General features: G+C 44.0%; 3 protein-coding genes across 20 annotated transcripts in view; all 3 read left to right on the top strand.

Moving 5' to 3' along the window:
* Nucleotides 1-3,937: 3,937 nt before the first annotated feature.
* On the top strand, nucleotides 3,938-49,042 carry LOC310825650 (V-type proton ATPase subunit S1-like). The gene is made up of 10 exons (XM_083699558.1): nucleotides 3,938-4,363; nucleotides 15,435-15,564; nucleotides 15,681-15,749; nucleotides 18,110-18,303; nucleotides 23,995-24,035; nucleotides 24,959-25,044; nucleotides 38,155-38,402; nucleotides 42,403-42,456; nucleotides 45,495-45,732; nucleotides 47,806-49,042. Exons 1-10 carry the CDS (start codon nucleotides 4,251-4,253, stop codon nucleotides 48,013-48,015), a joined length of 1,383 nt encoding a protein of 460 aa, XP_083555684.1. The 5' UTR covers nucleotides 3,938-4,250; the 3' UTR covers nucleotides 48,016-49,042.
* A 9,259-nt stretch (nucleotides 49,043-58,301) lies between these two features.
* Nucleotides 58,302-145,406, top strand: SLC13A1 (solute carrier family 13 member 1). The gene is made up of 16 exons (XM_083699275.1): nucleotides 58,302-58,587; nucleotides 94,897-95,021; nucleotides 104,989-105,117; nucleotides 106,039-106,175; nucleotides 115,715-115,902; nucleotides 116,015-116,072; nucleotides 116,161-116,218; nucleotides 119,863-120,026; nucleotides 128,479-128,598; nucleotides 130,323-130,421; nucleotides 130,520-130,621; nucleotides 136,616-136,719; nucleotides 138,165-138,274; nucleotides 141,084-141,245; nucleotides 142,047-142,184; nucleotides 143,270-145,406. The coding sequence occupies exons 2-16, from the start codon at nucleotides 94,923-94,925 to the stop codon at nucleotides 143,405-143,407; spliced, it is 1,806 nt and encodes a 601-aa protein (XP_083555401.1). The 5' UTR covers nucleotides 58,302-58,587; nucleotides 94,897-94,922; the 3' UTR covers nucleotides 143,408-145,406.
* An 88,470-nt stretch (nucleotides 145,407-233,876) lies between these two features.
* Nucleotides 233,877-243,407, top strand: part of CADPS2 (calcium dependent secretion activator 2) — a 333,758-nt gene continuing 324,227 nt past the window's right edge. For 17 of the 18 annotated variants that reach the window (XR_014555333.1, XR_014555334.1, XR_014555335.1 and 14 more), the window contains exon 1: nucleotides 233,890-234,414. Coding sequence is in view for 14 of the 18 variants with exons in the window: in XM_083698926.1 (XP_083555052.1) it covers nucleotides 234,058-234,414 (357 nt within the window). In the remaining 4 variants the exon portion in view is untranslated. Of the gene's footprint in view, nucleotides 234,415-243,407 lie in introns of all 18 variants that reach the window. The other variant, XR_014555332.1, reaches the window with a different exon arrangement.

The following is a 243,407-nucleotide window of genomic DNA, read 5'->3' as shown; positions in this document are numbered from 1 at the left end:
GCATGTCAAATTTAAATGATCTCAGTGGGACTAAAGCATAGTTAAGTTATTCTGGATCCATTTCACCATTAAAAAATTATATATATAAAAAACCCTTAAAATTTATCTAAAGTGACTCTCTAAATCAAATATGCACTTACTTTCATTTTGCCCTAAAAGCTGATTTCTTCATCAAAGAGCCTGTATTTTTTGTTGCACAGCATCTCAAAAATGCCTCTTCAGAAATGCAGTTAGCAAATACCCATAAATTGTCTCTTTTACAGCAGTACCACTTTTATCCAAGTTTAGATCTCTAAATTTATCATTGTACCACACGAATATGGTGTTGACATGTGTTCGCAGTCAAAATAATGTACATCAGGAAGTAAACACTTATACAGCTGGAGAATATATTTCAATATGCAGGAAGGATATCTGTAAAAGAACTGAAGACCAAATAATTCTGAACATCCTCACCTATTACCTGCCTTGTGTACCACAGTGAAAGGTCGTGATTAGCGCTGTCAACTACTGGAAGACAAAAATCTGGTACCTGGGCAGGGCCCTAAGGTCAAAGCTAGAGGTTAAGGGGCAGATAAAATCATCATTAGCAAAAGATTCCTATGGAAGAGGGGGAAGTCATCAGTGGTAGAATTACTGCCACTCCCTATGTAATTAGAGAACAACTTTTTCTCTTTTTACCCCACAGTTTTTTACTCTCACCCCCTCTCCCACTGACACAAATCAGAATCGCAGGAATATGCAGCTGTACCATACTGGGATTGAACCTGCAACCTTAGCGTTCTCAGTACCACCCTCTAACCAACGGAGTTATCCAAGCTATATGAGGGAGTTATCCAACCTATGGGAAGGAGATTGCGCTAACAGGGCTTGCATAGTTCTTGACCCTACTTTGGACACAGGGCGACAGAGGTCAAGCCCCACATCCATAGTTGCTCCCCACAAGGGTTGGAGTTTTCCATAAGGTTTCCATCATAGACCTTCCCTCAACCATAATAGGGGATCCTCAGGGCCAAGGTCCTCTCTGCCAACGTAAGCACCAGCCCCCATTCCCAGGCAGCTCCTGGCCATTTGTAGTTTTGTAGCCTAAGGGACGCAGGTGGCGCTGTGGGTTAAAGCCTCAGCACCTAGGACTTGCCGATCGAAAGGTCGGCGGTTCGAATCCCTGCGGCGGGGTGCGCTCCCGCTGCTCGGTCCCAGCGCCTGCCAACCTAGCAGTTCGAAAGCATCTCCGGGTGCAAGTAGATAAATAGGGACCGCTTACCAGCGGGAAGGTAAACGGCGTTTCCGTGTGCAGCTCTGGCTCGCCAGATGCAGCTTTGTCACGCTGGCCACGTGACCCGGAAGTGTCTCCGGACAGCGCTGGCCCCTGGCCTCTTAAGTGAGATGGGCGCACAACCCCAGAGTCTGGCAAGACTGGCCCGTACGGGCAGGGGTACCTTTACCTTTACCTTTAGCCTAAGGTAAGTCACAATTCCCATAATTCCTGGAGGATGTGTGTGCTTTAAATGTATGGTGTGTACACTAGTGGGCAAAATGGTGGAAACCTTTGGGGGAAAGTGCATTTCCGAGGTTTGATGGCTCATAACACCACTTTTCTTGGAGTAATACCACTTATCAGTGGAAAGAGAAGGTAATGAAGAATGTAATGCAACAAAGTTTGTTCAATTATCTGTATTTTGTCAATAGCCAGAAAAAATAATCATCCTTGCTTAGGTTGATATATGCAGCAGCTTTCCTTCATTTGAATGTAGCCAATGAGCATGAGTGTTTAGAGAGCCAACCAGGTGTTGTTGTTGTTTAGTCATTTAGTCGTGTCCGACTCTTCGTGACCCCATGGACCAGAGCACGCCAGGCACTCCTGTCTTCCACTGTCTCCTGCAGTTTGGTCAGACTCATGTTGGTAGCTTCGAGAACACTGTCCAAGCATCTTGTCCTCTGCCGTCCCTCCCTCCTTCTTGTGCCCTCCATCTTGCCCAGCATCAGGGTGTTTTCCAGGGAGTCTTCTCATGAGGTGGCCAAAGTATTGGAGCCTCAGCTTCACGATCTGTCCTTCCAGTGAGCACTCAGGGCTGATTTCCTTAAGAATGGATAGATTTGATTTTCTCGCAGTCCATGGGGCTCTCAAGAGCCTCCTCCAGTACCATAATTTAAAAGCATCAATTCTTTGGCGACCAGCCTTCTTTATGGTCCCCTTCATGGATCACTGCCTTGCTGTGGCGAAGAGGCTTGAATAACTCAGAGAAGCTATGAGCTATGCTGTGCAGGGCCACCCAAGATGGACAGGTCATAGTGGAGAGTTTTGACCAAACGTGATCCACCTGGAGCAGGAACCGGCAAGCCACTCTAGTATCCCTGCTAAGAAAACTCCGTGGACAAAGACAGCCAGGTGTTATGACCATTAAACCTCGGAAATATATTTCCCCCAAAAGGTTTCCACAGTTTTGGCCTCTAATGTATGCAGAGGCTGTGAGAATAGCCGTGTGACCTGTAAGCACACATGTTGGGTTTTCTAAAGAGGTGAAGATCAACAGTTGCTTCCCTTTCTCCTTCTCCACTTTTAGTCCTCCTGTTCAGGCAGAACTCCTAAAGAGGACCAGAACTGTCTAGCTGTCTAGGGATCTGGTCCAGCAATGGACTCTTAGGGGACGGTTTTTAGTCACCACTGCACCAATGAGTGGTTTTGCACTACAAATTTAAAGAGAAAAAACAGGATTTAGGAGAGGAAATAAAAGGCACTTGGGCAAAAATTGCGAATATATGAAATGAATTTGGTATGTTGTCTTTGCTTGTAACTACAAACTACAAGGGAAAGGGAGATTATCCTGAGGCACAGAATTTTGGAAAACTGCTGCTGTTGAACTGCATTGTTGTACATAGGCTATTGTGGGACATAGGAAGAGCTTTATTGGATTGGACTCTCGGATGGTGACCCAAACAGTAGCAGGCAAAATTAAGGTTACCATTAAGGTTATGGATAATTAAAGTTATCCATAAAGGTTGCCTTTATGGATGTTCTGATACCCATACAGACATGAGATAAGAACTGGGTTCACCCGCCTTCACAAACAATAGGTTACTTAAATCAGTTCTATGTCTTCAGCTGATAAGAGCTTGCATTATTGTCTTCTCATCGTCGCCCACAGGGAAGGGTGGTGGTGTACAAATATATGCCATAGTTTCAACTTGCCAACATCCAAAATGTGTGACATGAGCTTTTGGAGGATGTGTGAAGGAGAAAAAAAATACAAGAATAAACTAGAAATGTGTTGAGTTTAATTTCTGGAACCAAAAAGGACGTCCCCGTTTTCATCGGAGAAATGTTGGAGGGTCCCTATTTTCCGAGAAATGTTGGGGAGGGGGTTGTACTTCAAGTAAGAAAACGATTGCTCAGCTGAGCGATTTGTGACCGTGAATGTTAAAAATCCAACAATGGAGAATTTCCGTGGTGTCCCTCTTTCCTGTGATGGCCCTAAGCACGTGCTTATTTTTCTCAGTAGTTAATCCAGCCTTGCCAATGGCTCCCAGCAAACTCTGCTTAAGTTATAAGGTAATGGTAAAGGGACCCCTGACCATTAAGTCCAGTCGTGACTGACTCTGGGGTTGCGGTGCTCATCTCGCTTTATTGGCCGAGGGAGCCAGCGTACAGCTTCCGGGTCATGTGGCCAGCATGACTAAGCTGCTTCTGGCAAACCAGAGCAGCGCATGGAAACGCTGTTTACCTTCCCGCCGAAGCGGTACCTATTTATCTACTTGCACTTTGACGTGCTTTCGAACTGCTAGGTGGGCAGGAGCAGGGACTGAGCAACAGGAGCTCACCCCGTTGCGGGGATTCGAACCGCCGACCTTCTGATCGGCAAGTCCTAGGCTCTGTGGTTTAACCCACAGTGCCACCCGGGTCCTTGCTTAAGTTATAGCTGTGGGAAATTCAGACGAGGTAAGTATGATCCTACTAACTCAAAGCAAACTACTAACTGCTGCCTCCAGAAAATGTATGTGAAGCCGGATAGAATAACACTTTCCCTTGACGTCAAAGTGATCTGAAAGTTCACACCCACGTTAGACCTGGTTTGCTTTCTCTTGTTATCATACAACACTTCCACCTTTGTTGGCTCAAAACAGTCCTGCTGGAAGCCAGAAGCTTCAGTACCCAGCCGTGTCAAAATCTCTCTTCCTTCCTTCCCCACCTTCTCTGACTGGCTATAGTTTCCTGTTCAAGCGGCAAACCACACACAAACCCTGCCGGCATCATGGCAAGATGCAGCGCTGTTTCGTGGATACAACTCATCTGCTTCTCCAGCGTGCTTTGCAAAGGATTTTTGTCCTTGGATCATGTGCCAATGCTGCTCTGGTCGACACACAGGTGAGACTTTCTGATAAGCCTCAGTACAAAATCGGTCCATTTTAGAACGCTGCTCCTTACCTTTAAAAAAAGCCTAAATCCAAGGGGTGGGAAATTGTGGCCTTCTAGATGTTGCTGGATTCCAGCCCCGCAGCAGCCCCAGCTGGCATGCCCAATGGTCACAGGTGGTAGGAGTTGGGGACTAGCATCATGTAGAGTAGGGGTAGGCAACCTAAGGCCTGGGGGCCGGATGCGGCCCATTCGCCTTCCCAATCTGGCCTGCGGATGGTCTGGGAACCAGCGTGTTTTTACATGAGTAGAATGTGTCCTTTTATTTAAAATGCATCTCTGGGTTATTTGTGGGGCTTACCTGGTGTTTTTACTTGAGTAGAATGTATGCTTTTATTTAAAATGCATCTCTGGGTTTTTTGTGGGGCATAGGTATTAGTTCATCCCCCCCCCAAAAAAAAATATAGTCCGGCCCCCCACAAGGTCTGAGGGACAGTGGACCAGCCCCCTGATGAAAAAAGTTGCTGACCCCTGATGTAGAGGACCATAGGTTCCTTACCCCTAGCTTAAACGGTTTTAAGGCCAGGATATTTGAAGGTCTTAAATCCCTTCCTCTGGGCTTCTGCCTACCTTGACCATTCAGATCCTTAGCACTGTTTCATGTCAAAGGTTTGGTTGGTAGGTATGCAGGAGAGGGGCTCTGCAATGGCATGCAGTCTCTAAGGCTATGCTGAGGGGGAATCTGTTTGTCCCCCTTGTGCCTTATGGCCTTGTTCTAAGACATTTCTATTATGGCACGTTTGATTCTTGAGTCCTAATAATTTAGTATCTGTTTTGGCCAGATGGCTGTCCCGCCCCCACCTCCATTATGATGTGTGTGTTGATTTTAATCTGGCACTACTATTCAGTCACTATATGCACTCGTAAGGTATCAGGTTGGGTAGATATACAGTGGTACCTCGGGTTAAGAACTTAATTCATTCCAGAGGTCTGTTCTTAGACTGAAACTGTCCTTAACCTGAGGTACCACTTTAGCTAATGGGGCCTCCTGCCACCACAATGCGATTTCTGTTCTCATCCTGAAGCAAAGTTCTTAACCTGAGGTACTATTTCAGGTTTAGCGGAGTCTGTAACCTGAAGCGTCTGTAACCCGAGGTACCACTGTATATATATTGCCTTGGACCCCATTTGTCCAGGAAATGGTCTGAGCTATAGGATGGCCATATTTTCATCGGAGAAATGCAACGGAACTGGAAGAACTGAACATGTGATTCCAGGAGGTTCTCCATTCTTGCAGTTCTTTCAATGTGGGCAAGAGGGGTTCTAGATGCCTTCCAGAACTCCAAGGCCCGTAAGAAATAACTAGATGGGGATAAAATGCGATGAGGAAAGGGGTGTATTGCTTCTTCTTTCTGCCTCTGAAGAAGGACGATTCTCTGTGGAGAGCTCTAGCACAGTGTGTGCTCGCAGTAGGATACGTTTTCTGGAAGAAAGCTAATCAATACTTTCTCAGGATTTGTGGGGTGAGGGGCTTGGGTCTGGCACCTTCCATGGGACCCCCTAAACCTGGAACACAGAGGGCATGGCAACATAATTTTATTAAGCTGTATTGACTTGCCTTCTGTGGCACGTTTGGCTGTTAACCAGAATACATCTTAGATATTTTCACTATATGGAAAATGGAAATATTAGCAACTGTTTAGGGCAATGTGCCCTCTGCTGGTTTGGGGGCCCTGGAAAATGGCCTACTTTGCTACCTGATTGAGCCAGCCCAGAGCTTGCTTGTGTGTGTGTGTGTGTGTGTGTGTGTGTGTGAGAGAGAGAGAGAGAGAGAGAGAGAGAGAGGCGCTAAGTGCATTAAAAAACAAACCTAAGTTCTGTAATTTTGAAAGAAAATAGTCAGTTGGGAAAAACAATAATGTATTCTGAAATAACACTGCTTATTAAAAATGAAAATGCTTTCAAGTCCCCTTCGCCCTTTATCCTTATCTGATAATGGCTGCACCTGTTGTCACCACAAACAGGTGAAACAGGAGCTCTTCTCTGTAGAAATAAGATGACCTAGAATTAGAAAACTTCAGTTCATGCAGGTAATAAAGCCAGGCTTCTCCCTGAAGAACAGCCAGAAACTTGCTCTGTGCAGTTTCTTTCTCCTCAATTCCATATTAAAGCCGGTTTATGTTTGTAGTGTGATGCAATCAGGAATCTGTGAACTTTGAATTTCAAGAATCCAACAGCCTGACCTAGGAGGTGTTTGACAACAGGAAGGGGGAGGGTGAAGAAGGTGTGGTTGTCCTTGAAGTATCTCCTCTATTGTGGTGTCAAGAAGCTCTGCTGAGATAGGAAATGACTGCTGTGGTTTGAACTGTGATTGTGGGTTGCACAATCATTTCGTGCATAGTTTCGATGTGCCCATAAAGCAGGTCTGGACAGAGGGTGCCCATATGTTCTATTTCTATTTGAAGACATTATTCAGAAGTGGTCTGTAGTCCTCCAGATTATTTCGGTCTCCAGCTCTCATTATCCCTGGCCCACATGAAACATCTGGAGAGCCACATGTTTCTCATCCCTGCTCTGTTTGAAAGGCCATTCAGTCCTAAATCTGGTTCTCTAGTTGGTCAGGGAGCAGATTGGGACAGAGAAATCTTGTTGGGATAAGCAAGGGAAAATCAACAGTTGAAGACCTGCCAAGATGGTGGAGTAGGAGCAGGAACGGGAGTCCAGAGCCAGGACCCAGGAAGCCGAGAGCCGGGAGTCAAGAAGCCAAGGGTCCGAGGATGAAGAAGAAGGGGAGTTTGGATTTGATATCCCACTTTATCACTACCCTAAGGAGTTTCAAAGCAGCTAACAATCTCCTTTCCCTTCCTCCCCCACCAACAAACACTCTGTGAGGTGAATGAGGCTGAGAGACTTATGAGAAGTGTGACTGGCTCAAGGTCACCCAGCAGCTGCATGTGGAAGAGCAGGGAAGCAAACCCGGTTCACCAGATTACGAGTCTACTGCTTTTAACCACTACACCACACTGGCTCTCATTATCAGGATCAGGAAGCAAGGAGTCAAGAAGCCAAACTCAGCAAGGCAGGAAGCGTGTTTCTGTGGCAAAGAGCCAAAGGGAAATGCTGACCTTATACCCCTTCCCGGCTCTTGCCATCAGGTGCTGTGAGTTACCAATCAGCCTCACCTGTGCGGCCATGCCTTGCCTCTTCAGAACAAACTTAGGAAAGCCCCAGTCCTGCGAAGCCCTACTGATCACAGGGCCTGGCTTCTGCACACACTCCTGACACTCCCAGCCCTATGGGTGACTCTCCCCACCCCTGGGTGCGCCGCCCCAGGTGCCCGAGCAGCTTCCTGCACCTCTGTTTGCTAGCCAAACAGTAAAGGTAAAGGGACCTTTGACCATTAGGTCCAGTTGTGACCGACTCTGGGGTTACGGTGCTCATCTCACTTTATTGGCCAAGGGAGCCGGTGTACAGCTTCTGGGTCATGTGGCCAGCATGACTAAGCTGCTTCTGGCGAACCAGAGCAGCGCACGGAAACGCCATTTACCTTCCCACCAGAGTGGTACCTATTTATCTACTTGCACTTTGACATGCTTTCAAACTGCTAGGTTGGCAGGAGCAGGGACCGAGCAACAGGAGCTCACCCCATTGTGGGGATTCAAACCGCCAACCTTCTGATCGGCAAGTCCTAGGCTCTGTGGTTTAACCCACAGCGCCACCCGCGTCCCTCAGCCATAGAGTAGGTAGGAGCAATTGTAAGGAAGGCCACATGCCTGTTCTTTTGAAATATCCATAGCGTTCAATCAGAGGAAACCTTTGACAGTTTGTATAGTGACAGCCTGCTTTTGTGCCCAGATTGGGAGTGAAAGAAGCTCGTAAATGATTTCCCCCGATTTGACAGTGCCACTCTGACCAATATTTCCCCCTTCCTGCTTAAAAGAGAGATGCGGGCTGTTTTATTTGGCATATGGAATGATCCGGTGAATACAAACAAGGTGAGCTTTCTGACTGCATGGGCAAGAGATTTTTTTTTTTGAGGAATCAGACATGCTAAATTTGAAGATGACATTTCATATCAGACCATTGTTGGGTTGCCACTCCAAATAAAATTCCCTCGGCTAGAAGTGAATTGGGCTGTCACAGTCATATCACTCAGCGAGATGCTTCGGTACCTGTTTGAAATTCCACTAAAGCAGCCGCTGGTTTTAATTATGTACCTCCAACTGCCACCGCCGGCAACCAGAGCATCTTCCATCGGTTTCTAGCAGCTGAATGCAGATCCTGAAATTGTTTTAATTGGGGCATCTGTTTACATGAGACCAAGCAGGAGAGGAGTCTTCTTGTTTGTTGCCTCCTCCTGGTTGAAAACCATACCAAAAATGATCAAAACTCAACAAATCTGCCACTGTTTGGGCTGATAGATAACTTGTGGACTTGCAAGCTCTAAATGTTTGGTTGGCAAATTGTTTGGCTATGTGACTATGGACAGTTGCAGAGTGGGATAGTGATGGTCCTTACCTTTCAGCTGTTTTCTAGATGCCAAGAATAGAATTCCTTCTCCTTTCTCTCAACTAAAGCAGGTCTGCAACCACATAGATCAGCTTTCCTCATCCTTGTGCTTTCAATGTGTCTCTGCCTACCACTCCCATCAACCCCAGCCAGTGAAGCTATGCTCTCAATAGCCTCACCATCGTATGCCCATGCTGGCAGTGGCTCATGGGCGTTGTAGTCCACAGCATCTGTCAGGGGTGGACTTTAGTAATCTTTCATGATATGGAGCCATGCAAGACAAAAACTTGGCGCCCGCAATATGGATCTTCTCAATTTTGTATCTTCTTGGTTGGGCACCCTGTGGGGGAGATCACCTGCACCACCCAAAATCTAGAGGGCAGCAAGTTGAGAAAGGTTGACCTGGAAATAACAACATGGGGGGGGGGGGTTGGTGAAGATTGGTTCCACCATTCGTCTCAAAAATGCAAAACAGTTCTGAAAGAAAACCAATTGTTCTAAGAGAAGGATTCTAAATAGGCCATGAACCCATGAGAAGTAAACTGAGCTGCATTTTAACAATGAATCCTAGCTTTCCAAAAGTTTTCTGTGCTCATATCCCTTCGAATGTAATGTCATTTATTATTTTTGTTACATCTAATTAATTCTGATTCATGTTTCACATATTATTTTTAAATTAATAGCAGATTTTTTTAATTAAATAAAAAACCCTAGGAAAAATCCATCTGTGAGTATTTATTTCACACAAACTTGTGCTATTTTCACACATTATTTAAAACAAAATAGATGGGTGTTTGTTCTCTACAGAATCATTTTAGGTGGTGTTTATTTATTTCTCTGCTCTGATGTGAACCACGTAGATAATTTAACAAAGCCAAAAATGCTACCGTGGTCCCAAAACACCAATGAGCCCTCAGAGATTCTACTAATTAAATTAAAGGAAGAACTTACATCGATTTAGAGAGCTTATCAGATTTATAAAGCCACTTACAGAACCTGTAAAATATAATTATATTATTCTAAATTATATATTTGTAGGACATGCAGATAAACATAATCCCATGTAACCACATATAATTAGCTCCTTCAACCTGAAATCTTATACACATTTAGGAGTAGGGATGGCTGAACTAATTTCAGTTTGCCTCAGTTTTTTTTTCATTTGTTCATTCTTCAGTGCTGTTTGCCACATTTTTGCATCTGTTTATTTTATTTTTTAAAAAGAAACCACACATTTTCATGTACATTTCTCCCACTAAACAATTTCCCTATATCTACAGGTTTTTTCCAAGCATTTCCCATCAATATGATGCATTTTATTTTCTTTCTTTTTGGAGAAAGTGTAAATTAGATAGGATGTCACAGAGCAAGCTTGCCAGTAAACCGCCCAGTTCAAAACTAGTGCTGACTCTTTATTAGCGAAAAATGATCGCCACAGACTTGGCTGAGTGTCAGGCCTTAAGGAGCACAGCACCTCATGCCCTGTAGGCCCTACACCATGAAATCAGTTGCCAAGATTAAAGGTCCCTGCCTCTCCACAGCCATCTATGTCGTCTCCTCTCTTTCCAAGCAGTTGGAGAGTGCACCTGCATGCCTGTCTTTGCTCCTCGCATTTCATGCCTCTTCTGGTTCTGGGAGTCAGGCAGGTAGGGGAGCTTGTCACAGTGGGGTGTGGGAGACACCCGTGACTCTTCACCAGCCTGACTCCTCTCTGCTTCTTAACCTCCCTCCTTTCACTCACCTGCTTCAGCTTCTGCCTCTGATTCTGGACTTCTTTCTGCCACAGGCTCTCCCTGCTCACTAAACCCCGTTACCCCTTCAGCTTCCAACACCTCCTCTTCCTAGTCTTCTCCCTCTTCTCTCTTTGACCACTCATGTCAAATTCTTCCAGGAACAATGCATGGAGAATCAATTCTTCTTTCTTTTTTTCTTTAAAGTACTATGTCAGTTTCCTAGATGTGACCATTTCCACCAAAGAGCCAAAGGGCGACCTACAACAGAACTGCGTTGACATGATATATTGAAGGAAGTCTATCATACAGTCCATTTTTGAGTGAAGGCCATGGCTCCTTCTTCCTCTAGCCCCGGAAAACAGCAAACTATTAAAATCCAAAGGCTTTATGTGAGCAAGCACAGGTGTGAAAGCTGAATAGATTGTAAAGAGGATTATTTCCAAAATGAGCCCAAGTGTACTGACATTCAGTGGTGTCTGTGAATAACAGGAAGAGGACTTTGTGTGTGCCATGCTTCTGTATGCTGCTGCTTCTTCTTCTTCTTCTTCTTCTTCTTCTTCTTCTTCTTCTTCTTCTTCTTCTTCTTCTTCTTCTTCTTCTTCTTCTGTGATTACTCATAGCTTCCATGAACAAAGTTTTAACAGTGAGTCTGTAAGTGACTGTGGAGGCCAATTCTGGATCCACATAGGGACGCGGGTGGCGCTGTGAGTTAAACCACAGGGCCTAGGACTTGCCAATCAGAAGGTCGGCGGTTCAAATCCCCATGATGGGGTGAGCTCCCATTGCTCGGTCCCTGCTCCTGCCCACCTAGCAGTTCGAAAGCACGTCAAACTGCAAATAGATAAATAGCTACCGCTCCAGCGGGAAGGTAAACGGTGCTTCTGTGTGCTGCTCTGGTTCGCCAGAAGTGGCTTAGTCATGCTGGCCACATGACCTGGAAGCTGTACGTCGGCTCCCTCGGCCAATAAAGCGAGATGAGCATCGCAACCCCAGAGTGGGCCACGACTGGACCTAACGGTCAGGGGTCCCTTTCCCTTTCCCTTTCCCTTTCCCTTTACCTGTAAGTGACTGTGGAGGCCAATTCTGGATCCACATGTCCTTCCACAGTGGGGACATAGGTTTCCAGGTGGGAGTTGATCACGGTGTGGGTTTGCCGAATGTGCCTTCCTCTTAGCACATTTCTCCCTTTTGTCCTGAGGTTGAGCATCTTCAAAGCCCATGACACCTTTGGTAAAGGCTGTTCTCTAATTGCAGCACTCGCAGGCCAGTGATTCCCAGTTGTTGGTGTTTATACTACATTTTCTTTGATTTCCCTTGAGAGACTCTTTAAACCTCTTTCATTGACCACCAGCATTACGCTTTCCATTTTTAAGTTTGGAATAGAATAGTTGCTTTGGAAGACGATAATCAGACAACTACACAACATGTCCAGTCCAACGAAGTTGATGTTGAAGAATCATTGCTTTGACACTGGTGATCTTTGCTTCTTCCAGTACACTGGCATTTGTTTGCCTGTCTTCCCAAGTGATGTGGAATTATTATTTTTTGGAGACACTGTTGTTGGAATCTTTCAAGGAGTTGGAGATGGCATTTATAAGTGGTCCATGTTTCACTTTGTGTGTGCCATGCTTCTATATGCAGAGGAGACCAGACTGTGTTATAACTGTAATGGGTTGAGAGAGAAAGTTTGACTCTTTCGCCCCTGTTGCAGCTCCCGCCTCCCAATTTGTGTGCAAACACACCCCAAAGCTGCTATTTTAGTTGGGGGTGGAGCCTCCACTGGCACCATGCAATAGTTTAAGAACCCAAAGTCAGCATCTGGCTGCTTAGTAAATGGTGAGATCAGCAGGGCTTGGCAGATTGTACTAGCTGAAAAATTAACATCATTTGGTAGTTTGATCAGAAGGTTAATGAAGAGAAATCAGTTCATGGCTAAACTGTTCCCATTCACCACATGTAAGGATGATGTGACAACTGAATGTCTGCCACCAACTTCTTTTGGGACTGAGTTAAAACAAGAATATATTAACCAAACTTACATTTGTAATACACAGAAATAATGGTGCAGCCACAGGAGCACCTGTTATAGGGATTTCGTTTTGTTTTGTTACATGTTGTTATTGCTCTCTGGGCTTTCATTTTATACAAAGCTTAATTTTAAAAATCAGCTTGCTTCAGTCTCAGATTTGCTTCAAAGATCAAGAGATTAACCTAGCCTTTGTCAACCTGGTATCGTCCACACGCTTTGGACTACAATTCCCATCAGCTCTTGCCACCACCTGCTGGCTGGGGTCTACAAGCATCTTATCCAGAGGGTGGCAACACAAGAACGGACCTTTTCTTCAATGGCTCCCCTTCTGTGGAATGGTCTCCCCAGGGAGGTTCAACAGGCAACAGGCAAAAAAGTTCCTTTTTAACCAGACCTTTGTTTGTTTGACATCCTATGCCCTTTTAAAAATGTGTGTGTGTGTGTGTGTGTGTTTGTGTGTGTTTTATTGGGTTGTTTTTCATTGTTGTTTAGATTATGCATTTTGTGGTTTCATATTCTGATTTTATCCTGTGAACTGCCCTGACACCTTTGGGTATAGGGCGGTATACAAATTTAATAAATCACCATCATCATAAAGATTACTTGTATTTTCCTCTGTCACCCGTCGCTTAACTATCTGAAGCTGCCTCAAGAGTGCAATGAAGGAATGTTTTCCTTCATCCTCGAAATGATGGATCAGGAAGAACGCACAATTGCTCTCTGCTAGCAAAGTCCTGGTGTGTTTTCTCCTTGCTCTCCTGTGCACTGGGGGGTCATCCTTATGAAAATAAAATTAATGTATGGTTTGTACATTGATTAAGCAAAATGTGCTTTGCAATACCAGTTGCATAATGTTCAACAGTTTCTTCCGTTAAGAACAGAGAGCAAACAATTCAGAATTCTGATGGCTTTCGCTGGTGAGATTTTACAGGTTTATTTATATCTTCTGCTCTGAACACTGTGATAGTAGATGTTTCTTTGTCTGCAAGTTCTAGACATAGCTCTGAAGTAATTTCTAATCTCATGGGCTATGTATGTGCCTATTTAATGTCACCTTCAAAACACAAATGAATTAGCAGACAGTAAATGGAACATGTTTTAAAATGCTTATGGAAGCAGCCCATGGGAAAACAGCTTCATATTGTGTTACGTAACTCCCCTTGCACCCTCACATTAAATGGCTGGAAATCATTTCACCAACAGAATCAAAAGACGATTTACAAAATTATATGCATTCATGTTTTTTTAATATTAATTTTTCAAATATATAAATAGTTCTCAGCCTATGTGTTTGTTTGCATGGATCCTGCCACGAAACTAGCCTACTTTAAAGTTGCATGCTGTGTGTGAGAGAGGGAAAGACATACCTGAGCAGAGATGGAGACATGGATTGTGTGGTTGTGCACAAGTAATGAGAAATAGGGAAATGTATGTGTGTCTGCAGCCTCTGTCTATGGTGAGTGCATGTGTGTGCTCTCTCTGTGTGCAGGAGAGTGTGTGGAAATAATAATAATAATAATAATAATAATAATAATAATAATAATAATTTATTTATATCCCACCCATCTGGGTTATGTTGGGTGCTCCTGAGAATTGTGGGAAATTTAACATGGTAGGTGGTTTTCTGCATTCAGTTGATGCTCTACCTGGAAAGCACCAACATTGTGAACCGCCCTGAGATCTGTGGCTGTAGGCATACATCATCATCATCATCATTATTATTATTGAATATAATAATAATAATTTATTATTTATACCCCACCCATCTGGCTGGGTTTCCCTGAGTGGCTCCCAACAGAATATTAAAAACACGATAAAATATCAAACTTAAAAAACTTCCCGAAACAGGGCTGCCTTCAGATGTCTTCTAAAAGTCAGATAGTCGTTTATTGCCTTGACATCTGATGGGAGGGCGCTTCTCAGGACGGGCACCACCACCGAGAAGACCCTCTGCCTAGTTCCCTGTAACCTCACTTCTCGCAGGAAGGGAACCGCCAGAAGGCCCTTGGAGCTGGACCTCAGTGTCCGGGCTGAACGATGGGGGTGGAGACGCTCCTTCAGGTATACTGGACTGAGGCCGTTTAGGGCTTTAAAGATCAGCACCAACACTTTGAATTGTGCTCAGAAATGTACTGGGAGCCAATGTAGGTCTTTCAGGACTGGTGTCGGCCACTCCCAGTCATCAGTCTAGCTGCCGCATTCTAGATTAATTGTAGTTTCCGGGTCACCTTCAAAGGTAGTCCCATGTAGAGCGCATTGCAGTAGTCCAAGATGGTTGGCCATCTTGTATATTTTCTTTGGTACCAGGAAATGCTCCCTGTTGTTAATAGGTGACAACAGCATCAGTATTTTGTGATTGTGAAGACCTGCAGGACCTAGTACTGACTTCCCATGGTAGTGGAGCTGTGGCAAGCACCAATGACTCTCTCTCATTTTGTGCAATCCTCTACCCCCGTGACAGACATTGTGTACTAGGCCACACACCTCACGGTGGCCATTTTGTGACTGGGACCCTTGGCACCGGTCTCAATTTTTAAGTCTTTATAGCTCATAGTGATAAACATCATCTCTAAAATGTTGTAAATAATATTTTTATTGTGTAGAATTCAGTAGAGAAGCGGAAGGGGCAGCAGTAAGAAAGCCATTTTCTAATTTATCAACATGCAAGCATCGGACCTCTCTCTCTTTTACGAAAAGGAATACATACACACGCACTTCACAAACATCACACACACGTACAAGCTGTTGTGCGAAATTTTCGATCCCGTTAAAATAAAAGTAAACAGCCCTTTGAAAAATTAATTTCTTTCAGATCTTTCCAAGACTTGGCAACCACTTTACATGAAGGGCATGTTATCTCAAAGCAGGAGCTGCATGCATTGCTGAAGCAAGCGCTGGCTTCTCCAGACCCCAGAAATGTCGCCTTGTTTCTTCAAGATGCGGTAGGTGTCAGCAATTTGTCTTGTCTCATAGCCGAGGAGTGCAGCTTGTGTCTAATGAGCCGAGATGTCCCCCCCCCCCCAGCGACCTATGCTATCTTTTTGTTTTTGTTTTTCAGCTTAGTGTGGATGACTTCACACGTTACGCCAGCTCCTCTGGAAATGAGACACCGTTTCGCAATGTTCAGGCAAGCAAAACTATCTCATATGGCGTCTCCCAGCAGTTTTCAAAAGCAAAACTAAACAACACCTGAAAGGAATGACAGAGACATTGCAATTCTGGTAACAGGCTGAAGGCTCTTTCCAGCTTGAGAAAGCAATAGTCGTAAAATAAACTTAAGCACCTGCAATTTTCAGGAAAGTGTTTGAAGTTACCCAAGACTTGCTGTTTCTTCTGTGTGTGGATCTTTGGCAGTGTGGGAGTTCCTCAGCTTCTGAGGGGTGGTTCAGTTAAGGAGATTCTGTCAGGTTCGGGGGAATATTTTGTGAACTAAATTATAGGTGATAACTAAAGGTCGTATTCAACTTAATTTTACTCACTGTAGACCCATTGAAATGAATGAATTTACTCTGAGTTGAATACCTACGTTTCCACTGGAGTTAAATGAATGATTGGTAGAAGAATTCTCATTCCAGCAATAGGGCATATGTTAAAAAACAAACAAACCTGGATGATAAGCAATCTAAATGCTTTAAGGGATGTAGTGATGCTAATTATCCATTTATTTGATGATGCTCACATAGCCATTACCTGAGAGGAAACAGATGGCTCTTTGATCTCCTTTTAACAAAGAGTACTAATGAGTCTGTGTTTTGGAAAATTAACATGTACTGTAACTAAAATAATTATAATCAGGAATGGGGAACCCCAAGCCACGGCCAGATTTCATAGGGATGTATGGATCCGCTCCTGGCCATCAGTTGTACAGTGCGGAGCAGATTAGAAAGGAAAGGACTTTGCTGTTGTAGAATCATAGGATTGTAGAGTTAAACAGGACCACAATGCAAGAACCTTTCACCCAACATGGGGATTGAACCCATTGCCCTGAGATTAAGAGTCCTATGCCCTATCAACTGAGCTATCCAGCAATTGAGGCTGGATAAGATCTGTAAGAAGATCACCTGCGATAAATGTCTCAGAGGTTTTGTGTTCCTTGTAAATATGGAAAAAGTAGTCTGTGCATTTTGCAAGTGCATGCAATTTGGGGGATACAATTGCATCCTGAAGCATGAGGCTTTAAATACAGTACAATAGGACCTGGGCCAGAGAGATGTGGAGATCTGTGTTATCACCTGAACCGCAAGTCACTTCACTGCCTGACGACTGTAATAATCATCGTGAGAGAATTGCGTGGCGAGTACCTGCCTCCCCCCTTGGAAAATAAAGACACAAGACACAGCATTTAAGGTTAATGGGCAAAAAAGGCCACAACTTTATTGATTGCAGGAATTGAGCGGTATTGGCTTAGGTATTGGTTCTGTCGACTAACTGTCTTCAGCCTGATTGCTTGAAGGGTTAACCGCCAGCAGGGGGAGTCCTGCTGATGTACATCAACTAGGAACTCCCCCGGGGTCACCACTCAGGGGGGTGCCTTAGGCCCACACCTCCATAGGCTTCGGACAGGGCAACGCCCCCCAGAATCCTTTACCGGACTACCCTTCAATATGCGGGGCAGGTGATGGCGCTTCCTCCCCCCCCCATCTGCATAACAATACCCTTACCAATGCCGAGGAAGTTGTGACGATTTGCTATGAGGTAGGTGAAAAACCAAATGGCTGGTGCCAATTTGCCAAGTGGAAAAAATTCCTATCAGGCCCCTTGATGGCGACCAACCGAAGTCCATTGCAATGTCAGAGAGCCAAACCTAAGGGCGGGCAGGGTGGGAAACCGGAGCAGCTGGAATGAAGAAGAGAGGGAAATCCTCGGCCGTGCCAGCCCTAAATTGCCCGGGCCGAGTGGCTGGCCAGGGAGATGACGCGTCCGAGGATTCCCCCAGTCTTGTGAGGGCTGTTACTAAGCCCCCGCACACGTGGGGAGGGTGTGGAGCCCACAACCCCACCTCCTCTCCAGCTCGGAAATGGCTTTGTGAGGCTTTCTTAAAACTGCTAGTATGCCACATCATAGGACAGGACCATTCGTAGTTCTCTCTCTCTCTCTCTCTCTCTCTCTCTCACACACACACACACACTATTTTAAACACAAGGTTGACTTTTTCATCAACCTATAAACTGCTTGCAAATCAGCCAATTTTCACATGTACACACAGAGATTAATTAACCCCCCCGCCAATAAAAACATTCAGAAAATTGTGAACACTTGAACATTTTTTTTTTTTAGTTCTGCTTGATGATGATGATGATGATTATCGGGTTGTTTATATAATGAAATTGCATGTCAAATTCTTGTTGAGGATAAAGAGTTTATTTTGCATAATGGAGGCTCTAAAAGACTGTAATCAAGCCTATCAGAGTAAAAAAGAAAAGGAAAGCAATCATTCCTGCTTTAATCATCCAATTCATAATTAACTGTGCTTTGTGCTTACTACAGGAACTTCTGAGAACTTCATCATCTTCTTTAGTCTTGCCAGCTGTGGACTGCCAGGCCGTAAGTCACCTTTCAGGGTACCTCCAAGAAACGCTGAACTGGGCCTTGGTAAATGTAGACAGCAAAGAAACATCCCAGCTGATGGTTAATGGATCCAAACCCAATGTGTTTGTGATAAAGCTACCACTGACCAGCAGGTATGAGGCTATTATTATTATTTATTAAATTTGTATTCCATCTGTAGAAATAAGGATGGACGTGGGAGTTGAATGCATGTGAGCTGTGCAGGAGCAACCAAGCAACCAAGCTGCCGGCTAGCTTTGCAGAGCCTCTTTTTATTAGCAGAAATCAACAGTTGGAAACAGTAGTGAAGCCACTCTGAACTTAACAAATTTCCAGCAAGACACATTTCCAGCGTTAGCAATTTACATGTCAAACCAGGTGCTTCCCCCAAATTTTCCCTTAATACTTGATAACAGCTGCTTCAGCCAGTGTGGTGTAGTGGTAAAGAGCGGTAGACTCATAATCTGGTGAACCGGGTTCGCTTCCCTGCTCCTCCACTCGCAGCTGCTGGGTGACCATGGGCCAGTCACACTTCTCTGAAGTCTCTCAGCCCCACTCACCTCACAGAGTGTTTGTTGTGGGGGAGGGAGGGAAAGAAGAATGTTAGCTGCTTTGAGACTCCTTCAGGTAGTGATAAAGCGGGATATCAAATCCAAACTCCTTCATCCAGAAATCTCAGGGAGTTCACAGCACTCTTGCATGCATGTACAAAACTCTTGTGGCTTTTTACGCAGGCCTTATGTAAGAATCATACATGTAGCAGACTCACTGAAATGAATGAAACTAAGCTAGTCACATTTATAGGCGTTTTCTGTGTAGGACTAGCATTGGATACAGCTCATAGATACAGCATCTCCACCCCCTATTGTTCAGCCTGGATGCTGAGATCCAGCTCCGAGGATCTTCTGGTGGTTCCCTCACGGAGAGAAGAGAAGCTACAGGGAACCAGACGTGAGCACTCCAATTGGAGAACAGCCTTTACCAAAGGTGTCATGGGCTTTGAAGACACTCAAACTCAGGATGAAAGGGAGAAATGAGCTAAGAGGAAGGCACATTTGGCAAACCCTCACCATTGTCAGGGAACTGCCATCGGAGCCAGAGGGAGAGAGAGGGCTCCAGAGGGATTCCGGAGAGCGTCCCGGGATGGGGAGAAGCAGCCCATCTTCTGGGGAAGGAAATCAGCGTAGCACCAGTGGAGAAGGGGGGCAGATGGGGGAATCAGCGAGGTGGTCCCATGACTCCTCGCCGGGGTCCAGCGGGGAGAGCACGGGTCCTCCGCTGCCCACACCCTCCTTGCGCAGAAGGCTTCTGCGCGGGGAGAGTAGGCGGAGACTAGGCGTCAAAGAGCTTCTTTGCTGGAAGAAGTTCAAGAAACGCCCACTGACGGATTCTGCCAGCGATTGAGACAGCCATGGGCGAGTGGCTGTCCGGACGGAAAAGGTTCACTCAGGCAGCCCAGCCAGGTGTGGCGCCAGTTTACGCATGAGCAACCCCTAAAACCATTACAACCATGATCAACTCCCACCCAGAAACCTATACTGCCACTGTGGAAGGACGTGTGGATCCAGAATTGGCCTCCATAGTCACTTATGGAATCACTGATGGAATCCAACTCCCATCAGCCAGCATGACCTCTGAGCCAGACAACTCCCATCATTCTTGACCACTGGCCATGCTGCCAGGGGCTGTTTAGAGGTGTAGTCCAAAACATCTGGACTACAAGTTGAAGAAAGCTAATCAAGGATTTTGGGAACTATAGTCCAACAAGTTCCAGAGAGTCACAGCCTCCTCCATTCTGTGTTACGGTGTAGACATGACCTTTGAGAATCATCTTCCAAGCTTCCTGGAGATGACGGATATTGAACCTGAGTCCTTGCACATGCAAAATTTATGTGCTATGATTGATCTATGGGCCTTTCCCTAAGGGGAAGAACCCATACCACTGAGGAACAATGTTAGGAAAAACAACAGCCAAACACATTCCATATTATTAAATTTTCCAAGTGCATCATTTGAATAAAGCTGGGAGGCGAGTCATTCATCTTGACTCCTATTGCCTGACACCAAGAAACCCGCAAAAATAAAATTGGTGGCACATTTGCAAATGATAAATGGATTTTTTAAAAAAAGGAACCCTGAGCAATTCTGCGAAATCCAGTATCGTCTGAGTAAACAGAAAAAAAAGATATTGATATAATAAAAATGTTTTAGATGTGCTGTGTCTCTTTCATTATCCGTAACCTCCTAAGGTTCTGTTTACCTGACTTACACCATCATTTGTTGTATGTTAAAAGTCAGCACAGAGCGATTTTTCACCTTCATAGTAATATGGTGAACCTGCCTTCTGAATATTTTATCCTCTGGGACAACCACAGAAAAATGAAAGCACTCCAACCGGCGGGTAAAATTATTGCCTTATCATGTAGCATCATATTCAGAAGACAATTTCATGTCTCACATTTTCTTAAAGGCTTTTTGGAATGACCCCTGAGAATTCACATACACATGCATGTATGCTCGCATATACACAACTCTGAATGGTTTGAGAGTGTTTCTTGTGATTTTTATCCAAATGCACCACCTTGCAGTGCAAAGCAATCGCTTAAAAACCTCACCTATGCAAGCACTTCCACAGTTATTGCCCTCTACCATATCCCAATGCACACGACACGCAGATACCATACAGCCAGTTTCCTCCAGAGACACATGTATATCTAACGTGTGCTGGAATTCAACAACATCCTGTGAGCGCACAGCACAGGATCCTCACCTCTGGCTCCAAGAAAAGGCGGCACAACTTGAGAGAACCAAGTGGCAATTTAATGCATCCTTAGCATGAGTTCAACTTGGCTAAAGTTTGGCAGTTTTGCTTGCCCAAGAAGCTTGGCTAGACCTGGCTAGTTTGGGAGGTATGCTTGGGGATAGTTGCATTGTCCCTTTCGGAACAACTCATGTAGTTTTGGTGGCATGTGGGGAGGCATGTCAGCGCCAGTCTCCCCTTTACAGAGGACAGCATTTCCATTGCAAGAGTTATCGGGAAGTGCAGTTCTCGATCTAAAGTCCAAATATGGTTTAAATGTAGAGAACTATAAGACAGGAGAACAGTAGGGTCCTTTAGGTTACTAATCAACAGGACACCTACCCAGCGGTGGAGGAAGCCTCTCGGGCAACTAGGGCAGCGTGCCCAGGGGCAAGGCGAACCGCCCATAGGGGTGGGGTGAACTGCCCATAAGAATGCCCATAGAAGAAGAAGTTTGGATTTGATATCCCGCTTTATCACTACCCAAAGAAGTCTCAAAGTGGCTAACATTATCCTTTCCCTTCCTCCCCCACAACAAACACTCTGTGAGGTGAGTGAGGCTGAGAGACTTCAGAGAAGTGTGACTGGCCCAAGGTCACCCAGCAGCTGCATGTGGAGATGCAAACCCAGTTCACCAGATTACGAGACTACCGCTCTTAACCACTACACCACACTGGCTCCCTCCCACAGGGAGGGTCAGGATGGGCAGCACCCATAGGGACGTATGGGGCACACGACACCCATAGGGATGGGATGGGACGGGGGTGTGGCGCCCATAGGGACAGGGCGTGCCATGGGGCCTCAGCTGTCCTACATCTGGGGGTAAGAGGCAGTGGGCGGACAGCGTAGAGTGTCACGGTCCAGTTTACAGGCGGTCAAAGTCCTGGCGGAGGACGTCCAGACCAGGGGCAAGATGACGGGGTGGGAGCAGGAACGGGAGTCCGGAAGCCAGGAGTCTGGAAGCCAAAGGTCAGAGAGCCGGGAATCAAGAAGCCAAAGGTCCAAGGATCAGAAAACCAGGAGTCAAGAAGCCCAAGGCAGGAAGCATGTTGCTGTGGCAAAGAGCCAAAGGGAAATGCTGACCTTATATCCCTTCCCGGCTCTTGCCACCAGATGCTGTGAGTTACCAATCGGCCTCACCTGTGCAGCCACGCCTTGCCTCTTCAGAACAAATTTAGGAAAGCCCTAGTCCTGCGAAGCCCTACTGGTCACAGGGCCTGGCTCCTGCCCGCACTCCTGACATAGGGCCCGTGGGCACCGGAGACACATGGCTTGGGAGTGCTGCAGGCCCCACAGTGAATGCTGCCCGCCATTTTGTCACCCCCATCAGTGGTGAAACCCGGGGTGGGCTGCACCTATCGCACCCCTTTCTACGCCCCTGCACCTATCTGTTCAAGGGCAACATCATGGCCCCTATTTTTCTTGGACTAGATATACTAAAATTACGTATTATGCAAGATACCTAGATTGCATTGAATGGCTCTGTTGGACTACCCTGAATGGACTTGTTAATCTAATATAGACATTTCTGCCTCCCTGTCTTGCTCTTCAAACATGATCTCTCATTATAGGCTGTCCTATAGGCGTTGTCAATAGTCACATTACGTAAAGTCATTCAATGGAGGCATAAATTATTGAGTCTGACAAGGATCTGATTATCTGTCTTATCCAATACCAGCTTGTTCTTCTGTCAGTTTACCCATCGTTGGATTTGTTTTTTAATCAGCTTTTCCTTACTCAACAGCAAATTACCCTGAAAACATTAGATCTCTTAGGAAGGCAATCATTGTTAATAACAAATCTAAGTTTTAAGGGGCCAGCCTAAACACAACACATTCATTGTTTTTCCCCATGGAAAATTTTATTAAATTTTTAAACAATAAAACAAAAATTGCAAGGCAACCATTTCATCAAAAACAAGAAATCTGGTATAAACATTTACATCCAGTTTATATAATTTATGGGTTGTGCAACTCTTTCTACAATATGTTATCCATAAGAGTTCTCAATGTACATATCCTCTCCACAGGCTTTATTGAGATAAGGGGGGAGAAAAAGACCCCCTTATTAACATATGCAAAAAAGGGAAGCCATATGTTGCCAAAATTGCCATTTTTTGTTATCCTTTTCCATACCCTCCAACATAAAACAAAGGAAAATCGGGGTGCGCTTTTTGGGGGGCTGTGCTCCTGTGTAAGTTGTGATTTTTTGAGAACGCACCTCCCCCAATTACTCACATTTCGGGGCTGAGTTCCTGTGGGAGCCAGGTGACTTGTGTGAGAGCACGCCCCAGACCCCAAAATAGGCATCTTGGAGAGCTGTGCTTTAACAGGAGACAAAACAAGACATCCCAGGATCCAATCAGAAGCCAGGATGGCTCCTGTAATTCCAGGGTGTCAAAGTGCAACAGTTGAGGGGCATACCTTTCATAGCTCTTCTATGTCACAATGTGGCATGAGGGAAAAGGTTAGCCGCTCTTCCCAATTCCATGGTCCCAATCTGGATAATCCCCTCCCCTCACTAAATAGCCTTGGGACCGTGATGTTGGGGGGTGGGGGTCATTAACCCTTTATCTCTCACCACTGTCCAATTGCCATTTTGTATTCTCCATTTTGCAATCTCTACCCAAGACAACTGGCATCTTTCGGAATTAAATTAAACCGCTGATTGAATATTAGATTTCCAGCCCTGGAGTTATCCTTGCATTCTATATGTGATCTGATTTTGCAGCCCGCCCCTCTTTCTGGAATACTGTTCCCTTACTGAGTCCCCTGGATGCTTCAGTTTGGAACATGCCCTGTCTAGGAAAGCTAAAATCCTTAATTTTTTTTTTTTAAAAAAACCCCAGAGCTACCGGTAAGTTGTCCAGTTGTTATATTTCTGTGCTGTTCTTTTTTATTTCCTGTGTTTTCATTTTCATTCAAATCATAGTAGTATCGTTGTTTCAACTGCAAGTGGTAGGCCATGTCAGTATTCTTCCCCTTCCAACATTTTAATTTTCTTTCTTTCTATGTTTCCCATGTAGGACGAATGACCTATCCACTCGAAAGGAGCTCCTGGAAAATGGTAAGTGAAACAATCCACAAGTGATCCAGGTTGTTATTAACAATTAAGCATGAAAGATCAGCATTCAGGGGGAAAAGAGGATTTCATGCATATTCCCTTGCTAGAGAAGGAATAACGTGTACAAAGTGAACAGAGATCTAGTTGCAGTGGATCCACTGTGATCCGCACCTACTCTGTGGATATGTGTCCCATAGCTGTCAATGTTTCCCTTTTTTACAGGGAAATTCCCTTATTCCGAATAGGATTCCATGCAGGAAAAGGGAAAAGTTGACAGCTATGATGTGTCCTCAGATACCATGGTTCTTATAAAAATCCACTAAGTTCTTCTTGGGGTCATATGCCAGTTGAGTTCAATAATAAGCAATTGTACTTTTATTTAATTAATTAGTACATCAATATCTCCATCATAGAGCTCAAGGCATGAAACATTACAGTTTCCCCAAATTCATGGTCAATGGTCAGTGATGTCAGAAGTTGTAGACCAACAACATATGGAGGAATACAGATCTCATCTTGTTTTAAAGGAATTTTTTAACCACTTCATGTGTTATCACCCCAGTTCACATGTCAACCAGATTCATATCTTAGCAAAAAATTGAGCTGCCTGAATAGTATTTGGGCAGTGCTGGTGGTCTGCCTGCTTCATCTAATCTTTCCCTCACTTCAACTTACTTTTTAATAACTTTCAATAGTCACTAACCCTCTGGACCTTTTCTGAAACATTGTTTTGATCGGGGAAACTTAGATGTCTTACTTTGCTTTTGTGATTTGTCAAGTACATTGTTTAACGGTTAATATTTCAATATAAATGAGCACGGACACTTCTTTACTACCTGAGAATTGTTGCCTTCCAAGATATCGTAGCAATTTTGGGTGAACTTAATGACATTGTTAAGCAGTTATAATAAATTTTATGTCTACAGACAAAATAATTGGAGAGTATACTAAGTCTTTGCAGCAACAAGGAATTGAGTCTGTGGCCATTTATACAGCAAGGCAACCTTCAAAGGTGAGTAGAGTCCTCAAATGTTTGTCATGTGGTAAGACAGCAGATATAGTGTTTGATTTTCCCCATTTCACAAGTGTTGTGTTCGCTGTATATTATTTTGCTCAGCAAATGGGGTGAGACTCTGTGCTTAAAGTCAAAGCAACCTAGGCTTCTAGCAAGAAACTTAGAATATGAATGTTACTAACAACGATGAACACTTTAAATATAGCACTAATGTTCTGCCATAAGGATTAGGCAACTGTTATGTTTTGGGTGAAGGGACAGTCCCCACGTCATGACTTCAAACAAGACACAAGATTTGGTAAGAAAAATGAAATAAGATGGGTTATGTTTTTACACTGGTAGGGTTATTGACCCCTGGAGTGCTCTCAGACAGAAAAACAGATGGCTTCTAATGTGCGCACACAGCTGTGAGGAAACAGGAGCTGCTCGTTCATTTAAATATTGTGGAGACAACCATTCACTCATCGCCGTATTGTAATGCGACATTTTATGAAGTTAATTGGTTAGGCCAAGGCTGGGCTCCCTGATGGATATCCTCCCATCCTTCTTTACCATTGATGATGATTAGAGGTGAAGTTCAACAACACCCGGAGGACCAAAGATCCCTCAGCTGGGCCCTGATCCTGCAGAGCTTCCTGTGCTCATTATAATATGCAGAATTCATGGATTTAGCAACTTTCTCTCACCCCCTGTTTTTCACTTGTCCTTCTGCAAACCTGAAGGTTTCCCGAAGCCTGCTGGTACCTCCATTTTGTACATAGATGGTGCTGTTTTGTTTTTCTACATGAGGATACAGACTCAGAGTGAATTAACAATTCGTCTACAGCAGCATTCTCCAACCCAGTGCCCTCCAAATGTTGGATTACAACTCCTATCAGCCCTAGCCAACATGGCCAGGGGTCAAGGATGATGGGATTTGGAGTCCAATAAAACTTTGGAGTCCATCAGGTTGGTGAACTTCAAAACCTGCAATGGATAATCCAAAGTAACACACAGTACAGTGGTACCTCGGGTTACATAGGCTTCAGGTTACATACGCTTCAGGTTACAGACTCTGCTAACCCAGAAATAGTACCTCAGAATAAGAACTTTACCTCAGGATGAGAACAGAAATCGTGCTCCAGCAGCACAGCAGCAGGAGGAGGCCCCATTAGCTAAAGTGGTGCTTCAGGTTAAGAACAGTTTCAGGTTAAGAACAGACCTCCGAAATGAATTAAGTACTTAACCCGAGGTACCACTGTATCTGGTTCCAGAGACCTAGTAGTCTCTTAGCAGAAATCTCTCAAAAAAGGTTGGTGGTCCTTAATTTAAGTGATACTGCAATGGACGGAAACCAGAACCTTCATTCATAATCCATTACTGATGTACATATTTTATTTCCCCTTCCGATGAAGGCATTGTTCAGTGCCTGAAGAATTGGAAACGCAAAATTAAACTTAAAGTCTTTGGTTAAGTGATCTTTACTGAGCATCACAGACCTCACAAATTTTATGTGCAGCTGAGGTCAAGATGGGCATGAATCGTCTGATTCGTGGGTCAAAGATAATGGATTAATTCCAGAGTAACAGAGTAGCATCATGGAGAGCTGGTGAGGTGACTCTCTGTAGGCTCTTTGAATATACTGCAAAGAGTTCTGCAGGCATATATCTGCTGCTGGTGATATTTTCCCCAGTAGTGTGATATGAAGGTGGCGCTGTGGGTTAAACCACAGAGCCTAGGACTTGCCGATCAGAAGGTCGGCGGTCTGAATCCCCGCAATGGGGTGAGCTCAGTCCCTGCTCCTGCCAACCTAGCAGTTCAAAAGCACTTCAAAGTGCAAGTAGATAAATAGGTACCACTCCGACGGGAAGGTAAACGGTGTTTCCGTGTGCTGCTCTGGTTCACCAGAAGCGGCTTAGTCATGCTGGCCACATGACTCAGAAGCTGTACACCGGCTTCTTTGGCCAATAAAGTGAGATGAGTGCGGCAACCCCAGAGTCGGCCACAACTGGACCTAACGGTCAGGGGTCCCTTTACCTTTACCTTTAGTGTGATATGAGACACCCGAACAGAGCATTCTGAGGGTTGATTGAAGGGAGGGCAGAAGCGGCCTTCGATCCACGGGGTTTAAAGCTTCTTCATCCCTCCAACAGGCCCAAGATTGGGCTTATCACCTACATCAACTTGTAGCTGTCATAGTTAATTTATTAGCTTCAGTGGGTGTGAAATTTTAAAAATGAGATCTTATGGGGCAAATAAGAAAATCCCCACCTCCCATCCTGGTCAGCATGACAGCCAATCTGCCACTTCCCTTCCCTATGTACCCCATTGGTTTATTCTGCTGATCAGTATAATTTAGTTCTCATTCAAAGGTGGGTGGGGAATCCTGACTTCAGCCCCATTGATTTCATTGGGAACTATGCACTTACAATCCTAAGCATGTCTGCTAAAAAGTAAGTCTTATTTAATTCAGTGGGGCTCATGCCCAAACAGGTGGGGTTAGGATTTCAGCCTTAGTTTGGCTCCAACAGATGCAAGGGTAATTCATCTACTGTTATTTTCAAAGCATTATAAGTGCTGGAGGGGAGAAATGAATGCACGGGAGACAGACGAAAGGGAACAAGGCGTCCCATCCATTCCCCAGCTTTTTTTTCTGTTTTCCTTGAGCACTGCTTTACATTAAGAAACTAAATTTTAACTTGTAGCTGTAGACAATATACTTAATTATTTCCCAGCTGGGTCAGCCAGAATCCTACATGCAAAACAAAGCAGAGTTTAAAATAATTACAGCAGAACTGCTTCAAGCTGGCTGAAGCTAGCTGTGCGTTACTCTGGGGAAAGCAAACATCAGTTTGACTAGATAGTAGACGGAACGGCGCAGAGACTGTGAAATATGCTTGTTAGTAGTGTCTTGTTATTCATTCTGTGCGATAGTCCTATATTTGGTAAAAGGAAGAGCACTAGTTTCTGCACTGGAATTTTGTTGTTTGTTTTTCTGGAACAGCATCTCTTTTGATTTTGATAGTATCTTGGTTTTCTTACAGTGATAAAGGGGGATTTTATACCCATTATGCCACCGTACTCTTATGAAGGTTAGAGGCAAAGTGTACACAAATGGGTAGGCCAGCAATGACATTTGTTCTCATTTCCTAGCATGACACCCGAAAAAAATCCAGAGCGGATACTAAATTGGGGAATTTGTCACTATAGCAAGGAGAAGGTTAGAGACAAGGTCTGCTTCCAGATGAGGGGCTCTTAGTTGTGAGCTACACACAGGATTGCAATAGACTTTCAACACTTTCTCCAGGAGTGGGGAATCTTTTTCAGCTCGAGGTTCACATTCTGTTCCGCGACAGGAAAAGTGGACAGGAAAACGAATGTAAATTGGAGCAGTAGGCTAGTTTGTTGTTGTTGTTTAGTCATTTAGTCAGGTCCGACTCTTCGTGACCCCATGGACCAGAGCACGCCAGGCACTTCTGTCTTCCACTGCCTCCCGCAGTTTGGTCAAACTCATGCTCATAGCTTCGAGAACACTATCCAACCATCTCGTCCTCTGTCGTCCCCTTCTCCTTGTGCCCTCAATCTTTCCCAACATCAGGGACTTTTCCAGCTAGTTTTACACATACTCAAACAGCCCTCTCTGTCCAGGGCTGCCTTCGGATGTCTTCTAAAGGTTGTATAATTCTAGTGGTACCTCTGGTTGCGAACGGGATCCATTCCAGAGGCCCGTTCACAACATGAAAGGAATGCAACCTGCGTCTGTGCACGCACGGGTCGCGATTCACCGCTTCTGCACATGCACGTGGCATCATTTTGCGTGTCTGCGCATGAACGTGGCGAAACCTCGAAGTAACCCTTTCCGGTACTTCCAGGTCGCCGTGGGACGCAACCTGAAAAAACATGAAGCAAACGTAACAAGAGGTATGACTGTACTTATCTCCTTGGCTCGGGGGTCGTATAAGTCTGTATGCTCCAACATTTCTCCCATGATAATAGGGACGTTCTTAGCAAAATTGGAACATTCGGGGATCAAATCAGAAACTGGAACGGCTTCTGTAAATCTTGGGAAAAGTAGGGACACTTGGAGGGTCTTTAAGAAGCTTTGTCAGAGTTCAAGGACATATTCAAACCAGGCAAAGTCACTCAGGGAGATGCAAAACAGGGCTTCTGATTAGCGTAGCAGAGACAGGAATATGGTCTGAGGACCAGAGTCCAGAAGTCCAGACACAGAGGGCTGGAGGCCCACATTTGGCCCCTGGATCGGAGGTTCCCAATCCCTGGTGTACATCCCACTATGTTCCGTCCACACCAATGGGTGTGATTTAGGCTGTATTCTTTGAAAGCACTATGAAACCACTTCAATCAGCCATGCCTTTGCCAAATAATCATGAGAGCTGTAGCTTGTTAAGGGTGCTGAGGCTTGTTAGGAGACCCCTATTCTCCTCATGGAGCCGCATTTCCCAGAGTTCCCTGGGAACAGGGATTGGTTGCTGAGCCACTCTAGGAATTGTAGCTTGGTGGGTGGGGGGAGAAGGGTGTCCCAAGAACTTTCCGCACCCCTAACAGATGACAAACCCAGGGTTCTTTGTGGGACTGATTAAAGACTGATTATAGTGGTTTCATAGTGCTTTCAGTGAATGGTGTGACTGTGGCCTTAGTTGCTTTGAAACTCAGCACGCTATAGTCATTGCTGTGGGTGGCATTTTATGACACCCCATCACAGATGGGAGTTGTAATTCAGCAGCATCTGGGAGGTCAAAGTTTTCCCACACCTGATGTACACCTGACACACATACAGTCATACAGGTGCAGAGTTTGATCACAGAATCTACTGAACTTAATAATAATTTTATTATTTATACCCCGCCCATCTGGCTGGGTTTCTTCAGCCACTGTGGACGGCTTCTAGCACATATAAAAACATAATAAAACGTCCAACATTAAAAATTTCCCAATACGGGGATGCCTTCTGATGTCTTCTAAAAATAGTGTAGTTCTTTATCTCCTTGACATCTGCTGGGAGGGCGTTCCACAGGGTAGACACCACTGCTGAGAAGGCCCTCTGCCTGGTTCCCTGTAACTTCACTTCTCACTGTGAGGGAACTGCCAGAAGACCCTTGTAGCTGGACCTCAGTGTCCGAGCTGAATGATGGTGGTGGAGACACGCCTTCAGGTATACTAGGACGAGGGCTGAAAAGGTCAGCAGGAACTATTTGAATTGTGCTCGGAAACGTACTAGGAGCCAGTGAAGATCCTTTAGGACCAGTGTTATATGGTCCTGGCAGTCACTCCTAGTTACCAGTCTAGCTGACACATTCTGGATTAGTTGTAGTTTCCGGGCCACCTTCAAAGGACATTTGCACATTGCAGTAGTGCAAGCGGGAGATAACCAGAGCATGCACCACTCTGACGAAACAGTCTGCGGGCAGTCTGGTAGAAAGCTTCTGTGGTACTGATAGACAGCTTCTGTGGACACAGAGTTGACCTGTGCCTCCCTGGACAGCTCTGGGTCTAAAATGACTCCCAGGTTGCGTACCTGGTCCTTTAGGGGCACAGTTACCCCATCAGGATCAAGGAGTCCCCCATACCTGTCCCCCAAAACAGTATTTCTATCTTGTCAAATTCAACCTCAATCCATTGGGGGCTGGGGTTGCCACTGTGATTCCACTCCATCTGAATGTACATGGTTGTCTGAACCAGGTTGCAAGGTATTCCTGAAAGAATAGTATGTGGTTGTTTGGCCAGGTCCAGCTCATAGTAAGCATGCAGAACAAGAAAAACCCAGACTGCAATGCCTCCGGATTCCAGTATTGAAAAGAAAATGATGGCATTGCCTCATGACGCATGGTGGAACAAAACTTTAAGCACTGCAGCCAGGCGCTGAAAGGGCATCAGTATTGTGAGGTTTTCACAATATTAAATAACGATTCAATCACCTGTAGACAAAGATGACATTCTCACAATGCAAAATTGCTTGGAAAAGTCATCGTGCTTTCTGCACGCCAAGATTAAAATCTTGAGCATGCTGGCTCATGAATAGGCCTCGTTGGAGGCAGCAGAACTTCCTTCTGAGTAAACAAGCTTAGACTCAGGTCACCAAAGTTGTTAACACAAACCATGCTCCCCCCACAAAAAACCCCCAGGGAAAAAAGCATGAGCTTTCCCTCAGTACCACACAAAATTCTGTTTTCAAGGAAGTGATGAGAGGCACTATGCGCAGGCATGGGTGAAAGGATGTACTTCCCAGATCCCCCACCTGAGAAAAGTCGCACTCATTTATTACTGCAGCAGTTATTTTTTGCAGCTTTACACAGTTGCAAAGCATGTACAAGCCATGGCGTTAGCCAGAGAGGCCTCTAATGATTTGTTACCGGCTGTGATCAAAGTCACCCATGAATGTGAAAGAGTGCATTTTTCAGAAGGAGCACATTTCCTGAAAGTTTCATTTCATCTTTGCGAAAAGTCAAAGAGCCCATTCCAGTTTCAACAAGTTAAGCTGAATCCTGTTTTGAAAATACGGTGCCTGCTGTGCACTTGTAAATGCAACCACTGCCTCAATTTTCTCTACTTTCTTCTTGTGAATAGGCTCTAATCTAAGGCTCGCCAGCATCCTCCTGGCTCGTTGATCCATACAGACTGCTGCAATTTCATTTCCTTGTGGCTCAAGTCCTCTGCTTTTATGGATGTGCGCTCTCACCTAAATGCTGATTCCTATACATTGCCACGCCAATCATGTCTTTCCATGCAACAATCTTTTTCTAAAAGGGTATCTTCCGCAGAATCTGGAGTTTTTAAGGCTGCATATTGTTAGCTTTAAGACCATACGTACATTTTTTTGAAGGGAGATATCAATCTTTAATTATTATTTTCTTTCATATTCCAAATGCTCTTCAGGTTCAGCGTGTTGATTTTAACGGTACAAAGAGGTAGCTTGTAGGAATAAGAAGACAAACTTTGCATTCTGTTTGGCTAAGCAAAAGGAAATTGCAAGTAACTACCTGAAAGACATAAGGGACACGGGTGGTGCTGTGGGTAAAACCTCAGCGCCTAGGACTTGCTGATCGCATGGTCGGTGGTTCGAATCCCCACGGCAGGGTGCGCTCCCATCGTTCGGTCCCAGCGCCTGCCAACCTAGCAGTTCGAAAGCACCCTCGGGTGCAAGTAGATAAATAGGGACCGCTTACCATCGGGAAGGTAAACGGCGTTCTGTGTGCTGCGCTGGCTCGCCAGATGCAGCTTGTCACGCTGGCCATGTGACGCGGAAGTGTCTGCGGACAGCGCTGGCTCCCGGCCTATAGAGTGAGATGAGCGCACAACCCTAGAGTCTGGCAAGACTGGCCCGTACGGGCAGGGGTACCTTTACCTTTACCTGAAAGACATATACCTCTCTCTGTTTTAGCTGTTCAGTCCCCAGTTCCCTCACCACAGTAAGCCACAGTTAACTTATCTGGAATATTTTGCTTCTTTCCACTGGTGCAAGGAGGAAACCAAACTGATCCCTGGATTAGTCTTATATCCAAAACCACTGGTTTTGATTTGTTTCACTTTAACCAACAACAATCAGTTACAAGCCCAAAACAAGTCTTGCTCCAGATCATGGTTTGTTGGGAGAACAGCAAACCATGATTCCTGAATCAGACACAATGCTAAGCCACTTTGTTTCTTCCCATCTCTAATGGGAAGGAGCCAGTTGCACATGACTGGCTTATGCAGTATAAGTAGGGATTGGTGAATAGGTCAATACCTCCCAGTTTCTCCTTTTTCTAACCTTCACTTCTCCACGTTTCTGTATCAGCTTGCAGTTTTTGTTTTGGAAGGGAAAATATCTCATGAACATTCACCAGCATTTTTGTGTGAATTTCTCCTACTGTACTCGAATCTGCATGCGATTTTCCTGACTATACACATTTTTGCAAACCAATCTCCTCTAAATACATATTGCCTTTTTGTATGCTATTTTTAACTACTACATGCATTTATGTACACACTTTACCATAGCATATGCGCTTTTCCACACACTACTTGGCTGGAGAACAGCATTGCAAAATTCAGATAAGTGTTTCGCATTCGGATAATAATTTTGAAGGGTATATGTGTGTTTTGAATTGCAAATGGTTTCAGAAAATGCAGACTTGGTAAGTTTACCTTTAAATATTTCTTCCCCAACTCTAATGTGTTGACATGCCCTCATGTTTAGAAATCACCATATATAAATTCTCAGCCAATATCCCTCCTCATTTCCACTTCCAGCCTTTCTCATTTCCCAAGCTGTTCTTGTATTGGCAATGTTTATTTTTCACAGAGATTTTTTAAAAGTCCTTTCAAATACAATGCTTGGCAGAGGCATTCTTTCACAAATTTAGTGCTATATTTCATTTTCTAGTTACCTATTAATTCACCTATCCACCTATAACCCCCAATGTCATGGGGGCACATGTCTAGTAGTGCATGGCAGTTCTCGGTTTTCTGCATATATTTCAAAGACATTAACTCCCATCCCCTAGTTTTTGCTTTCAGCTAGCTAGTAACATCCAATAATTACATACAGAGAGATGAGTAGGTATTAACATCAGTTTCCATGGAAAGTCAGAGACGTTTTTCCTCACACGCTTTTGTTGCCCATATTTTTCACTCTTGTGCAGAGCTGCCAGTAGGCCTGAAAAGACATGTCTTTTTGTGAACTGTTTTGAAAGGTTTTGTAACGTATAAATCTCCAGTTGTCATTCCATTTATTCTGACAATCTCCAGTGCTTTGAAAGATAGGCTACATATAATTTGGCCACCTTTAACTATGCCCTCTCTCAATTTTAATATCCCACTTAAGGTGTTATAACTGTTGCCCCTTTATCAAAACTCAAGGAACCACTAGAAAGAAAGAAATATATAAACTACGCCATAAAATGGTCCCTCTTGTTCATTTTTGCATTTATTGCCCACTCTGTGAATATTGTGTCTTCATTAACCCTCAGAATAGAAGCCAGAAATTAGTGTATCATCAATTCCTGTATCATCATGATTTCATCTGATCTCAACAGCAAAGAAAAAGATAGCACCAAGAATGCATAGCCATTGATTTAACATGTGATGAAATAAAAGTATCTCCCTCCACATGTCTTAAAGGACAAAATGCTCTAAAGGGATGTAGCATTTAAAATGAAGGCTTCATAGTAGGGTAGAAGACAAATCCAGTTCGGTTTGCATTTAGAGGTGAGCCTACAAAATCCACACTTTCTGAAACGAGACACAAAGCACAATCCTTCAACATTCTCGCTTCCATGATCTTTGCAGTTCCTTTTTCCAGCCTAGTAATGTGTACAAAATCCCACTAGGGTAAACTGTTGAGATTTCTATTCCACCTTAAGGAGCAGACGTGTAGAACTGTTGCGTGTCACATGTCTGTTTACATTCCAGCACAGCTTGCTGGGAACTTCCATTGTGTGTATAGCTTTTCCTTTTCCTGGTCTTTCTGAGAAAACGAAGAGAGAGATGACATGTTTCTTTGTCCTGATTTATGATTAATAAATCTGTAGTTATAGTATGCTTTCACAAGCCTCACGCCTATTTTGTGTGCGCATTTCGATCTGCTGATAGTGTGCCCTAGCTTTGAAGCCCGGGTCACTGATTTACATTGGAGCAGAGGCCGATGGGTCTTCGCAGCGGACGGCTAGAAGGAGATGGTCCAGCTGGCCTCCTAGCCCTCTGCATGTTGACATAAACATGTATATATTAATAAAAAGGGCATATAGTTAGGGAACTTGTTTTGTAAAAATGTGTATATCAGGGGGGTGCACTATAATGCTGGCAATTTTTCCTGAGGAATAATAATAATTTAAAAATTGCAAACAGATGTGGAAGTGAATTTAGGATTAGAAAAAAGAAGCCGAGAGAAACTTAAGTCGACAAAGTAACCCATGCCTACTTCGTAGCATTTCAGAGGGTTGCATGAAATCAAATTCTTTTTCTTACTTTTGCAAAATAATGCTAATCATCCTCACTAGTTGTCAAATGGGGCTTCAGTATTGAGAGGCATTGGGTTCACCTGCCTATGAAGAAAGCAGAGGTGGGTTTATAGACAGAGAGAGCACCCCTCCCCAGATCTGCAGGTAAATCCTAGCTTTTCTTCTCTCTCTCTCTCTCTCTCTCTCTCTCTCTCTCTTTCTTTCTTTCTTTCTTTCTACCTGCTCCCAAAACTCTTTGAGGACAAGTGATGCATATGGAGCTCAGGCAGCAGTGGAAAAAAACATTCCCAAAATGACTGCATTTCATTTCTGTATATTGCAGCCACAAGAAGGCTCCATCAGGACCATAGTGTATGGGTTAAGCCTTTCCTTCCCTGTGACCATAATGACTAAAATGATTGCCTCTCAAAGTTATTATTCCCTTCCCCCAGAAATGTTTGCTCCTAAATTTGCTGACGATAACTCATGTTTGAGCAGCAGCGGCATATTGTGGCTTTCAAATGGTGGTAGTACTTTTGTGCAACAGCCGGGTTGTTCTAGAAGAGCCATTGTATACTGCAGCTACAGGGAACCGAATCTGACTAGAGCCTTCGCTCCTCCACTCTCTTGAGTCGGCTTTGACCTACCCACCTGTCTATCACCTGAGGTCACCATGACACCTATTTGTTTTTGCATAGCACTGTACACAGAAGTCCGGATGATCGGCTGATAGTTGATCATATATGATCATATGCATGTACAACTACCAGACTTTTAGAAGATATCTGAAGGCAGCCCTGTTTAGGGAAGCTATTAATGTTTGATGGACTATTGTATTTTAAAATTCTGTTGGGAGCCGCCCAGAGTGGCTGGGGAAACCCAGCCAGATGGGCGGGGTATAAATAATAATTTATTTATTTATTTATTTATTAGATGGTAAGTGTAGGGCAGGTGTTTGTGGCATGGCCAAAATGGCCTCTCGGGAGTAATCGTAAAGTTTACCAGATCTATGTGCATTGGTGTCCTCCTCTTCTGAAGAAGCATGATGAAAACTGCAGCCATGCTATGTTGTGCAGCTTAAATTCTGCTAACTTCAGTGAGCAGCTTGTGTGTGGGATTCCAGCCAGCACCGCTAGTTAATCAAAAGTTTGCCCGAGAGGCTGCATTTATCCCTTTGTAATCAAATAGCACAAATCAAAAAGAAGATTAAGCCCTGATTATTGTCATGCTGTGCTTTGAAAATAAGTTTCAGTCTACCATTGTCTGCCTTGTTTTTGTGAAATCAAAATTACTGATTGCCAGCACAGCAGTAATGAAGATGGCAAAGAAGTACCGCTTATGTGTTATCCTGCGAAATGATGATTTTGACATAGTGAAGAACATGCAGAACTGCGCCTGGAACCTCTAGTTTGGGTACCTAATCATCACATGCACTGACAGTGATTCAGCAATGACCTGAACAGAGCTGCCATCTTCTCCAGTTGCTTGAGGGGGCCCAACATGACATCCTGACATCATGCTTGTGGTGTCATGTGATGTCACAAGGAGCCAAGGAGCAGAACTGAACACCCACTGAACATTGAGGGGGTCCAACCCCCTGAAAAAACATGAGGGGAGGGCATGAGCAAAAGATTCCCAGAGCAATCCTATATAGATTTAGTCAGGTGTCAATCTCACCCAGTGCAACTGGGAAATGTACGCAGGATTTCAGCCTTAGAAAGGAAGGGGATAAATAAAGACAAGACTTGGAGTCTGAATGGTGCAGCTAGACTTTTCCCATAGAAAGGTGCCAGGTACATTCTGCTTTAGGCAGCAAAATTCCTTGAGCGGGCACTATTTTATCTGGATAGGTTCAAACAGGCATCTCAGTATTGCATATCCAGTTGGAGTGGCCACATAAACACTAAACTCTCTCCCTGACTTCCAACCAAACACACACACACACACACACACACACACACACACACACACTCTATAGGACGTTGTGCTAAGTATTGTGAACATCACTTTCACAAGATGAATTCCTCTATCGTCCTCTCTGCTGCAGCCAATCAGAAAATTTAAGGAGAAAAAGTTTGTGTAGGGATGCAAAACACTTGGATTTGGCAGGAATGTGCCCTTAGCAGAAATAGCCAAGAATTTAATCTCCTGCTTATTGATGCTTCCTGCATAATCCGCACAGCTTTCACTTTTTCGAACGATTTGTTCCCTTAGGTTATACCTGTGTTCAAGGAAAAGTTGTGTTAAAACTTGCTCTCATTCTCTTATCTGGGTAGCTATTTAACCAGACTCTTCGTACTCAGCCAGGATTACTCAGTGCTAGCTATTGCAGAAATTTAAATATGCATCATATACATTCACACATTTGCCAGGGATCTTATTTTAATCTGGTTACGTGGCTACTCACTTCACTTTTGCATGCCATATAATTCAATAAGAAGAAGTTTCATGTAATGATTTTATGTTTAATTGTTTTATTGAAGGGTGGGATACTTCTGGCTAAACCTTGCTAGAGGAGTTGTGGCGCAGCTTTTGGATTCCTGAAAACCTGTTCTTGACTTCATTCTTTCTCCAAAATCAAAGTATTCCCCATAGCTCAGTCATCAGTTCCTCCTACAAAATCTTATTTCTGTTATTAGCATTATGATTCTCCCCAGACAACGTGCTAGCCCCAGTATCCCTTAACATACAGACAATTGATTAAACACAGTATAATTTAGTCTTCATAACCTTTTCCTTGTGCGAAATAAAACGGCTACACTTTGGGAGGAAGAAGAGAGATTAATTTTTTTAATTAAAAAGTGAAATCCTTAACGCTTTTCTTTGCGATATATTGCTTTCTTAAAGGGAACGTTTTATTCCTTAAAATACCACATTCTGGCAATAATAGTTGCAACTGTTGTTGTTGGCACCCGTCTGTCTCGAGAGACAATGGAGTGCACCTGCAGGGGTGAAAAACTGCTGTGTTAATAGCACCAAAGTGACCTCCCTGAGGCACAAGTCTGGGCAGTGCATATAGAGGTCCTGGGCTGCCCAGATGTCAATACCCCCACTTTCGGCCTTGCTGATGTGATCCAAAGGAAAGCAGAGCAATACGATCAGCATGTGAACCGCCAGCTTTGACTCAGTATCTGTGTTTCACCTCAAGGTTTTGTTTTCTGCTGAAATAATCTGCAGAATTCTCTTTTAGGTACCAGTGGGACCTGATGTAGAATGGCAGAATAGAAGGCACCTAATGTCTGTTGAAAAACAAGAAGCTAATCTGTATGCCCCAATAAATATAACCAATGGAACAGGCCCCAATGCCACGTGCATCCTTTTTTATGCCACAGATTTAAACTTTACAGCCGATGGCACTGTCATGAATCTAACCCATCGCACATTTGAATCTCACGAAGTGGATACCAGCAATTCCGCTTGTTCGGGGACCAATGCCACGTGAGTAGCCTGACTTTCACTACTAATTGTCTTTCATGGTACATTGACTGAGGAAGCTGATTTTTTTTTTTTTGTTCCCAGATAGGATTACCATTTAGCTTAGCCAAGACTTGAAATCAAAGTCCTAGAAAGATCAGATTAAGGTACAGTCATGAAATTGCATAGCTCTCATAGCTTTGGTTATCTCTGTTCTTATGCATTTTAAGTGTCCAAAATGCTTTACAAGCCTTCTTATTAATTTACTCCACGAAGTAGGCTATTAACTACTTTGCAGCTGGAGAACTGAGGCTGTCAACTTGCTAAAAATTAGAGATGGACAAGCTTTCCCCAGCAAATACCTTTTTGAACCCACTGACAGCCAGCCTTGCTCATTAAGATGTAGATGTTTTTGGTACAGCCTAAAGATATAAAACTTGCAGTTAACGGATTTCCCCCCCTGTTCAGTTTTCAAGAGAAACAGAATTTTGGGAGGAAATGATAGTTTTTCAATATTTTACAGATCAAAAGTGACTTTCCTGCATTAGAAACATAGTATATATTATGTATAACTTGATTTGCCATTAAATGACCATCTTTGTAACATTTAAAGCACGGTTTATTCGGACAATATTTACAAGTTGAATTAATTCCTTTCCATTTTGGTTACAAATGGAACTACAAGCTGTAGGACTGGAAAGAACCTAGTCTCTCATTGGTTTTACCAGTTCATGAGGAACATGCAAAGCACAATAGAAGCAGGAGAAACCATCAGCATTATAGGAAAAGGAAAAGGAAACTATGTATTTGGGGGGGGGGGAAGAATAATTCTGAAATACTCAGAAAATTATGATGTCTCCTCCAGTGTTCCATAATGCATAAAGCATTTATTTCCACAAAAGGGTCTGGAAAAAGGAGGGAGGAGCACCTGGTTTATATGCAGAAAGTCCCAATTTCAGTAGGGCTGTGAATAAAATCTGCTCCTGGAGAGCAACTCCCAGTTAGTGAAGACAATACTGAACTTGATGGACCAATGGCCTGGCTTACAATATTTTTATGTAGTAAACAGCTGTTTTCAGCTCTATGGGAACAAATAAACAGGGCATGGTTTTGATGGGGAGAAGATCTATCTAACCCCCCTGACCACAGGTGGTCTGACCTAATGGGGTGCTGCAATAGGGATGCTCAGGCCATTGTCTGTACCTCTCCCATCATTCTCACACTTGGCATATGTGTGGAAAGGCTGTATGCAGATACTCAGCTATGTCAGTATCCCATGTATTCCTGTGCCATTCACAGGCATCGTATTATTATTATTTATTCATTTTCTATACCACCCTTCATCTAAAGATCACAGGGCGCTTTACAATATAAAAACACAAAAATGCATGCCATAATAACAAACAGAAACAATAACTCCTGTCCATATATATCACAACACTGTAGGAATGACACCTGTGTCAATGTTGGCTTCATTTTGTTGATGTGGATTTGGTACCCCAAACGTCGTCATCCTCTAAAATGTGGCACCTCGTATTCTGAGCTTTTTGAAACCAAAACCAGAATTCCACATGCATTCTGATACGCATCCAAACTTTTGTATGAATTGTGGTCCTTATTCAGTGGCGTTGCGTCCTTTATTGTGCCCGGGGCACGTGAGTGCACCAGGTGGGTCCAGGGGCTGGGCGTGGAGGGTGGACAAAACCCGCTGAACCATCCGAACCCTAGCCCGCTGCCAGTGCCAGGTGGGCATGGGGCATGGAGGGTTCTTGGGGCCACGCTGTGCTGCCGCCCACCCACCAGCACAGAGGGAACCTGGCAGACCGATGTGGGCCAGGGGTGCAGCAACAAGACTGGGCTCTGGGGCCCAGAGACCCCCAGTGGCAGGCAGGGCAGGGATTGTGAAATTCAACGTCCGGTACACTTCCACTGCGACTCAGTGTTGTCCCTGCATTTAGCAGAGACTGCGCACAGCGGTGTGTGTTCTGTGTGGAGATATTTCAAGCATGCAGAAAAGACTCTGTACGCAGCTTCTTTCCTAATCTAAGAAGCGTTTATTTACAGCAGCAATTAATCAGCAATCCGGGAGAAAACAGCAACATGCTGGCTCTTTCAGTCGAAAGTAATCTCGCATAACAAAGCAGACAAAACCCCCGTATGTGGGCACACCCCCCCCCCCCCAGCATCAGGACGCACACTCTGAGCTATTAACCCTATAAGCTCTGGGTCTCCTCACAGGGATCCCTGTGTGGGGGTACCTGACTCACATCTTCTCAAAACCATGTCCCCGAGGCTACAACCCCCTGGCCTTCCCCATGCTATGCCCCTGTCCTTATTCATATCAGTGCAAGAGCCAATTGTGCAAAGAAATCTGTACATGGACTACCCATTCCTTTTGGTTCAGCCAAGAAATACCATGCCTTAAATCTCGGGCCGCCACAGCTTGTCACTCCTCAAACCAAACACAGCGAGCAAGCCATTCCTTGTGTTCCATGCTCAGATAGGTAGGTCAGTGGTAGGGTGTGCAGCTAGATCACAGATCCCTGTGAAGCCCTGTGTGTGTGTGTGTGTGTGTGTGTGTGTGTGTGTGTATTCTTCTGAATTCTTCTCTTATGTCAGGGAGCCTGTGCATTACATTGGCCTAGGCCTGTCATTTCCCATTGAAACAAGGAGCATTTCCCTAGCGAATAAAGAGGAGCGTGAACTTCAGAACACACAGGGTACTTTCCCTTCGAAGTACATACCGTATTTTTCGCTCCATAAGGTACACCTGATCATAAGGCGCACCTAGTTTCTAGAGGGGGAATTAAAGAAAAAAAATATTATTTAAAGGGAGCGCTGAGCAGAGCCTGTATGCATCCCAGGCTCTGCTCAGCACTCCCTTTCACAAGCCGCATAGTGTGTGTGTGGCTCTTGGGGGCTTTTCCTCGAGGAGGGAGAAGGGCAGCCCGTCAGAAGCCCCCACCTCCCACAAAAGCCCACAGGAGCCATGCACCCTTTAAAGAGAGCACTGCTTTTGGGGGCTTTTCTCTGAGGAGGGAGAAGGGACTGACGCAGCCAGTCAGTCCCTTCTCCCACCTCATAGAAAAGCCCGCAGGAGCCGCTCACTCTTTAAAGGGTGCATGGCTCCTGTGGGCTTTTCTATGAGGTGGGAGAAGGGACTGGTGCTGCCAATCAGTCCCTTCTCCCTCCTGGGGAAAAGCCCCCAAGAGCCGCACGGAGCTTGTGTGCGGCTCTTGGGGCTTTTCCCACCTGCCTCCCCCCTGCATTCGCTCCATAAGACGAACACACATTTCCCCTTGCTTTTTAGAAGGGAAAAAGTGTGTCTTGCGGAGCAAAAAATACGGTATCTCCTCCCAGAGAGCTGCTATTTCAGAGCGAAAAACACTGTAGGACCTTTTTGTGCCCCATTTCCAAACTCTTTCTCATCAAGCCAGATTTGTGTCCAGATCCATTATTTTCATGGAAAAGAAGAAGAAAGCTAATAAGCAGTTCAGCTTGTATGTATGCATGAGGTGCAAAAAAGAGAATTGTGCCAACATATAGCTGCTTCTTTTGTCTTCCTTTCATTGTTCCTTTCCAAGAGAATAATTATGCATGACTTCTATTCATCCACATGTCTTCTCTTACTGCCGCGCTCTCTCCTTCCCTGTGCCCTCATTTTATTCAAATGTCTTGGTCCCCACAACCACCACCACGATCAAAACTCCCATTAACATTACGCAAGGCAATAATTTCATTGTAAGGTGTCGTTGCGGGGAATCCTTGCCACCACTTAAATTTAAGTGAGCTGTAAATAACGCCATAGATCAAGGTCTTCAATATAGTCCCCCTTTTGTTTGAAAGGGAGATAAGGAAACAGCTTTCTGCTCTGCATTATTTTCTGCTCTGCCATCTCTTTGTCTTTACCTACCAATTTAGATGTGCTCCTATTTTTTAAAGAAATAATGAAAAAGGTTCATATGAAAATTATATGATGTAACATTTTCTTGCATTTCTCCCTCCTCCCCGACCCCCTTGTCAGGTTGTCGTTAAAATACACCAACCCTGTGAAGGGCATTGAGAGTCTGGAAATCAGGTATGTTTATGAATTGATTTACTTACACAATTTTTAAAATGAATGTTGAGGTACTTTCCACTTACAGAATGGGACATCCTCTTATCTCTCCGCAAGTCTACAAAATCCCAGGCAAACAGAAACTAATGGCGATAGTCTACCCACTATTGCTTGTATTCAAGTTTTATTCATGATTAAGACTTGTGATGATTAGTCCAAATATCATTGTACCGGTTGTGGAAACATGGAAGCAGGGCTGTGAGGAAGACCTGCTGGGTGGTTATATCTGCAATGGAGCCAGGTGATGTAGCATACAAACAAATGCCCTGTATACCTGGAGGAGCATCTCCACCCCCATCATTCAGCCAGGACACTGAGGTCCAGCACTGAGGGTCTTCTGGCAGTTCACTCACTGTGAGAAGTGAAGTTGCCGGGAACCAGGCAGAGGGCCTTCATGTCAGTGGCACCCTCCCATCAGATGTCAAGGACATAAATAACTGTATACAGTGGTACCTCAGGTTACAGACGCTTCAGGTTACAGACGCTTCAGGTTACAGACACCGCTAACCCAGAAATAGTACCTCGGGTTAAGAACTTTACCTCAGGATGAGAAAAAAAAATCACGTGGTGGCAGTGCAGCAGCAGCCGGAGGCCCCATTAGCTAAAGTGGTACTTCAGGTTGAGAACAGTTTCAGGTTAAGAATGGACCTCCAGAACGAATTAAGTTCTTAACCTGAGGTACCACTGTACAACTTTTAGAAGACATCTGAAGGCAGCCCCATATTGGAAATTCTTTAATGTTTGATGTTTTCTTATGTTTTTATATGTGTTAGAAGCTGCCCAGAGTGGCTGGAGCAACCTAGCCAGATGGGTGGGGTATAAATAACAAAATTATTATTATTATTACTACTACTACTACCACCCAAAGCCAGCGTTTCTTCTTAAATCACTCTGAATAAGGATGTATTTCACTTTATGTTAGTGCCTCTACGTGTCCTGGGTCTTCAACCCTGCCTCAGAAGGTGCCTTAGCAAATGGATTATACGGTACTTCAGGGAAAAGACAGTTTGGGATTGAGGTCAAGCTAGAATGTCTGGCCAGAAATTTGTAACAAGTAATAAAGACCATCTCGGGTATGAGTAAATAGAATAAAACGGAGATGATTTCAAATTAAAAAGCTTAAATCTTTCCTCACTGCGGTTCAGAGTGCTATTAACCGGGCAGCGAATGGTTCACCAAAGTAAGCAATGCTGTATCACAGCCTCTTCCACTAGAATAGCCTCAGGCACCGAGCCAAATGAAAGACTTATAATCAACACAATACGATCCTGGGAAAAATAAGTAAAAAAAATAACCCTCTGCTGACAGACAGGAGAGCTTGTCCATTGCACAACTCACATTGCAAAAAGTATCATGAGCTGTAAACAGGCTCCTCTAAGCTGGAAAACATGATTATTGTGTTATTTATTACAAATCCGCTCTAGCTACCTAGGCTTCCAGTCTGCTGGCCAGGGTGGGGTGGGGAAGCAATTCCATCCCCCTACATGCTCAATCAAGTTATTCCCTTCACATTTAACATACAGTATATGCTCCTCTGTTTTCTGTTAAGAAAAACCTATCGTCCCATTTCTTGATTTGGTATAGACACTGATAATTTCAAAACAGTTGGTGGATTGTGCTTTATTGCATACAATCACATCAAGTCAGTTGAAAAATCCCCCCCAAAAAACAGAGAAGGGGAGAAATGCAACAGCAGCTGAATCAGGCAACCAATGCTGCATGTCTTAGGAACAAAAGAAGTTGCCTTATAGTAAATTAGACTATTAGTTCATTTATCCTACTATAGCCTGCTCTGACTGGCAGTGCCTATCCAGGATCTGAAGGCAGAGGGCTTTCCCAGCATCTCTTACCTGAACCTTTTACTAGAGATGCCTGGAACTGAACCTGAGGCCTTTGCATCATCACCATTATTATTATTATTATTATTATTATTATTATTATTATTATTATTATTATTAGCACCATCCAGCCAGATGGGCAGGGTACAAATAATAAAGTTGTTGTTATTGCGAAACTGCAGGATAGACAACAAGAAATGGGAATCACGTGGCAAGGCCAAAATTGTGCTGCAGTTCTTGCAGGCTTATAAAAGGAGTGCATAAGTGCTGTATTTTTCGTTCTATAAGATGCAGACCATAAGACGAACCTAGTTTTTGGAAGAGGAAAACAAGAAAAAGAATATTCTGAATCCCAGAAGCCAGGACAGCAAGCGGGACCGCTGTGCAGCGATCCCGCTTGCTGCCCTGGCTTCTTGTTTGGCCGCACGCAGCCTCTCCCGGGCAAGGGGAGCCTTCATTCCCTGCCCGAGAGAGGCTGCATGCGGCTAATGCTCCCCCAAGAGCCGTGCTCCCTATAAAGAGAACGGAGGGCTGCCCTTCTCCCTCCTTGGGGAAAAGCCCCCAAGAGCCAGACACACATTCCACACAGCTCTTTAAAGGGAGCGCTGAGCAGAGCCTCCCGCCTGCATTCGCTCCATAAGACGCACACACATTTCCCCTTACTTTTAGGAGGGGAAAAGTGCGTCTTATAGAGCGAAAAATACGGTATTTTCCTCTTCATTCCCGCCTCATGCACATTCTTTCTTGTGCTCGCCTCAACGGCTTTTCAATGAATCTATCCATATTTGTATCCGTATTCACACATGGCCCTTTCCATTAAGGAACAGAAGCCTCTTTTCTTCTTCCCAAGGAGAATCAGCTTGTTCCCTTCTCTCCATTGCCCGTCAGCAGAAAGCTCAAACCCAGAAATTCTGTAGCCTCTCTGTGAGTATATCACAGTATGAACCACTGAACTCTACCCTTGTATCCTTCATTTGCTGTGGCATGCGAGACAACCTTGGGGGTCTCATTTTCGCTGCTAAGCCGAATGGCACGTTTGAAGAGACATCTCTTAAACCCAAATGCGCCTGCTTAATCCTATCTCACGGCCACCCAGTAATTCCTAATGGAAAAGATGCCACGGCAGAATCAATCGAGACATTCTGTTTCTCCTTTCTCTAGATTTTTGATGACCAACAAGATGTACGTAGGCTCTGCTCGAGAGTGGTTCACTTTAGATTTTGTTCACATTCAACAAGACAACAAGGAAACGGCTATATTTACTGCCCCTTCCATCTCTGGTCCTGCGGAGTATTCATTCCATTGCCAGCTGGTGGGAACAAGCGACCATTATGGGGCAACGTTGACTCCCAGCAATGCTGCAGCGAAAGAGTGGCAGGTTGTCATCTCTGAGTTCCAGGTGAGTACACAGTGAGTTTCAGAGGCAATTCTATCAGTTATTAGTTTGCTGTCGGAGGTCTGCCTCACCACTTACTTTCCCCTTCAACCCTAAGAGAAAGTTTTAACCAACACTCTTTTTTGGATCCCCAGCAGCGTGAAGATGAAATATTGACAGGGTTGGGGCAGCCTATAAATGGGGAGAACAAGGAAAAAAGAAGATTCTCCAGAAAGCCATCCATAGAAATCAACAGACCCGCACCAATCATTATAAATTTTTTATCCAGTCAAACAACTAAGCAAATTCTACAGTATTTTTCCGTGTATACAACGTTCCCATGTATAAGACAACCCCTATTTTTGGAACCCTAAATTAAGAAATCAATATTTTACACACCCAATATCACCCAAACTTGTTGAGTTCTCCCCCCGCAAAATTCACAGAACGAGCAGCTGAAGCTTTGGACCGTATTTTTCCGTGTATAGGATGCTCCCTGTGTATTAGATGACCCCCTATTTTGGACTAAAAAAAATAAGCAAAAAAGATTGCCTTATACATGGAAGAAGATGGTATTTTGCCACTTCAGTGAATGGAGTCATTTTTGCAAAGGAATGATGTGTGACTCATGGCTTAGTAATAGAGTATATCCAATATACATGAAAAGCAACAATCTTTGTCAACTTAAAAGTTCTTGGGGTGAGCTCCCCGCTCGAGATTCTGGAAAAGTGATGCCACAAGCCGGAATTCTTTTATAAAGACCTTGAAAAATCTTCAGTGAGTTACAGACAAAAAGAGAATATTGTTTTATAGGCTTTTGTTGCTTGTCAACAACAGGATGTGAGGTGGCACATCTTTATTTTATGAGTGGAAGACAACTGCCCCCTAACACTGCTGTGGCAAAATATAAGCAAGGATATTGCCAAGTGCAGAAATTACAATAGGTATTTTTAAAAACTAGAAAGGCACATTGAGACAGTCAAACTTCCAGACCGAAACTTCAGAAGAGACATCTCAGACTGGTGTGTTGCGGGTTTATTTTATTCTTTAAAAAAGATCAATATTGCTGTACCCTGCAAACATTGTCTTCCCACCTTTAGCCTCCTCAGTCTGTTTCGGCTAAAGTGCTTTAGCAACATCAAAGCCTTGATACATGCTTCAAGCACTTTGGCACCGAGAACGGTATCGAGTCTGTATTATTTCATAGCCTCTCAATGCTCTGTGGGAGCCATAACAACATTATGCAACCTCACCATTTTGTCAGCCAGCCAGCCAGATAATGTGTGTCTTCCCTTTGCAACTTTTGCCTGAAGCCTGAAGAGAACAGACCCTCCATTTTCCATGGACGGTCTCGGATTTACAGAAGCTATCCCAGATTTTTATTAGATCGCAAAATCTCCCGCTTTTCCTTAAAGGTAAAGGGACCATTAGGTCCAGTTGTGACCGACTCTGGGGTTGCAGTGCTCATCTCGCTTTATTGGCTGAGGGAGCCGGCATACAGCTTTTGGGTCATGTGGCCAGCATGACTGAACCGCTTCTGGCAAACCAGAGCAGTGCACGGAAACGCGGAAAGGCTCCCCCCCCCCAAACACACAGAATGGAAATAGAGTTGCTAAGCTGTGAGTAAACACTCAGCCTGCTTATTTCCTACCCCTGTTTGAGAGGTGCCTTAGCTCAGTGGGAGACCCCCGACTTTGTGTCAGATTCCAAGTTCAGCCTCAGGCATTGTCCTAAGGAGTCTTCCTCAGATAGAGGAGACCTTTAGAAAATCAACGGAGCTGGGTTCAAAGGGCAGCTTGAACTATCACTCTGTGGAGCTGTTTTGTTTTGTTTTTGGTGGAAGAAAAGTTGTTTAGCTACGTGAAGGTGGCCTAGCAATGTCTATTTGCAGAAGTTAATGGATGTTGCTTTGCCGTTCTCCCCAGGGCTGTATCCTTAGAATACCCCTCGATTTTCCATCGTTTTAACTTATATCTTTCCTATGCTTCAACAAACAAGATGGGCGTGTGGTTAATGAACACATTGTGAGTGGACATGGGACATAAAGTACAGATTCCTGGCGGCTCAATCCTCTCCCCCCCCCCTTCTCTTTTGCAGATTCAAGCGTTTAGCGTTGAAGGCCACAAATTTTCCTATGCCAGTGACTGTACAACCTTCTTCACCCCTGGAATTTGGATGGGTTTGGTGTCCTCGCTAGTCTTATTACTGATCCTGACCTTTGGGATCCACATGATTGTGAACCTCACAACCAACAATAGGTTTGATGACCCCAAAGATCAACCTCTGTCAGTCCCACAAGGAGAATAGCAGATGTGACATTTGTCATGTGGTTGGGCCCTGCTGCGCAAGCCATCTTCACCACCACCATCATCATAGCCAGCTGCAGGGCATCCAAACTGGATCAGGTCCATGATGGGGGTGCTACTCTAATCCTTTTCTTCATTGTATTGAAGGACATCCTTTCCGTCTCCTTCCCATGAGAGAAAAGTTCCAGTAGCATCAAACTGGAGATTTTCTCCCATTGTGAATAGCAGGTGAGAGCCTCCAAATCTGATCAGACCACAGCATGGGGCAGGGGGAAAGGATTAAAGGCCTACCCTTCTTCGAATCCTAGAACTGTAGAGTTGGAAGGGACCCACAGGGTCATCTAGTCCAACCCCCAGCGATGCAGGAATCCTGCTCACACCCATTCCTGGGTGGGCTCAAACCACCAAACTTCTTGTTAACAGATGCACTGACCCTCTGCGCCTCAGGAGAGCTCTGTCATGGCTGCAACCCAGCTAAGCCCTCCTACACCAGCTAATTGCACACCGGGGCTAACCATGTGCAACATCTCAGTATCATACCATGTTAAACAGTCATGGCTTCCGCTAAAGAATACGGAGAGGTGTACAGTCATACCTTGGTTCTCAAACAGAATCCATTTTGGAAGTCTGTTCGACTTCTGAAAACATTCAAAAACCAAGGCGCAGCTTCCGATTCGCTGCAGAAGCTTCCTGCACTCAGTCAGAAGCTGTGCCAGACATTCAGCTTCCGAAAAACGTTCACAAACCGGAACAAATCCGGGTTTGCGGCGTTCGGGGGCCAAAACTGCTGAGTACCAAGGCCTTTGAGAACCAAGGTACAACTGTAGTTTGTAAAGGGTGCTGAGAGTTGTTAGGAGACCCCTATTTGCCTCAGAGAGCTACAATTCTCAGAGTGGTTTAACAGTCAATCCCTCTTCCAGGGCATTCTGGGAATTGTATCCCAGAATCAATTCTCAGCACCCATAACAGTTCCTAGGACTCTGTGGGGCAAGCCATGGCTGTTTAATGTGGTCTAATCTGTTTAATAGAGACACAGGTGGTGCTGTGGTTTAAACCCTAGCCACTTGGGCTGGCCAAACGGAAGGTCGGCGGTTCGAATCTGCGTGATGGGGTGAGCTCCCATTGCTTTGTCCCAGCTTCTGCCAACCTAGCAGTTTGAAAGCATACCAGTGCAAGTAGATAGACAGGTACCGCTGCAGCTGGAAGGTAAACAGCATTTCTGTGTGCTCTGGCTTTCCTCACTGTGTCTCGTTGTGCCAGAAGCGGTTTAGTCATGCTGGCCACATAACCCAGAAAAGCTGTTTGCAGACAAACACTGGCTCCCTTGGCCTGAAAGCAAGATGAGCGTCACAACCCCATAGTTGCCTTTGACTGGACTTAACCGTCCAGGGTGCCTTTACCTTAATGTGATATGAGACTGCTTTAAATGCATAGTGCATGTACTTAGGAGAACTGTGAACTTCAGCTGTATTAATGCAGGAGGAAGCATCGACAAAATCAATAAAAGATGTAAGCTTTTGTGGCAATGAAATCTTTTCCTGAAAACAGGAGGCTTTGGCAGCAGTGTTTATTCTGTCATCTGTTCATTACTTCTTTTTTAATCACTGCCTAAATGAAAGCCCTCAGGTAAAGCAGAAAACAGCCACAGATGTTGCCAGACTTTAAGAAGACTGGTAGGTACAGCCAGGAGCTTCACAAATGATTAAAAAACCAAAATACTATTTTGGATACAGTTTGCTAAATAAAGCTTCATTAAGAAATTCCATATCCTTGAGACATTTTTAAAGGTGGGATAAAAATGTTTTAATAAATAGGAAAGACTTTTTTTTAATTAAAAAAAATCAAGCATTTCCTCCATCAGATAAAGTACAGGGAAATGATCCTCAGATTAAACAAACAAAGGAAGGGAAAATATTGCCTAGTTTGGCTCTAAGAGAATATAATTAGTGCATGCTATGCATCTACTGGGACACGGGTGGCGCTGTGGGTTAAACCACAGAGCCTAGGATTTGCCGATCAGAAGGTCGGCGGTTCAAATCCCTGCAACGGGGTGAGCTCCCGTTGCTCGGTCCCTGCTCCTGCCAACCTAGCAGTTTGAAAGCACGTCATAGTGCAAGTAGATAAATAGGTACCACTCTGGCGGGAAGGTAAACGGCATTTCCGTGCGCTGCTCTGGTTCGCCAGAAGTGGCTTAGTCATGCTGGCCACATGACCTGGAAGCTGTACGGTGGCTCCCTCGGCCAATAAAGCGAGATGAGCACCGCAACCCCAGAGTCGGTCACGACTGGACCTAATGGTCAGGGGTCCCTTTACCTTTACCTTTATGCATCTCCTAAACGGCTTGTGCATGAGATAGTTGGTCATATCTTATACCCACCCACTCAATTATTATAAAGGATAAACCACACATTGCACTAAATACATCACATGCGACTGTGTTTTTTATTTAATTTATTTAATTACAGATGTGGTTTTCAGAGGGAACAGCATGTGGGGAGGGGAGTTTAAAACGTTCTCTATCTAGTTGTGATCCCGTCAAAAATTGGCGCCCTTCTGGCTTAGAAAAGAAGTTCCCATTGGCCTGCAGGGGAGCTTTTATTGCTGGGAAGGAAACCATTGAAATTGTTCTTCTTGCATAATGTGGGTCTGAGGAAAGTCCCCTTGTGCCTGTAATTAAACAAACCAAATCCTAGTTGCTCGCTGCATAATAAAAGTAACTTTTAAATGGAGATTTCCACAACTGGGCTTTCTCCTTAACGATTTTCCTTAGCATATTTGATCTATGCTGAACCTGTGCTTAATGTATATTGAAAATTCTGGCGTAAAAATAAAGTCATAAGCATCATAGTTGATTGTGTTTTCATGGCTTTGCACACCTTATTGTGAGTTGCTGCGAACACTGTCAGTAGAAAGAGAGGATAGAAGAGTTTCAAATGAATGAATCGTGCAGGTGGAAAAACCACATCTCACCAGTTACACGGAGAACCAGGGTTTCTTAAGTGAATGTAGAAACAAGCCCTGTTAGGTTGTTCAGATTTTTGTTAAATAAATGTGAATGGGGCTGAGGAGCATTGCAATGGAAGATAATGTCCCAGCTATGCACATTCCATCCCCATGCATATATTGGGCTAAGCAAGACCTTCGCTAGATCACCAGGAGTCCTGCCTTTGCTATACATATCTATAGCGCACCACTCTCCTATATGACTGGACCTAATGGTCAGGGGTCCCTTTACCTTTACCTTACTCCTATGTGCATTCTCTCAATGTGCTTCTGAATGACTGAACAGAGATGATGATGATGAATTTCTTTTATTTTTTTAATTTTTATTTATACTTTTCAGGTTTATACATTTCATTAATTTTACAATCATTTTAACATTTCAAAACTTGACTTCCTTCCCCTTCTTCCTGCGGTTCCTTAAACTTATTTTTTTAAAAAAATAATAATAATATTTTATTAGGTTTTTTTTAAAAGATAGCAACATACAAAGGAAAGGAAAAAAGATACACATACAACAACAAAAACCAACAACATCAAAAATCACACAAAAACAAAAAAACAAAAATCTCTCTTTTTAAATTCTTATCTTTGATTGACTTACTTTCCTGACTTCCTCACGCCTCCCTTTTTTGTATCCCAGTTTGACAATTAGTTCAGCAAATTCAAATCCTACTACTTTACCCTTAAATCTTTTACCTCCCAATTTTATAAACTCAAATTTCTCTTGTCACCAGAACCCCTTCATATTATTTTAATGTCATCAGCATTCATACATTTTACAATGCTTCTGTAACTAAATTTAAAATTTCTTCCAATCTTCTTCCACCAACTCTTCTCCCTGATCTCGGATTCTGCCAGTCATTTCAGCCATCTCCATATAGTTGATTACTTGCGTCTGCCATTCTTCCACGGTGGGTAGGTCTTGTGTTTTCCAATGCTTTGCGATGAGTATTCTTGCTGCTGCTGTAGCATACATAAAGAAAGTTCTATCCTTCTTTAACACCAATTGGCCGACTATGCCCAGGAGAAAGGCCTCTGGTTTCTTAGGGAAAGTGTACTTAAGTACCTTCTTCAATTCGTTATATATCATCTCCCAGAAAGCCTTAATCCTTGGGCACGTCCACCAAAGTTGAAAGAATGTACCTTCAGTTTCTTTACATTTCCAACATTTGTTATCGGGCAAATGATAGATTTTTGCAAGCTTGACTGGGGTCATGTACCACCTATATGTCATTTTCATAATATTCTCTCTTAGGGCATTACATGCCGTAAATTTGATCCCAGTGGTCCACAACTGCTCCCAGTCAGCAAACATAATATTATGTCCTATATCCTGTGCCCATTTAATCATAGCAGATTTTACCGTCTCTTCCTCAGTACTCCATTTCAACAGCAGATTATACATTCTTGATAGTGTCTTAGCATTGGGTTCTAACAATTCTGTTTCCAACTTTGATTTTTCCACCTGGAAACCAATTTTTTTATCTTGATTATAAACCTCTCTTATTTGAAAGTAATGTAACCAGTCTCGCACCTTCCCTTTAAGCTTCTCATAACTCTGCAATTTCAGCTTGTCACCTTCCTGTTCCAAAATCTCACAGTACTTTGGCCAATTTGCTTCCATATTGAGTTTTTCCATAGCTTTTCGTTCTAAAGGTGATAACCACCTTGGAGTTTTATTCTCCAAAAAATCTTTATATCTAGTCCAGACATTAAATAGCGCTTTCCTGACAATATGGTTTTTAAATGCTTTATGCGCTTTAACCTTGTCATACCACAAATATGCATGCCACCCGAATACATTGTCATACCCTTCAAGATCTAAGATGTCAGTGTTCTCAAGAAGTAGCCATTCCTTCAACCAGCAGAAAGCTGCTGATTCATAATATAGTTTAAAGTCCGGCAGGGCAAACCCTTCTCTATCTTTAACATCAGTAAGTATCTTAAATTTTATTCTGGGCTTTTTGCCTGCCAGACAAATCTAGATATATCTCTTTGCCACCTCTTGAAACAGTCCATCTTGTCAATGATTTGCAATGATTGGAACAAAAACAACATTCTCGGCAATACATTCATCTTAATGACAGCTATTCGACCAAGCAAGGAAAGCTTCAAATTCGACCAAATCTCTAGATCTTTCTTAACTTCTGACCAACATTTCTCGCAATTGTCTTTGAATAAGTTTACATTCTTAGCAGACAAATTCACCCCCAAATATTTTACCTTCTTTACTAGTGTTAGATTTGTCTCTTTCTGAAACCTCTCTCCAACGGCGTTAGATTTTTCTCCAAAACCTTAGTTTTTAACATATTTAACTTAAAGCCTGCCACTTGACCAAACTCCTGGATTAATTCTAAAGTCCTCTTGGTACTAGGTACTGGCTCTTGTAGTGTCAATACAAGGTCATCTGCAAAAGCTTTAAGTTTGTATTGTTTAGTTCAGACCTGAATTCCCTGAACTTAAAGTTATTTTTTAAATACCTTCTGCATATCCAAATTCATTTAATTTGCTCATATATTCATCTACTTTAAATATATAGTCTCATGAAACTGCAGGTTATTACAATAATCCTGCCCATGTTTTTATCTGTTTGCAATTTATCTGTAAATATTCAATAAACCATTTCCATTCTTTTATTTTAAAAGAAGTTTGTTATCTTGATTTCTTATTCTTCTGGAGAGTTTCACGATTTCTGCATATTCCATAGGTTTTTGTATCCATTCTTCTTTTGCTGGGACTTCTGCTTCTTTCCATTTGATTATGATGAATTTCAGCAGCCTAAACAAGTTCTCTGACCAGTTTACACCAATGATAGAAATATAAAGGGTTGAATCTAGTGAAATTGCCCAGTTTGCACGACATAACTTTCCCTCCCTCTCCTCCCCATGTGCGTTCCTCAGATCTTTTCTGAAGGTCTCCCCAAGCATCTAGAGCAGATGAGGGAGAGGAGAGGGAGAATATCTGCTGCAGATCTTCTTGTGCGAACTGATGACTACACAAACGGATGACTTTGTCGGGTACAACCCAAAGTACAGTTCCCACTAAGAGTTAATCTATGTCACAGTTGTAAACCTCTTTAATGATTGTTCCCTCTTCCCAGGTGATCCTGGGAATTGTAGTTCTGAGAGAGAGGTGTCTGAAGGATCTGGAAGAAGAAAAGCCCAGCTGACTTACCAAAATACAACTGCCAGGATTCTTTTGGGGGAAGCATAAAGGGCAAGTTGAATGGAATTAAACCAATTTATGTTTCGAAGCTCCCCAGGCTAGGTAAAATCAGTTAGAGTGAGAAAAAACTACAACTAATATCAGCAGAGAACAATTAAAGGTAGCATAAAACCCAAAGGGAACTATACTGTATATAGTCAAAACTATACTCAAATAAGCAGGGTCAGCTTAAAGGAAAGGAGTAGTGATTTCTGGCTGAAGTGCGTAAGTAGTAGTAGTAGTAGTAGTAGTAATAATAATAATAATAATAATAATAATAATAATAATAATAATAATACTACAGTCGTACCTTGGAAGTCAAACGGAATCCATTCGACTCCTACAACATTTGGAAACCAAAGTGCGGAAACCACGCCGGATGTCCGGCTTCTGAAAATTGTTCAAAAACCGGAACACTCACTTCCGGTTTATGATTGTTTGGGAGCCAAAACATATGAGTTCCAAGGCGTTCGGCAACAAAGGTACAACTGTAATACTACTACTACTACTACTACCACTACTAATAATACCGTGGTACCTCGGGTTACAGACGCTTCAGGTTACAGATGCTTCAGGTTACAGATTCCGCTAACCCAGAAATAGTACCTCGGGTTAAGAACTTTCCTTCAGGATGAGAACAGAAATCGCGCGGCGGCAGCAGCAGGCCCCATTAGCTAAAGTGGTACCTCAGGTTAAGAACAGTTTCAGGTTAAGAACAGACATCCGGAACGAATTAAGTTCTTAACCCGAGGTACCACTGTAACAATAATAATAATATGGCATTTCTTATACCTCACCCATCTGACTGGGGTGCCCCAGCCACTCTGGGCAGCTTCCCTCAAACATATAGAGGGGGGGGGAGAAGAAGAAGAAGAAGAAGAAGAAGAAGAAGAAGAAGAAGAAGAAGAAGAAGACAGAGAGCATGACATGCTGCTCAAATCAGGGCTGCCTTCAGATGTCTATGAAAATGAAAGACAGCTCTCCCCTTCAGGTTTCTCTTTCATCTGACCTGACAGGGAGAGAAAGAGGGCAGGCGACATGTCTGAGTGGCTTGAGCGGGTTGTGTGTTCTTTAACCTGACCATTAAAATTCCACATCCCACACAACCTGTCATTAAAGCTTCAGTGGAAACTCGCCAGCCCATGCTTGTATTTATTATGCATCAGCAGAGCTGTGTTTGTGAGAGGCCTGCAAAGTTTAGGCTCGGTGCAAGTGGCTGAAAAGTATATTGTGCTGTGTAATGGGATCTCCTAAGAGTGTGCTTTAACCACTGCAGATTTGGAAGAGCCTGGTTGGACACTTCCACTTGTTCCATGTTTAGAAAGTGTAGGTCCAAGCAGTTTTCTGCTTGCCTTGCTCCTTTCCCAGGGAAAACCCACTCTTTGGTGCTAAATCGGGGCAAATGTCAATTTGGAGAAAACCCATGGTGCTGTTTGTTCTGACTGAATGCCGAAGAGCAGATTTCCCTGGGGGAAAGCAGCAGGAGTAGTAGTAGTAGTAACAACAACAACAACAACAACAACAACAACAACAACAACAACAACAACATATTTATACCCTGCCCATCTGACTGGGTTTCCCCAGGCACTATAGGTGGCTGCCAACAGAATATTAAAAACACAATAAAACATCAGACATTAAAAACTTCTCTCAACAGGGCTGCCTTCAGATGTCTTCTAAAAGTCAGATAGTTGTTTATCTCTTTGACATCTGATGGGAGGGCATTCCACAGGGTGGGCGCCACTACCAAGAAGGCCCTCTGCCTGGTTCCCTGTAACCTCGCATTGAGGGAACCACCAGAAGACCCTCAGAGCTGGACCTCAGTGTCCAGGCAGAATGATGGGGGTGGAGAAGCGCCTTCAGGCAACATCAAACCATCTAGACTTGGGTTATCCACATCCCCACCAGTAGGTGGCACACAAATAACACCTGTTATGGATACCTAGTTTATTATGCAACGTCTCCTGCCAACGTTTGTCTCATGAGCTCAGATTTGACAGAAGAAGAAATCCTGCAAATAACCAGCTCGTTCTGACGTGGAAACCTCTGCTGAGGAAGATGAGACAGATCTTGTGCAAAGCATTTCCTGAGATGTATCTCAAAATCAAAGATGGCACGAAAATGGGGAGAATGTAGCGGCTGATACTCAGTGGTGACTGGAGCCTGCTGGGTCTGGGTAGGATGAAAGGCATGGAGCCCAACTGCAGGTGGTGCCAGAACCAATGACAGCAGACACCAACAAATTCTCATCTTGTCTCCTTCCTTCTCCCTGCTGAGTTCTAGAAGGACAACACTGAGACTGAGAAGAAGGAAGCTGACAGGTGGTGCCACCTACATGACTGTCTGTAAGTAAGGAGACATGCAAGTCGACGCTGGCTTAAAGCAGATTGTTCTTGGTGGGGCAGCACCCCACTCATCCTGCTTGGCCAACCTGTGCTGGTATGGTGAATAAGGATGCATTTTTATCTTGTTTGTTTAAAACAAAATATCTGCTTCAGAAGATAGCCTATTCTCTCCAGCAATGTTGTCTGCGATACCCACCTTGGAAGAATGGCAGATGAAGGTGATAGACTATATGGGACTGGCAGAAATGACTGGCAGAATCCGAGACCAGGGAAGAGAGACAGCGGAAGAAGATTGGAAGAAATTTAAGGACTATCTTAGGAAACATTGCAAAATTAATGAATGTTAGAATGACGTTGGTTTAGAAATTATGTGGTTCCCAGCTGTAATGGTTTAAGTAAATAGAAAAGAAAGGTTAAAAACTAAATGAAAAATAAGGGAGAGGATTTGCTGAATTAATAATTAGAAATTGGAATACAGAAAGGGGAGGTATGAGGAAGTCGGGGAAGTAAGGTATAAGAAAATAAGGGAATGAAATTATACTTGATTTTTGTTTGTGTTTGTTTGTATTGTTGTTTTGTTTTGTTTTTATATAATTTTTGAAACCTTAATAAATATCTATTAAAAAAAAAAAAGCAATGTTGTCTGCGAATAGTAGAACACTTGTAGAAGCTGAAGACCAAAACAACCAAAGAGTAACTACTCTCATCCCTTCTGCATGATGTACAGTAGAAGGAGTCTGTGCATCTACAGTGGTACCTCGGGTTACATACGCTTCAGGTTACATACGCTTCAGGTTACAGACTCTGCTACCCAGAAATAGTGCTTCAGGTTAAGAACTTTGCTTCAGAATGAGAACAGAAATCGTGCTCCGCTGGCGCGGCTGCAGCAGCAGGAGGCCCCATTAGCTAAGGTGGTGCTTCAGGTTAAGAACAGTTTCAGGTTAAGTACGAACCTCTGGAACGAATTAAGTACTTAACCCGAGGTACCACTGTATTTAGGGGGCCAAAATTAAGAGCCTTTCCCATCGCTAGTTGGCCCTAGGATGGGGGAGCGCAAAATGAAAAGCAAAACGTATCGGACCCCATCCGCTTACAGAAAACCACAAGCTCAGGGTAACATTTAAACCATAACCTCCAAAGTTTCTCCAATGAAAATAGGGATATGTTGTTGTTGTTGTTGCATTTATCCCCTGCCCATCTGACTGGGTTGGTGCAGCCACTCTGGGCTGCTTCCAGAACATATAAAAACATAATAGAACATTTAAAAAAACTTTCCTATACAGGGCTACCTTCAGATGTCTTCTAAAGGTTGTATAGTTACTTATTTCCTTGGCTCAAGGGTCACATAACTCCATACCCACCAACATTTCTCCAATGAAACTAGGCATGTCGTAAGGAAAAGCAGGGTATTCAAGAATCAAACCAGAAACTGGAACAGCTTCTGTAAATCAGGTACTGTCCCCGGAAAATAGGGACACTTGGAAGGTCTGTTAAACTAAGGGCCCCTTTAATTACCGTGAGTCTAAATAATCTTTAAAATCCAAGTAATCAACTTGAATTGCTATGTGGATCACAGCCAAAACAAAAAACAAAAGAAAAAAACACTCTGATCCCTTTTGTCTCATTGTCCAGAGCACTTGCGTTCTACAGTGATCAGAGTAAATTGGGCACAACATGCCATTGCCTGTTATGAAGTCAGAAACTGAAATGAAAGATGTACTTGTTCAAAGAAGTTGACTTTGGGAGGAAGAGAAAGAAAATGGAGCAACAACTTACCAAGAGGTGGTTCCCCCTTGTCCTAGTTTGCCTCTTCCACGCCTCTCCCTTGACACATAAACCAACCTCCTATTTAATCTCTCTTCCTACGTGGTGGAGACTTCCCTCAAAGACAGCCAAGGCAGAAGCACCTGCTCTTGGTTTACTACTCGGTGAAACTCTTTTCATCACAGAACAAGCTTCCGTGGACACTTCATAAACCTTCCTCTTGGATCTAGCTCCAGATTGGGTCGACTCCTTTGCTGGTAAGTTTCTGAACTCTCTCCCCTGTCCTGCGTGGCTTCAGTAATCTGAATCCCAATGGCTTTCCTATCTACGGTCTTTTATGAGCTAGGAAAGGTAGTTTGCTTTGCATTTTATAGTCTCTTTATCTAAAATATCGATTTTCTGCAAAATAGTTATAAGCAGCTGAGAAAAAGCCAAGAAAGTTGTCCAACTTCGAAGTGTTTCTGTTCAACATTGCAATCTGAACCCTGCTTACACAGAAATCATGGGGCTTACTCCCAGGTAAGGGGAATTAGGATTGCAACTAAAACTCAAGATCTCTAAGGGAAGCATCTTTTAAGATCAGCTTGAGCACAAAGCGGGTACATGTGCTTGGAAAAGAACAAAAGAACCCTGTTTTCCTTAATGAATGGTGCTTAACCTTGCAGAGTTGCTTCTGAAACAGGCTGAAGGATTCATAAAGATTTATCATGAGCAGGGTGAAGGTGAAGCACTGCCTCATATCTTAAAAGCTTCTCCAAACTGGAAATGGCTGCATTCCAGAATGCATACCCTTCAACGGTCCCGGAAAAAGCGGGACATCCTGTTTCCCCCCGCAAGAGCATGGCGGCCATTTTGAGCTGAGAACTTGCCCCAGAAAAAGCACTTTTGGGGGGCCACAAACTTGTGTGGCACCCCAAAAACAGGCATTTCAGGGGCCCTGGAAAAAGCACATCTTTGGGGCTCTATGATTTTGTGTGTGTCATGTGACTTCTGCAGACAGGAAGATGCATGTCCCAGTTTTGGAACTCAACATGTTGGAGGGTATGAGATTGTCCATTTCTAATTGAGAAAGAGTGAGCAGAAACTGTCGACAGAGGTTATAAATCTTTGTCCACTACCTCTAAAATGGGTAGAGCCCTTTTCAAACTCAGAGATCAGAGTGTTAAGCATTTTATGTGAGAGTTCCTTTCCTGACCCCACCCTGTTCCGTCTCACCATGCCATTTTTGTGATGCGTTTAGTGGCATTTTAAGGTTACCTCAGGGTCGGAGCCGTGTGCAACTGCGGGTCATTCAGACGCACATTAACAAGTCATTGTCTATATTGCAATGGAGGAAGCCACACAGCAGTGGTGGGAAACTAAAGGCCTGGACCCTCAGGCCATGCCCTCACCAGGCCATACTCCTTCCCTCAGGTCACAACATTCCTCACCCCTGATCTGTACCTTCCTTTAATGCTTTCTTCCTTGAATGTTAAAATGTGTCCATGAACTATTGTAACGCCTATTCCTTTCCTGGATGAAAGTGGAGGGGTGTTTGTAGCTGTAGAAATCTCCGGCATGCAGCCTGCCATACAAAAGTAAGAGCCATATCCATTGCTACACCCACTTTTGTCTGTGGTCAAACCCCCCACCCCACAATTGCCTCAGCCCCCGGCTACAATGGGCCTGCGATCCCCTGAGAGTTCAGTTTAGTCTGTGGCTGAAAAAAGTCTCCCACCCAGAGCAATCTAAAGATAATTCCAAAGATGTATGTCTTTTTATGCACATAGATCCATAATTGAACTAAGGGCTAAAGGAGAGCATGATAATTTCTATCTAATGTTAGGTAAAGGTAAAAGGTAAAGGACCCCTGGATGGTTAAGTTCAAACAAAGGCAACTATGGGGGTTGTGGTGCTCATCTGGCTTTCAGGCCGAGGGAGCCAGCGTTTGTCCACAGACAGCTTTCCGGGTCATGTGGCCAGCATGACTAAACCACTTCTGGAGCAACAGAACAGAAACCAGAGCACATGAAAATGCCGTTTACCTTCCCGCCGCAGTGGTACCTATTTATCTACTTGCACTGATGTGCTTTCAGACTGCTAGGTTGGCAGGAGCTGGGACACAGCAACGGGAGCTCACCCCATCATGCAGATTTGAATCGCTGACCTTCCAGTCCCCAAGCCCAAGAGGCTCAGTGGTTTAGACCACAGTGCCACCCACGTGTCTATGTTAACCCTACTCAGAATAGATGGATGGATGTACAGAAACTTTATTTGCAGTAGCCAATTGCCATAGCACAAAGATAAAATATAGTGGGGATAGACATAAATAGTTAGCTACTCAGAGTAGACCCAATGATATTAATTGGCTTGATTACCTTAGGCCCATGAATTTCAACAAACTCACTCTGATTAATGAAGAAGTTCTCTCTGCCACCTTTGGGAAATGTCCACATAAATATTACTCTGGAATTAGCTTCCGTGGAACGACTGGGCTGGCAAGCTGCAGGGTGGATTACATTTTCAAGTACCGCATCAGTGTAATCATTATGAGGCACACACACTTACATGGCAATTTCACTGCAATCTGCCAGAAACCCTCCAGCTCAAGGCAAGAACAACCTTTCCTTATCACCCATATTCCTTAACAACATGTTTGCTAAAAAAACCAAACCAGGAAATGGATGCTGAAAGGCAATTAAAATTTGGCTGAGCATATGCCTACATTGGATCTGACAGTTCAAAGCTGAGGATTCAGGAAAAAGTTCCGAAAGAGAAAACCACAAGGCCTGAAATCATTTTGATATAGATGTGTCTTTGGCAAACCCAGTGCTGTTTTTCTAGGAAAAGAGGTGCCAGAACTTGCCATGAATGCCTCCCTTGTTCTCTTATAACGGAGAGCCAATCTGAGAGGCGCCGGAACTAAATTCTGGTGAGTTCCAATGGCAAAAAATACCTGGGAAAGCCCATGACTAAGATGAAGGGGAGATGGGACTAAGCAAGCCTTAAGTCAGAGATTACTGTGAGAATGGTGAACGGTGGCTATTGAGGAACAAATGCACCTGATAACAGCTCTCTTTTTTTGGTACAATTAGTGGTTAGGTTAGGGAACTTGTGGCCTTCCAGCTATGTCGGGTTCCTGTTCCTATCATTTCATTAAAAAAAAAAACAATAGATACATTTCTATACTGTTCCTTTTTATTTTAAGAAAAAAGAGGTTTACAACCTATATCAATACATCAAATCAAACAATCTGAATTTTGTTAAAAAATACAGAAGAAAATCAGATATACAGCATAAATTCAAAGTGACATAATTAACAGGAAACTAAAATGTTATCTTAAAGATTTCAAAATAAGATGTAACAAAGGAGGTCAAGCATAGAATACACATTTAACACAACTAGCTTTTTTAATGTTTGATGTTTTACTGTGCTTTTTTATATGCTGTAAGCTGCCCAGAATGGATGGGGAAACCCAGCCAGATGGGCAGGGTATAAATACTACTACTACTACTAATAGGGGGACGCAGGTGGCGCTGTGGGTTAAAGCCTCAGCACCTAGGACTTGCCGATCGAAAGGTCGGCGGTTCGAATCCCTGCGGCGGGGTGCGCTCCCGCTGCTCGGTCCCAGCGCCTGCCAACCTAGCAGTTCGAAAGCACCTCCGGGTGCAAGTAGATAAATAGGGACCGCTTACCAGCGGGAAGGTAAACGGCGTTTCCGTGTGCGGCTCTGGCTCGCCAGAGCAGCGATGTCACGCTGGCCACGTGACCCGGAAGTGTCTCCGGACAGCGCTGGCCCCTGGCCTCTTGAGTGAGATGGGCGCACAACCCCAGAGTCTGTCAAGACTGGCCCATACGGGCAGGGGTACCTTTACCTTTACCTTACTACTAATAGACTTACATTTGTTGTCTGTTGGCATCCATCTGTCCTGGGAGACAATGGGAGAGTGCACATTTTGGGGTGAAGAAAATTTTTATGAAAAGTTGCAGTGCCATTTGTGGCTGTAGAGACCGGGGTCAAGTACAGAATACACTTTAAATGCACATAGTTCACCCAAAAAACTTAACAAATATTTCAGAATGAAACATTACTAAAGGAAGTCAGCTATAAAATACACATTTTAAACAGCATAATTAACAGGAGAATAACAGATTATATTAAACACAGAACATATCTGCTGCTGCTGCTGCTGCCGCCGCCAGTGGTGGTTCGTGGTGGGCAGTGACTGCGGAAGTTCGGGCTCAAGGACCTGGGTTTACACTAAGAGACCTGGTACCTGGCGGTGTAGCAGAGGGAATTCAGGGTGATGCTAAGAGTTGCACGTGGCATGTCACTATTTGCTTGCTTGCTTGCTGCCCATCTGACTAGGTTGCTCCAGACACCCTGGGCGGTTTTCAACAAATCAAAACACCCAACACAGTAAAACATCAACCATTAAAGGCTTCCTTATACAGAGCTGCCTTCATATATCTTCTAAAAGTTGTATGGTTCTTTGACATCTTATGGGAGGGCGTTCCACAGGGCAGGCACGACTACCAAGAAGTCTCTCTGCCTGGTTCCCCTTAACTTCACTTCTCGCAGTGAGGGAACTGCCAGAAGGCCCTCAGAGGAGGACCTCAGTGTCCGGGCTGAGCGATGGGGGTGGAGATGCTCCTTTGGGCATACAGGGATACCTTTCACAGGTACATCTCCGTTCAGCCCGGACACTGAGATCCAGCGCCGAGGGCCTTCTGGCGGTTCCCTCATTGCGAGAAGTGAGGTTACAGGGAACCAGACAGAGGGCCTTCTGGGTAGTGGCGCCCACCCTGTGGAACACCCTCCCTTCAGATGTGAAGGAAATAAGCAGCTATCCTATCTTTAAAAGACATCTGAAGGCAGCCCTGTTCATGGAAGTTTTTAATATTTAATGCTGTACTGTTTTTAACACTTGATTGGGAGCCACCCAGAGTGGCTGGGGAAACTCAGCCAGATGGGTGGGATATAAATAAATTAATAATAATAATAATAATAATAATAATAATAATAATAATAATTTCAACAACTCTGTACATTTCCCCTCCCTTCACAACCATAGGTCATACCACTAGCATGTCCACTGCTCCACTCGCCTGTTCCCCTGCCCCCCTGCCCATCCCTGCCATGCAGCCCCCAAACAGTTGCACAGAAGGGCTGAAAAAGGTTCTGCAGCTCTGATATGACTATAACCATGCAGCGTATCCAAAAGCCGCCGCTAGAAATACAGGAGCAAAATAATTCAACGGGGAAAAGCCAGCAGCCAGCTCAATAAAAGATGAAAGCGTGGCTTTAGCAGCAATACTCATGTAACCCTCCAAGCTAAATAATAAGCAAGGCTACCGCTTTCCGACATCAATGACCCATCGTGTCACAAACCCTTCCTTTCTTTTAAATCTATTTTTCATTGAGGAGTAAGCGTTCTCTTCTCCAGCATTAGAGGTTTAGAGTGAACAGCTCCTAGTTCCCCTTTTACTGTAGTTACACAGTTAATAAGTTGGAGGGCAGCTTTAAAGCTTAGCATGCCTTGGCAGTTAAATGCTTTGGCCATGAAAGTGATATTGAATTTGTACGATTCTAGTAGGACTGAGACTTCTGAGTTCTTCAGTACAGAAGCTGACAAAGGAAAGGAGTGGAAACCAACTGGGGAGAAGGTAGAAGTGGTGTCCCTTTTTTGGGAAATGCATCCTTTTCAAATACTTCATAGGAAAAGCTTTGAATTGAAATACAGCAGGGCTTCCCAAACTTGGGTCTCCAGCTGTTTTGAGACTACAGTTCCCATCATCGCTGACCACTGGTTCTACTAGCTAGGGATGATGGGAGTTGTAGTCCAACAACAGCAGGAGACCCAAGTTTGGGAAGCCCTGAAATACAATGTTTGTTAAAATACAGTGGACTGGATTTAATAGTGTCAATAACATAATGAATGGCTCTTTAGTTATACAGTGGTACCCCTGGATGTGAACGGGATTCGTTCCAGAGCCCCTTTCGCATCCTGAAGCAAATGCAACCCGCGTCTGTGCATTCGCCACTTTCGCACATGCGCGTGACATCATTTTGAGCGTCTGCGCGAGCGGTGAAACCTGGAAGTAACGTGCTCCGTTACTTCTGGGTCGTGCGGAGCGCAACCCGAAAATACTCATCCCGAAGCTACTTCAACCCAAGGTATGACTGTAGATGAAATCCTTTAGTGGAAAACCCTCTTCGTGTTATGAAATACAGCAATCCCTCCTCTTACACACATTTGACTTGCAGGATTTCAACCATACGTGGTTGAAGGTGGGCTCACTGGCAGAGGAAGAGGGGGGTGGGGGGAGCACCCCAACCCCGGCAGTGCTATCCCAGTGGGGTTCCATTGCGGCTGTCCCCACACCCACGCTGGTGCCACGCCCCCGCAGGCAGCGCGCCCCACCTCAGAACACGTGCCCCGGCTCCTGTGGGTGACATGCCCTGCCCCTGGGACACACACCAGCCCTGCCCCCGCCTGCTTTCCGCCCCCGGTGCTGGAGCATGAATCTCCGCCACTGGGTGGGCTGGTTGAAATTGTACAAGTCAACTTGCAAGTGAGTTGGGGAGCTTGAAAGCTCTTTGCACTGGGCCCGCTTGAGGGTACCTGCTACAAATGGAGTTTTTAAGTCCTCTGCCTTGCTTGCCGGCTCCGGAAGGCTCTTGTGAGATCTCATGGGACAATTTGACTTCATCAGAGATCTCACACCTTCTAGAGCTTGTGCACCAAGCAGATCTAGCCTCATCATAGCAAGGCTTTTTGTGCCAGGTCACCCAAGCAGCCCCAGAATCCAAAAAGCTTTTTCAAGCTCCTGGCCTTGCTTGCTGGGCGAGTGTCATGGACTGGTTAGATGCAGAGGATTGGTGGGAGGAAACAGCTGGTGAACCCCCAAATGAAGAAGGCACAGAGCCCAGGGATTGTTGGTGGGGGACTGCTAAGTGGTCAGAGGGAGAAGAGGCAGAAGGATGGGAAGAGGAAGTGCCAGAAGCTGAAAAGGTAACATGGTTTAGCTAGCTGGGAGTGTTTGCGTATTGAGTCCCACAGTGCCACCCCCCAAAATAATTCACACTTCACACTTCAATTTTTTGTTTAAGGTTTTTGGCATAATTTTGGCCACAACTTTATTCAAATACAAAAAATGTGAGTGGTTGCTTAGGCATTGGTTATGACTATCTGTCCTTGCCCCCCAAGGACAGAGCTGGCCCCTTCCGGACACCACCGGAAGCCAGCGTGGGAAACAAGTATTGGGTGAGAAATGAAGCTGGGACACAGACCCTCAACTCTCACCCTCATGTTCTGGTGGGGCTTGCACAGCCCAAGTCCGGCTCCACGGACAAGGACGAAAAGAATGGCAAGCCCCTGGATTCCTTTAAAGGAATTCCCTTTCCGCATCATTTGGAGGGATAGGCACTTACCCCTCCAAGCACCAATTTAACCAATGCCTAACCGCCAACCTTACAAGTTGTGACGATTTGCTACGCAGTAGGCAAAAACCAAATGGCAAAATTCCTACCAGGCCCCCGCTCCAAGGCGAACGACCCCATGACAGGCATAGCAAGGTCAAGTGAGCAAAACCACCCTATTAAAGGGAGGGAGGGCGGGTGATCCGGTGCAAAACGGCCAAGAGGACGTCCCATCCATCGTCTCGCCCCTATATTTAAAGCCTCTGACCCCTCCTCTGAATTGGCAACAATCAAAATTCCCCAGCAACCCAATTAACCTCTTAAAGGCTGGGTTCCACCAAATTTGCCTAGTCATGACAGGGTGGCCTGTTCCCCCAACCGCAACACGTGCTCTCAGTTAGGCAGAACACACTTTGTGGAAGAGAGAAGTCCAGAATCAGAATCAGAGGCAGAGGCAGAAGCTGAAGCAGAAGGTAGGTTGGAGGGAAGTAAAGAGGCAGAGTTGAGTCAGGCTGGTGAAGAGTCATGTGTGTCTCCTCATCTTGCTGCAACAAGCTCCCTTCCCCCCTGACTCCCAGAATCAGGAGAGGCATGAAATGGGAGGCACAAAGACAAGCACATGGGTGTGGGGTGGGTGGGTGTACATGTTGAAAATATTATTTAAATTAAAGCAAATATTAAAAATGGCATTTCGGAAAATCACTATTTACTGGGAGGAAGACAACAAAGAGACAGGACGACAAAGATGCTTCTTGTCTAACTTGGGGTACCATTTGGTCTGGGGATGGTGCTGATTATTGGGCTACAGCTGCACATCTGTGCTAGTGACCTTGCTTATATCCCTGTTAGACCTTTGGTTCCAATAGCTCAGGAGTCTCCAAGCTGGTGCATTCCAGATAGTTTGGACTACAGGCCCTATTAGCCCTGCTTGGCAAAACCTGCAGTAGCTGGTGTAAATAAATAAAGAGTTTTGTTAACCCTCCACAGCAACAGAATAAATTGGGGTCAAATACAATGCCACCTTTTGTATAGCCACATTTTTGTGGCTACCTCCAACTCTTGGAACGAAAGCTGAGGTAATTCGAACCTTGTTGATGGAAGTGAGAGTGCTGCCAAGATACACATTCAATCTTCTATGCTTCCTTATTAGATTACGGAAAGAAGTTGCAAATAATTACTTTGCTTCCTAGAAGGGAAGAAAGAGGAGAGAAATTATGGTGATACAGTGGTACTTCTGGTTAATAACTTAATTCATTCCGGAAGTCCATTCTTAACCTGAAAGTGTTCTTAACCTGAGGTACCACTTTAGCTAATGGGGCCTCCTGTTGCCGCCATGCCGCCGCCGCATGATTTCTGTTCTCATCCTGAGGTAAAGGTCTTAACCTGAGGTATTACTTCTGGGTTAGTGGAGTCTGTAACCTGAAGCGTTTGTAACCCGAAGCATTTGTAACCCGAGGTACCACTGTACTTGAAATATCAAGAGGTTGCAAAACCTCTTGCTTCTCTTTTCATGAAGTTCAGGCCATCTGTCAGTGTCCAAGTAAGCTATAAATGTGGTTTGATGAGATGTCTGGTGCAGTCCACAGATGATTCAGACAGATGAACCAGAAAAGCAATTTGGTTCTTAGCGATGTGAAGCTGAGGCTTCATATAGACGGAAGAATTGGAAGATAACATTGAACTGGCATCGCGAGCAACCAGAATCAGAAAGCAGGGAAGGAAATCACCCGCCAGTGTAAATCTGTGATGGGAGAAATTGCACCAGTCAAAGTTACACCACCATTAAAGGTGAAGGTGCCTTGCTTTGAATTCAACAAATCTGTTTAAAGAATGTGCCAGAAAATCCAATGTATTAAAGGAAGCATGAAAAGAGTCAAAGGAGTTTTTGAACCGTGTTCCGAGTTCTGGGAAAATGCAAAGTAATCTGAATACTGCACAGGGAGAGTTGCATTATCTTACCATATACTGGTTTGCCATTCTGGTGCGATCAAATGTACCAATGCGGCTCAATGGTAGAGCATATTCCTTGCACACAAAGATTCCTCAGTTTGACTCCTGGCATATCCAGGTATGGCTGAGGTAGACCCTCCATTGAAACCCTGGAGAACTGTTGCCAGTCTGGATGTAAATAATACTGAACCAACAGTTTGACTCCATGTCTCCAGGTCATGAGTTCAAGCCCGATGTTGGGCAAAATAAAAATTCCTGCACTGCAGAGGGTTGGACTAAATGACCCTCACGATCCATTCCAACTCTGCAATTCTAGAATTCTAAGATTCTAAGGCTGCGTCCTACGTTCTTAGAGCTGCTTCATTTCACAATTCAAGAAGACAGGAAATATTTTCATATATGTGACAACAGCAGCACGGATGCTATTAGTCCAGAGATGGAAAGAAGACAAAGTGTCTACCAGAGAGGAATGGCAAATTAAGCTGTTAGACTACACTGAAATGGCAAAACTGACCGGAAAGCTCAGGGACCAAGAATTCAAAAAATTCAAGAAAGAATGGGGGAAATTAAATTATTACTGTAAGCAGATGAAAACATTAGCAGGATTTTAATCTCGCTTGAAATGTTACAAATACTATGGACAATATAGATAGATATAAAATATAGACTATGACATAATATGCAGTTGAAAACGTTGACATTAGAACCCATGGAGGGGATGGGGGGGGGGGAAGTCTCGAGAAATATATTTATATGGATATGTATTTGGTTTTGTTATAAATTTATATCTGAAAAATCAAATAAAAATGATTTTTAAAAAACAAGACAGGAAATAGACAGTGCAGGCTACCCAGGCTGTTGAAGAGATTGGGTGCCAAAGACAGCCTTGTTTCTTTTCCCCGTTGTGGAAAAGATGCCTTCTTCTGAAGATAGTTGTTGTTGTTTAGTTGTGTCCGACTCTTCATGACCCCATGAAGGTTAGCTCAACCATAGATACATTCCTGAAGAGGTAGCACCATGTACTTCTAGATGGCTTAGAAACTTTTGGTCTGAAATCAAAGCGTCAGAAACAGTATGGGAACATAATGAGACATAGTTAAAATAATGGGTAGAAACAGTTTATTCACTGAGCTTTGTAGTACAAATTAATCCATCTAAGATAAGGTGGGAATGCGCAAGAATTCAGATGCTTGCTCAAAGTGAAGGAGCCTTTGAAGGCTTCAAAGACATTCCAAAGGTGGAGACTTTGACCACAATCTGAGTTGCCTACCTCTGCCACCACCTTCCGCTTTCAGGACCCAAACTTATCCTGAGGGATTGGGAGGAAGCACGAGAAGTAGCAGAAAAGGAGGCCAATCTGTGAATTTGGGATCATCTAAGGAAGCTTAATGGCGGGAGACTCAAGACAGATTCAAAGGCTTCTTCATAAAATAATACATAATTAAACTATAGCATATGTTACCTCAAGGTATAGCAATGGCCGCCATCTTGGACAACTTTAAATGATTAGTCAAATTCATGGAGGATAAGGCTTTCAATGGCTGCACAGCGTGTCTCTGAATATAACTTGCTAGGGTATATGATTGGGAGAATGCTGTCGAGCTCTTGGTCTTGCTTGTGGGTTTTGGATAGGCCTCCATTTGGCCACTGGGGGAAGGGAACAAAACGCTTTCCTAGATGGATCTTAGGTCTGATCTAGCAGGTTTCCTCTTATGAAATCACTTTCAGATGTTTTACAGGAAGCAATTCATAAATGGAACCTAAATAAATAATAAAAATATTCTCGTATCTTTTTCTCACTGGGCCTTTTCTTGCCTGGAAGAAGAGGTAAGGCATAATCTCAGGCCTCAATGGAGCACCTTTGTCTACCAGGGATTGAGATTAGGACTACTGCTTGCTCCATCCATCATTTATGACAGCAAGAAAGCCCTGGAGGAAAGGATGCACATAAATTTTCTGCCAGGAATTTTACAACTGGTTGTCCTAGTCCAAGTCTCTGGTTGAGCCCTGAGACTGTACACTACTTCATCTTCCCCTCTGTGCTCCTAAGTAAGGTTCTGTAAAGAACCGGTTGAATGGTGAAGAACAGTGGGAGACGCCAGCCCAAGACACCCCCCCCCCCGGGATGACACAGGCAAAGAATATTAGACCCAGGACAGTGGTGGTGGGACACTGAGGAAGGGACAAGCTGGGAGGTGATAGAAGCAGGAAGTTTCAGAAGAAGAAAGCCATTCCAGGACAGGGTTGGGTGCTGAGGGTCACAGTGTGAGCACAGAATCTGACAAAGAGGAGTCAAATGCTGCTTCAGTTGCTCAGCAGCTGCACACCTCCTCTTCAGCTAACTCTCCTCCTTCACTGACACTCAGATCACATTGCTGAGCCAAACAGGCCCTGAGTGGGATCCTTTCCCCTCACCAGAGTTTTTGGCTGCTTGTGAGGAGTCCCGAGGGAGAGGACTAGAGAGGGAAGAAAGGAAGGACCAGATGCCAGTCCCAGCAACATCTTCAAGTAGGGCAGATTAGCCTAGATGAACTCTGCTGCGTTTTTACTTTTGTGAATAAAAGCTGATTGCACTTCACGTCTTGAGTCCTCTTCCTGACCTGTGGATGAAGCTTCATTCTTGACAGCCCCTTGACAGGTTCTGGGCATTGGGACAGAGGATGCAACAGCAGTTTGTGAGCATGACGGCATTGCCTTGCTGTTGCTCACAAGTATTTGAGCAGGGGCGACTAACATATGTGAGGATGCTCCCGCCTGAATATTCGTAACCCCCATAAGATAAGTATGCCTGTTCCCACACCACTGTAATGGTCCCTACAGTCCCACAACAATGTCTCAGGGGCACCTCTGCCCCACTGCCCTCCATGATCCTTACTTCTAAGTAATGCATTTAGAATCAAACGTCTTTCATATATCCTTTGGCTATGAGGCCGCTGGTTCTTTGCCACACATGGCAAAACACTTGCTATTGACTTTAGCAAACACCTGCTCCTCTCCCTTATGCAAGATCAGGTGGCAGAACAGCAGTCCACTGAAAGCTGAAGCATAAACAGTTATGTTAATATTTCTGGCTCCTTCACCCTCCCTTTCCTCTTTTTGATGATCTAAGAGCTTAGAGTGGCCTAAGAGCTTAAGAGTCTGTTGCTCCAAAGTCACCAGGGGACACAGAGCAGGCGGGAGAGCTGCCTAAGTACCCTTTATACTCCCTTCACACAGGGATAAAGCTGCTTGGTTGCTTGGGAAATAAAGGTCAAAAAGTTTAAGTTGTGTTATTTCAGACATTTCCATGGCAACAGGCTTGAACAAACGGGGCCTGAATGCAAAACTGAGGCATTATTTTAAACACAATATTAATGGTCCATGCCCCCATTTGCAGTGTAATGACGTCCTTCTTTCAAGAATGTGCTCATTGTTGCAGCATTTGGGTTCCAGAGCTGGGCTTCAGTCTTAAATCCTGCAGCCCATGGGTCCAGCGACAGTCCCAGATTTACAGAAGCCATTCCGGTTTCCTGGAATGTCCCACTTTTCCTTAGGACACGCCTATTTTCATTGAAGAAATGGTGGAGGGTATGGAATAGGTCAGCAATTAGTTGCCTTTTTCTGGGCTGCACTACTTCAGAATTTAGGTGGGGTCTGCATGATTGAGTATTTTTCTTTATAGTTTAAGAAAATTATTCACAGAAGCATACCAGAAGCATATATCACAGAAGCATAGCTATCAACCATCCCTTATTTGGCGGGAAAGTCCCTTACCACAGTGGCTGTGTCCCACTGCTGTCCCTTATTGATGATGTCCCTTAAATTTCCTGGGTTTCAAAGGAAGCAGCTCCTCTCCCTCCCTCCCTGCTGGCCAGGGAGGAGGGAGGCTCCAACTGTGTTGCTTGGCTGTGTTGCTCACCCAATAAGGAGTCTAAGAACGACTGGGGGTGGAGCTTGCATGCCTTGTTGTTGTTGTTGTTGTTGTTGTTGTTGTTGTTGTTTAGTCGTTTAGTCGCATCCTACTCTTCGTGACCCCATGGACCAGAGAACGCCAGGCACCTCTGCCCTCCACTGCCTCCTGCAGTTTGGTCAAACTCATGCTGATAACCTTGAAAACACTATCCAACCATCTCGTCCTCTGTCGCCCCCTTCTCCTTCTGCCCTCCATCTTTCCCAACATCAGGGTCTTCTCCAGGGAGTCTTCTCTTCTTATGAGGTGGCCAAAGTACTGGAGCCTCAGCTTCACAATCTGTCCTTCCAGTGAGCACTCAGGGCTGATTTCCTTCAGAATGGATAGGTTTGATCTTCTTGCAGTCCATGGGACTCTCAAGAGTCTCCTCCAGCACCATAATTCAAAATCGCATGCCTTATGTCGATCAAATCAGCTGCGTTGCCTGGGGACTCGCTTTTGCTCAGCCCTTCCCAGTGGAGAGGTGATGGTGGTTTTCCTTGCTGCATCCCCTTTGCCGGGTTGCTGCGCTGTGGGAACCACCGCTTGAGGCTTCGTTTGGCTGCTGGCTGGGCTTTCTGCCTTTGGCTCAGAGGGGTTCAGAAGTTGAACATACCTGTGCTGGGAAAATCAGCTGCTATTTTGGCTGCTGATCCCTTATTTTCAAATCTGTAAGTTGACAGCTATGCCCAGAACACTTGATAAAAGCGAAAGGCTTCCAATCTAACTCTCCCCTCCATGCTGTTTTTTTAAATATGCGGGGATTGTTTTTTGCCCTTGGGTGAGCTTTCTATCATGAGAACCTTCAACTGCAGTCAAAGGTGGTGTGTTCCAGATAGAGCTTCACTATAACGTCTGCTGTTTCTGAGATCTAAATCCAACGGACAGTTGGTCCTTCTCTAGCCCATACGGGGAAGTTCACACATTTTTGTTTTCTGCGTGGGCAACATACAGAGCATCTATCATGCTACTCACATCTTACGTAGGAATGAAATGGTACAACCATCTTGGGTTTTGTTTTTAGTAGAAAAATCATTGTTTTCTGTTCTTGTAGGGAGGTTCAAAAGGTCAGCCAAGGAAGACTTAAGGGGTGGTGTAAAAGCATGCCTATTATGGGGAACTTAGACTTAGAAAAACTCTTATTGCCCTTCTGGTAGGCTGAGAGGTTAGCTTGTGTGTGTGTGTGTGTGTGTGTGTGTGTGTGTAAAAAAAGTGTATATAAGTGAAGCTAGCAAACAGAGACGGTTTCCTGGGAATTCAAGAAAGCATTTTAAAATCCCAAGAAGAAGCCAGGACAGAGAGCATTACAGAGACATCAGACGCCAGGGATAAAAGAAGTTGAGCCAGAAGCTGCACTGCTATTAGACTAGGATGAGCTGAAATTGTGTTATTGGCTTAAGCAGGAAAGTGCCTAGATAGAAAAAAGGATTTTTCTATGCTACTTTCATATCCAAATTGCTTATTAGAGTTAACTGTATGGAAAGTACCTTCTAATCTTATGTTTCTTTCTTTCTGTTCCTTTTCTCTTGCTTTCTCTTTCTTCTCTTTCCTTTCCTTGTCTTTTCTTCCTTCTGACTTTGTTCCGTCTTAGAGGCAGAGGGCCTTCTCGGTAGTGGCGCCTGCCCCGTGGAACGCCCTCCCAGCAGATATCAAGGCAATAAGCAACTATTTTACTTTTAAAAGACTACTGAAGGCAGCCCTGTTTAGGGAAGTTTTTAATGTTTGGTGCAGTATTGGTTTTAATATTCGGTTGGAAGCCACCCAGAGTGGCTGGGGAACCCCAGCCAGATGGGCGGGGGAATAAATAATAAATTATTCTTATTATTAAAGTAGCTTTTTTTTCTCAGTATATTATAAAAAAGATCCTTTGTAATGGGAATGTGTTTTTGTACATCTTTGAATCAGTATCGATAAATACATTTTTTTAAAAAAAAGAAAGAAAGAAAGAAAAGGAAGTGCCTTCCAATCAAAGAAGAGGAATTGCAGATTTCTGCGAGAGGGAATTGACCGGCAAAGTCATTGTCCCGAGATATTGTGATAAGCCATTATCTTTAAAAAGAACGATTGCCAAACTGCGTGGATGGTACGGTCTTTGCTGGCTTCTGGTTACAGCAGCCAGGAAGTGCCACCTCTATATGATACCTTATTACCTGGTATCGGCAGTAGATATCTCCATCATAAAACCTGTATGTCAACTTCCCATTTTGACATTTTGCTGACCACTGTCAGTCAATGTAATTAAGTTGAGCTACCAGGAGCATTGATCTAACCCAATATGGCAGCTGACATGTCCCCCAGCTATAATCCAGCTCTGAAACAAAAAAAAAGTTTTGGCTCAGACTCTACCCAACAGCAGATCCAATTAAACTAAGGGCTGAAAAATGTTCCATCAAGTTTATACCTTTTCTGAATTTTGCTGTGATTAAGGGAACATTGTTCTGTTTCCTGTTTATTCATCCTTCTTTATTACCTTTCCCCTCATGAACTCCTGATTACTCAACACCTAAAGCCTCTAATATGCTTGTGTTGTTTATTCCCTTTAATTTGTTAAATGGTTCACTGCTTTTCAGGCAATGGATGTGAAAACTCAGTCAAAGCCACCCAAGGATTGATGTCTCTTTCCCAGCAGAGACTGGATGGCTGGCCAGATCACAGAATTTTAGGGACCCCAATGATCATCTAGTCCAACCCCCTGCAATGCAGGAATATGCAGCTACCCCGTACAGGGATCGAACCTGCAACCTTCATTATCAGTGTCACGTTCTAACCAACTGAGCTATCCAGGCTGACATGCATCAGCTAGCTTTCTATCAGGTTTCATATTGTCGCTCTTCCACATTAATGGAACTAGGTGCTAATAAATCCATACCAAAGGCTGCCACCGAAAATGACACAAACAGCCTTCATGTGTTTTTCACATTTTGTGTCCTTTCCCCCTTCGTTCAGCAGCAGTAGTACTGAAAAAACCATTTCAACATTCCCTGTGATTTTATTATTTCCCAATTGCCCTCTGCGCATCAAGATGGGCAGTATCAAAACATCCCTCGTAGCTCATGTTTTGTTTTGTTTTCCTAGCTTAAGGCATTCCTCATACGATACGGTTCAGTGTACTATATCAGATAATGAATGAAACAGGGAGTGAAAGAGCGTTTTATCTAGTAAGATCGCAAACATTGTTCAAGTGCGTGGAACATTTCTCTTGACCCATGAGAAAAAGGAGGCTGTGCAAACTGTCGTTGATTTAGCTCTAGCAGCCACAAATCTATTTTTTTCTCCTTTTGTCTGTTTAGTACTGAAATGTGCTTGGATAGTGGCTGTTGAGTGAAATATGTAGACAATTTCCTTATATATCATCAGGCTAATTTTTCAAGAATTGTTTTTTAGCTGTACTTTTAGATTGGCCATCTGCGTGGATTCATATATTATTTTTGTCATGCCTTGGAGACAGGCCACACCAAAAACCTGATTCCAACACAGGTGGAAAGAGAGCCAAGCCTGATCAGCAGCATCTCCTGAAGAGATTGAGGGGAGTAGCAAACTTAGATGGTTGGATTTTATAGGGCAAGGTTTGCCAGTACCTCCAACAGCACCCACGAAAGAAAAGATCCCCTCAAAACTTCACGAGAGCCTGCTTTCTCTTCCTGCTCGGTTTCTCTTTGACCAGACTCAGCCTCTCCTACATTGAATTATGACCCTCAAAACATGGCAGATGATGCCCCCCCCCATGATGGGGCAGCAGTTAAGGCGGGAGGAATGCCCACACTATTTTGTGGTCCTGTCTCTTTCCCTGCTCTTTCCGATGTGGCAGCCATTTTGTTTTACACAACACACACTGCATGGCAGCCATTTTGTGACTGGCACCCACAGGGGTGCCAACTTGAATAAAAATGGGGGGCAGGTAAATGTCGCCCTGCATAATGTGGCATGCACACAACATTTGAATGGCAATGGCCATCAACTGGGCGGGGGGAGCTGTTATGTATTGAAGTGCTCACCCTGGCCACCAGGGGTATTGTGTATATAGTTTTCAGTCATGTTCACGTCAGTTAATTTAGGCGGGAAACCCTGGGGTGTTGTTGTTACAATGTTGACAGCCGGCTGCCTATAAAAGCAGGCTGGCTGAGCTGTTCAGTTCAGTTCCAGCTTACTTATAAAGAACTACTTGGAGAAATCTCTGTGTCGTCTGCTTTGTCAACCCACTACTTGATAGGAGCCCTCTCAAATATTTTATTGGGGTGGACAGACAAAGGGTCCTCAGCCCCTAAGAGTTGGTTCCTATGGGTGCCCATGGTGATTTTCAAAATTCCAGCTGTGCCAACTGGTCCCAAATGGTTGGCGACCCCTGTAGGGGTCAGGTTGGTCTTGATTAGTCCATGGGGTGATCTGCCAGCATGCAGGCTGAGATATTATTGGCCGTATTCTGCTTTGGCATCACCTTTGCACTGCAGCACTTAAGCAGCATTTATGCTGTGAAACAGAGCAGCTATTTCACAACCCTCCCCTCACCCCCAGTAAGTCTATTGCATTTTCATTGCTGGGAAGATGTGGTTTGACTGTTGGAGCAGGCATTGTCAGGGGAGGCCGTCTGGTGTGTTGGGTGTTAAAAAGTAATTTTACCACTGCCAGAGACGGCTCTTTGGCCGTAAAGCTTGTTTAAAGTTCATCTAAGTGTGGCAAACATTCCTCTCTGCACTTTCATGGGTTTTGGAGAAGAAGGGGACCTGCAGTAATAAAATAGAAAACAAGATGTAAAGTCTAGCTTCTGCAGCATAGCATTTTGTGAACAAACAAGTCCTGGATGCGTTAACATCTCTCGCAGATTTTTTTGTCCCTGTTGCCAAGTGTTTGTTTTCTTCAAAATTCAAATCACACTTTAGGCAGGGACACTTTTGCCATGTGGAAGCTTAAAACTTTTACATCTCCATTTGATGAACATCTGTTGCGAAGATTGCAGGCGAGGACTCGGGAATGAGAAATGCAGAACGATTTGGGCCGTTTGTAAAAGTCGAAAACCACCTGGATTTATTGTTTGGCCTCTGCATTGCTACACCTGGGAAACATCTAGTGTAGGAACGTGTGGCATTCTGGAAATGGGTGACAAGCTGATCAGTGCTATATCTCACTTTAAGACCTTGCAGAACAAAACAGCCTAATTGTGATGGCCATCTGAAAAACAAACAGTCAGCTCTTGTGCCTTTTTGCTACCCTCTGATGAGGTCCAGCTCGCCTACCAACCTCTCTCTGCTAAACGAATATTACAGGAAAGCAGATCAGGGCAAGCCTGTCTGGAGAATTCCTCAAGACCAGCACTCACTACATAAGTTGATAATCTGAAATTTTGTACACTCTAAGTGTCCTGATTTTCCAGGGACAGTCCCAGAATTACGCAAGCCATCCCAGCTTCTGATTGGATCCCTGAATGTCCTTATTTCCCCTGCCAGTGCCACTCCTGCCACAATTAGAGAAGACGATGAGCTTATTCTGAACGGTGGTGGTGAGGGAGCATCCTGTTGCCTCTGCATGGTTGCTGCTGCCGCCTCCCCACAACCTTGGGCAGTTCATGGCAGCCTCTGGAGAACAGGCAAGAAGAGTTTGGATTTGATATCCAGCTTTATCACTACCCTAAGGAGTCTCAAAGCGGCTACCAATCTCCTTTCCCTTCCTCCCCCACAACAAACACTCTGTGAGGTGAGTGGGGCTGTGAGACTTCAGAGAAGTGTGACTAGCCCAAAGTCACCCACCAGCTGCATGTGGAGGAGCGGGGAAGCGAACCTGGTTCACCAGATTACGAGTCCACCGCTCTTAACCACTACACCACACAGGCAAGGAGGAGACAAGGCTGCTGCCACAACCCCATGTGATGCACCAGCTCTGAGGGGCAGGCAGAGGGCAGGGTCACTCTGGCCAGGGACAAAGGGGGAGCAGAGTGGAGCATGAGGAATCTTGATAATTTATTTTTTAAATGTTTGGTGAGTCCATGTCTAATCTTGCCCCTTTCTAAAATATATTCATTGGTGTGTATTTTTCTTCTTATAATTTGACCAAACCGGTCCTTAAAGACCTACATTGGCTCCCAGTACATTTCCAAGCACAATTCAAAGTTTTGGTGCTGACCTTTAGAGCCCTAAATGGCCTCAGCCCAGTATACCTGAAGGAGCATCTCCACCCCCATCATTCAGCCCAGACACTGAGGTCCAGCTCCGAGGGCCTTCTAGGGGTTCCCTCCCTGTGAGATGTGAGGATCTGAGGGAATGTGAGGAAACCAGGCAGAGGGCCTTCTCAGTGGTGGCTCCTGCCCTGTGGAACGCTCTCCCATCAGATGTCAAGGAAACAAAACTCTCTGTCTTTTAGAAGACATCTGAAGGCAGCTTTTAATGTTTGAAGTCTTATTCTGTGTTTAGTGTTCTTTTGGGAGCTGCCCAGATCATAGCTGTCAACTTTTCCCTTTTCTTGTGAGGAATCCTATTCGGAATAAGGGAATATCCCTTAAAAAACGGGAAATGTTGACAGCTATGCCCAGAGTGGCTAGGGAAATCCAGCCAGATGGGCAGGGTATACATAATAAAAAAAAATATTATTAAAATACAATTGGGATTATGAGGTTTTCTCAGAAGAGTGGAGGGTTCTGTGTCCCTGACAGGAAATGTTCTGCAGGAGGTGGGGGGGGGGACAGTAAATGCAGGGTCGAGGAGGGTCAGTTGGGGAGGGCAGAAATGTCCCTATTTTCAACTCTGGAATGTTGGAGGGTGTGAAATTTGTTGATAACAGAGCATGCAAATATATTCACAAATAGTTCCAAAGGTTAGTCTTGCTAAGCAAAGCTCCCTCTCAGATGTGCACGTATCTTTTGACATTGATCTTTTCAGAGAGATGTTGGCAAGATACGCTTGCTCTCACTTCCTGGATCTGTGAAATCTTGCCATTCCTACTACAGTTGCAGTCCTTAATGTAAAACCCATTTGGGGGGGGGGAAATATATATATTAAGGTTGCTGGCGATTCCCAGCAATGAATCATGCTGAGAGTTCCTTGAGGTGCAGTTATCTTTATTGTTATGGAATAGAGGAGGACACACGTGGATTATTTTGGCCACTAAGGCCCCTTTTAATGGCAATATATATCTGCCAGGGCCATTAACACATCACATTGTAGTCTCTCTAGCTTTATTAGAATTAACGAAGTGATCCTATAGAGGGGTGAAGATTGCTTGGTGGAGAAGCTGCCAGTTCATAAGGCCTGCCAGCTCACACCAGCCAAGGTTTTTAAAGCATTGATTGAAGCCAAGCACATGAACGTGAAAATATAGTTTCTCCCAGTTTCTCATTTTGTTCTAGCCTTACATTAAGTTCCTCACATTTCTGCATCAGTCTTTTTTTTTTAAAGCATTTTTATTGTATTTTCAGTTTACAGAAAAGAAAAAAAGAAAAAAGAATAGTAATCCATCTTTCAAAATACATTTTTAAGTTGTTAACTGAACTTCTCCACACCTCCCTCACCCTGCGTTCTTTACAATAAAACATATCAGCAAATTATTACCTTGTTTCGCGTCTTATTTATATCTTTCAAAATATTTTACTTCTAAATTTAAAGTACCTTTTGTCCAGTATTTATACCTTAAAATAAAAAAATATAATAACTTTAAATTTCATACTTACCTGGCAGGGGAGATACCATGATCACATTTCTGCATCAGTCTTGGGGAAGGGAAATTTACATTCTCATGGAAATCTGCCAGATTTTAGTGCACATTTTCCCCAATATACAAGGCTAGTTGTTGTTTTTTAAATACATTTTTATTAAATTTTCACTTTAAACAACAAACAATAAATTTCCATATTCATCTACGCAGCTCATTTTCCACAGGTCTGCTGAACAATGACTTCCCTCCCTCCCGGCCACAGGCTTTCTTTTTCAATCTACATCTCACAGTTTCCTCTCCTTTCCACAAATCCATGTCGTAAGATTTATTTCAGTCCTGCTAATGTCTTCAAACTTCTACAGTTATCACTTATTAGTCAATAAATTTACTCCAATCTCTTTGGAATTTTGATTCTTCCTGGTTTCAGATCTTACAGGTCAGTTTTGCCAGTTCCACATAATCCATCATCTTCGTATGCCACTCCAACGTTGGTAACTCCTGTAATTTCCACTTTTGGGCTAATAAATTTCTTGCCGCAGTCGTTGCATACATAAATAGGCTTTGATCTGCCTTTTGCAATTTGCAGTGGGGGTGGGCCAATATACACGTTAGTTAATTCAATTTTGCCTGGTGTACACATTGTTGCAAGTAATTTCCCTAGCACAATGCGTTTTAGGTGTTGTTTTTCATGACTATATGCATTTGATTGGGTTGAAGAACTGCAAACACCAAATTCAGAAGAGTGCAAATTTCAAAGAATAGCTGTACTTCATCTTGCACATTACTTCTGAAAGTGAGAACAGGCAGGTTTGCGTTAAAATCTGAATGGAACCATATATCTCCCCCATCCATAGCATAGGTGCATCTAATGAAGTTTGATGGCCATCTGCCATAGATGGGTTAGCTGAGATTCCTGCATTACAGCGGGTTGGACTAGATGACTCTTGTGTCCCTTCCAACTCTACGATTTTATGATTCAATAATAATAATAATAATAATAATAATAATAATAATAATTTGACTTTTATTTGTTGCCCATCCTCCCTGGCCAAAACCAGGCTCAGGGTGGCTAACCTGAAGCACCACTTTAGCTAATGGGGCCTCCTGCTGCTGCCATGCCGCCGGAGCACGATTTCTGTTCTCATCCTGAAGCAAAGTTCTTAACCTGAGGTAATATTTCTGGGTTAGCAGAGTCTGTAACCTGAAGCGTATGCAACCTGAAGCATATGTAACCTGAAGCGTATGTAACCCGAGGTACCACTGTACATTAAAAACACAAAATCAAACAATTGGTTAAAATACAGTTCTAAATCACATTTAAAATCAGAATAAAATTAAGTGGGAGTCCTCAAATCACAATCATAGGGGTAAGGAAATGTTCACCAGGAAATGAATAACTTACCCTCAGAGTCCATGCTCAGCTCATTCTTTCCCATGGCCTGATTTGATTGGGAAACTAGGAAAGCAAGGCACAAACTGGCATAAGTCCCTGCAGCAACTTTGTCCTCACATCTCCCCAAACAGAACCAGACTGGATAACTTCAGCCATACCATCAAGGCTCATTCAGTTCCACATCTGTCAGTGTGATACTCCATCATCTGTCAGAAATACCCCTCTACTCTGTCTATGTTGATCAACAGGACAGGCTTTATGCAAGATCCTAATATGAATGCACACAGGCCAGACATTTTTAAAAAAGATAATATTCAGAAAACTGTGACATGGCATTTTGCTGCCAGCCTTGACATCACCATCATTCAACAACCGCATCTGAAAGGAGAGCTCCAGCATGAAGCCACAGAATTGGCATTCATTAGCACTTTAGATATGAGGGAACTGGGGTTCAGAAGAGACTTTGGCCACATTCTCAACAAACACTTAAAGTGCTATGAAACCACTTTAAACAGTTATGGTTCTCCACCCCAATAATTCTGCGAGTTCTGGTTTGCTTGTACATCTCACTAATTTTATACATTTCATTAATTTTACAATCATTTTGACATTTCAAAACTTGACTTCCTCCTCTTTCTGAGGTTCCTTAAATTTATATTTAATATCTTTTGCATATCCAAATTAACCTATTTTGCTCATTTATTCATCTTTTTAAAATATATACTCTTATGAAACTGCAGGCTATTACAATAATCCTGCCAATGTTTTTATCTGTTTACAGTTTATCTGTAAATATTCAAAAAACATTTCCATTCTTTTATAAAAAGTTTGCTATCTTGATTTCTTATTCTTCTGGTAAGTTTTGCCATTTCTTCATATTGCATCAGTTTTTGTATCCATTCTTCCTTTGCTGGGACTTCTGCTTCTTTCCATTTTGGGGCAAGTAACATTCTTGCCGCTGTAGTAGCATACATGAATAAGTTTCGATACAATTTAGGTAGTTCTGTCCCTATAATTCCCAAAAGAAATTGAGAATTACAGAGCTACGATTTCCATTTTAACAGTCAATACCTCTGCCTGAGGAACAAGGGGGAATTGTCACCCTGTGAGTGGAATAGTGGGGCCTCCAAACGACTCTCAGCACCTTTAACAAACTACAGCTCCCAGAATTCTTTGGGGGAAGCCATGATTGCTTAAAGTGTTATCATAGTGTCTTAAATGTAAGGTGTGAATGTGACCTAGGAGTTAATCTGGCTTTGAGGGGTGGAAAGCATTGTCCCACTTTAAGCATTTCAGTATTGATTTTGCTAGGACTATTTTGTCAGAAATAGCTCAGAATGTGTCACACTGAGTGCATTCTCCCTGCATGTATAAACATAATATGTAAAGGTAAAGGTAAAGGAGCCCTGACTGTTAAGTCCAGTCACAGACGACTGTGGGGTTGTGGCGCTCATCTTGCTTTACAGGCTGAGGGAGCCGGCATTTTATCCGCAGACAGTTTTTTCAGGTCATGTGGCCAGCAGGGCTAAGCCGCTTCTGGCGCAACGGAACACCGAAACCAGAGCAGCGCATGGAAACGCCATTTACCTTACTGCCACAGAGGTACCTATTTATCTACTTGCACTGGCGTGCTTTCGAACTGCTAGGTTGCCAGGAGCTGGGACAGAGCAATGGGAACTCACTCCATCACGGGGATTTGAACCACTGACCTTCTGATCGGCAAGCCCAAGAGGCGCAGTGGTTTAGACCACAGCACCACCCATGTCCGGCTAGGCTACAACCTTTTTCCTCTAGTCTTACATATGGAGGGGATTTGTTATCATCTAGAAGCACCCAGATGTGAGAACACATACCCAGTCTGAAGTGGTGCAGTTCATGTAGAGGTTAACTTTCCTCAGTGAAAATCAGAGCAGCATTTCTGAAAGGCTCAGACAGCAAACATGAGGATATTTCCATGTATTTTGCTCCATGCATCACTACAGTTTTCAAAGATATAAAAAGGGACGATTATTTTTTAAATAAAACCACTGCAGCAATATTGAGACGGCTTGGTGGAAAAGTTTTTTTGTGGTTTCAGATATATGAGGCCACAGAATTACTGTTCACCTCACCAGATGGATGACCTGCTCAAATTATGTTGGGGTGAGGAACATAAAAGGCTTTCCAGCCTTATGACAGCTCATATCTGACCTCCTAAGGCTTTTGCCCCAGACAGCAGAGCTGCCATGTGGTAACTTATCTATGGCCAGCTGTTCTGGGAGAAAGAGATGGCTGGGAGACTTCTATTATTATTATTTCCATAGCCCTAGATGATTTTCGGGGGATTTGAGAGAGATGCCACATATGCCAGGAATTATTGCCTCAGAATCCCCAAAAGCCAAGTCAAAGATTTAAGATTCCTTTCCAACGCGTTCATCAGATCTGTTTGGGCCTCTTCCCCTCCATGCAAATATTTTTGCATGTGGGATGATTTACTGTTCAAACCAGCTGAGGCTAACTAGCTGCAGTTGCCATCTGGCCAACTTTAACCCAGCCTGAAATGGACTGTGTGTGCTTGTTTTAAATCTTCTGGCTGCATCTTTTAAAAACAGAGGCAGAAGAGACAACCTATCTGTAGCTCATAACCACCGCTTATGATGCATGTGAGCAGGGCTGGATTTAGGTTTGATGAGGCCCTAAGCTACTGAAGGTAATGGGGCCCTTTCTATGTCCTTACAAGCTGTCCTTGTAAACAATCAATTGTCACTGTTTTTTGTGTTGAATGTATGCTATATGGTAATTTATGTACCTAATAGGTATCTAAAGCCATTCACACATAACAAAATATGTACCGTATTTTTCGTCCCATAGGACACTCCGTCCCATAGGACGCACCTAGTTTTTTTGGGGGGAAATAAAGGAAAATTTCCCCCTTTATTTCCCCCCAAAAAACCAGGTCGGGGAAACCAAACCAGGTTGGGGAACAGCGGTATGGCGGTGCTCCGCCTCCCCGCTGTCCCCCGAGCTTGTGGGGCTGGCTCTGGGGAGAAGCGCACTTCTCCCCAGCGCCAGCCTCCAAACCAGGTCGAGGAACAGCGGGATGGCGGCGCTGCGCCTCCCCACTGTACCCCGAGCTTGTGGGGCTGGCTGATGTCTGCCCGGCGCGCAGGGCTCTCTGCTTCAGGGCGCCCCGCGCACCGGGCGTCAGGCTGCTATCCGCAGCCTAGGGAGCCCTGCAGGAACTCCCGAAGGCTCCCCAGGCTTGCTGATAGCTTCCTGAAGCCTGGAGAGTTAGAGGGGTCAGTGTGCAACGACCCCTCTCACTCTCCATGCTTCAGTGAAAGCCTGTATTCACCCCATAGAACGCACACAGATTTCCCCTTCATTTTTGGAGGGGAAAAGTGCGTCCTATAGGGCGAAAAATACGGTATTTTATCAAAGTGCATCCAGGTTTTTTTCTTTACATTTTTTTGGGGCCCCCAAGAGAGTGGGGCCCTAAGCTATAGCTTGTTTAGTTTATATGTAAATCTGGTGCCTCATGTGAGTTGAAAAGGAAAACTAGCAGATCAGCTTCTTTCCAAACCTTTCACAATAAATCAGTGGGATAGATTCACATACCTCAGGTGTGGTTCTCCAGGTGGTGCCAAACTACAACTCCCATCATCCTTGGCAGTTGGCTGTGCCTGCTGAGGCTGATGGGAATTGCTGTTCAGCAAAACCTTGAAAGCCAAAGGTTTCCCGCAACTGATATACCTGCTTAGGGGCAAGTTCAGTCTTGTTGGTGGCATCTGTCTGGTGTGCGCCTCCAGGAATGAAGTCAAACCACTGTGGTAGCAACAACAAAGTGACCTCTCCAGAGCGCAAGCCTGGGCAATTTGTATGGAGGTCTTGGACTGTCCAGACAGCACGATCCCACCCCCAACCTTGCTGATGTGGTCCAAAGGAAGCAGACCAATATGTTTGGCACCAGATTGGCCGCAGTTGATGGACATACGATATATTTATTGTCATTGTCCCATACAGAACAATGAAATTGAAAAACTACATAAAACATTCAAAACCCCCTAAAAACTCTGAAACCCCATTTTAAAATACACTATACTATACTATAAAAACGTAAAGGTACCCCTGCCCATACGGGCCAGTCTTGACAGACTCTGGGGTTGTGCGCCCATCTCACTCAAGAGGCCAGGGGCCAGCACTGTCTGGAGACACTTCCAGGTCATGTGGCCAGCGTGACAAAGCTGCATCTGGCGAGCCAGCGCAGCACACGGAAATGCCGTTTACCTTCCCGCCAGTAAGCGGTCCCTATTTATCTACTTGCACCCGAGGGTGCTTTCGAACTGCTAGGTTGGCAGGCGCTGGGACCGAGCAACGGGAGCGCACCCCGCCGCGGGGATTCGAACTGCCGACCTTTCGATCGGCAAGCCCTAGGCGCTGAGGCTTTTACCCACAGCGCCACCCGCGTCCCTATACTATACTATACTATAAAAACCCCTAAAAACTCTGAAACCTCATTTTAAAATACACTATACTATACTATAAAATACACTATACTAAAAATACACTATACTATAGAGACCCCTTATGCTGCGTTTAGAACCAGAATTGCATTTGCCTAGAAACTGTTTCTTAGGCAGCTAATCCTAGTCTTTATAACCCTGTACCTTCTTCCAGAAGGCAGAAGCTGAAAGAGATCATTTCCGGGGTATGTACTATCCTGCGCTATCTCTGCTGCTTTCTTATGGCACCTGGCAGCACAGATTTGATCCAAGGTGGGAAGAGTGCACCCAATTATTCTCTCTGCAGTCTTTACAACCCTGGATAGCATTGTTTTTTCCCTGGCCATGCAGCTCCCAAACCACACACACAGACCATAAGTTAGTACGCTCTCCACAGTGCAATGGTAAAATGCATTCAACAGGTCCTTTGAGAGATTATTTTTCCGGAGGATTCTCAGAAAATATAACCTCTGCTGTGCTCTCTTCACCAGGTCTTTGCTGTTCTCTCCCCAGGTTAGGTCGTCTCTCAACTCCATTCCCAGAAATCGAAACACCGAGACCTGTTCCACGCACTTCCCCTCAATAATAAGTGGCTGAATATTCAGTTTACATTTCCTAAAGTCCACAATGATCTCTTGTTTTCTTTAAGTTAAGGAGTAAGTTGTTTTTCCTGCACCACTCCCCCAACTGCTCAACTTCCTTCCTATAGGCCGCCTTCCCCTCTCCAGCCGTGATTAAACCAATGGAAGGAGACATACAAGCTGCCATCCAACTGTCTTAGGGACTCTGCTCTGGATTTTTGCAGGGTTGTCAAAATCAATTGAAAAGACTTTAAAACATGAGATAGACAAGGGTCCTTGATGCCACCAAGGGGAGTGCCTGAAGGTCTCATGGGGTTCATGGATGCCACGATAGGGGTTCCAGGTATATAAAATGAACTAGTCCACATACCCTGTCCAGGATGTGAACTGTCTGTACTGCTATAAACCAATGCAAGCTAAAGCACATTGCCCCCCCCCCACATGTGATTTGGGGTCATCCTGCCAGTTTAGAAGTACAGACCAGTCACAGAATATGAGGAAACCTTTATAAGAGGTGAGGTTCACAGGGAGACCTGCACTTAGAGAGGCCAATAAAATTCCAGTTTGCTCAGACAGGTTTTCCATTCTACGGAATGTGGCTCTTTGCACCTTCTAAGAGCAAAAGGTAGAAGGCAAAAATATATTTGTGCATCTGGGCTTCAGTTTGGCTCATCACTATTATTACCATAGGGTTCCTCACCGTTTCAGTGGAATTATCTGTGTAAGGAACCTGTATAAATAATTCCTCTGAAAGCATGGGGAAGCTGAGCCTATTAATGACTCGCTCAAGAAGATGAGCAGGAAGTCAGCCAGAAAACCTGTATTCCCTGTCTGTTCTGTGATGTCGCCCACGAACCTATAGCTATCTCTGTGTATATCTCTACAGAGGGAGAAACTGCATTGTGCAAGGCTACTCTTGAGCAAATGTGAGTTTCATTAATGTGCAAGCACAATGCTAGATTGTGCAGAGATATAGGGAATGCTATTCCAGGAATGTCTCAGGAATGACTCCCAATCATTCGCCTGAAAGTCTCAGCAGAGCTACATGCATGCAAGTTCCTGTGTATAGTTCAGGAACTATAGAAAAATCAGTATCTCTCATTGCTTGTACAGTTTTATTTGAAAAGACTCAGTTTCATATCTTGGAAATAGGAACAGGGCTTGCAGTCCAAATCCATCTCCCCTGAATTCTCTGAAGGTCTATCTGCTCACCCAGGAACAATTTCACTACACTTCCAGGCCACTAAAAGTTTGTGCATTCTGTGCAGATGCCTGAAATCTTCATGCACAAGCTTTTTGTACACTCCCTGCTTTAGATTCTTTGTTTTCATTCCCCATGATTGCAAATTACTATCTAATAAAAGAGTCCTCTCTAGGTTTTCAAGAACTGAAGCATAGCAAAAGGAACCCATTCATTTTCTAGTCTGTTTTGACACTCCAAAATTAATGCTGCTATATCAAAATTATACAGAGAAACCTGTTACACAATACATTGCTGAGTTCATTCATTGTGACAGCAAGTAAAACAGCTCTGGAGAGAGAAAAGAGCAGTGTGATCTAGGTTACAGTCTCTGCTTTGCATAAGCAAGATTTTCCCCTCTTTGGTGCCAACTTGTTTGCACAATAGCTCAAATTGGTACAGACAGCCCATTAGATTTTTCATATCACCAGGCTAATAGGAATCTAACTTTAGAAACCATTTTATAATCTGGGGGATGGGGAAGTGCATAGTTTAGTCTAGACATTTTCATTACTTGTTGACAATTTATACTAGCCACAGAATTGTGATCCTCTAAAAAAATATTTTGAAGGCAACAATCTCTTTATTTTCCTACATTCTGCTCTAGTTGGTTGCTTGGGTTGGCCTATCCCGGGAACGGAAATGTTCTATGAATGATATGCTGTGATTTTCATTCCCACATCCCGAAGCACATTACAGATTTAGCACTGGGAGACTAATGTAACAACAAACCATGTAGCAACAAATTGTTACAAGGAAAAAAATACTGTTACAAGAACAAACACTTCCTCCTTCCATTCTGCGTTTGTTTGAACATAAGGGGAGGAGTTTAGAAGCTTTTGGTTCTTGTTTCTGGTAAACCATAGACTGCTATTTTGTTCAAAGTGACAAACTATGGTTTCCACTAACTTTTCCATAGTTTGCCTTCAAAACCAGATTGCAAACCATGTTTTGATCCTGATTTGACTCCTAGCTTGAGGGTGACCAAAGGTTAGCACAAACCACAGTTTCTGGCATTCTGATGAAATGGCAAATTAGGAGGCGAACTAATCACTCAAACATGAAGGAAGGGAAAGAGGAAGAATGAATTATTTGAGCTCTAGCCTTGCTACTAATCATTCTTGGAATAGTAAACCATGGCTTGTCTTTATGTCTGAATTAAGTGTGATTTCCCAAAGTAACTTAGTTAAGCAAAGCCATTCTTTTAGTGTAATTCTATGTACATATGTACATGAGTATATAAATTTTCAACCAGCACACTAGAGATATTTCCTTTAGAGGGATGCAGATAATCACTAAGCACATGCATCTATTACCATGACTAAGAAAACATAAATCGGAAATTCTCATTGCAAAATACTTTCTCTTTCACCTTCTTCAGATATTCTGATGGTAGTCAAAGCTATGAGTTACAGCTATGAGTGATAATATAGGAAGAGCCAAAATGTTGCATAGAGATCCCACATCACCATGGCAGAAGCCTTGGGCAAAAGACATGTTTGCTGCCGATGGCACAACCACCACCCACATTAATTAGAAGATACCAGTGTTGCAGTGTACCTCTGAACAAGGAAGGACAAAGTGTTGCAGTGTACCTCTGAACAAGGAAGGATTCAAAGAGTTTCCTCTGTGCCAGTAAGAGAGCAGGAGTATCTGCTTGACCTGGTGCCCAGGTTCAGATAACCTCACAAAGCAGGGAATTGACTCCCCATGTTGTAAGGGTGTTTGAGGTTGGGTAGCAGCAAGGAAGATTTCCCCATAATTCTCTGAGCTGCGGAATCTGCTCTGGTCTCAGGTAGCCAAAGTTCTACAAGGGCAGTCACTTTCTATCTTGTGTGTGTGTGTTTGGCCACTTATGGTGGCTTGAATTTTATCTACTTCTGAGGGTTCTCCCTGGTATGTTGTGCCTTGTATGACGCTGGCTTTCATCTCATAGTGACTGGCACAGGCCACTCAAGTTCAGTGCTGGAGTAATGTTGACATACCCTCCCGTATTTCTCCAATGAAAATAGAGACCTCCCCTACGACATTTCTCCAATGAAAACAGGGATGCCCTATTCCATACCCTCCAACATTTCTCTGACAAAAATAGGGGCACTTGCGGGTGGCACTGTGGGTTAAACCACATAGCCTAGGACTTGCTGATCAGAAGGTTGGCGGTTCGAATCCCCACGACCGGGTGAGCTCCCATTGCTCAGTCCCTGCTCTGGTTCACCAGAAGCGGCTTAGTCATGCTGGCCCCATGACCCGGAAGCTGTACCCTGGCTCCCTCGGCCAATAAAGCAAGATGAGTGCCGCAACCCCAGAGTCGGCCACGACTGGACCTAATGGTCAGGGATCCCTTTACCTTTACCTTAAGGACCAGCAGGACATTCCGGGATCCAATCAGAAACTGGGATGGCTTCTGTAAATCCAGGATTGTCCCTTGGAGGAGCTGCGTTGAATATTTCTCACATAGAATAACTAATTTTATTTTGATAGGAATCTTAAACACTTTTGCCTTTATCCATAGAGATGAAAGATCTGGGAATCAAGTGACCAGTTCAGGCAAATATAACTAGTAGTGATGGCTATCAACCCGGATGTCTTTAAAAAGGATTAGACAAATTCATGGGAGGACAGGCAGACAGTGGCAACTAACCCTGCTGGCTATGTTCTTATGGCTCAGTGCTAGCTGCACCAGCAGAAAAAGGGTAGATGATAAATTGACAAAACTACAATGCAAGTGTTGGCAGTGGATCGATTTACAGCAAACGTGTAAAACTTGGAGTGCCAGCTTCACCCGCTACAATATGATCAGGGGATGGTAAATATTGTCAAGTATCAAAGTCAAACAACAAACTGAAATATCATCAGATGTGCTATTGCTATGAAATATTCAGTGAATATCCTGCAAATGTTTGAAGATGCAGAGAACATCTGGCGAATGTTTGACATCCTGGTTTGCAGAGAGAATTTGGGGAAGCAAATTCATTACAGCTGTGGGTTGGGAGAGCGTAACATGAAAAGTGACTGTAGGTGTTTTTCGGTTCACACGAAAACTGAGGGAATGGCGTTTAAATACTGCCAGCAATGGCTGGATCTACGCTGACCTGTTTAACGTTATTTCCCATTACTATAATATTATTAGATATGTTGTTCTAAAACATCACAGCGCATACTTGTTAATTAAAACGTCTTTTACCTTTTCCCTCCCGTCAAATGCACCCAGCTAAGATTCTCCCCTTATAGTGTGGGCAGGGTGGTCCCTCCCCCTACCAGCCCTGATCACCTTGGCAACGCCTCCCCAGGCGGGATTGGGCAACTGGCTGAGGTAGGCGGAGACCTCCAGGTATCCCACCTGGGGAAGGCGAAGCCAAGTCTGTGCTAATGGTGCGGCATAGGGTCCAGGGGGCTGTGCGCAATCACGCAAAGGGCCTCCCTCGTTTAATATGGGGAGCGGTCATTCCCATTATTAGAATAATATTAGGTATGTTGTTCTAAAACATCACAGGGCATACTTGATAATTAAAACGTTTTTTACCTTTTCCCTCCCATCAAATGTAAGTAATACCTGGCCACCCCATTTCCCAAAACACTGTTTCTTTCCCTGCTGCTGGTCACTGGTTGCTCTGCTCCACCCTCTGGTGTTACATTTTAATCCTCCCTCCAAGCTCAAATACCACAGGAGAGGGGTCAGAGTTTGAATGCAGTAAAGAAAGGTAAAACACTACATAGGGACATATGAGCAGTGTTTCTCCAATATAGCTGCATAAAACAACAACAACAACAATAACTTATTACTTCCCCCAGCCACTCTGGGTGGCTTCCAACAGGAGATTAAAAATACATTAAAACAGTGGTTCTCAACCTGTGGGTCCCCAGATGTTGTTGGACTACAACTCCCATCAGCCCTGAGCTCTGGCCTTGCTAGCTAGGGGTGATGGGAGTTGTAGTCCAACAACATCTGGGGACCCACAGGTTGAGAAAGGCTGCATTAAAACATCAGTCATTAAGCATTAAATTTATTAAGCATTAAACGATAAAAAGGCAAGGTAATAGCGCATTGTGCACGTAAAAAGCAGGGCGCCATGTGTCCATGCACATTAGCAAAACCATTCCTTAACCCCTCCTTAACGTTAAAAACCATGAGTGTAGACCCACCATATATACAGTGAAAACATTGTGGCTTGGATGCATGCTGAAGGAACTGCATGACTGTGTAAAACAGCTAGTGTAGATTCGCCCAGAATGGTACAATATGAGGAAGGGACTTTGGGTTGATGCTTGTGGCATCGTTCAGAGCCCTTAATACACTGGAGAATAAAAGAACCTGTCCACCCCCAATATTGTTAGACTAAAACTTGCAACATCCTTGGCCCATGACCTTTATGGCTGGGGATCACGGAAGTTGGCAGTATGTGTCTGAATATCAGTTGTTGGGAGAGTTCTCTTGTGCTCAGGTCCTGCATGTGGGTTTCATGTAGTCACTGTGAGAACTGGATGCTGGACTAGAAGGACCATTGGCCTGATCCAGCAGGTAATAATAATAATAATAATAATAATAATAATAATAATAATAATAATTTATTTATACCCCACCCATCTGGCTGGGTTTCTCTAGCCACTCTGGGCGGCTTCCAATGGAATACTAAAATACAATAACCTATTAAATGTTAAAAGCTTCCCTAAACAGGGCTGCCTTCAGATGTCTTCTGAAAATCTGGTAGTTGTTTATTTCTTTGACATCTGGTGGGAGGGCGTTCCATAGGGTGGGTGCCACTACCGAGAAGGCCCTCTGCCTGGTTCCCTGTAACTTGGCTTCTCGCAGCGAGGGAACCGCCCTCAGAGCTGGACCTCAGTGTCCGGGCACTTATGTTCTTACGTTGAAATCCGAAATCATCCGAAAGACCACTCGTACGATCTGTCCTGAGCAGGACTGGTCAGGTTAAGATGCTAATCCTATTAGCCTCACACTTGTCTGGGTCACTGCAAACTACTTCAGCACAAGGAAATGGCTACCCTGGCTGAAACGGGCACTTAATCAGATTAATTAACTTTTTCACTTCCCACTGCTTTTTGTACTCACTGCAGTACATTTCCTTCAGAGGAGCACGAGAAGTTCAGCAGTACCAAAGAAAATTACATCAGCGGCTATGGTTGGCAAATAGTCGTGGGTCAGTGAGGTTGCATGTTTGCAGGGTAATTAAAATCTGGATCAGCTGGCAGGCCAATCCAAAGTTTGATGACTGAAGCACAACTGATTCTCCAATGTATGACTGAGGGTGGGGAGAGTGGACTAGCAAGATGAGTAAGCTGAAATCAGCTGACTGGCATCTCCATTAGTTTGGGGTACTTGCCAGGGGTGGTTTGTGCAGTTTCTTCTTCTTTTTCTAGTTGTTGAACAAGGTACATATGCAACAAATCTACATGACTCCCACATTTAAAAACTGCAAAGCGTGAAGCGTTTCAAGGATTGAAACCCGATATAATAATTAATTGTACAGATGCCATGCTTCATGGGACTGATGAGAGTTATAGTTCAGCAGCATCTGCAGGACCAAATGTTCCCCACTCCTTATTAAGGCATGTCCAAAAACTTTGTCAGACTCTTCTTCAGGCTGGATCAAACATAAATACGAAGTGGGCTGTGGCCTTCTGGGTCAAGTGCAATGGAGTGCATGTGTGTGTTTCTTGGGGCATGGTAGGAAAAAACCCCTCAGAGCATGCCATGGCGTTGTTTCAGAAATGTAAAAAATGCCATTTCAGAATTAGAACAGAAAGTTCCCTTCCATGACTCCAGAGAATTTCTGCATTGGGATGGGATTGCGATATATGTGTGGAAGGGGCCCATGCCACAAATTTGTGTTGTCTGAGTCCCTAAATTACGACTCCCATCATCTCTGACCATTGGCCATACTGGCTGAGTACAACAACATCTGGAGGACCACAGATTAGCCCGGGGTTTCCCAAACTTGGGCCTCCAGTTGTTTGTGGACTACAACTCCCATCACTCCTGACCATGGGTCCTGGCAGCTAGCGATGATGGGAGTTGTAGTCCAAAAACAGCTGGAGACCCAAGTTTGGGAAACCCTGGGTTAGTGGGTCCAGTTTCATAGCCTGGCTCCAGGTCTGAGGGGGTCTTGAGCAATGTCTCCCTCTCCTCCTCTTCTTTCAGTTGGCTGTGGTGAGCAGGAACATTCCTGGCTGCAGTGACAGTATTCCAAGCAGTGTTGGGTACCTGGGTTTAGCCACCATTTGATTTCCTGGCAACTCCTAAGAGGTTGAGCGTGTTGTGGGAAATGGTGACTCAATTCAGCTGCAGGAAGAGGGCAGAATAATGGGGCTCCACCTCCAGGAGGCCCTGGGTGCTGATGCCAGTCCTATGCTTTCATCATAGCAAGACGATTCCTGCACATCATGGGGATATTTGGATTGACTCAGCATTTCTGCCATCATAGCATGCTTCATACATTACTCAGACAGCTGAACTCTGCACTCCCCAGGCTACAGTTAAAAATGGGAACTGTCAACAGGCAGCAGGGTGAGAAAACACATATAGACATGGGAAGCAGCTAAAGACTGCCACATTATTATTTTTCATAGATAAAAAAAGTGCAGAATCGCACACACCGGCCAGTTTCTGTTTTGACTTGAAATGTTCATTTTGCGCTTCTCAGAAGTACATAAAGGCAAGAAGCGGGCAGGAGGAACTCTGGCCTGTAATGGCGCCCACCTGAGAGGTGCTGTGACTGCACTTCGGCACAGGTCACAACACTGTTGTGGTTCAGAGGCATCCAAGAACACTGTGCTTAAATTTTCCCTTTCTCACTGCTCACAAGTAAGGAGGAACACCGGTATGGTGCTATCAGAGTATGAAGCAAGAGTTCTGAACATTTACATTTCAGTTCAATTTCCACTGTACTTCTGAATTTAACCAAAGTAGCTTTGAAACGTGAACAACCCCCTCACGAAGTCTCAGGACTCAGAGAAAGCGTGTTCGCCTTCATGGAGAGCACGTGTTGCGGTGGGGTCTGCTGAGCCACCCCTCTGTTACCAGGCAGGGTCTCTAAAGATGGCCTGGGGCAGTGATTGGTTCACTGGGTTGCTGGGGTAAAAGTTATGTTGCAATTTTGGTGGGAGGGGTAAAATGTTTAAATACTCTGCACGCAGCCTGGAGCTTTCTCTTTGCTGCGTGCAACGGAAAACCCGCCCACCCGCCCTTGAGTAAGGGGTTGTTGCATTGACCTTGCTATGCCTGTCATGGGGTCGTCTGCCATTGGGGCAGGGGCCTGGTAGGAATTTTGTCCATCTGGCTGATTGGCTGGGCCATTTGGTTTTTGCCTACTGCGTAGCAAATTGTCGCAACTTGTAAGGTTGCGGTTAGGCATTGGTGACTCAGCTCCATTTCTCCCCGACTTGCTTTCCCCCGCACTGTCTTTCGGTGGTGCCTGGAAGTCAGTTCTGTCCCCAGGTGGGGGGGACAGATAGTCTTAACCAATGCCTAAACAACCACTCACGGTTTTGTATTTAAATAAAGTTGTGGCCAAAATTATGCCAAAAACCTTAAACAAAAATTAAGTGTGCATTGTGAGTTATTTGGGGGGTGGCTTGGGGACCTCGACACGCAACACACGCCCCACCCAGCTTGTCTTCAGGCTTCATGAAAGGGCAGGGTGAAGAAGAAGGCTTCTCAACAGGGCCTGGGTGGGTTCCTAGATCTCCTTCTGGTATAACGGAAGAATAAAAAAGAGTGCAGTCAGGATAGAAAGTATTTCATATCTTCACTGGGAAAGGCACCTCTTATCTAATGGTAAGACACTAAAACAATCAAGAGCTATATTTATTTTTAACTTGGCTTGACTGAAGGCTCTGTTGCAAAGGCTAAAGGTGATAGTTTGGAGAAATATTAATCAGACACTTCTACTTAAGGTTCGATCTCTCTTTTCCCTTTTGGTTTATGGTTTCCACAGAAAAGAAGAGCCTGCAGCCCACCGCAATGAAGGTCATCAAAACACTCTTGGTCTACCGACGTTTTCTCCTCATCTTCTTCACTCCCCTCCTGCTTCTCCCATTGCCTCTCGTCATCAGAACCAAAGTAAGTGAATAATAACTGCTGCCCTACATCTTTATGTTTCCAAAGCCTCACTGAAATGTTTCATCTTCCTCTCAGTTATTTTTTCCTTCAGATTGGTCTCTTCACAAAACTCTGCTGCGCGATACAGATTGAAAGTGATTTAAAAAATCACAGAGAATCTTCTGCAAAGTCTTCCTGGTGTGTTCTTAGCAGATAAAATGGATAGGCTGTCACCCAGACAGTTTTAAATATTTTAAACATTTCACTTCCGTACCAAACCCTGGGCACTGTCAGGAGTATAGCTTTAGTGTGCTTTGTCATTATAGATATGTACAAGGTGTCAAGAAGATCTATCTTTTAATTGCCTTTTTAATTTGAGAGGGAGAATCTGTGGCTAGCTTTATGGGAGATATAATTCCAGTAATGACAGTTACTTGCTGCAGTATTTGGAGAACTGGAACAAGAGAGGGAATGTCAACATTCCCAGCTGAATGGAATGAAATAATTGATAGGCTGATGATCAGTTACGTTCTTGCTATCATTTGCTCCATTGCTCTGCATTATACATTTAAACCGGTGTCATACCAGTTTAAAAAATTGTGAGGGGCACATGACAGTTGTGCTGCCAACAGATTAAGATCAATGTGTGTGGCAGCTTCCACACAGCAACTAGTCATGAATCTTTCATGCGTTTTAATAAAGGATCCCGTACTTGCACGTAAATTCAGTATTTTACATTAAAGGCCTTCGTGTTGACTAATCACAGAAGGCCAAAGTGAGCAGAAATTCATTATTTCTTTGTCACCGGAGAAACATGGCCTTTTATCTTGCTGCCTCATCAAGACATATGTCAGAAGTTAATGGTATTAATGGGTGAAGTATTGACTCCACAAAAGGCAAAGGCAAAACTCTCGTTGATTTCAATGGATCTGCCGCCTTTCATCTTCTTCAGAAATGGTGCCAATTTTGATGTCAGTGTACTTTCACAGAGCTACTCTGCTTACAAATACACAGAATTGTATCCCCCCCCCACTCCCCGCCCCTCATTTAGGGAGGAAACAAAACTCTTGTTACTATTGTGTGGTTTCTTGTCCTCATTCAAGGTCATGTTCAAAGGAAGTATTTCTTTTCAGAACAGAGAATAATAGAATCTATGCAGATTCAAAGATGAACCTATGACATCCAATTGATTCTATTGACTTATAGATAGATACATGTCCTCCAGCATCAGTATGGGATATGTATTGTCTGGCACTAAGATACACACCACTGGAAAGCAATATTTATTTTTAAAGGTATGTGATAGTTGTCCAGCAGCACGCATGCTGATCTATACACAGAACCAGCATACTTCGAAAATCAACACACATCTTGCTTTAACATGATAATGCATATCTAAATCTGTGTGAAGCAGAGAATCTAATACTATATTTGGGGAAAACTGGTGTTGTTACGTTGTTTGTGTCTCCAGCCACTGATTGAAAGCATCTTAAGTCGAAAGAAAATATGACTTAGATGCTGTTGACAGGCTAAGCATGGATGCTTACAAATGGCAGCCACACCTAGGCTGGAGTTAAAACGTTTGGGTCTTTTTAGGTTACCCAAAAGATGGAAATTGGCAGGTATTTACGTACAACATGGCGAATGAAAATCGGGGTTCTTAAATGCACAAGGGAACCTACACAAGTAGCGCAAGCTCCCTGCTACAGATGCTCACCTCCCAAGTCATGGAGGACAACCAGGAATGCAAAAGGAGAAAAGGGATGGATATTCTAATCCTTGCACCATGTGATGGAGGAACAGAGAGTGCCAGAGAGTGAGTTTCTATTAAAGGGGCCTACCATGAGCAGAACACTGGCCATTCTTATCCCATGGAAAGTTTCCCCCACTCTATTTCTGATTGTGGCAGAGCGCAGGGGAAATGAATGAGATTTGTAAAATGGATGACATTCAGGCAAATTCACCCTTAGCATTACTTTACAGTACAGCAAAGTTATGGTTCATAGAATCCCAGTGTCGTTGCCTTACAACTCAACACACAAAAGTGTGTAGCAGATTTCAGGGCTGGTCACTGTTTGGCCCCTCTCTAGAATTATGTGTGAATGATTATAAAGGAAAGGGAATGATTTTGAAACCTGTGAGACTCCAGCATCTCACAGCATGGCTATAGCTGACTTTGACTTCACATCTAGGACAAGATTTGAGATAAGTTCACAGATGGCCTTTCTGTGTTCTCCTTTTTCTTCTTTGGCTATGTAACTGTGTGAGAATGCGGTTGAATATGAAAAGATTTGATGAAATAAATCACAAGCAATAAAAGTTAGAGGTGAATAAATTTCTCTTGTTTACAGCCTTGTTGAAACGTAGCCCTGCCTAAGAGATGGATAATATAGTTTCAGGCACAAAGAACTAACTTTGCTCAATCAGTTATTTTAATGACTAATCCCAGTGCTAAACTTCCCACCACCATAGGATATGTGCAATATGATCCTTTGAAGAATCCTTCAAATGGTGAAGAGAGACTGGCTACAGAACCTTTAATATGTATATAATGTGTCTCGGCTTTGCCTTGCTTGCAGTTGGCTTATGACTTTAATGATAGCTCGAGCTGGGTAATAACGTCTTCCATGGTTATTACTCCATGGCAAAATCTATTCCGGATGACTCAGAACATTAAAAAGTAGGCAGAGCTGTCCATCCCAAGCTATTGCTCCATCACACTCATGCCACACAGCTGCAGAGAAATCAGTTTCCCAGGATGTTAAACAGCTCTTGGAAGCCAGGTGATGATTGGATTGGAAAGATACATCATTAGAAGGGCGATGATCAGATAGAAAATGTTGCAAGCCATGAGGCTGCAGACCACAACCAATTATGAACCCAGCTTGAAGAAGAAGCTCCCAGGTGACTGTGGGTGTAAATCATAGTTTCCCAAACGTGGGTCTCCGGCTGTTTTTGGACTACAACTCCCATCACTTCTAGCTAGCAGGACTAGTGGTCAGGGATGATGGGAATTTTAGTCCAAAAACAGCTGGAGACCCAAGTTGGGGAAAGCCTGGTGTAAATGAAGAAGGCCTACATATAAACTGAGTTTAAATCAATGAACTTTTGAGGTTTCCAAAGTCTGAAGTTGGAAACACGCAGTAATCTCTTAAACTGCAGAGCAGGACTAGCCATTGTGATGCCCTCCACATGTTTTGACAGCAACTTCCACCATCTCTGACCGTTAGCCATGAGGCTGATGGGAGCTGGAGTTTACAATATCAGCGGGGTACCATGAGTGGTTGTAGTCCAGATACATCTGGACGGCCACAGGTTCCCCAAACTTGTTCTATGACTTCTCCCAAGTAGACCCTTCTTCTTCAGGAGATCTTTGGTGATAACATCTCTTGGCAACATGAATGGTTCTACACTGACTCTGCACTACCCACCAGGCCTGTTGCTGCTTTTGCTCTTGAGGTCCAGCTGGTGAACAGCAAGAAATAGTGGGGGCAAGGTAGAGTGCAAATGGTGATCAGAGAGGTTGTTGGGGGCCAGGTGAGAGGTTTATGAGACCAGCTTCTTTGACTTGTCATAGGACAAGAGCAGGTTCTTTCAGGTTTCCAGCTGGGGGTTCTCTGTGGGATTCCATGCCTCTTCCTCAGAGGAAGTCTCCCCAAGGTCCTAGTCAGACAGGACCCTGACATTTGTGGGCAGGTGTGGAGGATTCCCTGGTCCTGAATGGGGGTAACTGTGCCCCTGAAGGACCAGGTGCACAGCCTGGGAGTCATTTTGGATTCACAGCTGTCCATGGAGGCACAGGTCAAATCTGTGTCCAGGGCAGCTGTTTACCAGCTCCATCTGGTACATAGGCTGAGACCCTATCTGCCTGCGGACTGTCTCGCCAGAGTGGTGCATGCTCTGGTTATCTCCCGCTTGGACTACTGCAATACGCTCTATGTGGGGCTACCTTTGAAGGTGACCCGGAAACTACAACTAATCCAGAATGCGGCAGCTAGACTGGTGACTGGGAGCAGCCACCGAGACCATATAACACCGGTCTTGAAAGACCTACATTGGCTCCCAGTACGTTTCCGAGCACAATTCAAAGTGTTGGTGCTGACCTTTAAAGCCCTAAACAGCCTCAGTCCAGTATATCTGAAGGAGCGTCTCTACCCCCATCGTTCTACCCGGACACTGAGGTCCAGCAGCAAGGGCCTTCTGGCGGTTCCCTCACTGCAAGAAGCCAAGTTACAGGGAACCAGACAGAGGGCCTTCTCAGTAGTGGCGCCCTCCCTGTGGAATGCCCTCCCACCAGATGTCAAACAACTATCAGACTTTTAGAAGACATCTGAAGGCAGCCCTGTTTAGGGAAGCTTGTAATGTTTGATGCATTACAGTATTTTAATATATATTTTTGGAAGCCGCCCAGAGTGGCTGGGGAAGCCCAGCCAGGTGGGTGGGGTATAAATAAATTATTATTATTATTATTATTATTATTATTATTATTATTATTATTAATAATAATAATAATAATTTGAGATATTTGTGCAAGGATGGTCAATGTGGTACCTTTCAGGTGTTGTTGGAATGCTAATCTTCGTTATCCCTGACCACTGAAAATGCTGGCTAGGGCCGCTGGAGTTGTGATGAAGCTGGCTACCCTTGTGTTTGTCACAATCAAGATTCAAGGCCAGTGAATTGGCCCAAACTGTCATATCTCATCAACAAACGTACCTGTGATGTGGAGTGTGCATACACCTAGCAATTTTTTTACACTATATAGCAATGCATCTCCTTTGCTTCTGCCCTGCACATAGACTCAAGCTGCACCAGAAGTTCGAAAAGATCTTGAGAATTTTCCTCCATTATTTCTGCTGTGGTTCTGTGGTCCACCGGAAGGTTCATTATGGATCATCAATGGTCCACAGAATTACTTTTTTATGACGATCAGAGAGTTGATGCAGGTTGTAAACGTGAGGAAGTGATAGACATTCCATGCACTCTGATATCGGATGGATCTGTTGGGCCTCTTTCCACCTGCCGCATCAGTAAAATAACAACTCAGAATGTTTCACAGTCTGAAAAATGCAGAGAAGAGCAAGATTAAAGATATGGCAAGTTTTCCACATGTCAAAGCTTCTTCAAAATAATTTTTACTAGATTGGAATGAACTGAAAAGGGCACTTTTCAACCATACGAAGAGGCATTTTTATTAACCTTTACTTAAGAGATAGAGAGAGAGAGAGAGAGAGAGAGAGAGAGAGAGCTATAGCAGATATATCTTAATATCAAACGTTCATCATTTAAAGACGTTTACCATCTGCATTTTTGTTGTTGTTTCTTTCTTACTCCTCCCTTCTGCACCACTGCTTTGCATAACATCAAGCCTGTTGAAAGGTACTGGGAAAAGCTTGATCAATATTATATGACAATTATGGTTGGTCCTAATAATGTTTCAATTACTGAGGTATGTGGAGAAATTGATGTGATCTATCATCTATCTATCTATCTATCTATCTATCTATCATCTATCTATCTATCTATCTATCTATCATCTATATCTATCTAATCTATCTATCATCTATCTATATCTATCTATCATCTATCTATCATCTATCTATCTATCTATCTATCTATCTATCTATCTATCTATCTATCATCTATCTATCTATCTATCTATCTATCTATCTATCATCTATCTATCTATCTATCTATCTATCTATCATCTATCTATCTATCGCTATCTATCTATCTATCTATCTATCATCTATCTATCATCTATCTATCTATCTATCTATCATCTATCTATCTATCTATCTATCTATCATCATCTATCATCTATCTATCATCTATCTATCTATCTATCTATCTATCTATCTATCTATCTATCTATCATCTATCATCTGTCTATCATCTATCTATCTATCTATCTATCTATCTATCTATCTATCTATCTATCTATTATCTATCTATCTATCTATCTATCTATCTATCTATCATCTATCTATCTATCTATCATCTATCTATCTATCTATCTATCATCTATCATCTATCATCTATCTATCTATCATCTATCTATCTATCTATCTATCTATCTATCTATCTATCTATCTATCATCGATCTATCTATCATCTATCTTCTTTGCCCTACAATGCAAATGAGGGATTTCTCCAATGAAACGGATGCAATAGATGGGGGAGAGAAGGAGTTATTTGGAATACACAAAGACAGTTTGCCCCTCAAAATATTTCCTGTGACAAGTCATGGAGGCTATACATTCTCGATAAGAGCACAGCATGTCTGGGGGAGGTAATCGCATCCCTAAGGAGTTCTTAAGATTGTGATGAATCCAGCACAGTAGGGCTTAAGCATCCCCAGTGCTTGAGTAAAAATAAACTCAACCTGAAATTGTCACTGCCATATATGTGCTGGCTGGATATTTTGTCTGAAACTTCTGTTGAGCAATCAAATGGGAAAACAGTGTGCAATGATTATGTGTCAGCAGCACAGCAAGTTGGCTGAAATAGCATGGCTTTTTATTCCTCCTCTTGAAAGCTGCTCTGCCACGGTGCACCTCAGACCCTTCTTACATGACCTTGAGAGAGCCAGTGTGGTGTAGTGGTTAAGAGCAGTAGTCTTGTAATCTGGTGAACCGGGTTTGCGTCTCCGCTCCTCCACATGCAGCTGCTGGGTGACCTTGGGCTAGTCACACTTCTCTGAAGTCTCTCAGCCTCACTCGCCTCACAGAGTGTTTGTTGTGGGGGAGGAAGGGAAAGGAAGTTAACCACTTTGAGACTCCTTAGGCTAGTGATAAAGTGGGATATCAAATCCAAACTCCTCCTCCTCCTCCTGTTCTTCTTTTTCTTCTTCTTGGCAGCCTTGCTTGGGTAGCAATAGTCTCAGACCACCCAGCCACACAATAAAATGCTGCTGTTTAGGGGTGGGAAATGATGTTCATTCCCTTCTGGGTAACCTTCCCAGGGCCACACCCCTGTGGTGGGCAGAGTCAGAAGCCCAGGATATGTCCCTAATTTCACCAGAGAAATGTTGGAGGGTATGGAACAAGGAATGTTAATTTTGCCTTACAATCGGCTAGTTTCCACACAAACCTACACACCATTTCCTCCAACTAGGCAAACGAGAGCCATGACCCAAGTCCAAGGGTCCATTCCAGCCCGACAAATAACGCTTTGCATTATATGTGAAGAGTGTGGCCTGGAAAGAGTGCTGAGGGCTAGGTAGAGAGGCCCTTGGACCACGGCAACCAAAGGCTTATCTCTTTACTCTCCTGCCACAAATGGAATGAAAATCTGCCCGCCACGTGTGGACTGAAGCCTGAGGGAAAAGTTCCCAAAGGGTGTCACCAAACTACCCACGCATAAGGAACTCAGATGGGCTTCTGTGTACAGTGGGGGGCTTTCAAATTTCAGCGGCCCCCTGTACGACGCCAAAATTTGGTGCCTTCCCCACCTCATGCCTTCCATTCTAAGCCATTGTTGTGGGGAATTTCCTTTCTGGGTGAAGAGTAAAGAAATAAGTGTTTACAGTGGAATCACCTTCCCCCATGCCTGTTATTTAATCAACCAAAACTTAACTAAACACTGCACGTTAAGCACAATGTGATGCGTAGTTTGGCCAAGACTCAATTTCAGTTAATAAATATCTTGACTTCCTTTTCTTTTCTTTTTTCTTTTTCTTTTCTTTTTGAAAGCCTTGGTCTCTAACAATCCACATTCCCAGATTCTGCACCCCACCCCCACCCCGCTCTGGCAGATGATCAAAATCAATTTTGCATTTAACTCTGTGTTGGCTTCTGCATTTCATTTAAACATATTGACGCAAAATGTGGGGAAATGTCCCGCTAATTCAGAAATGGCTATGACAGTCTGTATGGTTGTCCTCCACACCCCACCTTAAATAAATGAGTACAGATGGTTCAGGATCAGTAACTTTCATATTGATGTGCTGATTTGGTATTAATGAAATATATATGTTAATGGAAAACTCATACCTGGCACAGATTTTTCTAGATTTGTGTGTTTGGCATGGATGTGGCTTTCACTAGATGAAATTCTGTGCATGGGATCATCGAGTTCCAATGTCCCTGAATCTCAGTAGAAAATTCCTATTCTAAAGGGCTGTCATCAGAGGGAAAGGAGGAAATAATTATTTTTCCAGCTGTATCAGCTGTACCCGCAACTGGACTGGAAACATACCTTCCAACATTTTTTTGATGAAAAGAGGGACATCCCAAAATTTCTCTGATGAGAATAGGGATGTCCTAACATCTTTTCATATCGTTTTAAAGTTAAATGTAGATGTTTCATTTTGGGTGAAAATATTGCTATTTCAAAATAAGGCTATGCATGAGTGTATTCACAAAATATTGTGACATTCACCCGCCAGCGGAATCGCCAGTCTCCTCACAGAGAAACAACCACCGTTTCTCACTATTATTGTTCTGAGGTATTCAGGTAGGTGGCAGGTGTTGTGTTTCCCACCATGGTCCTTCAGAGGAATCTGAAGTAACATTATTTTGGCCATAAAAGTTGGGTGGAAGGAGAGTGGAAATGGAAATATAGCTTTTGACAAAGCGCCAAGACTCTTTGGACAAAGCACAGTCTTCCACCTCACGGGAGGGCAACAAAGGAATCCACTTTATTCCATTGCTCTATCTAGCTCAGTATTGTCTAATTGGTTTTCAAGCAGAGGTCTTTCACTACCTGGTCCTTTTAACTGGAGGTGTCCACCATCGAAACCGGAACCTTATTCATTCAAAGCATTGACAGATTAGAGAACTGGGCCAAAACAAACAAGATGAATTTTAACAGGGAGAAATGTAAAGTACTGCACTTGGGCAAAAAAAAATGAGAGGCACAAATACAAGATGGGTGACACCTGGCTTGAGAGCAGTACATGTGAAAAGGATCTAGGAGTCTTGGTTGACCACAAACTTGACATGAGCCAACAGTGTGACGCGGCAGCTAAAAAAGCCAATGCAATTCTGGGCTGCATCAATAGGAGTATAGCATCTAGATCAAGGGAAGTAATAGTGCCACTGTATTCTGCTCTGGTCAGACCTCACCTGGAGTACTGTGTCCAGTTCTGGGCACCACAGTTCAAGAAGGACACTGACAAACTGGAACGTGTCCAGAGGAGGGCAACCAAAATGGTCAAAGGCCTGGAAACGATGCCCTATGAGGGACGGCTAAGGGAGCTGGGCATGTTTAGCCTGCAGAAGAGGAGGTTAAGGGGTGATATGATAGCCATGTTCAAATATATAAAAGGATGTCACATAGAGGAGGGAGAAAGGTTGTTTTCTGCTGCTCCAGAGAGGCGGACATGGAGCAATGGATCCAAACTACAAGAAAGAAGATTCCACCTAAACATTAGGAAGAACTTCCTGACAGTAAGAGCTGTTCGACAGTGGAATTTGCTGCCAAGGAGTGTGGTGGAGTCTCCTTCTTTGGAGGTCTTTAAGCAGAGGCTTGACAACCATATGTCAGGAGTGCTCTGATGGTGTTTCCTGCTTGGCAGGGGGTTGGACTCAATGGCCCTTGTGGTCTCTTCCAACTCTTCTATGATTCTATGATTCAAAGCACCCTGCTTTTTCATTGAGATGCAGCCCCTTTGCAACGCAGTGCCTTCTCCCAAATGTCTGTTCCATTGACAGTTTGTGAAAAACAACGAATAAATGCAATAAATAAATAAAACATAATATTCAGAATTTGAAAGCAAATGGCCATGGCAGATAGCTATTATTTCGTTCTTCAGGTGATCCTTCTTGGAACATGACTCAAGGAACAGAAGTTTCTGCTATATCAGCAACACTGTGAATGTGACTTGGGAAATCTCTGGATTCTAGTTGAAGAGGAGAGTCTCCCCATTATATCTTATCGTCCTTTCCAGTCAGGGGTTATAATGTTTTCTGTCTGATTGCTCATGTTGTACTACAGAAATCTGAATCTGATTTTCTTTCATTCTATTTTCTCTTTTCAATTCTAGGAAGCAGAATGTGCCTACACGTTATTTGTGGTGGCCATCTTTTGGCTCACAGAAGCATTACCCTTGGCCGTTTCGGCGTTACTTCCTGCTTTAATGTTCCCTTTGTTCGGAATTATGGCTTCCAAACAGGTAAATTTTCTGTTGTTCTTGTTGTTCCTTTCCTTTCCCTTCCACTACTCCAACTGCCCATATATTTGGTAGCCCATATATTTGGTAGCTTTCTTTAATGGTGAATTTATACAAATCCTAATGCCTCGAGGCCTGGGACACACTCAAAGCATCCCTACTGAGCCCATTCTGGTGGGCTGGGGAGACTGGTGCTGTCTAGAAGTACAGCAAGGGAATCACAAGCACTCTGCCTCTTGCTACCACTTTGAAACACAGGAGACAGCAGTGATGAAACCTGAAACTTGATTTCACATCCCATTTGCCCCTGAAACCCGATACAATCTGGGCCAAAAGTTCAGCTTTTCCAACTTTCTTCCAAGCACTGGCTACCACTCCCTTTATGGATACGGCCTGCTCCTTTGCAGAACCCTTTCTGTACTGGAGAAATTGGTTTCATTGCCTTCTCATTCTTCTGAGTTTCTTATGGCCCATCACCAGGCTGGCTCCAACCTCCCATGCCTTCCACCAACTCCCATTAGGCCCATCCAAGTCCAAATGCTGCACCAGATTTGTAGACATCTTGACTGGGCAAAGCTGGAGAATACGGAGAGGTGGCTGAACTCCATATTTTGGGTTTGCTGCTGGGACAGAGAGATGGTGCTAGAATCCAGGTGTTCCTCAGCATGGTGCTGTCTATGCCCCCCCCCCAAAACACACCCCATGTTTAATTTTAGTTTAATTTTATTCCTCTAGTAACAGCAACTCCTGGTTTCAAGAGCAATCGTGAGGATTGAAGTCCCTGTTGTTTCTCTTTATACATCTAGGTGGCTTCATTCTTTTCGATTTTCCTCCACAAATTGTACAGCTCATTATTTTCCTGAGATGGAATCATGGTAGCTAAATAGCGCACATTTAGCTAAACAAAATGAATTTTGCTTTTAGGTGGCATCTGCTTATTTCAAAGATTTTCATCTGCTATTAACGGGAGTGATTTGTTTGGCAACGTCAATAGAGAAATGGAATTTGCACAAGAGAATTGCCTTGAAAATGGTGATGCTGGTGGGTGTTAACCCTGCATGGTATGTAGCATACTGACAAAAGAAACTGATATACTGAAAACCCCTTTGGCTCTGTTGTGCAAGTAGACTTGCCAGTTTTTTTTCTTCACCTGTCCTTTATAAAACTGCACAATAAGAAGAAATTCCGCAGATGCTACTCTCCCCAGCACTGTAGCTCCCTGGCAATAATAGAAGCTTCACTTGTTGGAATTTTCAGTGTTATGTAATTGTGATTGGAGCACAATTCAAGTAGCAACTTTTGGGCAGGTTGGGCGGGTTTGTGTGCAAAGTATCACAAAGTATATGGTGTGTGTGTGGGGGGGAGTAGAGCGGCTGTTTCCCCAGGTGCAAAATTTTGGGTGTGTGTGCAAAATTTCAAAAGAAAAATAAACTGCTTTGAGGGTGTGTTTTTTAAACCAATCAAGTAGTGTAAAAAATTCATGAACTAAACAATAACAATAAAATAAATGGCCACCACTGGTCTCCCATCCCCAGCTTTTCTCTCACTGCTGGGAAGACCCTTCCCCACCTCCATCACTGCTGCCCAGCCCTGACAGGAACCACAGGAACCCTAACCCTTGCCCCAGGCACTAGCAACCTATGTTACACCACTGCCATTTAGAAGCCATAATTACAGTTCTATTTGGTTGCTAAAGAGATTTGCTAAGGCTAGCCTTTTGCCAAAATTGAATTATACATATCGTTGGGATGAGAAGACGAGTTTTACACGAAACACTTCTGTTATTGGCAATAGTGGCGCACGGCTCAGAACAAAATAGCAGATGAATTTGTGAACAGCTCTGACTCATACTTCTTAATGACTGGTATTAAGCAACTGAGAGATCTTTTGTACATTATCTCATCATTAGTATTCCATCCAAAGCTGAGGTAGTGCTAAGCAGTTTTATTGCAGACAGATAAGAAGACTAAGCCCACCCCTTCCACCCCCCCCCCCAAAATATTGCTGACAGCTGTTACAAACAAGAAGACAGAAGAAATGAAATATCATGTTGTGCTCCTTTTTATTGTTCGTAAGGGGTCAGGTAGCCCCTGTCAATCCAATCAGCAAGACCAAAAGCAGTTTGCCAGCATTGCAGGCTTTCTGGTTCTTGAATTGTCAGATGCTGCTGTGATAGGGGAAGCAAGGAGTTGTCAGTTTCTCACTTGAAGATGGTAAATTAGCACAGTTAGGGAAAGCAGAGTGGGTGAAACGGGAGACCTCAGTGAACCATGAAGATCCTGAGGACCATGCTTGTGTGTACATCCCTGCCTGCAAGACTGATCACAGTTTTGGTTTGGAGTATCATTATTTCTTCACCTAATAAGCTTTCATCATGATTGTAAGGCACCAAAGAGCTAAACCTGGCCATTAGGAGTAACTAGAAAGCTAAGATAGGAGATGGGAAAGAGATGATGAAGCCACCCATTCCGTAAATATGGAATCCACAAATATATCTTACCTAACCTCTTCATCAATAGTCTGGCTGGTTTCACAAAATGTAGGGAGGGCAGAGGAAAGCCAGGGGAAAGCCCAGCACATGAACAGATCAAGGCTGATTTCACAGTGTGTGTGTGTTTTCTAAGCCCACAGCAAGATGTCAACAGTGTTGTGAGGAAGGTGTAGACTGTTGCTCCAGATTTTGTCTCTGCAATTGAACGTGCCCATCAAATGATGAGTGGATTACCTTGGTTCCACCCTGTTCTCTCATGGATTTGCTCATCCTTTCCTCTGATTTAACATGGGCATTTTCTAAAATCAATTCCAGAACGGGCATAGTTTGCTGAAGCTTTATTTTCCTTTCATTTGTCCGCCTCGCTTTTCTGTCTTTCTTACTGATCTGCGCAAGCAATCCAATGGATGAGCACCCCTTTTCACTGTTTTAGCAATATGCACAGGTGGTGGGTGGGGTGAGAATTAAGAAGATTAAAGAACCAACAGAAAGAAATTAAAACTGTGGCAGGCTAAGCATTTGCAGTGGCCTCCATGGAGCCTGAAAATAAAAATAGAAGATGGCAGCTTCCTTAGGCATTGGTGGGGCTTGCAAACTAGACCAGATGATTCAGAAACCCAGAAACCAGAAAGAAATTTGGATGGGGAGAATTTTGTAAGCATGCCTGCCTGCCACCCAGTGGTCACCTGGCCTCCTGTAATAATATATTGTACTTTAATGTGCAAACACTGTTTTTGTTTTTAAAAAACAAGAACAGCATAATAATTATCCTTATTACTACTTCATCAGACAGGCCACTGATGCCGTTGGGTTTAAAAGGGAAAATGAAGACTGAGAATGTTTGTTATCTTCACCGCTTGCAAAGCCACCTGTGTGGCAGACAGAAGTTAAGCATAGACTCTCCTCCCTGCAAGAGAGGGGAGTGGTTGTGGCCGGGAGCCGGACTCTGCCTCAAGCAGGGGGCGTTTGTCCCCTGCCTCCCACTCACCTGGCTGGCGCCCACGCCCTCGGCCAGGCACCCAACCAGGTGCCTTCAAGCGGGGGGCATGTACAGCTGACCTTCTGATCAGCAAGCCCTAGGCTCTGTGGTTTAACCCACAGCACCACCCACATCCCTTAATGTTAAGAATACTGGAACCCTAAAATAAGCAACGGTACTCAAGAGTTGCCTCAGACTTCAACCATTAATTTAACATCTGCATGATGTTTAATGGCATGCAAAATATGCAATGCTGATGTTAAATAAGCTGGTGGCTCCATGTAAATTCCTCCTACAGGTAATTTTTGACCCTCCAAAAGTACCCTTTGAGCTGGGTGTTATCCCAGTTGCACTGATACAGCAATATTATCTGGACAGATAATATGTCAAGTTAAGATAAGAAAATGTTTTCTATCACTTTCTAAGATGATTGTTTTTCACTCTTTATAGCTGCTGTCCCAAAGCAGGTGCTCTTTCTGTTATGGGGCTCCAACTCTCATAATTCCAAAGCATTGTTTATGCTGGCTGATGCACATCGGTTTTTATTGCCCAGCAATATCGCAGGCAGAGGAAGGCTGCTGTGTCTGTTCAGCAAGGTTATGTCATTTCATGTCATAGTGTCATTAAAGCAGCAAGTAACTGAGATGTGCACCCAAAAATTCCCTTCAGAGTGAAATCATAATGGCATGTGATCCAAGAGGGCAGCCTCCTTTTCATTTGTGAAATAGCAAGAGATTTTGAGGAGAATATCTCAGATCATGTGGGTGTCTTATCCATTTCTCCTCAGAATTTACATCCAGCTTACCTGGGCCAACAATACTGAAACCTTTCCTAGTGATAAATGAAGCCATCTGCATGGATTTCAAATGGTCGTAGGCAGAGTAGATGAAGGGAAACTTGAAGGGAAACTGAGGTGAAATAGTCTTTTGGAATCCGCTTTAGAACAGGGATCATCAGTCAGTTTTCAACCCGCAAATCTATTGGGAATAATTTTACACTCTTGGGTACATAATGATCATTTGAATGCTGGTTTATAAATTGTTTGCTATCAAAAAGAGATTGCAATAAAGCAATTCCTTTATTTCCCCTTCTTCTTTTCTGAAGAATTCTTTTTCTTCTCTGCAGGCAGTTTCTGTCTTTCCTCTCCCCACCTTTATTTTTTTTAAAAAATATATCAGTTTATTAGAATCTCCCATTCCACTATAGGACTGGCTAGCCAACAAGCACATTCATATATTCAGTGAGGTTCCCGGTTCCTGTTCAAGGCCCTGGCCCCTAAAGATCACTGGGGTCACTCTCCCACAGAGGCCAGACTGCTTATAACCTCCCCACAAATGCCCTACTACCATCATCTACTGAATTGCAGAGACAAATAGGAGTCTGCTTTCAAAAAGCCCAAACCAGCATATGCGATGAGAAATGGCTTCCTAGAATCCCCCATTTTATGTACATAGGGGGAAAAACACAGAACAAGGCATTGCTGCATGTAAAATAATAAATAATGCTTCTATTTAACACCTTTGCCCAGGGATGCAGAGCATGCAGGTGTAGCTGAACTACAGCTCCCATCATCCCTGATCTTTGGCCATTCAGGATGGGGCTGATGGGAGTTGGAGTCCAGCAACACCTGGCGGGCCATGGGTTCCCCATCCCTGACAAAACAAAGCACACTGACTTCCCTCTTCAGCAGTTATCCTGACCCACCAGTCTTTTCTCCTCTCTCCTTCCTATCCATTCACTCCTCTCTTTATGCAAGGCCTTCGACTGTCATTCTCAGATGACTTTCTCCACCCCTTACTCACCCTGATTCCACTCATCATCTCAGCATCACATTCCACTGCTGTAAATCATCCTTGCCTTCATTATTTTGTTACACACACACAGCAGTAGTGTATTTCCCCCCCCCCTCAAAAGAGAGGGGGAGGAGAAGGACGAAATTTGCCTTCTTACGAGATGTTTACATCCCCTATCCTTGCTTATGAAATCCAGTCATATCCAGATACCTTCTAGAATTTGCAAAGCTGCCTTTGCCTAGTTCTAGAAATTACAAATCCCAGAAGGGACTGGATTTCATAACCTTATCCCAAAAGTGAAAGAAGCAGGGACAGGTGATCTGCCAATTTCAGCTCCTTTGTGTTTCTCACTTTTCAAATCTTAAGTTCAGTTTACAGGATGAGTTTGTATTATATTTAAAGTATGACTTTTTGTATGCCCTCCTTACATACTTTTTTTGTATGCAATTTTGCCTAATTTCTGCATTTTTGCCATTTCCCCTGATAATTTTTTACTTATTAATAATATACCCCGCTTTTCACGTCATTTAGGTCTCTAAGTGGCTTTTAAAATTTATTTTTGCTAAAAAAACAAAGAAGTATGAATTTTTTGGTTGGATAAATACATCATTTGGAGAAGCGAACGGGTTGGATTTCTCCCCCGTTCCTGGAAGAAGCAAGGATGTTGCCTCTGGCAAGATTTTGCTAAACTGGCAAAAGGCTGAGAGCTCTGTTCCAGACCAAAGTTTTTGTAGGAGGATTGAAAGTGCCTCAAATTTATTTGCAGGACATTTTGACCATCACATTCAGAACTTCAGAATTACCATTAATAGTCTATGTTTAGTCTGACCTTAAAATAAATAAACTGGTTCAATTGGGCTCATCTAGAGCCTTTTGCAATAATGACTATCATCCATTTAATAAGAGGTAGGCATAATAGGCAGAAATTATCCAGAACTGAAATGTAACCTGATCACAATTTGGTGCCCCTATAATATAGGAGCAAGCAGCTTTATTTCAGAGGAGACGAGATTTCATCAGCCAGGATGTGGGTCGTGCCACCCAAATAACTTGTAAAGTCATTTTTCATTTTTCAAGGAGCCTGCCCTTACCTGAAGTAATCATTAACATTTATGCAATGCTTTCCATCCACACCAATTCCAAAGGTCTCTGCAATCTTTGTAAAAATTATCCAATCTAGGACCACTTGTTACGAAGTAAAAATGGTGTAGGTGATGCATGTACCACATAGTCGTTTCTTACGTAGACAAGGTTGTGCTTTCACAAGTTAAAGTTTGACCAAATCATTTTTCACCATCTCCAGCACTGTGCTGTGGGAGCAACTTCAGCGAAGTATGCAAGGTTACCAAGTTGGCAGCGTCAAAGAAATGAGTATCCCATTTGGAATGGTTTGGGGCACATGGAATTGGCAGTGAAATCTTGGTGAGGAAATAGGAACGGATACTAATCTATCCAGAAGACCTAATAGCATTGCTGAAGATAGCTGATCCATTTAATATCCACTTGAGTCTCTCCTGGTATGTTCACCCCCTAGATAATAAGGTGGAGAGCCTCCTCTTTGGTGGCCCCATGGTGATGGAATTCTCTTCCACTGGACCAGTATGAAATTTCTACATTGCAGATTTTTGGGCTGGCCCTGAAGACCATCCCCACATCCCTTCCAAGATTGATGTTTATTAGATGGGTACTGATCTGAGTTTTGCTGTTTCCAGGGGTGTGTGTCTCTGTGTGTGGAGTGATTGTTTAAAGTTCTAAAATGATGCTCATTTTCTTTTGTTGTTTTGGAAGTTTGCCCAGAGAAGCAGCCTAAAAATAAAATAGAAATGGCTGGAGAATCTTTACAGAAAAGGTTTGCTTGGATGGAGGTGCAGGGAGGAGAGAAGCTGAAGCAGCAGAGAGCAGGCAGGAGGAAAACAAAATAGAAAGAGAAACTTATACTGGGCTAAAAAGGTAAAGGGACCCCTAACCATTAGGTCCGGTCGTGACTGACTCGGGTTGCGGCGCTCATCTCGCTTTATTGGCCGAGGGAGCCAGCGTACAGCTTCTGGGTCATGTGGCCAGCATGACTAAGCTGCTTCTGGTGAACCAGAGCAGCACACGGAAATGCCGTTTACCTTCCCGCAGGAGTGGTACCTATTTATCTACTTGCACTTTGATGTGCTTTCGAACTGCTAGGTTGGCAGGAGCAGGGACCGAGCAACGGGAGCTCACCCCGTCATGGGGATTCGAACCGCCGACCTTCTGATCGGCAAGCTGTAGGCTCTGTGGTTTAGAGACCATACCTGGTATGATAGGCCCAGTATATCTGAAGGAACATCTCCACCCCCATCGTTCTGCCAGGACACTGAGGGCCAGCGCCGAGGGCCTTCTGGTGGTTCCCTCACGGTGAGAAGTGAGGTTACAGGAAACCAGATAGAGGGCCTTCTCAGTGGTGGCGCCCGCCCTGTGGAACGTCCTCCCATCAGATGTCAAAGAAATAAACAACTTATCAGACTTTTAGAAGACATCTGAAGGTGACAGGTGACCACCCAACCTCCAAGGAAGGAGAGTCCACCAACACTTATGGGAGTCAGTTCCACTCTTGAACAGCTCTTACTGTCAGAAAGTTCTTCCCAATGTTTAGTTCTTGTAACTTGAAGCCATTGGTTCAAGTCCTACTTTCCAGAGCAGGAGAAAAGAATTAGCTTCCAGAAAACAATTACAGGCAGAATCCCGATGCATCCCAAGCTCTGCGTACATTGCAGAGCAGATGTGGAGCTCTCATAATCACGTAAAAGGTAAAGGGACCCCTGACCGTTAGGTCTAGTCGTGGACGACTCTGGGTTTGTGGCACTCATCTCACTTTACTGGCCGAGGGAGCCGGCGTACAGCTTCCAGGTCATGTGGCCAGCATGACTAAGCTGCTTCTGGTGAACCAGAGCAGCACATGGAAATTCTGTTTACCTTCCCGCAGGAGTGGTACCTATTTATCTACTTGCACTTTGATGTGCTTTCGAACTGCTAGGTTGGCAGGAGCAGGGACCGAGCAACGGGAGCTCACCCTGTCGCGGGATTCGAACCGCTGACCTTCTGATCGGCAAGTCCTAGGCTCTGTGGTTTAACCCACAGCGCCACTGAGCTACAACAACCACAAATCCTAGTGCTTGGCCATGCTGGTTAGCGATCATGGAACTCCAGCATCTTATGAAGGCTACAGATTCCCTACCCTGTTACACAGCAAGAACATGGAATCAGTGAAAGTATAGTTCCAAGTTGCACATGTGGGGTGACTATTGCAAAGGAATGAATCAGGGCACTGGTTTGGGGAGTAAAGTAGATCCCCATTTAGCACTGTACTGCTGCCACACATACAATTGGAAACTGAGAGTGCAGGTTCCATGCAACTGTTTTTCAGTGCCTACCTGTGTGGAGATAAACTGTCTGTTGGTTAGGTAAGAAAACATCAGCTTACCTGGAAGGACTTTGAGCCGGCAAGCTAATTGGGAATCTGATGAACTGAACTAATTTAGGATGTTCTAATGAGACTTGTCTAAGTAGCCATGCATTCTACACATCATAAATCACGAAGACACAGCCCTGGTCCTAGAGTGTCAAAATATACGAGAGGAGTCCATTGTACAACCTGCTGTCCTTCGAAAAGGCTTTTTCACAGCAAAAAACAAACAAAGCATCAATTGGTGAAACTACAATTTTTGTAAATTTTCATAATCCGTTTTAATTATTGCCTTTACCAGAATGTACTCCATAACTATGCAGTTAGTTGGGGTGTGATCTAGGGCATTTTTACCAGAGAAAGTTTACAAGGTTGTTTCTGTTATTGTCTGAATAGATTGAACCATCTCTCCTACAGATGAGCTCCATGGCCTGGTCCTTTGAGGTCTTGTCATCCATTTTCTTTGTAACAGTGCCTCCCTGCAGATGTTACTAAGCTAAAATTCCCAACAGCCAATGGCTAAGGAAGAGAAGAGTTGAAGTTCAGTAACATCTGAAGGGCCAAAGGTTCTCTACACCTGCCCTACACCTTATTATGTTTTTCCTCCCATTGTTGATTTTAATTGGATGGGTGCATAATCTCTGGTTCCTGAGTAAGGAAGGGCAAAGAAGGTTATTCTGGAGCTTGACCATGTGAGCATAGGGAAGGGTTGTAGCTCAGTGAGAAGCACATGATGCAGAAGGTCCCAGGTTCAGGAAAATACTCTGTCTGAAACCCTAGAGAGCAAATACTAGCTACTATAAACACAAGACTGACTTTGATGGAGCAGTGGTCTGACTTGAGATAAAACAGTTGTCTCTAACATTCCCTTACAAGACTCCTATGACACTGGAGTGGCTGAAAATGCTGTGTTAACACATGTATGTTGCAAGGAACTTGATAACCCTGCCTCATTCATCTGCCGTGTGTGTGTGTGTGTGTGTGTGTGTGTGTGTGTGTGTCATAGCAACTGGTGGGCCTGGAGTATATTATTTACCCCTGAATCAACTTTCAGCTCAGTATAGCCTGTTGACTAAAGTAAGTAGCACAGGTGTGCTGTGTCTGGATTTATTTTCCGGGAATTATTTACTTGTGTATGTATTTTTACACCACCTTGCATATAGCATCCCAAGGGAATGCACATCAGAAGAGGGTTGAAGGTATTTTAAAGGAGTTAAAACATTTAAACAGTAATAACTTCTTCAAATAATAATAATAATACAGCAGCAATCTGGGGCAAATTAACATTAATCAGGGACTAAGCATCAGTGGTGATAGGACCCGGGTGGCGCTGTGGGTTAAACCACAGAGCCTAGGACTTGCCGATCAGAAGGTCGACGGTTCGAATCCCCGTGACGGGGTGAGCTCCCATTGCTCCCTGCTCCTGCCAACCTAGCAGTTCGAAAGCATGTCAAAGTGCAAGTAGATAAATAGGTACCGCTCCGGCGGGAAGGTAAACGGCGTTTCCGTGCGCTGCTCTGGTTCGCCAGAAGCGGCTTAGTCATGCTGGCCACGTGACCCGGAAGCTGTACGCCGGCTCCCTCGGCCTATAGAGCAAGATGAGCGCGCAACCCCAGAGTCAGTCACGACTGGACCTAATGGTCAGGGGTCCCTTTACCTTTTTAAGCATCAGTGGAAACCTGAGAACACAGTTAAATCTTTGAAAGGCACCAAAACTCCACCCGTGGGTGGCACATGTCTGAGCTGAAGTGGTTCCACATTGTGGAAAACTTCATTTGGTAGCAAACTGGAAAGCATGTCAACTCAAGCTCTTTCATGAAGATGATGATGACAACAACTCAGTCTCATTCTGATGGCAAAGAACCATTCCTTTGTTTTAAGCTGAGGGCTGATTCCCATTTCAGGCTCACCCTTGGCTTCATGATCAGCTGTGCCTTCCTATCTATGTGGCTTAGCAACACCTCCGCTGCTGCTATGGTGATGCCCATCGTAGAGGCAGTGGCTCAGCAAATCATCAGTGCTGAAGCTGAAGTGGATGGCCTGGAAATGACTCACGCAAATGGAGCCACCAATCACGCCTTAGAACTCGATGGTACGCAGGGATGTTGGGCGTTTCCCACCTTTACCTTCCCTGGGGAAAGACCAGCTAAACTGAAGCCCTCAAATTCAACTTTTCACCTCTCTCCCTCTCTCTTTTAAAATAGAAGATATTGACGAATGCAAAGCAGTTGGCTGGAAAGAGAAAACAAAGCAATTTAATGGGTAAAATTTATTTTTGATCACGTATATTATATCAGTTTGCTCAAGCACAGCAGATCACTTATAAACTCTGCATGTTTCTTTTTTCCAGATACAGCAATGGGTCTGCTCATGCGGTTCACACTGTGTGCAAGATTGAGAAGGAAAAGGTACTTCATAAGCAATCGTGGCATTTTAATTTTGAAATTATTGTTTGATATCAGCCTAGTAGGTCAGGGTCACTAATTTCTCTAGGTCCATTGACACATTTGGGTTTTTGAGAGAGTGCTGTGGGCCCAACCCTCTCTGGTCACTTCTTTCAGGTCCAACAGAATTAATTTGAGCCTTGAAAAGCACATAAAGCTGAAAGAGGAAATGAGAAAGAGTGCTACTCTTCCTTCCAATTTTTGGGTTGCAGCAACTGGTTTTCTCTTCAGGTCATTCTCTTTAGAAGGATGAGCTGAAGAAGAGTCCCTGTAGAGATCCATTTCATACTGAGCAGCCAAAATATTACCGTATTTTTCGCTCTATAAGACGCACCTGACCACTGCGTCTTTTGGAGGAGTAAAACAAGAAAAAAAATATTCTGAATCTCAGAAGCCAGAACAGCCAGAGGGATCGCTACGCAGTGAAAGCAGCAATCCCTTTTGCTGTTCTGGCATCTGTGATAGCTGCGCAGCCTGCATTCGCTCCATAAGATGCATGCACATTTCCCCTTACTTTTTAGGAGGGAAAAAGTGAGTCTTATAGAGCAAAAAAACCGGTATATTGTTGTTTGCCCTTTTGGCCCACTCAGATGCATAACTTGTTTTAATTACTCCGGCTGAGATCCTCATTCTTTTGTTTTTATATTGTTCTATGTCCTTTGTCCGTGTCGGGCTGCCAGATGATTTTAAACAATGATCTCTTGCAAGAGGGAATCAGAGTCTCATAGAAGATTGTGGAAACTTTTCTAAACATAGTGTAATGGGTGCCCCTTATTACAGTCTCCACTGCTGCAAAATGGTCCTTAGTTATAAAATCCTGATTAGACTTCTCCCTTTTTATGTAGTTGAATTCCAACTATGAGAAATGTTTTGCTGGCTTTCCAAATAACTAAAAAATAATAATAATGTAGGTGGTCTTGTTGGTCCACTGGACAAAAAAAACCCAAAATCTACACATTTATTATTTCTTTATTAAAATTATTAGTATCCTGCCTTTCGGGTAATCTGCAATATGGTATAATACAAAATTGTGAGTGAGCTTTTGAAGTCTCCAAATTAAAGAAAAGGATGCAGCTAAGCCACGTTGATGAAATCCAAAATTTACAGGGTGGTAATTAGGGACAAACAAAATGCCAATAAGTCAGGAGCAAATGTTAGAACTTGCTCTTGACTTTGTGACTTTTCAGTTGGTCCTAAGAAAGGCGTTGTCATACTATAGGTTTTGTTGGGTTTGGCAGGTTTCTTGAGCCCTGCCTGCTGCCCTTGTATCTCCAGCTGTTAATCCATCCCGCTAATGGTTCCTGCTGCAATATTCTCCGCTGGTTTCTGCGTCCATGTTCTTCCTCGTCTTATGGGAATATTGCCTTAAACTGAGCCAGAACCTAAGTCCATCTAGCTCAGTATTGTCCACACTGACTGACAGCAGCTCTCCCGCGCTTCCTGGAGTTTCTGGGGGTAGAATCTGCAATCTTCTGCACGCCAAACCAATTCCCTCCCACTGAGATCCTTCCCCTAGATCTTCCTCCTTGGACTCAGTTCACCCCTGGCCCTAGTCTGACTGTGAAGTTGCTGGCAAGTCTTGAAACAAGAATTGTGGTGCAATTTATAACTCTGCTTTGTAATGATTACTCATGAATTCTTATCTTGAGACTCGGATCAGCTTCATTAACCCCTGGCTCCAAGCCATCCCCCTGTAACTGGAGTCTTTAAAGTGCATCATGGATGAAAAAGTCGTTGCCTGACACGTTTCAGTAAACGGACATGACAGGGAAGGAGAAATGCTCTAAACCCAACTAATTATATGAATTCATTTTCAGAAATCCATGCTTGGTTGAAGTTCTTAGCCTGGGGGCTCATCCACACTTTTCACTGGGCCCATATTTTGATTGTATTGTGCCCTGATTAATTCCCCCGGGCCTGAGAGCTTTTCTCGTTGTTGCGCCTTGTGAAAATCTTACCTGCTGAATTGAAGCTCAGAGAAGGAAAATCCTTCCCTGAATTCTTTGCACATCTGCTAAGTTCTGGTTCGGTGGGATTTTCACAAGGCACAGCTGTGGAACGACGAGAAAACCTCTTAGACCCAGATGAACTAATCAGCACATGATGTGATCAAAATGCGGATCAAACAAAAGTGTGCATGAGCCCTGGGACATTAGTAATTGAAGTCTGGGGATAGTGGTCTTAAAATTGCGTGTCCACACATTTTCCTCCCTCTCTTTTTCTCCCTGCACTCCAGGCTGCAGGGACCAAAGGTACAACATCCACGAATGCCTACCTAAGAGATCAATGCATGTTTTCTTTTAAACATACACGTCTGCCGCCATTTTGCTACAACCAAACCTGTCCCGCTACCTGCAAACACGACTCTCTTCTCTTTCTATTTACCAGTATTCTGGTGTGAAAACCTGCGCATCAGACAGACTTTTTAACAGACCTTAACAAATATTTGATCCCTTTGAGATGCCTCATAATTCAGTCCCCATGTGAGATCGTTCAAATAAAACAAGAATGGGGTAGAATGGGTTGGATATCAATAACTGACCCCAAAGCTCAGACCCAAGAGAGATGTTGAGCTACAGTGAGCTAAATTTGCCCCAAGAACTTCCAATTACCATGCATGTATTTGAGCTGTCTTATTTTGAGTGATGTAGTTATTATTTTTGAATGCATCACCGAACATTTGAGATGCAGCAGAGGTATGTCAATGCTTCACTGATAAAAAGTATGTTTCAAGGCTTTTTTTTAAAAAAAGGATATCCCCTTCTCCTGCCCACAAGTCAACCAAGTTGGACCTGTTCTCATGAGGTCTATGGGGTGGTGGGGAATCCATTTCGCTGTGACTTCCAGGTACATGGGTTCATAATAAGGCCATCTTGAGGAGCTGCAGGCATGCGTAGGATTCAGCCCTTGCATGCTACCACTACACCCAAGCCAATGACAGATGCTCATGGTGACAGCCTCACACCACTCAGAGAGGGAAGAATAAGCCTTCTATGGTGAATACTTTTTCCATGCTGAATGCAGATTTTCATCTCCTGTGAGCGTTTTCCCACTACCTGTGCTGGAGCCCAGCACAGTGAGACTGTTCGTACGGATGAAGAAGAATTTTATAAAATGGCATGGTTTAGAAACTCTCGCTCTCTCCTAGCTCAATAATCCCCAAGGCATTCTGAGCCAAGCCCCCTTCCATCTTGCCTCTGCTCATTATGGCTCAGTGTCAACATCTTCCATCTGCCTCTTCCCCTTCTTCTGTCCTCTCTCATATTTTCACAAACTTATATGGAGGAGGGGAAAGAGCAGCTGAGGCTGCTTCTGTTTCTGCAGGCCAAGCTGTTCTTGCCAACTTGAACTCTAGGATGTATTATTTGCTATTCTTCCTGATTCATCAACCAGGAACAATAACAACAAGTTTGAAAAACCTACAGGCGCCAGAAATACACCAAGGGTTATTTCAAAGAGTCTTCACTCTACAATGTGTTTTATCTAAAACCTCCAAAAAGATTTGCAAAAATCTCAGCCCCTTCAATTTCTGAACAAAGATGGGCAGGTTTCACATGTCACTAGGCGAAAATGAAAATGTTTACTGTTCTTTTCATTTATTATTTAAGGAGACTCCAGAACCAAGTGATACCGGAAGAAAATACCGAAACAAAAGGGACCACATGATATGTAAAGTCATGTGCCTGTGCATTGCCTATTCATCAACTATTGGCGGACTGACAACCATCACAGGAACTTCAACCAACTTGATCTTTGCTGAGCACTTCAACACGTAAGAAAAGAGACAAAACAAGTTCTTCTAAATCTGAAACCTGTTTTTACTTCCTTCCTTTTATAAAAACACTTCAAACAACAACTGGGAATAATAAAAAAAACAGTTTAAAAGATTGACACATACATAAAATCAGTTCAGATCCAAGGCAGATGCCAACTGGGTTGCGTGTCAAGACCCTCAAGCCAACCCCCATTAGAATAAAGTAATACACACAGACACAGAATTTTTGTTTAAGGTTATTGGGCACATTTTTTTGGCCAAAGCTTTACTGATTACAGGAAATGTGAGCGGTATTGGCTTAGGCATTGGCAAAAGACTATATTGGACTCCTGCCTCCTTTGCAGGAAGTCTGTAAGGGTAAACCACCCAAAGGGGAGCTGCTTTGGGGGAACCCGCCTGCATCTCCCCTGGTGTTCCCAGAGGCCTGGCATGGCCCTCACCCTTCAAGCGGACTTTGGACAAGATCCAGGCCCCAGATTCCTTTAACGGAATACCCTTGAAATGGAGGGGCAGGTGATGGCCGACCTCCCCTCCCCCACTCAACTATAAGTCAATGCCTAACAGCCAAACCTTACAAAGTTCTGACGATTGTTAAGAGGTAGGCAAAAACCAAGTGGCCAGTGCCAATTTGCCAAATGGAAAAAATTCCCACCAACCAAAGTCCAAAGCAAGGCCAGAGGACACCTAAATTAAAGGGAGGGTGGGCGGGTGTTTGGCAGCTTGAAGCAGGTGCTTAGCACACATTGTGGTGCCGCTTTTATACTTTCCCCCACAATCACCCTGTTTAAATTGATTGAGCAATAGCCCTGGGTAATTGTGGTGCCACCCTGGTGTGAGGGCAATAGCTCCACCCATGCCAAGGTGGGGGAACTGGGTTGAGGGCCTGCCCGCAACCAGGACCATCTGTTAAGATGATCCCACATAAAGTTTTTATATCCCAATCCAGCTTTGTCCCCCAAATATACTTAAGAGCCTACCCATGTGATGGTATTGTAGGTTAGTTATGGGTCACATAAATCTCTCATAGATTCAGGCAAGTCACATGATGATGCTCTTGCAGTTTAGCTGCCAACAACACTCCACTACAACTTCCACTTTACAAATCAATGATATTTTAACTGTGCAGTAAACAAAGAAGCAGAAGGCCAGAAAATTTCTGAACCACAATCACTATCTATCCATCCATGCTCTATAAAGAATTCCAAGCTTTGCAATTCCATTGTCTTTGTCCTTGATGTCCCAATGGTCAATATCTATCCAGAAATTTTAAGGCTCATTGTTATTTCAATGGGAGACATAAACACACGCTTAAATTCCTCCTGCTGTAATCAATGGAACCTAAACTATTCAACTTTTGCTGGACTATGCACTGTTATTTCCATTGTAGATGTAGTAAACTGAAGCTGAGGGGAAAGGAATTTAGACTCAAAGATCCTTGCCCAACCCCCATGAACTCACGTGACAATACAGCATTCAAATAGACACAATATTACACCTGGAACACTTCGCACAGGCCAGAAATGCAGAATGGGGGGAAAAGGAAAATAATGTCTAAAAACATTATTCTGCAGGTTTGCTCTAGCTCCTTTTAACAAACTCATTGAAATCACCGAGGCTGTCTTAGAAATGTTTTATAATTATAAATGATGGTGCCACAGTTTTGCCCCAAGAAATTTTTCTCACAGCTGAAGATATATGATGTTTAACCTCATGCTATTTCTGAGGCAACTGCAATTTTTACACTTGATACTAATTGACAACAACCGCAGTATCAAGGATCATTCTGTCAGTTTCACTCTGCGTCCCAAATATGTCTAATCTGTTAAAGCGATTTCTAGTTGCCTGGAATATTGTCTATCTGCCACCTGTAATTTGCTAAAAATTGCATCATCCTAAACTGCATTTTACACAGGAGAATATATCATAGTTACTTTAAAGCAAATAAAATAAAAGCATACATATAATCAAATAAGCAAGGACACATTAGAGCCTTCAAACTTCATTACATGCAAGGCAAGGGAATAATAACCATACCAGAGGAAAACACATCTCCAACTAATTACCTATGTGATTCCACCCTGAACAACTAACAGTGCAGGCTTTCCTCTGAGGAAGCATGCCAGGAATTGATCTACAAAACCCTTTTTTGTTTATAGATGGGCATTTTGTTATGATCCCTGGTTTGATTACAGCTCCAGGATCATCTTTGCACTGACATGCAACACCATTGTTTTTGTTGGAGATCATAAGAGCTGCTTTGCTGGATCAGACCAAAGCCCAGTTCAGAGTGAAAGCCTGGTTTTTTTCTTCCTTGGAGTCTCCTGTGCATGCCATAGAATCATAGCATTGTAGAGTTGGAAGTGAACAAAAGGGCCATCTAGTCCAACTCCCTGAATGACCACTCCCCACATTAAATGGGGTGCGCCCTTTGTGTGGTTGTGCACAGCCCCCTGGACCCTGTGCAGCACCATTAACACAGGCTTGGCTTCGCCTTCCCCAGGTGGGATACCTGGAGGTCTCTGCCTACCTCAGCCAGTTGCCCAATCTCTCCTGGGGAGGCGTTGCCAAGGTGGTCAGGCCAGGTAGGGGGAGGTACCACCCTGCCCACACAAGCAGGAATCTTTTGCCCAATGTGAGGCTCAAACCCACGATCCTGAGATTCCCCATCCCCATAAGTTTATGCCCTCCCGCTTCTGCATCCACCTCTAATTCCTCTAAAAAAAAAGAACCCTCCCCACAAAACTATGCCTATTTGTATGCATTTTTTCCCCTCTGCCTCCACAAAATAGGCCTTTCCCAAAACATGCATTCTAATCTAAAATGTATATTTTTATATACACCATGGTAACTTTTTTTTTTTAGTTGAGCACCATCTCGCAAAATTCAGAATTGCATGAAAGCTGAAGGATTACTGCATTCTGAGCTGCATAATAGTCTAGGAGGTGTGAGTCAGGTCAGTTCCCTTAGAAAATGTGGACTGAACCAAATCCCCGAGTCCTCCTAGTTGCAGCCGGCTGCCCATGGTATCTTTCAGAATCTAATAAACCACTTGAGTGAAGTGAAATGAAATGTGCAAGGAAGGAGAAAGGGAATCATAGAAAGCAGCTGAATTGGAGCCAGATGGCGCAGCAACATGTGAAAAGGGCTATGGAATGCATACTCTCCAATATTTCTCTGATGAAAATAGGGGTGTCCTATTCAATAATAATAACTGCTGTTGTTGTTTAGTCGTTTAGTCGTGTCCGACTCTTCGTGACCCCATGGACCAGAGCACGCCAGGCACTCCTGTCTTCCACTGCCTCCCACAGTTTAGTCAAACTCATGCTGGTAGCTTCGAGAACACTATCCAGCTATCTCGTCCTCTGTCGTCCCCTTCTCCTTGTGCCCTCCATCTTTCCCAACATCAGGGACTTTTCCAGGGATTCTTCTCTTTTCATGAGGTGGACAAAGTATTGGAGTCTCAGCTTCAGGATATGTCCTTCCAGTGAGCACTCAGGGCTGATTTCCTTAAGAATGGATAGGTTTGATCTTCTTGCAGTCCATGAGACTCTCAAGAGTCTCCTCCAGCACCATAATTCAAAAGCATCAATTCTTTGGCGATCAGCCTTCTTTATGGTCCAGCTCTCACAATAATAATAATAATAATAATAACAACAACAACCCGCCCATCTGACTGGGTTGCCCCAGCCACTCTGGGCAGCTTCCAATATATATAAAAACACAACAAAACATGAAACATTAAAAAAACCTTCCCTACAAAAGGCTGCTTTCAGATGTATTCTAAAGGTTGTATAGTTACTTATTCCTTTGGCTTGAGGTTCCACAACTCCATACCCTCCAACATTTTTCTGATGAAAATAGGGATGTCCAGTGCTTTTTTATTTTTAAAAAATGTTTAGGGGTACTCTCATTTTCCTATTCATATTGAAATTCTGCCCCCTCAATGAGGTCAAACTTAGATTCACAAAATGTTTATGGGTATGCGCCCCCCTGCTTCCCCCCAGGGGGAAAAAAGCACTGGGGTGTCCTAAGGAAAAGGGGACATTCTTCGATCAAATCAGAAACTGGGACAGCTTCTGTAAATCCAGGACTGCCCCTGGAATTAAAGGGAGACTTGGTGGGAATGTGAATGCCCTCCCCTCACAGATTCATCTAGAACTGACCTTGCAGGGCTTTGGGTGCCAAAGCACACATTGATCCAAGCCTTTGACCAAACTGGATGTGGATTTGGGTAGCCTTCCCGCTCTGGCTTGCACTGTTGTTCATTGTGATGATGAGTGTACTGCTTTATTGGTTTTATGTACCAGGATTTTATTGTGCATTATATGTTCCTGTTTTATCCTGCGCCCTGCTCTGAGATTATTTTTTAATGAAGAGTGAGCTAAAAGAGGGACATAAAACATAAACACAAGCCAATCAACAGAGGGAACATGACAGAGCCCAGAGTAAAGAACTATCAAAAGGCAAAAGGCATTAATATCGTCAGCTTTTCATGTTACAGCTGCTCCTCTAGGCTCCATTTGGTTATGATTCAGAGTCACTCTCCATGGTGGTTTTGTGTGTTAATCTAACATAATATACAAAACCTTAAGAATGATCTTAAGATAATGAAAGCCCTGTTGCAGAGCAACAATCTTATCCCCAGGTCTGTCCTGATAAGCTTGGTCAAGGTCAGTACTGCAGGTATAAATCACTCAAATTCAAACATTTATTAATGCAGATTGCATGGCAGCAGCCATGAGGAAGAAGGTGGAGATAGAAGGGAGCTGTTAAAACAGGTTATGCAGTCTTGTTTTTGTAGGATCTTATCAGTGTGATAAGGGATGCGGGTGGCGCTGTGGTCTAAACCACAGAGCCTAGGGCTTACCGATCAGAAGGTCGGCGGTTCGAATTCCCGCGATGGCGTGAGCTCCCGTTGTTTGGTCCCTGCTCCTGCCCACCTAGCAGTTCGAAAGCACATCAAAGTGCAAGTAGATAAATAGGTACCGTGGGAAGGTAAATGGCATTTTCATGCACTCTCTGGTTCACCAGAAGCAGCTTAGTCATGCTGGCCACATGACCCGGAAGCTGTCTGTGTACAAACGCCGGCTCCCTCGGCCTATAGAGCGAGATGAGCGACGCAACCCCAGAATCGTCCACGACTGGACCTAATGGTCAGGGGTACCTTTACCTTTACTATCAGTGTGATAGTCCAAATCTCTAAGGTCAAACAGATCATATTCAAAGTGTGTTTTTCTTGGGCAAAGAGGCTGCCTGAACAATCCTAGTTTGGCTATTATAGTTACATAAGCTTACGCTGCAAACCATCTTCATCACTGGGTAGCACAGCCTCTGTATTTTCAAGTACACAGGGCCAGTGAACCTCCTGATTTTGGGCTGGTGCATTCATCCCCACAACATGTTGTGCCTTCGTTTTTCACACCGTGATGAATATTTTCTCCGAATGCTGACACCTTTACTGCACCCTAAAGGACATTAGTTTTTGCTAGATCGGGAGGACACCGTAAATCTCTGATCCCACACTGCGAAAGCACATTTCAGAGGAAATGTCAAGCAGTAGGAGTGTTGGCTTGAAGTCACATCGGAGTAGCTTTACCATTTCAAACATGAAACGGTGAGCAATGAGGAAGGAAAGCAAATTATTTTCCCACCTCCATACCCAAGGAGATGTCACTCACTTTGGCCACCTATGCATTCACACAGTAAGGTTGGGCATGATCAATGGGCCCTTGTTACCAGGCCAACTAACGACAGTGAAATGAGTTTTTGTTTCATTGAAGGTGGAAATAGTATTAGCACAGACCAGACTTTTTCTGTTGCAGCCAATTCTCACAGCCCATTCCATAGAAGCTGTAGCCCGACGGTGGATGCTTTCAAGTTCACCTTGGTATGCTGGGTGATTTTGGCATTCCGGATGACATTACTTTTGCTATCTGCCCTGGGAGAATCACACACAGATTCTCCAACAGAGCAGGGTCCCATCAAAGAAATTGCCTTGCCTATTTTGCAGCCCTCAAGTCAAGTCTGACACCTTTGTCCCATAGAGAGCTTAATAAAATCAAACAAAGCTCTTGTCTTAATGAAACCTTTCCTCATTATAGAAACTCTTTATGTTTGTTAAGCTGCGCATCTGTATCTGACTTTGACATGTGGCGAGTTCAGGCGACTGCTATGCGGAGAGGGTTCTGTCACTCAAGGGAACTTGCAATGTGTAACTTGTGTCAAGGTCCTTGTTTATACATCCCTGCCTCAGGAGGTTACACTGCAGATGTTAAGAGAACTGTAAAAGACAGTCAGCAACATATTTTCTACTTTGAGCCCCATCCACACTATAAATTTAAAGCACTTTTATACCACATGGTTGGCCCCCAATCATCCTGAGGACAGTAGTTTGTTAAGGGAGCTGGGAGTTGTTAGAAGACCCCTATTCCCCCCCCCCCGAGCTATCTAATAATAATAATATTAATAATAACTTTATTATTTGTACCCTGCCCATATGACTGGGTTGCCCCAATCACTCTGGGCGGCTTCTAACATATATAAAAACATAACAAAATATTACACATTTGAAAGCTTCCCTATACAGGGCTGCCTTTAGAGTTCTTCTAAAGGTTATATAGTTACTCATCTCCTTGACATCTGATGGGAGGGCGTTCCACAAGGTGGGTGCTGCTACCGAGAAGGCCCTCTGAACTTCAAACTGTGGTTTATGGATTACTTAATTAACAATTACTTAATTATTAAGTGGTTTGTTCTGTTACATGGATAAGGTGGAGGAGGCCTTTTGTAAAATGCTGCAACATTAAATCCCATCAGTTGAACATTATACTGCTCAATTAACTGAGCTCAAACAATTATGTACATGGAGCTAGAATGAAGCCCATTGAAGTGCTTCATGGTCCTATTTATCATAGTACATTCAGCATTCATTGGGTAGTTTCTGATGACTAAAGCTAATTCCCTTAGCCAGGGTGGATCAGGAATTCGTATCATCGTCTGGACTGACTGATGTCTAAAAGAGCTATGTGAGGGCTTTGTGACAGAGTCTTACCCAATTATTTTGGGGTATAGCGGTTGTGATATGATGGATCGCTTCATGCTCCCTAGTTGATTTGATTCCCACCACTTGGTGGCTGCAGAAGTCAGTGCAAGGGGAATGCAATCCTAGTTATCTGGTAGCAAACAAGTGCTCTAGACCAGCAGTATGATGACATAAAGAGAGTAAACATCTCTTCAGTCTCTCAGTTCAGCCTCCATAAAGCTGAAGTTCCTCACACAATAAAAAGCTTAGACCATATTACAAAGAGGTAATGGAGGTAAAACTCAGAACAGGATATGATCCACCAGTTGATCCATTGGTTATATTGCGTGGTTAAGTCAAAGACGTGATCTTATCAGTGGATATGGAACTGGTAATTCATGTGCTGACCGCCGCACAAATAGCCATATGCTATGGCTGAAGAAAAGATGGCGACCCAACATCAGTGTCTGGGTTACAAAGCATATAGTGGAGCTTTGGAATGTTCTGGTGTAGTAAGACTCAAGAAAATATCTAACCTTGAAACAATGTCTGGTTTTTCAATATTTATATTTTCCTTTATGTATCTATGTGTATATGTACATCTTCCTTGTGTGTATTTTTCATGTAACTTTGCTCATATGATGGAACAAAAGAAAATTGCTGTCATTATAAGCCCTATTTGAGCATTCACTTCCTTTATGTGATCGTAATCACGTAGCAAAGAGGAGAGGGAAATTGGCAAGTCCAGCTTTTCACTAGTGCCTCACATTCCCCAACTGTACAGGCCCTTTACAATTTGAAGGGCAGACGTATGGAGTAGGGGGCCTCCTGTACTCATGCAAATCTCCCTCATGAATGAGAACCTCATCTGAATCCCTATCATGTAGTACAGCCTTTGTCCATCTGACTGGGGCAGATGGGAGTTGTAGTACAAAACTTCTGGAGACCACCAGGTTGATGAAGGCTGAGGCAGCATATTATGAATAGCTCTCGGGGAACATTTTAACATGATTTCCAAACCTTCCAAAAGATGGGGGAGACCACCAGCTCCACCCAGAATCGCACTAGATACCTGTGGTACTAATATGTCTCCCTCTCTTAAAAAGATGAGGGAGCCCAAAAAATAAAAAAGGAAGCCATAGGAAGTCAAGCAGTGAGATCAGGAACTCAGTGACACAGGGCCAGTGAGTTCACACTATTGTTGTTAAATGTGCAATAATGCCGTTGTCATTCAAATCTACATTTGAGGTGAAGTCATATTCCATCTTCATTTCCTGATAGAGCTGGTTTTCATATCTAAAACTGGACAGGGTGTGTAAGTGTATCAATGCTTCAGCCCATCCCAGGGATCCTGTCTTAACTGGTATCTTGCTTTTCATATGCAATAGTGATGTCTTAACCTCAGTTTCTTTCTCATTTTTTATTCAGGCGGTACCCAGGTTGCCAGTGCATCAATTTTGGAACATGGTTTATTCTTTGCATCCCTATCACTCTTATTATACTGGTCCTTTCCTGGGTTTGGCTCCTGTGGCTTTTCCTGGGTTTCAAGTAAGTATAAATGCCCAGTGCAATCCATGTGATGACAGTTGAGGCAGGGAGAATAGTATACTGTAGAAAATCATTTCATATTTTAGAATGAGAATGGGTGGCTTCATTCATGAAAATTCACCAGCAATTACTAGAGGCAGACTTTCCCTCACGAAGGCCAAAGGTAGGCTATGTGGTTGTGAACTTCAGATGTTGTGAACTACGACTCCCATCTTTCTGATCATTGACCATGCTACCTGGGACTAATGGAAGTTGGAGTCTGCAACATCTGGATGGCATTACATTGGCTACATTTGGCTGTGACCCTCCAATATGGCCAATTATGGCAATTGGAGTCCAACAACTTTTGGAGGACACAGGTTCCTCATCCCTGTAGTGTAGAAATAGGCATGCTTTTGGAAACTCAAAACCAGCCCAGTCCAAAATAATATTTGCATGTGGACTGATGGTGGTCATCATTCAGGACTTCTGCATTTGCAACTCACACTCATAGGGTGAAACCTTCGGGTGGAAAAGTCCTATTGTATAGCTGCTACAGTGAATAATCTTCTCAATGCTCTGGGTTGATAAGGTTTATCCCTCAAGTATAGCGATAAAGATAGAGGTAGCCTGAACCCCAAAGAGGAATTATAATTTCCGATACCGTTCCCCAAAAAGATGTGGTAATGGAACCATGGTTTGCTCACAATTCAGCCTTATGCTGAAGTGGGCCAAACATTTATATACTGCTTGATTGTAATTAAGCACCAATAAGTCACAACAAATGATTTATAGTAAGTGACCTTCATCCTAACAGCTGGAAGTTGCATGACTGCTTTTATTAATAAATAGCATAAATAGCAGGAGAGAATTGGTATCTGAATGAGGAACATATTAGAATATAGGTTTAAATCCCCTGCCCATCACACCACAGTCCTGATTTGACCACCTCACCACCCCCAACCCACAGCTACTATTTACTAAAGAAAGAAAGAAAGAAAGAAAGAAAGAAAGAAAGAAAGAAAGAAAGAAAACGATGTAACTGAGAGTTGCACAGTTAATATCACATCAGATTTGACCTTCAGCATAACATTGCTTTCCCTTTTCACATACAAATCACTAGGTGGTATAAATAATTTCCCCAAGAATAGAGAGCATATTTTCCAAGATTTTCAGCAGGGATTTTGCTTTTGAGGTATTCAACATGGTGTCCACTATCATTCCTATCATCCCTGTTCATTGGCCATTTTGGCTGAGGGTAATGGGAGCTAGCTACTCTCGTTTATACAAAGGAAGCCCACCTGACTTCATGCCATTTACTGTCTCTGCTATAAAGTATGTGACCAAAACACCAAATTTGCCAATACATTACAATACACATACCATACATGATACTATAGTCTGACATAAAGCATTACGTTTCTGAATTACAAGGCATTGGTTATTTCTGTTCCAAGGACTGTGGCTTGGGTCCAGAGAGATGTGTAACCAGTTCCTCCTGCCAAAAAGGAGCTTTGAACTGCATTTTCAAAACAGATCCCCACATAGCAAGCCTCTTTTGAAACAAAACAGAATCTCCAAAGCAATTTGTGATACAAAACGGAGGGGAGTCACCTCCTGGTCAAAGGAAGGGAGCCAAAAAAAATCCCACTGAGCTCAGGCCTTTGGATACAAGCCACAGGAAGAGAAACCCATACTTGAAATGTAAAACACCCCTTTACTGGTTATTCTTATTTCCATTTTAGTTTCAAAGAAATGTTCAAGTGTGGCAAGGAAAAGTCGCCCAGGGAACAAGCCTCCGCACAGGTGATTAAAGAGGAATACAATAAACTTGGACCGATGAGGTAAGACAGACGGCTGAACCACAGGCACAATGTTACAATGTTGTCAAAGCAAACATACTGAAAGGGCAATGTTGAAACTCGCTGTTCTTCTGTTGCAGCTACCCAGAAATCATCACCCTTGTCCTCTTCATTCTCATGGCCCTGTTATGGTTCACTAGAGACCCTGGATTCATCTCTGGCTGGGCTTCGTTATTTTCAGCGTAAGTTTATAAGCATCATTGTCCAGTTTTGAGGTGCTGGCATTATCTCTTGCTTGCAAACGAATCCGTGTTGATGGTATTGAAGATTTGTTTAGCTATCGTACTGGATGTGCTGACAAGGAGATGTAACTATCCATCCTTTAGAAGACATCTGAAGGCAGCCTTGTATAGGGAAGGGTTTTTTAAAATAATAATAATAATAATAATAATAATAATAATAATAATAATAATAATAATAAATTTATACCCCACCCATCTGGATGGTTTCCAACAGAATATTAAAAACACTCTAAAACATCAAACATTAAAAACTTCCCTAAATAGGGCTGCCTTCAGAAGTCTTCTAAAAGTCAGATAGTTGTTTATTTCCTTGACATCTGATGGGAGGGCAGACGCCGCCACCGAGAAGGTCCTCTGCCTGGTTCCCTGTAACCTCACTTCTCACAGTGAGGGAACTGCCAGAAGGCCCTCAGAGCTGGACCTCAGTGTCCGGGCAGAACAATGTGGGTGGAGACACTCCTTCAGGTTAAAATGCTTTATTATGTTTTTATATATATTGGAAGCTGCCCGAGAGTGGCTGGGGCAACCCAGTCAGTTGGGTGGGGTATAAATAATAAAGTTGTGGTGGAACAGGACATCCCTATTTTCATCGAATAAATGTTGGAAGGTATTCAATGCACTGAAACAGCACCACAACAAAAGTGGCCAGGGCCAGAATTGGCAGTGGGGGGCTATCCCATATTCTCTCTTGTACACACACACATTTATACAGCATGCACACATACAGACTCCCCTGAGTAACAGAGTAGGAAGAGCTGCAAAATTGCAGAGCAGTGAGGAATTTGCGGCAGGCCCGAATTAGACATTGGCTGCTCTACATTCCACACATGCATGTACATGCTCACATACACATATAACACACAGCACAAACACCACACAGAGGTATCACCCACAAAGAAAAAAATTCCTTTTTAGGCCACCCAGCACCACCACATTTTCAGTAACAGTGCCTACCGTTTTTAACCAAGTCAGCCACAGCTATGGTGGTTATATCTAATATCTGTTTCAGTCTATGCCATCCCCACTCAGCCTCACACCTAGTGCACCACTTCTCACGAGGACAGATTTTTATTTATCCATAATGAACCCAAAGCACCATTATATTTCATTTCTGAAAACCCAAGAAGCTGTACCTCAAATAATGAACAGCGATGTGTGCCTAAGGCTCCAATCTGTACGTGGAAATCAGTTCTACTTCAAGTTAAACCTATTCGGGGTTGGAGCATAAATCACACCTTCAAATATCCTCAGTTCTTGACTCCTTGTAATGTTTGCTTGGGTAGCACACAACTTCTTCAGTTGTTTCAAATACCTGCTGTTTAGATATTACAGTCATTGGGCAGGACTGTTTTTGAGTGCTTCTGTGAGGAAGTTGCAGTACCAAATTTATCATTACTATATATGTAGTTTGACTGTACAGTGGTACATCAGGTTAAGAACTTAATTCGTTCTTGAGGTCTGTTCTTAACCTGAGGTACCACCTTAGCTAATGGGGCCTCCCACTGCTGCTGAGCCACCGCTTCATGATTTCTGTTCTCATCCTGAAGCAAAGTTCTTAACCCGAGGTAATATTTCTGGGTTAGCGGAGTCTGTAACCTGAAGCATCTGTAACCTGAAGCGTATGTAACCCAAGGTACAACTGTATTTCTTGCACTTACTGAGGACTCAGCTACGTTTGTCAAAAAACAGTGTTTTGAATGAGTTGCAAACATGCAACACCAGATGGCGCTGCGCAGCACAAAACTTTTCTGTGTGATTTTACATAGCATTTTTTACCTTTTGTTATAACGATTTAATTTATGACTTACAGTATTTATAGCAGGTTCCCCCCGACTCCTGTGTGTAGATTCACCCTGAGTTAGCAGACCCTACAGTGCTCAAACATATTTGCTGTTCAGCCACTCTGGCCTCAAAAAGTTTTAACCTTTGAATAAGAGGGGAAGGCTTCAACAGTTTCCCCTTTTCTGCTCCTTCATGGCTGAAACTTTTCTCAGCTGAGTCAAATGATTGGCTGGGGAAAGTGGCTGAGGCAGGATATAGCACTTTGCCTAAGACGTGACAGAGAAATAGCTCCAATTGTTCTTCTCCAGCTGGGCATTTTGATATTTGCTATACAGTGATACCTCGGGTTACATACGCTTCAGGTTACACACTCCACTAACCCAGAAATAGTGCTTCAGGTTAAGAACTTTGCTTCAAGATAAGAACAGAAATCGTGCTCTGGCGGCGCGGCGGCAGCAGGAGGCCCCATTAGCTAAAGTGGTGCTTCAGGTTAAGAACAGTTTCAGGTTAAGAACAGACCTCTGGAACGAATTAAGTACTTAACACGAGGTACCACTGTATTGTCGGTCAGGGCAGACACCAATGAATAGTTCCATCACCTCAAGAACTTCTGTCTGCGGAATAGAACTTCCCCTCATTCTTCTTTCCCCATATACCTCCCCCATGCCCCCTAAATACATTCTGGGTTTCCAGTGGCATAGCGTGGGGGGTGCAGGGGGGCCGGCCGCACCGGGCGCAACATCTGGGGGGGGCGTACGCTCGCACTCGCAGCTCTTTGCCCCTACTAAAATCCACTGGGTTAGGGGACGCAAATTACTTGCCTTGCCCCGGGTGCTGAAAATCCACGCTACGCCACTGTGGGTTTCCCCCCAACCTTCTGCAGCAGTTCTGGGTAGGGGGCAGGGGGCACAAGGAGAGATATATATATACACATACGATCCTTTTGACTCTCCGCCAATGTTTTCCCCCAAGTCCATTTTCATTTGTGACTAATTGTAAGCATGCATCATTCTACTTTAAAATAAACCATTTTTATAGCATAATATATCCAGCCTAACCTGATAAAATCAGAAGCACTTAATTATAATGCTAGGGCATAGTCTGAAGTCTGGTCCTGGGCAGTGTTTGAGTTGGTATTCACCCAGAAAGCACATGTTTGCAGCCTTGAGATCCATTATAGATGGGGAATAAATGCAAGAGAATAAATAAATGATGCCAAGATATAACAAATGGACATTTCCTTTCTTTCTCTTTTTTGCTGTTTAGATTTTGTTTGCATCCATATGCCCATGGTTACACTTAACATTTTTAATTTTCCTCAAAATATCTAAATGAGCTTTTCATTTTTGGAGGTTTTATTAGCCTCATCTTGTAAATATGCTTTGTATTTTGTCTGCAAGCTAAAGTTTTGCATGGAAATGGAAAGTTCATTCAAGTGTTTGGCATGTTTCCCTATATTATTAAATCTGATTAAGAACATCACACACAAACATATCGTTTGCTGATTTCATTTTTAAACATTATTTACATTTACTCCTGTAAAGCGTAGAGTTACCATAGCAACACTTGAGATGGTAAGAACCTGAACAGAATAGTTCATGTGAGGCTTGCCACAACTCCTGTTTCTTGTGGGCATTTCAGATTAACTCATTAAAAACAAATACTTCGGCTAACTTTATGTCACTACAATAGACGCAAGATAATATCTCCAAGGCAACTATCTGTAAACAAACAATAAACGCCCATAAGATGGCAAAAGTTAATTTGTTTCCAAAATAGGTTTTATCTTAAATAATTGCAAATGCAGTAAATAAAGAGCCCGCTGGTAAAATATCAGTGGTTCGGTGTTTGTTTTTCTCTCTTTCCAAAATAGATTTTATCTTAAATAATAGATAGATAGATAGATAGATAGATAGATAGATAGATAGATAGATAGATAGATTCTTTATTGTCATTACACAAGTGCAACATTGCACAAGTGCAACGAAATTGGATGCCATCCCTTAAAAACAACAAAAGCAACACAACAACAACAACCAAACAAACCACATTCCAGCCACACCCACACCCACACCCATCAAACTCCCAGGTCACACTATCGAGTTACTGCATTTAAGAAGGCCACAGCTCTTGGATAGAAACTATTTTTCAGTCTATTTGTCCTTGACTTGATGTTTCTGTATCTCCTGCCAGAAGGCAGTAGTACAAACAGACTGTGTCCCGGGTGAGATGCATCCTGCAGGATATTGTTTGCTTTCCTAAGACAACGGGAACCGTACAGTTCTTCCAAAGATGGGAGGGGATGACCAATAATCCTTTGGGCTGTGGTTATGACCTTCTGGAGCACCTTCCTCTTCCTAGCTGTACAGCTGGAGAACCAGGCACAAATACAGCACAAATACACAAATAATTGCAAACGCAGTAATAAAGAGTCCACTTGTGATATATCAGTTGTTCAGTGTTTGGACACCGCTCCAGTAATCAGACGTTTCGTCCCCAAAAGTCTTAGTCATCAAGCTTTGTAGTAAATAATATACAGTGGTACCTCAGGTTAAGAACTTAATTTGTTCTGGAGGTCCGTTCTTAACCTGAGGTACCACTTTAGCTAAAGGGGCTTCCCGCTGCTGCCACGCAGCCACCGGGTGATTTCTGTTCTCATCCTGAAGCAAAGTTCTTAACCCGAGGTACTATTTCTGGGTTAGCGGAGTCTGTAACCTGAAGCATCTGCAACCCGAGGTACCACTGTACAACAGAAGACATTATATAAACGGCTTAAAACAGGGGTGTATCTGTCCCCATCAGCATGTTTCCATCGGGAGCAACATAGAAAGAGGATGATGTCCTTCCGTTTGTTAAGCCTCTTGAAGGTTGCATTTCATCACTTCTGTCTCCTGTTGAGACTCAGATATGGAAAGGAGGAGGTTTTTGACCTCAAGCCAGTGTCAACTACAACTATATTATGGGATGCGGGTGGCACTGTGGTCTAAACCACTGAGCCTCTTGGGCTTGCCGATCAGGGTGAGCTCCCGTTGCTCTTTCCCAGCTCCTGCCAACCTAGCAGTTCAAAAGCATACTAGTGCAAGTACGGTAGATAAATAGGTACCACTGCGGCAGGAAGGTAAACGGCATTTCCGCGCACTCATGTTTCTGTCATGATATCCCATTGCACCAGAAGCTGTTTAGTCATGCCGGCCACATGACCTGGAAAGCTGCCTGTGGGCAAACGCTGGCTCCCTCAGCCTGAAAGCGAGATGAGCGCTACAACCCCATAGTCACCTTTGACTGGACTTAACTGTCCAGGGGTCCTTTACCTTTTACCTTTACAGCTATATTACCTGCACAGGTGTTGAGTTCTTCTGGAGAGGTTATTCTCTCTGGCCCACCCAATCTGATCTCAAGGAATGCCCTTCTGAGCAACGCTACTGAGATAGGGATTCCCTACCAAGGAAGGCTGATGATGACCTTTCACCCACAGGCGACCCCTCATTTATTTATTTATTTATTTAAATAAACCTCTGGCCACTGAGGTGACTTGCTTTTCTCACCTGCTCTGTGCTTTGGTCTCATATCTTTTGCTTTTATTGTCTATTAATTGCCTGCCTTTTTTTCAGAATAAAACCTGCTATTATTTATGTTTATATGGTTTTATTGTGCTATTGCTGGGTTATTTATTGTTAGTCAAATTGAGCATTATTTGTAAATGTGGAAAACAAAAATAAATAGATTAAGCATAGTTAGGTTGAATTTAAACTACGTTCATGGTGAATTCATGCTCTGTTAATCATTGCTATTTTGAAATATAATTGCAAATTGGCATATCATTTAAAATTAATGTTTGTGTAGTTATTTTTAAAGGGAAGCTTTAATCTGCCTTTCTGCTGGATCAGTGCCACCCTACTAGACCATGGCTTAGAGAGTCACAGTGCAGTTCATCAGTTCGCACTGCCAATGGCAAGGAATTATGGGGAAACATGCCCCACAATATCTGCAGGGCCAGATGTTTCCCATCCCTGCCAAATAGAAATTTAATGTGTTTACCGTCACCTCAAAATATATTTCCAAACACTGGTAATGTCTGATATTATTGCTAAAGAATCAGAATTTTCTAGTGTGATATTTGTGGACCAACTGAAACATTGGCTCTTTCCCCAGATACCCAGGATTTGCTACCGATTCAACAGCTGCCTTAATGATTGGCCTCCTCTTCTTCATCATTCCAGCAAAAACATTGTCTAGAACTTCAAATGGAGAAAACAGTTGAGTATACATCCCTGACTTTTTCCTCTTTAGCACAAGTATAAAGGCTCGTCCACACTCCTACTCAACCTGTGCCTAGAAAGCATGGGTACGAGCAATTGCCCCCTGGCCTCTCTCCCTTTCCCAGGGAAAAACCTGCTCTTTAGCGATAAATTGGAACAAACTGAAAACCCGAATTGCCATTTGCTCCAATTGAACACTAAAGAGCAGTTTTCCCGGGGGGAAGTAGCAAGACAAGAGGAAGTGTGGATATAAACCCTAAGTTAATATTATAACTGAGAGCAGATTATAGCATAGTGATATTTTGAGCTTCTTTTCAAAGCCATCCAGACTTCTGCTGTTGGATGGGTGGGCTTGAATCATAGAACTGTAGAGTTGGAGGGACCCCGAGGGTCATCTTGTTCAATTCTCTGCAATGCAGGAATTTCAGCGGAAGCATCCATGACAGGTGGCCACCCAACCTCCAAGGAAGGAGAGTCCACCAACACTTATGGGAGTCAGTTCCACTCTTGAACAGCTCTTACTGTCAGAAAGTTCTTCCCAATGTTTAGTTCTTGTAACTTGAAGCCATTGGTTCAAGTCCTACTTTCCAGAGCAGGAGAAAAGAATTAGCTTCCAGAAAACAATTACAGGCAGAATCCCGATGCATCCCAAGCTCTGCGTACATTGCAGAGCAGATGTGGAGCTCTCATAATCACGTAAAAGGTAAAGGGACCCCCGACCGTTAGGTCTAGTCGCGGACGACTCTGGGTTTGTGGCACTCATCTCACTTTACTGGCCGAGGGAGCCGGTGTACAGCTTCCAGGTCATGTGGCCAGCATGACTAAGCTGCTTCTGGTGAACCAGAGCAGGACATGGAAATTCTGTTTACCTTCCTGCCAGAGTGGTACCTATTTATCTACTTGCACTTCACATGCTTTCGAACTGCTAGGTTGGCAGGAGCAGGGACTGAGCAACGGGAGCTCACCCTGTCGCGGGGATTCGAACCGCCGACCTTCTGATTGGCAAGCCCAAGAGGCTCAGTGGTTTAGACCACAGTGCCACCTGTATCCCATAATATAGCTGTAGTTGACACTGGCTTGAGGTCAAAAACCTCCTCTTTTCCATATCTGTGGTTTAGACCACAGTGCCCTTTTTGTCATAAGCATGTAGAAGAGAGTTCTTCATTCATTTTCCATGATGGTTACCAATTTCAACACAGGAAGAGCCTGCTTGATCAGGCCAATGGTCCAGCTGCTCCAGCATCCTGTTCTCACAGGATGCCTATGGGGAGCCCAAATGCAGCACTCTCCCCATACAAACCAGCTCCTGCAACGCAAAGGCTTGAGGAAGTCAGATGACTCAGAATAGCTCTGTGTGAAACAGTAGTAGAAAGACAGTGCAATGGGCTTTCCCTCCTCAGATCTTTACAGACATTCTTTTTATTATTATTCCCCTCCTCTAGTTGTTTTTGATTACACTCCACTGATAACTTGGAAAGAATTTCAAGCCTGCATGCCCTGGGAAATTGCCATCCTCGTTGGTGGAGGGTTTGCGCTGGCAGATGGCTGCGAGGTAATACAGATTTTTGCAACATATTCAATCAATAATAAAAACAACAATATTCTTAAGCTGTAGCTGGTTTGCAAGAAAATCGCAGAGGACGAGCTGAAAAGTTGTCCGGTGTTATTCCACTAGTAATATTTATCTTCTAATGGAACAACAGTTAAGCGAGAAATTGAAGGGAATTGTTGTTCGAGAAGTTAGGGGGAATTTGGAGGGTTAGTTCCTTTGCTTGGTAAAATGTTGTCTCTGAAAATGGTTTCGTTTTGACTGTTATTATCACCATTATCATTAAATAGATTTCTAGTCCACCTTCTGGAGTGTGTTGCTGCTTGCTACAAATCCATAAAATAAAACATTAGCACATCAAGATTTAAAACAGCTGTAAAAACAATTGGCAGCATTAAAATAAAACTGTTCTTAAATATGACCATAAAATTACCCAGGTGTGGACCAGGATTTAATAAAAGAAAAATTATGCACAGAAGTGTGGTGTGCTAAGCCTTATTCAATGAAGTAAAGAATAGTCTCAACTGCTTTGGGCAAACAGCTTTGGCTGTTTGGAGCTTAGAGGGCCATCTCCTATACCGAGGGTGACTAAGTTTCACCTTCTGGATATTGTTGGATTCCAGCTCCCAACCAGCCCCAACTAGCCTGACTAATGCTCATGGAACTTGTAGTTCAGCAAGCATTTGGAGGGTTTGTGCCTTGGTCCTACAACATGTCATCTTCTCCTCAAGATGAGTGTGTGTAGCGTGGACTTTGTTGTGGCCTCTTGCTTGGACCATGAGCACAACACAAAGTTAGCTTCATAAGCCAAGATGATGACAAGCTTCTTGCACAAACATGTAGCCCCCTCTGCTCCCAGTTTTCTTCTCCCTTTGTGCAACTAACCAAATAGGCCATGAAGCCATAGTCAACCATAACTATAAATGGGAACTATGGCTAATATGATTTGTGCTTATGATGTTTTCAGGGTGGTTACACACTTGCAATACCATCTGCTCCTGCTAAATGTTTTGGGGCAGTGACTGCTGCTTTTTTGCAGTAGTGCATGTCCCATAAAGGTAAAGGTAAAGGGACCCCTGACCATTAGATCCAGTCGTGACAGACTCTGGGGTTGCGGCGCTCATCTCGCTTTACTGGCCGAGGGAGCCAGCGTACAGCTTTCGGGTCATGTGGCCAGCATGACTAAGCCACTTCTGGCAAACCAGAGCAGTGCATGGAAACACCGTTTATCTTCCCACCGGAGCGGTATCTATTTGTCTACTTGCACTTTGATGTGCTTTCGAACTGCTAGGTTGGCAGGAGCAGGGACCGAGCAACGGGAGCTCACCCCGTCACGGGGATTCAAACTGGCAACCTTCTGATCGGAAAGTCCTAGGCTCTGTGGTTTAACCCACAGCACCACCTGCGTCCCGCATGTCCCATAGTTTCCTTCTAAAATCTGTTAACTTTTCTTCTTCTTCTTTGGCTATCACTTGTAGCCGAGTAAGATTATCTTCCATTAATGTGGTCTTAACAGTTTGTCCATAAGTAACTGTGGAGACCATTCTGGATCCGCACATCCTTCCACAGTGGGGACATAGGTTTCTGGGTGGGAGTTGATCACAGTGAGGATTTGTCCTCCATGCCTTCCTCTTAGCTCATTTCTCTCTTTCGTCCTGAGTTTGTGTTTCTTCAAAGTCCATGATACCTTTAGTGAAGGCTGTTCTCCAGTTGGAGCGCTCACAGGCCCATGTTTCCCAGTTGTCTGTGTTTATACTACATTTTTTAAGATTACCCTTGATAGTGTATTTAAACCTCTGTTGTTGTCCACCAGCATTGTTTACCTGTAATTATTATTATTATTTATTTATTATCATTATCATTATTATTGTTATTATTATTATTTTATGATTTATACTCCGCCTATCTGACAGGGTAGCCTCAGCCACCCTGGGCAGCTTCAAACACATATAAAAACATAATCAAACATTAAAAACTTCCTGATAGTTCTGTAGTGCAAGAGTGCCCATCCAGATGGAAATAATGTGGTAACATTGGGAAAGCATGGTAGAACTAAGAAAACAGACTCCACCATTAATGCACTATTATTCTGTCAAAGGCATGTTACAGAATACATCTGCAAACAACAACAACAACAACAAAAACACACACAAATACCAATCTGGAGGGCCCTCTTTTGAACACCCGCCTCAGCTCTTTTGTCAATGGTTTGTAAATTCAGACACAACAGCAAACCAAAGTTGGCACAAACTCACCAGCTTCAGCCTGTAGTTTGATATCATGTTTGGCAGCCCCTCACAAACCAACAATAAGTTCAGACATAAGACTAAAGCATGGTTGACCATGAATGCAGCTTACTCATACCCATGGTTGTGCTACTCAGAAGCCAGCCTCAATTAGTTCAATGGGACTTACTCCATAGTAAATGTGTACAGTATAGGCTTTCACCCGTAGCCATTTATATCAAGGGTAGTCAGATGTTGTTGGGCTATAACTCCCATCTTCTATGCCCATTGGCCATGTTGGCTGGGGCTGATGGGAATCCAACAATAGCTGGATGGCACTATGTCGGCTAGCCCCAATTTACATCGTGAAAATGTATTATCTGTCAGAAGTTGAGCATCTTGGCATGCGTTTGATATGGAGGAAAACACACTGAGGGAGCCTGGGATCCTATTAGAGTTCAGTTACTTGCAGGTATCGATCCTGTGTATTGATAGGCTAACAGATTCTGCAAATGCCGTACTTGTGAAAAAATATGTATGCATTAAATTACATTGGCGGATAACTGTGCTAACGTTCCTTTTCACAGGTCTCAAAACTCTCAGAGTGGATAGGAAGTAAATTAACTCCTTTGGGATCGCTGCCCATATGGCTGACTATCCTCATTTCATCCCTGATTGTTACCACAATAACTGAAGTAGCCAGCAATCCTGCCACTATCACAATATTTTTGCCTATCCTAGCCCCACTGGTGAGTAACCCTTCCAAGAAACTGGTTTGGTTTGCCCATTCACAATTAAAGTGGTTAAAGATAAGTAAAAAGATGGAGTTTCCACCCTTTCAAAACGTGCTCTAATTGGGTGTCTGTGTGTTAGACTTAGTGAGCTGGGAATATTGAACCAGAGAGTGGTAGTTTAGTTAATTCTAGATTAAAGAGTATGATGTTGTGTATAGGTGTTCTATGGAAGCAAGGAAATAATAATAAAAGATGCATATTTCCTATGGATAGCAATGCATTGAATATAAAGCATCAGTAATTATGTCCCACTGCACTCAAAGAAGCATGTGTTCCAATGCACAAACAGTGATACTGCATGGATCTTTATGTGTTCAGGGTTGCAGGTTTCTTTTCTGCGTGCCTGTATTCACTTTGCCTCTATAAATCCAATTTAATTTTTAAGACTTTAAATCCCACAGATCATAGGATCATCGCGGCTATTTTAGCTATGGGCTCTTGTATGGTGCTTTGCTCCTCAGCCTAGTAAAGTGGAGGAATGTGTGTATATAGGTTCAGGGTCCTTTAAATACTTCAGTTAACATTATGTGTTCATGCAGGGAACCTGTGGACCTGCAGATCCAGCTCCTGACAGCCCCAGAAGCCATGGCCAATGGCCAGGCGTTACGGTGGATGTTGTAGTCTAGCGCCACCTGGTTCTCCATGTCTGCTTGTGTGATCGCAGCCTTTGGTTCTAGCTTGCATTTTAATTCTGAATCAGATATGTGCTTCTTTCCATGAAGGTGAACCATGACTTTCTGTTTCCTCCTCTAACAGGCTGAAGCCATCCATGTGAACCCCCTGTATATATTGATTCCCTCCACCCTCTGCACTTCGTTCGCCTTCCTTTTGCCTGTAGCAAATCCGCCCAATGCCATTGTATTTACATATGGTCACCTGAAAGTTATCGACATGGTAAGTCGAGGGCAAATAACACACACCATGCTGACTTCTTTTGTAACAATAATGGTAATAATAATAGCATCCTTTCCCAGCGTGCTCAGAACCCTTATTATACACCATCTCACTTATTCTTAAGGAAGTAAGAAGAGCCCAGTAATCTTGTCTTGTCCAGTGTCTTGCTTTCCGCAGACACCAACCAGGTGGCTCTAGAAAGCCCATGAGGAAGACCTGAAGACAATAGTCCTTTTCTATTGTTGCTGTCTGGAACAATAGGTATTCAGGTTCTGCACAGCCATCATGACTTTCAGCCACTCATACACCCATCTGTCGTGAATTTGTCTAATGCTCTTTAAAAACCATCTAGGATGTTTACTGTATTTATTTACACATACTGTATCACCTTTCCTCTAAGCAACTCTAGGCAGAATACATGGTTCACCCCAGTGGCTTGCGGTCAGTGGACTAGGCTAGTGCCCTAAAAGTTCCCGGTAAATCAGAGTAGAGAAGGAGGTACGATGCTCCAAGGGGATCCAAAAGCCCTCCTGTCCAGCTTTGGGAAGGAGGTGCAATGCTCACATGCAACGTCTCCTCACCACCACCACAATTGCACTTGCAAGCTGGCACCTCTGACCCTAACTGTTCCCCTACGAAAAATTTCACTGCATGCCACTGTTTCCCTCGTCCTCTTGTCACAACAACTCTGTGAGGGAGATTAGGCTGAGGTTTAGGTAGCCCAAGGTCACTCAGTAAGCTGCATGGTTGGGTACAATTTAAACTCATGTCTCTGTGATAATAGTCCATCACTCTGATCCAGGGGTGTGCAACCTTTTTGGCTCTGTGGGACATCCTCTGTATCACATCCTTGCCTCATGAGAGACCTAGTGGCTTGTCTAAAACCACCTGATGGTAATAAAATATTATATAAAAAAATAAAATAAAACCACCTGATGGGTTCATGACCACTCTGAGATATGAACCTGGAATTTTCTAGTTTGCAGATTGTAACTGTGCGAATTGTGGTTTTGCAAAATTTCTTGATCAAATTGGGGCTTTCTGTTTCAATTGTTTCTCTCCTTACCCTCCCCCCTTTCTTTTAGGTAAAAGCCGGTTTGGGTATCAATATCATCGGAGTTGCTGTTGTCATGCTTGCTGTCATGACATGGGGGGTGCCCATGTTTGAACTCAATACATATCCTAGTTGGGCACCTGCTATTGCTAACAGAACCGGACTTTAAGAATGGAGTAGCAGCTTCTTTTTCTCGATCCGCCTTCCCATGCTGTGCTTCTTGTTTACTCTTCCCAAGGATCGACACATCTGCACTGAAGACGGTAAACCAAGACTCTTGCAATCTCGATACTGCAATGGCAAGCGAGTCTGTGCAAGTGTCCCATCAGTTTGGATTTCAGGGTTGGGAAGTTTGCAACGGCGGTTACGCACATTCATTATGAATGCTGATTGGCCCCTGTTTTTAGGGTCACCAAATAATGTAGGTTTATAACTATAGGGGTGTTGGGATAAGAGCGTGGTGGGTGGGTGGACAGATAGCTGGATCAATAGATTTTAAAATGCTGGAAGGCCATTATTTCAAGGTTATGGCCAATGTGTCTTCCAGTCCCAACATGTGCACTGAAGCATTCTATGCGTGCCTTATAAGTCAGAGCTACATGATCACTTCACGTGGAGCATGTTGTGCCATACACTTGTTTCACGTAAGCCTACTTGCCCGGGGATGGTTGCTGCTGGAATCTGATAGGAAGATCTTTTCCAAGACGATCAATGAATGACTGAAATTTCAGATGATCATGTTGTGGGAAGAACTACCCATTGGCCAGAGAAGAGGCAGCTTGCCTATCTGCCTCCATACCACTCACGGCTGCTGGGTTATGTGGGTTTGGGAATCATGTGTGTGCTCATTGCAATCTATTTTAAACTATTTTAAATGAGGAAGACCTAGGTGTGGTAACTAGCATGTTCTGCCCTGGAAGCTAGACACAGTACCCAGTCGTGGGCATGAGATGATGAGGGAAACCATCATGATCCAATGGGGAGTTTATATATTATTATTTTAAAACCAGAAGAGCTTACCACATTGTATTGATTCTGTCTGAATTAGTTCTGCCAGAATCAATCGTAGTAATAAATGTGCCATAGTGTGAGACAATAGGATCCTTATTGCTGTATTTCTTGAGCTAAATATTAAGCACCTTTTCTATTATTCCAGGGGTGTGGGACCTCTTTTAGCTTGAGGGGCACATTCTGCTGTGGGTAACATGTCAGTGAAGGGGGGAGGGGGCCCAAAGTGGGCACAGCAATTCATGTGGCACTTACCCTTGTACTGTAGACTACATTCCAGCCACACAAAAGCCAAGTAGGGTAGGGCACACATACTGTATCTATCCATCACCTGCCCAGGTATCATTTTTTAGACTGGTTCCCCTCTATTGCCTCCATAGTGATGGGAAAGGGCTGTTGCTCAGAGGCAAAGGCATACATTACTCACAAAAAGTCCAAGGTCTTCCCTCAACCTCTTTAGCTAGGGTTGGAAAAGACACCTGCTTAAAACCCTGGAGAATAGAAAATATCGACTTGGTCCAACTTGGTGTAAGGTACCTTAGCAGAGATGGCTGTTCTACATAGCATTCATATTGTAGTATGTGGGGACATGGGAAATGGGATTGCTGGACCAGATCAATCCACTGTTAATGGGGCGGGCAGCAAAGAGAAGTGTAGCTTTCAATACACAAGGGTGTTGGCATTGCAGCAGATGTGACGCTTCTCTGGTTTGAGGCTCTGCTCACCTGGATCAGAGTCAGAATCAGGTATTTTCTGCCACAAAGATGTGGTGTGTGGAATAATGCATGCATGTGAATATTTTTATTTTTATTATTTTTACTGTTATTATTATTATTGCATCTGTGTACACCCTGACCTCACTGTTTGAGAAGAAGTGGTTTGAATACTGTGGACTTAAACTGTTTTTAATCTTGCAACTCTCCAGGCTAATTTGCACCAGGTAAAAGAGTTCACAAACAACAGGAGCCCTTTATCATTGTCATCTTAGGTCATATCAGAAAGTCCTGTTGCATCACTTGGGCTTTTATAATGGACCAGACTTGCAACTTGCGATGGGGAGGATTTTCACACTGTTTTGTTTGGGTATGATAGTGTTTTATGTGCCATTTTACCTTTATGAACAGAGCAAATTATAATTGACAATAAAAGTGGAAATTCAAGTGAAATGTGTTGTTACATGTCGTTAGGGTGTTGTGTATTATCATTGCTATTATTGTGCATTCTTCTTCTTTATTAAATTTGTATTCTGCCCTTCATCAAAAATCACAGGGCAATTCACAACATAAAAATACATAATGGGACACAAAATGCATAATAAAAACAAGAACAAAAGCAAAAACAAACCAATAAGTATCAGTGAGTGTAACCACATAAAGAGCAGGAAACCTCCCATCCATTTGTTCTAGGGAACCACCCACTAAAAGTCTTGTTTGGAATGAGCTTCAGTTTGTGGGCTTTTGCCCAGTCTATTATTGAGGAAAAACAATGATCCAGCACAGCCACTGCCACACCTGCAGATGTAGAAGAGTTGGTGTTATCAGAATATTGCTGACAACGTACTCCAAAACTCCAAATAACCCCACTCAGCAGTTTCATGTAGATGTAAACAGCATAGGGGATGAAATTGAACCCTGAGGAACACCACACTGAAGGCTCTATGGAGCTGAAGAGCACTCCTCAAGCATCACCCTCCTGAAATGGCCATCCAAGTAAGACTAGAACCACAGTAACTTGGACAGCTGCTCCAGAAAGATATTGTGGTCGATGGTATCAAAAGCCACTGAAAGGTCAAGGAGAATGAACAAGGACACATTTCCTCTGTCTCTTTCCCAAGAGAGCTTACCATATAGGGCAACCAATGCAGTTTCCATGCCTAAACCCCAATTGAAACGGATCTAGAAAATCAGTTGTTGTTGTTGTTGTTGTTGTTGTTGTTGTTGTTGTTGTTGTTGTTATTATTATTATTATTATTATTATTATTATTAAATGAGATTTGTCTGGCAGGGGAATAAAGTGTCCCCAGCTGACATACTGTCTTGCAAGATATACAATATATTTTCAGTGTTCCATTACATGAAGATATTTCCACATACATGGGCAACCAGGTATTTTACTTCCCTGAAACAAATGCAGTAAAAAGTGGATAATGTCCATCAGCTCCCACCCTTAATGAGAATTTCAACACGTATTGCTTTTAAGCGGCTTGTGAAAGATGGAGTCGTTTGTATGGTGGATTTCTCATTTAGGTTTACTATCTGACTAATTTGGAGGCTTCTTTCAATCCAGCTGATGAACTATTAACATGCCCCAGAAGATCAGAGACATATTTAAATATATCCATAAATGATACATTTGTTAATGTTTCCCTCGGTCTCTGATATTAGATTGTGTGGCCTCAGCAGAAAGCAGGGCTTTAACTTAGGTCTATAGGCTCCTTTATAACCATTCTGATTGCTTACCCATATGGGAGAAATAATTGAGACTCTGATGCTATCTCATTGGGAAAGGACAAATTAAACCACCATGATCAGCCACTCAGTTCCATAACTTCACAACCCAGTCCCTAAGCCGGTAAACTTTACTGAGCAAAGACTATATTTTAGATCGATAGGGAGCTTGGTACTCAGGAAAAGGTCAGCAAAGCTTGAACTGAAATTGCAGTAATCAGGGATGCTTCCACACTGGGCATCAACTGTGCAATAGCCACCTTTTCTTTTCTTTTCTTTTCTTTTCTTTTCTTTTCTTTTCTTTTCTTTTCTTTTCTTTTCTTTTCTTTTCTTTTCTTTTCTTTTCTTTTCTTTTCTTTTCTTCTCTTCTCTTCTCTTCTCTTCTCTTCCTTTTCTTTTCTTTTCTTTCCTTTCTTTCTATGTCATTTTTCTTTCCAGCTACCCTTGACTTTAATATCCTTTCAAATGTCTTTAAATACCAAAAACCCCACACTGGTTGTCTCCTTTGCAGGTTATGAGTGTTAAAAAAACTAATATGAGGAAAAATTGGATTACATATGGAGAGTTAATTGTTAAGGAAGGGGGGAGGTGGAAAATGAAACCTTATGAAGAGGTAAAAGAGCATGTATATGATTGGTTGCATTACTTACAAACAAATGAAATGTTTAGGAAGGACTTTAAAGAATATGGTTACGCAGAGAAAGAGTCAAAATTTCAAACAGAAATAATAAACAACGAATATAAAATATTATCCAAAATGTATAAAATTCTGCTGGAATGGCATACAAAAGATGAGGAAGTTAAATCGGTTATGATAAAATGGGCCAGGGATTTCGGATATAATATACAAATGGACGATTGGATTAAATTATGGAATGAAAATATGAAATTTACTGCATGTACAGCGTTAAAGAAAATATTATGAAAATGATGTATAGATGTTACATTACACCGGTAAAACTTGCAAAAATGTATAAAACATGTAAGAAATGTTGGAAATGTAAAGAAAAGGATGGTACTTTCTATCATATGTGGTGGGAATGTAAAAAAGTGAAGAGCTTCTGGGAATTGATTTATAATGAACTGAAGAAAATGTTGAAATATACATTTGTTAAGAAACCAGAGGCTTCACTTTTAGGAATTATAGGAAATGAAATAAATAGAAAGGATTGTAAACTTTTTCAGTATGCAGTAACAGCGGCGAGAATATTACTGGCCCAGAATTGGAAACAAGAACAAGTACCAACATTAGAGGAGTGGAGAATGAAGCTGATGGACTATGCAGAACTGGACAAATTGACAGGAAATATTAGATATCTACGAGACCAAAAGTTTATCGAGGACTGGGGAAAGTTGGTGGACTATTGGGAAAGCATAAGTGATAGAGAAATAACGTTAGTGGCATTTAAAGAAGCTCTGTAAAAGAAATATTGCAAAAAAGATAAACAGGTTTCAAAGGGTATATTGAAAGGCAATAGTGAATTTAAGAAATGTGTATTTAAAAATTAAATTTGGATGATTATCAGAGAGGCTGAAGGAAGTCTAAAAGTGAAAAATTTGTTAAAGTTGAAATGTGATGTGTTATGTATTTTTTATTTGGAAATTAATAAAAAATTATATATATATAAAAAAAACAAATGTCTTTAAATACCGAACTGTTTTAGATCGAGAATTGTCATGCTTTATTTTATATTTTTATAAACCCCTTATAATCAAGCTGTATATAAAGTTTGTTGAAATGAATAAATAAATACCCCCATGATTTTCCTGTTCAGCCATGACTGCCCCCTCCACCTGACTCCTGAACAATAATGTTAACAGATAAGGTAAAAGGGTAAAGGTAAAGGACCCCTGGATGATTGGTCAAAGGCTACTATGGGATTACAACCCTCATCTCGCTTTTCAGGCCAATGGAGCTGGCGTTTGTCCACAGACAGCTTTCCGGGTCATGTGGCCAGCTTCTGGCACAACGAGACACCGTGACGGAAGCCAGAGCACACGGAAACGTCGTTTACCTCCTCACCACAGCTGTACCTATTTATCTACTTGCACTGGCATGCTTTTGAACTGCTAGGTTGGCAGAAGCTGGAACAGAGCAATAGGAGCTCACACCATCATGGGGATTTCAACTGCTGACCTTCTGACTGGCAAGCCCAAGAGGCTCTGTGGTTTAGACCACAGCACCCCCATTGCATAGCTAAATGCTGTCAGGGAAAGGGAGACGGCTAGAGAGATGAGGGGGGAGAGAAGCAATTACCGAGAGCTGAAAGAGCTCATTAGCAGTCTGTCATCCGACTCAGAGGATGAAATAGGGAGGGGGCAACCAGTCCCTGGAACTAGCTACTCACAGAACAAAGGAAATAGGAGGCGTGCCCTGCACTGATGGGCATGCTGGGGAAAAAGATGTCACAAATATTCAGTCGAGACATCTGACTGAGTTAAGCATGGACACATTTGTTTGAACTCTTGGAACTGCTTTGAACTTTTAGTAATAAATCAACAAAACAGAAATGGCTGTGTGCCTGGAGCGTTATCTCTGCTAGCTTTGGCAGCAACAACTCCTTACAAATGCCTAATCAGGAGCCCTTGTAGTTGTGCTTGGAATCACTCTGAGGAGGTGTTTTGAATCTGAACTTTTATATTTAGTTAGTAGATCAGTAATTTCCATTTCAAGTCTGGAAATGTTGTAGAGGTTTGTTTTTTAATACACGGTTTTTCTTTAATATGGATACCTCTTGTCACTGCTTTCATAGCATCCCAATGGTTGGTAAAATTGGTGTTGTCATTGTCATTTCCCTTTCAGACAGAATTGTAGGGTTTCTACTATCCTTTCTGTAAATAGTTGGTTGGTGACTAAAAAGTTTCTCCCTTGCTCAAGTCTTATAGAGAGACTCCTTGTACATTAAGGTGGAAGTTGCCCCCTAGTATGGGTTTTCCCTCAGCAAATTTAGGTGGAATCTAGACACATGTCAGAAACATTGTGAAAATGCTTTTCATTAAAACTTTTTGAAAAACATATTGAATTTGCCATAGCTCACCATCACCATCTAGTGTCACATTTGTATAATGTACTTAAAACATTTTATTTGCAGCTGTATAACTGAGTCCTTACTGAATCTACATAATATGCTTTGAATAAAGTCAAGTTGCTCCAAGTTTGTGGCATATACATGTCCAACAGTTAATTTTTTACTACAATTCCTTGTCCCTTAAGTAAAAATGTATCTACCATTCTCATCTTTCGGTATCAAGTGTATTTTAAAGTTTATTCCTTTGGCAAAAAGGAATCCCTGTCCTTTACTTGAACCTGGTGCTGTCACTCGGTGTTGAAACCAATTGAACCTGGTGCAGCACTCCGTGTTGAAACCAATTGTCACTGAAGATTTTATTTCCCCTAGGGGTGATGGTGTATCTCTTGTAAAAAAAATGCAATTTGTGGCTCCATTGCAAATAAATATGTGTTGTGATTTGAGGACCCGATCCCCGCCTGGGAAATAAAGACACGTGGACACAGAATGTAAGGTTAAGGTAAAGGCCACAACTTTATTGATTACAGCATGTGAGAAGGTATTGGCTTAGGCATTGGACCATGGAACATTAGACTCCACCCACTCGTAGAGGGGTGAGTCTGAGGAGGGGTTAACCACCAAGAGGGGGAGCCTGTTGATGCTAATCCAACTATAGGCTCTCTTCCTGATGTCACCGAAGGTCGTGCCATGGCCCCCCCTCCACACGGGCTTCGGACAGGATCCACGACCGCCGGATTCCTTTAGCGGAATACCCAAAATTGTGGGGAAGGCGATGGCCACAGAAAATGTGTGTGCAATGGTGGGGATGGCTGGCGTGGCTGCATTTGAGCAGCAAGCCATGCCCCCGCCGAGCTTCCCTATTGGGTGCCCAACCGGGGAGGGGCGTGGCGCCAGCCCTGGAGTTGAAGCAGGGGGCGGAGCGCCCCCTGCATGACGCAGGAATCGTCTCCCACTCACAACCCCTTCCCTCCTGGGAGTAGGAAAGGCTTTGCTTTTTTATAGGACCACTAATTTCCCTCACATCTGTCACTTAATGAACATTAAAACCAATTTATATCATGTCACAATATTCTGTCCATTTTTAATGTGCTACATAAATCTTTGTCATTTTCCTATGATTCAACAGTCATGGAAATATTAAAACAATACTCCATGTTTGTTTGTAGAGATAGTGATAGATAGATAAACATATATCCATATATATACATACCTATGTAAGAGTCCTGTTGGATCAGATCAAAAATTTGTCTCATCTAGCACCCAGTGAAGCCTGCTAGCAAGAGTGCAAAAGCCCACTCCCACTGTTGTTCCCCAGGGAATGTTATAAATACTTCCGATGTAATCCTGCTCATCCTTCAAATTGCTCTGTAAGATAGCCCAGTTTCATTTTGATCACCATATTATAGATTCAGGTGGCAGTGTAGAATGAAGCTGAGAGATTGAGTCTTGCCTAAGAGCAGAGCCTAATGATGGGAACAAGGCAATTCTCAGCTTCTGGTCTGACCACTATACCAGCTGAGACCGTTCATCAGGGCTGTCTTAAGCATATGCGGTGCCGGGGTGCAAAGATCCGCCCGGCATGCACCCCCCAGATTGCCCAGTCCCAGGCGCGCAAGAGGGCAGAGCTGGCCGGCCACCTCAGCGTCTTGCTGGCTCAGTTGCCCCCAAACTCGCGGCATAGAGTTGCCTGCAGCAGAAGAGCCCGCCACGGGGCTCCGACTGACGGGTGGGCTCTTCCCCGGACTCAACTCTCAGGCCCTGGGCTCTCAACCTGGTGCCCCTGAGTGCCCAGCACCCGGGTGGCCTGCACCCCTAGTGTCTATGGGTAAGACAGCCCTGCCCTTGATCAAAAGCTGTGTTTGCCAATCCAGTTCTCCAGTAAATGTACTACCTAGCAGGGATAGTGAATTTGTGACTTTCCAGATGTTGTCAGGCTCCCACCAGCCTCAGCCAGCATGGGTGATGGTATGGGATGAACAGAGTTAGAGTCCAAGAACATCTGGAGGGCCAGAGGTTCCCTGACCCTGCTGCATAATACCCAATGTTTTAAACACAGATTGGTGGTGTTCATGCATTGTGTTGCCTTGTATTCTATGGCATAAGGCAGGCATATGGAAACTTGGCCCTCCAGATGCTTTGGGACTACAACTCCCATCATCCCTAGCTAACAGGACCAATGGTCAGGGATGATGGGAGTTGTAGTCCCAAAACATCTGGAGGGCCAGGTTTGCCTATGCCTGGCATAATAATAATAATAATAATAATAATAATAATAATAATAATAATAATAATTTTTATTTATACCCCGCCCGCCCCAGCCAAGGCTGGGCTCAAAGGGAACAAAACATTTTATGGGTGCACCTAAAAGATCTCATGTGTGAAATGGCTTTGGGAAATCCATGATATCATATGAGAAGAAATATACCCTGGACCAGTGGTCTTTTTTCTAGAAAAAGAGGTGCCAGAACTCACCATGAACATCTCCCTTGCTCTCTTATAATGGCAATGGGGACCCACCTGAGAGGGGACAGAATAAAGTTCCCACTGGGAAAAGTCCTGCCCTGGACAATGATGATTAAGATAATCTTTGCAATTCTGTCCCTCCTTCATTTCTGCTGTTTCTATCACTCTTTCTGCTCTTCCTTCACTTGCCGCTATTATTTCCCTCCCAATTCTTTCACAAAGAAAACAGACATTCAAACCTAGAACTGAAGTCACGGAAAACCCATCACACTTGCAGCCAAACACTAGCTCACGTTTAGGCTGATGAATATGAGGAACATAGAATTGTCAGAAATGATGGCTGACATATACTGCCCGGTTCTAATGAGTCAATTTGTACTGCAGCTTTAAAAAAAAAAAGCCAAGTTGTTAAATGTGTTGGAAAGGTATGAGAAAGAAATTTAGTAGTGGGGACAGCATAATCCAAGGAATTTTAAGTTGCAAGTTGCACTCTGCACATAATTGTGTTGGAGACACAATTGAATCTCTTCTTCAGGCTGTCATGCAATGTTCACCTCCACCTTCACAATTCAGACTTACAGCAGCATAATGAGAAACTATGCCAGGGTACATCAAAGGCACATGCCATATTTTTATACATGTTTGACGGTGCAGCAGCAGCATTTAAAGGCGGAGAGGGCAGGACTGTGCAAAGCTGATAATAGGCCCAGGCCAAATGGGAAATGTAAACCACATTTTAGTAATATTTACCAAAGGGTCCCATTGCCTCTACCAGGGGGGACTTGGAATAGGACCCTTCAAAACTGTAGGCCCATGCCAGTTGGCCCACCGCTCCCCCTCCATTCTGGCCTAGGGGAGAGGACAACTTCCCAAGACACACATGGCTGCTTCAACTTGACTATTCAAATGAGCAATCCATTAGTGGATCAAAATGGTGTTATAACAGATCTGTGATGGACGAATGGGTAGAAGAGACTCACCAGGGAGCTATATGTTGACAGGAAAGGAAGCATACCCTCCAACATTTCTCCGATGGAAATAGGGACGTCCTATTCCATAACAAGGATAACAACAACAATAAATAATTATACTATTTATACCCCACCCATCTGACTGGACTGCCCCAGCAACTTTGGGCGGCTTCCAACATATCTAAAAAGATAATAAAACAATAAACATTAAAACCCTTCCCTATACAGGGCTGCCTTTAGATGTCTTCTAAACGTTGTATAGTTACTTATCTCCTTGGCTCAGGGTCTCATTACTCCATTTCTCCAATGAAAATAGGGGTCTCCTACTGGTCCCATCACCTCCTGGCAAATAGAAGGGGAAGAAATGGAGGCACTGAGAGATTTTATTTTCTTGGGTTCCATGATCACTGCAGATGGTGACAGCAGTTATGAAATTAAAAGACACCTGCTTCTTGGGAGAAAAGCGATGGCAAACCTTGACAGCATCTTAAAAAGCAGACACATCACCTTGCCGACAAAGGTCCGTATAGTTAAAGCTATGGTTTTTCTTCTAAGTTTGTTTGGCAGGGCAAAAAGCCCCGAATAAAGTTTAAAATATTAACTGATGCGAAAGAAAGAGGGGGATTTGCCCTGCCAGACTTGAGGTTATATTATGAATCCGCAGCCTTCTGCTGGTTGAAAGATTGGATCTTACTGGAAAACACTGATGTCCTAGATCTGGAAGGGTTTGACAATGCTTTTGGGTGGCATGCATATTTGTGGTATGACAAGGTTAAAGTGCACAAATTGTTTAAAAACCACATTGTTAGGAGAGCAATTTTAATGGTCTGGACAAAATATAAAGACTTATTGGAGAGTAAGACTCCGAGGTGGCTCTCACCGGTGGAGGCCAAGGCACGTAAGGGACTTAACATGGAGGCCAATTGGCCTAAATATGGGGAAATAATTGAAAAGATTGGAGACAATTGGAGGTTGCAGAGCTTGGAAAAATTAAAAAACAAGGTGCGAGATTGGTTGCACTATGCACAAATTCAAGAGGTTTTTAAAGTAGACAAGAAGGTTGGATTCCAGGTGGAAAAATCGAAACTAGAGACAGAACTGTTAGAACCAAAAAGTAAACTACTTTCAAGAATGTATAACCTGCTGCTTGAATGGAATACTCAGGATGAGACAGTCAAATCCGCCATGATAAAGTGGGCGCAGGATTTGGGGCATAACATTATGTTTGAAGACTGGGAAAGGTTATGGAACACCGGAATGAAATTTACGGCATGTAGTGCCTTGAAGGAAAACATTATGAAAATGATATACCGGTGGTACATGACCCCAGTCAAGCTTGCTAAGATATATCACCTGTCTGATAATAAATGTTGGAAATGTAAAGAGGCGGAAGGGACATTCTTTCACCTCTGGTGGACCTGCCCGAAAGTGAAGGCCTTTTGGGAGATGATTCATAATGAACTAAAAAAGGTACTTAGATTTACCTTACCTAAGAAACCAGAGGCCTTCCTCCTGGGCATGGTAGACCAGAGAGTGCTTAAGAAGGACAGAACTTTTTTTATGTACGCTACTACAGCAGCAAGGATCCTGATCGCAAAGCATTGGAAGACACAAGATTTACCCACACTGGAGGAATGGCACACGCAGTTGATGGACTACATGGAACTGGCCGAAATGACTGGCAGAATCCGAGACTTGGGAGAAGAAACAATCAAGGAGGACTGGAAAAAATTTAAGGACTATCTGAAAAAACATTATAAGCTGTATGAATGTTAAAAAATGCACCTTTTAGGAAATTCTAGCTTCAGTAATGTTAAACTAAAGAAATGGAAATTAAGGCACAAGAAGTCAGAGATAGAATAATGAAACAACTTTATTGTGTTTAAATGAAAATGTACATGATTTGAGTTATAACACATTTGAAATTGGGTAACATGATAAAATGAAAGATACAACAAGTATTGAAACAAGTTAACAAATTGCTGATGTTATGTATCACAGAGAATGCAGGGTTGGGAGGATGTGGGGAAGTCCAGTAGACTTGGAAAAAAGAACAAGAAAATTTGTAACCTTTTTACTTTACTCTTATAATATGTTCTTTATTCTTTTTTCTGTATTTCACAAACTCAATAAAAAATATTATAAAAAAAAGCTATGGTTTTTCTAGTAGTGAGGTATGGAAGTGAGAGCTGGACCATCAAGAAGGCTGATTGCTGAAGAATTGATGCTTTTGAATTATGGTGCTGGAGGAGACTCTAGAGAGTCCCATGGACTGCAAGAAGATCAAACTTATCCATTCTGAAGGAAATCAGCCCTGAGTGCTCACTGGAAGGACAGATCCTGAAGCTGAGGCTCCAATACTTTGGCCACCTCATGAGAAGAGAAGACTCCCTTGAAAGGACCCTGACGTTGGGAAAGATGGACGGCACAAGGAGAAGGGGACGACAGAGGATGAGATAGTTAGACAGTGTTACCAACATGAGTTTGACCAAGCTGTGAGAGGCAGTGGAAGACAGGAGTGCCTGGCGTGCTCTGGTCCAGGGGGTCACGAAGAGCCGGACACAACTAAACGACTAAACAACAACATGGAAAACCAGGACATTCTGGAATCAAATCCCAAACCAGGATGGTTTCTGTAAATCTGGGACTGTTCCTGGAAAATAGGGACACTTGGAGGGTCTGCTTCCAAATCGTCACACACTGAATCAGGCTGCATGCCACGTTCCCTTCTTGCAAGAGCGAGAAAATGCTGTTAGAACCAAGTCTCTCAGCACATTAAATTCCCAGTCAGTGAAATAAAGTGACATCTCTTTTTTCTGTCCATTAATTTGTTGTTCCATCTGTGTCATGATGAAAAGTGCAGGGGTGGGTTTTTTTGGTTTTTTTACTTAACTGCTTCAATTCCACATTTACAAGCATCAAGCCCTACTTTGACACCTCTAGGACATTTAAGGAGTGTTTTCGTGGTGTTAGTGTCGGCAGAACATTAGAAGGCAAGAGGGCAAAATGGATCAAATACCCATAAAGCATTAAAACATCACAATGGCTAATAATGCAGAAAGAAGAAAAGCTTTCATGTGATCGAGTCTTTTGCCTGCTGTAGAAAAAGGAGTCAACTTGTAGCCCCGAGAAATTTAAAAGACTGGATGCAGCAATGACGGGAAATATATAAAAGTTTTTGGCTGTGCAGAATTCAAATGAGGAAAAATATCTTGCTGTACATGGCAAATTCCCAAGTGGGACAGGTTCAACAGAATCTCAATAATTCAAAGCCCTGGAATATTTCAGGTTAGATCAATGTGAAATGAACAAGGCCCTGTTAATTGCCCACCTTGTTAAAATTGTCCATAGGAAATGTAGACCTTTAAAGTGGATTTGCTTTTAAGGCTGGCATAAATCAAATGGCGGCTTTTTCTTATAAAGGAAAGGCCTATATAACGTGGGATCTGGGGACCTAAAGACCAATTGCTGCCACATGAATAAAGCTGTTTTTTTGCAATCATCCCAGCTATCTCGTGTCAGTGGCAGCGGGGGATTTAAAGCAAATGTACATTTTTAAAACAAACAAAAATAATATCCAGAAAAGCCCTCCAGATATCCTCACTTGTGAGCATTGGTAAGAAACAACCAGGGACTGGCATTCTCACATGGAGTGCCCCTGCTTTGAAACTCCCCACACTCCATGAGGCTGCTTGCAGACCCTCCAAGCAGTGGCGTAGCGTGGGGGGTGCAGGGGGGGCCGGCCGCACCGGGCGCAACATCTGGGGGTTAGGGTTAGGGGGCGCAAATCCACGGGTTAGGGGGCACAAATCCATGGGTTAGGGGGCGCAAATTACTTGCCTTGCCCCAGGTGCTGCCAACCCACGCTACGCCACTGCCCCCAAGTGTCCCTATTTTACAGGGACAGTCCCAGATTTACAGAAATCCCTCTCAGTTTCTGATTTGATCCTGGAATGTCCCGCTTTTCCTTAGGATGCCTCTATTTTCACTGGAGAAATGTTGGAGGGTATGGAGTTATGCTGCCACCAAGCCAAGTAAAGGTAAAGGAACCCCTGACTGTTAGGTCCAGTCGCGGACAAATCTGGGGTTGCGGCGCTCATCTCACTTTATTGACTGAGGGAGCTGGTATACAGCTTCTGGGTCATGTGGCCAGCATGACTAAGCAGCTCCTGGTGAACCAGAGCAGTACACGGAAACACCGTTTACCTTCCCGCTGGAGCTGTACCTATTTATCTACTTGCACTTTGACGTGCTTTCGAACTGCTAGGTTGGCAGGAGCAGGGACTGAGCAATGGGAGCTTACCCCATTGCGGGGATTCGAACCGCCGACCTTCTGTTTGGCAAGTCCTAGACTCTGTGGTTTAACCCACAGCACCACCCGCGTCCCACCGAGCCAAGTAGAGAAGAATAAATACAACCTTAAGAAGGCATCTGAAGGCAACTCTCTATAGGGAAGTTTTTTTAAAAAATGTTTATTGTTTTATTATGTTTTATGTTGGAAGCCGCCCAGAGTGGCTGCAACAACCCAATCAGATGGGTGGGGTGTAATTAATAAAGTTGTTGTTGTTTTTGCTGCTGCAGCTCAATAAGACTTTCCTATTTTCATTGGAGAAATGTTGGAGGGTATGAAATTAGAGCAGGACTCCTGCACCTTTAATGGCTGTGTAGGGATTTCATCAGGTGCAGCTTGTTATGCTGAAATTCTACACAGCTGTTAAAGGCAGTGCAGCCCTGCATTCTTTTGCATCTGGCTGCCTTAGAGATGGCGGAAATTGTTCTGCAACAGCCACTGACTTTGCCTGCTTTTTTTCCCCTGCCTGCTGTAGAAGAAGGAGCCTACTTGTACCCCAGAGAAGAAGGGTGAGTGAATGGTGCCATTTTGAAACTTTTAAAACTATAGGCCCCATCTACAGTTAGAGACTGGGGATCCTCAGCTTGGAGCAAATAAAAAATGCATAAATGCACCATAGGAGCATATTATTTGCTTTTCCTGGACGTTTTTTCTTTTCTTTCTTTCTTTTTTTTTGTATCTTTCTTGTTAGCTGCACCAAGTGCTCGCTGTCCCTAAGCATGAGACAATAACATTACATTATTTAAGAGAGCATCTCTAGCATTATCAGGATACAAACCCATCTCTGGGAATAAAGGTCAGTAAATATATTTGGGTCTTTGTCTGCTATCTTGCTGACATTTTACTATTCCCCATGCTCCCCCACCCCCACTTTCCTTGAGCAATACACAAAAACACAAACATTAATTTAATGGCCGCCTTTGCCTTGTGTAATACTACTGATGTCATGTAGAGAGAATTCAAAACAACTGGTTCTTCTTATTAGAAGATGTAATAGAATACAGTGGAGCGGCAGAAAATGATAGATCCTTAAATTTTTTATTAGCGGTCATTTCGCTCCATGAGATTTGTTCTCATTTATCGCTTTTTAATCTTCCCTCTTCCTTTCACCATTTTCACCCCACCGCTGTTCCTTTTGCAAAAGTAAGACTTGGGTAACCTAACCTATAACCACTTACCTAGAAGAAAGCTCCATTCCACAGCAAATCTTATTTCTGAGTAAACATACTGAGAATTGCATGATTTATTGTGTTTTTAATATTCTGTTGGGAGCTGCCCAAAATGGCTAGGGAAATTCGGTCAGATAGGTGGCATATAAAACTTGGTGGTGGTGGTAGTGTGTAAGCTCCTTGAGGCAGAGACCCTGAGCTTTTTCCCAAGCCCCCTTTTGCATCTGTTACTCTATGTAAATAGACATTTGCATCCCCTTTAGCATTTCACGGCCGCTAACAGGGACACATCACTCCTCTCGTTGCCTCAGGAGCAGGGCTTTCTTTTCAGCCGGAACTCTCCGGAACTCAATTCCAGCATCTCTCAGGTTGGCACCATTGCTTGGTACCTCGGGTTAAGTTAATTCGTTCTGGAGGTCTGTTCTTAACCTGAAACTGTTCTTAACATGAAGCACCACTTTAGCTAATGGGGCTTCCCGCTGCTGCCATGCCGCCGGAGCACGATTTCTGTTCTCATCCTGAAGCAAAGTTCTTAACCTGAAGCACTATTTCTGGGTTAGCGGAGTCTGTAACCTGAAGCGTATGTAACCTGATGCGTATGTAACCTGAGGTACCACTGTATAAGATAACAATTCATGGTGAGTTCTGGCCCCTCTTTTTCTAGAAAAATAGCACTCTGGCTATCATTATGTGGCCAAAACAGCACCATGCAAGCAGGAGGAAGAGGCCTTGGCAGATTCGGACTTTTGTGGAAAGTACACACAAACCAAGGAAGAAAACTCTAAGGTGGGGATATCTATGTACAGTGGTACCTCAGGTTAGATACGCTTCAGGTTACAGACTCCGCTAACCCAGAAATAGTGCTTCAGGTTAAGAACTTTGCTTCAGGATGAGAACAGAAATCATGCTCTGGTGGCACGGCAGCAGCAGGAGGCCCCATTAGCTAAAGTGGTGCTTCAGGTTAAGAATAGTTTCAGGTTAAGTACGGACCTCCGGAACGAATTAAGTACTTAACCTGAGGTACCACTGTATAGAAATCTATGTATCTAGAAATTCTATGTATCTATGTATAGAAATATAGTTACACGCTATCACTGTCTGGTTAGAGGCAACAGAGAATCTTTCTTTCAGTATGATGCCGTTCCATTGAAATCTGTTTGACAAATAGCACAGTTCCCTGATGTCACCGTTTGCCCACATTCCCCCATATTTTGATCTGGCAGCTACAACCGGAATACATCCGAACTCTGACATGTTTCTAAGAGCAAGAGCATGGTGCAAATGGCCTGCCTTGAGTCTTTTAAATGCCACTGTTATTAATCAAAGCTGCTAAGTAGTAGACCAGAGACGGATAATTAATGTGCTTGTCAGGACAGCCGCGTGTACCTATCAGAGTCTTTTTATAGGCTAATATTTTAAATAGGGAAGGTTTTGCATTGAAACTCTTGTGTGGCTTATTTAATCACCCTGAAGAGGCATGTACAGATGGTAATGTAGCAATACACCACTGCCTGATACTTGAGGGCTACCTCTGAAGATGGTTTGGAAACTTAAGCTGGTGAAGAATTCAGCAGCCTGGTTGTTTATTGAGGCGAGATGGTTTGAGCATGAATTTGGAATAAGAGAGATATTATTTGCTCAGTTTGGAGCACGAATTTGGAAGATATTATTTGCTCAGTTTGGATTTTCAAATATGGAATAACCTCTTTCCTTCAGATTTATAAACCTGCTATAATGTGGTTTCAATATGGTATTTTTAAAATTTTTTAAAATCATCTTGGTTATGTTATAGAACCATTTCAAAAGAGAAATGCCAAGAATTGGTAATTTTCCCAAGTGGTCCCATGACTGCAGGGTGCTCTTCACAAAGATCTACTCTTCTGTTTTTGTTTTTGTTTTGTCTGAAGTGTTGAGGCAGCTACAGCACAGTTTATTCTTCCCTGGCATTTTGATAGGTTTTATGCTGTTTCTAAATTGTATTCCCCATACGCCTTTCATTGCTATGTTCAAGTTGGCCCCTGATCTGATTGGATGTTCACCCCATAATCTCAATTTGGGACCTTAGCTGCGCTAGGTAATTATCCATGGAACTAATTTTCATAGTCCTGGATAATTACAGCATGCCAGCTCTTCAGTTTGACATTTGTAATCCTATCATACAGCCTGCAGTACATTAGAATCATTTGCTTTATATTTATTGCTTAGTATGCTGTTGCTCACTCCTTTTGCGGGTACCTAGACATTTCCTAATAAATAATACTACTAATAATTTATTATTTACATGCTGCCTATCTGACTGGGTTGCCCCAGTCACTCTGGGCAGCTTCCAATAAATTAAAGCACAGTAAGACATCAAACATTAAAAATTTCCCTACACATGGCTCCCTTCAGAGGTTTTCGAAAAGTCAGATAGTTGTTTATTTCCTTGACTTCTGATGGGAGGGCGTTCCTCAAGGCGGTTGCGACTACTGAGAAGGCCCTCTGCCTGGTTCCCTGTAACCTCACTTCTCGCAGTGAGGGAACCACCAGAAAGCCCTCAGAGCGGGACCTCAGTGTCTGGGCTGAATGATGGGAGTGGAGACACTCCTCCAGGTCAGTGGGTCCAAAGTTTTTAGGGTTTTAAAGGTCAGCACCAACACTTTAAATTGTGCTTGGAAACATACTGGAAGCCTATGTAGATCCTTTAGGACTGGTGTTATATGGTCCCAGTGGCCGCTCCCAGCCAGCAGTCCAGCAGCCACATTCTAGATTATTTGTAGTTTCCAAGTCACCTTCAAAGGTAGCCCTACATACTGTGCATTGCAGTAGTCCAAGCAGGAGATAACCAGAGCATCTACCACTCTTGCAAGACAGTCCACAATCAGGTTGGGTCTCAGCCTGTGTGGTAGCTGGTAGACAGCTGCCCTGGATACCAAATTGACCTGTGCCTTCATGGACAGCTGTGAATCCAAAATAACTCCCAGAATCCTTTAGGGGCATAGTTACCTCATTCAGGAGCAGGGAATTCCCCACACCTGCCCGCCCCCTGTCCCCCAGAAACAGTACTTCTGTCTTGTCAGGATTCAACCTCAATCTGTTTGCCACCATCCATCCTCCAGTCACCTCCAGACACCCACACAGGACGTTCACTGCCTCCACTGGTTCCGATTTAAAACAGAGGAAAAGCTGGGTCTAATCCACATATTGGTGCACACTGAGCCCAACTCCACTGATGATTTCATGTAGATGTTGAGAAGCATCTAAATGATTTCCTGAGCTTTCTGATCTGTTGCTGGGGAAATCAAGCCCATCCTTTCACCCATTGGAGTGAGTGGGACTTCCGAATGCAAGACTGGATCATGTCCTCAAAGAATTTTGTGTTGCATTGTTGCAAGTCTGAAACTAAAACTTCAACTTCTCAGTGTATGAAGCAAAAGTATATTTTTACAGCTCACTTTTCCTGTATTGTAATAGAGCCAACAGCATTGACACTGTTATAGTGCAGAGGCGCAACAGGAAATCAGACTGGATCTCTGGAGACAGAATCCATAAATCCATTGACATAATGGAGGAAAGACATCTATGTTTTCCCAGAATTGTGAGCTATAATTTTAAAAGTAAGCATGACTCATTGCATTGCCCATTTCTCCACGTTAAGAGAAAGCGCTGATTTTACCATCACTTTTCTGTCCACTGCAAAGATTAAACTCCATTCTATCTAAAGAGACTTCTAATTGTGTTCCTCATGCCCAGGTTTTACAATGTGAAAATCATATGATATAGGAAAAATGATATTTTAAAGAGCGAAGGGGCAGAATTGAGAGCACATTTTAATAACCATCTGTCCCTAGCTTCAGAATTGCCCAGTCACGAAGACATAAAAAAGATATATAGATATAAAAATTAAATCTGCCAGCTCTCATTGTTGATAACCTTGCCGTGAGCTCTTTTTCTGAAACTAGCCGACATCAGTTCAAGGGAGGGAAAAGGAATGACATAGTAGTTAGGCTCACTGAGCTCTCTCCTCCATCAATCTGTCCTCAAAAAGAATAATTAGAGCTGGAAAAGGTGAAGAAAAGGGTCAGTAAACCTGCATACCTTGGCCCAGCATACCTGAAGGAGTGTCTCCACCCCCATCATTCAGCCCAGACACTGAGTTCCAGGAGTGCCATCATGCCCTCAGGATTGTGGGGGGTCTCACCCAACACGGACCTGCGATGTCTCACACACACATGTCTGCACACACATATGCATGCTGCCGGCTCCTTTTCCTCCTCTACGCAGCCAGTGAGGCACCCTGAAAGACAGTGGTAGCTCGGGTTAAGTACTTAATTCATTCCGGAGGTCCGTTCTTAACCTGAAGCTGTTCTTAACCTGAAGCACCACTTTAGCTAATGGGGCCTCCTGCTGCCGCTGCGCTGCCAGAGCCCAATTTCTGTTCTCATCCTGAAGCAAAGTTCTTAACCTGAAGCACTATATCGGGTTAGCGGAGTCTGTAACCTGAAGCGTATGTAACCCGAGGTACCACTGTATACTCAGAGTCGAGAGTGGATTTCATGCTCTTTATTCAGCTCATAGTGGTGAGGAGGAGGAATGGAAGTTCCCCCAGAATGTCTGCTTTATATACATTATTTACACAATGGGCCCCACGTGATTGGCTAATTCCGGGATTCACCTGTAGGCATAGGCATATGTTGCGGCTTCACTTCCACCTGGAGCTGGATTGGGTGGCTCCTGTGGACCAATCAGACTGTTGCATTCTGGACCCTATTGTTCTAGGACCAATCAGACTGCTGCATTCTGAATCCTATTGTTCTAGGACAAATCAGACTGCTGTCTTTTGGATCTTAGTCAACTCAGTACATAACACACCCTATTCTGCAGTGAGGGGCTTGGATGTGGAGGCAGACACACATACACACACCGGAAAAGGGTGCCTCACTGGCTGGCTGTTGAGGGCAGAGCTGAACTGCTTCCCTCTGAGGCAGCGCCACTACTGCCTGCCAGCTTTTCTCATTGACTTTGTGGGTGCCCAGTCCCCACAATTATATTATTGTGAGTGCCCCAGAACCCACAGCCCCCTCGAGTTGGCTCCTATGCTGAGGTCCACCTCCGAGGACCTTCTGGTGGTTCCCTCACAGCAAGAAGTGAAGTTACAGGGAACCGGGCAGAGGGCCTTCTCGGTAGTGGCACCCACTTGAAGGTAGATCTGTTTTGTGAAGCTTTTAATGTTTCATGTTTTATTATGCTTTTATATGTGCTGGAAGCCACCCAGAGTGGCTGGGGAAACCCAGCCAGATGAGTGGTTTGTGTGTGTGTGTGTGTGTGTGTGTGTGTGTGTGTTGTTGTTGTTGTTGTTGTTGTTGTTGAATAGGACATCCCTATTTTCATTGGAGAAATGTTGGCGGGTATGAGGACGGTATATAAACCATGTAAATAAACAAATATGATGCAACCTTGTATCTTTCCTCCCTTAATCTGTGTCCCATAATTGGATCCATGAAAGTGCTCTTTTTCATCCCAGATTGAATCCCTTACTCTGCATTTTTCTAGACATTTTCAGATCTTATTTCTGAGAAAGCAGTTGACATTTTCTTTCTTTTTTTTGGGGGGGGGGGGGGAGGGGAAGAAACATGAAAGAAAAGAAATTCCCTGAACTGCCAGAATGCAACAGTAGGAGGTAAGGCTTCAGCTGTCGGTTTGCTTCCTGGCATGCAATTTTAATTAAGGAGTCAGCATGCATGCCGCACAAGCCCACAGGAGCTAGGAGCTAAAAATGAACATGATCAACGGCTAGGAAACATTAGGGACAGGGACAACAATGATGTGTTATGTCTCAGGTGCCTAATATAATGTATACAAGTCCAAATAAACAATAGCTATCATGGCTGGTCTGGGGAGCAAGATAAATGGCCTGACAAATGTACTTTATTTCACAAGCTACAGCTATAAGGATATTAATTATTGGCCAGAAGGCAGCATCTGAGAGGCAGCATCATGTAATGAGTCAGCCTGGGCCAGGGAGAACTAGGTTCAAATCCTGCTTCAGACAAGAAACTCCTTGGGTATCCTTGTCTTGGGTATCTGCCTTAGCTTAACTTGCTTTACAGGGGTGATGTGAGCACAATATGGGAAACCCCTATGTATTCCCTGAATTCCGTGGGGGAAGAGTGGAATGCAAATGTAAGTTTTTAATGTAACATTATACATTAATTATGGGACACGGGTGGCGCTGTGGATTAAACCACAGAGTCTAGGACTTGCCGATCAGAAGGTTCGAATCCCTGTGAAGGGGTGAGCTCCCGTTGCTCAGTCCCTGCTCCTGCCAACCTAGCAGTTCGAAAGCATGTCAAAGTGCAAGTAGATAAATAGGTACCACTCTGGCAGGAAGATAAATGGCGTTTTTGTGCACTGCTCTGGTTCGCCAGAAGCGGCTTAGTCATGTGGCCACATGACCTGGAAGCTGTATGCCGGCTCCCTCGGCCAATAAAGCGAGATGAGCACTGCAACCCCAGAGACGGTCACAACTGGACCTAATAGTCAGGGGTCCCTTTACCTCTTTAAGATGGCATTAAATCACCTCCAGTAATTTCTCTCTCTCTCTCTCTCTCTCTCTCTCTCTCTCTCTCTCTCACACACACACACACACACACACACACACACACACACACACTGCATCTCCCCCCACCCCCACCCCCCACCACTGGTGTAATGAATCTTTCCTCTTTTCACAGAGCTAAACAACAAGAGAGAGGGGGAAAGGGGAAGAGGGCTGGTTCAATATCCTGAACTTTCCATGACCATTATTAATATACAAACATCCTTTCCCAAGGGTATTGGGGGGGAGAGAACCTTTTTCAAAAATGGGATGATTGGCTGTTGTTTTCACCATTGGTGGAGTGATCAGGCATAGCTTTGGGATGGGAGCAAAGGAACGTCTGCACCTGCCTCCTTTTATATCTGCTCACATCAGTCTTGACGGCCTTGTACTAAAAATACCTTGTGAACGAGAAACAAATTAATCGGATGCGACTTAAAACGGAGAGCGCCCAAGTTCGGGGGCAGAAGCAGCAAAGGAACTCCTACGTCATTGCATTCCCTATCTCCTATAAAGGGCAATTAGGAGAAAGATTGAGTTTAAAATGTGTAGGTTAAACAAATAGAAAACAAGACAGTGGGATGAAGAAGTAGTATACAGAGCTTTTGCATTAATTTTGAATCCAGTGCTGTAGCTTGTGGTTGGGATGGTCAAACCTGTCCATTTTGAGTTCTCTCTGTTTCTCATTTTTCCTGTCTTCAGTTTTCCACATTTCCAGTTCACTATCAATCTATATATTTAGCTCCTTGTGAAAATTCACCAGCATTTCAGTGTGAATTTCTACAAATACGCGAATGCTTGCCTGCAGTTTTGCCCAATGCCCACATTTTTGCAGAGCAATTTCCCATAATGTACTGAATTTGTTTTGTCTGTTGTGTTCACTTAAAACAGGCATTTTTATGAACACCCTGCCCCAGTATGCACATTTTTCCTAGGTATTTCTTGGCTGGAGAACTACATTTCAAAATGCAGCGAATTTTAAAGGAAGTCTATCTTTCGGTTATCATATTCTTTCACAAACTGTGATTTAGGCAGGTACTCCTTGAAATGTGAATTGAACTGAATTTCTCCCCATCTCTTATCCATTGTGTTAAGTTGTGGGCGAACATATCAGACGACACAGCGATTCTTCAAACAGCTCTTGTTTATTTAAAGGTCAGAACAGAACTGAACTGAAGGGTTCAGCCAGCCTGCTTATATAGAGCTTCAGAACAAAGTAACTGTAGCAACTTTCTAAAACTATCCAATCACTGTACGTCACTTTCGATCCTTCATTTGCATAACTATCTACAGTATCCCCCTGCTGGCCCAGGGTGAGAACTTCAGTACATAACACATTGCTAGACTGCCTACTTTGCAGGCTTTTTCACCTGGCACTTTCAGGTAGGGTCATGATACACAGCTCAAAATTAGATGGATCAATGGTTAGATTCATCACAAGAAGAGAAGTAAATGTGTTGTGCTTCTCCCATGTTGCTATTCTGACAGTAAACAGAACTGGTGATCTGCTGACAGCAAATATGGATGAGAAGATTCTCTTTGACATCCAAATGTTGTGAGCCATTCCCTTCACAGTCCAGGGTTCAAGTTTTGGTTAGAATGTGCTCCATACATCATCTTCTCAAGAAGTCAGACCAAGTGAGGTGATGTATTTATTTCCAGTTCATGCAGTGTAGTCCTGGCATTTGGATTTAGTGCTGGTCTTCCTCATAATTGCCTGAGATAATGAAAGATAAGGAACAGAGAGGCATGGTGTGAGAAAGAGAAATGACAAATAATAATAATAATTAATAATAATTTATTACTTATACCCCACCCATCTGGCTGGGCTTCCCCAGCCACTCTGGGCGGCTTCCAAAAAAACATTAAAATACTGCAATACATCAAACACTAAAAGCTTCCCTAAACAGGGCTGCCTTCAGATGTCTTCTAAAAGTCTGGTAGTTGTTCTCTTTGACAACAACTACCAGACTTTTAGAAGACATCTGAAGGCAGCCCTGTTCTAAATTTAGTGTTCTAAATATAGTTGCTTCTCTGCAATGTGGAGCCAAACTTGGGGTTTTGTTTTTGCCCTATCTTGTCAGACTTCTACTTCAGTTACCACTTCCTTCCTTCAGACCCTCTTGGGTGTTAAAATCAGCAGAGGGAGCCTTCTTGGTTGTTTCAACCCCTCAGAAGTTCAGCGCATGGCAGCTTAGGAGTGGGAATTTTCTGTGCCAGCCCTAATGTATGGAATTTCCTCTCCACAAAGGTGTGTCTGGCACCTTCATTGTTTAGTTTCCATCCTGTGCTGAAGATGTGCCTCTTTACCCTGGCCCAGGCACAAGCAAACTCGGCCCTCCCTATGTTTTAAGACTACAGCTCCCATCATCCCTGATAGCTAGGGATGATGGGAGTTGTAGTCCCAAAACATCTGGAGGGCCCAGTTTGTCTATGCCTGCCCTGGCCTAAGACACCAGAGATATGTAAATAGAGGAGCTGACCAATTCTTGGCAGCAATTTGTTTTACACTGTTTTCGATATTGTATTCTTAAATTCCTGAAACCCATCCAGGTACGTCAAGCTGGAGGGTGCATAAGAAATCAAATCATCATTATTGCCATTATTATTATTTTGAAAAACATGTTCCATACCAAAGAGTGTATCAGTAGGGTTTATTCTTCAGGAGAAATCCACCAGTTATTCATTCACTGAATTTGTTCATTGCTGCCAGCAAAGGAAAGACTCCAGGCACTTCAAAACAATAAAAAAAAAATACTACAATTGCCACAAATCCGCCGTTTAAAAATAATACTGCAAGCTAAAAGTGTTGATCCACAAAAAATTAATAATTTAGAAATAAAATACTCTTTGCCATTCTTAGCCGCAGAACGATCCCTAAGATACAGCCAAAATGGCCACAGAAACCACAATGCTAAAGCTGCTGCCCAAATTCCTGAGAGAATAAAAATATATTCGTCTGCTGCCAAAATAATGCATTGACTCCAGGTAAGCATCCCCAGGGAGAGTATTCCAGAATGATAGCCCGTGGGATCTAATTCTGATGCTTCTGCTGCCTCAGATGATTCTGCTGTGCTGAATTCTGAAAAGGAACATAGCAAAAACATGAATATACTCAGCGATACTGAAAGCTGAGCTTATGCACTTCGTAGCTGAAGATTGAATATGTGTCAGTTCTGAATGTGTGTGCTCAGCATTCATCATGCTAGGGGGTAGCATTTGACTATGTTTTACTCAGAATTAGACCTATTGAAATGAATGGGCCTCATTTAGCCATGGTCATTAACTTCAATGGGGGGAATACCACCCTAGGTTTCCAAAGCTGGTAGCCCAGGACAAAAGTTGATTACTTCAACCCTTTACTCTTGACTGAAATGGCCATTGATTGCTGGAACTGGCCTGGAATTTTAAAATGGAAATGCATTTACAGAACCAATACTTAAACTCTGAGGCAATCAATTGGCTTGATTGCCAATTGATTGCTTGGGAATGCCACATGCTGTTTTGGGGTTGTGTGTGGATCTGTAACAGCTCTCGTTCTAGCTTGAGCCCTGCTACCAAGAGACTTTGTTGGAGATTCCAGAAAGATTCATGTTTCATGGCTGCCTACTTTCCCTGGAGGCAATGTGATCAGTCAGGGTCCTGAAATCCTCCTGGGCCATCCCTGATCAATTGAACTGGCTTCTCTTACTCCCAGGGATTTTTTTCAGCTGGAATTTGTTGGAACTCAGTTCCAGCACCTCTTTTTCTACAAAAAATAGCACTGCTTACTCCCATGCACTGAAATTCTCAGGCATCGTTACGAGAACAAAACACAGAGAACTCTTAGAAGAAAAGCTGGATATTTTTCAAGCATTTAGACAAGGGTGTTCACAATGTGCAACTAATTACCACCCAAATTGATGTTATTTTGCAGATTGCTAGACTGGACAAGAAAGGTTTCTGCCATCCTTTCCTTTCCATTATATGAATCTATTTTTTCACCTTTTATCTGCATCATCTGTAAGCTTCCACACCTATAGGCGGAGTGGCGGTGCTGCATGAACCCTCCTCTCTCTCTCTCTCTCTCTCTCTATATATATATATATATATATATAATGTTCCGTGTTGTTTCCCTTCCAGCATCTTCTAGGGAGTTTCTTTGAGCAAAGCAGTTTCCCCTGAAGCAGACATACAGCAGACGTACACAAGGGGCTGTAGGCAGGAAGTCAGGGCCAACAAGTCATCCCCCCTTGTGCCATGAAAAACATGGGGGTGGGAAGAATAAATGGGTAGAACAACAGTTTTAAAGAGATCTCTTAGAACCAGATTATTGGTTTTAACTTGGAGGGGTCTTAGGTAGCATCAGGAAGCAACTACAGTGGACGCTCAGGTTGCGAACATGATCTGTGCGGGATGCACGTTCGCAACCTGTAGCGTTCACAACCCATGTCTGCGCACACACGGGTTGCGATTCAGTGCTTCTGCACATGTGCAATTTAGTGCTTATGTGCATGCGCGACTGCCGAAACACGGAAGTAACCCAAACCAGTACTTCCGGGTTTTGGCGGTCCGTAACCTGACACGGGTCCATAACGGGACACGGGTGGTGCTGTGGGTTAAGCCAGTGTTTCCCAACCTTGTGCCTCTAGATGTTTTTGGCCTACAACTCCCATCATCCCTAGCTAGCAAGACCAGTGGTCAGGGATGATGGGAGTTGTAGGCCAAAAACATCTGGAGGCACAAGGTTGGGAAACACTGGGTTAAGCCACAGAGCCTAGGACTTGCTGATCAGAGGGTTGCAGTTCGAATCCCCGTGACTGGGTGAGCTCCCGTTGCTTGGTCCCTGCTCCTGCCAACCTAGCAGTTCGAAAGCACATCAAAGTGCAAGTAGATAAATAGGTACCGCTCTGGTGGGAAGGTAAACAGTGTTTCTGTGTGCTGCTCTGGTTCGCCAGAAGTGTGCTGCTCTGATTCGCCAGATGCTGGCCACATGACCCGGAAGCGGTACGCCGGCTCCCTCGGCCAATAAAGCGAGATGAGCGCTGCAACCCCAGAGTCAGTCACAACTGGACCTAATGGTCAGGGGTCACTTTACCTTTTTAACCTGAAAAAAATGCAACTTGAAGCGTCTATAACCCGACGTATGACTGTACTAAAAAACCCCAAAACAATCACCACTTTAAATAGTATGGTCGTCTTGTGTTACTGGAAATGCTGGTGTAAATCATTTGCAGTATCCCATCAACGTCCAGAAAGAGAGGGTGCAATGGAATGCCCCCAACTGGAATGTTCCGATGTTAATTCACTGAGCTCCACATAAAGGACAGGAATCTGACAAGGAATATTGATGTACTGGAGGTACATGGGTGAAGTGAGCTCCAGGATTGTTTTTCAGCACAGGAATAATCCTATTGGGAGTACCCACAACCAGACAAATGAATGTGGTAATATGGAAGCTTTCGAGTTTGTTTATTTTATATACCACCCATCATCCAAAGATCTCAGGGCGGTGCAGAGGATAAAAATACAGAACAGAAGCAGGAATCAATAGAATAAAAACATAACAATGCCCCCCTCCCACAAACACATTTAAAAGGACATAGAATATTAATCAGCCCAAGGTCTGATTGAAGAGGAACACTTTGCCAGGCTCCTAAAAATGTATAATGAAGGCACCAAACAAACCTCCCTCAGAAAAGCATTCCCATACCCTCCAAGATTTCTCTGATGAAAATAAGGACATCCTATTTCACTCCCTCCAACATTTATCTGATGGAAATACAGTGGTACCTCAGGTTAAGAACTTAATTCGTTCCAGAGATCCATTCTTAACCTGAAACTGTTCTTAACCTGAGGTACCACTTTAGCTAATGGGGCCTCGAATAAAATTTAAGATTTTAACTGATGCTAAAGAAAGAGGGGGATTTGCCCTGCCAGACCTGAAGATTTATTATGAATCAGCCGCCTTTTGCTGGCTGAGAGAATGACTGCTTCTTGAAAACACGGACATTTTGGACCTAGAAGGTTTCAGCAATGTATTTGGGTGGCATGCATATCTGTGGTATGATAAGGTCAAAGTACATAAAGCGTTTAAAAACCATATTGTCAGGAAAGCACTGTTTAATGTTTGGATAAGATATAAGGACTTGCTCGAAAATAAAACTCCAAGGTGGTTGTCACCAATGGAAGCTAAGGCTCTGAAAAAATCCAATATGGAGGCAAATTGGCTGAAATTTTGGGAAATTTTGGAACAAGAAGGAGATAGATTAAAACTGCAGAGTTTTGACAAACTAAAAAACAAAGTACGAGACTGGCTTCACTATTATCAAATAAGGGAGGCTTATAATTTGGATAAGAAAATTGGTTTTCAGGTGGAAAAATCAAAATTGGAAACAGAATTGTTAGATCCTAAAACTAAGAATTTGTCAAGAATGTATAACTTGCTGTTGAAATGGAATACACAGGATGAAATGGTTAAATCTGTTATGATTAAATGGGCACAAGATGTTGGACATAACATTATGATGGCTGACTGGGAAAAGTTATGGACCGCAGGTATGAAGTTTACGGCATGTAATGCCTTAAGAGAGAATATAATGAAAATGATTTACAGGTGGTACTTGACACCAGTCAAGCTTGCAAAAATTTATCATTTGCCCGAAAATAAATGTTGGAAATGTAAAGAGATTGAAGGTACATTCTTTCACCTTTGGTGGACATGTCCTAAGGTTAAGACCTTTTGGGAGATGATCTATAATGAAATGAAAAAGGTATTTAAATATACCTTCCAGAAGAAACCAGAGGCCTTTCTCTTGGGCATGGTCGGCCAATTGGTGTTAAAGAAAGATAGAACGTTTTTCATGTATGCGACAACAGCAGCAAGAATACTCATCGCAAAGTATTGGTAGACACATGATTTGCCCACCTTGGAAGAATGGCAGACGCAAGTAATAGACTACATGGAGTTGGCAGAAATGACTGGCAGAATCCGAGACCTGGGAGAAGAATTGGTGGAAGAGGATTGGAAGAAGTTTAAGGACTATCTACAGAAACACTGTAAAGTTTATGAATGTTAAAATGGCCGCAGTTCCCTATCCTCCTTGGCTTATGCAAATAACTAACAAGATCAAACAAATTGGCCTAAACCCTGAAAATCTTATTATTGGAACTCTGAACAAGGCAAAAGTAATTATCACTCAGAGACTTTACGATGTCGAATTACAACAAGAAGATGCCCTACTCCCGGAGACGTATAGATGTCTAAAAGCTTGCAGTGAGGGAACCGCCAGAAGGCCCTCAGCGCTGGACCTCAGCGTCCGGGCCGAATGATGGGGGTGGAGACGATCCTTCAGGTATACTGGGCTGAGGCCGTTTAGGGTTTTAAAGGTCAGCTCCAATACTTTGAATTGTGCTTGGAAACGTACTGGGAGCCAATGTACGTCTTTCAAGACCGGTGTTATGTGGTCTCGGCGGCCACTCCCAGTCACTAGTCTGGCTGCCGCGTTCTGGATTAGTTGCAGTTTCCGGGTCACCTTCAAAGGTAGCCCCATGTAGAGCACATTGCAGTAGTCCAAGCGGGAGATAACCAGAGCATGCACCACTCTGGCGAGGCAATCCGCTGGCAGATAGGGTCTCAGCCTGTGTACCAGATGGAGCTGCTAAAAAGCTGCCCTATGCGACGTAAGCGGCACATCCACTTCCCTGGGAGAGGTATCTTGGCTCCCCTCAGCCTGACTAAGCCTTTGCAACGTCCCCCCCCCCTTTCTGTCGTCATCCGTGTCTCCTGAAAGCTCCCCCTCCCCAGACTCTGATGAAGTGCAGCTCCTCAAAAGAGGAGGAGGCTGTCTGTATGTTCCTGTCTCTTTCCCCTCCCCTGAAAGCAGACCCCTGACCACTTGGATTCAAAGATTGCAAGATGGGATTTTCTTTATTCAGCGGACTTTATTTTTCTTCCTTCTGAAAACCCTTGTGCCTACAAAAACAGCAACTCTTGAGGGTCACAAGTCAGAACCCACAAACATGCACCCTCCTTGCCAAACCTCTTCCACTCCTGTGCTTTTTGACTGCTCCAGTTCAGCAAATGGAGCCAAGCTACCCTTTCTTTTGGGGGGACGCGGGTGGTGCTGTGGGTTAAACCACAGAGCCTAGGACTTGCTGATCAGAAGGTCGGCGGTTCGAATCTCTGCGACGGGCTGAACTCCTCTTGCTCGGTCCCTGCTCCTGCCAACCTAGCAGTTCAAAAGCACATCAAAGTGCAAGTAGATAAATAGGTACCACTCCGGCGGGAAGGTAAACGCCGTTTCCGTGCGCTGCTCTGGTTCGCCAGAAGCAGCTTAGTCATGCTGGCCACATGACCCGGAAGCTGTACGCCGGCTCCCTCGGCCAATAAAGTGAGATGAGCGCCGCAACCCCAGAGTTGGTTACAACTAGACCTAATGGTCAGGGGTCCCTTTACCTTTCCCTTTTCTCTTTTTTAATATTTGAATTTTTATTTAGACTTTTCAACTTTATACATTTTGCTAATTTTATATATTTCACCAATTTTATAATCATTTTGACATTTCAAAACTTGACTTCCTCCCCCCCCGTCTTTCCTTCAATTTGTTTTTAATATCTTCTGCATATCCAAATTAACTTAATTTGCTCAGCTATTCACCTTCTTTAAATATATACTCTTATGAAACTGCAGGTTGTTACAATAATCCTGCCAATGATATCTCTTAGGGAGTTCAAGCAAAACTCAGGGATGGAGAAGACAAGTGAATTTCAGCGTGATAATGGTCTGTCTGTCACTTTGCTTTGCCTTCCCTTCCCTATTAACATTGGGTGTAGGGAGATGTGGACCACTGAAAGGATACAGACTTTTTGAAATAAATGGATAGACTGCACTTCCTTTCTTTACTTCCAATGGGACATTTGGTAATTAGTCTAGAATTGACAGAACTATGTAATTAAAAATACTGTAGAACCTGATGTGCCTGATAATACCCTGAGAGATCTATTCCTCCTTCTATTGGGCCCATTAATATAACCATCTATTGCTGGGTTCTGTCTAACTAGTCTATAATTTAACTTACAGAAAAAGCATTAAATTGAACTTCACAAAGTGTCTCTCTACACACACACACACACACACACACACACCCTTTTATGCCTATGCTACAAGAACTTCACCTATGATTTAGAGTGCTAGGACTGCACAGGCCCTTAGAAAACTTCTATAGAGTTTTCAGTAATGTGAATAAATACATAAATTTCAGTTCCTGGTGCCTTCATGGAGATTCATGTTTCCTGCATAAATACATCCTTTGATTTCCCAAATGCTTCTCCAGAATAAATGTGTTTCTACATTTCTATGTGTCAGAATTGAAAAGGGACTCATCACCAACTGCAGGGAGAAATACTTTATTTTTGGTACCCTCAAATGCCTCAAAGATGTATTTCTGCATTGACACAATTTTACAACGTAGGTCTATCTCACTTGTTACTGGGTAGCCAATTATTCAGCAATCTAATCCAATTGCATTCACTTAAAATAAAAAGCCACATCATTTGTTCTGTGGTTTCTCATATTTTTCCCTTCGTCTGCCACTTTCCCCGTACATTTATATGTCACTCGATACCACCTCGCCAAAACAGCAGCCTTCATTTTAGAGCATCAAAATAAGATTTACTGCGATTAGAATAAGTTCCACATTCACGTCGCAAGCAGTATGGCCATCCATGAAGTTTCTCTTGCCAGACCTGAATGTTCCAGCTGCCATTTTATAATAGGATCTTGGTAGCACTTTTGCAAGTCATCCAGCCATATTACTGGTCCAGAAAGGCAACATTACTGGCAACAATACTGCCAGTAGGATACCGCTCAAATTCGATAACCTAAATATTTTCATCATTCCCTTGACATAAAGCCAGGCAGATCAAAATCTCTGCTATACCGGCAAGTCTTCAATAACCCATTTATGTCAAAAGGGTATCAGTTTTCACACTGAATACCAGAAAATTCAAAACAAGACTTGATATTTAGAATGCTTATAGGTTCATAGGAAGCTGACTTAGATGTACCCATGGCTTGACACAGCCTAACTCTGTACTGTCTACACCAGGGTTTTCCAAACTTGGCTCTCCAGCTGTTTTTGGACTACAACTCCCATCATCCGTACCTAGCAGGACCAATAGTCAGGGATGATGGGAATTGTAGTCCAAAACCAGCTGGAGACCCAAGTTTGGGAAACACTGGTCTATACTATAGTGACTGGTTGCATGTTCTAGGGTTTCATAATAATAATAATAATAATAATAATAATAATAATAATAATTAATAATAAGTTATTATTTATACCCCGCCCATCTAGTTGGGTTTCCCCAGCCACTCTGGGCAGCTTCCAACAAAACACTAAAATACAGTAACCTATTAAACATTAAAAGCTTCCCTAAACAGGGCTGCCTTCAGATGTCTTCTAAAAGTTTGGTAGTTATTTTTCTCTTTGACATCTGGTGGGAGGGCGTTCCACAGGGTGGGTGCCACTACCAAGAAGGCCCTCTGCCTGGTTCCCTGTAACCTCACTTCTTGAAGTGAGGCAACTGCCAGAAGGCCCTCGGCGCTGGACCTCAGTGTCCGGGCAGAACGATGGAGGTGGAGACGCTCCTTCAAGTATACTGGACCGAGGCCGTTTAGGGCTTTAAAGGTCAGCACCAACACTTTGAATTGTGCTCAGAAATGTTGTTGTTGTTGTTGTTTAGTCGTTTAGTCGTGTCCCACTCTTCGTGACCCCATGGACCAGAGCACGCCAGGCACTCCTGTCTTCCGCTGCCTCCCGCAGTTTGGTCAGACTCATGTTTGTAGCTTCGAGAACAGTGCCCAACCATCTTGTTCTCTGTCGTCCCCTTCTCCTTGTGCCCTCCATCTTTCCCAACATCAGGGTCTTTTCCAGGGAGTCTTCTCTGCTCATGAGGTGGTCAAAGTATTGGAGCCTCAGCTTCAGGATCTGTCCTTCCAGTGAGCACTCAGGACAGATTTCCTTAAGAATGGATACGTTTGATCTTCTTGCAGTCCATGGGACTCTCAAGAGTCTCCTCCAGCACCATAATTCAAAAGCATCAATTCTTCGGTAATCAGCTCAGAAACATACTGGGAGCCAATGTAGGTCTTTCAAGACTGGTGTTATATGGTCTCGGCGGCTGCTCCCAGTCACCAGTCTAGCTGCCGCATTCTGGATTAGTTGTAGTTTCTGGGTCACCTTCAAAGGTAGCCCCACATAGAGCACATTGCAGTAGTCCAAGCGAGACATAACTAGAGCACGCACCACTCTGGTGAGACAGTCTGCGAGCAGGTAGGGTCTCAGCCTGCGTGCCAGATGGAGCTGATAAACAGCTGCCCTTGACACAGAATTGACCTGTGCCTCCATGGACAGCTATGAGTTCAGAATGACTCCCAGGCTGTGCACCTGGTCCTTCAGGGGCACAGTCACCCCATTCAGGACCAGGGAGTCCTCCACACCCGCCCGCCTCCTGTCCCCCCAAAACAGTATATCTGTCTTGTCAGGATTCAACCTCAATCTTTTCAGAAAAGAGTCTTTTCTCCTGAAGATGCCAAGGAGCAACCTAAGAGACACTTTGGGGTACCACTAAGCTATGGCTATTCACAAATAAATTCCCATTGCAGTGTTTAACTTCTACACCCAGCCCAGCACTCTGATAAAGATGCAAGTTACACCCTCCTGGTAGGGAAGGGGCAAATACTAATAGCAAACTTGTTCTCCAAACGTGGATCCTTGTATAGTCAAGACAGTGCCATCCACACACAAGAGGGAGCAAGCTTGTGGGAACCCTGAAGTGTGCAGAAGTACACAAAATATTTAGGACAAGGAAACCCTGGGGAAGTAAGCCAAAGAATAGCACAATGAGGACTTAGCATGTTCAGTGAGGATGGAAGGATGGCTGTTGACAAGGGAATTGCCCTGAATTCTTCAGATGAAGGGCAGTATACAAATTTAATAAATAAACAAATAAAAATAAAAAGCTGTCGGGGCTAGAGTGAGGTATCCTAAAGGAAGGTGTGCTTGGCCTACTGGAACCCTGAGTTGGTGCACTCCATGCTCCAATATCTTGTCAGCAGTTTCACTTGAAAGCTTTCTATTGTTGCAAGATTTTCTGCAAAGTTCTAGTCTCCTCATTTAACTATTTTGAGGATTAAACCCAGCATAATTCATAGGAGGTCAATTGCATGTCGAGGCCCCGTGACCCCCTCCTTGTTCCCTAAGGCACAAATAACTAGGCAGCACGTGGAATATTGGTTTGGGATCAAATAAGGCCACAACTTTATTGGTCACAGCAGGGGTAGGCAACCTAAGGCCCAGGGGCCGGATGTGGCCCAATCGTCTTCTCAGTCCGACCCGCGGACGCTCCAGGAATCAGTGTGTTTTTACATGAGTAGAATGTATCATTTTATTTAAAATGCATCTCTGGGTTATTTGTGGGGCCTGCCTGGTGTTTTCACATGAATAGAATGTGTGCTTTTATTTAAAATGCATCTCTGGGTCATTTGTGGGACATAGGAATTCGTTCATTTCCCCCCAAAAAATATAGTCTGGCCCACCACATCGTCTGAGGGATGGTGGACCGGCCTACGGCTGAAAAAGGTTGCTGACCCCTGGGCTATAGGCACTAGAGTAAGGAACTTCAAAGCTCAGTCCAGCCCATCTGCTGATAGTGTCACTAAGGGTAAAGCCAGCCAGAAGGGATGACCTATGACCTATATCAAATCAGGGTGTTCCCCAAGTGGTCCTCATTGGAGGAGTGGTATGGCCCTAGTTCCCTCTGGGCATCAGACAGGACCCACTACTCCCAAATCCTTTTAACAGTAAACGCTTACACATGGAGCGGCTGGTGGAGGCTACAACCTTCCCTCCAACCAAGACCTAGGCTTACCCAATGCCTATCCACCAATCGAGCCCTTTCTATTGTTATACGAGCACAATTCAAAGTGTTGGTTCTGACCTTTAAAGCCCTAAACAGCCTCGGTCCAGTATACCTGAAGGAGCGTCTCCACCTTCATCGGTCTGCCTGGACACTGAGGTCCAGCGCCGAGGGCCTTCTGGCAGTTTCCTCGCTATGAGAAGCCAAGTTACAGGGAACCAGGCAGAGGGCCTTCTTGGTAGTGGCACCCGCCCTGTGGAACGCCCTCCCACCAGATGTCAAAGAGAAAAATAACTACCAAACTTTTAGAAGATATCTGAAGACAGCCCTGTTTAGGAAAGCTTTTAATGTTTAATTGTTGTTGTTTAGTCATCTTAGTTGTGTTTGACTCTCTGTGACCCCATGAACCAGAGCATGCCTTGGAAACGCTCACTTTCTTCTCAAAGCTTCTCCTTTTTTATGTCCTTGGAGTTTTCTTGGCAAAATACTCGAGTGGTTTGCCCGTTCCTTCTCCAGGTGGATCACATTTAGTCTAAACTCTCGGCTATGACCTGTCCGTCTTGGGTAGCCATGCATGGCATAGCTCATAACTTCTCTGAGTTATTCAAGCCCCTTCACCACGACAAGGCAGTGATCCATGAAGGGGTTAATGTTTAATAGGTTATTGTATTTTAGTGTTCTGTTGGAAGCCGCCCAGAGTGGCTAGGGAAACCCAGCAAGATGGGCGGGGTATAAATAATAAATTATTGTTGTTGTTGTTGTTAGATTTTCTGCAAAGTTCTAGTCTCTAGTTTAACTTGTTTTAAGGATCAAACCCAACGTAATTCGTAGGAGGTCAGTTCTAGAAGAATAAGGTGGGATTTTATGTCCTTCCAAAAGCAGTGGTCTTCCCATTTTGAATGCCATGAAATCCTAATACAAAACATGGTAGTATCACAATTTACGGAAACGGCTTCATCACTGATCTTTTCTGAAGCAACGCTGCCCATTATATAGATGCCACAGATGTTCCTGACCCATCTGTGTTGTTTTTCCCCAGACCTACTAGCAGTGAACACATTCACAGTAGAGCTCCTCTGTATATCTAATTTATAATTTCTCCTCCTCAGACATCTGGAGAATTTTATCAGTGTCTGTGGTGTCAGTGCAAATTACCACCTAATAGCTCAAAGCTGCCCGCTAGGCTGATCTACCATGACTTGCCTGCAGTTTGCTTAACGGGGATTTTGTGATAAGGCAGAGTCTAATCTGCTCTCTTGCTCTTAAAAGGTGTTATCTGTGCCATGGGAAGGCTGATATTGTTGCTTTATGATGCCTTTAGCTCTCTTCCAATTTGGGCTGTGGGAGGGAAAGGAGTGAATTGTTTCCTGAATTCCAGTCAATTGGGCTGCCTGCTGAGCCACCATTTTGAGGTTTCAGTCTCAATTTTCCCATTTAATGTAGCCTCAGATGTCTGTGCGATCTCGTTGCTGGAAGACCCAAAGAATCTTTCCTTTCAAAACTTTCCTTTTGAAAAGTTGTATATTTGTGTTACCAATTTGCAGCCTGAGCCCCAGTGCCTTCTGGGAGTTGGTTATGGGTGACCCATGTGAACATAGCACCTCAAGAGACAAGACTTGGTTATTGAAAGGAGACTCAGGGACTCTGAATGTGGACTCCAAGAGGGAGAACAGGTTGTAGAAAACTAAAGCTGTCTTCAGATGCTGCTTTCTCTATGTGAGTAACATGGGGCGCACGCAAACCCAATGCTCATATTAACATTTGCATCACAACAAATAGCAATGCCAACTTTGCGCTTTGTTCTTAAAGAGACAGAGAAACACTCTAACAAGTCATAGACAGTTGCAAGAACTCTTCTCCCATTGGTGGCTAGCCTATCTGCAGAGGAGACCCTGCTCACGATTCTACCACCAAATATAGCTTGTAGGGTGGTACTTCTTTGAGGGATGCTGGTGGCACTGTGGTCTAAACCACTGAACCTCTTGGGTTTGCTGATCAGAAGGTAGGCAGTTCTAATCCCCGTGACAGAGTGAGCTCCCATTGCTCTGTCCCAGCTCCTGCCAACCTAGCACACCAGTGCAAGTAGATTAATAGGTACTGTTGCGGCGGGAAGGTAAACAGTGTTTTCATGAGCTCTGGTTTCCATCACGCTGTTCCATTGTGCCAGAAACAGTTTAGTCATGCTGGCCACATGACCCGGAAAGCTGCCTATGGACGAACACCGGCTCCTGCAGCCTGAAAGCGAGCTGAGTGCAGCAACCCTGTAGTCAACTTTGACTGGACTTAACTCTCTAAGGCAGTGTTTCCCAACCTTGTGCCTCCAGATGTTTTTGGCCTACAACTCCCATCATCCCTAGCTAGCAAGACCAGTGGTCAGGGATGATGGGAGTTGTAGGCCAAAAACATCTGGAGGCACAAGGTTGGGAAACACTGCTCTAAGGCTCCTTTACATTTTACCATTACTTCTTTGAGCAGCAGGGAAAGGTAGCAGGGGAAGAGTTGGCTGTGGGTGCCCCAGAGATCATAGGAAAGGGTGATTTTGCACACAGGGGTAGGGCTATGTTTGTCATTACCTACAGGGAGAAGGCCCACCCACATCTGAAGTCATCCCTGTTTAGGGAAGTTTTTAATGTTTGATGTCTCACTGTGCTTTAATTTATTGGAAGCTGCCCAGGGTGGTTGGGACAACCCAGTCAGATGGGCGGCACATAAATAATAAATTATTGTAATATCATTATTGGCTAAAGTCAATATAGGGCTGTTTCTTAATGTGTTGGTTTTCACCAGCTGGGTACCAGGCCTGTGCACATTTATTCCTAATATTAAAGTTTTCCATTCTGGTTATGATCAGCAATAATTTTCCATCTTACCAACGAAACAAAGCCCATTATATGAAAGCCCAGCTTCCATAATTATCACATTTACCATGCGCAAGAAGCTTGTCAGCAGTTCTGAAATTTTTCATAAGTACAGAGGAAGAAGATGTAGCAGATTAGCTGGATGTCAATTACTGAAAACTCCAATTAAGATTTCTGGGAGATGAAACCCCCTTGGGGTAGACCAGTCCCACATTGAAGTAAGGCTGATCATCAGATAGCTCAAGTTTCTTCTGAAGAAATGAATCCTCTGAGACAATGAAAATGCATAATGAAATGGAAAGTTACTCATTCCACTGCAGTCTGGGATGTTGAAACTACATGTGTAAAATAGCAACTCTTTGATGGTTGAGTTTTATCCCAGAGAGGGATGGGGCAGAAATTTGATTTGGTCACTGTGGATTTTGGGACGTTTCTTAGGGGTTTAACAAATCTGCTTTTATTTTTGTAGGTAAGATTAGGTGCTAGCAGCCCGTCTGTCATCTTACACAGGTGGCACTGTTGTCTAAACCACTGAGCCTTTTGGGCTTGCCGATCAGAAGGTTGGCGGTTCGAATCCCTGTGACAGGGTGAGCTCCCATTGCTCTGACCCAGTTCCTGCCAACCTAGCAGTTCGAAAGCATGCCAGTGCAAGTAGATAAATAGGTACCACTGCAGCAGAAAGGTAAATGGCATTTCAGTGCGCTCTGGTTTCCATCACGGTGTCCTGTTGCGCCAGAAGTGGTTTAGTCATGTTGGCCACATGACCCAGAAAGCAGTCTGTGGACAAATGCCAGCTCTCTCAGTCTAAAAGTTAGATGAGCACCACAACCCCATAATCGTCTTTGACTGGACTTAACCGTCCAGGGGTCCTTTACCTTTTTTAAACTATCATCTTAAGTTGTATAAAAAGTTCTGCTAGACTATTGACCCTTTGGAGTGGAAGGCCTATTGAAAGTAGAGAAGTGCAGATGTTTGTTCTTGACCTTGTTCTTTGGTAAGGGGGAAAAATTGTACTCTTCCCACCTAGAAATTGAACCTGTATATTTTTGTTTCTCATTTTTCCGGTCATAAAGTTAGTATTCTACATTTCTGCATCAGTTTGTGGTTTTTATAAATGAAAAAAAAAATCCTCATGGAAACTTTCCAGCATATTTTAGTGTATGTTTCTTCTAACATACAAATTACTTTTATGAAATGTAGCCCAATATACACATTTTTGCAAGTAATTTCTCCCAATATAACGGAATTCAGCTTTGCACTATTACGAAAGTTCCGTCAGCTGAAGCATTTCAGCGAGACAGAATAATCTCCCCTCTCCTTCTGCACTCTGTTCTGGTGCTTCTCCTGTTCTCCCCCCCCCCCCCATAAGCCAACCTTGAGAGGTATAGGGGGTGTGGGAAAAGAGGGAGAGAAGCCCCATTGCATTAGCAGGACTCATTGCATTGTACACATTATTTGCTTTGAAAACTGCTTTACAAAATTCAGAGGACGGTGGATTTTGAAATATAGCTGTGTTTTGGTTCGTATATTGTTTTTGAAAGTGTGAATTAGCTAGGTTGACATTAAAATTCTAACTGAACCAGAGTTATTTCCCATCCCTTGTCCCCCCACCCCACCCAGAAAACTGTTGGGGAATTTTTTTCTACATCTGAGGAAAACCAGTGAAATGGTTCCTCCCCAACCCCCCCCAAAAGGGTAGATAACTTTGGGTGCCATTTGGAAAGAGCTCTAACTGTAGATGCTAGGACACTATGATACCACAGTAATGGCTTCCCCCAAAGAATTCTGGGAGGTGTGGTTTGTTAAGAGTTGTAGGAGACCCCTTTCCCGCTCACAGAGCAACAATGAAAGTGATTGGTTGTTAAATTGCTCTAGGAATTGTAGCTCTGGGATCTCTTTGGGGTTGCCTAACAACTCTCAGCACCCTTAACAAACCACTTCCCATAATCCTTTGAGGGAAGCCATGACTGTTTAGTAATAATAATTTCCCCAGCCACTCTGGGTGGCTCCCAATAGAATATTAAAAACGTGATAAAACATCAAACATTTAAAACTTCCCTAAACAGGGCTGCCTTCAGATGTCTTCTAAAAGTCAGATGGGAGGGCGTTCCACAGGGCAGACGCCATTACCGAGAAGGCCCTCTGCCTGGTTCTCTGTAACCTCACTTCTCACAGTGAGGGAACTTCCAGAAGGTCCTCAGTGCTGGACCTCAGTGTCTGGGTAGAACGTTGGGGGTGGAGACGCTCCTTCAGGTATACTGGGCCGAGGCCGTTTTGGGCTTTAAAGGTCAGCACCAAGACTTTGAATTGTGCTCGGAAACGTACTGGGAGCCAATGTAGGTCTTTCAAGACCGGTGTTATATGGTCTCGGCAGCCACTCCCAGTCACCAGTCTAGCTGCCACATTCTGGATTAGTTGTAGTTTCCGGGTCACCTCCAATGGTAGCCCCTTAATGGTATCATAGTGCTTTAAATGTGTGATACGAATGTGGCCTAGGTCTTGCATAGTGCTAGAACTGGATTATCTCCTCTTTGTATAATAATGGTATAGATGGGGCAGTTCAGTAGATCATGGTTTGGTTGGCGGGCAGAATGCATGTTAAAATATGGCAATAAATTTCCAACCCCTGGGAAGAAGGAGACCTGAAAATAGCCTTAGAACTCCAGCCCCCAGTGGTATTTTAGACTAGGAAATGTGTGTGTGGGGGGGTTATCCACTGGGGTTACCACCTACTTGAAATGCAGTCATATTCCACCACTATTAAGATGTTTAAATGTATTTTACTTCCAGAGAGAAAGAAATTGCCCATGTTGTTTGAAATGTTTTATGGGTCTATATAGACTATTAATAGCTCTGCCAAACTCCCAGAGCAACTTTTCCATTATATATATTTTTTTCTTTTTAATAAAACTTATGAAAGAGGTCCATAATGGAAGAGAACATTTCAGCTAGCCCTTTTGCTGGTGATATATTACAATAATAGCCTGTAGGAGTGACATGCAGCCTTTTTTTTTAACAACAACAAAAAGTCTTGCAATGAAATAGAATAGCGATGGCTGCCTGGTGAAAGATAACCCCTTTCTTTTAGGCTTCACTTTTTAATATATAAAAAATAAAAGTAAAAAGTAAACTTCAAGGTTGAAGGTAATAAAAAGGGAGCTGAATTTCCTAATATGTGGATATTATCATCTTAAACCATAAATTTAATACTTCACACCTCTGAAGCTGAAAGCAGTGCCTAAATCACTTTTAGATTAATGGAACTTTAATTACCAGTGGATGTGCTGTTTCCTTTATTTTTGAAAGAAAAAACCCTTCCAGTCAACATATTTTTTCCATCCCCACGGTTTCTGTCATTGCATATGTGAAAATAAGTTATGAGAATGGTGTCAACAAAGAAACCGCAAGCTAATGGTCCGGGGAAGTAAAACCCTTACGTTTACAACTGAAGGTATATGGAAGGTGGTTATATTTAGGTGGTGTTCGGTTACTTGTAGAAATGGTGGCACAACTCCCCCCCCCCCAAAGGTCATATATTGATTTGTAGTCCCATGGACTATTCAGAAAACCACCATTGTGCTTCTCAGTTTTTCTAATATCGCAAAAGAAAGGAATACCATCTCTTTTTGAAGAGAAGTGGGAAAGGGATCTATCTCTTAATCACGGTCTCTCTTGTTGGTCAGTTATTGCAACAGAAAATACCATCTGAACCAAGAAGATTGGGAACAAAAGAGAAGTGCTGAAACTATAGGCTTGATAGCTTTACCCTGTGTGGCTTCAACCTGTGGGTTAATTCTTGACATCATTCACCTACAGCAAATGCCACAGTTCTCCGTATCCCCTCCTCGGTGTTATGTAACTGCTGCCTTGACTACAGCATCTACTGAAAAAAATAGAAGCTGAAATGTTTTGCTTTAAGAATTTCCCATCTCCAGTACTTTTTAAAAGGGGTACTCCAGGGAACACAGTACCAGCACCTCTTCCTTTGTTATTAAAAAGTATGGCACTTACTGTAACTTCATGGTGAGTACATACATTCTCCTGGTATGTCCCACAGAGGACCTTACAGTCTTTCAAATAAAAACATCTTGGAGATCCTGGGCCACAGGGAGGTTAGGCTGGCCTCAACCAGAGCCAGGGCTTTTTCGGCCGTGGCCCCGACTTGGTGGAACGCTCTGTCACAAGAGACTAGGGCCCTGCGGGAATTGACATCTTTCCGCGGGGCCAGCAAGACGGAGCTGTTCCACCAGGCCTTTGGCCAAGGCACAGTCTGACTCCCTCCTTCTGTAATCCTCATAGAACTCTAGCCCAATGGTTGCCATTAATTTGACTCTGAATTGATTTTAGAATGTATTTCAATTAATTGATTGTGATTTTATGTAAACTGTGTTATTTTTACTGTTGTTAGCTGCTCTGAGCCTGGCTTCAGCTGGGGAGGGCGGGGTATAAATAAAATTCATTATTATTATTATTATTATTATTATTATTATTATTATTATTTATTTATTAATTACAGGCACCTGTTTTTCTAGAGGGGAAGCCCTGCCTGTCTCTATTATATTGCCACCATAGTTTGCTAAGCCATTTCCAAATCAAAACGAAGGTGAAGGATAATCACATTTCACTACATTTCTATCTCCAATGTGGAGTCATTAGAAGTGAGGAATCAGCAGGATAAAACTGCAGCAAAAGTCAGTTCTGAATGGTGCTATCTGGCTAGAACCAATGTCATTTCCAAAATTTCCTGAAGATGTTTTGCAGCCTTTCTGAACATATATGTATATTAAGGTTGTTGTGGGCTTTCTAATAAAGGGGAGGGTGATGAATGGGCTCGTATATGATGCTTAAAAATAAAAAAAAATAAAAAGGCAGGCTAAATCTTGACACAATCTCATGAAACAGCATTGGACTTGATAGAACTTGCCTGTGCCATGCAAATTGCTTGTCAAGGCCCCAGGCCTCACAGGTCCCTTATATAATAAAGACATGGACACGAGTATTTTAGATTAATGGGATAAAATAGGCCACAGCTTTATTGGTTACAGATGTGAGCAGTTGGGCTTAGGCATTGGGTGAAACCTAACTATATCCCAACTCCTGCCTATCCGCAGGGAGTCTCACTAAGGGTAAACCACCAGTAGGGGGAGCCCTATGACGTACATCAAATTGGGGCACCCCCCAGGGTCCCTGATGGGATCGTGGCATGGCCCTAGCCCACGTCCAGGCTTCGGACAGGATCCACACCTCCAGATCCCTTTAACAGGATACCCTTACCAAGGAGGGGCAGGCGGAGGCTACAACATCCCCTCCCATAAACAAAGGCTTACCCAATGCCTGACCTCACAATTGCTAAAAGGTAGGCGAAAACCAAATGGCTGGAGCCAATTTGCCAAGTGGAAAAATTCCTACCCGCTCCCATCAATATGGCAGCCAACATATGTCCATAGCAAGATCGCTGTCATAGCAACTGGGTGGGCTGGAAGGTCCATTGAGGAGGCGAAAGGAGGATGTCCTTGGCCATGCCACAGTTTTAACAGACTGGGGCCATGCCCCGGCCGTGTCAATTGGACAGCTGGGGGCGTGACATGTTCGGGAGTCCCCAGGATACGGGCGGCATCCCTCCACCCTCCAGCTGGGTCACTGGAAGGTCCCGGATGTCTGGCAGCAACATCACCCACCAGGGAAAGTGAGCAGAATTGGCAAGCCATGTTCACACCAGTGGTGAAAACACTTGCCAAGAATATTACACATGTTTTCAAGGTGGACAGAAGGAAGCCTGAATAACAATTCTAAGTAGTTTCCATGCATATAGCACACAAGCTTCAAATATGAGAGTGGCCTCAAAACAAAATGTAATTTTGCCTTTTAAAAGTATGCTTTGCTGGCTGCTTTATGAGCTAAGTGGAACTTATTTCATTTGGCTAAGATGAGTTCATGAGATGACATTTCAAATTCTACGATTTTGCTTTAGAAAATGTTCCCGATAACAGACAAATGGCAGATTATGTAAATAACCATTTAAGGCTCCGCTCCCTCTCCCCTCCCACTTTCACAGCCAGAGCACCCGAACCCAAATTGCTTTATGAACATTTTCATTTAAAAGTGTTTTATCTTTCTACAACAAATATGTTGAAACTGTTAGCTCTAAAGCTTTAAAGTAAAGAGCTACAACAAATAAACCTCTTGGCTGTGCACCAAGCATTCCCCCAGAAAGGCGGATGCAAGATTACAAAAGGAACCATCTGCTAAGCCTGACAGAAGCATCAAAAAGTGCAGCGGAGGGATGCTAATGTCTGATTGAACTTACTGTCCAGCACCACTACTGAGATACATCAAAAAACGTTGAGTGTCAGGTCATTGGGGCAATGGTACCTTTATGGATGCTCTGCTTGGAGCTTCATAAAATTCTGAGCTTGAGCTCTCCATCATGTTGCCTGGCAAGAAATCATTTTGTGTGGAGAGTTCAGCTGGTGCTGATAGAGAGCTGAGCCTTCTCCTTTAGTTGAAAATCCACTGAAATAAGCTGTGGCACACAACTGCTGTCGGTTATGAGCGTGGCTCCAAGTTAGGCTTTGAAGGGAATCTTAGGAAGGATCAGTGAACCTCCCAGTCCTAAATGCCAGAGATGTTGTGGTAAATTTTGAAGCAGGGGGAGCTTATTGTGATGCCCCCGCAGTGATACGCCCAAAGAGAATCCATAGTCACAAGCCTTTTGCTTGTCAGACTGAAAGATGCAGAGAGTTTTGGATTTGGATTTGATATCCCACTTTATCACTACCCTAAGGAGTCTCAAAGCGGCTAACATTCTCCTTTCCCTTCCTCCTCCCCCCCCAACAAACACTCTATGAGGTGAGTGGGGCTGAGAGACTTCAGAGAAGTCTCAGCAGCTGAATGTGGAGGAGTGGAGACGTGAACCCGGTTCACCAGATTACGAGACTACCACTCCTAACCACTACACCACACTGGCTCTCAGAGATGTTGGGGGGCATGGGGAAGGGCTGTACCACTGAGCCACAGTCTTGAAAGAGCTTTTTCAAGAATAAAAAAGTGTGTTTGGTAAGATGAGATTATTTTCTTCTTCTTCCTTTGTTGCAGAATGATGATAATTTGGAAGGAAGAACTAGATTGCTTTGTAGAACAGCCTCTTTGGCAAGGCAAAACAAAACAACATCTCCCTGTGTTCTAGTGACTTTAAACTTTGCCAAGCCATTGGCACTCAACCTCAGTCCCCATGGATAATATGGAGATTACTGAGGTAAAGTGAAACAAATTGAGCATTTTCTTCCATATAATTGCAAAGTAATATTGTTATGGTGGTTTGTGTTCCCCAGCCTTTAGATGACAGACTGAGGCTCCAGCCCTAGGCATGCTTACCAGGGAGTAAACCCCATTGGATTCATCAGGGCTTAGATTGCATGGTAAATGTCTTTAGAAGGATTCTGGTGAAGTTAATCTAGCAACAATACGGCATTATGCTGCAAAATGAAAAAGACGAAGTAGGTAAAAAATTGGAATTCAGCTGACTTGGTAATATTGAGGCATCAAGCTAAATTCTCATATTCTGTCAGAGCTGTAAGGAAGTTTCCGAGGTGGCGGCAGGAGGGGAGAGGCATTGATTTCCTCCTCCTTTTGGTACTCACCAAGTTTGTCTGCAAATATCACGAGAAATTAAACCAGAAACACTGCTATGGGCAAAACAATTTCACAGTCAGAGCCAAACTTTATGCCATGTACACAAATGTGAATGGAAGCTCCAACAGCTTTGCCTTTTAACAAAAGCATCTTCAGGAGGCATGGATTTAAGGGGAGGAGCAGCCTGGAAGAAAGAGGTTCTACTTAATACTTTGCCTACCCACCACTTTCTCACGCAAAATTGTCACCTTGGGCTGCTTTCCTCTTTATAGCAGCCAACATGGTGTCTTTCAGACATTGAATGACAATTATCATCTTCCCTGGTTGGCTTCCATGCTTTTTTTAAAAAAACAATTTTTTATTAGTTTTACATAAAAGTTATACACCATAAACACAACATTTTCACACATTAAAAAAGGGTTCTTTCAAATTTTGAGACCTCCTTACTTCCCTTCATGGGTATCCAATTCTAAATTTTATTCATGCATCTTTCTATCCGTTATATACCGGTAATCATAGTATCCAAAATGCATGTTACATTACAAGTGTCTTGTATTCCTGCCAATGATTTCAAATGTTTGCCGTGATCTCTCAAATATGTTAGAAGGTTATTCCAGTCTTTAAAAAAAACCTTGGTCTTTAAAAAAAAACCTTGGCTCTAGTTATCTCCCGCTTGGACTACTGCAATACGCTCTACGTGGGGCTACCTTTGAAGGTGACTCGTAAACTACAAATAATCCATAATGCGGCAGCTAGACTGCTGACTGGAGGCAGCCGCTGAGACCACATAACACCGGTTTTGAAAGACCTACGTTGGCTCCCAGTACGTTTCCGAGCACAATTCAAAGTGCTGGTGTTGACCTTTAAAGCCCTAAACGGCCTCGGCCCAGTATACCTGAAGGAGCGTCTCCACCCCCATCATTCGGCCCGGACGCTGAGATCCAGCACCGAGGGCCTTCTGGCGGTTCCCTCATTGCGAGAAGCAAAGCTACAGGGAACCAGGCAGAGGGCCTTCTCGGTAGTGGCGCCCGCCCTGTGGAACGCCCTCCCATCAGATGTCAAAGCGATAAACAACTACCTGACATTCAGAAGACATCTTAAGGCAGCCCTGTTCAGGGAAGTTTTTAATTTGTGATATTTTAGTGTTTTTGGGTTTCTATGGAAGCCGCCCAGAGTGGCTGGGGAAACCCAGCTAGATGGGCGGGGTACAAATAATAAATTATTATTATTATTATTATTATTATTATTATTATTATTATTCCTGATTTTTTTATCTCTCCCATCTCTCTTGCCATTTCTGCATATTCCATCAGCTTGGTCTGCCACTCTTCTCTGGTCGGTCCTTCTTCTTCTTTCCATCTCTGGGCAAGAAGGATCCTTGGTTGGCTTCCTCCTGGCTGGGGCTGATGGGAGTTGTAGTTTGCAACATCTGAAGGGCACCACATTGGATACCCCCCCCCCTGCAGTGTTTCAAGAGTGTGTGTGATGGTAAATGTGCATTTAGAACCCTGCAAGCCCAAACACAGCTCTGTCTATTTTGAACAGAATGCCTGGTGGGGAAAGGATTAAGCACCCCGTCTTGCTGTGACACTCCTCTGCTCAAAATCACTCCCTCCCAGAGCTGCTTTTCATCCCCCCCCCCCTTATTCCCAAGTATGTGATTTTAAACTGTAATTTGCCTTTTGTTGTTGTTTAGTCATGTCTGACTCTTTGTGACCATGGACCAGAGCACGCCAGGCACTCCTGTCTTCCACTGCCTCCCACAGTTTGATCAAACTCATGTTAGTGGCTTCAAGAACACTGTCCAACCATCTCATCCTCTGTGGTCCCCTTCTCCTTGTGCCCTCAATCTTTCCCAACATCACGGTCCTTTCCAGGGAGTCATCTCTTCTCATGAGGTAGCCAAAGAATTGGAGCCTCAACTTCAGGATCTGTCCTTCCAGTGAGCACCCAGGGCTGATTTCCTTAAGAATGGATAGGTTTGATCTTCTTGCAGTCCATGGGACTCTCAAGAGTCTCCTCCAGCACCATAATTCAAAAGCATCAATTCTTCAGCGTTCAGCCTTCTTTATGGTCCAGCTCTCACTTCCATACACCACTACTGGGAAAACCATAGCTTTAACTATACAGACTTTTGTATTTGCCTTTTAGGTTTACATAATATGCAGTCTCCCATGTCACCATGCATCTTCTATTAGCAAAATATAGGAAAATGAAGTCGGATACATGTTTAGTGCTCTTAGTGCTGTTCAGAAATATAGTCATTTGTATGTGCAACATATGAAATGGATTGAATAAACTTCCTTTGAATTGCTGAGGACAAACTCAAAAGCACGAGGTAGCTGAAATCGAGCATAACAGTTCAAAGGACAATAGCTTCGCCAATATATGCACGGGGCAATTAGGGTGTCACACTGCTCTGTGCTCTGTAAATGAATTTGATTTAGACTGCGAGCTATAAGCCATGAATATTAATTTAGGGTGGAAATAATGGGATTGATTAAAGGAGAAAGTGTACTTGTGGAAGGGACGTGTCAGAGAGGGGTCGATCTGAATAGCATTGCATTCTGTTTGAGATCCATTAAGACAGAGCCTGTGGAAGGAGCATTATCCTAGCTGCCACGGAAAGGAGTTTTCTAAAAATGGAACAAAGAGCCTTCTTGCCAGAAAAGTTGGATTGCGTTAATTAGGATGTCTCCTGTTTTGAAAGATTGCAAGGAATTGCATGTGTGGTTCATGTTGGCTATTACAGTTTCCTCAGAGGCTGCTTCTGAGTTGCTGAATCCAAGCGGCTCATGCTTTAAATTCTAGAAGTCTAGTGAGAATGGGGAAGTAAACCATGCGAAGGATCCCTTTCCCCTGACCTTTGTACAACAGAAAGTGCTTGTAAACTTTATACCTAACACTGTGAATTTTTGTCCTGAAGAGAGCATTGACTCTGAAACAGCAAACAACTAAGAAAAACAATGTGTTTTGCAATAAGGACTTGGCTTAGAGCAGAGGTAGGCAACCTAAGGCCCGGGGGCTGGATGCGGCCCAATCGCCTTCTCAATCCGGTTCGCGGACGGTCCAGGAATCAGCGTGTTTTTACATGAGTAGAATGTGTCCTTTTATTTAAAACACATCTCTGGGTTATTTGTGGGGCATAGGAATTCGTTCATTTTTTTCTTCAAAAGATAGTCTGGCCCAGCACATGGTCTGAGGGACGGTGGACCGGCCCACAGCTGGAAAAGGTTGCTGACCCCTGGTTTAGAGGCTTAGCCTACACTTGTTGGGGAATTTCTGGTCCTCTCCTCTCCTCCCTTTTCTTTTCTTGTCTTTTTTCCTTCCTCACTTTCCTTTCATTTCCTTTCCTTGTCTTGTCTTGTCTTTTTCTTTTTTTTTCCTTTTCTTTTCCTGAACTATTTGAGAATTTCTGTCCTACCCTGAATAATATTCAGCAAAACTGCCTCCCCAGTTTCACCCCCTGTGAACACAGGAGTATGTGCATACGAACACAGGAAACTGCCTTATGCTGAATCAGACCATTAGTTTGCCTCCCTCATTGTTGCCTCTGCTGACTGACAGCTGCTCTCCAGGGTTTCAGGTAGCCCTACCTGAAGCTGCCAAGGATTGGGGTTCTTTGCATGCAAAGCAAATACTCCACCAGTGAGCCACATCCCTTGCCCAAATGCCACATGGTTGTTGTTTCTGAAATAAATTTTTATTAAGGCTTATAGAGAAAAATACAAAACCTAATACCTTTCCCCCTTTTTTAAAAACCAAACTAAGACTTTTATATCGATTCAATAAAAACACAAAAGGGGGGGCAGAATAGAGAAGGCAGAAAAGAGAGAAAAGAATAGAGGTTGAAAGAGAAAGATAGAAAAATAAGGTTCAGAAAGTAAAGGACTTCTGATTCCTCATCTGTCCGCTATATAAAAACAGAAAGCCACTTTCTGTAAACAAACATTATCTTCAATCCGCTGAAACTTCAATCCCCTGCAATAATTGACCCGTGGATACATTATGGCACATCAGTAGCACAAGGTAAAGATAGTATCTAGGAATTTTGTCGCCTGCTATTGTTCTATATTCTAGGGCTATGTTTACCACTTTACCAAGGTCTCAAACTAATCCCTTCATCACGTGAAAGGCTGTTGACGCTCAGCCTTTCCTCTGGAAATGTGTTTACTCCCCAAGAACTGAAACTGGTCTGGCTAAGTCAATTTCTTATCTGCATGAGCTCATTTAAAATGTATAAATGCTCACAATGATTTCCTCCCCCCTTGGCTTACTATGAAGGAAAACACATAACACAGTATGTGTTGCCCAACACAATAGGCTCGCCTTTGCTTGCCTTCTCTATTAATCTGGTCTTTTCAGCAGCTCCTAAATAGCAAGAAGCAGGAAAGAAGATGAACCTGAGCCCTCACAGGAAAGCTTGACACAATGAGAAATGGGAAGTTAGCAAAACAAAGTCATTACAGAAATCCCTTTGGTCAATTTACAGGCGATGAAAAGAGTTGAAACCAGTTGCTTCCATTAACTAGAGTGTCCAGTTTAGATGATCAGAGTCCGAACTTCTGTTTGCCAGTGCAAATATTAAATTTACTGGGTTGATTGTAAAAAATAATGCTTGTTTTTGCTTTAATTTGATTGTTTTCCCTGGAGAAACAATGTGTTTGTCCTTAAACATTTAACATAAATGCACTGAATTAGGTGTGGCGGCAACAGATTTGATCTAGCAATTTTGCTTGCTGATATATTTTAATTGCACAATCAGGTGGCTCTTGGCTCTTTTAAAACATGTGAATAGATTTAATAAACTCAACAGATGTTGCATCCTGATGTCTGCAGATGGCAATGCTGCCAGACAAAATATCATAATGTCAAGCAAGTATAATTTTCCAACAGGATGAAGCTATTCCTTGCAGGCTATGGTCCAATAAAGAGTTGAGAGCACTTAAGCCCATTGCTCTCAACTCTGTTTTATATAAAGTTCCCAATATATTGATACCAATGTTTACATAAAGGCTCACATCATTCTTTATTTTTGGTTTTAAATTAAAGAAACAAATTCTTATTCATGCCAATATGAAAGCTGAGCAATATTCTCATAAGAAGCTGCTATAAATATTGTATAAAAGCGAGTGTTTTAAAAAAGAAAAGATCAAACATGCAGCATTCAAAGCAATAGCAAGTTGTAAGAATTAGACAAATGATTTTTTTTTGTACATAGCATTTATAGGCATTTCAACAGAACTCTTAAGAGAATAGAAAACCAGTCTAACTAGGGCTTTTAAAAACCAAACAATGGTCTGGAGTGAATATTTAAGAGTTACATATGATGATTGTATGGTTACTGTATTGCTAGTTTCAGTTGTAAAATGCTTGGTTTGAGATTAGTGATTGTGTACTATTTTTGTCTGAAAGGAAATCTTTTCTCTCCCAGTCCATTTCCACTGTCACCCAAAACATTTGAAAACCTAGGAGACCTTGCCCAGTGTGGCTGAACTGGTTGTGCTACTCAAAAACTGCCTCTGCAGTAAGCTACAGCTGATCAAATGAGTCAGGTCAAAGTCAACTTGGGTCAGGTCTAGGTATGAAAAGGCAAGACAAAGCAAGGCAGTGCTTGGCTTGGTCACAGAAGGTTCTGATGACTAGTGAGCAGAACCATGGACAGCTCCAAATGTTCTCCACTCAAGGATTGTTTCCTCTACAGAGGACCAGAAGCAACTTAAGCCTTCAAAAGGTTGGCAAGTCCAGTGGTTCTGCTGTCTGTAATCCTTAACGGACCTGTAACCAGTTCTGTAATCATTTGATTCTATTGTGGAATAGGAGAAACAACGGGAAATCATCCCTTTAGCGCGAGGATGATGAGAAAGCAATGTACTTGGGCCAGGACAGTATAGGAAGGAGGGCCAAAAGCTGGGTGGGGAGACTTGTGATTCCTCTAGATTCAAATCTTTCCTGGGGGAGACACTGGGGCCTGGGCACAGGGACCATAACAGTACCTTGCTAAGACTATATTGTCAATTACTACACTGACCTTGAGAGGAAAGTAGCTGTTTCTCATTGCATTAATAAGAGTACCTATTGAATTTATTAGATTTCTATACCACCCAGAGGCTGAGAGTTCTACCTGACATGGGGGGAGGTTCATCATGTGTGTATTACATCATGTGCATCGGGAGGTCTGGTGGAGCCCTCTGCCCCTATATGGAGGACCAGTGGGGCCCTCTGCCATTGTGGGGAAACACAACAGGGCGTGCCATCACCACTGCAACCCAGCCCATCAAAACTGGGGAGCTTAGCCCTGTCCCCACATACTTCACATGTCCTCAGCCCCATAGAGTTGCCTATGATACAACCCTTCATCTGAGGATCGTGGGGTGGTTTACAATTTTTTAAAAATGCAAAAATACATAACATAGTAACAAGCAAAAACAATGCCCCCATTTCCCCCTGGGAAAAGAGAAATGTTTTTGCCTGTGTCCTAAAGATATGCAACCTCGGGTAGACTTTCTCAGTTGTGGCTGGTGATGCTTACCTGACTGCATGCACCTGCATTGCTGCTGCAGGTCCACTGCCACCTATGACTGCACTGTTTGGCATCAAATCAAGGCAACTCTTATTTGCTGAATACTACCAAACTTCTGTAGGCAGCTGTCAGGGACTGTGCTGAGGAGGGCTGCACTGAGGAGGCATGGTGGGAGCCACCCCTTCCCTCTGATCCTGATCGGGATCCTGAATCTTCCCAGCCGCAGGAGGACAGCATAGATTTGGAACCGTGGTTTGCAGAGGGGCATAGTTCAGAAGGCAGAAGCTGGGAAATACTGGATGGGGAACAGCTAGGTGAAGAAACACCGGAAGAGAGAGGGTTAACAGATTCACAGTTGCTGGATAGCATTCCTCCAATCTCCCCAGGGTCACGGAGAGCTCAGGAAGTTTCAGAACAGAAAGCACAGAGGGTACAAGCTCAGATTATGAAACCTAGGAGTGACGTAGATTAATAAGGATGGAGCTGATGTAAGCTTAATTGGGAGCACCGCCATTCTGGGTGGGTGCTTTCTTTGTCCTTAGCTGTGTTTATTAAAGAGACTAACTGGTAAGAATTCCTTTAGTTTGATCTGCCCATTTATGGCCATGGGGGAGGAAGCTGATTCCCTGAAACTTGACAACAGCAAGCTTAATCATGCAGGGTTGTGGTTTTTTAGCCGGAACTCACTGGAACTCAGTTCCAGCCCCTGTCAGGTGGGTGCCATTGCCATTTTAAGGGAACAAGGAAGGCATTTGTGGTGATTTTTCTAGAAAAATAGCACTGATGTTGTGTAACTTCTTTTCTACCATACAAAGTTGTTAAGACTCCACTGAATCTCAGCAGAAGCCTTTTTTAAAAGGAAAAAAGACTTCCAAGGTTTTTTAAGCTGAGTGGAAGGCTTGGATCTCTCTATGTGTCTCTTTATGCTATCCTCTGATCTGACTCTTATTTAGGGAGAGCCCCTCTCTTCAATTAACTCTCCAATTGCCAATTACTAACTGCTTCCTGCTGATCTTCTATTGATTTCCCTCTGCCCATTCATTTGATGGAATACTTACATATTGACAGTTGGCTTGTTAAAATTATTTGTTCCAATTAACCAGCAGTCTATATCCCTTGCTGATCTTCAGTTAGATGAGAAGAAGGATTGAAGTGTGATCTGCCAGTCTGGAAGGCTGCTTTGTTTTTCAGTTTTAGACATTTGTCTCCTTTGCCGCTGCGAACTTTATTTGCAGATCTTTCCCCAATATCTTTAACAACAATTCTACATGCAGGTTTTGACCTATACGTCTTTGCCCTGCGAGTGCCAAACTACAGTGGTACCTCTGGTTTCGAACTTAATTCGTTCTGGAGGTCCGTTCTTAAGATGAAACCATTCTTATCCTGAGGCACGCTTTCACTAATGGCGCCTCTCGCTGCACACATGCCTCTGGTGCACAAGTTCTGCTCTCATCCTGGGGTAAAGTTTGCAACCAGGAGCATCTACTTCCAGGTTAGCAGAGCTTGTAACCCGAAGCGTGTGTAACCAGAAGTGTTCATAACCAGAGGTACCACTGCAGTTGACGGATGGTGGAAACACAACAGCAGAGATGATTCTGTGTGCAGCTTAAGAGATAATTCTGTTAAAGTCAACTAAGGGAGGGAGGGGAGGTGTTGCTTAGCAACCGGGCAGAGTAGCGTGATGTTTACTGAGATATCACATGCCCTGATTGGCTGTGCAGTTGTTAGGGGGGTTTTTCTTTTTATTTTGCCACTGTACGTTTGGTTGAGTGTCTCCCTTCTATGGTCAAGGTCTGACATAAGAAACACGAAACCTTTCTGTTGCTTTCTCCTCAAATTATTTCTTTATTTATTTGGTGAATTTATATACCATCCTATACCCGCAGGTCTCAGGGTTCACAGAATAAAATCATAATATAAAACCACAAATTACATACTCAAAACAAAAACAGCTCAATAAACTCCCCCCCAAGCCATTTTTAAAGGGCATAAAATGTCAATCAAATCAACCAAAGGCCTAGTTAAAAAGGAACGTTTTCTTGCCTGGTGCCTAAAAGTGTATAATGAAGGCTCCAGGCAAACTTCCCTGGGGAGAGCATTCCACAGATGGGGAGCCACTGCAGAGAAGGCCCGTTTTTGTGTCACCACCCTCCATACCTCTCAAGGAGGAGGCACACGAAGGAGGGCCTCAGAAGGTGATCTGAGGTCCAAGTAGGTTCATATGGAAAAAGGCGGTCCTTGAGGTATTGCGGTCCTGTGCAGTTGTACACTGTTTTGGTTCAGTTTGCTCAGTGAAGTACTATCAGGACTTCTTCCTTTTTTTCTGGACTCTGTGTTATTTAGGTGACTTTGCTAACAAGGGAGTAATATAGCTGCCTTATAGCAAATCATATCATTGGTCCATCTAGCATAGCATTGTCTTCACCAGCTGACAGGGGGTTTACGACAAGGATGGAGAGTCTGTGGCCCTGTGGACGTTGTTGGACTACGACTCCCACCACTGGCTATGCTGCCTGAGGCTGATGGGGTTCAACAATATCTCATATAATAGAATAATAATAATTTATTATTTATACCCCGCCCATCTGGCTGGGTTTCCCCAGCCACTCTGGACGGCTTCCAACAGAATATTAAACTACAATAGTCTATTAAACATTAAAAGCTTCCCTAAACAGAGCTGCCATCAGATGTCTTCTAAAAGTCTGGTAGTTGTTTTTCTCTTTGACATCTGGTGGGAGGACATTCCACAGGGCGAGTGCCACTACCGAGAAGGCCCTCTGCCTGGTTCCCTGTAACCTGGCTTCTTGCAGCGAGGGAACCGCCAGAAGGCCCTCGGCACTGGACCTCAGTCTCAATCTCAAGTCCCTCATCTCTGCTTTCCAGGGTGTCAGGCAGGTGTCTTCAACAATTCTACCTGGAAATACCAGAGATTGAATCAGGGACCTTCTGCGTCCAAAGCATGTGCATCCAAAGCCGGCCACAGATTAACTTACAATGCTGGGATGTATATGTCATGGGTTCGAGCCCCACGTTGCGCAAAAGATTCCTTCATCCCAGGGGGTTGGACTAGATGACCCTCATGGTCCCTTTTAACTCTATGATTCCAACTACACTTAAGACATCTCCCTGCTTTTCCTAAATATGCATGAAATGCAGACTAACCTACTAGATGGCACTGTTGCTCACTATAGTTAGTACTGCAATGTCTGAATTTCCTTCTCAGATAGAAACCTTTCATTTTTCAATTGATATTTGAACGTGGATCTCTAGAATTCTCTTTATAGTATGCCAGTAAATTGGGGGGAATGGAGGGGAGTTGAATCTAGCATCGACTTAATTCCTTTTTAAGTTACACACAGTGCAAATATTTGCTTTTATGAGGCTAAACATCTGGGGACAGTATGCTCAATTGTACCTACTAAAAAGAATAGTTGCTGGATATGAATAATCATACTGATTGGGGAATTATTCCTAAATCCAAATGCGAAAGCCCAGCACCAGGCTGTGTGTTGTGGTTTTTTTTAAGGTATTAAATAGATTTCTTGTCATATTCTGGAAAATGTCTCAGAAACATTCTCATCAGCCAGACATTCCAATTCATTATAGATTTTGAACTGAAGCCAAGTTGCAGGAAGTGATGACAGTTATATTAAAAACACTCTTTTTTTGTCTTGTAAATGTCAGTGTTTCTGAGATGTCTGACAAGTAAATCTCTTTGTGGAGGTTTGCAGTTGTGTGCATGTAGACAAAAGCAAGATTACATGTGGGGACTAAAGGAGACCTTGTGGGTAGGGCTGCGAGGAATCAAAATTGATATCGCCAAAACACAGGAAGAGGAGACGGTTCAGAATTCAAAGTGGCCCAATTCTGAGTCAGCCGAACACCACACATGCTGCTTGAGTTATTTTTCGGGTCAGATCAAAATCTGAGCTGGGAAAGAGATTCTCTTCATCCCTGGACCCTGCCCATTGCCATCTTCCCACTTGTCTGGCAGTAGCACCAACTGTTGAGAGGCCTCCTTGCATCCCAGGAATGTTGGTCTCTAAGGTGCTATTGGTCAATTTTTTAATTTATTTCGACAGCATCAGACCAACACGGCTACCTACCTGAATCTGAAATGTTTAGGGGTGTGCATCCTCCTGCGTCCCCCCAGGAAAAAAGCACTGGTTAAAAGCAGAAGTCAACAAATGTGTCCTCTTTTTTGCTCTTCAGAATACGGCAGGCCTACTTTCCACATACCACATCTGTTGTTGTTGTTGTTGTTGTTGTTTAGTCATTTAGTCGTGTCCGACTCTTCGTGACCCCATGGACCAGAGCATGCCAGGCACTCCTGTCTTCCACTGCCTCCTGCAGTTTGGTCAAACTCATGCTGGTAGCTTTGAGAACACTATCCGGCCTTCTCATCCTCTGTCGTCCCCTTCTCCTTGTGCCCACCATCTTTCCCAACATCAGGGTCTTTTCCAGGGAGTCTTCTCTTCTCATCTGGGTAACATCTGTTACCCAGCCCAAATTGAGCCTCTTCGCGGCTCTCTCTCCATCCAATCGAGTACCATGGAGCAGCTTTGCACTCAGCCACTGTAGCTGAGCTGAGGCCAGGACGAGGGGAGAGTGATATCTCAATCGGCTGCACATCTTATTTATCTGGAAGAGTTCCAACACACTTCAAACGGTGAGCTTCAAGGGAAATTTTGCTTGATGTTTGACATTGGCAAGAGCAGACTTTATTATTGCTGTTGTTATATATTTGTTTATACCCTGCCTTTTCCCTCAACGGGACTCAAGGTGGTTTATAGATAAAAACAAGAACCGCTATAAACACAGGAAAAAAGCAATCTTTTTTCTTTTTTAAAAAAGAAGCCAAACAATTAAACATGAATAGATTTTAAAGTATATAAAATCTATTAAAACCACACAAATCATTGCAATAAAAACAGCACCGCACCAGCCCCTTGCATTAAAAGCTGTCAGTTCCCAAAAGCCTGCTGGGGAAAAGACCTTCCTGCTGGTGGAAGAACAACAAGGAGGGAACCAGTCTAACCTCTCTAAGAAGGTCATTCCAAAGTGTGTGAGAGGACCTCTTTACTGCCTTTGTCACTAGGAGTGCAATTCTATGGCTACTCAGTAATAAGCCCCATTGACTTCACTGGGACTTTCTCTCTGGGAACCGCATGTATGATTGCGGCCTTCTTCCCAGGGAACTGCGTATCACAAGGATCTGTGGCCTTTCGGATATTGTTGAACTACAACTCTTTGACATCCCACACCATGCTGGCTGGGACTGATGGGATTTGTAGTCCAGCACAGGGCCACAGGTTTGCCATCACTGATGTATAAGCATACATCCCTGGTGTATGCTTTTGCACTGAACCTATGCACACACTCAACCCTGGAAATCTATTAAATGATTACAATAATTAATCATAAATGCATGAAGTACAGATGGGCTCACCAACCTGAGAAGGTAGCCCATCGAGAAGAAGGTAAACTATGATCCTAGACCTCCGTTGCCTTGCAGGGTATCTTCAGGAGAAGAAAAAGCTAACGAGTAAACCTTTCTCAACCTCGGCCCTCCAGATGCTTTGAGACTACAATTCCCATGATCCCTGACCACTGGTCCTGCTAGCTAGGGATCATGGGAGTTGTAGGCCAAAAACATCTGGAGGGCCAAGGTTGAGGAAGTAAACCAACCCTACACAAATCCAGAGCAGAGTCCCTGAGACAGTTGGATAGCTCTTTGTACACCACCTTCCAGCAACTCCTGTGGTGAAGCTGAAGCCAAACATATTGCTTTGCTTTGGACCACATCAGCAAGGCCTGGGGGGTAGGATCTTGTTAATTGTGTACCCCAGGATCTCCATACACAGCACAGGCTTACAAACCACTAATGCAGTGAATTGACTTCACCCTCAGAAGTGCACTCCATTGTCTCTCGAGACTGATGGATGACAACAATAATGTATGAATAATCAATGTTTAAACAAAGTGACATAATAGAACAAATGTACCTCAGCAAATGAAATATACTCGGAGTCGAGTGTGGATTTCATGCTCTTTATTCAGCTCATAGTAGTGAGGATTGGAAGTTCCCCTGAAATGTCTGCTTTATATACATTATTTACACAATGGGCCCCACGTGATTGGCTAGTTCCAGGATTCTCCTGTAGGCCAATCACATTGCGGGTTCACTTCCACCTGGAGTTGGATTGGGTGGCTCCTGTGGACCAATCAGACTGCTGCATTCTGGATCCTATTGTTCTAGGACCAATCAGACTGCTGCATTCTGGATCCTATTGTTCTAGGGTCAATCAGAATGCTGCATTCTGAATCTTATTGTTCTAGGACCAATCAGACTGCTGCAATTTGGATCCTATTCAACTCGGTAAAGGTAAAGGGACCCCTGAACATTATGTCCAGTCGTGACCGACTCTGGGGTTGTGGCGCTCATCTCGCATTATTGGCCGAGGGAGCCGGCCTACAGCTTCTGGGTCATGTGGCCAGCATGACTAAGCTGCTTCTGGCGAACCAGAGCAGCGCACGGAAATGCCGTTTACCTTCCTGCCGGAGTGGCACCTATTTATCTACTTGCACTTTGAGGTGCTTTTGACCTGCTAGGTTGGCAGGAACAGGGACCAAGCAATGGGAGCTCACCCCGTCGCGGGGATTTGAACCGCCAACCTTCTGATCCGCAAGTCCTAGGCTCTGTGGTTTAACCCACAGCGCCACCCGTGTCCCTATTCAACTCAGTACATAACAGCAAACAATGGAGAAAACATCTCCTCACTGTTCCACAACTTGTCCCCAGTACCTTCCACCCTGGCTTAAAAAGACAGAGGTGGGAACTGTATCCCAGGTGTGGGCCACAATCTTCAGACGTGATGGCACGGTTTACATACATCTTCATTTTAAAATTTTCCTTACTTATTCCAAAAGCGCTTCTCAAACTGGAAAAAAAGAATTAAATAGCCATGGAATAATGCAATCTCGATCAACCCAAGCAGCAATAAAAATAGAAACTGAAAATAGAAGCACCAAAGCCGTGAGAAGGATAGAAAAGAAATGGGCTAATTTCCAAAGCTGCAGAGAACTGAATTTGAGACTTGGAAAATGAGAAGCTGAAATTGTCCTTGCTGTGCTGGTATCAAGCATATCTCCTTGGAGATGGCCTTCCAAGGTCAGGGCGCCACCACACACCTGTTGCAAAGAAGGTGGATACAAATCCTGGCACACCTGTAGCAGGTTAGGGACAAACTATTCTTTGTTGTATCAGAGCATAGGCTCCAACTCCCTTCTCCCGCCCACCCCATAAAGCATTTGAGCCCCCACACAAGTTAACAGGCATCTCTGCTTTTCTTTCTTTTACACGTTTGGACTTCATTTCCCAACAAGCCCCGTAAACAAACTTGTAAAAGGGTTGCTGGGTGGCATGAGAGCTCCGCTTGGACAAAAACCTCTGACATCATTTCTTATGGCCTCTGGGATTGGAGCTGGAAGGGGTATGTGTGCAGGGGGGTGGAGCGAGTAGAAGAAATCCTGTCACCCCAATATTTTTGTCAATGAAAAATATTAATCCTGTAACCCCAATATTTTCTTCAATGGGGCGTACCTGTATCAAAGTGACTAAGGCACCAGATCCAGTTAAACATTTTCCCCAGCCCAATTCTGGTCAGTTTGAACTATTGCTCAGAGAATGAAAGCTGGCTTTTTTCTAGACACAAGCATCTCTGTGAAGCAGAAGATAAGCAATAAAATGTACACGTAACAACCTTTTGGCTTCAGACAGTAAAAAGAAAAAAAGAGAAACAGGTGCAGGAGATGGAGACCAGATATTTCCCCTACCATGAAACTACAAAATAATAAAACCATAGAACAAGCTGAGATGCCCACATGAATCAAAAAACAAACAAAGAAGGGAGCCAGCCATACTCTGGTATCTTTGCCATGGCAAAATATACAGAACTGTTGGTGTATTAATAATTCAGGATTACAGGAAAAAAAAGGCGGACATTCAGCCCTTGTATATCAACGGGGAACGGGTGGAGAGGGTGGCGGAATTCAGGTTTTTGGGAGTGACTATCGATCAGGGCATGACTTGGAGCGCAAATACTACTGCTCTGGTGAAGAAGGCCCAGCAGAGAATTTATTTCCTCAGACTTTTAAAGAAGAACAATCTGAGTGAGAGACTGCTGGTGTCCTTCTACCGAGGCTCCATAGAGAGCATTCTCACATACTGTATTTGTGCCTGGTTCTCCAGCTGTACAGCTAGGAAGAGGAAGGTGCTCCAGAAGGTCATAACCACAGCCCAAAGGATTATTGGTCATCCCCTCCCATCTTTGGAAGAACTGTACGGTTCCCGCTGTCTTAGGAAAGCAAACAATATCCTGCAGGATGCATCTCACCCGGGACACAGTCTGTTTGTACTACTGCCTTCTGGCAGGAGATACAGAAACATCAAGTCAAGGACAAATAGACTGAAAAATAGTTTCTATCCAAGAGCTGTGGCCTTCTTAAATGCAGTAACTCGATAGTGTGACCTGGGAGTTTGATGGGTGTGGGTGTGGGTGTGGCTGGAATGTGGTTTGTTTGGTTGTTGTTGTTGTGTTGCTTTTGTTGTTTTTAAGGGATGGCATCCAATTTCGTTGCACTTGTGCAATGTTGCACTTGTGTAATGACAATAAAGAATCTATCTATCATCTATCTATCTATCTATCTATCTATCTATCTGTATAGAATGATGTATGCCTTATCTCACACTTGGAATTAATTTCAGTGTTCTGATGTTCTGTAGAATTTTTGAAATCTTTCCTTGATTTAGATAGCTTCCTCCTATCTTGTAATTGTGCTAGCTAGCAATTAACTCCGAAGAAGATATATGTGATATATCCTGTGTGCTTCAGACTATGCAGATGGTGTCAAAGGTCTAGTTTTGACATGCCCTTAAGCTTTTCATGCAGAGTAACACATAGCCTTTGCTCGCATTGCATAGGTAAAGGATCTGACTCCTCTCTGTGAGTCTTGCTTTGTACTGCATTTCATGGTTAAATGTTATAATCTTATGTAAAAGGTAAAAAGGTAAAGGACCCCTGGACGGTTAAGTCCAGTCAAAGGGGACTATGGGGTTGCAGCGCTCATCTCACTTTCAGGCCGAGGGAGCTGGCGTTTGTCCACAGACAGCTTTTCGGGTCATGTGGCCAGTCATGTGGTTTAGTCATCTAAACCGCTTCTGGCGCAATGGAACACCGTGAGGGAAGCCAGAGCCCACGGAAATGCCATTTATCTTCCTGCCACAGTGGTACCTATTTATCTACTTGCGCTGGTGTGCTTTCGAAATGTGAGGCAGAAGCTGGGAAAGAGCAACCCAAGAGGCTCAGTGCTTTAGACCACAGCGCCACCCGCTTCCATAATTTTATGCATTGCCAGCTGACTTCATTCGTTATTTACTAGCAGCCTCATACCCAGCGTTGCTTGGGAATTCGGGGGGGGGGGGAAGGAATCAGTATACTTTAGAAATTGAAAATAAAAATAAAATAAATTGAAAATAAGACTTCCACTATCATAATGTCACTATAGAAATCTCTATAGATCACATTTGGAAGACTGTGTGCAGGTCTGGTTTCTCCACCTCCAAAAGCATATTGAGTAGGAAAAGATTCAGAAAAGGGAAAGCAAAATGTTCAAGAGGATTGAGCAACTCCCCATGAAGAAAGATTGCAGTTGAAAGGGACTTTTAGACGACAGGAAAGTTGGGTAAGAGGTGCCATGATAGAAGTTTGTAAAATTGTGCATAGCTTGGAGGAAGCAGAGAGAGAGAGAGAGAGAAATTCTCCCTCTCTCATAACATTAGAAGTCTTGTACATTCAATGAAGCTGAACAAGTGCGCAAGCACGCCATGCTCTCGCCATGCGTGCACACTGTGTGATGTGCTGACATCACTTGCACACACTGGGTGGGGTGTGTGGAATGGCTGACTTCACTCGTGCACGCCGGCCGACATGCCGATGTGTCGTGCGGACATAACACGGCGTGCACAAGTGATGCGAGCACGCCGTGCGGCATGCACAAGTGAGGTGAGCACGTTGCATTGTGTGCATGCATGGCCATCACAGAATTTTGAGGGGGCCCAGTCCCCTCCTTGAAAATTTGGGGGGAGGGGCTTGGTCCCCCAGGTCCATCTAGTTGGCACCCCTGAAGCTGAATGTCGGAAGTTTCAGGACAGAGAAAAGAAAGGACTTCTTCATGCAGTACATAGTTGAACTGTGGAACTCTCTCCCACAGGAAATGGCCACTAGCTAGGGGCAGAGCTACCTGCCCCGACTCCTGGAGTGGGATGGGGCTAGATGACCCGCAGGGGTGGGGCTAGCCACTTGCATGGCAAGCGTCCTTAGCTGATCACTGCCCGTGTGGCGAGCATGGGGGGCCACTGCTAACTGCCCGTCCCCAGCCGCCTGCTGCCCATATGGGGAGCGTGGGGGGCACCACTTGCTGCCCATACGGCGAGCTTCCCTAGTCGTCTGCTGCCGAGTGCCAGGGGGCACCGCTAGCCACCAGTGGCAGCATCATCCCTAGCGGCCCACCGCCCATGCAGCGAGCGTCCAGGGGCGTGCAATGTCACCCGCCCTCCTGCAGGCCAATCAGGTCACTGGTTCACTTCCACCTGGAGCTGGATTGGGTGGCTCCTGCAGACCAATCAGACTGCTGCATTCTGGATCCTATCGTTCTAGGATTCAGCTCAGTACATAACACCTCTGTAATTTGAGCATGGATTCAAAACTTCAAACAACTGTTTCATCATTTCTCGCTGAAACAAGTGGGATGTCATCCGCATGCTAGAAGCTTGGAGTTATCCTTGGCCACGACAGATCATTAATCATGATCCTATTATTCACTGTCAAATGCCAAGCACTACAAAAACAGGGAGGACAGGCAGTTTGTGTAACCAAACAGTCTACTTACAGCATTATTTACGGCTGCACAACCATTATCCCTCTGTTTTGCTAATTTGTCAGTTCAGCAGCTCAGGGGTCCCGGGTGCAGCCCTTTCTGCAATTATGGTGACCTTGTTCTAATGTATGCTACAGGCAACCTCTTTTCAGAGCTCTTTAGATGGGAAAGAAGCCCTTCTGAGCTTCCCTGAAGAAATGGCCGTGAGCTCTAGCAGGGTGACCATAGGTTAAATAATGCAGAGCAATCCCAAACTGTGAAAGTAAGTGTGGTCTGGAAGAAAGAGGAAAGTTACTGAGTCAAGAGTTAAGGTCAAATTCACTAAAACCATATAATTTTATTTCCTTCCTGTCTCTGCCTAATCATTTTGATTTCTTTCTGTATTGTTGATTAAGCTGTAATGCCTGTCAGCTTGTTTTAATAACCACCACCCATGGGGAAAATAAAAGGCCTGATCAAATATACTGGACTACCAATTACTTCCTTTTGTGGGCTTCGTGCAAAAGATAAACACAGAATTGCTCAGAAAAGAACAAGCATACATGTAAATGTGAACAGGAGCAATGATTATAAACTCTTGTTCCATACCCTCCAATATCTCTCTGATGAAAATAGGGACATACTATTCCATGGTGATAATTTTTATATTTATATTATACCCCACAAATCTTGCCCCAGTCACTCTGGTCGGCTTCCAACATAATAAAACAGTAAACATTTTTTTTTAAAAAAACTTCCCGATACAGTGCTGCCTTCAAATGGCTCGGGGGTCAGATAACCACCCAACATTTCTCTGAGGAAAATACGGCCATCTTGCCATACCCTCCAACATTTCTCTGATAAAAATAGGACGTCATAAGGAAAAGGGGGGACATTCCAGGATCAAATCAGAAACCAGGAAGGCTTCTGTAAATCTGGGACTGTCCCTAGAAAATAGGGGCACTTGGAGGGTTTGAGTTTGCTTGGCATAGGCTGCTGTTTTACAGTGGCCAAAGGTTCGTTTTGGGAAACTGCAAAGCAGAGAGTCCTAACTAGTTGTGTATTTCTCTTTCTATCACAAAGCTAACCAGACTCAATCACTGCCCTCTCTTCCTCTTACCTAGTGATGTTGGTGGGCCCAGGAGCTAAATATGGATATCTAGTCTCGCTATCCAACTAACCCTCTAGGCCAGTGTTTCCCAACCTTGGGTCTCCAGCTGTTTTTGGACTACAACTCCCATCATCCCTTGCTAGCAAGACCAATGGTCAGGGATGATGGGAATTGTAGTCCAACAGCAGCTGAAGACCGACTCTGGGGTTGTGGCACTCATCTTGCTTTATTGGCCGAGGAAGCCAACGTACAGCTTCCGGGTCATGTGGCCATCATGACTAAGCCACTTCTGGCAAACCAGAGCAGCGCACGGAAACACCGTTTACCTTCCCACCGGAGCGGTGCCTATTTATCTCCTTGCACTTTGACGTGCTTGCGAACTGCTAGGTTGGCAGGAGCTGGGACTGAGCAACGGGCGCTCACCCCATCGCGGGGATTTGAACCGCCGACTTTCTGATCGGCAAGTCCTAGGCTCTGTGGTTTAACCCACAGCGCCACCCGCGTCCCTTTTAATTTAAAGGTGCTATTGTGTTTATTTTTCTTCGTGCGGCATGCTAACATTGTCATTCTCCAGGACGGGAGCAGTGGAAACATTCCAAACTATTTTTGTGTCAGAATATGTGGGAATGAACCACAAAGAAGGGAGATTTCAGGAGATTTGTTCCGACTGAGAAGTGGAGATGGAGGTGAGAGAAGAACGGGCGGAAGCCAAGCAGGGGTGGAAAAGGAAGGTGGTTATAGCCATTGCTGACTGGAGTCTTTTGTTCCTTGCCCTGCTTGCCTAATCCTACACCCACCAACCAACCAAGCAACTGTATTCTAAGCCACCTACTCAGGAACAATGGGGTCAGCTCCTGCCAGTACTGCAACTGCCAGCTGCTCCAGGTTCAGTCAGATCTGGAATAAATATAAACAGAACCACTTACTCTGAAAAGGAGGCACCCATGTTTCAGTCCTGGATTTTTCTCCAAGACAACTAAAAATAGCAAGTGTTTGGCGTTTCTGGTCTTCTGCCAGTGCTTATTCCAGACAAGTATTTGTCTGTTATTCTTGTCTTTTGCATCCCTAAGACGACCCAGAATTCATTGCACCTGGTTCATTTCCACTCCGCCGGAACGATTTGCTCATCTTTACTCAGACTGCGGCACTCGGATGTGTGGAGAAATCATCTTGACACCCTCCTAGAAAATATCTTTACCCTTCTGAATTCCACTCAGGCTCCTCAAACAGAGAGGCTATTTAAATCATTTTTTGCCAATTCAAGCTGCGTACAATATTGTTCAATCAATTTTGCAACTGAGGTTGGGGGGGGGATCAAATGTGAGGACACTGGTGAAGCATAAATCCAAAATTCTTCTTCTTGAATATAATATGAAAGAAAAACACAAACTTGGCCTCTTGCGATGGGCTGAGTGATTTAGTAATATGAGAAGTGGGGGGGGGGGGGCTTTAGCGTGCACACACATACTCCGAGTGAAATATATTACCAGTTCATCATTCCAACAAAGAAATCTGATTTTTATAGTGATAATGTAATTCAATCTCATCATGGTTACAAAGGGTGCTGAAATACAATAGTTTAACAATTGGTGCTATTGTGAAATGTTTCGAATCAAATTGGACTGTTGCAAACAGCAGAATTTTACAGAGGTTGTCTATGACTAAATCTTACTCTTTTCCTCTCCTCCCCTTCCCTCTGTTTTGACCAAGAGATTAATGTGCATCACAAAGCAATAATCAATTCTGGCGACGACTGTAGGGCATCTTAGTGTGGCACAAGTTAAATTAACTAATAAAGAATTCATTTAAACAAGATGCAGTCAAGGCATGGAAGGGGGCTTCCCCCCTCCCAGTTTTTTGCAGTAATTTTGTTCTTAAATTAATGGGCCTGATTTATCTATCTAACTTTAAAATCAATGGACAGGCGTTCGCAGATGTTGCTAGCTTCAGATCGGGCCTGAGGTCCAGTTATTAATCTTCGAAACAATGGCTTCATTATACTTATATAATAAACATTAAAAGCAAAACGACTTAGATTACATTTTGTGTCTAATTTTTCTTTACAGTGACTGTTACGCAAGTTTGTCATCTGGTTGCTCAAATTGTTTGTGTGGTCCCCCCCCCCCATTAGCAACTTATGAAAAACAATAAAGGGTGGGGGGGAGAGAGAGAAGCCTTATTTGTTTCCCCTGCAGTGAGTTTGCCAGCCGATTCCTTCTTTCTAAGCCTTCCAGATGGCTTTGAGCTATTTCCGAAACCAACTGTTTAATTATGAGATGCCCGTTTTGACAATATGAATGGGCTGTGTTTGTCCACCTTGGAAATATGGCTGCCGTGAGGGTTTATAATCAAGGATGTCCATTGTTGTGTTAAAAGCAGCCACAACAAGTAAAAGCTACTGAGCAAAGAAATGTTGTTGTTGTTTAGTTGTTTAGTCATTTAGTCGTGTCCGACTCTTTGTGACCCCATGGACCAGAGCACACCAGGCACTTCTGTCTTCCACTGCCTCCCGCAGTTTGGTCAAACTCATGTTAGTAGCTTCGAGAACACTGTCCAACCATCTCGTCCTCTGTCGTCCCCTTCGCCTTGTGCCCTCCATCTTTCCCAACATCAGGGTCTTTTCCAGGGAGTCTTATCTTCTCATGAGGTGGCCAAAATACTGGAGCCTCAGCTTCACGATCATCTGTCCTTCCAGTGAGCACTCAGGGCTGATTTCCTTAAGAATGGATCAGTTTGATCTTCTTGCAGTCCATCGGACTCTCAAGAGTCTCCTCCAGCACCATAATTCAAAAGCATCAATTCTTTGGCGATCAGCCTTCTTTATGGTCCAGCTTTCACTTCCATACATCACTACTGGGAAAACCATAGCTTTTACTATATGGACCTTTGTTGGCAAGGTGATGTCTCTACTTTTTAAGATGCTGTCTAGCTTTGTCATTGCTTTTCTTCCAAGAACCAGGCGTCTTTTAATTTCGTGGCTGCTGTCACCATCTACAGTAATCAATAGGTTGAATTATTTGTTTAGGATTTTCCTAAATTCGCTAAACTGAGCATTTGATGGAAATTGTGCCTAAGGAAATATGCATAACACTAAGATGATAGAGCAGGACTTGGGGGTAGCCAACTCCAGATGTTGTGGGTCTACATGCTGGCTGGGGCTGATGGGAGTTTGAATCTAAGAACATCTGTAGGGAACCATGTGGGCTGGCTGTCATAGGAGTGTGCTGTTCAGTAATCACACAGTTCAAAGATAGAGTTAACTCTTTATTGGCAAAACCACAACCTCCACAGAGTTGGTTAAGCATCAGGCCTAATGAGAAGAACAACTCATTCCTGGTGGTCTTCATGAAAATCAGTTGCCAAGACTTCAATTCCCTGCCTCCTCACAGCTGTCTAAGTCAGGCATAGGCAAACTCGGCCCTCCAGATGTTTTGGGACTACAATTCCCATCATCCCTGACCACTGGTCCTGTTAGCTAGGGATCATGGGAGCTGCAGTCCCCAAACATCTGGAGGGCCGAGTTTGCCTATGCCTGGTCTAGGTCTCTTCCTCTCCAGGACTTTCCCCAAGCAATCAGAGACTGTGACTGCATTCAGCCAACCTCTCCACTGCTCTTTTTATGCCTCTTCTGGTTCTGGGACGCAAGCAAGGAGGGCAGCTTGTCACAACAGTAGGGGGAGACACCCATGACTCTTCACCAGCCTGACCCACCTCTGTCTCCTGGCCTTCGTCATCCCATCCTACTGCTTCAGCTTCAGCTTCTGCCCCTGATTCTGAACTTCTCTCTGCCACAGACTCTCCCAGCTCACTAAACCGTGTTACCTCTTCAGCTTCCAACAACTCCTCTTCCCAGTCTTCTCCCTGTGGCCACTCATCATTGTCCCAGCACTCCTTGGGCTCTGAGCCTTCTTCCCTTGGTGCTTCCCCAGCTGGTTCCTTCCATCATTCCTCTGCATCCAACCAGCCCATCATTATTTGTCAGTCCAAAGTACATTCTGCTGGAACAAATCCCTGTCAAGTCAAAGTTCAAGTCCTCATGAAAGCAAATGCAGCATTCTTCTATTTTCATTCAGCCCTTAAGGAAGCTTGAAGAATGACTCACTCAAGATAAGCCTCCCTCTGCTCCAAATGCAAATTCTACAAGGTGCCTAATCTTGATCTGAAATTCAAAACGTGAGCAACTTTGCATCATCTCAGCATCTGAACTGGGGCCAATTTATTTATTCAGCATAATCAGAGTAATAGAAGAGTTTCCTAGATTGTATCATGTCAGGCATCGTTCTCCACAACGGGCTTGTTTTGTATGTGCTTGAAATTTACTGTATAGGGGAGTATTCAAACCTGGTTAGAAGTATTGCAGTTGAAAAACAGCTTTATCAATTGATTCTTCAGCTTATATTTACTACTCCACCGCTACAGTATATTTCCCATGTAAGAATGATGCTTTCCTTCCTCAGAGATGGGATCTCTGCAATCTCAACTATTGTTGACCACTTTCCCTCCTTTACTCTGTTCATTTTGTGTGGAAAAAGAGATTTGCAAAAATGCAATCACTGATCAATAATGATTAAACCAAAGGATTACAGCTTTCCTCCCAGCTTGCTTTGAGTTTCTAGGTTTGCAGTTAGAAAATCCCACTATTTACTTGCAAACTGAAATCTTCGATTTTGGAATAATGCCAGCCTTGCAGGGCCTGTTTTGTTTTTTGCAGAATGCATCTGTTCATTAAACCAATTTTCTCAAAACAATCGCACACGTTAGAAACTGCGCATAACCTTTGTAGAACAGGCATGTTGTATTTAGCCTTTCTGGTAAGAAAAAATGTACACAAGCACACTGATTGCCAGGGGCAACAGATTGATGACATTACATCCCACGAGGATTATTCAGATGATAAATACCCATTCCACTTTTCTGGAGTGCATATTCCCTTCCAGATTCTGTAAAGCAAACCCTTCTGGAGAAAACGCCTTCTTAACTTCTGAATATGATGGACCTGCCAATGGATTTAGAATGGAAACATGGTTCTTAAGAAAGTCCTACAGGTGTTTTCATAAAATGCTTGCGAGTGTAGAAAACCACTAGATGAGAACAAAAGATACAGGAAGTAAAATGGCAATCCATCCTTTTATGGATTTTTGGTTATGGTTTGTCAACTAAGCAGGGACAGAAAAGCAACTATCAGTATCCAACTGATTTCTACTCAGAGTAAACCCACTGAAATTAATGACAGGGTAAACACCAGCACACACACAAAAAGGTCACATGGAAGTGCCCAAAATGAAGTACTGAACCCTGAACAAATTAATTCAGTGCTGCAACATTATGTTGCAGGTAGCGCTTGTGTATTCTAATCTCATCAGGGAAATGCCCAAAGCCACTAAATGACTTGGTTCAGGTGGATTGGCTGGTGGGTGATGCTTACCTCTGATGTTGCCATCCAAAGGGGATTGTCAGCAGGAGCTGAATGCTCTTTCTGGTAGAGAGCATGAAGCAAGTTCCCTGAAGGTGCTTCATTTCTGATTGATGGGTGGCCCAAGCTGGTCTTGCCCTTGCCATGGAGTTCTTCCGGGAGGGGGCAGGGGGTTCAGCCTCCTAGTGATCCTTGATTGCCTAGTTGTTAGCCAGAGTGTGCTTTGGTTGCCTCGTGGTTGGGGTATGGAGGAGAAATCCATTTCAGTGCGCACTGATTTGTGCTTTCCAGTTTGCGAACAGAACACTACCATCTTTTGAAATTTTCACATTTCTGAATTTTGCACTGCAGCTTTTTAGCCAAGTAATGTGTACAAAATGTGTATATTAGGGCAAACTGTGCATAAAAATGTATACATTGGTGTAAATAGCATGCAAAAGGGCATCCTCTCAGAGGAAATCCATACTGCATAACAGCTATATTCTGAGAAATTCACACTAAAATGTTCATGGGTTTCTTTAAAAAAAAAAAAAGCAATTGGCTTTAGAAATGTGGAGAGCATTTAAAATGGGAAAGAGGAGAAAATGAGAACTTTAACTATCCATCCTTTATCATGGTAGGGCCACCACTGTAAATTTATTTTCTCAGTCTACTTCTGGGTTAGTGTCACAGACCGGACACACACAGTGGGCTGAAAAATCCCCTCTGCAGATTTATAAACAGCCCATATCACCGCTGTTTGTTGGGGATAAGGAAATTAAGGCTGCAGTTCAATACTTACCTGGGACCAAGCTCCAGATAAATGCATGGGACTTACTTCTGAGCAGACCTGTAGAAAACTGCACTGTAAGATGTCCCTTCGGGAACTGCTGTCAGGCGGCAGAAGATCCAACCCCCCACAGCAGGTCACCAGGAACAGATAAGACAAGGAAAAGTTCTTACCAGCTGCTTTTGATTCAGTATTCACAGAGAGAGGTTTGGAAATGCAGCCTCTTTGGAATAATGGTGTTGCCCTGAGTGAGTCTCCACCCCCTCCTTCTCTTCTTTCATGTGTCATCACTATGGGTGCTGAGAAGTACCCTCTGCTTCTGAGCCTTCTCCTACTTTCATTGCTCACTGGGTTCTGGGAGAGGGGGGTCTGGAATGCTTTCTAAAGACACTGAGTCTGTCAGCTGCCACCCCTCCAGTGCTGCTTCTTCCTCTTCTTTCGTTATTTCCCAGCTTTCCTCCTCATCTGCCTCTGAGCTGTGACTTCCCTCAAACCCCTGTTGTATTTCTGAACTGTCTTCTTCTCTGCAAGGGTCAGGCTGGGGAGGCGGTCTCCACCATTCCTCCTCTGCCCAGACCCTGACAACTGCATACCAGTTGCTATGCCATTGTTAAAAACAGGCATTCTAATCAACCCACAAAAATAACTTGCCCATAAGAATTCTTACTAGCCCACAAGCTACCTGGTGTTAATCAATTCTGACTAACATAAGAACATAACAAGAGCCCTGCAGGATCAGGCCAAAGTCTGTCTAGTCCAATATCCTGTCCTCACAGTGGCTAAGCAGATACCCATAGCACTGTTTTTCAATCAGCGGGCCTTGAATTAGTCAAAGTAGGCCTACAGAAATTAATTTACATGACTAATTTGGGTCCATTTATTACAAGGGCCTACTCTGAGGATAAGCGACGCGGGTGGTGCTGTGGGTTAAACCACGGAGCCTAGGGCTTGCCGATCGGAAGGTTGGCAGTTCGAATCCCCGCTACAGGGTGAGCACCCGTTGTTCGGTCCCAGCTCCTGCCCACCTAGCAGTTCAAAAGCACGTCAAGTGCAAGTAGATAAATAGGTACCGCTCTGGTGGGAAGGTAAACGGCGTTTCCGTGCACTGCTCTGGTTCTCCAGAAGCGGCTTAGTCATGCTGGCCACATGACCCAGAAGCTGTCTGCGAACAAATGCCGGCTCCCTCGGCCTATAGAGTGAGATGAGCGCGCAACTCCCAGAGTCGTCCGTGACTGGACCTAACGGTCAAGGATACCTTTCCCTTTACTCTGAGGATAACTTAGTTGGATACAACCCAATGTCTGTAGTTAGCCTGAGGAAACTATGGGACTTCTTGCCACAAGGAAAATGCTGTGGCAAAGAATTTAGCAATTTCCAAAGATGGATTATGTGCAATGTCAGTCATTGCCAGTTCTATCTGCCACCATTTTGGACAGACTCTGCCCTCAACACCACAGTTTGTGACTGGTGGGCCTCAGTGAGGAGAGAACGTTTAGCATATGAAAAACCCACAAGCAGGAGTTGAGTGCAGCAGCATGCTCACTTATGATTCCCAGAAACTCCTCAAAAACCTTCCTTGTCTGTTTCCATGGAAGCTTTTCTTATTCTCTGTAGATGACCTGGTGAATGACTGCTTAAAAACTCAGGGCACCACGTTGAATGCATTGTCAGCCTGACCCCTAATGAACAGTAGTTTAAGCGATGAAAAGAATGTTTTCTCAGTTTATTGACCTTCTTACTTGCCCCTTTATTCCTCAGAAATAAGTCCATTCCTAACCCCAAAAAGTCTCATTCCTGTGTTCTCCTAGTTGCCACTTTTGGTCCGAGTCTTCATCAGTGGTGTAGTATGGGGGGGACCCACGGGGCGGTTGCCCCGGGTGCAAAATTGTTAGGGGGCACAAAATTTCAGCACCTGGTGCTACCTCTGTACAGCTTTCGTTGCTGGGCTCCGTTGAAAATGGCTTCTCCATGCGGACCAGGAAGTGACCTCTCTGGACATTGGAACCACTCTTGTTTTCTTAACTCTGTGGCTGTGATCTCCTGGGTGGTATGGATGCTGTTAGGCAGTTGGATGTGCATACGTACTCTGTCCGTTTCCTTCCCACCCACTCCCTCCAGGTGGCCCTGGGCACTGGCTACCCATGCTACACCACTGGTCTTCATTTCTCACATAGTTGTTGGGTTTCTTAAAACTTTCACCATAATTTCAGTGTAGTCTTTGCTAGTGTGAACCGTCCTTGGCTCTAGCATTCCACTTGTGGGCTTTTTGTATGTGTTTCCACCTTAAGGAGCAGGTGTGTGTCACATGTCTGTTTACATTCCAGCACAGCTTGCTGGGAACTTCTGTTTGTGTATAGCTTTTGCTTTTGCTGTTCCCTCCGAGATGACATGAGAGAAAGAGACGGCGTGTTTCTTTGTTCTGATTTATGTTTAATAAATCTGTAGTAATAGAACATTTGCACAGCCTCACGCCTACTTCTGTGTGCACAGTACACTCTGCTAATTGCATGCCCTGGCTTTTGAAGTCCGGGTCACTGAGTTACGTCGGAGCATGGGCCTATGGAAGGAGACGGCACAGCTGGGGCTTATCAGCTGGCCTCCTGGCCCTCTGCATGTCAACAGTATGGTGAGGATGGCATTGGTGACTGTGTGTAACTCTGACAGCACCAACCCATCCCATGTTGCTATTTGTGGGTTGAGGGTAGGAAGCATCAGTTAAATGTGCAAGACTTCTTCCACATACAGAAAAGCCTGGTAAAGCTTGATCCCTAATCACATGCTTGTGTGGACTGGGAAGAGAGTGAAGCTTGTTAGTTTCCGCTCTCCTTTTGAACAAAATAATAATGAAAATGGAGGTGTTTGATGGGTGGTGCAGAGAGTTGCCTTCTTTTCTTTGCATAGAGGCTAGTTAATGAACCATTGCAAGGCAATTAATTCAATAAAGAGCCCCACCAGACTGGTATTTTTTCCCTTGGATGTATTGTTCACTAGGGATGTGGGTGGCGCTGTGGGTTAAGCCACAGAGCCTAGGACTTGCTGATCAGAAGGTCAGTTTGAATCCCCGCGACGGGGTGAGCTCCCATTGCGCGGTCCCTGCTCCTGCCAACCTAGAAGTTCGAAAGCACCCCTAAGTGCAAGTAGATAAATCGGTATCGCTCTGGTGGGAAGGTAAATGGCGTTTCCGTGCACTGCTCTGGTTCGCCAGAAGCGGCTTAGTCATGCTGGCCACATGACCTGGAAGCTGTATGCCGGCTCCCTTGGCCAATAAAGCGAGATGAGCACCGCAACCCCAAAGTTGGTCATGACTGGACCTAATGGTCAGAGGTCCATTTATCTTTACCTTATTGTTTACTAAGATGGAATCATTATATCTTTTCCCAACATTCTCCAATGAAAATAGGGATGTCCCAAGGAGAAGTGGGAGATTCCAGGATCAAATCAGAAACCAGGACAGTTTCTGTAAATCCAGGAAAATAGGGACACTTGGAGAGTCTCAGAGGAGTATGAACTTTTCCACTGCAAAAAAATCATACAGGGCCCTGAGTTTCAGTTTCACAGCAAGCTCCTGTTCTTTGTAGATGTGCTTTTGCCTGTTTGTTTGTTTGTTTGTTTGTTTGTTTGTATTTTTCTAGAAACATAGCCATGCTTCCCATGCTTGCATATGTCAATGTATTCTTCTCTGTTTTGCCAACAGTGCAATCAAAAGTCTGTTCCGCACTTCTGAGTTTCACAGATGTGCCGTGTCTGACTTGATCTGCGCAGTGTCTCCAGGTTTCGGGAGCCATCTCTGGCATTCTGCGCACACATTCCCATCATCACCTATTGGAAAAAGAAATGTCAGGAAAGGAGAAATAACATTTCAGGTGGGGGTGGGGAGGAACGAAAACCACAGCAAGACCAACAGTTGACTCTTCAGTATTAAAAGGTGTGGTGAGGGAAAGGTAAATCAGCATGAATTAAGAGCATTTGAATATATTCTTTTCGTAAATTGTAAAGGTTACATTTTTGGCCTTTATAGCTCATAATAACCAGAGGTATAATTACCACATGTGATTTGAATAATGGTGGGAGCTCAATCCCCAACCCGCACCCAAATGCTACCCTTTGGCATATATATTGTATAGGGAGCTTTCAGACCCTCCAAGTGTCTCTATTTTCCAAGGACAGTCCAGGATTTGCAGAAGCCACCCCCAGTTTTTTATTCGATCCCAAAATGTCCAGCTTTTCCTTAGGACATCCCTATTTTCATCAGAGGAATGTTGGAGGGTATGGAGTTATGTGACCTCCTGTGCCAAGGAAATATGCAACTGTACAACCTTTTGAAGACAGCTGAAGACAGCCCAATACAGTGGTACCTCAGGTTACATACGCTTCAGTTTACATACGCTTCAGGTTACAGACTCTGCTAACCCAGAAATAGTGCCTCAGGTTAAGAACTTTGCTTCAGGATGAGAACAGAAATCGTGCTCCAATGGCGTGGCGGCGGCGGGAGGCCCCATTAGCGAAAGTGGTGCTTCAGGTTAAGAACAGTTTCAGGTGAAGAACAGAGCTCCGGAACGAATTAAGTACTTAACCCTAGGTACCACTGTACAGGGAAGTTTTTTTAATGTGTAAGATGTTTTTATATATGTTGGAAGCTGCCCAGAGTGGCTGGGGCAACTCAGTCAGGTGGGTAGGGTATAAATATTATTATTATTATTATTATTATTATTATTATTATTATTATTAATTTATTCATAGTAATGTTGAATAGGGTGCCCCTGCTTAATACCACAGGAAGTGATTGTGTGGTGTTTAAATATTAAGATAATAACAGAAGCACCAAGCACAGCTGAATAGGAAAACCTATTAAAATGAGAAGTGACCGTTGAGTGGCTCTTGCCATTAAGGAAAGGACAAAAAGGGAAAATCGGAACTATAAGCAGCTGGGGGCTGGGGGGCTAACAGTGGGAAGGCAAAGAGCAAATAATGAGAGCATATGGCCATCATTAGGTTTCTCCACCCCCCACTGGAGCTCATATTTTATTCCTTGTCCTTTGTGAGTTTGGTTCCGTGTATTGGATTGACTCTCATTTAACCACCCAATCCAGGCTGTTTAAGTGTGCATTCTGTTTACAGCAGATAAAGACTGTGAGGTAACTGCGGTGTGCAAAAAAAGGGAATCTATATGATGGTGGCTTAGGCCAGGATCTGTTTGCAAACCGAGAGCAGTATATTTCTATCATTCAAGTGGGAGTTTTAATAGCCACGGTACGCCTTTGTGGAAAAGGAAATTAAAATTATTGACGCTGACAAATCCAGACTAGGCTGAGGAAGATGAAACGCTTGCCACTTAATTAAGTGACTTCCTTTGCTTGTTAGAAAAGCCATCAAGCGGCATACACTATAGTTTGTGACAGTCGTGTGGCTGTGGTTTGTCACAGGGCTGCATGCATACCTGAGATTAGATCCCACTGAACTCACAAGAGTCACATGCGCTTAAGCAAAGGTTGCATATCTCAGTAAAAACAGCTGAATGTTAGCTGGTCACAACTACAGTGGTACCTTCTCTTGTAGATTCTTATTCACCTTCTATACACATCACCGGATTTATGTCAACCCTGCTATAGTTTTTAAACTTCTGCAGTTAGTTCTTATATATGCCACAAATTTACCCCACTCTTCTTCAAACTTTGTCCCTTTTTGGTCTTGAATTCTGTAAGTCATTTTAGCTAATTCTGTATACTCAGAAAATTTAGCCTGCCATTCCATTCTCCATTCTGGAGGTCCGTTCTTAACCTGAAACTGTTCTTAACCTGAAGCACCACTTTAGCTAATGGGGCCTCCCACTGCCGCTGTGCTGACGGAGCACGATTTCTGTTCTCATCCTGAAGCAACGTTCTTAACCCGAGGTACTATTCTGGGTTAGCAGAGTCTGTAACCTGAAGCATATGTAACCCGAGGTACCACTGTAATGTTCTTCCCTTGAAAAGCAGGGAATAAGTAGCACCCGAAATGAAATCATTAGTTTTGGTGGGGTCTTTGTCATAACTCGGGGACGCAGGTGGCGCTGTGGGTTAAAGCCTCAGCGCCTAGGACTTGCCGATTGAAAGGTCGGCGGTTCGAATCCCTGCGGCGGGGTGCGCTCCCGCTGCTCGGTCCCAGCGCCTGCCAACCTAGCAGTTCGAAAGCACCTCCGGGTGCAAGTAGATAAATAGGGACCGCTTACCAGCGGGAAGGTAAACGGCGTTTCCGTGTGCAGCTCTGGCTCGCCAGATGCAGCTTTGTCACGCTGGCCACGTGACCCGGAAGTGTCTCCGGACAGCGCTGGCCCCTGGCCTCTTAAGTGAGATGGGCGCACAACCCCAGAGTCTGGCAAGACTGGCCCGTACGGGCAGGGGTACCTTTACCTTTACCTTTACCTTGTCATAACTCACTTAAGATAGAATCAGCTGTAGCTCACTGGTAGAGGAACTGCTTTGCAAAGGCCCCAGGTGTCTGCAGGTAAGGCTGTTTCTTTCCTTGAAGCCCTGGAGAGTCACTGCTGACAACGCTGAACCATCTAGAGGGACTAAGACATTCCTTATGCATTCCTGTGTGTTTGCTTCTTTCCTTGGAGAAGATAGATCAAGACTGCATTTAAACAGTTGCATATGAACTCATAGTGGGGCAGAAATCAAATTCAGGAGAACAGCTGGAAATACGCATTTGTTTAAGAGTATTCGTCCTCTTCTAGAAGCATTCTTCTCTAGCACCACTGTGGAAGCAAAGGCCTTAATGGATTGGAAGACTTTGGAGTCTAATTTTGCAAAATTGACTTCTGCATACCCTCCAACAGCCCACTGATCAAAATTGGGTCTGACGCTCTGGCATGAGGTAGCTGATTGACACAAGAGCAAAAATCAAGTGTCTTTGGTTTGGCACTCAGATTGAGACAATCCAGGATCCAGTCAGAAGCTGAGATGGCTTCTGTTATTCTGGGATGCCACGCTCAGGTTGGACTGGCTGAGGGGTATTCTTCTGTTCTGGAGCCTTCAGACATTTAAAAACAACTCCTAAAACAGCAATTTAACATGAATTTTACTATCTAACAAGACCATTGATCCATAAAATGAAAGCAATAAACAATGTACTGCAATCACACAATCAATCAATCAATCAATCAGCAGCTGAACTGGGTTCCACACAGTCACAAAAACAAAACAAAAGGAGCCACAAAAACAAAAACGCAAAATAAATAGCAAAAGCAGGCAGACCTCAGCGTAACACTCAAAACAGAAGTGTGGCACTCAAAGTGGAAGCATAACACTCAAAATGGAGCACGTTCGGCTTCTGAAAAAAGTTACACTTACTTCCAGGTTTGCAGTATTTGGGTTCCAAGTTGTTTGAGTACCAAAGCATTTTGAGAACCAAGGTACCACTGTATAGCCTAGATCTTGCGATACTATGTTTCTACTGCTGGTACTTTTGTTGCTAGTGCTCTGTCCATGCTGTTGAGAAGAGTATGGTTGCCATGGGATGCTTCCGTAAGGATGGCAGAATGGCTGTGTGTGTGTGTGTGTGTGTGTGTGTGTGTGTGTGTGTGTGTGTGTCTGTCTGTGTGTGTCTGTGTGTGTGTACTGGGCATTTGCATGCAATGTGAGCCTTGGAACAGCTCAGGGTTGGGAGCGCTCTGATTATTGGAACACTTCTCTTTTAACAACATAGTTAACCAGTAGGCTAATTCCAAGCTGTGGATGAGTGGGTGGAAGAAGTCTTTGGTCTAATACATCTCTCTCAAAATCCACTTTGATCATAAATTAGTTATGAAGATCATTTCTCTTCCAGTAATGCCTTTTAAAGATCCTGTTCTGCTGCAGATATAATCAGTCTCCACGTAGAAAATTACCAGATGCCAGTTGCATCCCAGGCAATCAATGTATAAAGCGCCTCTCTCAGTAAAGCCTGCTGAGAATCAAGTGCATTTATTACACACTAGTGTCATGCCTGATGCAACTGTTTTACCATTTTAATCGGCCAGTGTGTCATTTTACACCGTAGCTATTGATGTGATGATTACCAAATGCGTGCTAGGAAGGCAAAATGAATTGTGTGCTGGTGTATGCACACACACACACACACACACACACACACACACACACACCACAAGCAGAGATATGATGGCATTCTTGTTTAAGAAGGCTTTCCTTCAGGTGTGACCTCGAGGAGGTGTGGCCAAGTCATTTATGAAATATTAATTGTACATCTATGCATTTTAGAGTACAGTCATAGCTTGGAAGTCAAACGGAATCCGTTCTGGAAATCCGTTTGACTTCCAAAATGTTCTGAAACCAAAGCACGGCTTCCGATTGGCTGCAGGAAGCTCCTGCAACCAATCGGAAGCCACAGAAGCCGCGTCGGACGTTCGACTTCCAAAAATAGTTCGCAAACCGGAACACTCACTTCTGGGTTTGCGGCGTTCGGGAGCCGATTTGTTCGGGAGCCAAGGCGTTTGAGATCCAAGGTAGGAAGGAATTGTTGTAATTGTTTTTAAAATGTGTATTTTTTATATTTATGACTGCTCTGATGGCCTCAGGCAGTGAAGTGGTTTATAAACATGTAAATAAATAATAATAATAACAATGTAGGTTTGTCTTTTTTTTTGTGACAGTCTTGAGATCAGTCTGCATTCCTCACACAAATGTCCATTCTCACGCAAATGCACACTATTCATTCACACACTGTGCAACTTCTGTACACATCACCACAAGCATTTATTATTTATACCCCACCCATCTTGTGATACGTGCTCTCAAAGGCTGGTTTTCTTCCCTAGCAGAGGGTCCACTTCCATAGCAGAGTGTCTACTTCCCTAGTAGAAACCTTGGGGTGGATCGAGGAGGAAGAATAGAGAGCAGAAGAGGGCCTCCTTCTCTTGTCCTGTTCCCCTTCTGGAGGCATCTGAGTTTGAAAAGACGCAGTGTAAGGTAGTCTTTATGTGAGTATATTGTATTCAGTTATTGGGTATCAGAGTTTTTAGGGGCTAACTAGACTGGGATAGTTGGGATAGCAGGTTTGTTGGTTTTTGAATGTCTGGTGCAGATTTTTTTCAATTTCGTTGTTCTATATGGGACAATGACAATAAAGATTATGGAAGCAACCCAAAGGGGAACCTCGAGATCAGAACCATTTCAGTTGCAAACCTGCTTAGTTTGTGGTTTCCACTAGCTGAGCAGGTTGCTAGCTGATATCGGTAGGCTCACCATAGCTTTCTTTGTGAGAACAAAGAGTTAAAATTCTCACGGAGAGCCTTGAAGTTTCACTGGGCCTGGCCTCAGCATATCTCGGCACATAGATTAGCCAGGAGAATAGGAGGAAGTTCCACCCAGCTTTCCTGTTTCCCGGCTTGGTCTGGTGCAGAAGGTGGGGAGTTGGTGTTTGAAAAGAAAGACTCGGAAGGGAAAGTAAGAGGAGCCCATCTAGCACCACACCATTGAGAAAAAATGCATACTCTGAAGGAAATATCTGGGCATTCAGAAATGGACTTAATGAGGCATGATGTGCTGCAAATTATGATCTCTTAAACCCAACCAAGCAAAATCTTCCATCGCTAGTAACTGTTGCAGACGACTTCTCCTCTTGAGTTATCCTATGCATCTATTGTAAATTTTATTTTATGTTTTGCATGACAACCCCCACTCATTAACAACTTAGTCATGGGTAGGCAAACTAAGGCCCGGGGGCCAGATCCGGCCCAATTGCCTTCTCAATCCGGCCCGTGGACAGTCCAGGAATCAGCGTGTTTTTACATGAGTAGAATGTGTCCTTTTATTTAAAATGCATCTCTGGGTTATTTGTGAGGCCTGCCTGGTGTTTTCACATGAATAGAATGTGTGCTTTTATTTAAAATGCATCTCTGGGTTATTTGTGGGGCATAGGAATTTGTTCTCCCCCACAAAAAAAATATAGCCTGGCCCCACACAAGGTCTGAGGAACAGTGGACCAGCCCCTGCTGAAATAGTTTGCTGACCCCTGATTTAGGTCTTCACAAGTTGTGGCGGGGAATGCATGTGTTGAAAGGGATGTTCAGATTCATTTGCTTGTAAAGATCTAACCAGCTGTCTTAGCCAGGGGCCTGCGTGTGTTGCCGGTGCCCGGGGCAAGGTAAGTGTTGCGCCCCCTGGTGGACTGGGCAGCCATCAGTCCCTTCGCCCACCAGCATCTAACCAAGGGATTCTCTCCTTGCAAACTAGCCCCAACCTGGAAGCTGTTGTGGGACATTTTAGGACCAAATTTCCTCAGTGCCCTTGCTTTGACTTGTGTCTCGTGACTTGGAAAAGTGAGTCCTCTTTTCCAAGGGTTAAAAAGTGGGTAGAATAGCAGCTTACTGTTTGCCAAAAAGGAGAAAATGCACAACCAAAGAAAGAGGTAAAAGAGTTGAAGAAAATCTACATATGTTAAAGTATGTTTAGCAGCAACTTTTAAAAGTCCTTGGTGATCCATTTTTCTATAGCAAAATCATCTGCAATCGACCTCCAGTCCCAGATTGAAAAATTAGTTCTGCCTACAGAAGCCAGTTTCAATAACTTTTTTAAAATAAAAAATAAAAATTCATGGCATGTAGGCTCTCACAACAAATCCCCATTAGCTAAATTCAAAAAGGAACATGAACGGGTTGCTTTTTAAACATTAATTTCAGGCAAATTCACTAAATTTGTAATGACAAATCAGGATGGAGAGGCTGGGAAGTGAGAAGTAATGAGACCAAGAACGTGTGGAAGTAGATGGGTTGCCACCTCACAAACATATTTGGATGAAGGATGGTATAGAAATTTTATTATTAATAATAATAATAATATACAAATTTGCATGGAATTTGCATGTGCCCATTTGAATCTACAGGTGCAAATATAGAAATAATTATTATATGAACCTGGAGAAGGTAATCTGGAGACAGAGACTTAACAAGCCTCGGCAGTAGTAGTAGTAAGGTAAAGGGACCCCTGATCATTAGGTCCAGTAGTGACCGACTCTGGGGTTGTGGCGCTCATCTCACTTTATTGGCCGAGGGAGCCGGCGTACAGCTTCCGGGTCATGTGGCCAGCATGACTAAGCCGCTTCTGGTGAACCAGAGCAGTCTACTTGGACTTTGACATGCTTTCAAACTGCTAGGTCGGCAGGAGCAGGGACCAAGGAACGGGAGCTCACCCCGTCGTGGGGATTCGAACCGCCGACCTTCTGATCGGCAAGCCTTAAGCTCTGTGGTTTAACCCACAGCACCACCTGTATCCATTAGTAATAATAGTAGTAGTAGTAGTAGTAGTAATTTATTATTTATACCCCACCCATCTGACTGGGTTTCCCCAGCCACTCTGGGCAGCTCCCAACAGAATATTAAAAACACAATCAAACATCAAACATTAAAAAATTCAGTTTTCTCCCATCCTTTGTCAGAGCAAGAGATTCACTTGGAGATATCTGGACTTGCCTCCTTTTCCATGGGATTTGCCATCAAGTCAAAATATCATAGTTTTATAAAACCTGATGCCCGCTACTTTTGCATAATCAGCTACCTGCATGTTGCATGCACAAACCAACTTGCTCCTCCAACAGTTTAAGAGCTATGGGGTGAGAGAATGAGCTAGGGTGGGTGATCCCACTAGGCAATTATAGGTGCACAGATGCCAACTCTATAGGGCACAATGTTGGGCACAACTTGGCGCCTCAGACTGAGTAAGTTTGGTTAGGCACCAACACCCACAGAAGCCAAATTGGGCAGAGCCGAATGCTTAAATTACACTTCCACTGTGTTATGTTATTTAAGGTACAGGCAGTTTTAATTAATTTCTGCAGCAATTTAATACAAGGAGGCAGTGCAGCCTTCTGATCATGTAATTAATTTTACGTCAAATATGTCATATCATTCCAAATATATCATATAATCAAATTTCCCCAGTCTTGTTCTCTACCAACTTAAAAAGGCCTGTAATCTAATTAAGCCCTACAGTGCCTTCATTAATATATATATTTTTAGGTACTGGATCCTTGTTACACATTTTAAGGCTTATGAAAACAAAAGGCAGTGTTAACTGCATCCTTAGTCGCATGTTTACATCCAAGTCTAATGTTAGAGGCTGAAAAGACCTCAGATTTTGTAAATGATCTGCATGCTAGGAAGCCACTAGCCATCCAGAAAATTAGTGACTCCAGACAATTCGTTGTAGGCCTGAAAGATACAAAGAGTCGGCTTTTCTTTGAATAGCAATGGGATCTTTATTATAAAATGCTACTGGCATGACCAAAACACTGCAGAAATACTTAAGATAATAAGCATGGAAAGTTCAAATGCTAAAATGTCAGTGTGGCACTAATAAACTCCTGCAAAAGGCCAACGTGACTGAAATTTGAGGAGATGGGAAAGAAAACATTCAGATGTTGATAAAAATTAGACTATGGGGAGCATAGTCTCCCATTTAATAATAATAATAATAATAATAATAATAATAATAATAATAATAATAATAATAATAATTTTACAATTTATACTCCATTCATCTGACTGGGTTGCCCCAGCCATTCTGGGCAGCTTCCAACACATACAGAGTTTAAGAAATGCTTTTTATACATGTCTGCCCTGTGATGTTTTAAAATGATATATCTAATATAATTCTAATAACATTAAACAGGTTAGGTCCATTAACTTCAATGGGCCAGATTCGACTAGCCAGGTGTGTTAGGGAAAGCTGCACAAGTGCTCCCACTAGCACAAGGGGGCTTCCTCTTTGTCTCTCCCTCCTCCTCCCAAAAGAGAGAGTCAGTGTAGTAGTTAGCGTCAGACTGGGATCTGGGAGACCAGAGTTCAAATCTCGACCTGGCATGTCGGGGGAGGGAAAGTGGCACCCTTCCATCTGCCAAGCCCAAATCTTTGCACTGATGCAATGACCAGAGGAGCATAGCGATGAATTCCTCCCAGTAGGTCTGCTCTGAGCAATTGTTCCTAGGTCTCCATTGCGCTGAATTAAATTCTCCTTCCCTTCCCACCCCCACCAGGGCCCCAGTTTTGCTCCAGCCTCCCTGCAGATACCACTATGTACACCAGGGGGCGACAAGGTTTACCTCGCCTGGGCCGGTTCACTCCAGCAGAGATCCCTCCATGGGCCAGATCGCGCGTCGTCCATGATTTCTGGCGTCTGCGCATGCACAGACGTGATTTTCAGCAGCACAGAAGTGAGTCCCTGAGCTGTGCTGCGCCACTTTAGCGCAGCGTGCAGGGACTCACTGAGCAAGCAGCTCGGTTCGGGGGCAGGTCGTGGCCGGTTAAACAACCCCCATGGGCTGCTTGTTGCCCATGGGCCTTAGGTTGCAGACCCCTGATGTAGGTAAAGGTAAAGGGACCCCTGACCATTAGGTCCAGTCGTGGCTGACGCTGGGGTTGCGGCACTCATCTCACTTTACTGGCCGAGGGAGCTGGCATACAGCTTCTGGGTCATGTGGCCAGCATGACTGAGCCGCTTCTGGCGAGCCAGAGCAGTGCATGGAAATGCGGTTTACCTTCCCACCAGAGCGGTACCTATTTATCTACTTGCACTTTGACGTGCTTTCAAACTGCTAGGTGGGCAGGAGCAGGGACCGAGCAATGGGAGCTCACCCCGTCATGGGGATTCAAACCGCCGACCTTCTGATTGACAAGTCCTAGGCTCTGTGGTTTAACCCAAAGTGCCACCCGCGTCCCCGACCCCTGATGTACACATACATTCATTAATTGCATTCACACATTAATGCCACATCTGGTTTGGCCCGAAGCGGTGTTCCATATATCTGTCATTTCAGTGGAGCTTTCCTGCACTCCGGGGCTTACATTTCCTCTCCCTGCCTCGCCGTAGCAAGGATCCACATTTAATGCAGCATCAAAGGGACTTTTAAGAAACAAGAACCAACAACGAAATTGGAGAGGCACAAAGGAAGGACAGCATAGAGATGCAGTTTTATTCGGCGACTGTCTGTAGCCAGAATGCATCTGCGAGCGCTTTCCCAGAGAACACCAAATTGACAGGGATAAAATAGATCCACATAATGCACTTGCTGAAAGCCCACCTCATAAATATTGGATTCCTCCCCCCCCCCCCCCGTATCTCTAGCTTTTTAAAATTTCTTTATGCAGTAAAGACAAGTGGGCTATCTGTACTGTATCCCGCCTTCGAGAAATAGATTGAATCAAATTCCCTTCAAATGCCTGCATATTATATTCAAACAGGATTGTTCAGGGGCCAGGCAGGACTTGGGATGACTGGACCAATTACTTGAAATGCAGATTTCAAAGATGGGCTCAGAGATTCCATTTGCTTTGATCCTACATTGCGGGCACCAGTGGATTTGCAAAGCAAACCCTCTCTTCTCCTGAGCAGTAGCAAATAAGCCGTCTACATGGCACAGAATGAAAAGATCCGATCATAGCAACTGTATTTCTTCCTGTTACCAGTTCAGATTGCCGTGTGTACTTGTGGGGATAGAGTATATGATTCACTTTGGGTTCTCCCTCCTATTATTGCAAATAGCTCATTTATATTGCTCTATTTGGGGAAATGCTGCCATTTGATTTGTTTTTTTCCAGTGATGCTGCCTTAGCCTGGACATAAATGTTAACAGGGACAGTTTAGAAAGAAGTCATATTTAGAGACTCAGCCACCCAGTTACTTAAAGAGTTGAAGACTGTGAATATCCCTAGTTTCGAGTAAACATGCTTGGTTTTGGAATGATAGGGATTTTGTTAAGTAAAGTGGTACCTCGGGTTAAGAACTTACCGGTAATTCGTTCTGGAGGTCTGTTCTTAACCTGAAACTGTTCTTAACCTGAGGTACCACTTTAGCTAATGGAGCCTACACTGCTGCCGCACTGCCACTGCACGATTTCTGTTCTCATCCTGAAGCAGTTCTTAACTTGAAATACTATTTCTGGGTTAGCGGAGTCTGTAACCTGAAGCGTCTGTAACCCGAGGTACCACTGTAATATCAATGAAGAGGGAGGAGGGGAAAAACACTGAGGGAATATGCAGCTGTCCCATACAGGGATCAAACCTAAAGCCTTGCCTTATCAGCACCACGCTCTAGCCTACTGAGCTATCCAAGAGAACTTGCATGGGCCCAGGGGCATAGGTAGTTGCTCCAGCACCTGGAGAGGCGGTGGCGGGGTGATCTGCGCATGGGGGCACCGCGGCAAGCTGCCCACGGAGTCCACCTGGCAGACGCAAGCCCCATGCTGCTGTTTCTGGCAGCACGGGGCCCAAGCCAACACGTCACTCCCAGGAGAGATGCATGGCTCAGGCATGCTGTAGGCCAGCCCGCGCGGTAAGTGCGACCCCCTCACAGTGTGCCATTTTGTCATCTCCTCAGGAATGACACCCAGAGAGGATCACACACCCCCTTCCTACTCCCCTGCATGGGCCTAAAAGAATTGCTCCGTTCAAGGGGCTGACTTGATCCATGCAGTGAAATTATAGGCAATCATGGAAAATCCTGAGAACGGAAGTTTGTTGAAGGGTACTGGGAAATGTAGTTCTGTGAGGTCAGCACCCTTAATAGCACCTTTGTGATCTCTTTCAGCTTCTGCCTTCTGGAAGAAGGTACAGGGTTATAAAAAATAGGACTAGCTGCCTGCGAAAGTTTCTATCCAAATGTGATTTTGGTTTTAAACGCAGTGTAAGGAGTCTCTGTGGGAGTATATTGTATTTAAAAATGGGGTATCAGAGTTTTTAGGAGGCTAACCAGGTTGGGATAGCTGGGATAGCAGGCTTGTTGGTTTTTGGGTGTCTTATTTTTTCAATTTTGTTGTTCTGTATGGGACAATGAAGGGACGCAGGTGGCGCTGTGGGTTAAAGCCTCAGCACCTAGGACTTGCCGATCGAAAGGTCGGCGGTTCGAATCCCTGCGGCGGGGTGCGCTCCCGCTGCTCGGTCCCAGCGCCTGCCAACCTAGCAGTTCGAAAGCACCTCCGGGTGCAAGTAGATAAATAGGGACCGCTTACCAGCGGGAAGGTAAACGGCGTTTCCGTGTGCGGCTCTGGCTCGCCAGAGCAGCAATGTCACGCTGGCCACGTGACCCGGAAGTGTCTCCGGACAGCGCTGGCCCCTGGCCTCTTAAGTGAGATGGGCGCACAACCCCAGAGTCTGTCAAGACTGGCCCGTACCGGCAGGGGTACCTTTACCTTTACCTTTATGGGACAATGACAATAAAGAGTATCGTATTGTATCGTATCGTAACAAGCTATAGTTCCCAGGATCCTCCATGACTGTTAAAGTGGTATGATGCTTTAAATGTATGGTATGGATGTCACCTGTGGCTTCTCAGGAACATAATCCTAGTTACAACTATATGGTGTATAGGAAACAACTGAGGCCAACTCTAGGGACCTTCCCAGTCATTAAACGATGACAACAGCTTCTGGGAGAGCTGTGTGTAAATGGCCCCTTGATACTGTCCACCCCATTTGTTCACTGAATTTCATTCTTCAGGTTTCTAGGGCACACTTGGGATACAAGCCCTGTTGAATTCAGTGAGACTTAGTTCTGCATAAGCTTGTTCAAGACTGAGCAGCAAATGATTTCGGTGACCCGGGAGGACGCGACTTTTGCCAGTAAACTTGATGGCACAAACTCGGGTCATTTTTGATCAGCTTATAAAGAGGACCATGGTGACAGCAATCATCTCTTTCCTTTGTGATTTCTAATGGTTAATACCCAAAGGCAGGAGTGCTGATCCAGCAGGATTCAATAAGTTTTTATGGTGTTTTTTGTGATTTTACAGTTGCTTTGGAGCCATTAGCTGCCTCGAGGTTCCACTGGGAAAGAAAGGCTAGCTATAAATGGGATGAAATAATTAAATGAACTAGCCGTTTTTGCCAGGCTCTATACCTTGGTCGGTTGGATTCGATTGCCATGGAAGAACTGGTAGAAATACCTCTGATGATGTTCTCAGTATGCACCTCTTGTATACATTCAGTCTTTGTGTAGAAACATTAGGCTGTATTTCTTGCATTTTGCAGACTTTTTGCCCCCCTTTTGATATAATCTTTCCTCTATTCCCATTTGTGGGTGTGCAATAATGCTTCATGTATCTGATGAAGTGAGTTCTAGTCTAGTAAGGCATTTGCTTCAATAAAAGGCCACCCTGAACTCAAGATACTAAGAAGTAAGTCTCACTGACCACAGTATGATTTACTTCTGCAAACATCTGCCGTGCTAGCCCTGTTGGTAGAGCATGAGACTCTTAATCTTAGGGTTGTGGGTTCCAGCCCCATATTAGGCAAAAGATTCCTATGTTGCAGGGGGTTGGACTAGAATCAGCCTTTCTCAACCTGTGGGTCCCCAGATGTTGTTGGACTACAACTCCCATCACCCCTAGCTAGCAAGGCCAGAGCCTCAGGGATGATGGGAGTTGTAGTCCAACAACATCTGGGGACCCACAGTTTGAGAACCGCTGGACTAGATTATCCTTGTGGTCCCTTCCAACTCTACAGTTCTATGATTCTGTATGAATGGAATTGGTGTGCATATGTGAAACCTGAGAAGGAACCCTGGAAAGACTCCAACATTGGCAGGAGGAGAGGGGGCCAAGGCCCTCCAAGCAAGCTCAGCTTGCCCATGAGGTGGAGTGAGGCAGCCACCTTGGACATCAGAATGTCAAGGGATGGCCAAGCTCCTTCCTTGGAGGTTTTTAAGCAGAGGTTGGGTGGCCATCTGCCATGGATACTTTAGCTGAGATTCATGGATTGCAGAGGGTAGGAGAACACCCGCGAAGTCCCTTCCAATTCTCTGATTCTCTAATGGTAGGGAGCACAGCACCAGAGAAGTGGCTACAGTTTCTGGGCTTTGGTGAGATCTTCCAGGCCTCTCATGAGATCTTGCCAGAACCCAGAAGCTGCAGCTGTCATGACCCTGGTAAGTTCAGTGGTGTTTTGCCTCAAGTGGTGAAATGGGGCAGGCCAGATCAAACAAAAAAGTAAGAAAGACGAATGTTGCAGTCAAAGCTAATTGATCAAGAAGAGCTACAGAAATGATACCACCACCTTCCTCGCTGTGCCTGGGGAAGCAAACTTTTGCGGGGGGGGGGGGGGGGAGCTGAGCCCAGAGCTAACCTGTTGAGCGAGTGGGAGGCAGAATTGACATTGAGTGGGAAGAGGCCAAACCCTGAACAATGAACTTTTAGAGCCCTGTATGCCACTCCCCCTTATTTGACTATAATTGCATGAGCCTTTAAAGGTGATAAAGGGACCCCTGACCATTAAGTCCAGTCGCGAACTCACTTTACTGGCCAAGGGAGCCAGCGTACAGCTTCTGGGTCATGTGGCCAGCATGACTAAGCCGCTTCTGGCAAACCAGAGCAGCGCACGGAAACGCCATTTACCTTCCCACTGGAGTGGTACCTATTTGTCTACTTGCACTTTGACGTGCTTTTGAACTGCTAGGTTGGCAGGAGCAGGGACTGAGCAATGGGAACTCACCCTGTTGCAGGCATTTGAACCGCCGACCTTCTGATCTGCAAGCCCTAGGCTCTGTGGTTTAACCCACAGCACCTTTTAGTGCCCCTCAACAAGGTGCTGCCCAGGGCATGGGCGTAGCCAGGATTTTTGTTGGGGGGGGGAGAACCTCAGATTTGTATTGATTTTTACTGATTGGGGGGGGGACAGTTGCCCCCCCAGCTACGCCCATGGCCCAGGGGCAAATTCCATCATGGGCCCCCACATAGTACTAGGGTTGTCAGAGCTGTCTCCACTATTCTCCTCACCTCTGTTTATTATGCCACCTATAGGTATGGGCCTAGCCAGGATTTATGTTGGGGGGGGGGGGCAAGGACACCCACTTGTTACCATCCTCTACCTTTGTCTAGCAGATTCAGAATGAAATATCTCAACAGGAGTTGTTCTAAATGACTTTCTTTTGACCCCAAGTGCTCAGAAAAATCTGTCAGAATCTTTCTACAACTTTTAGTTAAGTATCTTTATTTATTTACTTGATGCAGGGGGGCAGTTGCCCCCCCGGCTACACCCATGCCTGGATCTGGTGGCATTTATTAGGGGAGCAGAGCACTGCCATCGCTAAAGACAGGCACTGAATCTTGGGAAATCTCACATGGTGACCGCTTGCTGTGGAAGTGGATTGGCTTTCATAATACATTGGTACCTCGGGTTAAGTACTTAATTCGTTCCGGAGGTCCGTTCTTAACCTGAAACTGTTCTTAAGCTGAAGCACCACTTTAGCTAATGGGGCCTTCTGCTGCTGCCGCGCCACTGGAGCCCGATTTTTGTTCTTATCCTGAAGCAAGTTCTTAACCTGAAGCACTATTTCTTGGTTAGTGGAGTGTGTAACCTGAAGCCTATGTAACCTGAAGCCTATGTAACCCGAGGTACCATTGTAGATACCACTGGCCTAGAGCCCTCCCCCCCCCCATTTGCTGGGCATTGCCATTCAAATAGTGTCCTTGCACTGCATCATCATGGGGGGGGGCAGGGTTTGGTCCCACCCCCAATATTTTATTCAAGTTGGCACCCTTGCATAGGCATAGTCAGGATTTATTTTAAGAGGGCAGGCTTTTTGTTATGGGGTGGCAGAACAGTGTTACCTGCGATGCAATTGGTCCGTTAGTTAAGTATGTTTATTTATTTATTTATTTGATTTAGGGGGTTAGCTGCCCCCTGGCTATGCCCATGCACCCTTGCCTACCAGAACCCCTACCCTAGATTCCCCCCACCTACCCCCCCCCCAGTTTCCCAGAGGAAGGAGAGAGCATCCTGTGGCTTATGGTTCTCAAGTAGTTTCGCAGTGAGAAATATTATGCAAAGTTGACGGAGCCCTGCAAGTGTATTTAAAGTGGGGGGGGGGGGCGGAGGAGATCTCTATCATGCAGGCGCAGACTCCCCCCCCCTAAACATGGGCGTTACCATGATTTATGTTCCGGGAGGGGGGCAGGCAAACCTCAGTTAAGTCTTTTTATTGATTTACTCGCTGGGGAGGCGGGCAGGATGCAGCTGCAGTACAGTACAGTGGTACCTCAGGTTACATACGCTTCAGGTTACGGACTCCGCTAACCCCCCAAAAATAGTGCTTCAGGTTAAGAACTTTGGCAGCCGCGCGGCGGCAGCCGGAGGCCCCATTAGCTAAAGTGGTGCTTCAGGTTAAGAACAGTTTCAGGTTCAGAACGGACCTCCGGAACGAATTAAGTACTTAACCCGAGGTGCCACTGTATAAAGCTGCTGGGTTAGAAAGGCAGCAAGGCTGGGCAACTGCAGGGCCCGGGAGCACCGAAAGCTCGTGGCTGATCCGGCTCAATGAGAAAGAGAAAGGGTCTTTGGCGCGGCGCGCCTTTCGCCTTCTGTTCCACGTGTTGCTTGTTGTGGGCGCTACAGGTTTCCCACCTGTGCGTCTCGGCGCCGCTGCTGTCGGCGAGGCGGAGCCGCGGTCGGAGAAGTGACAGGCCAGCGCGGGCTCTGATAGGATCCCCGGTGGAAAACAGCGCCCAAGCTCGACCCCTTTCCCCCCAAACTCCGCCTCTCCTCCTCTCTCTCTTTCTCTTTCTCACGGCTGCCGCCGGCGGCTCACTGGTAGGAAATAGTCGGGCGTGGAAGCTCGACGTGTCCGGAAAGGTGCGCGCTGGTCGGGCAGCTGCAGGCGCCTTTGCGCGCGGCGCTCTTTCTCGCCTCCAGACGGCCGCGGGGAGCGGGAGGGCACCATTATGCTGGACCCGTCGTCTAGCGAAGAAGAGTCGGACGAGGTGCTGGACGAAGACCGACGGGAGGTGCTGGTGGTGGCGGCGGCGGCCAGCTCCCCGCGCACCCTCCCTGCCGCGTACCGAGAGCCCGGGCGCCCGGGGAACCGCGGCGTTGGAGACGGCGGCAGTGGTGGCGCGTCTGGGCGCCCGGCGAGCCCCAGCCCTTCGGTGCGCAGCGAAGGCAGGGAAGAGCAAGAGCGGCTACAGAAGGAGGAGAGCGAGAAGCGGCTCCGGCTGCAGCTGTACGCCTTCATCGTGCGCTGCATCGCCTACCCGTTCAACGCCAAGCAGCCCACCGACATGGCCCGGCGGCAGCAGAAGGTGAGGCGCGCCGGGAGCGCAGCGCCAGCCGGACTCGGCCGCAGGACGCGCCGATGCTTTCCATTCCGCCCCTTCTGAGCGGCGGATGGTTTGGCGGGGGGGGGGGGGGAAGGTCCGGCGGGCGGGAGGACTTTCCCTTTCCAGCCACTTTCCCCTCCCACTTTCAGCCTCCCGAGCAGGAAACTGCAGGCATCGCATGCAACTGGTAGCGCGAGCCTCTGCTTGCTAATCGACTGCATTGCAATGCGTGCCCGGAAGATCTCCGCGCACCGAAGCGGTTCCCAATAACTTCGGGTTCTGGGAGCCAGGATTTCTGTCGCGGGGGACAATTACTCAGGCTTTATGTGGGGGGGGGGAGGGCAGGACAACCCACCTGTCACCATCCTCTGTCAAGCAGACTCCCAATGCAACGTCTCACCAACAGTTGTTTTAAATTACTTTCTTTTGACCTCAAGTGCTCAGAAAAACCTGTCAAAAATTGCCTGCAATTTCTACTTTTATTTATTTTTATTTATTTATTTACTTGATTAGAGGGGCAGCTGCCCCCTCTCCCCCTGCCCACGTCCGTGTCTGGGGGTCGTTGAGGGGGAGAAGAGATTCACAGTGGGTCGCAGGATCTTCTCGGTTCTTCCACCTGGCCTTTCAGTAGATCGAGCTCCCCCCTCCTTTTCTTTCTGGCTGCAGTATGTTTTGTGTCAGTGGGTCACACGGCGCAGAGACCGGGAAGTAAACTCTTCCCCTGTGTGCTGAGAAATGCCTGTGCGCGCAACTGCTGCCTGTTGGGTGGCGTTGCCGCTCTTCCTTTGCTGCAACAGGTTGAGCCGCTCTTTCCTAGTTTTCGGGAGCCGGGAAGTGGGGTTGGGAAGCAGCTCTCCGAGCGCACGCAGCTCCCGGGCAGGCGCGCAGAAGGCTGGGTTGGTGGGGTCAAGTCTCGGCGGTCGTGTAGCGCGGATTCCTCAAGAAACGTCAACTCTGCTGCTCGCTGTGAAGCCGGAAAGCCGGAAGGAAACGCTCCCTGCAGCGTAATCCCCGTGCAATTAAATGCGGGATATAGAAACATCGGAATCTGCTTTATAGCCGATTGGTATTTGCATACCGTTGGTATTGTTGACACAGGCAGTCAGCGGCTCTCAAGCCTTTCCTGGCTACGCCATGCCAGGGAAGGAAGCGAGGACCTTCTGTTCTGCCTGCAAAGCGTGTGCTTTGAGCTATTGTCCCCCATCCTGCTGTGTTTAGTGGGGCACAGTTCCTAATAAGTATTTTTTGGACTGCAGTCTTTACATTTGCAGTCCTGTAACCCCCTTACCTGGAAGGAAGTCCCAGAGCACTGAATGGGGCTGACATCCTAAGACGTGTATAGGATTGCAGTTAGAGGTTAGGCTAGCACAGAACAAAATTTGGAGATATTGCACTGGAAGGGCTGACCATTGGGGGACCGGGTGGATTGGTGCTGCTTGAATTCAGTAGGGCTTACTCTTGAGCAAGTTATTTATTCAGTGGCAGCCCAAGGGATTTATGTGCCTTTATTATAACAGCTTCACCAAGTTGCAACAGCTCCAGTCAGCTGATACTTTGTTATAATATGGGCACAGCATTATCTCCAGCTGCTGAGACCGGCATTGTTTTCCTTCTACTTAAGCATCTCTCTCTGTGCCTCTTGAAGGTGATACATGGTTTCCTTTGGAAAGCAGGTGATTGAAAGCGAGATGCTTAGGGGAAATAATAGAGTAGAAATTGCTTCAGGCAACAAGACATCCATTTTGTTTGGGTCCCCTGTGCAACTGTGTGTTAAGAGACCGTCACCCAATGAAATGAAGCTATTGACACTCCAATAAAACGGAACAGAATTGTATCTGACTAGCCAAGCATTATTTAGGCATGAGCTTCTTCAAATGTAGCATCCTTTAGTTGCAAAAGGGAGTGGGGCTGACTTCCTTGAAAGGTCTTTTATTTTATGGTGTCCTTGAACATAAACAACAACTTTTGAATGGTGCGTTGCATGAGTACAGGGCTTCCTATCCCTAACATGGGTTCATCTTTCTCCTCATCCTCCTCTTCAGCTCCATTTCCTTGAGTTAAATTGGATCCCAGTTCTTTTTTAGGGCCAGATCTCTGTGTGAGATTAGCCTTCAGGTGAATGCTTTTAGACCACAGATTTGATGAGGAAAATTTCATGTCCAATCTGAACACCTTCTCTGGAAAGATCTGTGAGCAGGTTGTTAGGGGAACTGCTGGGTGTTAACGAGAGACCACATACCATATTTTTCGCCCTATAGGACGCACTTCCCCCCTCCAAAAATGAAGGGGAAATCTGGGTGCGTCCTATGGGGCGAATGCAGGCTTTGGCTGAAGCTTGGAGAGCAAGAGGGGTCGGTGCGCACCTCTCGCTCTCCAGGCTTCAGTGAAGACATCCGCAGCCTAGGCAGCCCTGCGGGAGGTCCCGCAGGGATGTCTAGGCTGCGGATAGCAGCCTGCTTCCTGGAGCGCCGGGCGCCCTGAAAGCAGAGCGCCCCTCGCGCCGGGCATACATCCACAGTGTGGGGAGCCCTGCAGGAGTTCCCCGCAGGGCTCCCCACACTGCAGATAGCAGCCTGCCGCCCGGCGGGCGGAGCGCCCTGAAGCAGAGCACCCCTCCCGCAGGGCAGACATCGGCCAGCCCCACAAGCTCGGGGGACAGCAGGGAGGCGCAATGCCGCCATCCCGCTGTTCCTCGACCTGGTTTGTTTTCCCCAACCTGCTTTTTTTTTGGGGGGGGGGGGAAATAAAGCAATTTTTTTTCCTTTATTTCCCCCCCAAAAAAACTAGGTGCGTCCTATGGGATGGAGCGTCCTATGGGACAAAAAATACGGTATTTTGTATACAGAATGAGTTCTCGGGTTAAAACCTTGGCCTCTCCGGATAAGGCTGCAAAAGACTCTTATTTGCATCTTCAGAGAGCTGCTTCCAGTTAGTGTAATCAGCATAGAGTGAGGTGTGTGTTTGTTGAGTGGGCAAAATGCTGTGCTTGACGGACCAATAGTCTTTCTCAGTCGAAGGCAACTAGATTCTTGCCAGCTCCTGGAGTTATCAGGAGAAGTTCAGAAGTATTTTCAGTCCTGGCATAGCATTTTCCACATTAATTCCTCCATCATAGTCTAAAATGGTGCCCATGAAGAGAAAACTTTAGTTTGGAGGGAGCCACTTAATGGTATTTTTCTCCATAACACCTACTAAATTGTCATTCGAAGCTTTATTACTTGGGGCAATGTGGTGTTATTCTCTTGAAAGTCTGGCGTGCTGCTACCAAGAGTTATGAAAGTACCTTATTGTGACTCTTGTGATTACTGTACCAACTTATTGAAGGTTATTCACCAAAGCCAGACTAAACGTCTTTCCTTCTGCAGTGTTGGATGGCAGGTTGAGAGTAGTTCCCTACCAGGACAGACTTTGCTCGTGTGCTCAAGGCATCGATTCCATAAAACATATTTTGTTGCACTGTGCAAAGTATGAGCAAGCCAGGGCTGAACTGATACTACCCTTGCTGGTACCTTTCCCGGGAAAATCAGAGGCTCACTATGTCAGGTTCCTATTGGAAAACTGGACAAATGCTAGAACATTAGCAGTGGCAAAGTTTTTATCGGTGGTTGCAAGAACCAATGGTTCCTATATTCTGAACAAAATGCTTGTTTAACCTGGAGGTAGGCTGTCTGAATTGTGTATTGCTTTGTAACGATTTGTTAGGTCTCTGGACCATAATAAAGATTGTTGTTGTTGTTGATTACTGTATGTCAGTGGCGTTATGGGGGACTCTTTTCTGCTTTGACTGGGGTTTCCCAAATTATACCTCAAAGTGACTACCTTGATAAGTAGTCATTTTTCTTTTCTGCCCCACCAATACACTCCTCTTGATTTTGTGACAATTAATGTGCTTACTGAGGGTGGGAGAACAATGTGGAAAAACTGTAAGGTCAGTGGACCACATAGCTTGATGAAGACAACCCAGCCAGATGGGTGGGGTATAAATAATAAAACAACAATAATAATTGTGGTAGAATTGGCCTCTGAAGAGCAGACTAAAGGAAGGGTATTGGGTGAAAAACATTTGACATCTTATCCTGAATTAAATGCTACCTGTAATCGTTGCTCAGAAGTGATGGCTCCTGTATACTGTAATTAATGGACCTGAGTTTCATTTGCTTTGGGCATTTGTGTACATTTGGCAGGGGGACATTAATTTCTATATTGCAGTGAAATTGTGTCTGCAACAGAAGCCCGTAGATGTGATCATCAATCTTGCTTAAATGCTAGTACTGAGAGATGTTGATTTTGAGAAATTCTTTGAAACCTTCCCTGTTTCTTTGGTAGCAATTGGAATGTTTTACTTGTTCCAATTACAGCTTCATTTAAGTGTCCTTAAAAAATAATAATTCTGTAGGTCTACTGGAATCCAACTGTTTGAGAATGACTAAAGCACATGGCTTTATTTAGGCAAACAATGCTAAATGGACCCAACAATGAATGGTACTGTACTGTACCACAGAGAAACTGAAGACTTCACAAACCTGTTTTGTAAGGGCAAAGCCTATTGGTATTGATTTTCTGTGTTCTAGATTAGTAAATAATTGCTGTTCTCTTTTTGTACCCCCGAGTATAAATTGCAGGGGCTACTGAAGTTTCCTTTTCTTTTCCGAATTTCATTGAATTCTCTGGCATTCCTCAAACTGCTTAATTATTGAGTCCTGCATTAGTGGGGGGGTTTGTCTGCAAAAATATTCCTGCATGTGTTTGTGCAGCTAGAAACCAGCAGATCTAGGAGTTTGTTAATAAAAACGAGATCTTCAGACTTCCAGATCCTAAAGGATGTTAACCTTTTAAAAGAAATATGTAGAAGAGCGCTGGAAGACTGATGCCTGTCTTGGAATGAAACGAGGCACACTGAGTTCTTTTGCAAGGTATCTTCCCAATACCTTATCACAGCAGATGATTTGTTGTCTTTGTTCTTGATGCACAGCAACCCCATCTGTCATATTTTTCTTGCTCTTCATTTGTCACTACTTTGAGCTTGTCCATTTGTGTCGTCTCCATCATTTCTTCATGTGCCTCCCTTTCATTCCTACTACTACTAATAATAATAATTTTTATTTATACCCTGCCCTCCACAGCCAAGACTGGGCTCAGGGCGGCTAACACCCAGTATAAAAACAATTGATTGAAATACAACTTAAAAACAAGATTAAAATACGACATTAAAACACTAAAATGCAGCCTCATGTCAGTAGGAACTCAAATCAAAAACTTTTTTGGACATGAAAACATCAAGTCTTCAAGGCCAGCTATCCAGACTGGTGCTACGTGGCCCAGAAAAAAGCCAGGGAAGTCCCCAAATAGGAGTTCCATCACAGAAAGAGAAAAAAAGGAAAGAGGGGGAGGGGATCAAGTTGATTCCAAGCCAAAGGCCAGGCGGAACAACTGTCTTACAGGTCCTGCGGAAAGAAATCAGATCCTGCAGGGCCCTGGTCTCATGAGGCAGAGCGTTCCACCAGGCCGGAGCCAGTGTTGAAAAGGCCCTGGCCCTAGTTGAGGCTAATCTGACTTCCTTAGACATCTGTGTCCCAGAATTGGGAGATAACTGGAGGGGACCAGTCAGCTCAGATGTGGTGGGCTCTTTTGGATTCTGCACCACAAATCACAAGTCATTTGGATCAGCATGGCTCCCATGCAGAGGTCCGCTTGCCCTGTTCTGTTTCCTCCAACCCCCAGGGAATGGCGTGGCAGGGCTAATGGAGCATTCCCTATACTGGTGTGTGTAACAGTTATTACTAAGCAACTCTGGCAGTCTTACTTTTCCTTACTGTTTAAGGGTAAAAGCTACCCACTATTCAGATTTCAGCCTTGGGGAATTTTAAAGCTGCAAAACTGAACATAAATGGTTTAAAGCATATTCAGATCCAGAACAAAATAGATTGCAAATGCAATTACAAACGTAGATGGACTATGATTAAAATTAAGGCACAGGGCCTTGGCACATCTCTTTTTATTAATACAGTGACCTCAGATAAAGTTTTCCATTCCTGCTGTGCACTAGACTGTGTGCAGGTTTTGCTAATTGATTTCTCCATGCGTTGTGTCGGTGATTTACCATAATGTGAGTTATGTCCTACAACCAATAGGAAACTCACCTCAGACTTCTAAAAACAAGTGCTATGTCTGTGGAGGTTCCTGTAATATATATATAGTTTGGTCAAAACATGGCATTCCATCAGAATATCTACACTGTAGGAAACTTCCTACAGTTGTACTTCAATGTTTAGTGGTGGAAGTGAGATGGGACTGAGACAAATAACTCCTTGGATGGTAAAATAGATAACTCATCCTATGATAAGTCTCTCCCTGTGTCCTGGCCCTTTCTCTACAGCAATCTGTCTCTTCTCTTTCCCCTCCCCACATGCCTAATATGTACCTCAAAGTCAGAGTCGAACAGTTTTCCATGTGGAGAGTTTAGGCCTGAGCTTGTGGCAATTTCTCTCTCTAAGTCGAAACTATGTTAGAAACTCTGATATACAGGGGGTTCAAAAAGTAACTATACATCTATGGAGAGTGCATTTATAGTAGGTGTACAGTCACTTTTCAAACACCCTGTATAAGCTAGTGCCAAATAGCTCCATAAACCAAGTTTGCAATCACCAAAATGGAATGTCTAGTTTCCATTTTGGGGCAAGACGGCTCTAAAGTCTTATTTTTCAAATGATGGACTGATTGTGATTGATTCTCAGTTAAACATCTGGCTAGTTCAGATGACAACCCTGACCTAACTTAAGAGCTTTGAGAACTTAAAGAAGAAAAGTCACTTGATCCAGGGACTATTCCAACCTATTTTTCCTAATGGCGGCTGCTCCTGTTCAGGCAGCACAGAAAAAGCTTTTTGCTTCTTAAAATTCATTCCGATTTTGCAGATAAAATATAACTAATCTAAGAAATAGAGTTCTACAGGATGTGGTATGAGTATGTGAAAACAGTCAGGATCCAAGAAGAAGAGTTTGGATTTGATATCCCGCTTTATCACTACCCGAAGGAGTCTCAAAGCAGCTAACATTCTCCTTTCCCTTCCTCCCCCACAACAAACACTCTGTGAGGTGAGTGGGGCTAAGAGACTTCAGAGAAGTGTGACTAGCCCAAGGTCACCCAGCAGCTGCATGTGGAGGAGCGGAGACGCAAACCCGGTTCCCCAGATTACGAGTCTACTGCTCTTAACCACTACACCAAACTGGCTCTCTCACACAAGGATCCTCAGGCATTCACCTTCAGATAGTGGAGATCTCAAGCACCATCCTAGCGCCCAGGCATCTTCACTTGGTTGCGAGTGGCCGATAGCCACTCGGCCACGATAGCCACTGTGCCTGGCACCAGGCTAATTTCAAACACTAAAATAATGGTGCATTTGAAAATTCTGCATTGGCATGGCTGTTGATTGACTGTTGAGTGAAGGCCATCTGGCATGCCTGCCCATTTTCTCCACCAGTTCCCTCTTCAGGGCAAATGAGTAGCTAACTTTCACAGGCTGATACCAGTGCAGACGTTGTGTGGATTTCACATGCACTTGGTCCCTCAAAAGATAGCACATCTTCTGTACTTAGTTCCTGTGTATTCTGTTCAATAGATTACTGTCATGTTCAAACAAGTTATTAAGGTCGCCCTTTGAAAAACAAGAGTGATTGGAGTCGCAGGCCTATGCAATAAATTTTCAGAGTTCAACCTTCTGACAATTGTGCTTCTTCTTTTTTAAAAGGACCTAACTTTCCAAGGGGTGATTTGCCGCTCCCCAGTGTTTTTTCTGTTTTATGTAGCTGCTAACGATTAATAACTGGCTACTTCTGCCTGCTCATTCACACTTGCTCAACATGTAGCATTTGCAGCCTCCAGTATCTTGCGAGGTGTGCTGCTATTTTTATGCTACTGAAAATGACTTTCCCCAGGGAATTCTCCCGGGGATTGTCTCCCGTTGCTTGACACAGGCTGTTAACGGATGCGGTGATAGCCTTTTCATGCTTGATGGGATCATTGTTGGCCGTGTTAGAAACTCAGATATATAATAATCCAGGCACCAAGTGGCTCCTTAAACCAAGGCTACAGTCACCAAAACAGAATGTCTGGTTGCCATTTTGGGGCCAGATGGCTCAAAAGTCGTGTTTTCCAACATGGCTTTTTGGTTCCTGAAATTAGTTCCGATCTATCACAGGTAGAATTCTACAGGATGTGTTGCTAGTGTGTGAAAACAAGTAAGACCCAAGGATTCCCCAGGCATGCACCTCCATATGGTGGAGACGCCAGGCACCATCCTGGCACCTGGGCATCTTTATTGGTCCCAAGTGGCTGATAAAGGTAAAGGAACCCCTGACTGTTAGGTCCAGTTGTGGCCAACTCTGGGGTTGCGGCGCTCATCTCGCTTTATTAGCCGAGGGAGCCAGCATACAGCTTCCGGGTCATGTGGCCAGCATGACTAAGCCTCTTCTGGCGAACCAGAGCAGCACACAGAAACACCGTTTACCTTCCCGCCAGAGCGGTACCTATTTATCTACTTGCAATTTGACGTGCTTTTGAACTGCTAGGTTGGCAGGAGCAGGGACCGAGCAATGGGAGCTCACCCCGTCGCGGGGATTTGAACCGCCGACCTTCTGATCAGCAAGTCCTAGGCTCTGTGGTTTAACCCACAGCGCCACCCACGTCCCAAGTGGCTGATAACCAGGTGCAAAATGCACCTGGTGAATTTCAAATGCTGGTTGTCCATATCTGAAGCAGGGATCCTGAACAGGAGCAGATCCACATATGAAATGCACCAGTTCTGTGTGCTGGTTTGTACTCTCCACAAGCAAGGAAACTGTTTATGTGGTATGTGACTATACGCTCCACCATGTGCCCGATGTAGTCAACATTGGACCGTGTATGTGCTATGTATGTTAAGTTCCATGGAGGTGGATGTGCCCTTTTTGATTTGTTAGGTGTGAATTTCACTGCCC

The sequence above is a fragment of the Podarcis gaigeae genome (assembly GCF_964106915.1).
Source record: "Podarcis gaigeae genome assembly, chromosome: 10".
Taxonomy (NCBI): domain Eukaryota; kingdom Metazoa; phylum Chordata; class Lepidosauria; order Squamata; family Lacertidae; genus Podarcis; species Podarcis gaigeae.
The sequence above is the reverse complement of the archived record's forward strand: the minus strand, read 5'-3'. Positions and strand labels throughout refer to the sequence as shown.

Coding starts and splice junctions, on each gene's coding strand:
- LOC310825650 (XM_083699558.1), top strand. CDS start 4,251: ATGGCAAGATGCAGCGCTGTTTCGTGGATACAACTCATCTGCTTCTCC. Junction 15,750..18,109: donor CACCGTTTCGCAATGTTCAG/GCAAGCAAAACT, acceptor TGCTTACTACAG/GAACTTCTGAGAACTTCATC. Junction 25,045..38,154: donor CAGCAAGGCAACCTTCAAAG/GTGAGTAGAGTC, acceptor ATTCTCTTTTAG/GTACCAGTGGGACCTGATGT.
- SLC13A1 (XM_083699275.1), top strand. CDS start 94,923: ATGAAGGTCATCAAAACACTCTTGGTCTACCGACGTTTTCTCCTCATC. Junction 105,118..106,038: donor GAATTATGGCTTCCAAACAG/GTAAATTTTCTG, acceptor TTTTGCTTTTAG/GTGGCATCTGCTTATTTCAA. Junction 116,219..119,862: donor GCAAGATTGAGAAGGAAAAG/GTACTTCATAAG, acceptor TTATTATTTAAG/GAGACTCCAGAACCAAGTGA.